The sequence below is a fragment of the Ictidomys tridecemlineatus genome, chromosome X (genome assembly GCF_052094955.1).
Source record: "Ictidomys tridecemlineatus isolate mIctTri1 chromosome X, mIctTri1.hap1, whole genome shotgun sequence".
In the NCBI taxonomy this organism is placed as follows: domain Eukaryota; kingdom Metazoa; phylum Chordata; class Mammalia; order Rodentia; family Sciuridae; genus Ictidomys; species Ictidomys tridecemlineatus.
In genome coordinates, this window is record NC_135493.1 from 86,368,146 (window position 1) to 86,656,503 (window position 288,358).

The window sequence follows — 288,358 nt, forward strand, 5'->3', positions numbered from 1 at the left end:
AACCACCCTGTGTCTGCTAGATTCACAGCAACAAAATGGAGTCCTTTCCTATTACCACCTCTCTCCCCACTTGACTATATTTTGAAAAGTAATTTTCACATGAGTATACCTGATTAGCAGAACCTAAATCACATCTGTTCCCTTGTTTCAGAGGAGTAATGGGTGTTTTAGCTTTTCAGCCTCTGTCATAAAGGAAGGCGCACTACACAGGGGTTAGAAGCAATGTTTAGCAAGCCAATTTCAGATTTCACCATCAGCCATTCTGTGTCCAAATAGAGGTACTCATTCCTGACCCTGACACTATGAGAATGGCCTTTCATGATATGAAACAGGCCAAATTAGATAAAAGCTGCAATTTTGAAAGCAAAGCAAATAGATGCAATGTAATGTCGTTGGATTGAGAAACATTATGTTGAATAAAACCTGCCTTGATGTGAGTTACACAGAACATCAAAAATATAAAAATGCTAGATATGTAAAATGAATATTACTGTCTGAGAAAGAAACTAAAATTTGAAAAATGAGTTTTCAGGGAAAAAGTGTATTATAAAGTTACAACATCAAGTAACATTACGTATTTTTAAAGATACAAACAAATCCAGGGCATATTTCAAGTACAATTAGGGTGTTTATCTATGGGGGAGAGAGAGGAATGAGAGTGGGAATTTGGGGTAAAGAAGGAAACAAAACAATAAAGAGAAGAGAATAGCCTGTACTCATTGTTGATAAAAATGTGTCATAATCTGTTTAGTATGAATAGTTCAACTCATGATTTTGTAACATCTACTTACATTATCAAAAGTGAAGATTATACACAGAAAATGAAACAATCAGCAGTGTACAAAGGCAACATTTGGAATGGGAGAAAATATTTTCAAACCAGATATTTTGGAGTTAATATCCAAGATATATAAGAAACTCATACAACTCAAAACAGATAAACAAAAAATGAATAACCTGAATAAAAATCAGCAGAGGACTTGGATAGCTGTTTCTCCAAAAAGACATACAAATGGCCAACAGGTGCTGAACATCACTAAACATCAGGGAAATGCGAATCAAAACCACAATGGCATTACCTTATACCTGTTAGTATGACCATTGTCAAAGAGATAAGAAATGCTGAAAAGGATGTGAAAAAATGGGAACCCTTGTATACATTTGATTAGAGTGAAAACTGGCATAGCCTTTGTGGAAAACAGTTGGAAAGTTCCTCAAAAAAACTAAATATCAAGCTATCATATGATGGAATCCCACTTCTTGGTATTTATTCAAAAAATTAAAGTATCTCAAAAAGATTCTCCTCACACCCATGTTCATTGAGGTACCATTCACAGTAGCCAAGTTATGGAACAAACAAATGTCCATGGAGGATAAATGGATAGAGAAAATGCAATGTACACATACAAAAGGATATTACTTATCATTCAAAAAACAAAAAAGGACATCCTGGTGTGTTTAACAACATGGATGAAGCTTGAGAACATATGGTCATGAAATGAGCCAGTTAAAGAAGGACAAATACTACATGATTCCACTTATGTATGGAACCTGAAATAGTCAAACTTATAGAAGCAGAGGGTAGTGTTGTTGCCAGAGGCTGGAGCAAAAGGGGAAATGGTAGTCAGTGGTTATAAATTCCAGTAATACAAGATGAATAAATTTTAAAAATTTGCTGTATAACATTGTACCCATAATTAGCAGCACTATATTGTAAACTTAAGAAATTTTTAAACCAGGAATAATGGCACATGCCTATAATCCCAGTGGCTCATAAGGCTGAGGCAAGAGGATTGTCATTTCTGAGCCAGGCTCAGCAATAAGCGAGGCCCTAAGCAACTCAGTGAGACCCTGTCTCTAAATAAAATACAAAATAGGGCTAGGGATGTGGCTCAGTGGTCAAGTGCCCTTGAGTTCAATCTCCGGTACCCCCTGCCCCAAAGAAATTATTAAAAGGATAGATTTCTTGTTAAGGGTTCTTACAATAAAAATGGAAACAAGAACTAATGATTGGAAGCATGCATTTTAAACCAATTTGCAATTGGAAATTTCACAAAACACTGTCAAACAGAGCAGGAATAATTCATTTATATAAATTATATTTAAAATATAAAAATTAAAGATAAATCACACCACAAATTCTGAAAAACATGCAAATATATAATTCTTTAAAAGTTTAGAAAATGCCCTACAGGAATAACATTTAATCAGACATAAAAATGGAAAGTTAGAAACATTCACATCCTCAATTTTGATACAAAAGCATATGGTTTCAAAATAATATCTGAGTCTGATAAAAATTGAGCAAATGAAAAGCTTATTGAGTAGGAAAGAAACATACAATGCAAATCCATTGAAACATTTAAAATAATCTCTAAAATTCACAAAATGTGGCCAGAACAGTAACATAAAATAGTTACTAAAAGTAGAAACTGCTGTTGGAAGATATTTATTTTCAGCCCATTTGCGAATGTAGAAAGGCATATGAAATCTTTAAAGCCCAAACAGAGTAAGATTACTTATTTTAAAATGGAATTGAAATGAAAACAAAAATCTGAAGAATCACAACAAGGAAACAAATCCCCCAAAGCCTGAGGCATATCTAGACTCATAAAGTCATTGAAAATCGAACTCAGTGTCATTCAGATTTACTGAAGGACGATATATTATTGATCAGAAACATTTTATTTTAGACTAATTTAAAATTTTATAGTTGTTCCCAAACGTGACCCCTTAAAATTTCTTCTTTTTCAAACTCTTCTGTTTCTTATTCAAACTAAGGCTCTCACACAATTATACAGCTGTCTACCAGGCCAGAAAACATTTCTTTGGCATTTCTAAACTGAAACAGTGCACACAAAAATCAGGGCCCTTCACTTCTGCTCTTCATGCCATGAGATGACTTTGACGAGATCAAGATTCTCTTGTCTGTCCTTCCCTTCATGAAATAGCCTTCAAGTCTCAACAGAGGATCCAACAGTTCCCAGACAGAGCTAGGACTCTTTCTTCTCTTCCTTGGTACCATTCTGTTTCCCTGAATTGAACTAGAAACTTCCAGGTTTTGTGGAATTTTCCATATAAGTGGATGTTGGATCATACTGATTTGATGGAAAGAAAACAGAAAATGGTTGGTGATGCAGTATTTTTAAAAATTTGTTCTTTTTAGATATACATGACAATAGAGTATGTTTTGACATATTAAGCATACATGGAGTATAATTTATCCCAATTAGGATCCCATTCTTGTGGTTGTACATGATGTGGAGTTTCACTGGTCATGTATGTTGCAGCATTTTTTAAAAGAGTGAATCACCATTGTTCATGAGATTTTCTTCCAAGTTGCTTCTAAGCAACAAGTTTTGTCATGGGGCTTTCTTTTTTTAATTTAATTTTTTTTATGTGGTGCTGTGGATTAAACCCAGTGCCTCACACATGCTAGGCAAGCACTCTACCACTGAGCCAAAACCCCAGCCCCTGGCATGGGCCTTTCTTGCTTGACCTATGAAAAACAATCTTGTTGTACATATCTCAATAACAAAACAACAGGGTTTCAACTATTTGTGACGTCTTTCTTGTTTAGGACCCAAAATACACCGGGTTGTTGTTCTGCATGAAAATGGAATTTCATAATTCCTCTGTGTTTCAGGTAACTATTGCTTCATAACAAACTACAAGTACACAGATTGCTGTTTCTAGCCTGAGGGTTACCATTATTTTTTAAACTAATATGCCTGAGATTTGAACTTTGATCTAAATCTCCTTTTATGTAACTTTAGAAATACTAATAGACTCACAAGAAATTGCAAAAATCGTACAGAGATCCCATGTACCTATGACCTAGCTTTCCTTAATTGTGACATCTCTTGTATCTATATTGCATTCTCCAAACCAAGAAATAAATTGACACAATATAATGAACTAGACTACATATCTTTAGATTTTACCATTTTTTTTGCCTGCACTCATTTATTTTTGATGTTTGTGGATCATTCCATGATATTTTGTCACAAGTACAAGATTTGTATAACTAAGACAACAATTATTATGCCGAAGTGCTCTGTCATCACAACAATCTCCCTCCTGTTGCTCTTTTTTTTTTTTTTGTAGTTGGACACAAACTTTTACTTATTTTGTTTACTTATTTTTATGTAGTGTTGAGGATCAAACCTAGTGCCTCATACATGCTAGGCGAGCACTCTACTGGTGAGCCACAACCCCAGGCCCCTGTTGCTCCTTTATACTTTCTATTAGGGCAATCATCTCATCCTCTTCCCCCATTCTTGGCCTTTTCTGGTTGTAGATATTACACATCACTTTTATTGTCTGCCCGCTGTTTTGCCTCCTAAGCATGCCATGTTCTATTAACCATCGTCACAACTCCCTGCATATCAAGCCCTCTTGGTTACTCTTGTAACCTTACCAGTTATTAAGGTGATTGCAACATCCTGACTTCTGGTAGTTAATTGCTGCAATCTGCCCTCTATTACTTCAAGGCCCCATGATCTCCATGGAAATTAATGAGGCCAGCTCTTGGATCACTTCTCAAATCTTCAGCCCTACCCTGCAGATGAGAGTCACTGCTGAACTTCTTGTGATGCTGGGTACCCCTCTCACCAGTATTTACTTGATGGCTTTGGTGAATGGTGAATTTCTTGGCCCCCTGTATAACATAAGGCACTGATGGGATTTCTGACCTCACATAATGTATCTGTTCCATCACGTACAATCCCTTCAGCCTCTTTATTCTTTCCTAGACCCTCTTCTAGGAGAACCAGACATTTCTACTTCACACAGCACAGGCTTTTGCCTCCTGTGACTTCTAAGAGCCACCTTAGCTGTGAGTTTGCCCTACCCTTGGAGTGCTTGCCAAAGTGTTAAAGCTACCTCTCAACAAAGTATCATCAATTAATCCTAGTTTATTTAACCTTATGTTCTGACTTACTCAATCAAGTACCTCAAAATCCAGCCCCAGGGGTATTCACGTTACTCAAACTATTATGTTCTAGTGAATTCTCGCAGCTCCTTCAGAATATAATCTCTTTCCATTATTATCAAACTCAGCATATTGCCAGTTGGATTTTGCTGGGATTTAACTGAGGTTATTAACCCAGAAGCCACGAGATAATATTGGACACAGCAGCCAGGTGTGGTGGCATGTGCCCGTAATCCCAGCCACTAGGGATGCTGAAATAGAAGGATCATGAGTTCTAGGCCAACCTTGAAAACTTGATGAGATCCTGGCTCAAAACACAAAGTAAATAAATAAAAATGGTTGTGGCTCTAGCCACAAGGGAAAGGCTTTTATTTCAATGTTAGCTCTCAGGTACCCCATCCTTAAGCAGTTCAACCTTTAGAAATGATCTATTCTTTCCATAATGTTCACAGAATTGGAGATGTGAGATATGTGTGGCTACCTATTCATTTCTGTGAGGTTTGTTGTTCATCAGCTTAGCAGTAGAGTGCTTCTAGGTTTAATGTCCAGTACCAGAAAAAAAAGTTGGAGCAGCTCCTGAAGGAAAAATCAATTGCATGGTGAGGGAGAGGGTTCACTAACATCTATCCTAAAGAAAGTACTACCTCTTACTCAAGGAGGATGGGCTATCTCTGCAATTTGTGAGTTCAACTGGATCTACAGAATCAACATCTTAGAAGTATCTATACAGATATTCCCATCCTATTTTTCAGGACCCAGAATTTTCAAACCAGGCCTCTGGCTTGACCATGAAAGACTTGCCTGTGGTGAGCATTTAACTATCTTGAGAGCTCTGGCCTCTATTAAGTCCTGAGTTTGTCCCCTTTGATATGAGCATCTCTATAAGCAAAAGGAGTAAAGGACATCATTATAAGATATCAGCAAGATCCTCTTGTGCTTATACTTAGCCATTAATTGCTTTTTAATGGCCCAGAATCTCATTATCACTTTATAAGGTATCCATACAAAATAGTCATTACCAGCCAACTTTATTGACCTGTATTTTGCATGCCAGAATTATTGTACTTAAAAAGTATTCCCCTCCACCAGACATTCTTCCAGGTCACTACTGGTGAAATCTTCAGCATTTGGATTAGCACCTGTGGAAATAATTATCTGTTTCCATCCGTAACTCAGAATGGTATTCTCTTTGCCCACCAGGTGGTGAGTGATCTGGTCCCCAAACACCATTAGACTCTCTGTTTTCTTGGACCCTGCCATCAGTTCTGTTCACAGCCTTTAAGAAGTAAATGCCAAGATGGATTTGATGTGCATGAAATTAATTGGGGTATGTCTGTGAGTGATAAGAGGAAGAGGTAGGCTGAGTGCAGTGGTGCATTCCTGTAATCCCAGCGGCTTGGGAGACTGAGGCAGGAGGATTTCGAGTTCAAAGCCAGCCTCAGCAGTTTAGTGAAGCCCTAAGCAACTGAGTGAGACCCTGCCTCTAAATAAAATACAAAATAGGGCTGGGGATATGGCTCAGTGGCTGAGTGCCCATGAGTTAAATCCCCAGTACCAAAAAAGAAGAAGAGGAGGAGGAGGAGGAGGAGGAGGAGGAGGAGGAGGAGGAGGAGGAGGAGGAGGAGGAATAGATAAGGGCAAAGAGAACATTCAGACTACAATCCAAGTCTGATATCTATGAGAGGAGAGGAGGGGAGGAGGGAAGTAGGATTAGCTAGGAAGAGTCCTGGTTAGCTGTACAATTCAAAGAAAGTTCAAGCCAGACAGATAAGTTACAGGAAGCTCCTGTCTAATAGAAAACAGCTGGGATTAGTTCTTGTACTATGCTTAGTCAGTGGTTGATGGTAGCCTCAGAGAGGCCTGGCCCCAGTGAAAATATGTTGGTAGACATTTTTTTTTTGTCTACTATAGGTGGCATTCTAAGAGAAAGCCTTCCATTTGCCTCTGATTTTCACCCCTGGGTAAAGGATAGAGGGCTTCTGCTCCTGTCTCTTTAAGTGCAATGCATGAACAAACAAGGATGATTAATTCCCTTATCTCATCTGTATCTGCACAGTACCAGCTTCCACATTAATGAAAAGGGCCTCTCCACTCCCTACATTAGATTGGGATCAAGAGTGGCACTTGGCAAGATACCATGATCAAGTCTCAAATATTTTAGGACCTTCTTTTTGACCTGAGTATAGTTCTGATCTGGACCTTGGACTCTATCTTACAGCTAATTGATTTAAAATATTTAACACTCTGGATAAAAAGTAATTCTTTGCCAAACTGTGTTTTGTTTCTGACCCCCACTCATGGGCCCCCCAGTGTATTAAAACCTCCAAAAGTTGTTAGTCAGGCCCTAGTGTGTATGGTTTTGGCTTCCTCGGTCTCTTGTACCTAAAGGGAAAGGCTTTTATTTCAATGTTAGCTCTCAGGTACCCCATCCTTAAGCAGTTCAACCTTTAGAAATGATCTATTCTTTCCATAATGTTCAGAATTGGAGATGTGAGATATGTGTGGTACCTATTCATTTCTGTGGTTTGTTATTCATCAGGTCATTTTGAATTGAAAGTCCCCCAGTTGCCTTAAAAGCAAAATAGCTTATTTAAGTGGTTTCCAGTACTAGGAGCATCCCCCTTCACAGTTGAAATGACATCAACTTACAAGAGTGGCTTTGAACCAAGAAGAGCCAACCCTGAGCCTTTGGCCAAGTTTACTTAAAGTGATGACCCCATTTAGGAATTGCCTGAAAATAATTCTTAGGGAGGCTTTTAAAAATGTGTTCTTTTTGTTATACGTGGCAGTAGAGTATATTTTGCCATATTACACATACATGGATTATGACTTCCAATTCTTGTGGTTGTACATGATGTGGAGTTTCACTGGTCGTGTATTCATATATGAACATAGGAAAGTTATGTCTGACTCATTCTACTGTCTTTCCCATTCCCATCCCTCTTCCCTCCCCTCACATCCCCTTGTAGGAGGCTGGTTTAGGACCATTGCAGAAAGCATTCTAGGGAAGCAGAAAACTAGACTCCCTTTCAATATTTACTTCTCTGTATTATCCAATGTGCGACAGCATCATAGTTTCAAGTACTCTAAAATACCCATTTTCTCAGAACCCATTATGGGTTATATTGTGTCCCCCAAAGGATCTGTTGAACTTCCTAGTACCTGTGGATGTGACCTTTTGACAAATAGGGTCTTTGTCATTAAGATGAGATCATGAGGGTGGTCCCTTAACCCATCCTTGTAAGAAAAGAGACACAGATGCAGAGGGAGAGTCATGTGGCAACAGAGGCAGAGATCAAAGTGATGTGTCTACAAATCCAGGAATGCTGAGGATGGCAGAAACACCAGAAGCTAAGTAAGCTAAATGCATGGAACAGACTCTCTCTTAGAGCTTTCAGACAGATCATGGCTCTGTGAACTCCTTGATTTTGGACTTCAAGCCTCCAGAACTATGAGAGAATTAGTTTCTGTTGCTTGAAGATACCCAGTTTGTAATAATTTGTCAGGGCATCCTTAGAAGGCTAACAGAACCCTTAAGATGACTTTTATGACAGGAGTTTCCAGAAATATAAAGGGAAATGTTGAAACCTACTCATTGGAGGGGTGTTTGTGATATTTTGGTGCTTTCAGGACCTTCTCCAATTTGTAATGGCCAGGAACCAAAATGCAGAGAAGAGAATCCAGCTCAGATCTCTAGTTCCAAGGTCTTTATGTAGTTACCTCACTGCACACTTTGGCTAGGCCATCTTATATTAGTAACACTTGTTTATTAATTTTTATACTTGGCATGTCTGGAAATGAAAATGATAATAGTACTTACAAGAGTTCTCCTGGTTCTAAATGCTTTTGCCTAGTCACCACTCACACCAATGCTTAAATGGGGTCATTATTCTTATTGTTGCTGTTGTTGTTTTGGTACTAGGGATTAAACCCAGGGACACTGTATTATGGAACTATAGCCCCAGTCCTTTTTTTTTGTTCTTTATTTTGATACAGGGTCTCACTAAGTTACTGAGGCTGGCTTCAAACTTGAAATGCTCCTGCCTTAGCCTCCCCAGTTGCTGGAATTACAGATGTGTGCCACCATGGCTGGCAAAATAGAGTTATTTTTATGACTGTATATTTTTACAGACAAAGTAATTGAAGCACAGAGGCATTGAAAATCTGCCAAAAACATCAGAGCTAGGAAATGGCAGAGGTAGGATTTGAACATTGGCAACAATAGCTCTAGAGTCTTTACACTTCACTGGTATGCCAGACTGACTCTCTACTAGGAGGTACAGCAGAGATAGTGCCAAATAGAGATAAAGTACTGAATGTATCACTATTCTAACAATCTAATGACTTGCAGAAATAAATAGGATGACTTTGTTACTATGATGTCTGGACATTCTCAAAATGAAGTAATTTTGTGGAAGCCCAAAGACCAAAATTTTAACAGCTTGGACCCAATTCTATTTTCTAAGACAGTTTATTTAAATTATAGTTCCCTTGACTTCCAGTCCAGTTTATCCTTCTACAAAGGAGTCATCTTCAAAGTATATTTTTCTCTCTCCTGAAGTTAGTAGTAGTTTCCTAAGATTATTTAGAGAATAATGATAAATAAGTTAAGAGACATCAATACCAATATAACCATTTCCCATAGAAAAGGTGAAATCTTCTCCATGAATTTCTCTACTCAATTAATCGCCATAGACAACTACTAGTGCCAAGGATTTTATGAACAAATTGAAACCTCAAATTGAAACTGAAATAATAGAGCATCATCCTTCACCAAGTTCCATTTGGTTTCCAAATCAATCACAAAGGAATGTTTATGGATGAATCTTAGCAATAGCTCTGCTTCCAAACAACAATTTTTGTCTATTATTTTAATTTCTTCTGTGACCATGGCAATGGCATTTGTTTCTATTGGAGTGTGAAGTAGCCATACCCATGAAGTAGTCCATATACCCATTTCAACCCAAGCATGAATATATGAACCCTTTGATGGATTTTACCAGCAAAGTGCCAACTGACTCTTCTGTCATAATTAATTGCATTGTGGTAGCTTTTTCTTTCTCTACACCCTATTATGAAGATTGATGGCTCTGTTAGATTAGGGGGAAAAAAGAAACCCTTGAGTTCCCTAAGACATGCCCATTTTATGCTCAATTCTGTAGTAAAGTGGGCATGTTAAATTTGGACTCCCCCCCCCCGCAAAAAAAAAAAAAAAAAAAAAAAAACTTCTAGCAGTGTCATCCTCCACAGGTTCTTAAATTTTTCGATACTCCTTGTGGAAAATTTCTACAAATTTTCCCATCTCATAAACAATTCCTATAAATGAGGAATTTTTAATAAATTCGACCTATACTCAGAATTCAATGGGAAATTCCAGGTATTTGTTCCCTTCTATAATTTCCAATATGGTATTGAGGAATAATTATATGTGGGTAATCCTCAACTTCTACTTTCTTTGAAATTTGTGAGGGTGGAATGGTTGGATGTCTCTGGTTGGATGTCTTTGGTTCAGAACCAAAACAACTTCATCTGGATGCACAGTTTCATATATAAAGTTCAATAACAAGCAGGCAAAATTTATTACTCATGATGGTGCCTCAGGATTCACCTGTTTTCCCTGAAGGGTAGAGAGGAACCCATCTCTTTCCAGAAAAAAAAAAATAGGCGAGTTTTTGATTGTTTATTTCTTTGGGGTTGAGCCCCTCCATTGATCTGAAATTGGATCCAAAAAGCAACCAGATTAGTGTCTTTTTTTCCCCAATGTATTCCTATTTGGAGAATCAGTTTAAACTTGTTAAGCCAAATATTTTTTAAAAATTGTGTTTATTCAGATATTATTTAGAAACAATAAATTTCACCCTTTTTAGAAGTAGAGTACTTCTTTTTGACAAACATTTACAGTCATATAACCACCACCACAATCAAAATATATTATGTTTCTATATCCTAAGAAGTTCCTTGTGACCCTTTGTAGTCAATTTTCTCCTCCTGCAAGATGCTTGCAACCACCAATCTATTTTCTATCCCTATAGGTTTGCCTTCTCCAGACTATAAATGAAATCATACAATATATGCATTTGAGATCATCCATATTATTGTATATATTAATAGTATATATATTCTCTTTTATTATTGAATAGTATTTCATTGTGTGGGCACACCAAAGTTAGTTTTTCCATTAATCCATGAAGTGTGTTTGAATTGTTTTGGGTTTCTATAAACCTTTATGTACAGATTCTTTGGGCGAGTGTGCATTTTTATTTCTCTTAAGTAAATATCTAGGAATGGGATTCATGAATATTTTGGCAAATGATGTTTGACTTAATAAGAAACTTAAAACCCTCTTATTCTTCCCCATCTCTCTATTGTTGGTTTGCTATAGTACTCCATCATCCCTAAACCTTTAGTTCACCACTGTTAAGAGTTCTCCAGGGAGTTATAACCAATAGGACATATGTATTAATATAGATATATAGGTCCATGAGATGTGGTTTATTAGGAGAATTGGCTCACGTGATTATAGAGGCTGTGAAATTCCACAACAGGTCATGTGCAAGAGGGAGACACTGAGATGCCAGTAGTGTCACTGAGTCCAAGACTTATTGCCTCAGAACCAGGGAGGCCAATTGTGTAACTCTCCAGTTTTAGGCTAAGAGCGTGAGAACCCAGAGAAAAGGCTTCTGTTAAGTTTTGAAATCCAAAGATCAGAAAGCTTGGAGTTTTGATGTATAAAGGGAGGAGAAGAGTGAATCCCAACTCTACAAGGTTGATTGACACATTCATCTCTTTCTCTGCACTTGTTCTCTCGGGCCCCAAATTGGACCAGGTAATTGGATGGTGCCTACCTACATTGATGGTGGATCTTCTTCATCTAGTGTACTTAGACTCACATGCTGATGTCCTCTGGAAACAGACAAACCCACAAATAATGCTTTACCAGGTTTCTAGGTATTCCTTAGTCCAGTCAAATTGACACCTAAGAACACCCATCAAAAAAATTTGTTTTCTAAATTGTTTCTAGAAAGCAATTGACAACATATGGTTTGGACTTCCTAGTTCTTTTGAGTTTAGTAATCAAAATTAAAATTGTCTTTCCTTATTTCACACTGTGGGCTAAGTGCCAAAATATCAAGTGCATTTTTTTTTGAGTGGCTATTGCCATTCTGCAGGTTGGGAAGCCCAGGGGTCCATCCTAATTGAATGGAGTGCCCTTGCAATGATTAGCAAAAAGGCTTCCAGCAATTTTTATGCAGCTCTCTCTCTTGGTTAATCATTGCCTTCTGATTTATCCCATCCCCAAATGCTCCCTGTATGTTCTCTGACTTTCTTCTGCCTAGTCCCATATCAACTGTCCAAGCAAAGAACCTTAACGATTATCTCATTTCCACTGTCACATTGTCCTATACCTTATCTCACTTCCACCAGCCAGTTGTAAAACTTTTCAGTCCTTATGACATCTTCCCTGGCCTTGAAAACTATCTTCTGCCTGGAGCAGTGACGTATGTCTGTAATCCCAGTGGCTCAGGAGGCTGAGACAGGAAGATAACAAGTTCAGATCCAGCCTCAACAATTTATGGAGACTCTGTCTCAAAATAAAATATAAAAGGGGCTGGGGATGTGGATCACTGGATGAGCACCCTGGATTCAGTCCCTGGTACCAAACAACAACAACAACAAACTATATTGTACTCACTCAACTGGATTTCAATATTCAGTGACAACCGTCTATCCTACTTTAGGATGGGGGAATGACTAAAAAGATCAGGTTTTAGGTCAGTTTTTCTAGATTGCTCCTATAGGTAATCTGCCTTGCAATTCATCTCTCTCATTTGATTCACCTTGATGGCTTCATGTGCAGACATGCCTTCTTAGTAGAGCTCAGATGGCGGTAGGCACACCATAATATCCGAGGTTATTTCCTTGTCATGGCACTCTGCAAATACTTTATCAGATTCAGACAGATTCTTTTTTAAAAAAAATATTTATTTTTTAGTTTTAGGTGGACATAGTATCTTTATTTTATTTTTATGTGGTGCTCAGTATCGAACCCAGTGCCTCACACATGCTAAGCAACCCAAGCCCTCAGACAGATTCTTTATGAAGGATATGGATACCTGTCTTCCTAAATCATCCTGCCACCAAAACTCCTCCCATGACCTGGCCCTGCCCCTGCCCACCAAAAGTAGTTCACTCCTGCCTTGGCCTGGCTCTGCTAAAGCAATATATAAAGCTCAAAACTTCGTGGTGAGCAGCAGCCATTTTACTCCTGAAAATGAGCCACATCAGGTGTTTGTCTAATTAACCCCACTGCTGAATACAGGGAAGCTTGCTGATTGGAGATCTGCTTCCCACCTCCATCATTGGGAGGGGACAGCTCTGTCACAAACTCAGGTCATGTGATCCATTCTCTCTGTTTTTAATCTTCCTGTTTTCCTGCCTCTGCACTAGGAATAACATTAAATGTGGTCCCAGAATCTTCTCTAAATTTCCCCAGGATGGTAGATTCCCCTCCATGTCATATTTCTTGGCAGTAGATTTTTTTCCCTGGGATGTTTACAGTTCCCCAAACCTGTCCTGACAATGTGAAAATGTTGGAGGTCTTTACAGTATTGTGTGTGTGGAGGTCCTGCTGACATATTTGTGGGACTCAGGGTTTGGTTAATTCTGATTTGCTGCCACTGTTGTTTGCATTAAATCATCTCCTCCTCCTCCCTGACTCCCTCCTCTTCCTCTTCATTATGAACAACCAGATAAATTTATAACTGGGTTAATGTAATTCTTATTTAAATAAACAAAGTCTCAGAGGTGTTTATGATGACTGAAACAGCAGCACTCAAATCTACACTACTGTCTACTCCAAGTCTTGAGAGGCAGGTTAAATACCTTACCTAACTAGGTTCACTGATGGTATGAGTGCATGAAATCACTTCCCCAGTTCATTCCTCCAACAAGACCACTTAATGGACAATATAGGGTAGCCCCTCCATGGTTAATGCAAAAATCATCTTTTATGGTTCCCTCTCCCTATACCTTGTCAGTGAAGCTATTATGAAGGATTGCAGGAGTAAGGTCCTTGCTTAGCATCTGAATGGCCATAAGTGACAGCGGCCATTTTTAAGGAAAGGTTTCCCTTTCCCGCCCAAGGGCCTTTCTGAGCTCTGACAAATAAAGTCTCTTGTGTATCTCTGCCTGGTCTCCATCTTTCATTTCTTGTCTTAGTTCCTTGATTTCCTTTCAGCAGAAATAAACCCACTAGAAATTGTTGTGTTATGAGGATAAGCATGTTGCATTTTGAGGTTTATACTCTTGAAAGTGAGTGATAGTTATCGATCCAGAATTGTGTGGAGTGCCCTTTTTAGGGTCAATAATCAATTCTACCTAAAAAAACAGTCCTCCTTGTAAATGACCACAACCACTGTGCTATCATTAGCTGTCATCAAGATGACCTGGACAGACTCCACCTCTTCCATATCTACAGGCAAAAAGATCTTTCTAGAAGATGTGTCAATTCTAGATCTTCCAATTGTTTCCCAATGCCTGCAGTATAACTGCTAAACTCCTTGTCATGTCTGCAAGGCCATCTGTGATTTGGATCCAGTTTATGGTTTCAGATTCCTTTTCTGTCATTTCCCTTCCTTTAGCAATATATACTCACTAAGTTCTCCTATGGCCCAGGTGTACGTGTTTCCCTCTTCTTGGAATAGGTTTTGCCAAACTCCTTCATTATCTGCCTTGTAAACTTTGTTTTTTTCTGGTCTCATGTCAAATGCTAGTTATCTGTGGGGCCTTTTAGATAATGCGGGTTGACTGATGTTATCTTTTCCCCCTTGTTTTTCCATGTATTGTATATGTGACCTCTTGCAGAACAATTGTGTTCAATAGTTTACTGGCTGGTTATTTTTCCCTGGACCAACATTGCAGTGAATCACATACTCTTTAAACTGGTCACTTGAAAAGAAACAAAAGTCCATTTGTTGTGTGTTTGGAGAAAAGAATTGATCAAAATTGTCCCAGTCCCTCTTTCAAGTGTATTCCCTTATTCCTGGGTACTGGTATAAAACTCAATTTTCATCATCCTGATGAGTATGAAGTCACCAGAATTGATGATAAAAAGAGGAGAGAATTGGAAGACAGTGAGCCAGGAGCCAAAGAATTCAATAATGAGGATGGTCAGTGGACATGACAACAGTGTGACATGAGCCTCAGGAAAGCTAGGTCCTTCCTGTTACCTAGCCCACCATCCTAACCACATGATATTTGCCAGGATCCAGAGAGGAGTATGACTTCAATAAGCTTCCATGCTTTTTGTACTCTCCTATTCATATTTATTGTGTGCATAGAGATTATTGCAATAGATATAACATTATTTTAATATGAGTCTATAATCATTTAAAATTCCCTTTCTCATTTAATCTAAATCACCTTGTGAGACATGTATTAAAACTACTATTCCCTGAACAGATGCTCCTTGATTGCTGATAAACATCCTGAAAAACATACTGTAAGTTGAAAATATTTTAAATAAAATAGCTTAGCCAAAAAGTATGTTGTGGTTTCAGTAGTTTTCCCTTGTTATCATGAGACTGGTAGTAAACTATAGCTTACTGTGATTGTCAGGCATCACAAGAGATTACCAGAGCACATGTTATTAGTCTGAGAAAGACCAAAATTCAAAATCTGCAGGACAGTTTCTACTGAATATGTATAGCTTTCACACTATTGTAAGTTGAAAAAAATAATAAGTCAAACCATTGTAAGTTGGTGACCATCTCTACTAAACACATTAGTGCTACCAGCATTAATAGGGTTTTGCAAATATTAGGTTTTGTGTTATTAGGGAAATATGAGAGTATCGCTAATTTTTTTTTACTTTCGAGACATTTATTAAAACATTTTTAAAGGAAAAATGTGAAAATTGCACTGATTAGAACATCTAAATTATGTGATTCACACTATTGGCATCTCATCTTATGTGGGAACCCCTGATGCTTTACCATTTCATGCTTTCCTTCCAGGTGCTTTTAAAAAAGATATTAAGGAGAAAAGGGAATGATCAGCCAAAAAGATCATTATTTTAAGATAACTAGGATTTACAGTGAAATGTTAATATTTGAAGTAAGAAAACTTTCTAAATTGGATTTTAACCTAGGGGTACTCTATCAATGAGCTACATCCTCTTTTTATTTTTTTATTTTGGGGCAAGATCTTGCTAAGTTGCCAAGGCTGGTCTTGAATTTTGAACATAACTTAATTCTAATTGGGTGAACTATCTTTCAGTCTACTTGGTCCTAATATTAGTCAGTGATGCATATTTACAAGGGTTCAGGTGGCACTAAACACTCTTTCAGTGAAATAACTTTTATATTTTTATATTTTAATTAAGACAGTTTATATTTATTCCAAATAAATATTTGATCATGTCATTTTCAATGAATTTTGGTATGAAATGCCCAAGAGCACATCTCCTTTAAGAGCAAAGGTGAAAATCATGCACTTTCATTGTATGTTGAAGCAAAAAAGAAAAGTGATGTAATTCTTCATTGTCCTCTAAGAAGAAAAAGTCTTGAAAATTGGATCTTTTTTTTTCTGTGTGCAAATAAAATGATACCTTCAGAAGCATTTAGGGGAACAAAAAACCCTAACATTCTGGTAGAAAATTATTGTTAAGAATTTGATTTCCTCCTGTTTTTACTTGAAATTTCTTTTCCAATAGATTATAGACGTTCTGTTCCAGGTAACCATTACCCAGTTTCTAGCAGTGGTTATATGTTGTGTAGCAGAAAATTGACATTGAGACAATGTTGTGTGTATAGTTCTCCATCATCCTACTAAGTGCAGATTTCTGTATCCAACACCACAAGCAAGATACAGTACTGTTCCGTCACCTCAAAGATCTTCCTCCTGCTACCCTTTTTATAGTTACACCCACACCCCCTCCCACCCAGCATTTTGAATCCTTGAAGACTACATCTGTACTCCATCTCTAGTTTTGTGACTTTGGGAATGTTATATAAATGGGATCCTATAGTTTATAGCCTTTTGAAATTGAATCTTTTTTTTCAGTCAACATAATACCCTTGAGATTCATCTACATTATTGCATGTATAATTTGTCCTTTAATTGGTAAATAATATTCCATAGTACAAATGCATCACAATTTTTTAGCCATTTACATAGTAAAAGATGTTTTGTGGGTTTCCAGTTTTGGATATTGGTGTGTTAGGGCTTAAGTCTGACATTGTATTTATTTATTTGTTAGAGCTCTTTGTTTTTTGTTTCTCTGTATTCATTTCTTTGCCATTCTGGAAGTTACTTGGATTTTTTTTGGAAATGAATTTTTATTTACCTATAATGTTTTTTGAAGTATATCTTTTTCTATCACTTTTTTATTGGCTACTCTAGGTATTACATTATATATGCATACTTTATCACATTCTACTAGTGTTGATATTTTCCCAGTTTCAGTGAAATGTAGAACCTCACCACTCTTTACCTTATTTCACTTATAATTGTTTTAAATATACATTGTATACATTGAGGACCATATCAGATAGTGTTATAATTTTTGTTTCCACCATTAAATATAATTATGAAAACTACAGAGAAGAGAGAAAAATCTATTGTATTTAGCCATATCTTTACTCTTTCTGTTAAGCTTTCTCTTTTTTTCTTCAAAATTCCATGTTTTATGTTTCCTGTTTAGAGAATTTCTTTTAGCTAATCTTTTCATTATGTTTGCTGGTGGCAAATTCTTTTAATTTTCTTTCATATGATAATGCCTTGATTTTTGCTTTGTTCCTGAAAGATATTTTTGCTGGATAGAGGTATTCTGGATTGACAATTTTTTCCTTCACTGCTTGGAAAATGTGCCAGTTCTTTTTGGTCTCTGTGGGTTTTGGTGAGAAATTCTGATTCAAATTGTTTTCCCTAATGCAAGGCTTTGTTTCTCTCTTACTGACGTCAACATTTTTATGTTTCCTTCTGTTTTCAAAAGTTTGACTATGGTATGTCCTCATGTGGATTTGTGTGTGTGTGTGTGTGTGTGTGTGTGTGTGTGTGTGTGTGTTTATCCTATTTGGAGTTTGCTAAATTTCTTGAGTCTGTAGTTTCATGTCCCTTTTTCATGAAATTTTCAGCAATCTTTCTTCAAATATTGTTTCAGTCCCCTCTTTTTTCTCTCCTCTCCTAATTATGATTGACACCAATATTTGTTTTTTGTCATAGCCCCACATGTTCCTCAGGATCTGTTCAATTTTTTCAGTCTATTTTCTCTGTTGTTCATATTAAGTAATTTATAATCATCTAGATTCCAGCTCACTGATTCTTTCCCCTGTTCCTACCATTCTACTATTGAGCCCATTCATTGAGTTTATAAATTATAGTTACTATATTTTTCAGTTCTAAAATTCCATTTCATTCTTTTTTATTTCTCCTATTTCTTTGCTAGGACTTTCTACTTTTTCATTTGCTTTGGTTATGTTTTGTAAGTACTTCTTCACATGTCTTTTTGAACATTAATGCCACTTATTACTGGTGTCTTTAAATTTTTGTGGTGCTGGGAATTGAGCCCAGGGCCTTGCACATGTCTGGCAAGTACTCTACTACTGAGCTATATACTGAGGTATATGGAGTTGGAATCTTTTGATTGACTTTTCTCATTAACGATTTCCTGGTTCTTCCAATGCTGAATGTTTTCTCTGATATAAGGAGGGTGATTCATAGTGGGGTAGGGAGGGGAGCATGGGATAAATAGATGAACTCTAGATAGGGCAGAGGGGTTGGAGGGGAAGGGAGGGGGCATGGGGTCAGAAATGATGGTGGAATGTCATGGACATTTATCCAAAGTACATGTATGAAGACATGAATTGGTGTGAATATACTTTGTACACAAGCAGAGATATGAAAAATTGTGCTCTATATGTGTAAAATGAATTGTAATGCATTCTGCTGTCATATATAACAAATTAGAATAAAAAAAATTAAAAATATTTCCTGGTTCTTGATAAGAGTGATGTTTAAATTGAGACCTGGACATTTTTGGAGTTTTAAGACTCAAGATCTCCTGTTTTATTCTATCTACCTTTCAGAGTATTCTTAGGCTTGTATTATATACACTGTTCAAGGTTTATAACTGTATTTAGTAGGAGGAAAGGGGGAAAATATACATACTACATACTTTTGTTTTCTCTTTAAAATAATTTTATTATGTAAAAATTTATAAAACAGAGAGATTAATAGAATGAACCAATTTTACTCAGCTACAATTTTCAATATTTTGCCAATCTTGTTTGTTTATCCTCCTCATCCTAAGATTTGTTTTAATTTTTTAATTCAAATGATATTATATCATTTTACTCAATGTCAGTGTGACTATCAGAAAACTACTTTTTACACAATCAGAAACCATTATCAAAATTTACTAAAATAATTGTTAAATATAATTAAATATCATCAATTCATATGCATATTTTCCTGGTTGTTTCAAGAAATGTTTTTTAAACTTTTAAAAATAATATCCAAAGCAAATATAATATTTTATTTGGTTGGTAAGCTGCTTTAAAAGATCTATGAATTTAAGAAAATGTGGCATATATACACAATGGAATATTACTCAGCCATAAAGAAGAATGAAATTATGGCAATTGCTTGTAAATGGATGGAACTGGAGACTATCATGCTAAGTGAAGTAAGACAATCCAAAAAAAAAAAAAACCAAAGGCTGAATCTTCTCTCTGATATGTGTATGCTATCATACAATAAGATAATAAGATGAGGTGGAGAATATAAATTCATTGGATTAAACAAAGGGGAATGAAGGGAAGGGATGGGGGATGGGAATAGGAAAGACAGTAGAATGAATTGGACAGAACTTTCCTATGTTCATATATGAATACACGACCAGTTAATTCCACATCATGTACAACCACAAGAATGGGAAGTCATACTCCATGTATGTAGACTATGTCAAAATATAGTCTACTTTCAGGTAGAAAAAGAATAAACAAACTAAAAAATATATAAATTTGCCTTTCTCTCCTGCATCTAATTTTAAATGCCATTTATCATTGAAGAAACTGACAATTTCCCTATGAAAGATCCCACATTCTGGATTTGACTGATTGTTTCCTAGTAGTGACTTTGAGCTTCTTCTTTTCCCTTCTATATTCACCATCAATGGGGAGTTGGCACTATTAGATTTAGGTTCAATTTTTATTTTTGGCACCAATACATCACTGGTAGTACTGTATGCTTCCTACCATATCCTATCAGGAGGCACATAATATGTAGTTACCTATACTTAAGGATGCTAAAATCGACCAATGTGTTCAGATGGTAGAATTTTCCATCATAATCTTACCTAATTTTAAAAAAATTATCTATGGTCATTGTCCTAGATCAGTAGTTCTCAACTGGAGGGGATTGCATTCCCCAGGGGACATTTGACAATCTTTCAAGATATTTTAGTCCTAATCATTATATAAAAATCTCTCTCATTCTACAGTACTGCATTTTGCAACTTTGCTATAATTTATTCAACTGGCCCCTTAGTAGTGGACATTTCTCTAAACCTTTGTTATTATGCAAAGTGTTGCAATGAACGATCTTGTGTATGTCATTTTGTACATTGGCTAGTGTTATCTTTGTGTTTGATTCCTAGAAGTGTGACTCATGAGTCAAATAGTGAATACACATGTAATTTTGGTAGACATCAGTGAATTTCCCTCTATTGAGGTTATATAATTTTGTTTGTATAGCTTTTTGTGGTTTTAAGAGGATTAATATTAAAAAAAAAGAATAAGGATGTGATTAAGATTTTTATCTGCCAGTTTCAGTACAATCTTACAAACTCCATCTTTTCCTACCATTCAGACTTGAAAGAAGCATTTAGGACAAGCATAAAAAGTCAGATTACATACTTTGTGTTATGGTTTGGATGTGAGGTATCCCCCAAAATCACACGTTTGAGACAATGCAAGAAGATTTAGAGAAGAAATGGTTGGGTATGAGAGCCTTAATCCAATCAGTGAACTAATCCTCTGTTAGTAAAATTAATTTACTGATCGGTAACTGAAGGCAGGTAGGGTGTGGCTAGAGGAGGTGGGTCCCTGGGGGATGGCTTTGGGGTATATATTTTGTCTCTAGCAAGTGGAGTCACTCTCTGCTTTCTGATCATTATGTGAGCTGCTTCCCTCCACGATACTTTTCTCCCATGATGCTCTGCCTCATCTCAATCCCTGAGGAATAGGACTGGCTATCTATGGACTGAGACACCTCAAACTGTGAGCCCACAAATAAACTTTTTCTTTTCTAAAATTGCTCGTCAATTCTTTAAGTCACAGAAAAAACGCTGAATAAAACACTTTGGTAAGTGCATTTGCAGAATGTACTCTTCATTGAGCTTCTTTTAAGCTCATGCAGGTTCAAGCTTTATCCCAACCTCCAGCACTGGGCACATATTTTGGGATTCCAATATTTTCCTAAAAGGCAAAAGTAAGATAGGTGGTTGACCAGATATTGTGCCAACTTGCAGCAAGCTTGTCAGAAACCATATAATGCGCATAAGTAGAGAATCAAAAGTGTCAATCAAATGGTGCATCATTCTTATGGGCTACAGTCAGAGCTGCTGAAGATTGATAGAAGATACAGAATAGCTGGAGGCAATACGTGGGGAAAACTGGGCAGATGGCTGGTTGGAATATGATGCAGTATAATCTTCATCTTTGCTGCCACCCCTACAACCATAAATTTCCTCTCTCTCTCTCTCCCTCCCTCCCTCTCTTCCTCCTTCTCCTTTCTTTAAGTTAGAGAAAGGTTTAGGCCATTGCAATCACTTGGTTGCATGCTTGAAGAAAGCCTTGAGTTCCTCCATTTTCTGGCCCTTCCACATTTCTAGGCTCACTGCTTCCCTCTTTATGTTTGGGATCTCCAACATCTCCTGAGGCATATCCTGATGAACCCCATTCCTCGGTTTTCTGATTGCTGGTATGACTGTGGGAGAGCAGGGTATAAGGTCTAGTACCGCTGCAATGGTAAACAGGGGCTGCTGAGTTAACTCTTGGTCATCATGAATGGGACAGCAGGCTGGCTATTTCTGAGCTTTTTGGTATGGACCAAACGGGATGGGGAGGAGGCCAGTTCTCAGACTTAGGGGCCGTACTGTCGAGTTGACTTGCTATTTTCCCTTTTGTTAGCCTAGAAGAGATCTGAAGACCACCAATGAGACATCAAGGGCCTAGAAAAAGCAAGTATCAAGGGGCTGGGGTTGTGGCTCAGTGGTAGAGCGCTTGCCTTACACGGGTATGAGTCTCTGGGTCTGATCCTCAGCACCACATAAAAATAAATAAACAAAGGTATTTGTCCATCTACAACTAAAAAAATATATATTAAAAAAATAAAAAGTAGATATCAGACATCTCATTGTTGATGTTAGGTATATTCTGAATAGGAAGAAGTCTAGAAGCAGAGAAAAAAACATGAGAAAATCCAAAGTACTTTATTAAAAATTTTTTTGCAGTGCTGGGGATCAAGCCCAGGGTGTCACACATGCTCAGCAAGCACTCTACCACTGAGGTACATCCGCAGCTCCTTTTTGTTTGTGTACCTCAGTTTCCTTATGTGTATAGTAACAATAATATAAGTACCTAGCTTATCAGTGTGTTATGAGGTTTAAATAATTTATTAAATTACTTATTAAACAGTACTTCAGATACCATAAGCAATCAATTTTAATTACTGTTATTATTATTTGATTATAATTATTACATGTAGGCCATAAATAATATCATGCCATTGCCTTTCTAAAAATCCCCAAATGATTCTCAGTGGAACTGGGATAATATCCAAGTCCTGTATGATGCTCTACAAAGCTCCAAGTGATCTGGCCCTCACCTGTACCTGAGTCCTCATCCTCATCTTGTATCACTCTCCCCTTTCTTGGTCATCAAGCTCATGCCACTCCGACTTTGTTTTCATTTCTTGAAATCATCAAACTGTTTTTTTTTTTTTTTGGCCTCAGGCCCTTTACACTCACTGTGTACTGTTATAATCAGGATTAAAAAGAAACTTTTCTAAAATGAGATATTAAAACCCAGAACACATGAAGAAATGTTTGAGAAATTTGTCTATATAATAATCTTAAACATCACATAGTAAAAATAAAAGACAACAGACAATGACAAATGTGGAAAATATTTATATTTTAGAATCTGACAGATAAAGGGCAAATAGATTAGTAGGTATGAAACCAAATTCTAGATTCCAGCTGTTGAGCTTGAATCCCATATGTATCACTGACTTGGGTGTTATTCAATCTCTCTGCCTCAGCTTCATCACTTAAAAATGGGAGTAGATAAAAGAGAATTTCTTAAAATTGTAGCAAGGGTTAAACAAGTTAAATAGGAACATCTTTTGGCATACCTCAAGAGCCATCTAAATGCTACTTATTAAGATTATTGAGAAACCCCAAGAACACTAGCCAGTTCACAAAAATGGTAATACAAAATGCCCAATAAAAATATTAAAATATGGACGACTTCATCCATGAGGAAAACATTTATTTGTTTATTTGCCAAATATTTAAATATGTAATAACTTTCAAAAAGCATTGGGGATAGAATAGTGAACATCTTACTCTCTTGGTGTTTATATTGTGTGTGTGTGTATAATATTTAATATATCCATGTGATTGTTACTTAATACATCATGTAGTGATACCTTATGAAGAAAATTAAAGCAGGGATGGGTTGCTATTTTATACAGTGGTCAAAGAATAGCTCTGAGATAAGGTGATATTTAAGCAGAGATCTGAAGCAAATGAGGGAGAAAGCCATGAGGATTTCTAAAGGAAGAGTTTTCCATGCAGTAGAAACACTAAGGATATAGGCTTAGAAATAGGATCCAGCTTAATTTATTCAAGGACTAGAAATAAGTGTAGTCTGCTTGAAGCAAGGCTGAGTTGATAGGAAGCAAGGTCTCAGAGCCCAAGGCCAGATTCAGTAGGGGCCTCTGAAAGGGCAGGATAAGGACTGAGGCTTTGCTAGGAGTGACATAGAAAGCCTGCTATTGAGAGGTCAACATTGAAGATTCCACAAAGGATGTGGCAAACCCACTGGTTTGATCTTATCTACAAGTACATAAAGACCTCGGATTGTGTTCACAACCCTAGACTGGGCACCGGATAAATTTACGTAAGCTGGAAAAAAAGCAAGCAAGCCTACTCTCACTTAGGAATTGTATTCAGACTACACACAACCAGGATGCAAATAACAAAGACTTAAAAGGATGACATTTTGAGCATTACACTGATTCTCAGATACTATTTACTGTGAGACACACGGTATTTTATATATCACCAAGAAAGAAAAAAAGTGCTGCCAAAATAATCATAAACTGTCATTCAAATATTTCAGCAATGTTGAAATCTGAAGAGATGTACCTCTTAGAGTTGATAAAATACAGTAGTTTTCCCTCACATGTAACAATAGACCCAGAGGTGATCAGTTTCTTTTCTTTTCGTTTTTATCCTTTCAATTGGATTAGTTACAAGATGGCTATTTACCTATAGTAATTACATCTTTATTTTTAGAAAGAAGAAAAAGGAAGAGGTAAATGCTTTTTAATTTTCCATACTAATTTAGGTATTACTTCGTTAAGTCTCCCCTAAAAAAATATCATGGGATTTTTATTGGTGTTTCATTAGATGCATAAATCAACTTGGAGAGAACTTCTGCATATTAGTCTCATTTATATTTCATAAAAATAATATATGTATGAAATACACTTTTATCTGCATAGAAAAATTCTCAAATTTTTCCAGGGAATAGAACTTGGTGTGATTGTCATGGGAAGAGAGAGGGGCTTTCACATTTCATGTCATTCTTTTTTCTATATCTTTTTAAAAAACTCACAAATATATATGTATTAGTTTTATAATAATGTAACCAGCAAATTTCAAAGGAGTGTGCATTACCCTAGGGTACAGGAATTAGAAGGGGATCAATTTCTACATCCTCAAATTTCATATGCATTTTAAAAATTGATCTGCCAAATAACATACTTACTGTGGAGGAATCAAGCTGGTTCTCTCCTTCCATCTTTCCCTTCTCATGCCTTTTGCACTTACAAAAGGAAAGCATATCTTTTACCCATCCTGAATCTCATCTGGATGTATTGCCCTGCAGTGTAAAATCCTCAGGGCACCAGAGAGACAATTCCAAACACTGCTGTCAATGGTGAACAAACTGTTCTAACAAATGAAAGGGATCAAATTCTTTTGCAACTCAGATGATTTCCATTTCTTTGCTTCCAATAAAATTGAAGGAAAACCCAGTGGAGTTGTAGCTGACAAATCATGAGAAATAATTTTGTAGATAAAACACCTTGTGTATTTTTTACCCTTATATTTCCAAAAGAATTCAAAGACTTGAGCGATATTGGCAAAACAAATATCCATCCTGATTTACCCATTTATATGAAGGAGATTTCTGTATGCTAACATTTAACCAAACAAAAAAGAGGAAGAGAATGGATGCTGAATCATGTCTCATTCTAGCAATAAGCAATGTTTATCCACAGATACATCCACTATTTTTTTCAAAATAGCTCTACTAATCCTCTTTACTGCCAATAAACTTTTATTTTAATAATAACCTATAAAATCTTTTGTAATATATTTACAATGCATCGATCTATCATATTGTAATCTATTTGTCAAGATAAAATAGAAAAATTTTAAACACCACCACCTTACAGCCTTATGATAACAGGAACATTTAGAGAGCATTTAAATACACATTTATACAATTTTGCTGCAGAATAACATGGCAGAACAAACTATAAAATAGCTTCAAGTGCAAAAATATATATTATTGAGACAAAATTCTGTTGGAAGAATAGAGTGGAATTAAGAACTCAGGGAGAAAAGGGAAAATATACAACTTGCAACTATTGGTTATAAATTTTTAAGACAGATGATGGTGGCTTTCAAATCCCTAAGGTATTTACGTTCCACTGGATTCATGTAAAATAGTGATGTAAGAGTTTTATTTTTGAATGTTAGCACTTGTCAGAAATTACATGTTTGCAGCCAATTGACATTTATGATGCAAAATTTAAGATGTCAACCTAAAAATGTATGTAGGTGAACAGCATTTTTCAAATATTTTTAGAGAGCATTTAATACAAACCAACAGTTTTATATAAACATACAAAATATGTATATGAGGAATTGTAATTTACTCTTTTGCCACCTTGTGGTCAGAGCTGTATTTAGCACTCAGATGCAAGGGGGATTGTGAGGAGCTGTTTCTCCTAAGATCAGCCTCTTTTGCCAGAAATTGTCATGTCTTTGTGAGATGCAGACCGTGACATTTGCCCAAGACTGAATCCAGACTCAAACACTAAGCATCTCAAGATCACTTCCACATGTGATTCAAAACAAAAGCAACGTGCAATCAGGAAATGAATGTAAGGAAGTACAACTAATTTGTGATTTTCCCATAGGGACTCTTCGAAGAATCAAACGTTATAGTGATTCTGATATATAATGTTTTTATATGTATTTTTGGTTTGGGTGTCTCTTCTCTGCTAGTGACCTAGAAAAACACTTCCTTAGTGTGCTTTTTGGGGAAATCAGCCACAATTCTGGCCCTGGGGTAAATGTCTTTGTTTCACTGTTGTTTCTGCAGCACCTCATACCACCTGGCTGTGGGTGGGTGCTGAATAAACATCTGTTGAATGAATGGTGGCAGAGTCCTCCACTTCCAGAACACGCTGGCCTGAGCAGAGTCCAGGTGGACTGTATGCTTCTATGGGAAGTTGATCAGTAAGGCAACCAGATAACCATGGCTAGTCTTCAATGGGAGACAGTCCCTGGTATACAGAGATCATTAGGTCTCTTCATTGTCTGTTACTCTGTGAAGATGGGATGAGAGTAACCCTTCCCCTGCCTCCTACTCTCCATGACCCTAGTCACTTTTAGTAGCAGCAGCATTCCTTCAGCGGGTATGATAGTTGCAGTTCCTCTGGTTGCAGGCCACAAAGGGCAAGTATTTATTGGAAGGATGTTGGGGTGTTTCAAGGAATTAAAGGCAGAACTGATGTAGGAAGGGCAGGCACCTGGGCAGCCCTCAGCTGGGTGGGAACTAGGCATCCTCCTTAAGGGTTCCTGATTCATAAAGATTTCCTCCTGCTGCTAACCCTAGGCGTCCTTCCCTTTCCCCTTCCTGGAGGGAAAGCCAGGTGAATGGTGACATCCTGTGCTGACCAGAGAGAACTTTGCTGGAGTATATAACCAAGCAGCATTGCCCCACAAGCCTGCCAAGGTGCACTTGGCCACAGCCGGCCACCACCAGGACCAGGCTCTTCTTAGAACACGGCCTGCCCTTTGGCTCAATGTGCTGATGCCTGCCTTGTGCTGCACTCCCTGGGACCAGCAAATGCATCTGGCTTCCCCATACCCCCAGCCATGCTCAAGACCTGAGCTGCTGGTTCTGGCCTCATTTCTCATGGACTCCAAGGTGCTTCTGCCCAGTGCCAACAGCCTCTCAGCACAAGGGTTATCAGAGGCCCTTCAGATCGTTGCACGATCCCCCTCTCTCCATTAGCAGCTCCACAGGCTTCCTCTGCACTCCCACCTGCTGCCTGCCCTGGGCTTCCACTAGAGATTAAGGATCTCTGGACTGCATCTGTAGTTTAGGCCCTTCTCTGAGCAGGAGAGGTGCCAGTTGGAGAGATGGCCTTGTGGTGCCTTGCCCCACTGGCCTTGGATGGAAGAGCTGAGTTCTGCCCCTGGGATGCTCAGCATCTACTGGGCAGAAAGCCAGTTGCCAAACCCTCATCCCACCCTTGGCCTTGGGAGGCTGCCTGAGGAGGAGGCAAGGAGCTAGTCTAGACTCCGCAGAACACTGATAAGATGGGAAAGGGGAGGTGCTACTTCAGATTCAGCGGCCTTGGACTCGCCGCCGCTCCGGATCTGGGGTCCAGGCCTGCCCCCAAATGGAGCTGGAGCTTCAACCTTTGCAGGAAGAGAAGGACCTGAGTGGGAGGGGTGACTGGGACACACTGGGGGCAGGCTCAGTCATCGGAATGATGGCTGTCACGGCTTTTGCCTGTACTCCCTAGGACCCCCTCGTGAGGGGACATGACACAGCCTCAGAAACATTTCTGGTTTTGGCAACCTTTCGGGCCCCTGGCCCCGCAGTGCTGGGGGAAGCCTGCTTGGACCTAGGGAAGGACGAGGAGAGGGGAGGAGACGACGATGGGGGTCAGAGCAGCGATTGGAGCTGAGAACTGGAAGCGCCTTAAAGAGACTGCGCGGTCCCCGCCCCCCTTCCCGCCAGCCTCAATGAATTAGAGCTGTGTTTCCCAAACTTGCCTGATCATAAGCAGCCTCTCGGGCCCTAGTTAGAGATACAGGTTCCGGAGCACCTCCCTTCCAGAGACTGATTCTGTAGGCCTGCGGGTGGAGCCGAGGAATCTGTAATTTCAACATGCTCCCCACGTGATTCTCGTGAACAAGCAAGTTTGGAAAATATTGAATTAAAGGAAACGGGGCCTGGCTGCAGAAGCGGCCTCCGCTAGGGGGCTTCGGCGGGAGGATTCCCGGGGGCGTCGCCTGCTTCCGCCGCCGCCTCCTTCAGTGAAAGTCCCTTTTGGGTCCAGCTGCCACAGCCACCACGCTCTCTCAGGCCGGGCGGGGGACACCCCAGGTCTGCGTGGCCCCCGCGCCGCCACGCCCAGTGGCCGCCAGAGCCCTGCGAGCAGGGGGAGGAGCCGCCGCCAGTGGAGGCGGAGGAGGTAGAGGAGGCGGAGACGGCAGAGACGGCGGAGAAGGCGGAGAGGAAGGTGGAGGCGGAGGCGAAGGTGGAGGGGAAGGTGGAGGCGGCGGGGAAGGTGGAGGCGGCCGGGAAGGTGGACGCCACCGACAAGGTGGAGACGGCCGGGAAGGTGGAGACGGCCGAGGGTCCGGGCCGCCGGACTGAGCTCAAGCTGGAGCCCGAGCCTGAACCCGAGCCGGTACGGGAGGCGGAGCAGGAGCCGAAGGGGGAGCCGAAGCCGGAGCTGGAGGATGAGAATCCAACGCGGAGCGGCGGTGGCGGCAGCAGCGACGAGGTTCCTCCCCCCACCCTTCCCTCCGACCCGCCGCGGCCCCCCGATCCCTCTCCGCGTCGCAGTCGTGCTGCGCGCCGCCGACCCCGGCCCCGGCCCCAGACCCGGCTCCGTACCCCGCCGCAGCCTAGGCCACGGCCCCCGCCCCGGCCCCGGCCCCGTCGCGGCCCTGGGGGCGGATGCTTGGATGTGGATTTTGCCGTGGGGCCACCAGGTTGTTCCCACGTGAACAGCTTTAAGGTGGGAGAGAACTGGAGGCAGGAACTGCGGGTCATTTACCAGTGCTTCGTGTGGTGTGGAACCCCAGAGACTAGGAAAAGCAAGGCAAAGTCGTGCATCTGCCATGTGTGTGGCACCCATTTGAACAGACTCCACTCTTGCCTTTCCTGTGTCTTCTTTGGCTGCTTCACAGAGAAACACATTCATGAGCACGCCGAGACAAAACAACACAACTTAGCGGTAGACCTTTATTATGGAGGTATATACTGCTTTATGTGTAAGGACTATGTGTATGACAAAGACATTGAGCAAATTGCCAAAGAAGAGCAAGGAGAAGCCTTGAAATTACAAGCCTCCACCTCAACAGAGGTTTCTCACCAGCAGTGTTCAGTCCCAGGTCTTGGTGAGAAATATCCAACCTGGGAAACAACCAAACCGGAGTTAGAACTGCTGGGGCACAACCCGCGGCGGAGAAGAATCACGTCCAGCTTCACCATCGGCTTAAGAGGACTAATCAATCTCGGCAACACGTGCTTTATGAACTGCATCGTCCAGGCCCTGACCCACACTCCCATCCTGAGAGATTTCTTCCTCTCCGACAGGCACCGATGTGAAATGCCAAGTCCTGAGTTGTGTCTGGTCTGTGAGATGTCTTCGCTGTTTCGGGAGTTGTATTCTGGAAACCCGTCTCCTCACGTTCCCTATAAGTTACTGCACCTGGTGTGGATACATGCTCGCCACTTAGCAGGGTACAGGCAACAGGATGCCCACGAGTTCCTCATTGCGGCATTAGATGTCCTGCACAGGCACTGCAAAGGTGATGATGTAGGGAAGGCAGCCAATAATCCCAACCACTGTAACTGCATCATAGACCAAATCTTCACAGGTGGCCTGCAGTCTGATGTCACCTGTCAAGCCTGCCATGGGGTCTCCACCACCATAGACCCATGCTGGGACATCAGTTTGGACTTACCTGGCTCTTGCACCTCCTTCTGGCCTATGAGTCCAGGGAGGGACAGCAGTGTGAATGGGGAAAGCCACATACCAGGCATCACCACCCTCACAGACTGCTTGAGAAGGTTTACGAGGCCAGAGCACTTAGGAAGCAGTGCCAAAATCAAATGTGGCAGTTGCCAAAGCTACCAGGAATCAACCAAACAGCTCACGATGAATAAATTACCAGTTGTTGCCTGTTTTCATTTCAAACGGTTTGAACACTCAGCCAAACAGAGGCGCAAGATCACTACATACATTTCCTTTCCTCTGGAGCTGGATATGACACCGTTTATGGCCTCAAGTAAAGAGAGCAGAATGAATGGACAGTTGCAGCTGCCAACTAATAGTGGAAACAACGAGAATAAGTATTCCTTGTTTGCTGTGGTTAATCACCAAGGAACCTTGGAGAGTGGCCACTACACCAGCTTCATCCGGCACCACAAGGACCAGTGGTTCAAATGTGATGATGCTGTCATCACCAAGGCCAGTATTAAGGATGTGCTGGACAGTGAAGGGTATTTACTGTTCTATCACAAACAGGTCCTGGAACATGAGTCAGAAAAAGTGAAAGAAATGAATACACAAGCCTACTGAAGCGACACACCGACTACCTGTAATGGAAGATGACGACAACCGTACTACAACTGGCATCGAGATTTAAGGACCTACTTGACCATGGCCCATGGGCCTGACAGAGTAAGAATTGAACAGTACCCAGTGTCCAAAAAGGTCCTGATGGAAGAGAAATAGAAGGGGAGGGAGAAGAGGCTCTAGTCGAGGCAGTAACTTAAAGGAAAATTAAATGGCAGGAGTGCTCTGGGTGGGGAAGGCAGGAGCAGGGAAATCGTGACACTGGTACATATCCTATATTCCTCCAAAAGGTTGTGTGGGAAGATGTGGGGGGGTGGGGGGTGGTGTGGGGGGGGTGTGTGCCCTTGTAACCGTAAAACATCTTTCTCCATGGGTGTTTCAGCTTCAATTGACCAATCACATAACAGTTATACATTTGGGGGGAAAAAGAAAAGTTTATAAAAAATGTAGCCCATTGCGTACATGGGTATGAAAGCAGAAAAGCGGAGGAGGCAGGGATATCATTGACAAACACCTTTGCCAGTTTCTTTGTATTCGTGATTTTTTTGTGCTATTAAATGCAGTATTAAAAAAAGAAAAGCCCATACGGGCTAGTGAAAGGAGAAGAAATAAGGGGGCTTGCATAAGGGGAGCAGCCGCTCCAAAAGTAGAGAAGACAAGAGAAATGCTGTAAGATAAGCTATCAACACAGACAGGCCTCAGCTGACAGTGTAGTGTGTGAGTGTTTAAAAAAAAAAAGCTGTATGATATACTTGAGCAAATCAATGAACCTCTTTGCGATTGTTTTCTCATCTGTAAAGTGCAGATAATTCCTACCTTAAAGGGTTGTTGTTAAAGATTAAATGATATAAAATGTGTCAAAGTATAAAGTAAAAGGCTTGGAACTTTGTAGGGACTCAGTAAACGTTTGTTGGATCCAAATCTGAAACTTCTTTGGACTGGGCCCACAATACATCAGAGGTGAAGGTCAGTCCCACTTGAGACCCATGGAAAGAAGGGACCTGTGTCACTTGCAATCACACTTGCGCGTGCACACACACACACACACACACACACACACACACATAGAATTTTAAGAACTCTCCCCAACACTGACTGCTTGGAGCCATGACACAATGGACTCTACTGCTGTCTCTGTGCACAGGGCATGACAGTTGATGTCAAGCCCATTATTGGAGAGGGGAGAACAACTGTTCCCCAAAGGTAATTTTTCTGTTCAGCTGAAGGACAATCATGTTGTTTTCATGACTCGGCACCCCAGTGATTGGATTCTCATGGCTAGAATGCTATCAGACTGCCACACAAAGGTATTTGGTGGTCTTTGCTTTCTAAAAGCAATATGGGTATAGCTGCCACATTTACCCACAGGCATAGATCAGGAGAAAGACTGTTTTCCAAAGCTCACTGATCCATCAGCCCACGGATGTTGATAGAGTGGCTTGTTGGTCCCTTCCCTGATCCTGACAGAGAGCAGAGCAGCCTGCAGAGAGCTAAGCTGAAACAGATGGGATGAGCTCAGGATGGGGGAAGCAGCACGAGTCCTCCTCTCCTCAGCATCAGGTACAAAAGTAACTATTCCCTAGAAAATCCTGGAAGAGAATTAAATTCATCAGATCCACTGGCTTTGGTAAAAGGGTGGGTTCCTCACAGCTTCCTGAGCTTACTTTATGATCAACTCATTTGAAAATACAGGTTTATTCATGTGGTTGTAAGCACACCTGCAATGAGCTCATAGGCTTTTTAAGGGAAGGGGTTGTGTCTCTTGTACACTGGCTGCATCCTCACCCCCTGGAACTGTTCCTGACACATAGTAAGTAAGTACTCAAAACATTTACTGAGTGGATGGATGGATGAACAAACTAATATATCATCCTTTCATAACCAATATTTCTTTAACACTCAGGGCCCATAATCCTCAGGACACAATGTGTAACATTATTTTTCGTGCCTTGTAGGATGGGAGAGATCAAGAGATGGGTGCTTTGGGTGCCAATTGGCAACTTCAGACTAGGTGTCTGGCTACCTTTTGGGATGTGTCTGGAAGCCCTACCTGGGAACAAAGCCATGTCCTCATTCTTCATGTCTGCCACAGGGAGAGTTCAGTCAGGCATCTGCCATCAGATCCTGACTGCACAGAAACTATCCTTTGAACATTTTTATTTGAAAATAAATTCAAACTTAAGGTACAAAAATAAAAGAAAATAGTATAACAAACATCTGCATATGCTTTATCCAGCTTTACCTATTAACATTTTACCTGATTTGCTTTATCATTTGCACATGTGCATTCTTTCATAAATGTGTTTGAACTGTGTGAGAATAAATTACATCCATCATGGCCCTTCGTGCTGCAATATATCAGAGGCCATTTCCTAACAATAGGCAAATCCCCTCTATCACCACAGTATAGCATCAGAAAAATTAGCATCGATATGATGCTTTTATCAAATCTACCCTTCATGCTCCAATTTTGTCTTTTTGTCCCAGAAATGTCCTTTATAGTGTTTCTTCCCCCTATTATAGGATCTGGGGTAGGGTGAGGTATTGCATCTAGTTGTCATGTCTCTTTTGCTTCCTTTAATCAGGAACATTTCCACAACCTTTGTCTTGTATGCGTTCACATTTTTAATAGAATGTTCCTCATTGGGGTTTGTCTGATCTAGACGCTGTCTTTTAAATACCCTGCACCCCAGGAATAGTTCTAAAAGGAACTCACAAATGAGTGGCATTAGACTGCTGACGCTGACCTCCCTGTCACTGCTGGTGGAAGGCACAGACCACCAGAGGGAGCAGCTGTGCCTGGCACTTCCTGACTGGACCTCACACCTCTATCTAGAAAACACCATTGTGCCTCAGCAACAGGGGCGTCATTCAAACCCAGCCCTATGCCCCTATCAGTCACCAAACCCTAAATTGAACCAGCAATCCAGGAGCTGCTTTCAGATCACGCCACCATGGGACCAAGGACAACATGTATTCAGCAGGTATGTGTTAATTTGAACTGAGATTCAGGCTTGTTTGAGCATGGCTGGTCCATGGCTGGGCATTTCCATGGTTGTGGATTTTATGGGGCTCTGGAGGTAGCCCCTGGTGGGTACAGCAGTGGTGGCCAAGGGGGTGGAGGAGGGAAGGGATAACCACTTAAGTAGCTTTATGGGCAGAATACACAAACATGGGGCACAAAACAAGAAAGAATATGAAAAATGGTAAAAAAAAAAAAACAGCAAAACAACAGATTGATTTGTGAGCTACTGGAAACTTTCAGACACAAATGGGTCATTTTACACTTGGGCTGGAGTTCCTGTGTGAGCAGATAGGGGGAAAAGCCAGTAAAATTTAAGCTAATTTCTTAACCCTATTTATATCTATAATCTGGTAAAGCAAAGAGACTCAGTTGTATATAGATTTATGATCTGGGCCCAGAAGGACACAGGTAAAAGATGGCTGCTCACAAGTGAGGGCCTTAACCACACACAACACTCAAAATAAGGAACCAAGAATTGGGTTACTTCTTGGTCACCCCTTACACATCCATCCTACAGTTTTTTGGCCTAACCTAATTGGAAATCCAGTATCTTGCCACTGTCCATTTTTTTAGAATAGCCAGATACTAAAACTGACTCACCTCTTCACTCACAGGGGATCCTGGTCAGGGGTGCCATCAACCAAAAGATCTTTTCCAATCAGTAAATGGGGTTGTCTCTACACAATTCATTGTCACAATGTAGTACACCCTGTGCTGGAAATCCCTGTTTGCTCATAATATATATTTCATACCCAGAAGTGAAGGTCCACATCCTCACAATATGTAGCCCAGCACTCAATGGTAATGTGTCATTACACGAGTACTTCTTCTCTTGCAGGTGACTCAGTGCTATTCTTAAATTTTTGTACTGAAGTGTATTAAGCACACAAGAAAAGTGCACATGTCATATATATTCCAATGAATTTCTACAAAATGAACATATTCCTGTAAATAGCGTCCACAAGAAACAATATTACTGGTAACTCAAAGGCTCTTATGCTGACTTCTTTCACTATAGGTCAGTGTTGCCTGTCTTTATACCTCCTATAAATGCAATTGGTGTGTACTCTATGTCTGGCTTGTTTTGCTCCATATAATTTTATGAGCTTATGACCTCAAATCTTTTTGTCAAGGAAAACTAGGAGGAACTTCATTATTTCCATCTAATAAACTGAGAATAGGAATCCCAACTCCTTTCAGTGATTTCTGACACATGAAGCCATTTCAAAGGAATCAAGGCCATGGCAAAATTGGTCCTTGAGAATGTCTATAATCTCACTCAGGTATGAGAGAATGGTGGATGGAAAACAGGCTTCCAGAGATGTTTGGGTTAATTTAGATGCTCAGAAATATTAATTGTGGGAAACACTCTAGCCTTTTTTCAAATACCTCCTGAATGGAATATTCTATTCTAGTAAGTTATCCAACTAACAAGCATCAGAGTCACATGGAAAGCTTGTTAACACACCAATTACTGGATCCTGTCCCCAGTATTTCTGGTGCAGCAGATTCTGAGATGGAGGCTTGAGAATTTGCATTTCTGACACATTTCCAGGTGATGTCCATATTTCTGGTTCTGGGACCACTCTTTGAGAACCACTGATCTAATCTATCTCCTTTCACATTTGTTGGAGTCTAAGCAGTGTATGAAGATGCCCCAGGGAGACCCTTAGCACCTTAGGAAGCAAGGGGGAGGATAAAACAGCGAGGATCAGAATGTTCAACCCTATTTCAACCAGAGCAGTATCTCATCTTGCTTGCTTTTTATTTCCCTGTAATATTTGAAGAAAGGGTTCTGCTACTAAAATATTTAAATATTAAAAATCACTGTGCTAAGAAATTTTAAATCCCAGAGAAATGACATACTACATGGCTACATGACATAATCCAACATTTTATAGAGGCCTGGCCTCATATATGCCTATAGTCTAAATACTCCTAGTTCTTTCAAATTTAAAGAGGTGTGTATTTATGAAGATGGAAGTGATAAGGAAAAGTGCTTAATTATAAGGGTGCAAAATCTTGTGTGTAAAATATGGTTTCTTCTGGCAACACACCATATATTAAGATGATATGAATAGTGCCTCCCCCACTCTAAAACATATTAATATGAGATGAACTATAATAAAATTTTAAAAGTATAACTAAGTTTCAAAAAAAGGAAATGTCTAGAAAAACAAAAATAAAGCTTAATGTCAGTGACATTGTTATGTCCCATATGGTAATGGTTACAGATATCAGACCCAAGGGACCAGGTGCTTGGTGTTGGTAGTCTAATACCCACAGCCTCAGGTCCATCAGAGGCAGAGAAACTTGAAATCTCAGTGTAAAACCTTTAGTAGCTTCACTTGGCCATTAGGAGGGGTTGGGAAAGTAAGTATTGACAGGGTTCATGCTCTCTTTCAAGCCACCAGGAGAAATAAAAACCCCAGGCCTATGTCATATGTGGACTGGGGCATCTAAATTTACCCTATTATGTGTTATAGGAATAGCATGCTGAAAAAATGATTCTGAGGTTGGATAACTGAAAAACCTCCAAAACTTCTGCAATAGTAAATTGCAATTTTTACAATTCATGGTACATGGAACCCTATACCAGAAAAAGAAATTATCTGCTGAAGATACTCTCAAGAACAAGCAACAATAAAAATACAGCCCTTGCAAAGAAATTATACACCCAGAAGAAGAGTCACCAATTGGCACAAGAATTAGTGCCCCTAAGAAATACTGGTGAGAAAAATCACCACTCTTTGAGAGTGAAATAAGAACATTTACAGAAAAACAAAACTAATAAATTTTTTTGCAATAATAGACTCTCATTAAAACAACTGAGGGCTGGGTTTGTGGCTCAGTGGTAGAGTTCTTGCCTAGCATGCAAGAACTAGCAAGGGTGTGTGGTTCAATCCTCAGCATCACATAAAAATAAAGAAGATAAAGGCATTGTGTCCATCTACAACAAAAAAATATATTTAAAAAATAACAACTGAAAGATACACTTCAGGAAGAAGGAAATGAAAAGCAGAGATAAGGGGTAGATAGGAGGCAAGGAATAGTGAACAAAAATTGTAAATGTGGGGAAATATAAGCATTAAGTATATAAAACAACAATAGCTGGGACTGCACAGGATGTTGAGGCAGGAGAATCATTTAGGCCCATCTTACACAAAAACGAAAAACCAAAATAATAATAGTATTGAAAAATAAGAGAGTATTAAAAAACAGACACTAAAAACACTGGAGTACAAAACATGACAGATATCAGGGGATTATTAATATTTTAAGCAGTCTAAGGTTCTAAGACTGTTTGTGAAGATGATGAGGATATTGCCTGAATTTAGGCCTTTTAAGTCAAGTGTGAATGTTTCAACATTTAAGAATATGAACTTCTAGCTTACAACAATGGCAGATTTGGTTATTTGATTTAACTATCCCAAAAATGCTGGATAAAATCTTTCTGAACTATTTTAAAAGCACTGAAGGGCTCAGAGGACAGAAAGAAACTTGCAGACCAATTTTTGGGTGAAAGATTGTGAACGAGCTGGGTGCAATGGTGCATGCCTGTAATGCCAACAGCTCTGGAAGCTGGGGTAGGAGGATCTTGAGTTCAAAGCCAGCCTCAGTAACTGCACGAAGGGGCTACACTACTCAGTGAGACCCTGTCTCTAAATAAAATACAAAATAGGTCTGGGGGTGTGGCTCAGTAGTCAAATGCTCCTGAGGTCAATCTCCAATACCAAAAAAATATATTGTAAACAGGGAAACAGAATATTGGAGCACCAAAGCCAATTTGCTCTGGGGGCATTTGCTTATATTGCCCAACTGAGCTTTGATTCAATGGCCTCAGAGGGGTAGAGGGAGAGAAGTCAGGCTCAGGACCTTCCCCATGTTATGGAGAGTCCCTAAAGGCCTATAACTGCAGCATAAGGGCCAACCAGACTAACCTTGACCCTGTTCCTGACAATTCTAGAAAACTGTACAGGAAGTGGCCTTGCCATTAAATAGAGCTCTCTTGCTAAAAGGAAAGGGCAAAAGGGGGTATGTGTGTAGATAAATCACTCCCTGAGAAGGCCACACTCTAGCCCTCAGACAGATTTATTTCTCTTCTATCCCCCTTCTATCAGTGAACTTCAAGTCACAGACTTGGTTTTTGGTAGTTCCCACACAGGAAGTATTCCAGGATGCTTGGTAAAAACAAACACAAATCCTCTAGAGAAGAATATATCCATCCCAGGCCTCAGAAAACCCCCCCAGAATAAACTTTCATGGGCAAAGACCTGAAAGCAGGCAGTTGCACAAAGAAACAAGGCAACTTGAGTTAGAAACAGGAAAGGAAAAAACAAACAACAGAATCAGGTTCATCGGACTTCAGATTGTAGAATTACTACATACATATTTTCTTATTTTTAAATATTATATGATTTAATTCTGCATTTAAAACTTGTACATACATACTATAGATATGTTTTATATTCATGGGAAAATCTAGTCCATGTAATAATTATCCTAGTTCTTTGTAGGAAGCTGCACACATAATTTAAATTAATTGTGTGTAGGGCTGGGGATGTGGCTCAAGTGGTAGCGCACTCGCCTGGCATGCGCAGGGCACTGCGTTCGATCCTCAGCCCCACATAAAATAAAATAAAGATGTTGTGTCCACCGAAAACTGAAAGATAAATATTTAAAAATTCTATCTCTCTCTTCTCTCTCTCTCTCTTTAAAAAAAATTAATTGTGTGTACCATGCTGAAAGAAAATTTTAAGGGCTGGGGCTGTAGGTCAGTGGTAGAGTGCTTGCCTTCCACACATGAGGCACTGGGATCGATTCTCAGCACTACATAAAAATAAATATTGTGTCTATCTACAACTAAAATAATTAAAAAAGAAAAATTTAAAATATCTGCAAGCAAGAGGAACCTATAAAAAGCAACATAGCACATCGGGGGAAAAGAACTTGCATAAGTGAAAAATGGTAACTCAGTGAATGTATCTGGAAGAGATGTGGACATTAAGTGAAGAGTTAATGAAGTACAAGGTAAAGCTGAGGAAATGGTCCAGAAATAGAAAATACAGGACAGAATGAAGAGATGTGGAAATTATAATGGGAAAATCTAGCATACATTTGAATACAGCCTGAGAGAGAATATGAATGTGAACATTAAAGGGATAAAGCATGTGTGAGGCTCTGGTTTCAATCCTCAGCACCACATAAAAAGAAAAATAAATATTTAGCCACAGATGGGAAAAAAGGCAATATTTGAAGAGATAATGGCTGAGAACTTTCTTAGACTTAATGAAGGAATTCAATACATACATTCAAGATGCCCATGTAGTATAAATAAAAAAAGTCTAGGGCTGGGGTTGTACCACAGTGGTAGAACACTTGCCTAGCATGTGTGAGGCACTGGGTTCAATATTCAGCACTACATATAAATAAATAAAATAAAGGTTCATCAACCACTAAAAATATATTTTAAAAATACAAGTCTACACACAGACACTGTAGGAAAACAGAGGGAAAGAGAAAATGGAGCTAAAGAAAGATGATAGCTCATTTTATGGGAACAATAATTAGAGTGACTTTTTACCAATCAGAAGATAGGGGCATGATCTTCAATTTGCTAATCACTAACTTTGCTTTCTATATTCAGCGAAATATTTTAAAATAATGAAAGTGAAATATAGACATTTTGAGAAAATATTGAGTTAGTTCTTCACTAGCTGATCCTCACCAAATAAATTTAAGAGAAGGTATCATAAGTGAAAAGGAGAAGGAAAAATTATCCCAGGTGAAAGGTCTGCAGCAGGTGAAAGAATGAAAAATAAAAAATGATGTTAAGCACTTGAATAAATGTAAATAAACACTGCAATGTAAAACAATCATAATCTTTGCTAATGGGATTTGAAAAAGCAATCTAGATTTGAAACACCAGGCAACAATAACAATGAGTTCTTAATTCATGTATAATCTTGAATAACAGGAAAAAGATTCCTTTTTCCAAATTTTAGACTTTAAAAAAAATTATTTTTAGTTGTTGATAGACCTTTATTTTTATTTATTTATTTTTATGTGGTGCTGAGAATCAAACCCAGTGCCTCATGCATGCTAGGCAAGAGCTCTGCCACTGAGCCACAATCCCAGCCCCAGATTTTAGACTTTTGTAAGTTAATTATGCATGTCATTTTTGAGTGCATGACTTTCTTACACACTAGTTGAAGGGGACAATGGAATGAACATAAAAAGAATATATAACCTCTAAGCCACAGATGAGAAAAAAAAAGAGTGGGGAACTCCCATCCATAAAATTGAAGATAGGAAAGGAGAGGAAAAAGTTAAGAAGAATTGAAAAATTAGGGTAAACAGCATAAATTAAAATGAATCAAATCCAAATACAATAATACAATGATAACAACACGTGCACATGGTTTAAAATCTCTAGAATGTCAGGTTGGATTATGAAAAGAAAACCCAGCTATGTGTTCTTCAAAAGAAACTTTTTTAAAAACATAAGGTCACAGGTTAGCAGTATTATGGTATGAGATAAAGTATCCAATAAAGGCCTAACTGAAAGAAAGCTGTTATAACTCTGCTTAGACCATACAAAATAGATTATGGGTATAAGAACAAAATAATTGAAATAATTATTCAGTAGAAATATAAAAAATTCTTAATTTTATATTTACAAATTTTATAACATGACTTCAAAATATATATGGCAAAATGGTTAGAATTACAAGGAGGAGAAACTGACAAATCTATAATCATGGTGGAAGATTTTGACATACCTTCCTTACAGACTGTTAGATTACTTTTGTTACACAAAAGTCAGTAATAACATAGGTCATAACAGCATAGTTATCTAGCTTAATCTAATGGACACACATGTACACTCATCTCTATGCATCTAAGAGTTAATAATATATTATCTTTTCAAGCACACTTGGGATATTGACCACATTCTATGCTATGAAGCAAGTTTCAGCAAATACCACAGAATTAGTTTAATTCAGACCCTGATCACAATGCAATTAGAAATCAAAAGCAATACAATAACAAAAACTCTTAAAAAGCTGTTTGGAATGTTTAAAACACCCACATGACTCATAGGTTGAAGGAAAATCATAACATAAATTACAAAGTCTTTAGAACTGAGCAATGATAATACAGATAGCAGAGCTTGTAAAATAGAGCTAAAACAGAACTTAGATATATCCTTAAATACTTTTTATTAGAAAAATAAGGCCAAAATTTAATCATGTCATTCATTTAGTTAAAGAAGCTAGACAATAAACAACAAATGAGCCTAATGAGAGCAGAAGAAAAATCATAATCTATGTGAGGCCACAAATTGTTGGAATAGAAAACAAGGTGGCAATGGAGAAGATCAGTGAAACCAAAACTTGGTTCTTTGCAAAGACAAACCTCTAGTAAGACTGGACAAGAATACAAAAGGGAATTCACAAGTGAATAATATTAAGAATCAATAGAGGACTGGGGCTGGGGCTCAGTGGGAGAACACTTGCCTAGCATGTGTGAGGCACTGGTTTCAATCCTCAGTACCACATAAAAAGAAAAATAAATGAAAATAATGGTATTGTGTCCATCTACAACTAAAAAAAGAGATGAATATAGGGGGAAAACACAGATATAATAGAGATTTTTAACTTGCATAAGTGAAAAATGGTAAGTGAATGCATAAGTGAAAAATGGTAACTCAGTGAATGTATCTGGAAGAGATGTGGACATTAAGTGAAGAGTTAATGAAGTACAAGGTAAAGCTGAGGAAATGATCCAGAAATAGAAAATACAGGACAGAATGAAGAGATGTGGAAATTATAATGGGAAAATCTAGCATACATTTGAATACAGCCTGAGAGAGAATATGAATGTGAACATTAAAGGGATAAAGCATGTGTGAGGCTCTGGTTTCAATCCTCAGCACCACATAAAAAGAAAAATAAATGAAAATAATGGTATTGTGTCCATCTACAACTAAAAAAAGAGATGAATATAGGGGGAAAACACAGATATAATAGAGATTTTTAAATAATTTTAAAATACTATAGACGACTTTCTACCAATAAATGTAAAATTGTAGATAAAACAACCTTTTAAAAAACAATTTTACAAATCTTAAGAAGAAATAGAAAGCTTGAAAGACATAAATATTTAAAAACACTAAATCAGTAGTTTAAAATATACTCTTCCCTAGAAATAACAAACCAAGATTTCTAGCAGGATAACCACTAGATCTACCTGATATATACTATTACAGGAAATATAAAAAGAGGAAACATTTGCACGTCATTTCATGCAGCTGGAATATATTCATTATGTCAAAACCAGATAAAAATGGCACAAGAATACTTTTTTAACCATCCTCATAAATCTAGGTACTAAAATTCTAAAAATACTAGCAAACTGAATTAGCAATATAAATTAAAAAGTGATATGAAGGAATGGATAGGTGGATCATATAGTGGTTTGGTTCTTTTACTAATCTTCTGTGAACTCCCCATACTGCTTTACCAAAGTGGTTGTACTAACAACAATGTGTGAGTGAATCTTTTTCCCCACATCCTTACCAGCATTTACACATATATGCATATACCACAGTGAATTCTGCTATCTATATCTATTTATCAATAGCACCAACTCAAAAAACAATAAATGAAGAAATGGAAGAGCTGTAGAGTAGAGGAAGTTGGGATAATAAGTAAGTACTGGGAAATAAAATGGATCAAATTATATTCCATGCATGTATATTTATGTAAAAATGAACTCCAAATATTATGTATAACTAAAGTGTACTAATAAAAACATTTTTTAAAAAGCTACATCATGGGGCTCAGGTTGTGGCTCAGCAGTAGTACACTTGGCTGGCATGTGTGAGGCACTGAGTTCAATTCTCGCATGGCACATAAATAAATAAAATAAAGGTCTATCAACAACTGAAGAAACATCTTTAAGAAAGCTATATCATGACCTAATTTTATTTAGCTCATTAATTTATTAATCTTATTTATCCTTCACTAGTAATTTTGACAAATGCTAGAAACTGAGTGTGGACTAGCATGAGACTTAGAAAACCTAGCCACTATAATCATAGCAGGCCCGCATTTTTTAATGCTTTCCCTCCATTAACCTTACCAAATTCTCTTGGTGAGGATCTCAGAGAAGTCTCCTTGTGGATCTGGCAGGAAGAGTAGCTATTGTGTAACCCCAGACACTTCACAATAGAATTCCAGCTATGGGTTAGGGAAGGCTTTACCACAGAACAGTACAGAAACTTTATCCCACATTTCTGTATTTCCACCCCACTCCTAGCTTCCTGTATCACCTGAGGGAGGAAAAATTCAGGGGTCATGAGGGAGCAGGCTTAATGGAAAGTGAATGGAATTACAGCAGTCAGGAAAGGTCGTAGGGAGGGCAGTGAAACTCTTGGAGGAGGAACAGAAACTTTTGGGTGGGCCACAATCCCCAGGGCCAAGTCCCACCTGATGACCAAGACATTATAAGAAGATTATAGACTGATTCCCTTCTCCCACATTGTACCCCGCACCAAAACCTCCAGTACAGCAAGAATTCACTGGTAAAATAGCTGTAAAATAGATTCTGAGTACAAATAAAAACGTCAAAGCTATGAAGGGAAACAAAAGAAGGACATTAGAGGATTTCAGTGCCTCTAGCATTTAGAGCTATAGCAAACATTAAACACACTCCATACCTAGTTATTATTATCTACCTACCTCTCTTTCTCTCCTTTGGTTCTGTTTCTATGAAGATCTCTAATACAAAGGTGAAAGAAATATTTGAAGCCATAAGGACCAAAACAATTCTAAAATTTGTGACACACAGCAAATCACATATTCAGCGAACACTAAGATGAACACCACACCAAATCCAATATACCTGGGCCTATCCGAACTTCAGAGAATCAAAGACAGAGAAAGTCTTGAAGGAAGCCAAAGAAAAGAGATGGATGAAAAACTGACTTAGTAGTCCCAAGAAAGCTAAATGCTAAAAGGGCAGTGGTGCAAGTAAAGAGACAATTGATACCATGTGCTTCTCAAAAAAGCTCAGAATCTGATGTCAAAAGCTCAGAGCTTCTGGAAATAGGAGTGATGGTGGCATTAAAAATAGGAGGTTTGGTTGAAAATTTGTTTAGGAAGCATCAAAAAGAAAAACCCAAGATCAAATGGTTGCACTAGAAAATTCTACCAAATATTTAAAGAATTAACAAACACTCCTTCTCAAAGTCAAAGAAAATACAAGATGATAGAATACTGCCCAACTCATTCTGTGGAACCTGTATATTGGAAACTATAGACTGATATACTTTATAAAAACAGATGCAAGTATCCTCACCAAACTATTAGTAAAGCACAGTACGGCAGCGTATTAAAAGAATTATACACTATGGCAAGACTGGTAATTATACCATGATGCAAGGTTAGTTCAAGATAAGAATATCAGTTAATGTAACAGATGTCATTAATAAAATGAAAGGGAAATAAACCACATGACCATCTCAATAGATGCAAAGAAAGCATTTGAGAAAAAAAGTAAGATACCCAGAAGTGGTGGCACATGCCTGTTGTCCCAGCTACTTGATACATTGAAGCAGAAGGATTGCAAATTTGAGACCAGCCTGGACAACTTAGACAGATCCTGTCTTAAAATAAAATTTTCAAAAGGGGTGGGGATATAGCTTGGTGGTAGAACATTTGCCTAGCACATGTAAGTCCCTGGGTTCAATCTCCATTACTATAAAAAAAAAAAAAGAAAGAGGGCTGGGATTGTGGCTTAGCTGTACAGCTCTCGCCTAGCACGGGCACGACCCAGGTTTGATTCTCAGCACCACATTAAAAAAAAATAAAGGCATTGTGTTGTGTCCATCTACAAAAAAAGATTCTCTCTCTCTCTCTCTCTCTTTAAAAAAAAAGAGAGAAAAACAAACCACAAAAGACAGAATAGCACAAGTTAAAAAGGAACTGGAGAAATTTGAACCATGGGACTGGGGATGTAGGTCAGTGTAGAGCACTTGCCTACCAAACCCTGGGTTTCATCCTACAAGTGAGAAGGAAGGAAGGAAGGAAGGAAGGAAGGAAGGAAGGAAGGAAGGAAGGAAGGGAGGGAGGGAAGGAAGGGAGGGAGGGAGGGAGGGAGGGAAGGAAGGAAGGAACTGGAACCCTCATATATTGCTATGGGAATATAATATGGCACAATTGCTTAGAAAACAGTTTGGCAGTTCCTCAAAAAGATAAACAGAGTTACCATATGACCCAGCACATGTTCACACAAAAAATATGTAGATGAATGTTTGCCAAAGCCAATGTCTCGGCTTGGCACCAGAATCACGAGGCACTCACAGCTTTGTAGGTTCAAACAGCAATTCTTTATTCCAGCTCTCACACCACCTCCACACAGGTCCAGGGGCAAACGCGTTCTGCTGTCTCCCGCACCATCCACCTACTCCACGAGGCTCTCTCCAAATCCCATTTCAATCTCACGAGAACTCAACGGGAACAAGCAGCAGGAACACCCTAATCCCAGCAATAATCTTCAACTCTAACTTCCCTAAAACCCATTATCTTAAACTGGCAACGCCTTAAACTCAAGGAGCCGGTTACTTCCTCAAACCTGATCAGCTCTAAACCCGGATCTGCCTAGGTCCTTGAGCAAGGTCACCTCATTAAAGCATGCATGCAATGTTCCATCAAATGTCCTCTAAGCAGCATGGGGTACGCTTGGCAAGGAAATTTCGATGCGTCATTCCTACTTGGTAATGGCCCTCAGCATCTCCCCCCTTCTGATTAATTAAACAACAAGCAATGCGGCTTAGGACCGTGCCTGGTAGGTTGTCCAATTCAACATATGGTTCTTACCCGTCATCGGATGAACTGACCTCTAGGCGTCAGTCCCCTGTCTTAGGTTGAATCCACTGCAATCAGATCAACCCGTCGCTGACTACCGGTCCAACATTCAGCCATGCTTGTGGATAGGCCTAAGCACCAGTGGGGGGGTGAGGTTCTTGCCTCACCTCTGTTGGCCCCCAAATTTAACCTTGGTGCCAGTGGGGGGGTGAGGTTCTTGCCTCACCTCTGTTGGCCCCCAAATTTTAGACCATCACTAGTAGAAGGGAGGAAGATACAGAAATGCCACGACACCAAGCCAATTGACGGCTCCTTTGGAAAAATTGCATCACTGGTGACACCATCAGCAAAGATGTCAGCATTACCACAATTAACATGGGGTGCGCTGGCAAGGAAATTGCATCACTGGTGACACCATCAGCAAAAATATGCCAGCATTACCACCATTCGCTGCACCAGACGATAGTTCACAATGCATGCAACTGATAAATAGTCCAGTCAGGTTCTGCAGGCAGTTCAAATCGGAGGAGTCTATCAATATGTCCATTTCCTCCCAAAGTAAATCAAGTCCTTGATTGAGCATTACTTGTTGAGTTATATTCATTGATGCATCAGTTTATACAGTTTCCTGTGGTAGCTATCATAGAAGCTGTAGTTTGGTTTTCTTTGTCTTCACCGGCACCGGGATGGAGATGGGAATTCTGGCAATGATGTTAAAGAGACATTATCCTGAACAGAATTATTAAATATGATGAAAAGGAAAAGTGAAAGTAAACAAACAGATCTGTTAATCACCTTTAAAAACAATAGTAAGCAAACAGATCTGTTAATCACCTTTGAAAGCAATCATTAACAGCTGTTTAACTAATTTAAATTAAACCACTTAAATCACGTGAATAAAAAAAAAATTTGGATCCATTTTTTCATGAGCGCTCCTCATATAAAAATATGGACATACACACATACTGACATGCAACACAAAACAGTGCAGACATAACATACAACACATAAGACAATAATAACGGCCTTGTAGCTTTACCTAGGTAAAATCTCCATTGCAATGTTTAAAAACTCCACAGTCAAAAAATAAAACACAGTCAAAAAACAAAACTGATCAGAAAAACATTAACCTAGGTTTGTATGAGCTCAAAAAATAAAATAGAACTACGATGTGGGAAAAATGCAATAATAAAATAGATATTGAAAAAAAAGGCACCGTGGTTAATCACTGTCGCAGATGTAAGAATAGCCAAGCTGGAGCTCTGGATTTCAGCTGTTATGGATTTCAGTCAAATCATCTTCTTTTTCTGTAGAAATTGTTTTGGTTAACCTCTCTGGAATCCAAATCGGCTGCTGTTCTCCCTGTGGGAACACACAAACGGAACCCCGACTCCAGACAATAACTGGGTCGGGACCTTTCCATTGTCCTGTTAGAATATCTTTCCAAAGTACCTTAGGCTTATGTACATTTTTCGGATACATATGTCTTTCCGCAGCACTAAGTCCTGATGAATCCAAATTTAGAAAGTTTAGAGTAAAAAGGGTTATTTTAAGTTTATCTTTGGGGGATATATACCCCTTTCCAATTCCCTCTTTTTGCTTTAATAGGTACGTTTTAATAGTTTGATGAGCTCTTTCAACTATGCCTTGTCCCTGTGGATTGTATGGGATTCCTGTTATATGAGTAATACCAAATGATGAGCAAAATTGTTTAAAAGATTTAGACGTATAACCAGGACCGTTATCAGTTTTTAACTGTTTAGGAACACCCACAGTGGCAAAATTTTGTAAGCAATGAGCTATAACATCTTTAGTTTTTTCTCCGGCATGAAGGGAGCCCATCAAAAATCCGGAAGAAGTATCAACTGTAACATGTAAATATTTTAATTTTCCAAATTCTGGCAAGTGTGTGACATCCATCTGCCAAATATGGTTAGGTATCAATCCTCTAGGATTGACTCCAAGATTAACTTGTGGTAAAAAGGTCACACAATTTTGACATTGTTTTATTATATGCCTGGCTTGTTCCTTAGTTATTTTAAAACGCTTTTGTAAAGTATTAGCGTTAACATGAAACCTTTTATGAAAATTTGTAGCTTCTTCTACAGTAGAAAAAATATGTATATCATGTGTAGTTTTATCGGCTAAATCATTGCCCAAACTAAGGGCTCCAGGCAATCCTGTATGTGCCCTGATATGTCCTATAAAGAATGGATCTTTTCTATCCCAGATTAGACTTTGTATAGTGGAAAACAAAGAGAAAACAGTAGAGGAAGGGGAAATCCTACCAGCATCTTCAAGGGATATTATAGCATTAACTACATACTGGCTATCAGAGAATAAATTAAATACAGAATCTTTGAACATCACAAAAGCTTGTAGAACTGCATTAAGTTCTACCTTTTGAGCTGACTGTTTGGGAACTAAAAATGTAAAAGTTTGATCAGGGGTAACTACTGCAGCTGTACCATTATTAGACCCATCAGTGAATATATTTGGAGCATTCATGATAGGTGTTTTTCTTGTCATTTTAGGAAAAACTACAGGATGCTTAGACCAAAAAGACAACAAAGGATTAGATGGTAAATGATTATCAAATGAAACATTCGATTTACACATGATTATTGCCCAAGTATTTAATTCATTAGCTAACTCATCAATTTGCTCCATAGTATATGGAGTAATAATTTTATTGGGAGAAATTCCAAACACTGTCTTTGCTGCTCTTATACCTTTGAGTATTAATTGTCCTACAGCCTCAGGATACCTAGTAAGAATAGTGTTAGGAGAATAAGATAAATGTATCCACAATAATGGACCTTCCTGCCAAAATACTCCTGTAGGAATATTTCTTGTTGGTAGTACAATAAATAATAAAGGCAAACTTATATCAATTCTATCTAAATGCATATTTTCCATATATGTCTCAATAATCTTTAATGCCTTTCTAGCTTTAGGAGTTAACATTCGGGGTGAATTTGGATCTGATGGACCTTTTAGAATATCAAATAAAGGTCCCAACTCTCCTGTTGGTATGCCTAGATAAGGCCTTATCCAATTTATATCTCCCAACAACTTTTGAAAGTCATTAAGTGATTTGAGTTGATCTACTCGTATTTGAATTTTAGGTGGACGGACCATGGTTGAGGATAATAGAACTCCTAAATAATTAATTGGAAAATTTAATTGTACTTTGTCTATTCCTATCTCTAGATTATAATTTTTTAATAAGTTTGTAAGTGTGGCATAACATTCCAGCAATATGTTTTTATCTTTATGTGCCAATAATACATCATCCATATAGTGAAATATTTTTAGTTCAGGATTTTGATTTCTAAGTGGCTGGATTGCTTTATTAACATATATTTGACACATAGTTGGACTGTTAGCCATTCCTTGAGGGAGTACTTTCCATTCATATCTCTCATCAGGACCTTCATGATTTAATGCAGGGATAGTAAATGCAAAACGTGGACTATCCTCGGAATGAATTGGAATCGAAAAAAAGCAATCTTTAATGTCTATAGCTAAAACATGCCACGTTTTTGGTAAAGCAGACAATTGAGGAATCCCTGATTGAGCAGGTCCCATAATGACCATTTCATTATTAATTGCTCTTAAATCTTGTAATAATCTCCATTTACCCGATTTCTTTTTGATAACAAAAATGGGAGTATTATGGGGAGATACGGAAGGTTGTAAATGTCCTTCCGCTAATTGTTGTTTGACCAGATCATGGGCTACTTGTATCTTTTCTTTAGTCAGGGGCCACTGAGGAACCCACACTGGTCTTTCTGATTTCCAAGTAATTTTGATTGTCTCAGTGGCCCTTTCTGAAAATCCAACCCATGTCTGTCTGTTCCTTGATCTATTTGAATTGGCGCTGCTATACCTTGTTCTTGTTTTCCTAATCTTTTTTCTTTCCTGATACCTTGTCTAGCCCTAGTAGTGGGCACATTAGGATTGATGTTATTTGTTAACATCAAACCTAGTTGATCTAGGACATCTCGTCCCCATAAATTAATAGGAAGGTGATCCAAAACATATGGCTGTATAGTTCCTTCACATCCTTCAGGATCCTTCCAATCTAATACCATAGCACTTCTATGGGGATTAGTCGCCACTCCTAGGCCTCGAAGCGTTTGAGTGGCTTGTTGTAATGGCCAATGTTTTGGCCATTCTTGAAGAGATATGATGCTAAGGTCAGCACCTGTGTCCAGCAGTCCATTAAAGTCACGACCCTGAATATTTAGTTTTAACATTGGGCGAGAATCTAAATTTAAAGACAACATAGCCCAATCTACACCTGTGGAGCCTAATCCCTTGGAACCTCTTTCTACATTAAGACTAGAGAACTTATTATGTAGGCTGGGTAGTATTAACAACTGTGCTATTCTATCTCCAGGTGAAATTACTGATATACCTCCTGGAGAACTAGCTATAATTTTTATTTCACCTACATAATCGGGATCAATTACCCCAGGACTTATCATAAGTCCTTTTAATGTAGATGAACTACGTCCCAACAATAAGCCTACTGTTCCTTGGGGAAGAGGTCCTTTTACTCCTGTGGGAATGATTTGAACTCCCATCTCTGGAGTTAATACTGCTCTGGCAGAGGCGCAGATGTCCAACCCTGCGCTCCCTCGGGTTTGTCTGATGAGGGATTTAATGGACAATGTGTCCTGGGCACAACCCTGATGGGGTTTCTGGGTTCCTCCACTGCCCCGTATATTTGTGGTTGTGGGCCCCGGAGCATTGGGCCCCCCGGTCCGTTTTTTGGCAATGAAGCCTGGTGCCTTTCTCCACGATATCGTGGGTAAATACCTGATCCTTGTCCGTTTTTTGATAAGGGAGTACCTTCTATGGTGGTTTGAGAACGGCATTCATTAGCCCAGTGTCTCCCTCTACGGCATCGTGGGCAAATACCCGGTATTCTATTCCTTTGATTTCTAGTTTTGTTACACCCTCCTCTTATGGGGCAACTCCTTTTAAAATGTCCTGTTTGTTCACAATTATAGCATGTTTCTAGCCTGGCATCTAAAGCCTGTTGTACTGCAGCTGCCAAGACTTGCCCTTGTTCATTAACATCTCTACATAATTTAATATATGTGTTTAAATCTTCATGTCTCCATGGTCTAATAACCTCTCTGCAGCAACGATTTGCTTGGTCATAAGCCAGTTGTTTTATTAATGGCATTGCTTGTTCTGTGTCACCAAAAATTTTGGCAGCCGTTTGAATAAGCCTATCTACAAAGTCAGCGTAAGGTTCATTAGGTCTCTGTATTACCTTAGATAGCTGACCTTGTAAATCTCCATGTCCTTGTAAAGTCTTCCATGCCCTAACTGCGTCTGCAGCAATCTGTACATATACAGCAGGATCATATTCCATTTGTTGCCGCTGACTCTCATAAGGTCCCTTTCCTAATAACATTTCAAGACTTCTTTGAGGGTAACCGGCTGCTGCATTTCGCCTAGCTGTCTCCATGCAAAATTCCTCATTGGCAACCTTCCATAACAAATATTGTCCTCCATTTAGCACAGATTTACACATGCTAGCCCAATCTGCTGGCGTCATGTCCAAGTTAGTAATGGACTCCACCATGCTTACCGTGAAGGGGGCTTGAGGACCATAGGTTGTTACAGCCTCCTTTAACTGCTTCACTGTGTTAAATTCTAAAATACGGTGAATTCGCCGCCCTCCTGCCTGTTCAAATACAGGGCATGCTAATCTTTGAGGTCCTGTCTCAGGATCCCATCTATCAACTACGGGGTTTGAGGGCCACTCAGCTGTCTCCATCGGTGGGGCTGTTGGTTGAATTACACCCTCTGGTAAAACGGAGTTAGTGACAGCCTCTTGTTGTGGCCTTTTTTCTAATAACCCCTTTTCCTTTAAATTTTCTCCCTTTCTCTGACTAGCTTGAGAGACCTTCTCTTTTGCTTGACCTAAAATGTCTTCCTCCATGGTCTGAATCTCTAACAATTTACTTAACACTTTTTCGGCTTCTTTTTTAATAATTTCTAATCTTCTATAAAGATAACGCAATCCAATAAGATAACACAAAACAAAACCACAACTGAATGAAACAAAAACTGAATAAAAATTCACTGTATCAATTTTCTCTTTCTCGGGGCTAACAAACTTCAAACCTTGAGCCAACCATTTTTCCCAGTTTGCCTGAGAAATTTCTAGGGATAGGCAGCTTGAAACAAAAACGAAATAAATCAAAACAAGAACACATTGTTTTTTGAAATGGTCACCCATTCTCTCGCCTTCCCTCAGGGGGGAGCGATTTTACTCACCTCCAAATTTCAGACGTTCCCCGTACGGGCCACCAAAATGCCAAAGCCAATGTCTCGGCTTGGCACCAGAATCACGAGGCACTCACAGCTTTGTAGGTTCAAACAGCAATTCTTTATTCCAGCTCTCACACCACCTCCACACAGGTCCAGGGGCAAACGCGTTCTGCTGTCTCCCGCACCATCCACCTACTCCACGAGGCTCTCTCCAAATCCCATTTCAATCTCACGAGAACTCAACGGGAACAAGCAGCAGGAACACCCTAATCCCAGCAATAATCTTCAACTCTAACTTCCCTAAAACCCATTATCTTAAACTGGCAACGCCTTAAACTCAAGGAGCCGGTTACTTCCTCAAACCTGATCAGCTCTAAACCCGGATCTGCCTAGGTCCTTGAGCAAGGTCACCTCATTAAAGCATGCATGCAATGTTCCATCAAATGTCCTCTAAGCAGCATGGGGTACGCTTGGCAAGGAAATTTCGATGCGTCATTCCTACTTGGTAATGGCCCTCAGCAAATGTTCATAACAATATTATTCATAATAGCCAAAATGTGGAAACAACCCCTAAATGACTTTCAACTGATTAATTTTTAAACAAAATGTGGCATATCTATACAATGGAATATTATTCAGCTCTAAAAAGAAAGAAGTATTGCCCAACATGGTGGCACACACCTGTAATCCCAGCAACTCCAGAGGCTGAAGCAAGAGGATGGCAAGTTTGAGGCCAACCTTAGCAAATTAGTGATGCCCTAAGTAAATTAAAGAGACTCTGTCTCAAAAGAAAAAAAAATTAAAAAGGGCTGGGTTGTGAAGCCAGGATTAGACAGGCAGTCAGTGTAAATCAAGTCAGGTCAGATGGAGTCAGGCCAATTCTTTAAAAAATATTTCTTAGTTGTAGATAGACCCAATAGCCTTATTTATTTATTTTTATGTGGTGCTGAGGATTGAACCCAGTGCCTCACACATGTGAGGCAAGTGCTCTACTGGGGCTGAGATACAGCCCCAGCCTGAATCAGACCAATTTTGACTGTGCCCTGAGGGACTGAAATGTTAATTCCTTCAGAGCCCTTCCTCCATCCTTATCAAGAACCTGCCCCTGCTCCAAAGTAATCTGTCCCAAGAATTGCTCCTCTCTACAGGGAACTGTAGTCCCAGGCCTAGTCACAGACACAGGAAGCAGAAAGATAAGGGGGGGGGTAGGCAAGAAAACAAAGGAAGCTTAGGACATATAAAAAGGAAAGGACACCTTCCCTTCTTGGGATATCAGGATACCAGCTATAGCCCCCTTTTCCCTCCCAGGAGAAGTCTGTTACCCTTTTTAAAATAAACCCTGCTTTATATGCTTGCCTCGGTGTGCTTCTCTGATGTTCAAACTTCAACATGTGGGGAAGCAGGACTTGTCACCACTAACCGGTGGTATCAGTTTTATCAGTTGTATCTCAGTGGTTAAGTGTCCCTGGATTCAATCCCAGTACTTAAAAAAAGAATGAAGTACTGATACATAATATGACATTAGATTAGTGAATCTTTACAACACACTAAACAAAAGAAGCCAGTTACAAAAGGCCTCATATTATATGATTCCATTTATATGAAATATGTAGAAAGTGGAAATTTATGGAGACAGAAAGTAGATTAGTGGTTGCTGAGGATTAGGGGGAGGAGAATGAGAGTGACTGGTAATGGATACAGGGTTTCTTTTAGGGGTGAATAAAATATTGTAGAATTAGTGGTGATTATTACACAACCTTCCAAATATACTAAAAGTCACTGAATTGTATACTTTATTTATTTATTTATTTTTATTTTCTTAGGTATAGTTGGACACAATACCTTCATTTTACTTATTTTTATGTGGTGCTGGGAATTGAACTCAGTGCCTCACATGTGCTAGGCAAGCACTCTACCGCTGAGCCATAACCCCAGCCCCTGAATTGTATACTTTTAAATAAGGATAAATTGGATGCTTTGTGAATTCTATCTCAATTTTAAAAATATAGATTATATTGACAAAACTTTTTCTTGAAGAGTTGTAAAGATTCAAAGTGATAATGCATATATAGTCTTTACTGCAATTCCTGGCACCATCCCAAGTGCTCAATGAATTATGCAATTCTTTCAAGGAAGAGAAGGAGCAGAAAGAATCAAAATTACAAATGCACACACACTTACACTAGGTAATTCCACTTTTAGGAATTTATCCTGCAGATATACATGCATACATTCTACAGATATACTTGTACACATTTATTTATAAGGTTATTATTACAACATTGGAAACAACCTAAATGTTAACAGAGGACTGGTTAAATAAATGATGTTACTTGTACACAATAGACTGAAATGCAGCTGTTTGAAACTGAAAAAAACTTATATACTAATATGGAATAAATGGTAGGATACATTAATTATAAAAAGCAAAGTGAAGAACATTAAGCATGAAATACCACCAGTGTATGTGAATATATTATCTATTCCAAAGATAAGATTTCAATTATATAAACTATGGATGTATACCTGGTATTTCTTTCCAGAAATTTGTGTGAAAATAAACAACCTTATTTTTAATAATTCAACCTAATTCTGTCCAAGCCTCCACCTCTCACCTGTAATCTTTTTTTTTTTTGAGATCTATCCAATCTACCACCAAGATAAAACCACAATTCTGATAGTGCCAGGATATCAAGGATTGGCCACTAGTCTTTAATCATCTGTCCACATGGTTTGCCACTGAGTAAATCTTGGGTCTTACAGTCCCATGGAGTCTTCTGCCTCTCTGATGAATCTGTGCCATATTTGGAACTTGTAACTCACTCATAATGATGCCTTGGTACCATCTGTTGAGATGCACTACACAGCAATACAGATAAAATTATGATCATGGCTGATGATTGATTGATTGATAGATGATAGAGAGATAGAGAGACAGATAATCCTCTTCTATGTGGCAGACATTGTGACAGAACACATGAAAATAAATCTCTGCTTTCATGGAGGGCATATCTTAGAGGAAGTGGTGGGACCTAGGACCAGAATACTTTTATAAGGAGGCTGGAGTGGAAGTTGAAGCCATTTTTACTAATGAACTCCTAGACCAGATTTAGCAGTTGACAGAAATGAGAAGTGGGACTGTATAGGAAAATGGATTAAAGATCTATCTAGGGAACAACTGAGTCTGTTTTCACTACTCCCAACCCAAATATGCATAAGCAGCCCACCAAAAACTGGAGGACTCTTTTACAGCTATTATGGCATAATGGGCTTGAATTCCATGGATCTGATGAATTAGTGATATGGGCAGTTGGTGGAAGGAGGCAATAGAATTATTTCCTAGGAGAGTAGTATTTTATCATTGATATTATTCAGAATTGCTGATGATTTTAATTGTTTCATTATTATTTTTAAATTAGCAAAAGACAATATGCAGGTTTATTGCCACCCAGCACTAAAGATTTTTCCCACTGCCTTTGCCCCTGATAGAAATGACATAGAGAAGAGATGTTCTCCTCTGAGAACAAATGAATTAATATAATTTGAGATTGGAGTATTTGATACAATAAACCTATGTCAAATATGAAAACTGGGGAGAATGAGGAAGAGAGAAAGGAACCTAAAAGAAGATAAATGAAAAGCATATACAATGAAAAGATTTTCCAAATGAAATACTAGAAATATTAAAGCTATGATGATGGGATATAGATATTATAGGTACCACCATAGCTCCTTAAAAGGGCAAAATGAAATATAAAGGTTCAAAAATTATATTTAAAATAATAGAAAATTAAAATCCAAGTTTATAAGTCTCAGAACAGTGAAGAAAAATAAATTACAAAGTCACATTGGAAGCAAGCAAACAGATCCCACAAGTAAAAAGATAGACATACTATGACAAAGTTTAAGGAAAGCCCATCAAAGAAAATTGAAAAGACCAATAGTACCATGATGATAGGGCAAACTACAGTCAATAAGGTAGGTACAAATGATGTGAGAAATCCATCATCTCACCTCAAATACACAAATGCAACAGGAAATCAAGAAACAAAATAGGAATAGCCACATTCAAAATCAAGAAGGTGATAAGGCAAAGTTAGGTCAGCAATCCAGAACTGCTGAAGGAAGGTATCAGATTTTAGCAAACACCAGCAACCATAATGAAAACGAGGTCTTGGAACCCCTGGGGGACCCCAAGATCCTTTTGAAAGTCTGCAAAGTCAAAACCATTTTCACAATCACACTGAAATATATTTGAGTTTATCACTCTATCAAGTGCACAGTGGAGTTTTCTCAAGGCTACATGACCTGTGATATTACAACAGATTGAATGGAGAGGCAGACACGAGAATCCAGCTGTCTCCTATTAAGCCAGACATAAAAGAGGTTTGCAAAAGTGTAAAATAATGGAACCAAATGCTTTGTTTCAGAATATACAGTTGTTTTCCATTAAAAGCATGTTATTCATGTAACATATAATGTATTTCATCATTGTTATTTTAAATGAATTAACAAATTCATATTTAAAATGCTATCACTTTTACCTTCTATTATGGCAAATATCAACAGGCTAACTCACATAAACAAAAGCTCTTTAGGATGTTCAATAACTTTTGCTTTTTTATTTTATGTATTATTATTTTTAATGCTATTGCTTTTTTATACCTTTATTTAATCTATTTTTGCATGGTGCTGAAGATTGAACCCAGTGTCTCACAGGTGCTAGGCAAGTGCTCTACCACTGAGTTACAACCCAACCCCTGCTTTTTATTTTAAATTAACATATAATAAAACTGATTGTTGTTGGTGTGCAGTTTGATGAATTTTAATCCTTGTATAGGTTCAGGACATCATCAGCACAACCCAAATAAAGATCAATTTCATTATTCCAGAAAATTTCCTTTTCTATCCCCTTGTCACAGCTTACCCCAACCACAAATGCTGACAACTACTAACCTATTATCTGTCATTGTAGTTGCATCTTTTTGAGAATATCACATAAATGACATCACACAATACATAACCTTTTGAGACTTGCTTACTTCCCTCAACATAATGCCTTTGAAATCCATTCAAGTTGTTGAGTGAATCAATAGTCTGTTCCTTTGTTTACCTGAGTACTCCCACCGTTTGTTTATCTACTCATCTACTAAAGAACATAGGGTTATTTCTATTTGGGGACTATTACAAACAAGTAATAGTTATTACAAACATTTCTTTTTTTAAAATTTTATATGTACACACATATTTAAATATGTACACATAAAATATATGTGGTGCTGAGAATTGAACCCAGTGCCTCACACATGCCAGGCAAGTGCTCTACCACTGAGCCACAACTCTAGCCCTGAATATTTCTATACAGGTTTTGTGTGAACATTTCTCTGAGGTAAAAACCAATGAGTAAGATGCTTAACATATGTATAACTCTATAAGAAACTACAAATTGTTTTCCAAACTGGTCATATCTTTCTGCATTCTGAAGAGCAATGTAAGAATTCTAGTTGCTCTGCATCCCCAGAGCAATTGGTTTTGCCAGGTTTTTTTTTAAATTTTTGCCATTTTAATAAAAGTGTAATGGTATCTCAGCATGATTTTAATATGTATTTTTTCTATTAATGACTAATATTGAATATCTTCGTGTGTGTTTTTTCTTTGTTGGTGAGATTGCTGAAGCCCTTTGACCTTTTTTTGTTTATATTCCTAAGATATACTTATTTTCTCATTTTTATTGGTGCATTATAATTAGACATAATGGTGGGATTTGTTGTTCCATATTAGCATGCGTACACCATAGAAGAATACAATTCATACCCTAGTATTTTTCCTTTCTCTCCTTTCCTCTCCTCTACTGATCTCCCTTATATTTTCATGAGACATAACCACACCTTTCTTTTCCTTTTTCCTCTCTGGCTTCCATATATGAGAGAAAACACATATTGACCTTCTGAGTTTGGTCTATTTCACTTAACATAATGTTTCTTTAGTCAATTAAAAAATATTTTATTAGTTGTTTATGGACCTTTATTTTATTTATTTTTTTGTGGTGCTGAGGTTCGAACCCAGTGCCTCACACATGCTAAGCAAGTGCTCTACCACTGAGCCACATCCCCAGCCCTCTTTAGCCAATTTTTAATGTTTTTTTTTCTTACTGTTGTGAGTTGTGAGAAATAAGCTATGTCATTTGCAAATATTTAATTCTGGTCTGTAGCTTCTCTAATCATTCTTTGAACCACGTCTTTCACAGAATAAAATGTTTGGGTTTCAATGAAGTCAAATTTACCTTTTTTTTGTTTTATGGGTCTGGCTGTTGGTATCATATATTTTAAAAAATTGCCTGCTGGGTGTGATGGCAAAGGCCCATAATCCCAGCAATATGAGGGACTGAAGCAGGAGGATCGTAAGTTCGAGGCACCAGCCTTGACAATTTAGTGAGATCCTGTTCCAAAATAAAAAATAAAAAGGGCTGGGGAGGTGCAGGTCAGTAGTAAAACTCTCCTGAGTTCAAACCACAGTACTGCAAAACAAAACAACACAACAACAACAAACTCTATCTACTCCCAGGATATTGGAGATAGCTCACTTATGTTTTCTGCCAAATGTTTCAGAGTTTTGTTTTACATTTAAATGTTTTATTGATTTTGAATTATTTCTTGTGTAAGGTGTGTATAGTTGAGGTTCAGTTGTTTTTTTTTTGTATATGGAAGACTAGTTGTTCCAATATCATTTGTTCATTTGTTGAAAAGATAATCCTTTGTCCACAGAATTGCATTTGCACCTTTATCCCAAATTCGATGGCCATGTTTATGTGGGTCTGTTTCTGGACTCTATTCTTCATTGATTAATAGGTATATCCCTTCATCAACACCATCACTCACTCTTTTCTTTCTTTCTTTCTTTCTTTCTTTCTCTCTCTCTCTCTCTCTCTCTCTCTCTCTCTCTCTCTCTTTCTTTCTTTCTTTCTGGTACTAGGAATTGAACGCAGGGGTGCTTAACCACTGAGCAACATCCCCACTCCCTTTTTATATTATACTTAGAGACAGGGCCTTGCTGAATTGCTTAGGGCCTTGCTAACTTGGTGAGGTTGGCTTTGAACTCGCAATCCTCCTGCTGCAGCCTCTGGAAGGGCTGGGATTACAAGGCATGTGCCACTGCACCCAGCAACACCACACTTTCTTGATTTCTGTAGTTTCATAGTAAGTCTCAAAATCACACAGGTAGTGTGATTACTTCAACTTTATTCTCTTCAAAATTATTTGAGTTATTATTATTCATTTGTTTTTTTGTGTAAATTCTGGCAACAGCTTGTCAGTATTGACAAAAATATTGCTTATATTTTGATTGGCATTGCATTGAATTATATTGACCAACTTGAGGAAAATTCACATCTGTTTTTTTATACCTTTGTTTATTTATCTATCTATTTATTTATTTATTTTGTGGTGCTAAAGATCAAACCCAGGGCCTTGCATGTGCTGGGCTATTGCTCTACCATTGAGCCACAATCCTAGCTCTGAAAATTCACATCTTTACTATGTTAAGTCTTCAGATTCTTTAACAAAAATTTATTTAGGCCTTCACTGATTTTTTCCACTGGAAGTTTGTAGTTTTTGGTATACACTTTTGGGTTATGGATCTGTAAATTCAACTAATGGCAGGTCAAAAATATTTGAAGAAAAAATGTTGCATCTATACTGAACCTGTGCAGACTTATTTTTTCTTATCAATATTCCCTAAACAACACAGTATAGAAAATATTTATATAGCATTAGGTATTATACGTAATCCAGAGATTATTTAAAGTATACAAGATGATTTGCATAGATTACATAAAAATACCATACCATTTTATATAAAGAAATTGAGTATCTGCAGAATTTTATATCCTCAGGGGATCTTGGAATTGATCTCTCTCAGATACTGAGGGATACCTACACAGTAATCCCCCCTTATCTGTGGCTTCACTTTCCATGGTTTCAGTTACCCAAGGTCAACTCTAAGTCAGAAAATATTGAATATGAAATGGAAAGTATAAAATTAATATTTAATATGAATTCTTAAATGTCAAAATCCAGAAGTAAACAATTTATTAATGTTAAATAATGTTTTTTTAAATTTTTTATTTGTTTGGTATCAGGGATTGAACTCAGGGGCACTCAACCACTGAGCCACATCTCCAGCCCTATTTTGTATTTTATTTAGAGACAGGGTCTCACTGAGTTGCTTAGGGCCTTGCTTTTGCTGAGGCTGGCTTTGAACTTGAGATCCTCTTGCTTCAGCCTCTGGAGCCGCTGGGATTACAGACCTGTGCCACTGCACCTGTCTAAACAATATTTATTATATTATAGTAGTATAATTGTTCTATCTTATTATTAGGAATTGTAAATCTCTTACTTTGCCTCATTCATAAATTAAACTTTATCATAGGTATGTATGTATAGGAAAAATATACAGAATTTAGTACTATGTATAGGAAAAATGTATAGAAAACATATATTAGAAATTTACATATAGGGCTGGGACCATAGCTCAGTTATAGGCACTTGTCTCCCATGTGTGAGGCACTGGGTTCAATCCTCAGCAGCACATAAAATAAACACATTAAAAAGATATTGTGTCCATGTACAACTAAAACATTTTTTATAAAGGAAATATACATATATATATAAGGTTTGGTACTATCCACGCTTTCAGGCATCCATGTAATATCTTGGAAAGTATTTAGGCAGATAAGGGAGGACTTACAGTAAATTTTTCCTAGTTCATCCTAAGTTCACATAGTAATTGGATTAGCCATCTGTGCTAGCTAACTGCCCTTATCTGAAGGAAAAATCAAACTTCTATCTTTATGACAAGCAGGTGTTTACAGCTAAGAGCAAGACATCTATGCTCAACTCATAGGATGACAGGGAGATAGGGATGCTATCTTCCTTAATGTTTGCAATTCAAAGAGATGGCTCCTAAGTCCCTTAAGAAAAACCTTCCTGGGCTACAAAGCTGGCAAGAGGCTTAGTCTTTAAAAACTATATGTATATCAAAGGGAAAGAGGAAGGATTAACATATACTAGGTTTCTCAAAAAATATTACAAAGAAAGGACTTTTTTCCTTTGGCAACAAGAAATATTCAATTTTATCTCTGTTTACTGTTCCAGAATTTCCCTCTACAAAGACTAAAAAAAAGTCTCAAAAGGATCAAACTCTTTCCATGAAACTTAACTACATTTTCAAAAACAATTAAAATTATTAAGAGAAATATGTAAAATTCAGTATAAAACAACATAAAATTCAAAATATCTGACATTTAATAAAAAAATTATCAGGTATGCAAAGAAGCAAGAAAAATGACTCATAATAAGGAGAGAACTCAATAACAGACCCATAAATGGCATAGATGATCTAATTAGTAGTCAAGGACATTACAACAACTGTTATTTTTCAGATACATAGAGGGAAGCATAAACACATTAAGGGGAGAAATAGAATATATAAAAAAGATCTATAATGAATTTGTAGAGATAAAAAATATGTCTATGGTATAAAGTACACTGGATGTGATTAATAGCAGATTAGGTCTTGCAATTAAAAATAATTAGGGGGTGAGGGGTAGTGGAGACCAAAAAAAAAAAAAAACAGTTTAATGAATCTGAAGGGCATGGCAATAAAAATGATCCAAAAAGAATCACACACAGGGAAAAGTCTGATAAATAAACAGAAAATCAGTGAGCTGTGGGATGAGTGCTAGCAGCCTAATAAATGTGTTATTCTCAAGAGAGGAGAGAAAGGATGCCAAAGAAAAATTATTAGGAGAAATAATGACAAACATTCCTAAATATGATAAATAAAAAAACCTACAAACGTAAAAAGTTCAGATTCCCAGCATAAAAAACATAAAGTTGTTAAAATCAGTTTATTCAAGAAAAAAGAGACAAAGAAAAACGTCTTAAAGAGAGCCAGAAAAAGACACATTATGTAGAGAGTAACAAAGATAAAAATGATAGCATATTTTTCATCAGAAACCATGTAAGCTAGAAAACAGTCAAGCAATATGTTTAAAGGACTGATGAAGAACCATCAACCTACAATTCTTTGCCTAGCCAAAATACTTTCAAAAAGAAGAAAAAATGAAGAACTCTGTAGTTGCACAGAAGCTGAAGAAATTCATCACCAGTGGAACAGTGGTATAAGAAATGCTAAAGTTAGGCTTTCAGGAAGAAGAACACCAGGTCTACATAAAAAATATATACATAAAGAAGTGAATCTACATAATAAAATGAAGAGATCAAAAAAGTAACTATGTGGATAAATATGTTTAAATCTCTTGATTTTAAAATCAAGAAATCAAAGAGGGAATTAGAAAGCATTTTGTGCTGAATGAAAATTAATATATGACATCAAAATTTGAGGGTGACAACTACAGCAGTGCTTAGAAGGAAACGTACAGCACTCTCTTAGGAAAATAGAAAAGAAAAGAAGCAATGTGAACACACATCAAACAGAATAGAAAATAAGTATTGGAGGAGAAATCACTATAAAATGAAATAGAAAAACAATAGAAAAGATCAATGAAACTGAAAGTGGATTCTTTGAAAAAAAAACCTCATACAATTCACAAACCTCTATTCAGATTGAGAAATAACAAAAACAGAAGATATAATTACTGGTATCAAGAACAAAAGAGAGGGGCTGGGGATGTGGCTCAAGCGGTAGCGCGCTCGCCTGGCATGCGTGCGGCCCGGGTTCGATCCTCAGCACCACATACCAACAAAGATGTTGTGTCCACTGAAAAACTAAAAAATAAATATTAAAAATTCTCTCTCTCTCTCTCTCTTAGAACAAAAGAGAGGAACATCACTATAGATCTTGGAAGCATGAAAAAGAATATGAGGGAATATCCCAAACAACTTGATACCAATAAATCCAGCAACATTGATAAAATGGACAAATAATCAGAAAGAAACAAACTGTCAGGGGCTGGGGTTGTGGCTCAGTGGTAGAGTGCTTGCTTCGTGCATGTGAGGAGCTGGGTTCAATCCTATGTACCACATAAAAATAAATAAATAAAATGAAGCCAGTTTCCTGTGTCCAACTATAATTAAAGAATATTTTTTAAAAAGGAACAAACTATCAAAGCTCACTCTAGAAAAAGCAGATAACCAGAACTTCCCCATTACTAAAGAAGAGATTGAATTTTTATTTATCAACCTTCCCACAAAGTAAATTCATGGCACAGATGGCTTCACTGATGAATTCTATCAAATACTTATGGAAATAATAATACAAATTCTGCACAAACTTTTCCAGAATACAGAAGAGGAGAGAACACTTACAAATAATATGTGGTCATCATTACTCTCATACCCAAATGAGACAAAGAAAAAACAAATTAAAAAAAGGGCTGAGGCTGTAGCTCAGAAATACAGCACTTGCTTAACACTTGTGAGGCACTGGGTTCGATCATCAGCACCACGTAAAAATAAATAAAAATATAAGTATTGTGTCCATCTACAACTAAAATAATTCTTTTTATTTTTTTAATATATTTTTTAGTTGTAGATGGATACAATATCTTTATTTATTTATTTTTATGTGGTGCTGAAGATCGAACCCAGTACCTCACATGTGCTAGGCAAGCATTCTACCACTAAGTCACAACCCCAGCCCCTAATTTTTTAATTTTCAAAAAGCAAAAAGAACACCAAAATCCACACAAATGTAAGTAATATCTATCATGAATATTTTTTAGAGAATATTTTAATATTTATGTATTTTTAGTTCTCTGCGGACACAACATCTTTGTTGGTATGTGGTGCTGAGGATCGAACCCGGGCCGCACGCATGCCAGGCGAGCGCACTACCGCTTGAGCCACATCCCCAGCCATCCCTCTATCATGAATATTGATGCACAAATTCTTAAAATTTTACCCATTATGAACAAGTGATTTATTCTAAGAATACAAAGAGAAATTGAACATTTGAAAACCACATGATGCAACTCACCATATTAAAAGATGAAAAGTTACAGCCATATGATTATTTCAATAGATCCAGAAAAGCATTTTACAAAACTAAACATCACTTCTTAATGAAAATTCTTAGCAAGCTAGGCAAAAGGGCAACCTTCTCAATCTGTTGAAGAAAATCCACAAAAAAATCTACATGTAGCAACATATGTATGGTGAAAAACTGTTTTATCTCCAAGATCAGAAACACAGGAAGGATATTTGCCCTCTACTTACATTCATTGTTCTACTGGAGGTCCTAGACAGTACAATAAAGCAAGACAAAGAAACAAAAGGCATTCAGAGTAGAAAAGAAGTAAAACTCTCTTTATACTAAGATGAAAAGATAGTCTATATAAAAATCCTAAGGAATCCACAAAGGAAATTACTAAGACTAATAAATGACTTTACCAATCTTGAAAAGTACAAGATTGATAAACAAAAACCAATTGCATTTCTATAAACTAGCTGCAAAATAACAGGGATTCAAATTAAAAAAAATTATGCTATTTACTATAGTGTTGAAATATATAAAATACTTAGAAATAAAAATTTAACAAAATATGTGCAAGATCTGTATACTAAAAACTAGAAAACATTGCTGAAAGAAATTACAAAAGGTCTAAATAAATTGAGAGATATAATGATCATGGATCTGAAGACTTGATATAGGACATCAACTTTCCCCAAATTGGTCTATAGATTTAATGCAATCCCAATCAAAATCTCATCAGACTTTTTTGGAGAGAAACTTGCAAGTTGATTCCAGAAATCATATTTTAATTCTAAGAACCTAGAATAATCAAATACAATTTTGAAAAGGAAAAATAATGTTGGAATATTTAAAGCTGTTTTCTTTAAGACTTATTATAAGGTTACAGTGATCAAGACAGTATAATTTGCATGAACATGGGTAAAATAGATCAATGGAACAGAATAGAGTACAAAATATAGGCACATAGAATTGATTTTTGACAAAGTCACAAAGGCAATTAATTAGCAAAAGGACAGTATTTTCAATAAATGTTGCTCAAGTGATTAGATATCCATATGCAAAAAAACTTTGACAAACGCCTCTTTCCATATATAAAAATTAACTCAAAATGTCATATGTCTAAGTGAAAAATTGAAAGTTTTAAAACCTCTGAAAAAACATATTAGAAAAAAATCTTGGATTAGGTATATATTTTTTATATATAATACCATGTTTTGGGTATTTTTTAAAACATAATCTTGGATTAGGTATATATTTCTTATATATAATACCAAAAGCATGGGCCATAAAAATAAATTGGTAATTGGACTTTGTCAAAATTAAGATCTTCTGTTCTTAGAAAGATATCTAAGAGAATTAAAAGACAAGCTGAAGATTGGGATTAAAATATTTGTAAATTCATATTAAACAAAGGATTTGTAGCCGAAACATACAAGGTACTTTCAAAAGCTGAATACACTAGTAACCTCTAAGTAAATCACATAGGGAATAAAAAAAAATCCCTTGGAGAAGACCAAAATGGGTTTATCATAGTTTTTAAGCCAACTTTCAAAAAATATTTAACTCCTACTTTCCTGGTGAGTAGGAAAACTACATTTATTTTAGGCTAGAATAGTCTTGATTTCCAAATTGGAGGTAGTACATTAAAAAACAAATTATAGGCCAATCTTGATTTTAAGCATAAAGGAAAAATTCCTAGCCCAAATACAAGCAGATTTATTTCCATACAAACATTTTAAAATATATAAATATATAGGGTTTAACTCATTATTTCAAGAGTGGCTCAATAAGGAAATCTTAATATAATTCACCATGTTAATAAATACAAAGGAGGAAACTCATATCATCTTAGTTGTAAAAAAGCAACTAAAATTCAAAAACTGTTCAAACAAATAAAAAACAAGATGTAGAAGCAGAGAAGGATATCTTTCCCAAACCTACAGCAATCTTTGTAACATTATTACCCAACATGATATTGAAATGATTGCACTAAAATGATACAAAGAAGGGGAAATAACAGAAACAAATATTGAAAAGGGAGATAAAATATAATTCACAGGCAGTACGTGGCTTTGCAGGACTTGCTGAGGGAGTGCAGTTGGATTCCTGGGCCAAGGGCTTGGCCCCATGAGCTGGGGGTGCAGAGCAGGCGGGCCACTCCTGACCTCTCAAGCTCTGATCCTGGTGCACCCTGGTGAGGGCTCTCATGACCTCCAGCAGCTTTCCCTAGTGAGGCTTCTGCATCTGAGCTAACTCTGACTCTCCCATCATCCTTCCTCCCTCAACTGAACTTCTGGAAATTTGCCATGGAAACTAACTTTGAAATCAGTGTCCTGCTTTCTGTAAAAGGAGGGATCCTTGTGGAGACCACTGGAAAAAAAATGTGCTACTTACATGGAGAAGATGTGATACACAAGGACTTGAAGCCTGAGAATCCTTATTGATCATGTCTTTCACATAAAGATAGCAGACCTCGACATTTCTTCCTTTAAGATGTGGAGCAAACTGACTAAAGAGGAACACAATGAGCAGAGGAAAGTGAACAGCACCTCTAAGAAAAATGGTGGCACACTGTACTACAAGGCCCTTGAGCACCTGAATGATATCAATGCAAACCCATGGAGAAGTTATATGTGAGCAGCTTTGGCATAGTGTGTTGGACAATGTTTGCAAATAAGGAGCCATATGAGAATGCCATCTGTGAGCAGCAGCTGATAATGTGGGTAACATCCAGGAACAGGCCAAGTGTGGAAGACATCACTAAGTGCTGTCCAAAGGAGATCATCAGCCTCATGGAGCTCTGCTGGGAGATAAACACTCAAGTTTGGCCAACATTTCCTGGTAATAGCATCTTTTATGGCTGTGTAGGATGTATCCCACTTGGTGATTTTCCTCAGTAGGACAATGTCAGGAATGTGGTTTGAGTCTTCAGAAAACCAAGCTCTACTTTTCCTTGTGGTTTCAAACTGACTTTCTATGTTTCAAACATTTTGTTCAATAAAAAGATGCCATCCCAAGCAGGGTGTAGTGCTGCACGTCTGTAATTCAGCAGCTCAAAAGGTGCTAAGCAACTCAGTGAGACCCTGTCTCTGAATAAAATAGAAAAAAAGGGCTGGGATGTGGCTCAGTGGTTGAGTGTCCCTGAGTTTAATCCCTGGTACCTAACCCCCCCCACACACACAAAATCGAAACAATACCATCCCTCCCCCAAACTTTAAGGTATATAAGACCTTGTTTGTTTGTTTATATATATATATATATATATATATATATATATATATATATATATATATATATTTATATATATATATATATAATGAAATTTAACATCTGAGCTGTTTTCAAGCATGCAATCCAAAGACATTGAGTCCATTCATATTGTTGTGCAAACATCAGCACCATCCATCTCCAGGTCTTCTTCACCTGCTCACACCGAATCTCTACCCATGAAGCACTAACTCTACAATCCCCTCTCAGTCCCCTGACAACCTCTATTCTACTCTCTATTCCTATGATAACTTATTTAGCTTTCACAGGCAATGGCAGTGTGTTTCTTTATGGTTCCTGTGGGAAATACCACGAAATCCCTTGCCTCTACCATCCTTAGCTGTTCACAGCTAGGTTAATTAACTTCCTTATCCATAGTCAGTCCAGGCCCAGTTCCTACAACAATTCATATTGGAAGCATGAACACTTTCAGAAATATCAAGGTCTTCATCAGTGGGGTGCAGGATCAAGTTACTGTCCTTATAGGTTGGGAGTAGAATTCCCTGCCTCCAGGATGATGTATCTCCAATCAGCAGGAGGGAAGGCAAGCCCTGACCACCTACTCTTTCTCTAAACACTTTCAGACATGGCCATGTCTACCTACCTCAGATCACCAGAAATATACTTTTCTAATTTGCTTATATCAGTCATCACAAGAACCCTGAGGCTCTTTGGTCACTACCCTTGTGTCTCATCTTCTAAGTCCCACCCCCATGTTGTTTATTTCCATAACTTATCTCTACCACTTAGCCCTTTCCAGATCCAGAAATCCTTCTGTTTTGTTCTCTAAAACCATAGTCCTGGTTTGCCCAGAACAATTTCAGTTTACACATGGTGTGCCATGGCCCTGCTCAATTTAGTGTTCAACATTCTCAATAGGGTCCTAGATTGGATGAGATATTCTATAGTTCCTTATCAAGAATTCAAAATCATCAGCAAAATCCTCTCTATCTTTTTCTTGTCTGCTGACTGTTCCCCTCACCTTCTTGATATAACTAAAATCTGGATCTACCCAAGGACCCTACAGCCCTCTCAGCCTCTCAGATCCCTCACTACTGCATCCAGGTTATTCTCTCTTTCTCTTCCTTAAAAATCACCGTCTGTATTCATATATGAATGTACATATATGAATACATGACCAGTGACATGCCACATCATGTACAACCACAAGAATGAGATCATAATTAGAATAAGATACACTGTTTTCATGTATGTCAAAATATACTGTCATGTATACCTAAAAAGAATAAATTTAAAAAATCACCATCTGTGATTCTCTGTAAAAGAATATATTATCCATTTCCTATCTTGCTATTGTTTTCTATAGTTCCTCAGGTGCCCGACCCCCAGTTTCTCAAACATTTGAGCCTCTGTCTTGCTGTTATTATCTTCAATTCTGCCTTCATTCTTTGTTATTCCAATATCTCAATACCTGATCTTTCCAATGCCCTGGTATCTCAGTTTTTTGAAATCTCCCCTTCTAGTTTTTTTCCCCTTCACCTATTTGCACCCTCCATCTTTTTTATCACCAATGACTCCTACTCCTCTCCTGTATCTGTGGAGCTGAACATGGCTGGAGAAAAAAACACACACACAAAATGACACTCTCACTTTAAATTCAAGACCACGAACCTCAAGTGGGCACTTAATGTTGCCAGGAAATCACATAATATTATCCTAGTCCATTTACTCTGCTGGTTTCCTAGACAACTATTTCATACCTTCTCTTCTCCCTTCAAACCTCTAACACCTCCGCACACATCCTCATTCTCAGCCCATAACCTTGCTTCCGGTTGCAGGGAGAAAATAGAGGCAATCAGAAAACAAAGCCCACAAATTTCTGCCACTGCATTTACTCAGCTACATAAATCTGTGCATATCTGTGCATAGAGACAGGGTCTCACTGAATTGCTTAGTTCTTCGATTTTGCTGAATCTGGCTTTGAACTTGTGATCCTCCTGCCTCAGCCTCCCGAGTTGCTGGGATTTCAGGCATGTACCACTGCACCAAGCTCAATGATATCTTAAACTTTAGTTATTGTAGATTTTGGTTCTAAAAATTTCCCTTTGACTTTCCTTTATGTCATTTATTCCTTTGCTGAAAATTTCTACTTATTTTTTTTATTAATTTCAAGCCTGTTCATATTTGCTCTTTGAAGCATTTTTCTATTACATGTTTTAAAATACTTGTAAATATAGTTCCAAAATCTGTGTCACATGGGTCTTGGTATCTGTTTTTTTTTTTTTTTTCTTATTTGAGATTCTCTTGGTCTTTGTTCCAACAAGTTATTTTCATTTGTCTCTTGGACTTATTGGGTATTATGTGGTATGACTAAATCTTATTTAAACCCTCTCTCTGAACTGGCACTGATATTGTACAAGGAAGGGAACACTGCCTTGTTACTGCCAGTTGGGGATAGAAGACCATGTTCTGTACCTTATGTTCACTATGAGACTGGAGAGGTACTTTGTTCCTGTTGGGAAGGGGCGAAAAATCAAGCTCTCCTCTACGCCTCCACTGATAGCACTGAAGCACCGTGTCATTCTTCAGATTCCTAGGTCCCTAGTTGGTCTGCCTTCCTGTTTTCATTTTTCAAAAACATCTTAGTCTGTTTTATATGTCATGCCTAGGGTTTTTCTTAGCAGGGGAAATAAGGATAAGTGCCTTCACTTTACCTTGAGTATAAGTTCCCTCTTTTCCATTCTAAACTCGTTGTTATCAAGGTTTTATTCCCCATGACTCTCCCAAAGTGGATTGTCATCGTGACCTCCACATTTCCAAATTCAATGTCATTCTCATTTTACTTGACCCATTAATAGTGATTTATTTAGTTGATCACTCCCTCCCTTTTTTCCTTAGTCCTTTTTAAAAACTGAATTTATTTTATTACATTTTCATTTTTAATTTACTCATAGTAACTTTACATAATGCAGGATAATATTTTAATACATGTATATACTGTGTGATGATTAGGTGCTGAGGGCCATTACCAAGTAGGAATGACGCATCGAAATTTCCTTGCCAAGCGTACCCCATGCTGCTTAGAGGACATTTGATGGAACATTGCATGCATGCTTTAATAAGGTGACCTTGCTCAAGGACCAAGGCGGATTCGGGTTTAGAGCTGATCAGGTTTGAGGAAGTAACCGGCTCCTTGAGTTTAAGGCGTTGCCAGTTTAAGATAATGGGTTTTAGGGAAGTTGGCGGTTGAAGATTATTGCCGGGATTAGGGTGTTCCTGCTGCTTGTTCCCGTTGAGTTCTCCTGAGATTAAAATGGGATTTGGAGAGAGCCTCGTGGAGTAGGTTGTTGGTGCGGGAGACGGCAGAACGCGTTTGCCCCTGGACCTGTGTGGAGGTGGTGTGAGAGCTGGAATAAAGAATTGCTGTTTGAATCTACAAAGCTGTGTGGTGGCTCGTGATTCTGGTGCCAAGCATTGACCTTGGCAATTAGGGTAGTTGATATATCTACCCCTGACATATATTATTTCTTTATGATGGAAACATTTAAATCCTCTCTACTAGTTATTTTGAAATATTCAGTTTGCTTTTGTCAACCATAGTTCCCTTCCTCCTTCTTGAAACACTTTCTTCACTGTTTCCAGGATGCCACCCTGTTTGAATGGATTTCACAGCTATTTTCTTAGTTTTCTCTTCAGTTCCTGCTTAGCTTCCTGAACATTTAATGTGGGAGGGATCCACAGCTCAGCTTTGTTCTCTACTTTGGTCATTTCATCTTAAGGGTTGTAAATAGTAAACTGCTGTCAACTCTCAATTTTTTTTTTTTTAATGAGGTTCAGATTGGGATGTTTGTCAAATCATTCTTTTTTAAAAAAATTTTATTTGTTTTGTTTAGATATACATGACAGTAGAGTGTGTTTCTTTAAAAATATTTTTTTAGTTGTACATGAACACAATGTCTTTATTTTATTTATTTATTTTTATGTGATGCCGAGGATCGAACCCAGTGTCTCATACATGCAAGACAAGTACTCTATCACTGAGCCAAAACCCCAACCCCGTAGTGTGTTTTGACTCTCAAATTTCTGTCTTGACCTAGACTTCTGCCTTAAATTACAGCTTGTACACCTAGCTGCCTACTTAATATCTCCACTTGGTATCTAATATGTATTCAAATTTAAAAAATACTAAAACTTACCCTGATTTGATCAATATACAATGTATACATATTTTAAAATGTTACATTGTATCCCATAAATATATACACTTATTATAACAATTAAAATAAAACAAAAATTAAAAAGGAGAGAAAAATATTAATAAGTGGTGAGTATGAATAGCATGTGTGTATGTTTCCTGTACTACTTTAACATTTGCAACATTTTATTTTGTACTGCCATGGATTGAACCCAGGGCCTTAAACATGTGAGGTAACCACTCTTTCATTCAGCTACAGAACAGGGCCAAAATTAATTTGGCCCTGAACTGTTAATTTGAAATCACTTCCCAGTTAAAATTTTTAAAAAGTCAAATGAACAAAAGGTTAAAAATCTGAATTTCCAAACTCTGCCCTCCCCAAACCCACTCATCCTTCATTATTCCTAGTTGCTTACACTGCAAACCTTGGGATCATTCTTGATGTCTCTTTGTCTAATACCCCACAGCCAAACCATCAGCAAATCCTGATGGTGCAGCCTTGAAGACAAATACCTCTTAATGCCCTCACCTTGGTCCAAGGTACCATTATCTCTTGCCTAGATTGCTGAAGCTGATGCTTCACTAACAATTCTTCTTCCACTTTTGCCCTCCTATGTAACTCAATAACCAGAACAATCCTTTCAAGGGAGAAGTCAAATCCTATTATCCCTTTTCTGAAATCCTCCCAGGACTCCTAAGCCATTGCTCAAATAAGAGCAAAAGTCAAAGTCCTTTTATGGCTGGTCAGGATCTGACCCACTGTTAGTTTTCTGACCTCTTCACCAACTTCTGTCTTCCTTGCTGTTTCTCTTACACCAGCTGTTCCACTCACACCAGGCAGGCTTCCATCCGAGAGCCCTCCCCCTGGCTTTCCCTCAACCTCAACTTTAATGCTTTTCCTCCAGGCACCAGCATGGCCTCTTCTCTTAGTTCCTTCCTTCAAGTTATTTCTCCAGTCCCACTTCAAATGACTCCTCACAAGATCTTCTCATTATTTTAAGTTGTAACTTTCCTTTATATCCTCCTTCACAGCTTAATTTCTCCCATTGCACTTACTTCCCATGTATACCACAGGATATTATTTTTGTTTATCTCTTCATCATCTGACTTCACTTCCACATCCCAAAAGTGTAGGCTCAGCAAAGGCATGGGCTCTTGTCATGTTGTTTACTGTTGTGTTTTCTGTACCTAGAGCAGTGTATGACTCAGAATAAGTACTCAGTGTGTAAATAAATGGAGATACCACTTCACTCATGTTGTAGTGTCTCAGCACTATTTGATAACAGTCCTGTTAATATTCTTAGGCTTGGAGTCTTAAAGTTTTATTTTAAATTTGAATTCTTTTTTTAAAGAGAGAGAGAGAGAGAGAGAGAGAGAGAGAGAGAGAGGATTTTTAATATTTATTTTTTAGTTCTTGGCAGACACAACATCTTTGTTGGTATGTGGTGCTGAGGATCTAACCCGGGCCGCACGCATGCCAGGCGAGCGCGCTACCGCTTGAGCCACATCCCCAGCCCTAAATTTGAATTCTTTTTACTTCCATTATATATAAAAGTTAACTTATCTACTATTATATTGTTAGATTCTGGAAGTTACCAGGATAATGGACCACCAGCAAAAACAAAATAGAAAGTATTCTTGTCAAATTCATAAAACTGGGCAAGATAATGATCTGGTAAATCATTATTCTGTTTATTTTAAAGGTATTTAAAGTGACTATAAAGGTTTGTAAAAATGAGATGATCAGACCAAGGAAAAATACAGATAGGAAAAATAAAATGGAACTAGGGTGTGTGAGTTTAATAAAATATATAATCCCCATTATTATGTACAACTATAATGCACCAATAAAAATATGGAAAAATAAAATCTATCGAGTCCCATGCTAAGCTTGGACCAAACAATGAACTCCAGGCTTTCTCGTAGCCAAGGTAAAAGAAAAAGACCAGGACATGTTTCATAGATCCATTTCTCCAGACAGCAATGTCCTCTTTCTAGAATGGCATTCTTTACTCTACCAGTAGATGGCACACATTCCATATGATGAAAATATGGAAAAAGTTCTTTAATGCAGGCGTTCTAAACTGAGCCTAATATTAAACAGTCATTACTTTCTGAACTTTGCGACTGTTTATTTTACCATTTAGTTCTTAGTGAAGCTTTGTGGAGAAACTCTTATTACTCCCTTTGGAGATAAGGTCACAGGCTCAGAAGTAAAATCTCTTGCTCAAGCCTGGATTCCAAACTAGCTTTTCTGCTGTATCATGCTCTACTGTCAACGTGATGTCATTCGGAAAACAAAGTAGTTTTTTTCCATCTCTTGGAACTCTTTTGAAATTCTCTTTGAGTGAAGGTCTTATGTAGTGCCATTGTCACAAAGCGCAATAGGAGACAGATGAATTTGGCATTCTGACACTTGCTCTCTGAAACCAGGGAAATCACTTAGTCTGTGTACCTCAACTTACTCTTCTGACAGATGGGGATGGTGACATCTGCTCTTTTTAACTCTGAAGATGATGTGAGGATAGAAGGGAGAAAAAGATGTGAAAACACTCTGTAAGAATGATGTATTAAGCCAGGTGTGGTGCTGCACAGCTATAATGCCAGCGACTGGAGAGTCTAAGGCAGGAGGATCACAAGTTTAAAGCCAGCTTCAGCAAATTAGTGAGACCTTAAGCAATTCAGCAAGACTCTCTCTAAACAAAAAATAAAAAAGGCTGAGGATGTAGTTCAGTGGTTAACACCCCTGGTTCTAATCCCTGATACCAGAAAAAGAAAAAAAGAGAATGATGTATTAAACCAGCATTTATGGAAACCCTAGAGTGAGTTGGATGCTTTGGTAGTGCTCTCAGGCAGTAAAGTTCAAAGTGTGGTCTGTGGCCCAGTGCCAGTCCACAAACTACTTATTATTGGTCCTTATCAAACCAGAATGAATTGAGAGTGAATGTTTCTAAACCTTAACAACAATTTGATGGACTAATTCTGTGTCTATTGAATTGTCATAAAAGAATGTGGCTTGTGTTTTGTCTTTGTTTTTATTTCATTTTTCCAGTAATTAATTTTTCTACTGTGTTTAAGGAAAGTATGGGGTACACAGTGCATTTGGGGAAAATGGGCCTTTCCTTTCCCTTCGAGTGTAAGCTAGCCTTGTACTTCTTTTACATAAAGGGCAACCTGACATGGGATTTTTAAAAATATTTTTTAGTTGTAGTTGGACACAATACCTTTATTTCACTTATTTATTTTTATGTGTTGCTGAGGATCAAACCCAGGGTCTTGCATGTGTGAGGCAAGTGCTCTACCACTGAGCCACAACCCCAGCCCCTGACATGGATTTTTTTAGAAAGTAAAATTTCTCATGAAAACCATTTGTTAAAAATAATGCTGGACCCAATTAGAGACTGAGATTTTGCATATCATAGATGTGCTAGTATATGTTCACAGACTAACAAGTTCTTTCTTTACCTGGCACTAAGGAGTAAGTTAACCAACTGGCTCTTCAAACTAATCACTATCCTTGACAGGTTATTTTTAAAAATCTCTCAATCTCTCTCTCTTCCTCCCCCTCCCTCTCCTCCCTCTCCTCCCTCCCTCCCTCCCTCCCTCCCTCCCTCCCTCCCTCCCTCCCTCCCTCCCTCCCTCTCTCTCTCTCTCTCTCTCTCTCTCTCTCTCTCTCTCTCTCTCTCTCTCTCTCGGTATTGGAGATTGAAACACTTTACCACTGAGCCACATTCCCACCCTTTTAAGTTTTTGTTTTGAGACAGGGTCTCAGTAAGATTCTTAGGACCTTGCTAAATTGCCAAGGCTGGCCTCAAACTTTTGCTCCTTCTGCCTCAGTCTCCTGATTCACTGTGATTTAAAATATATATATATATATATATATATATATATATATATATATATATATTCAGGAAATATAATTCCATGACACAAAATTAAATACACAACACTATATTTTGCTTTTCCCCAGATAATGTATTAAAGATAATTTTACATATAAGTACATCAAGTGCTTTATTTTTTTCCATTGGATAAACTTTCCATTATATATTTTAGCAGACCCCCTATTGAGGGATTTATGATTGTTTCCCATTTTTATTATTGCAAAAATGCAGTAAATAACCTTGTATACACATTTTATACCAATGCAAATAAATATAACTGAAGGAGAGATCCCTAGAAATGAAATGGGATCTAAGTCCATATATTTAAAATTTTTATAGTTATTGCACCATTTTCCTCAACTGACTAATTGCACTCCCACCAGCAATTTATGAGAATATTCTCCCTGGTTTGTTGACATAGCTCTTATCAATATTTTTATATTTGCCAAAGGTGTCTCACTGTATTTTTCATTAGTATTTCTCCAATTATGATATTAGCTATTCTTTATCAGTATAGAAGCCATTAATTAATTTTGATAATCAGCTCTCCAGGTATAGAACAAAACGACTTCAGATCACTCTATTTTCAGAATTTCCTAACCTACTACCTTAATAGGTTCCATGAGTTAGAGAACTTTGTTCATTTTCTTTTATTCTGCACCATTTTCTAGAACCATCCCCAGTATTCATTGAATACCTCAGATATTTCACTTTAAAACTTGTACCTGGACTGGGAGTATCCTTCAGTGATAGAGTGCATACTTGGCATGTGTGAGACTCTGGGTTCAATCCTCAGCAAACAAACAAATGAATAACAACAACAACAACAAAACTAGTATTCCCTACAGTGGCTGGCACAGTAGTAAAGGCTCTACAAAAGGTAGAAAGATTAGACAAAAATAAAACCAGACACATTCACTCACTACTCTACATGGTCATGTAATCATCACGTAACTATTTCAGTCTCTTTTGCGATGTCAATTTCAAAAGGAAAGATAAAACTGTCATGCCCTATACATGACAGTTTGACGGTTTAAGTGTCACCACGATCTATATGATCTATTGTTCCAGGGGAATTATCTTGCTAAACTAACTTTAAAGTGCTACCTTTTATTATACAGAGAAATACACTTTTGTTTTCTCTTTTTTAATATATAATTAACTTTTAAGATCACATCGTGTTTACTTTGTGCTTTCTTTGTCTTGTGCATGCGAGGCAAGCACTCTACCAACTGAGCTATAGCCCCAGCCCTATTTTGTGCTTTCTTGGACCTAAAATGGCTCTTGATCATCAGTCTGTTGAGTATCTTGCAGGGGGTGGGGAGTAGAGAACATCTTTTTCAATATTCTCTACAGGACTTATTTATTTATTTTGATCTTTCTTCACTCTTTTGGCCAAGGTGAGGTTTTCCAGAGTGTGCTCTGGGCCATGGGGAAGAAAACAGATTTAACACTCAGAATCCGTACTTCTTGGTTAAACCGTTAACTTTGGTTCATTAGCACCACACCCTGACTTCTTTGTCTGGTAAGGGATATTGGCAGTGACACCACATAAATAACTCCTTTTAAAAAAGTGGTGATCCAAAGGCTGAAGGGGCCTTGATCATAATTATCTAGCTTTAATTTGTTTAAAACTTAATCTATTATAACTGTTCGACATCTACTAATACATTTAATCCTATTATCCCATTTTACAGATAAGAAACCAGAAGCAGAGTGAAATTAGGTAAGTCAAATGAGGGATCACAGCTAATAAGTGTTGGGTTCTGGTTGTCTTTGAGCCCGAGCAGTCTGGCTCCAGACACCACTGTCATAACTGCTTTGTTGTGCAATTTGTAAAAGATAAAACGTTCTCTCTCTTCTTTTAAACGTACATTTTCTAAAGCAAGAACCCCCCACTTCCACCTCCGTGGAGCCCTCCGTGCTGTCAGCGGTCAGTGGCGACACCAAGTGGCAATCTTTGTATACTGCAGCCCTTTCATAATTTCTATAAACCACCTTGCTCCAAGCTTGCGTTCTCTTCTCTCTCTCTCTCTCATAAAATTATACCACAAATACCCTAAGTCAAGCCAATATATTCGGTCTGCAGAGGCATCTTGGAGCACTAATCTTTCAGAGACAAGTTTGCTCCCAACTGGATTGCTATTCTTCAACCAATTTTTTCCTTTATCTGAGGAAGAGGTGTTTTATTCTAGTGTTAGCTTGTATTCTGGACTTTCTTTTTTACCTCTCCAACTATAATTGCACTATTTATGCCTGTCTTTTCCTGCCTCTTCTATTTCACCAGGGCCTGTATCTACAAATAAACTCTTGTTTTTTTTTTTCTACCCTGCAATGATGGGGGTGGATAGTGGGATTGAGGGGGGGGAAGCATACAAACAAACCTCTCCTTAAACAATCACCCCAGATTCACCTTCTTAAAGAAGAGTTTCAGTAAAGGAATTGCCTTGCTGAAAAACCCCAGTTCTTGAGCTAGGGGTGTAGCTCAGGAATAGAGTGAATGAGTGGCATGCACAAGGCCCTGGGTTCAATCTCCAAAATCAGAAATTTACACCCAACAAGACACCAATAAATAAAAGTGCTCAATTTTCTTCTCAGTCACTTTCTGAATTAAGCACAAATTCAGTCCAATTTCAGGATCCTTTGAAATCAGGTCCCAGTTTGCATTCTAGTTATAGCTCAGACAATTCTCTACAGTTCCCTACACAGCAGCTGTAAAGTGAAAATATTTTTAAAATGCACTTTGTTTTCTAAAGTTTCTCTAAAGTCTAAGTTTCTTTGGAAACTTTGCTGCTTGAAATAATATCCATAACAATAAATCATCCCACATTTGTCTGTAGGATACCAGTTTTTTGGATAAAGAGAAGTAGCCTTGATTTTCAACCCAGGTGCAGAGCTGCAGATAAGGGATATCTGGACATGACATTCCACGTCTATCTTTACTTTGTAGTTCCCAAGGATACAGGAATCTGAGTTCACTTCACAATTCAGACCTGGTGGTGACACCATGTGACACAGTCCTTTGCTTTAAGTTTACCAAACAAATGCTTTTTAAATTTTTTTTCAATGTCTTTTTATTTAGTGCTAGGTAGAAAGACAAAGTGACTTTCTTTCAGGGGCATGAAGGGATGTGTTGGCCAAAATACATAAATTCTAACACACTATGACTAATTCACTCGAACACATTTTCTTTTTCTTTCTTTTTTTAAAGGCAGAGAAAGAGAGAGAATTTTTTTATGTTTATTTTTAGTTTTCGGTGGACACAACATCTTTATTTTAATTTTATGTGCTGCTGAGGATCGAACCCAGTGCCCTGCACATGGCAGGTGAGAGTGTTACCACTTGAGCTACATGCCCAGTCCACTCAAACACATTTTCAAAGAAAAGTTTTCTTTTAAATTCACCTATTATCTATCTTTCCTCCAGTTCCTATAATGACCCTATGTTTTATTTTTGCTTGTTTGTTGAGATGACCATGTTCCCCCCCCCCCTTGGTGTGTGATATCCTCATTGCAATAGGTTAGATGTTTGGCTGTGTTGTCTTACAGATTTGTCTTTGGACTTTATGCTGATTGGGCTAAGATATAGGATTTGTATACTTAGGTTGTCCAAAGTAGGCATTCAAAATTGTTCACTGCAGTAGATGCTCAATTAGAGTACTTGGGTTCTAGTTATATTATTTGGATTGATGATATTGGTTTCAATCTCAGTTCTTGCAGTACCTTTATTAGTGGGTTCATTTTAACTAAGTAAATGCACTCCATTTGGCCAAAGTTTTATTTTCTTTAAAACAGGAGAGGGGCTATTTCTTCAAACCCTAGGGCAAGAGCTTTGGAGTCAAATCTTTGTTGGAATGTGCCGCTTATTATTTCTATAAGTTTTATTTTTCTGAGCCTTTGTTTGTAATGAGTAAAATGCAGAAAATACCAATAACTGCAACATAGATTTTCCAGTGTTACTATGAGGATCAACTTGGTTGCTATAAGTATCACATTGTTGAACATTATTCTTATTCCTACTATTATGTGAGGCTGGAAATTTTTCTTAACCTTCTGAGCTTTTGCATTCTTATGAATAAAAAATGGAGAAATAATGGTATATACTTCATGGGGTTATCATGAGTGAGATGAAAAAAAGAGTAAAGGGCTTTGGACAGTGCCTGGCATATACGAGGCTCAAAATATATGATCTGATGTTATTAGTATTAGCTTTCTACTAGTAACCACTCTGTGGGCCAGAAGTTCGTGATAAACAGTTTCATGCTAAGGACAGAACCAAAATCAAGGGACTGACAGGCTTAAAACGGTGAAACAGAATGGGCATTGGTTTCAAAAGCAACTAAAACGCCCAGCACTGGGTTTGGACCCGCCCAGTCCTCATTAAATATGGCAGCTAGCCGGGCCGTCCTACTGCGGTTGCGCATGTTGAAACTCCTCCCAGCAGCTCCTCCTAGGCTGCTGTGCCCCCTCCCTGCCCGGGCCGAGGTGCCGGGCTAGGGCCCTCCGTGGCGCGCACGCGCAGACGCCCGCTGGGCTGAGCTGATACTCTGGAGGCGCCTGTCACATGAGCCGCGCGCCCGCTCCGCTCCCCCTCCTCCCTGACTGGGCTGTGTGAATGAAGCTCTGCCGGCTACGTGGGGCGCTAGCTCAACTTAGTGTACTGGACGCCGGAGCCGCCTGAGCGCGCTGCCCACCGGCAGCGGACACAGACTCCGCAGCTCCTAACCTCGGCGACAGGTAAAGGCAAATGGGCTGTCCCTTCCCCAACAGGTCTTTAGTGGGCCCCTCGTCCCTGGCCCACCCCCGGAGCACCCTCTGATCGTAGCGACACAGGGGAAGCGCTCCTCTGCTGGCTCAGTCCCCCGGAGACGGGGTTCCCCTTGTCCAGACGCCGCCCCCTGGCACTCCGAGGAGGTAGACAGGCTAGTTCTAGCTAGTGCGGGGCGGCATCTTCCCGAGAGCCCAACCCAGTTCTCCGAGAAGGGTCCCTGGGCTGCCCAAGCGAAGTTTCCTTACGGAGCGGCGCCAGGAGTGCCCTGCTTTCGCCTGTGGTCCCCTTTCTAGGACTGGGCTAGGGTGGCGTTTTCTGGGAAAGCTCAGTCGAGGCCCCTGTTCTCCCTTGGCTCTGGACTTGCTTCAGGTTTGTGTGGGTCTTTGCGAAGTCGAGTTCAGACTCTCCGAAAAGTAGTCGCTGCGCGTTTTCCTTTTGCCACTTGAACGCGTGTGGCTGGTTCTCGCTTGACTTTTTGAGCCTGGCGCTTGAGCGCCTTTGCCAGTAAGGGGTAAGAGAAAGCTTTTACCTTTACACTGATGCGCGTTTACCTTTATGACCATTTCAGAGCAAATCAGTTGCCCGGAGTTCCGAGTGAAGTTGTACGTGTGCCCATGCGATAACGTCAGTGGAAACTGCCCCCCCCCATAAATGAGGGAAATACAGAAGTTGGAGCACTAAAAGCCAGTAAGAATCCGCTTTACATACACTTCAGACAGCTTTCTGGATTTAACTACAAATGCTAAATTTCTCCTTGTCCCAAGACGCGCACAATATTTCTTAACAATGAAATAAGAGAAGGAAAAAATGAAAAAATGAAAAGAAAAGGTAAACCAAAACAAACTGTTCCATGTTCCACATAAGTCTTTGGAGCGCCTTTTCCTGATGAATTCATCCTGGGACTTTCTAAAGTTCCTCCGTTTCCTAGGACGTGGCGAAACTTTCCTTATCCAAGGCACTGTCTTTTCTCTTTTGGTGTTTTGAGGATGGGTGTACACATTAACCTTTTTGTCCTTTAAAGAAAAAAGGTCATTAAAGACAGCTAACATGATTCTTTTAGTAGTAGCCTTCAGTGTTTATACTTTAGCTTTTTCAATTCAGAAGTGGACGTTTTGGTTGTATAGAAATAGCAATCTACTTTGATGTTCAGTAGGTCAAAAAATAGAGGGCTTTTTTTTTTTTTTTTTTTTTTTTAGAAAAAGCAGATTGGCTTGTGTGCTAAGTAAGGAAGACCCAATTATTAAGTAAGAACTTAAATGGACAAGTAGAGTGTTTAATATACTAAACCACCAAATCAAATTATGTACAGTAGTCAGACCTCTCATTTTTTGTCACATTCCTAGTTCTTTTCATATTCTTGCAAACAGTATTACCTAAGACTAGATTTGAAGTTGTAATAGTAGGAATTAGCTAAATTAATTAGATTGTAATTAAACTAGCGCTCTATTTTTGCATTTTCCTTTTTCCTTGATTAATTTCACCCTGATATGAGCAATATGCATTCGCTATAGGAAATTTGCAGAATGGGGAAAGTAAAATGGAGAGGAAGAACCACCACCCAAAGGGTATCATCATTTTTTACTTTTATTATACTTCCTTTCTTCTTTTTTTTCTTCCTATGTAAGACCTATCTTAAAACTTTAGCATATACAAAATTTGCTCTTCTTTCTACTGATCACTTACTGTAAAGTTGGGTATTTGGGGAGTTGAGGAGGGGGTTGGGTAGTAATGCTGCCTTTCATTCTACATGCAAGACTTTGCAATTGGAAAGATACAACAGTTATCTCATCCAACCACTCATCCTTTGAGTTCTGAACCCCGAGTACTAAAGCTCCAGTGATTCATGTAGAATTCAAAACTGAATGACAATATGAACTGACTCTAGATCTCTGATTTTCTTCAGCAATACCCTGATGCCCAAGGAATATGTGACACTACTGTGTCTGGTCTGCCTGTCCTTAAAAGAGAGATTCAGAGAGGGGCAGGAGATAATTTTCAATCATTTAATTTTTTTTTTCTTTTTAAGTGTTTATTTTTTCTGTTTGCATTTTCAGATTTGGGGCTTTAGCATATTGCAGAAACGAGGACCACATAGCTGTTTATCTATCTCAGTGCCATTCAAGTTTCCCTGCGAAACTGGGGGGCTCAGGGAAACTGAGCCTGTGACCCCAGTGTGAGAGAAGATACGATCAAGATGGCCATGTGGCAGGGTAAGAAATTAGCACTTATTCCTCTAACTGGTTGTTCTTTCTCCTCTATCTTCCACCCCCACTCAACTCTCCAAGTCAGTGGCAGGCAGCCAGCTATTTCTTTAATTTAACCCTTTGTCTTTGCAAGGACAAAGCACATTAATTTAAAAGAAGCTGCTGCTAGCTCGAAGTTCAAATTATTTTCAAGTGGTAGTTGGGGGAAATTAGAAAAATGTCATGCCAGAAGCATTTGAAATAATTCTCTTCATTTAAACATGTGCTCATGGGGGTTATATGTGAGGAAATGAGAAAGATGTTTTCCTATTTGCGTGTCTCATTTGTTACCAGCAGATTTGTATCACAAGATTCTGAAAGATGGGGGACACAGATATTGGTACCTCTCTGGCTTCCCCTTTGCAATAAAGACCTTCTTGGGATTTAGGCAGTTTGAAAAAGCATGTTTAATGTTGTAATGTTATACTTGCTGATAGAAGAAAAAATGCCTATTTTAACAATGTAAGCTACCAAGAACCAAGTTCAATGGTGTCTTAGCTGATAGATCACATCTCTTGTGAACTTGTGAATTTGTCTGACATATGAAGTTATCTTATTTTTGATGGGGTTGAGGATTGTGTCCTTGGGGATTGTATTGGAATCTTCAGGGGTACATGGCATTCTTATGTTTATCACAAGGGAGTTTGTGTTTAAGAAACAATAGATAAATAACACCAAAATTGGTTGTGATCCACAAAAGGTTAAGGACCACTTAGATGGAGTAGAGTGAAGTAGTTTGAATATCTATAAATATTCAACAGATAGGTTTCTAAGTGGATATCTTTTAAAGATATTTCATTGTGCTGGTTATGGTTTAAAATTTGTAGGCATACAAATGTCACAGTTTTGATTTATATGGATTGTCAAAGATATTGTTGAAATGGGATTTGGCCTGAATGCTGGCATTGACTCACATAATGGGCATTCAGGAGCAGTTTGGGGGGGCTGGGGTTGTGGCTCAGTGGTAAAGTGCTCGCCTAGCATGCACGAGGCACTGGGTTTGATTCTTAGCACCACATAAATGTTAAAATAAAGATATTGTGCCCACCTAAAACTTAAATATTTTTCAAAAAAGAGCAGTTTGGATAAACTCACTTAAATCCCGAGACATTCCTTCATTCAACAAACAGAATACAGATATGGATAAGATGCAGAACCTTAGAGTGTTCCTTGTGGTTTAGGAAAGACAGACATGATCAAATAATTGTGTAATGTTGAACCAGTGTTATAATAGGGAGAGGAGCAAAATGTGATGGAAGCCCAGAGAAAAGCATGATGAATTTTGAATCTTGAACTACTCTAAAAATGAGTAGGTGTTGGCCAGATGGGCAAATGAGAGAATTGCATTCTGGCAGACAGAGCAGCACTGTTAGGAACTTCAAGTTGCTTTGTTTGCCTAGTATGAGATGTATAGGGGCATGACCTCAGACAAAGCAGGGAAGGTAGTTGGAGGAGGCCAGAAAATAAAGAACCTTGTATGTTCTAGGAAGGATTTTACACTTTATCCTGGAGACAAAGATTCCAAACAGGGAAGTAACATAAGCAGATTTTGTTTTAGAAAGATTACTTTGGCATTGGTGCTGAGGTGGGGTGGGAGCTGGAGATAATGAAAGCCTGGATTCATTCAGGAGGTTTCTGGAATAGTGATTTAGGAGAAAGATGGTGAGAGTCTGAGCAGAAGAATCAGGGGCAGTGAGATTAGAGAGAAGAGGATAATTTCTAGAATGTTCTGTGACTGGATGTGACAAGATTGCCAGCCAGTTTGGGGGCTGGAGGCTAGTGGTGCCATTCTCTGAGGTTGAGAACAGGAGAAGTGGCAGAAGGACCCAGTTATGGTAGAAGCTAGAGTACTGAGCTTAGGTTTGACCTATCTGGGTTGAGGTACCTTTGGGCTGTCAGGTCACTGTTTCATAGATAGTTTTTAAATTATAAAACTGGAGATTGTGCAGGTAGGGCTATAAAATTTTGTTCCTAATGATGCATGAAGAGCTTGTGTTGTTTTTCCCTATGGCTAATGACATGTCTTTAGTTGTTAATGATTTATTTATTTTACAATAAAACATTTTAATGTTTGACAAATCTTAAAAAAAGATCATATTTTCTTAATAAATAATACATCTTGCAAGGCCCTGAAATCTTCTCTTCTTAAAATTACATTGAAGTGAAACCTCATTTTTCAAGTGTTAGTGAAGAGAGGAGCAGTACACATAAGTAAATTCTCTTGATCACTGTAGCCAATCCCTTCTTTTGTACAACCTCTGAATTGAGAAGTGTAGTGACATGATATTGTGGAAGGCAATATGGTCTAATAGTTACCTGTGTGGGTCTGGAGTCAACTCTTTAGGTTCTATCACTTGGTAGCTGTGAGGCTATGGGCAAGTCACTTAACCCCTCTGTGTTTCAGTTTCCCCTCTTATGAAATTGGGTAAAAATAGAACTCACCTTATAGTGTTATAAAGATGAATTAAGCTAATACATGCAAAACACTTGGAACATGGTAAGTGCCATATAAATGTATGCATTTATTATAACCATAAAATGCTTGTTTGGTGTATAATGATGTTCAGAATATTGTTTAGTGTATAATAGTGCTCAGTAAAATGTAATGATAGCTATTACTACTACAAATACTGCTATCACTATTATTTTCCTTTACCCTGATTGGGTTTGGGACTCTGTTCTATGGAGATAATTTCAGTTTGTCCTTGGAATCCCTGAGAGTCTCAGAGAATATCTAGCTTAATTTAGAGATTAAGCAACATGCCTAAGGTTAGATAGATAGTAGTTCTTCTTAGTGACAACACTAAAACCCAGCTTTCCTGTTTCCCTATCCCAGTATTCTTTCCATAGAAATGTGTCAAACTTCATCAGCTCAACGAAGCTTCTGAGTCAAGTCTCTGAGGAGCTATTTGAGAAAATGTAAGAGGCAGAGAAACCCAAATCTCCTTGGTTTTTTTGGATCATTGCTGTCTAATTCCTCCATGGAGAATTTAATCAGAAACCCTGTACCCCTTAAGCACTGTCAATAGTATTATTTTGATTTCACTTTGATCTTTCCAAGTTGCCAAGACTGGCCTTGAACTCTAATACATGTTCTGTCCACATTAAACAGAGTGTATCAGGCATACTTGAAGGTTTTTGACAACTTATGATGAGCCTTAATAACATCAGTTGTGCTTTATCATTTTTTATTGAATCCTGGGCCTTGTATATGGTAGGCAGATGCTTTATCATTGAGATACATTTCCCAGGCCCTTTTAAAAATATTTTCTTTTGAGATAAGGGTCTTGCTAAGTTGTTGAGGCTGGCCTCAAACTTGGGATCTTCCTGCCACAGTCTCCTAAGTAGCTGGGATTATAGGTGTGTGCCACTGTGCCCAGCATAATATCAGTTTTATTGGTCTAATGGTCAAAAAAATATTGAAGGGCTAGGGTTGTGGCTCGGTGGTAGAGTGCTCACCTAGCATGTCATGTGAGGTGCTGGGTTCAATCCTCAGCACCACATAAAAATAAATAAATAAAATAAAAGGTATTGTGTCCAACTATAACTAAAAATATTTTAAAAAAGAGAAAATATTGAAGAGGAGACTACCCACTTTGAGGTTGGAGACTTACGTTGTCAGGTGTTATTTATTTACTCAGTTAACAATTATTGAACTTGAGTTGTGTGCTGGGCCCTAGAGATGCAATGGTCAAGGTAAACAGGCATGGTTTCTGCTCTCCTGGAACTTACTGACTACTAGGATAAAAGTAACATTTCAAATTAATGAAATTATTTATTTAACAAACATGCTGAAGTAATTTGGAAAAAATGGCATCTACTTAAATTTAGAAGGATTAATATTATTTTGGGGGTACTGGTAATTGAACCTAGGGGTGCTTTACCACTCAGCTATATCTCCAGTCCTTTTTATTTTTTATTCTGAAACAGGATCTTGCCAAGTTGCCAAGACTGGCCTTGAACTTCAGTCCTCCTGCCTCAGTCTCTCAAGTCCCTGGTATTATAGGTGTGCACCACTGCACTCAGCTAAAATAGTTTTTCTTTATAAAGGAGGAGGGCATCAGAATTTCTTATGGTCCTTTAAAAATATTCTTGCTCAGGTCTCATGCCCCTCAAATTATGCTTCATTCTTAGGACCTGAACATTTAAAGAAGCCCTGTGAGCAATTCTGATGCATAAACCTGTTTGGAACTGCTGCATTAAATAAATAAAAGTTTTTAAAAAAGAGAGTAATGATAAAGGAACTAAAAAAATTAGAGGAGACTGTATAATCTTGGTGTAGGGAAGATATTTGTGTGCATAATATCAAAGGCAGAATAATAAAGAAAAAGATTAATATCATCAATTATATGAAAATTAAAAACTTCTGCACAAGCCATAAATAAAGTTAATGAGAAAATTAGGAATAATTGCAACAAGACTCATTATCCTTAATACATAAACACTTAGCAATAAGAAAAATAGGAGGGTTTTACTAGAAAAAAGTACAATGGATGGGGAAAATGTGCAAAGGAATATATATATATATATAAAAGGAGAAATCCTAATGACCAGTAAACATGAAAAAGGTACTATCTCAGGAGTAGTCAAAGAAAGGGAAATTAGAATGGGAGGCAATTTTCTCTGATATAATTTGCAAAGATTAAAATGGAATGACCGAACTCAGTGTTGGCAAGAACTTGAGTGAGCAGCCGTTTTAAAACACTTCTAATGGAATGTAAATTTGGCAATATTTATCAAAAACTTAAAAAAATGGGTTTACCACAGGATAATGGATGGAACTTGAGATCATTATGTTAATTGAAATAAACCAAACTCAGAAGTGTCAAGGGTCATGTGTTTTCTCATATGTGGAAGCTAGGGAGGAAAAAGGAAAAAAGAGGTGTGTGGGGGATCCCATGAAAATAAAGGGGCATCAACAGAGGAAAGGACTAGAAGGTGGGAGGTGGGGAGGGAGTAGAGGAGCAGGAGAGGGATATTGACCAAATTGTTACATTGTGTGCATGTATGAATATGTAACAACAAATTCTGCCATTATGTATATAATGCACCAATAAAAATGTGGAAGAGAGACATTCTAACAGAACTAAAAAGTATGTTTACCTTTTGACTACACAATTCATTTTTTAAAAATTTATCCTAAATAATTAAGGATGTGCCCAAGGATATATCAATAAGGATATTAGTTGCACCGTTTTCTATAATGGGAAAATTGGTCACACACATTCTTTATCAGCTGTATGGTGTTGGGTAGTTAACTTGCCTTAGTGCTCCTTAATTTCTCCATCAGTAAAATAGGTATGAAATAGTAGTTAACCTAATAATCCCCAACTTCAGGGCCTATTAGGATCACCTGGGGAATCCCAATTTCTGAAGCCCAGGCCTCACTCAGCTCAATTGAATCTGAATCCCTGAGGGTGAGACGGAAAAATTAGTATTATTAAGTTCCTCAGGTGGTTCTATTGTGCATTTGGGAACCACTGAGAAGTTGTTGATGACATTAAATGGGAAAATCATAATGACTGGCATATGGCAAGAATTCAATATGTATTATTGCTATTTTAATATCAATAGTATGACCATATTTTAACATGTGTTTGTACCCATGTATGTATAATATTGAGAAATATCTCAGATGGTATATGCAAAAGTATTAAATAGATGTATCTTGGTTGTAGAATGTGTGTGCTTATAATACACAGGCACTGTGTTTGATCTCTAGCACTGCAAAAATTGTTAAAAAATTGTTATTGACTTATTTTTTAATCTGTGAATAACACACATTACTTGTTGAACTATACTTTCTGAAGGAAATATATATGTATATATGTGTGTGTGAGTGTATATATATATATACACACACACACACACACACACTCACACACAGTTTATTTAAAAGATATTTACATTTAAAAACTGAAGACATAGTGGAAAAATAAGAATTCATACCCCATTTGAATCAAATGTATGATATGTCAAGATCATTGTAATGTTTTGAGCAACTAATAAAAAATAAAAAAAACCAAAACTGAAGACATAGTTTCTGTACCAGGAGAATATAAGTAAATTACGGCAGATCCATAGAGCATAATAACCTGGCCATTAATCAGGACTAATGCTGTGCAGAATATTCATGAGATAAATACAGAATGTAAAGAAATGATTCAAAGTTGCTAAAGTGGCTTGCTTCAGGTGATTGTATACACTTACCCCCTCCACTTAATTTTTAACTTTTATTTTCCAAATTTGTGCAACAAATATATATATTACTTTTTTTTTATACCAGGGATTGAACACAGGGGTGCTTAGCCACTGAGCCACATTCCCAGACCTTTTTATGTTTTATTTAGTGACAGGGTCTCTCTGAGTTGCTTAGAGCCTTGATAAGTTGCTGACGCTGTTTTAGAACTTGTGATCTTCCTGCCTCAGCCTCCTGAGCTGCTGGGATTACAGGCATGTGCCATTGTGCCTGGCTATGTATTACTTGTATAACACATGAACAAGTGATTTGAAAATGAGATGTAAAAGTCACTCAACTATCAAAAAGTGCCTCCAACATGGAGCATAGCATTTGGATTTATGAAAAATTGTTTCAGCCACTCTGTGTCCCTCTCTACCTTTGAATTAAAAAAAACAAAAACAACAACAACAACAAAAAAAAAAAACAACCAAGCTCTGGAGAGTGTGGTTAGAGCAGAATTTTTGCTATTAATACTTCCTCAAGTACTCTTGTAATTTTTGGCTGTCTTATTGATTCCAAAATGTCCTTTGGGGAGTGAGAGTGTGGGACAGGGAGATTGTGTAAAAATGGAGGGGAATACACTGCATGGAAAGAAGACGTTACATAATAAGACGAGGTGGCATAATATGTCAGGGTATGCATGAAAATAAGGCAAAGGAAATTGTTAGAAAATAGTTGCAAGGAGAAACTGTCCTGCTGGCTTCAAATCCAAAGGGAGTGTATGTTTCAACTTTGCAGATTTTTTTTTAGCACATCACAGGGTATTTGTAAACATTCTGGATATTTAGCTAACATTTGATGGGCCAGGAGGGACTGTCACAAAGCAGTCAGTGAATTGAAGACAGAGGGTCAGTGTGAAATCTGGGTAGCCCCATGGATTGCTAATTGGGCCACTATTACCTAAAAAAAAAACCCATCTGGTCCTGACTGTTGACTAAAATGTTAGTACCCTTGTGACTCTGGAATGAAAGTCAGGTTTTTATAGCATTAGTAAGGAAGCAGTGCCTCTCCCTTTTTTCCCCTCCATCTGGCACAGTGCCTTCCCTACAGCAGGTACTCAAGAAATGAGTTCTTTGTCAATTTAAAAATAAACATATAAATTTTTAAAAAAAAATTTTAAAAATGAGTTCTTTGTCTCTCTTTACCTGTTACCTTTCCACAACTCAAGAGAAATAGATGAGGGATGAATTGTGGTGGAAAGAATTGAGTAGGGGGTAAATGAAAACAGCCTTTCAGGAAATTATTCTTTATGAGTCAATCATTCTTTCCCAAGCACACAGCTGCAGGCCCTGGAATCTGATACACCTGGATCTGAACCCAGTTCTGCCATTGGGCAGCCAAAGTTACCTAAACTCTAAAAGACTTAATTGTTTCATCTGAGGTCAAGTACAGTCTCTGGAGACACACTAGCTGAGTTTGAGTTTTGGCTCTGTCACTACTAGTTCTGTGACTTTGGGCAAGTTATTTAATCTCTTTTTGCCTCGACATCTTCATCTGTAAAATGGGATTAGTAATGAGAGCTATTTATAGAATTATTGGGACAATGTGATGCATTAATACATTTATACAGCAATTTGACAATTACCTGGCAGTTGTTGAGTGCATGCAAGGACTGGTCTTTATTATTAGAATATGCAAAAGAGATAATATTACCTTACATACTTCTGGGTGTGAATGAGGCTGTCATGGAAATGGCTGGCTCATTGTAGTTGCTTTGATTATACTATAATTGGAGCATAAATATAAAATTAAGAATGTTATGAAAGGGATGTTTTAAAACTGGAAATGATCTTTGGAGGTGATCTCTTTCAAATGTCTAATCTTGTAATGGAATCATTGAGGCCCAGTGAGACATTCTGGGTCACACAGTTGTCACAAGATACCTAGACCAGGACCAGATCCGGGGACTTAACACTAATCAAAGCTGGCTCTTTGTCTACCTGTTTAGCCCCATTGCATCAGGCTGGCTCCCTTTGGCTTGGGAATTTTATAGTTTCTAGCTAAATGTTTGTCTTTCTCCACTCTCTCTTTTTTTTTTTTTTTTTTAGGGATTGAACTCAGTTTCCCTTTACCACTGAGCCACATTCCCAATCCTTTTTTGTATTATTTACAGACAGGGTCTCACTGAGTTGCTTAGTGCCTCATCATTGCTAAGGCTGACTTTGAACTCATGATCCTCTTGCCTTAGCCACTGGGATTATAGGCTTGTGCCTCTGTGCCTGGCTCCCACTATCTTTTATTGGTACTATGAAAAGTTTAGGTTTTTTTTCCCTAAAAACATTGTGTTTTCATTGTAGCTTCTGAGATAGTTTTTTCTTCTGGTTACTACATTAGCATTTTTTAAATAAACTATCGGTTCTTATGTTTTAACCAGAATTATGATTCAGAGCTTCCTGTTTCATGTAGAGCTGTTTTGGGTGTCCGGCATAGGGAGAGAGGAAGGACTAGGAAGTTTCACTATTGGTGGCAACAAATGCCAGATTCTTCTTATTACCTTCATGAACACCCTGGATATTTATAGACCTGTGGTCAGACCAGAGAAACAGTTGAGGAATTAGTAGTATGAGGTAACTCTTTCAGTAATGTCATGTTGTGATGCTTTTCAGCTCCAAACAATTCTAGCATTAGGTTGCAATTTATTGTATTTGTGTAGGATTTCTCCCTTGGCTACTTTCTATGACAACATAGAGAAACAGAAATTACAACACAGAGTATAAAGAAAGAAAGCTAGGACTGGGACCATCCGGTAGAAATGAAATGGTTATTACCAGATAATGTGAGATACTCAGGCACTGAATTTCTTTCTTTTTTAATTTATTTCTTACATACATGACAATAGTGGAGTGCATTACATTCATAATTATCCATTCACAGCACAATTTTTTGTAACTCTGTATTTAAAGTATGTTCACACCAAATTATGTCATTATACATGAGCTCTCTTATTTTTTTTGCATACAATTCTTAATACACCTTTATACCATCATTTATCATATCTCTTTGTATATAAGGTATGTTGACCCCAAATTCACATCTTCATACATGTATTTTGTATAATGATTACCATCACCTCCCACCATCCTTGCTATTCCCCTTGCCCCTCCCTTTCCCTCCCACCCCTATTCCCTATCTAGAGGTAATTTTCCTCCCATGCTCTCCCTCCCTACCCCACTTTGAGTCACCCTCCCTTATATCAGAGAAAACATTCAGCATTTGTTTTTGGGGGGGATTGACTAGCTTCATTTAGCATAATCTTCTCTAATGCCATCCATTTCCCTGCAAATGCCATGATCTGAATTTTTCTTCTTTCTTCTTCTGACCCTCCAAGAAAAACATCCTTAATTACATCATTGACATCTTCTGGCCAAAAATATGTCCAGATGTAGAGATAGCACCTGGCTTTGTCTATGCTAAATCTTCTGGTCTTTCCACCACCCTCCCTTTGGTCTGGCTTGACCTATGAGCCACCTGTGACTCAACACTGAAAATCACTTGAAATCGTGCTGTTTCCTACTTAGCTTGAGAATGGTGAGAAGCAGGTGAGCAGGGGACTTCCTGCTGTCCAAATTCCCAACTCTGCCAAGATCTTTTCTTCCCTGGGTTCAGTACTGTGGTAATAAATAATAACAGAGCTTCCTCCTCTTACATGTCTCTGCATTGAATAATTGTACCACCATGCACTCAAATATCAAAACCCAAATTTTGAGAAGCGGCACGTATTACTTGCTCTTGCCCCACCTGCAGGTTGCCTACCCTGCTCACCTAAATCATTTCAGTAAGAAGTGTTCCTGGCAAATACCTCCCTTCCTTTAGCAAACATAGCCTCCCTCATCCTCTGGTAAAATTTGTCTTTACTTTCTTTGTGTATTTTCCCTGCTCTATTGTTTAGCCCTCAAGAGTATTGGCTGCATTCATTCAATCTTCTAGTTCTTTCTGCTGTGTGCCAGGCTCTGGATTGGGGCTGGAGATGCTGGGGTCATTATTACTGCCCTCTCAAGCCTTTCAGTCTCCTGAGGAAATGGAGCGCAAACAAATATATAGGTATTTCCATATATTTGTGAGTGTGTGAGTGCAAGGAAAGACGTATGAAAAAATAAATGAGGCATAATTTAGAGGGGTGGGGCAGAGATCTGGGAGGAAATGACAGATTCATCTGAGACCTGAAAGATGTAGTAGGAGTTATCCAGGCAAAGAATTAGGATCCACCGTGAAGTAAATTAAGTGGAAATCCCTGATGTGGAAAAAAAATGGTGTTCTTTCCTACTGTATTTTAGGGTTGCTGGTCCATAGTGAATGAAGTATAAAGGTGTCTGAGATAAAAGGCTGTGTAGGTCATGTTGCCTAAGTAATCCTGACTGGGTAATGTGAAGCCTTCAAAGATGGGTCTATTGGGTGTGTGACCAGTGAGTGATCAGGGAATGTCTCATTCATCTAATATGAAGTACATAGCAGAGAGTGCCCAGCACATGGTATGTGCTCATTTAATTTTTGTTTAATGAGTAACAGCTGTTTGGCTTTTCTATCAGATTTATGATGGAGATTAAATGAAGAAGGTATGCTAAGGTGCTTTGCAAAACATAAAATATTGACCAAATGTTATTCTAGATGTGATTCAGAGTCTTGCTTACAGAGGTTCACTGTTAGGAACCCCCCCATTCTCTGTTAAACTAGCAAAATCTCTCAGTAAGATCATCCCATCCATAAATATGCTGATGTACTGAGTTCTTGCATATTCAAAGCTGTGTCTCCATTTGCCAAAACCTTTAACTAATTATGGGTGAGTGGAAACTACCTTATATCACACCATTATGTAGCACTCCTGGTGTTAGAGATAATTATGGGTGATATTGCCAGGGGCAGTATAGTTTTCTATGCTGAATTTACTTTTTAAATCTCAGTCTAACAAATCTATTATTTAAGAGCTGGATTAATACTGAGGAATAGCACCCTGTTAATTTGCATTTGGATGGGAGCAAGGCTAGTCACAGCAGGGTGTTGTTGCCACCAACGGTGGCACTTGGTTTTCTGATAATCAGTGCTTTGCTATTCTTGTGTTAATATCTAGTTCTCCATTTGAGCTGCAGGAGCTTCAGACCAGACCATTGACTTAAAAGCCTACCTCTGTGCACTGTTGGTGGTAATATAAATTGGTAGAGTCCATTTGGAAGACAGCTTGGAAGTCCCTATGAAAATGTAAAATGTGAATACCTTTTGATCCAGTGAATCTGTACTAAAAAGGAACTGAACAAATGTCACTTGTTACAAGGATGTTGGTTACCTTGTTGTTGCCCTCTTTTCACTATGGGCAATCTGAATGTCCACCATGAGAGATGGATATGTTGATTATGGTGTATATACACTATGGGCTGCTGCTCACCTCAATAAGAAGAGTGAAGTAGATATAGATACAGTGGCAGGGAATGATGATGAAGATACATTTTTCAGTGGGGAAAAAGGTGCAGAATGATATGCATTATAGGATTCCATTTGTACAGTAGAAAGAAGTGGGGGTTATGTTGGGATAGATAAGAGTTTTAATATATGTTTACTTACATTTGCTTAGGAAATTTCTGGAATGAGGCATAAGAGACAGTTCTCTATTACCTTGGACATTAAGGGTAGTAGGTCTAGGGGTTTTTAAATTTTCACTTGACACTTTTTTATAACTGCTTGACTTTTTACAACAACCTAGAATATCTCTATGAATAATAAAGTTTAAATAAAACTATACCCCACTAGATTTCTTCCTTGCAACTACTGATTTTTTTTTTGTAAGAAGTAAAAGGTATACTAATGGTTGAGATGGGACGTCAATCCGAAGAACAGTAGGCAGAGTTGGGGGCGGGGTCATAAAACTATGGGCCTCTAAAAGTCACCAGGAATCATCCATGGACATAGGGTTTAGGGGAGATGTTGCTTTGTTAAATCTTAATGCTAAGAAAATAAATAAGATTAAATTATATAAAGATTGTGATTTTATTAGTTTTTTTGATGAAACATTATAATTATATCATTAGTTTTAATCTCTTGAGTGTTTAAGTACCTAAACAGTATAGTAATTGTATTACAGACCACAGTTTAAAAATTAAATGTCTCAGTGTCTAGAATAATAGCTGTTGTTCTTGTTCAACTCGTTTGAATGTTGTAAGTGAATCTAGCCTACAATTTCTTGAGCCTTTTGCTTAAGAATCTGAAGAGAAATAGAGGTATGTATGAAGTAGAGGAGATATAAGTTTTCTAATATTTACATTTTGGAGTTTTGCTTAAATTAAGTATTCAAATCCCTTCAGGCTTATTCACCTCAAAAAGAGGGCTTTGGCCTGTGATACAAGAAGTCAAGAGTGGCCAACTATAATATATCAGCCATTTGTCTGGATAAATACTTGATTTGGTATAATGCACAGTTCCTTCACCCCATTGTGGGTGTTCAGAGACAAGAGTGATTGTCCCATGGTAAGTGACCCTAATTATCTAATATTTGTAATATTAGTCAGGAGATGGACTGTGGAAAAGTTAATAGACCAGTAATCAAGACAAGGGCTGGGGCTGTAGCTCAGTGTTAGAGGGCTTGCCTAGCATGTGTGAGACACTGGGTTCGATCCTCAACACAACATAAAAATAAATAAAAGGCATTATGTCCATCTACACCTAAAAATATAAAAAAAGGAGCAAGATAAGTTTTATTCTAGGGTATAAATGGAGAAAGCTATATATTTTGGCAGGTGGTAGAGACTAGAGTGATGGGAATAATTGCAAGAAAGGAGTTAAGATTATAATTTCAGGCTACAGGTGACAACTGAAAGAGTGGAATAATAAAGAGTAAAACTTCTCAGAGATTTTTCTGGTTAAGGGAACCAGAGAACATGAGGACCTTGCTGGCATATGGTTTGGATTGAACTTGAGCCTGGAGGTTATTCATAGTGGACCAGGCAGGAGGAGTCTTACCTTTGCTAATGATCACAGAGGCTGTTAGAAATGGCTCTAGCTTTGACCAAGCATGAAGAAGGGAGGAACTGGGAGGAGAAACTAGACGTCCTAGAAAGTCAGACAGAGAAAATCCTGAGCTATGAGTGAGTTGGATGGTGGCCTGAGAACCCATACTTGGCTGCCCTGGGTAAAGGATGTTGCTTAGATTTCTCACTCCATAGTAAAATATTCTGATTTGACTGAGGTTGAGAAAGAGACAAAATAATAAATGTTGTCATATATTTAAGTACTTACCATGTGTGTTTAAAAGTGCTTCACATGAATTATCTCATTTAATTTTTACAATAACTACCCAGGAGGCAGTAACTGAGGTGTAAAGTGCTTGAGTAATATTCTAAGATTGTACCTGGTGGAGCCTGTGTCCAAGGCAGCCTGGCTCTAGAACTTGTGCTTTTAGTTAGTGTGTATTCCTAGGAGAGCAGCTCTCAGAATCCTTCCTCCACTGCCACTCCAAGATAATTGGGGCAGTGGTCAGTTGTGAAAGAAAGGAACTTCCTATTAGAGTACCCTTGCTGTGATCCTAATATGCAAGTGAAATGATTTCAAGAGGTGAGAAAGCAGAAGACTTGAATAAGCAGCCTGTGGATAAGTGGAATAGATTTCTATGGCCAAAATTTCATATTCTTTCCAAATGTAAGTAGGTAATTTTGTGAGTGTTTCTATGTGGAAGACATTATTACTAAGTGTCATGTGTGGGACTAAGAAGATTCAGAAGCAGACACTTTCCTCCAAAAAGCTAGTTTCTGAGTGTTATGGTTTGGATGTGAGGTGTCTACCTCAAAAGCTTATGTGTGAGTCAATGCAAGGTTCAGAGGAGAAATGATTAGGTTGTGAGAGTCTTAACCCAATCAGTGAACTAATCCTCTGATAGGGATTCACTGAGTGGTAACTGAAGTGGTAGGGTGTGGCTGGAGGAGTTGGGGATTGGGGGCGTGGCTTGGGGTATACATTTTGTGTCTGAAGAGTGGAGTCTCTACCTGCTTCCTGATCACCATGTGAGCTGCCTTCCTCTGCCACCCTCTTCTGCCATGATGTTCTGCTTCACCTTGAGCCCCAAGGAATGGAGCTGGCCTTCTATGGACTAAGACCTTGGAAACTGTGAGCCCTCAAATTTTTCTTCCTTTACAATTGTTCTAGTTGGGTCTTTTAGTCAGACAGCAGCAAAAAAGCTGACTAAAACCTGAGGAAGTTAAAATATGTGCACAAATACATTACCCAAGGTAGTGTTAGAGACATGTTCTAAGAGAGATATAGAATACTGCAATAGTTTGGATTTTAAATGTCCCCCAGAGGCCCATGTGTTGAATTCTTGGTTCCAAGCCTGTGGTGCTATTGGGAGGTGGTGGGACCTTTAGGAGGTGGGGCCTAGTGCAAGGAAGATATTGGGAATATCCCTTGAAGAAGATATTGGGACCCCAGTTCCCTCCTCTTCTGCTCTCTTACACTTCTTGGTTGCTATGAAGTAAGCAGCCTCCTTTGCCATGTGCTCCCACCATGATGTACTATCACACTATACACCTTAAACAATGGGGCCAGTTTACCATGTAGGGAAGCCACCAAAAATGCCAATCAAAACAAACCTTTCCTCTTTTTAAGTTGACTTATCTCAAGTATTTGTTACAGTAACAGATGACTAATAAAAATACCACAGGATTCAGACAAAGGTGAGTAGGTAGCATCTGAGGTTGTCTATGTATTATGAGGAGGTTCTTCTATTGTTAGAGTGCTTGTGTATAATTTCAGTCAGCAAAGTACCAGGTACCCTTGAGAAAATAGAAAGTGTCATTCTAGGCCTGTTACATTTATATGTGTTGTCTCATTAAACCTTGGTAACAACCCTTTGTTGATCAAATGATTTTCAGACCAACACACTTGAGAGTAGAGTGCTAATCAGCTTGAGTAGGCATAAACAGGGACTGACCCAGGGAAACCAGGACCAAGAGGCAGTTTGTATTTTTCCCGTTCAACACATGAGAAAAATGAGGCCCCTTGTCTCATAGCTGGAAAGTGATGGCACTAGAACTTAATGGATCTACAATTAAGAGGTCTGGACTTTATTCTGTATGCAATGAGGTACAATTAAAGGCCTTGAGCAGAGAATGGCCATGGTCATAATTATGCAGGACAGATGGGAAGGCAAAACTGAAATTGGAGAGATGATTTAGAAGTTTGCTGCAAAGATTAAATAGAATCTTTATTGTTGACTTTGCAGAATTGAAAGAAGTCTAAATGAGAGATATCACAAGGGAAGAAATGACTATGTTTGACTGCTTGTCATCTTTGAAGAGAGGGGAATCAAAGATGACGTGAGATTTCAAAATCTTAGTGAAGACATTGTGTTTACTTAGTACAAGAAGCCATTGTAACTTAGAAAGGCAGGGTGAGTTTTCATGAGTATACCAGATTAAGAGAAAATCTGCTTCCCATTTAAAATGACCTACTGTCCTGCAATCAGGAGCAAATTATTTAATACCTCTTTGTCTAAAGTTACTCTTCTGTAAAGTATAATGCTATTTGGTACTACAGAGACTCCTGAACTAGCACACAGTGTCTTAATGTTTTACCTCCTTATTTTTGAAATTTGAGAACCCATGCTCAGTAATGTGAATTCCAGTATTGAATGTAACTTTTTACATCTTATTCCTAAACAATAATTGTAATATTAATAAGTATGAGTTATCTTCCTCTGCTGAATTCCTGCTTCTGTTATGCCTCTAACTAATAATTACCAGGTGAATTGTAATATCAGCTTTATAAAATTTTTCTATCATTGTCTTAAACCATAATTTAAATTCTTTATCATGATATAACTTTTTGTATGTTTATCTTAGCACCTCAACTAGAGTAGAAGATACTTGAGGTACAGGAACATAGTTTATGGTCATTCTGTTCCTTCTAATGCCTTAAATAGAGGCACCCAGGAAATATTTATTGATTTGATTCAACCAGTTCATATGGCACAATAGTTCTCTTGCGTGTTATGCTCTGTTATTATGGTCTCATGTTACTGGGTTTTGGTAACTATGCCTGTGAGTTCATGATGAGTCCATGGCCCACTTTTTCCTCCAAATGTCTGTCTGTCCCTTCCTTTACATTAAAAAAAAAGTTTCACAAATTTACATGTTATCCTTTGTGCAAGGTCCATGCTAATCTTTTTTCTGTGATTCCAGTTTTAGTGTATGTGCTGCTGAAGTGAGTACTCTTTTGATTTTTTTTAAAACAAGAACTTTTCTCTCTATGCCTTTAGTTGAACATTAATATAGGTAAATTTATATTCCTTGTTCATATTGTTAGTTTTAGCTTTATTATTATACATATTTTATAAATGTTTTACCCAAGTAATTAGTAAAATATTGCTTCATATATTTGTTTTTTGGTGCAGTATAATAAATTACCACTAACTTCGTTGCTCAAAACAGCACACATTAATTATCTCAGTTTCCGTACATCAGGAGTCTGTTATGGTTCAGCTGGTCCTCCGTTCAGGGTCTCACATGCTGCACTCAAGGTGCTGCCGAGGCCTGTGGTCTCATCTCAGGCTTAGGGCCCTCTTCCAAGCTCATGTTGTTGTTGGCAGAGTTTAGTTCTTTGTGGCTGTAGGACTGAGGCCCTAAGATCTTAGGAGCTGCCTGCAGTTGCTTGCCATGAGGCCCTCTCCATAGGCAGTTCACATTATAGCAGCTTGCTATAATGTACAGGCAATTGCTATAATGTAAAGGATTGTATAATCTTACAAAATATACAGTCTATCTTTCTTTCTTTCTTTCTCTTTCTCTCTCTCACACACAAAGGGAATGAAATCACATCACCCTTGTTGTATTCTGCTTGTCAGAACCTAATCACAGGTCTCACTAATGCTCAGGGCAAGAGCATTGTTTAAGGAAATGAACACCAGGAGATTCATATTGTTTGGAGTCACCTTATGATCTGTCTGCTACACTTGGCATAGATCTGTTTCGGGCTAATTTAAGACTTTTCAATTTACCATCAATCCATCATTGAATGCTCAATGGCTAAGACTGCTCTGAGACAGATGTGAGTCTAATGAAAAATGATGTTCAGTACTTTGCCTAAAATAGTTCATCGCGTGGGACCTTTTGCTGAGATTGAGTGCTGGAGGGAGAATACAGTGGTAGGGGCGGTGATTTCAATTTGGGAGCCCATTAGATATCTAGGTAGAGATGTTCATCTCTGCTTTTCCTGGAGTTTAGGAGATGGTCTGGGCTGAACTATAAATAAGGGAATCCCTCAATAATAGAGGTTAGTGGAGCCTAGGATATGGGGATATTTTTGAGAGAGGAAAGTTGCCAAAGCTAGAATTCTGGGGGAAATCCAGGTTCTCTCTCTGAGGGATTCCCCTGACCTCCGGGAAATGAAGAAGGAAACAAATGAGTTATGCAGCCTCAGAGGAAAAGTTGTATTATTTTTCTGCCTACAGTCCCATCTCTTCCTTTTTAAAAATGTATTTATTTATTTTTTTTAGTTCTAGGTGGACACAACACCTTTATTTTGTTTATTTATTTTTGTGTGGTGCTGAGGATGGAAACACCAGTGCCTCATACATGCAAGGCAAGCGCTCTACCACTGAGCCACAACCCAAGCCCTTTTCCTGTCTTTTATTAGGTACTACTTATCCAATTATTCCCTTTTTCTTCTGGTATCTTTTTCTTTTCACTGCACCCTTTGCTATATTATCCATAAACATGTTCTGGTTTTCCTTTGCTGTGCCACCTAGCTACCATTACCTATTGAGCCAACCACTTACCCTTTCTGGGCCTCAGTTTTCTCAAAGATTGAAGTGTATGATGTAGGGAGAAGAGTATGATTTTTTTTTTTGGTAGTGGGGATTGAACCCAGGGGTACTCAACCACTAAGCCACATCCCCAGTCCTATTTTGTATTTTATTTAGATACAAGGTCTCGCTAAGTTGCTTAGTGCCTCACTAAATTGCTGAGGCTGCCTTTGAACTCAGGATCCTCCCACTTCAGCCTCCTGAGCCACTGGGATTACAGGTTTGTGCCACAGAGCCTGACGAGGGTATGATTTTTTAAAATATCTTTATCTATCTATCTATATATCTATGTATTTATTTATTTATTTTATGTGGTGCTGAGGATTGAACCCAGGGCCTTGCACATGCTAGTCAAGCACTCTACTGCTGAGCCACAATCCCAGCCCTGAGGATATGATTTTTTTAAGAAACCTCTTTTAGATCTAATTTCTGTTCTGCCATCTTGTTTCTCTCCCCCTTTCCCTTTTTGATTCTGCTTATTAAGTTCCCTATTGAAACTTCCTTCCCTTGGCCACAACATTGTTGCACTCCCATAGTTCTCTTTCTGTCTGCTTCTCTCACTGTTTCTCCATTGCTTTTATTTCTTCTTACCCCTTAATGATGTCCATAATTAGGGGTGTCTAGTTCTTGGGCTTTTTTCTCATTATTCTCTCTGCCTCTGAGATCCCATCTACTCTCTTAAAAATAATACAGAAGCATCTAGAGTGAAAAGCAAAACTGGCCTTTCAGCCTCCTCCTCTAAGGTAACCACCATTGTCATGTTGGTGTCCTTTCTTCCAGGTGTTGAATCCCATGCCTATAAACAGGGTAAACTCTAGTGTTCAGCAGGATCTGCAGGCAGAATACCCTTACTTTGAATGCTCCACTGACAGTATATCAGCTCTGCTAGCTTAATGACTCTGGACTTGTGGTTTGTTCTTTCTCATCTGTGGTTCTTCTATGTATTATGTTTATTTCTTTTTGTGTCCCATAGTATTGAAGAGTAGGTATTTCTTACATGTTTGGTTGATCCTATGATCTTATGACTGATAATCTGTCATTAGTACTTCTTCCTAATTTGTTTATGTGCATAGACCCAAGGAAAGAGAATAAGCTTCTGCCAGAACTTCAGATAAAAAGGTGGTGATAGAGCGTAGTCACTGGGAACCAGAACTTGTACTTGTGCACTTTAGTGGGTAACAGGAAGTATGGGGGCATGGTGGAGGAGAATGGGATGGTGGATGGGTAGTATTGAATTTTTTGGTCAGATGTCTAAAAAAAAAGGCTAGGGACATAGATCAATAGTAGAGCATCCAAATTCAGTCCCCAGTAGCACAAAAAAGGACTTGGGATGTGGCTTAGTTGTAGAGTACCTCTGGGTTCAATCTTAGCATGTACAATGCCATGGGTTCCATCCTTAGCACCAGAAAAAAAAAAGTTGAGTAAAAATGATTCAATCTCAAAAGGTTACATGCTATATGATTCCATTTGTGTAACATTCACAAAATGACAAAATCATAGAGATGGGGGGAGGAGAGAAGATGAGTAAAGAGGGAAGCAGGATGAGATTTTTTTTAAAAAAAATCTTTATTTTATAAATTTATTTATTTATGTGGTGCTGAGGATTGATCCCAGTGCCTCACACATATTATGAAAGTGCTCTACCACTGAGCCACAATTCCAGCCCCCAGGAGGGGATTTCTGTGGTGATGGAACAGTCCTGTGTCCTGATCGAGGTGTGGCCACATGGCTACATGGCATACATCTGAACACCTTAGGTCAATGCCAGTTTCCTGGTTAATGTCAACTCAGTTATAGAAGATGTTATCATTGTGGAAAACTAGGTGAAGGGTATTTAGGAACTTTCTTAACTACTTCTGCAACTTTCTGTGAATTCAAACATATTTTAAAAAAAACCTTTAAAACTGGGGAAAAAAAAAAACTTTCGCCAGTAAATTAAAGTCAGAGTGTTCACATTAAAGAAGTACATCATGGGCTCTAAAACTTAAATATCTTAATCCCAAATATTAACTACCAAAATCACAATTTATTTAGAAACATGTTTTAGACCTGAAAAAGATAAATGGATAAACTTCACAGTGTAATAGGTCCATAGAGTAATTGCACGAGTCTATTCCACTATACATGTATTAAATGGAAAAGTTTGAGAATTTGAGAATCCAGATTTCCAATAGGTATCGATCATTACATGTTGTATTGATTAGGTGGTCATAAGCCGTGATAATTTTCAGTGACACTGAAAATTGAAGGTCTCTGTATAAGTTTAATTCCAAAGGAATTTAGAGTAGCCATAGAAAAGGTTTTCAACCAAGGGCAGTTTTGCCTCTGGGGATATTCAGTAGTGCTACAAGCATTTTTGGCTCTCACAACTGTGGGCAGGGAAGAGCCCATGGAGGCTGCTAAATATTCTACAATGTACAGACCAGCCCCCTGCAACAGAGAACTTTGTAACTCAAAATATTAATAGTACTGAAATTGAGAAAACAGTTCTAGGAACTTGGAGTAGGATGAGAGATCTGTGAATATAATCATTTGATGCCCCTTTGTGTTTATGCTGATAGCCTATAATTCTTTTTTAAAATTTTTTATTTGTTCTTTTTAGTTATGCATGATAATAGAATGCATTTTGATATATTATACATACATGAATTATAACTTCCCATTCTTGTGGTTGTACATGATGTGGAGTTACGCTGGTCATGTACTCATATATGAACACAGGGAAATTATGTCTGATTCATTCTACTGTTTTTCCTATTCCCATCCCCCTGCCTTACCTTCTTTCCGCTTTGTCTAATCAAATGAACTTCTATTATTCCCTGCCCCGCCATTATGTGTTAGAAGCCACGTATCAGAGAGAAATGATGTCGTGTAATTCTTAACCTTGCTACTTATTTGAAAGCTGGGGGATATGATGATTTCTTGGATTTCAGTGATAGCAGCATAAATATTAGGTAGATTTATTCTTTATTTGCTTTGCTAAATATTCTAGTTGTTTGAATATTGAAGTAAATTTTCCCAGAACTGTAGATGCTTATTTTTTAAGGAAAAACAATTGTGAAACACTTAAAGAGAGATAAATAAGAATCCTAAGGCTTGATGCAACTTCATCATGAGTGATTTTGTATTTTAATACTTAGTATTACCTTATCCCAAACTGAGATAGAGTTTGAGTGGATTGCCCAAGGTCACATTTATTCACAAACCCAGGGCCAGAAATAATGTTCCTTGTTCCTTCAATTTGGCTATGGCTTCTGTATCTCATCTATACTTTGAGTGTCGTGAGCAGCACAATTAATATTTGACAAAATATCAGATGGTCTTAGATGCTGGGAATTTATATATTTATACAAGACCATTCAATCTTCCCATTTAAAAAGAAACACCAAAATAACTCAATATAATGCAGAGTAAAATGTAAGTTGGATCTTTTGCACATATTGACATGGATGAAATATTATAGCAAATGGGGCCAGAGCTTAAAGGAAGTGGTAGGTCGAAAGAAAAACATTAGTATAACACAGCTGGATGGCATTTCTCTAAGCTACCATTTTGAAGAATGTTGCCTTTTGGACTGACTCCCAAACTCCATTTGGCTAACAGTTTGGAATTTTAAATGGGTAAAAATATGATTTTCCATTGCTCCCAGCTGCTCTGCCTGATTTAATAGACAACTATTTACAAGACAGAGAGTAGTACCAGCATTGATTTGCTTTATGAACTTGGGAAATACACTTTTTTAAAGCTCAGTCTTTTCATAAATGGATGAAAATCATGGTAGTTAATATTTACTTAGCCCTTACAGTTTTCCAAGTACTCCTATAAGCCCTTTATGCATATTTCATTATTAAAGTTCAATCCAGCTCTGTAAGGTATCTATTATCCCTTTTCTAAAATTGAGGAAACTAAGGCAAAGAGAAATGAAATAATTAGCTTTTGCAACTAACAAGGAATGCCTGGTATGAATTGAGATAAGCTACAAGTATAAAATGCAACAGAAATTCAAAGAATAAAGCATGTAAAATCATTTTTACCTTGATTACATACTTAAATAACATTTCAGATATATAGTAGGTTGGATAAAATTTAATATTAAAATCAACCGCAACTGTTTCTTTTTGCTTTTCTTAGTGTGGCTTCCAGAAAATTTAAAATTACATATGTGACTTGGAATTTCATATTTCTGTTAGTATTCCTGTAGAGAGTTTTATCAAGCTAGCTCCTGCAAGTGGGAAGTATCTCACCCTCTATCACATACATGAAACTAAAAGCTGAGGAAGCCAAAAAAATTAAATGCATGGGGCTAAAGTATGCTCTGGTAGCCATTAAATCTCTAAGGTGAACATTAAGCCTATTCTCTAATGACTGTATTATTAAAGAGTGAGGGGCAAGGAAAATTGTAAATTTAGGAGTATTCTAGTGTTTTAGTCCTAACTGTGTCAGACATTGTGTTGATACTATCACTCTTATAAAATTGTTGACTTGGATCTTTCCAACAAGAAACTTGAACCCAGCAAAAGAATGTGTACACACATGACTATATAAATTCATATAAAATGAGTGGTAGAACCAGAGGGCTTAGAATCCTAAAGAATAAGAGATAATGTGTAGATAATGTGAAAAGGGAAGCTGAAGGAAGGAAGTGACATTTGAACTGGTTGGAGAAAAATGAATGGAATTTTAATAGAGGTATCCTCTATACTTGAAGGGACACCCAGACCTAGACAGGTCAATGAGCTGTCATGGATTTTTGCTCACCAAACAGGAGCTCTGTGTGACACAAAATGGAGGGAGGTCAGATACCTTAAAATGTGGATTTTTCAGGACCCATTTGTGTTCCTATGCCTTCCTTGTCAGACCCCTTTCTTGCTTATACACGAAAACTTTCTATCATAGAACAGACTCCTTATTTTAAATCTTTTGATTTCTGATCTCTTGGATTGGTCAGGCAAAAAGCAATGATTAAACACACAAGTTGCACATGCCCATGTTTTTAGGCATGTGGGGATGGATGGACAGACAATTACATTGTTTTAAAACTGGTTAAAATGGCCCTGCCTTGAAATTTAGATTTACTATGCATTTCTTCTTTTCTAATCACTCAGGCAAATAATTGTAACTCCCTCTATGGGAAGGAGTAAGTAAGAGGGTAAGAGGAGGCCAGGAATGTCACTCTAACAGAAACTTTTCTACCTTGAAAAGAGAAGAGTGGAAAAAGTATTCCCCTCACCCTCCCGATACTACTGTGTTCAATTCTGGACTTTCTTTTCAGCTGCCTAATGTACATTAAATATATAGGTTTTGTTTTGTTTGAAAATCATTTGTCATTATAACAAAAAAAATCTTTCAAACAAAAAATAATCGTTTTCAAGATAAAATCTGGAAAGATTTTATCTTTGGTGTTAAGTGGTGGGGACTCTCCAGTGTGTATTTACAGGCAAGCTGCCTTTGTCTTCTAGGTGGGTTTTTATTATTTTTGGCTTGTTTGTTTTATGCTAATAGAGTTTTGCCCCATTAATGTAGAATATGCTACAGTGACTCCTTCCTGCTCTCCAGAGGATACCATCCAGTTAATTAGTTTTTCCTTTTATAGAATCCTAAAATGTTAAAGCTACAAAGAGGTGCTCTTGTGGAATATTAGAGTAGCTAAGTCTTAGTTAGAAATGATTTTTCTTTAAAAAAAATCCTAGAAATAAGTGCAATATATTTTCTGTGACCATATTTTTTAAAATTAGAAGATATAAATAAGAAACAAAGAAAAATTTAACATCCTAAGTTTAAAAAGACAGATGACCATGGTTAATACCAGGCATATAGCCTTCTAGAAGTTGCATGTGTGTTTGTGTGTAACTTGAACACTAAAATGGATTACACCATTTTATAAACTACCTTTTTTCATCTTTATCTTGTGGGTATAATTTTATATTGTCTGCTCTTCATCTGCAGTACCCCTTTTGACTACTCCATTTTAATGATGAAACGTGAGTTGTTTAAACAGTTACCTGATGTTGGACATTTGCATTGATTCCTATCATTATCAGTGCAGCAGTGAACATCCTCAGGGTTAAATCTTTGTGCATATTCTTAAGTGTTTATTTGGAATAATTGTAAAAATTGGATAGTTAGAAGAGTAAAGATTGATCACTTTAAACTTTCATCAATGATGATAAACTTTCATCAAGTTGTAAACTTGCACTGAATTCTTGCCAATCCTGTGTAATATTATCACTTGGAAAATATTTGCCAGTTTGATGAATCAAAAAATTTTTAGTTTGTAAACCAGGGATTGAACCCATGGGTGCTTTTTAAACATTAAGCCACATCCCCAACACTCTTTTATATTTTATTTAGAGACAGGGTGTTGCTAAGTTGCCTAGAGCCTTGCTAAATTGGTGAGCTTGCAATCCTCCTGCCTCAGCCTCCCAAATAACTGGGATTACAAGCATGTGACACCATGCCCAGCTCCAAAAGGGTTTTTTGTTGTATATATTCCTTTAAATATTAACAAAGTTGAACTTTCTTTATATGCTTATATTATTGATAGTTTCTTATTGGGTAGTCACTTTTTAATTGTTTTATAAGTTATTTAATTACTAAAGATAGTTTTTGTTATAATGTTAACATCTCTTTTTTGATATTCACTTTGTAATCGATCTGCATGTATACATGTATGTATACATGGTTTCTATTTTTATGTAGTCAAATGCATCAAACTTTTCCTTTATAGTTTATAATTTATATGTATCTTACCACAGGGCAAGGAATTAATTACAAAGACCCAGGAGATATGCCCACCCAGATCTCCTGCCTATTCCTTCTAGACCCTACTCCAGATAATTTGAGGCTGAGAATGCCCTGTTCAGTCTGCTTCCAGGGCTTGTAAGGGCCTCTTTTCTGGGTCCCTTTTGCCAAGGGATGACTGTAATATAGGTGAGAGCTCTCCTAGGTCTCACTAGTTTAATGAGAGAAATGTGTGGGTGGAGCTCAAACATCACATATGGATGCCCAAGGCCTCTAGCAGCATAGGAAGTAGGGGTATAGAGAAGAGGAAGGACAAGACTGTGACCCATCTAGATCCTGGCCTTACAAGTATTAGGGAGAACCTGTTTCTCATAGTAATAGTTAAGATTTTAATTACATTTATATCTCAAATCCATCTGGCATTTCCTTTGGGATATGATCTAAAAGAACCTTTTCCTGCCAAAAGCCAACCCTCTTATTTTATAGACAGGGAAACTGAGCTTTAGGTTGTAATTTATCCGGAGTCAATGGCCTCGCTAATGGCAAGGCAGTTACTCCTGACTGACGAATTAGTGTTCATGCCTTTGAGGCAAATACACCTTGGTTTAATTCTGTAGTGTGTTACTAACTTGCCTTTCATGAGTTCCCTAGGACAGGCCACTTTGACCTCTCAGAGTCTCTAATTAAGTAAGAGAATACCACCTACTACCCTCGCCTGCCCTGCTACCCTTCTGCCTAGCTACCACCTTTTCCAGGTTATGCCCTTTTTGGTATGCCAACCTCAGCATCATGCCATGGGATGGCTGTTGCCTCTATTTTGAAAGCAGTCAAAACTACACTCCTTAGTTGCAATTTCTGCTTCTTAAGCTCCTGCTAGAACCCTGATTATGGGAATGTAGATATCTGTAGACACCCAACAAAACACATTTTATAGAGTTGGCATGTTCCTTTTATGTCTTCTGATTAGCCATTTCAACAGTCACCCTCCCCCCAATGAGGTGCCGTAAGCTCAGCTGTTGGTAAGTCTGGGATAATTTGAGTGCTTCTGTATATAGGTTGTTTATTTTTATGACCTTAGTGCATTTTCCATTGTCCAATTTATTTTTTAGAAATTCATCTAGATTTGAGTCACTAGTTTATATTCTACCTTGACTTTTAATGATGTACTGTGTACTCCAAAGACAGTTCAGTGTAGCAACTATCACATTGGCTTTCAACATGGCAGGTTTCTTTCTTTCTTTCTTTCTTTCTTTTTTTTAATCTTTAATGAAGGAAAACCCTACCGCTCTATTTCCCCAGAGGTAGAAATTGCAATTTATATAGTTTTAGCTAAGGGAACTTGTTAATTAAAACTGTCAAGCTGTAGTGAACTGTGCAATTTTAATACATGTTACATCAGTTGATGGAAGCAGGGATTGGAATAGGAAATAGAACAGAGATATTCCCACAATTCAATTACAATGATGCTAATCTTCTAATGGAGTTTCAAATTGCAAATTTTGGTGAAGCCAAAACCAGTCTCCATATGTATTCAGCTATACCACTGTTCCACCAAGATGTCTTAACTCATCAGGCCTGACACTGTTGCCTTCACTCTCAAACTGCATGCTTTGGGCCCTTAGAGCTAATATTAGTCCTACACTGGAGCCATGCCACTTCCAGAGGAGTTCCATGCTGGGTTTCAAATCCAAACTGGCCTATCATCCAAGATTCCTAGAGTCATGTTATCTAGGAATATATTTATCTAGTGCAACCTCTAACTGACTCTGCCACAGCCTTAGCAGGTGATTGTTCCAGTTACCCACAAACAGTGGCTCTGGAGTGGGGCTGCCTGAATTCTAATTATAGTTCCAATACTTTACTAGCTGTGGTTACAGCCTTAGGTAGATTAGTTCACTCTCTGCTTTAGTTCTTTTATTTATAAAAGGGGGATAGTAATACCCATCTCATGGGACTTTTGTGATATTAAATCAGATAATAAAATATACAGTACTTACAACATCTTCTAGCACATCCTTGTTGCTTTTATCATTGTCCTTCCACTGTCATGCAGATTGAAATGTGTGAAAACCCTTCATTATACTGAGCTGAAATCTGTCTCTAACTCTAACCACTTTAGCTGTGCAGAAGAAAATCTAACACTTTCCCTACCTGCCAGCCTTTCATACATTGGACAGAGAAGAATACAAATATGAAAGCCATTGTAAATTGTGAAGCAGCATCATGTTACCTACATTGAGGTATGTAATATTATCATTATATTATGGCCTACATTATAATTATTATCTAATTTGCCCCTTCTACCTGCCACATTTTATCTTCTCCAGGATAAATATCTTGCATTTCTTCTGGTGTTCTTCATATAACAAGATTTTTAGACAGTTAATCATTATAGTTGCCTTAGTTGGATACACTCTAGTTTATTCATATCCCTAGTTTATTCATGGCTCACCGGACTTGACTCGTCCTATAAATGCAGAACAAGGAGGAGAGGTCTGGCCAGTAGAAAGCACAGTAATAGTGCAATATTTTCTACATCCACCCTCCCTCAGAAAAATGAATACTTTTAAATAAATATTTTAGTTGTGAATGGACACAGTAACTATATATCTATTTATTTGTTTCTTTTTGTGATGCTGGGGATTGAAACCAGGGCCTTGTGCAAACAAGGCAAGTACTCTACCAACTGAGCTGCATCCCAGCCCTTATTTATTTATTTTTTTTATGTGGTGCTGAGGATCAAACCCAGTGTCTCATACATATTAGGTGAATGTTCCACCAGTGATCAACAATGCCAGCCCAGCCAAAATACATACTTTTTAATGAAGTAGAATATTCTGCCAGAATATTATCTTTCTGTTGACTAAAGAACCTTTTAAGAAAAATTTCTAATAAACCTATTGAATATTTTCAATTTGCATTTATTTATTTCTTCAGCAGATGTGTTTGGAGCCCTCCTCTTCTTCTTTCTTCATTTTACATTTTTATTTTTTATTCTTTTTATATATACATGACAGTAGAATATATTTTGACATATTATACACACAAGTATCTTATTCTAATTAGGACCTCCGTCTTGTGGATGTACATGATGTGGAGATTCACTGTGGTATATTCATATATGTACATAAGAAAGTTAAGTCTGATTCATTCCATCATCTTTACTATTCCCATCCCTCTTCCTTCCCTTTATTCCCCTTTGTCTAATCCACTGAACTTCAATTCCCTCTCCCCCCTTGTTCTGCATTAGTATCCACTTATCAGAGAGAATATTTGCCCTTTGTTTTTTGGGCAGTGGCTTATTTCACTTAGCATGACAGTTCTCCAGGTCCATCCATTTACAGGCAAAAGTCATAAAGTCATTCTTTTTATGGCTGAATAATATGCCATTGTGTGTGTGTGTGTGTGTGTGTGTGTGTGTGTGTATAAATATATATCATATTTTCTTTGTTCATCGTTGAAGCGCACCTGGGTTGATTGCATAGTTTAGGTATTGTGAGTTGAGCTGCTATAAACACTGATGTGGCTATGTCACTGTAGTGTGCTGATTTTAACTTCTTTGGGTATCTACTGAGGAGTGGTATAATTGGGTCAAATGGTGTTTCCATTCGTAGTGTTTTGAGAAATCTCCATACTGCTTTCCGAAGTATTTTGGTGCCCTCTTCTTTGGGTCAGGAACTATGCCACATGGCTAGGAATGTAATGTGGGCTCTTACCTTTATCTCTTTTACTTTCCAATGACTATCAATATTTTTGGATTCTAGTCCTATTTGAAAAGAGATAAACTGTGTCTCCAGGTTTAATATCATTTATAAATTTTATGAACTTACTTTCACTGTCTTTCCCAACTTGAGTAGTGCTAAGTACATACCCCTGCAGCATGTAATCAGATCATCTTCTGCATGGCAAACATTGATATAATGGCATTCTTTAAAAAGACTACTTTAAAATACTTATAGTTTCAGATAATTATGGATACTGCAAAGAAACATACAGGGAAGTCCCATACCACTTCTTCCTGTAGCTTCCTCCAGTGATAACATCTTACCAAGAAATTGATATTGGTACAATCCATAGAGGTTATATTGAGAGAAAGAACATAAATGTGAGCGTACTTCCATATGTGTAGCTCTATGCAGTTTTATCATGTGTAGTTTTGTGTGATCATTACCATAATCAAGACACTGAACAATGCTATCACCAGTAGACTCCCTTGCACTGATCTTTTATAGCTACATTCCTTCTTCCTACTCACTCCTAACCCCTGGCAAACACTAATGTGTCCCTATAATTATATTATTTCATGAATGTCACATAAATGTAATCATGTAGTATGTATCCTTTTGAGATGGTTTTCTGTTTTTCTCAGCATAATATCCTTGAAGTTCATCCAATAGTTTCATTTAGCAATAGGTTGTTCCATTAGCATTCTTTTAAAAAATTTTCTTAGTTATACATGGACACAGTATCTTTCTTTGTTTATTTGTTTTTATGTGGTCCTGAGGATCGAACCCAGTGCCTCATGTGTGCAAAGCAAGTGCTCTGCCACTGAGCCACAACCCCAGTCCCCATTAGCATTCTTTTTGAGTCTTGTCTTCTCCCCTCCCCTCCCCTCCCCTCCCCTCCCCTCCCCTCCCCTCCCCTCCCCTCCCCTCTCCTCTCTCATACCAGAGATTGAATTCTGGGGCACTGAGCCACATCCCCAGTCCATTTTTTTTTATTTTTTTAATTTTTTTTAGGAACAAGGTCTTGCTTAGTTGCTAAGGCTGGCTTTGAACTTGAAATCCTCCTACCTCAGCCTCCTGAGCTACTGAGATTACAGGTGTATGCGCCACTGTGCCCGGCATAACCATCTCTTTTATACTTCCTTGTAAGACTGTTTTTTTTTTCCATCATGATCAGCAGTTTTTGTATCCTGAGTTATTCCAGATACGTCCTGACTTTTGAAAGTTATGCTTTTAATTGTCACACTAATCTTCCTTCATCTTTCTAGTTGGCCATGATTTTTTCAGAGATCACAGCAGAGGCTTTGCAATCAAGAATATAGGTTACCTCAATACCATAGGATAGGGCTGGGGTTGTAGCTCAGTGGCAAAGTGCTTGCCATGCATGCATGAGGCACTGGGTTCGATCCTAGCATTACATAAAAATAAACAAAAAATAAAGGTATTGGGTCCATCTACAACTAAAACATTATTTTTTAAAAAATATCATAGGCTATATTTTATCTGGGCCAACAGATCCAAATTAATTTAAAACCTCTCTACTGTTTTCCACATCTCAGCATCTGTTGTGTTCTCATGAACTCTCCTCATGTTTGTGTTACCATTCCCAGAGTGGAAAATTATCCTTTTAAGATGGGATACAAATAGGAACTGAGTCATTCCACTTGTGTTCTTGCTTGCGCACTTGTGCACACACATTCTCACTGACTCTCTTTTTTCTGCCACCTGTTCACATATATCTTCTACTTAGAGTAGATGATCTTACCTTGAAAAATCTGCACCTGCTACAGCTACATTTAGTTCCTGTAGCCTACCAGCTGTTTTCTGTGTAGCTGCATTGTGCTCTTTAGTTATTCTTTTTTTTTTTCTTTAAGATCATAGCACATAAGAGTCAATGTGATCGTTTATAGAAATGCTCATTCCTGATATCTGGGGAATATCTTTGTACCTATCATTTAGTTTGTTCATGGTCTTTACGGAGCAGTACTTAAGATGGCATGGCCATATTTCCTAAAGTTGCTTTCATTTCTGCATTTATCAATCACTTCTTATTTTTTTGGTGAAACTTAGAGAGTTTGTAGTTCCTCTCACTGCTTCCTTAGCATCCTATAGGATGAAATTCCCCTCTTACAAATTCAGCACAGCCTTCTCTTTTATAAGCATATTGTTTTCTGGCAGACTCTCACTTCTCAGATCATCTGTGCCTTTCAGAACTCTTGTTTGTTGGTCCAGAAATGTCCATGTATCTGCAACCATTTTTTTTCTGGAACTCTTTCCCTTGATGACACTGTTTTCCACAACTCTCTTAAATGGAAGCTGCTTGTTCTCTGATAATTCCTTGATTTCAAGCAAGCTTCTGGTGCCATAATGATGTTCAACAACTTTTCTTTCCATTTATATATATTTATTTATTTTCCTTGGTATTGAACCCAGGGGTGCTTAACCACTGAGCCACATCCTTAGCCCTTTTTAGTTTTTATTTTGTGACAGGGTCCCTCTAAGTTGCTTAGGGCCTCACTAAGTTGCTGAGACTGGTCTCAAACTTATGATCCTCTTGCCTCAGCGTCTGAAGCCAGTGGGATTACAGGTGGGCACCACTTCATCCAGTCCCCTTTTTCTTTGACAGGAATGCTATCAGGTATTATGCCAACTCTCTTCATTGGCATAGACCAATGTCTGGGTTACTTGTTCATATTCTTTGAGGCCTCTGGCAGCTAGTTTAGTCTTCTATGCACCCTGACTCCTGGCATCATCCTAGACCTCACCAATGGCATATTGTCTTTTGGAAGACTCCCTTCTCAGATCATCTGTGCCTTTCAGAACTCTTGTTTGTTGGTCCAGAAATGTCCATGTATTTGCACACTGATGTACCAATAAATGCCCTCACATAATGTATACTTGACCTACAGTCATATGACCTTAATTTTCACTCTGCCTCAGAGACCTCTTCATGTGACCACACTGATTAGTCATGTCACCATTTGGAACCATTCTACTTTTAAAATTCAGCTTTTTAACTAATATTTCTTACCCTCCACATCTGCTGTTCCCTTACTCTCACAGAACCTCTTTGACCTCACTGATACTTCTAGTACCTTCCTTTTCTCCCTCGATTTTTCAGCCCCCTCCTACTTCTGTGTTCTTTCCCACCTGATAAGCATTTCCCACCCCCACTTGGCCCCGCTAGCCATTTGATATTAATTCCCACAGTATCCTCAATATCCTCACATCCCTCTTGTTCCGCTGCACCTGTCCTGTCAATCCCCAAACCTAGATGAACTTGAGCATCTGCTTTCTTATGTCCTGTTCCCAGGCTGCTGAGTAAGAACTAGGGAAAATTGCCTCACCATGCTGATTATATCCATGACCAAACTGTGATTTCTAACCACAGCTGGATCCTCAACGGCTGCTCACTAATCCTTTTTTACACATTCCTAGTTGGTTTCTTTTCCAATTTCCCACAGCAGCTGTTCCATTTTACCACACCCCTCCAGCCCCTTAATTTTAGCTTCTCTTTTCCTAGCTTCCTTCAATAGATAATCTAGTTACATACTTTCTTACAAAGAGAGAGCCCTTTGGTCACAAACTTTCTTTTCCTCCAAACATTTATTTACATGGCTACTTTTATCTTCATTCATTCTGCATTATCTTTTCCAAGGCTAAACTTATTTTTCTTTTTACCTCTTTCCAGAAGCCTCCTTTAAGATATCCTATTCAATTAATCATTTCCCTTCTGTCTCTTACACCTTCAGTATTTTCCTTTAAGAGTTCATGTTCTTCTACCTTGCAAACATCCAAGAATTCCCCTTTCACTCCCCCAATCTTCCTTTTAGTCCTTCTAGCCTCACAGACTAATAATATATTTTTCATTTTCTTTATCTCAAAATAACTTGAAAGAGCTATTTATATTTCCTCATCTTTACTTTTCAGCTCATGCAGTTGGTTTTCTACACCATTCTCTCTACCAAAAACAGACCTTACATGGTTTAGCATGATTTACATATTCAGATTGGTTGGATTTTATGTCCCAAGATTCAGAGAACAGAGGAAGGAATACATACATTTTTGTGCACATGAAGTTTAGAGGGGGGAGGGCATTGAATACTATACCTTTCTTCTGATCCAAGGAAGTTCAGAATGTGGTCCAATAAACACTACTGCCAGGCACAGTGGTGCATGCCTGTAATCCCAGTGACTTTGGAGGCTGAGGTAGGAAAATCAGAAGTTTAAGGCCAGCCTTGGCAACTACACCCCTGTCACCAAAAAAAAAAAAAAAAAGTGCTGGAGATGTGGCTCAGTGGTAGAGCACCCCTGGCTTCAATCCTCAGTACCACAGTAACCACATTACTTTTTTCTCATTGTTTTTCATTCTCAACCAAATATTATTTTCCAGGTTTCCACCTTCTGTCCTGTTGAGCTACTACTTTTGCTACAACTGGTGATGATGATGTTGATGATGTTGTATCTACCTTTTGGATCCCTCTTCTGTGTTGTACATTGTGATGTATATTTAGATGCATTATAACCTTTAATTTTCATTAAAAGCTTAGCGAAGAAGTAAGTTAGTATTCTAATACTCAATTTAGAGATGAGCCAATTAAGGTGCAGAGGGGACAGGTGTCTTGACCAAGATCTTATGACAAGTGTGAGGCAGCACAGGGAGTTGAACCTTAATCAGCTTGGCTTCAACCATGCTACCACTGTCTTATATAATCATGTGTGAGATGCCACTGCATTGGCTCTGATGAGGATAACTGTAAGGCCATATTTGCTTTCTGGTATTCCAAGCATCCCAATAATGTTGTTACCAATATGCTAAAGTCAGCATGTAGACCTCTCTAGTCCTGGGCATGCTTTCTAGTTCTTTTGCTTTGTTTGTCTTGAGAAGCCATGAGTATCCCTTCCAGTACTGGCATTTTTATCCTCAACATTTTCACTGAAGTTCATATTCATCATATTAGTGAATCTCCACTAAAATAATTTCTTCTTCATTTTTGTGAAATTTCCTTCATCCCTTACCAGAAGTACATCATTCTGAGATCTTAAGTGATTATCCAGAAAAACACATCCTACTTTTCATCATCATGAAAGTAGCAGAATAGTCATTTCCTATATCCTCTCTTCCAGCCAAAAGTCATAACCTTTAACAGGAAGATGAAGCCAAAGTTTCCACATGTCCCTAAAGTCATTAGTTTTTTACACAAACCTTCAAAGTCAGGTTCTTCTTGGTTGTATAGTCTGGTTCCAGATCTAAACATTTGGAGGACTAAAAATAAACTGGAAATTCATAAGATCTATACCCATCTCATTAAAAGACTCAAAAATATCTGGAATGTGAGAAGCAGTTGTGACTGAATAAAGAAAAAATCAGCTCCTGCTGTTAACTGGGCTGAGAAAATGGCAAAGTTAACTGTAGACATAAATGGCTAGAAAGGTCCCCTCTCTCAGTGACACTGATTTCTTGATCAATGTTGCCTCAAGACCCACTTTGTTCTTCCATTTATTACTTAGGGGTTCTGTTTGCTGAGCTGCTCTTGCCTCCTAAGAAGTAAGAGGTCCAATTCCTAGTTTATCCCCAGTTCTCCTATTCCTGCCTCAGAAATAGTAACCAATCCAGAACTTATTCTACTTACATAAGGTTGTCCTTGGAATCCTTTAATAAGAATCCACAGAGGCTTGCTTCTTCCAGCGGTAGAGCACTTGCCTAGCACATGTGAGGCACTGGGTTCAATCCTCAGCACCACATAAAAATAAATAAATAAAATAAAGGTATTGTGTCCATCTACAACTAAAACTATTTTTAAAACATTGAGTTTGTCAGACTACAGGCTTGTCCTTGGTGGCTTTTGACTGATTCAACTTTAAGTGACAATCTCACCTTGATATTTTTTTAATTTGATTTTAAGCCTGAACCAGTCCCACATTTCCTGCCTGGAGAATGGAGATCTATGCACTTCTTGGTGCAGCCCAGGGGTACTGCTGGTAACAGACTGATACATTCTTGTCTTAGTCTAAGAGCAGTAGAAGAAACTCCAAGTCCAGTAATGAAATGGTCTGAAGGAATTGACACATCTGCACCAATATCCTGAATGGTGATAAAAGCAGTACACTAGCTCATGACTGCAGAAGGAGCTGAGAGGTAAAGGAAGGAAGTGAGAGACATCATTTGGCATTTGAAATATTTTTAAGGATAAGTTGAGGGTAGGGAAGAGTGGCAAAAGCCAATGATTCTGGGTAGAATAGAATGATGTATGTAAAAGAGTGGGAGGAAGCATGGGCAAGTTGTGTTGGAACAATAGCCCTTTGTGACTGCAGAGGTGAGGAGCAAGAAAACTTACATTTTCTTCATCTCTCTCCTCTGTAAACCATATGGTTTGAGGACTGGGAGGGGCTGATTAGGATTTCAGGTGAGGCTGCTGCAACAGATGGCATCCCAGTAATAGAAAAGTAGTCTACACAGAAGAAGGAATAAAAAGATCTATCAGGACTCAGGACAGAATGGTGACTAATAGTAACTTTAATTGCATGCTGCATTCTGATAAGCCAAAATGTATATCTATACACACATTCTTTTCTCCCATTAATACCTCCCCCATACACATACACACGAACAAGCAAAATATGGAAATAAATAAATTGGCGGCTTCTTTACAAGGTACTCTTTTTTTGGTACAATGGCTTGAACCCAGGGGTGTTTAACCACTGAGCCATGTCCCCAGCCCTTTTTGTATTTTATTTAGAGACAGGGTCTCTCTTAGTTGCTTAGGGCCTCGCTAAGTTGCAGAGACTGGCTTTGAACTTGTAGTCCTCCTGCCTCAGCCTCCTGAGCTGCTGGGATTATAGGAGTGGCCACTGCTCCTGGCTACACGTCTCTTGTTACCTGTGGAGATGATGCTTTCAACTTTTGCTCACTTGGATCACTCAGAGCAGGGAGAAGCAGAAGATACTTCTTCCTGCTTGATTCTGGTCTTATATTTGGGAAATTGGTGTGCTAACTTAGGAGGCATCTCAGGATAAATATTACAAGCAAGGTTGGTATCTTCCCTTCCAAAAGAAGGGTGACTTCATGAATTCCATGTCAGAGTTACCCTGAATACCTGTGTTGTTTTCCAGCAAGGCCATTTATTTTTTTATTTTTTATTATTTTTTTTAAAGAGGGAGAGAGGGAGAGAGAGAGATTTTTTTAATATTTATTTTTTAGTTCTCGGTGGACACAACATCTTTGTTTTTTTTTGTGTGTGTTTTTTTTTTGTATGTGGTACTAAGGATCGAACCTGGGCCTCACGCATGCCAGGAGAGCGCGCTACCGCTTGAGCCACATCCCCAGCCCCAGCAAGGCCATTTAGAATATAGCACTTTCTTCTTATTTGTGGATTGTGTTTAAATCTTTTTTTCTTGTTATCATGAAGAAGTCTTAAGGAATACATGTATTGCATCATTTGACTGAAACCAAAGGCTTAAGTTTGCTGCTTTTCCAGTAAACCAGCACCATTCTTATCTTGGGCAACTTCATTGAAGTTGGTTAACCGGTTAGGTGGTAACCCTACCTCTTATGAGGCCTTTCTTCCCTATTGGATGTCATACATGTTGCATTTTTTACTCTGGTAAATTTGCTTTGGCTTGGAGGGATGTTTAACCAGCAACCATTTATTGAGCACCAACTATGTGCCAGAAACTGTCAGATGATGTTTTGAAAAATCAGATGCTTTTGGATCCCATCAGATCAGGAAACTACTTCCATGATATATTATTTAATAAGAACTGTCACAGGAGGAATAGTAAGAGATTACTTTTCTGAAAAGAAACTTTATTAATCCCATCCACTGTAACTAAAGACTGTGCATTTTAGTGAAGTGCATAGCTTAAACTTTTTTAGTTACAGTTTTAATGAACAAGTAGCAGTGCATTTATTAATATTCCATTTAAATAGGATGAACTGTGTGTCAGGCTCTTTTCTAAGCACCATGCAAATATTAACTCATTAATCCTCCCCACAAATTTATGAGGTAATACTATTTCACCTCTGTTTTATAGATGAATAAACTGAATCACAAAGATGGTTCAGTACCTTCCCCAGGGTTATGTGGCTGTTAAATTATGGTTGGGATTTGAATACAGGCAGTCTGTTTTCACAGATTTTACTACCTATACTAAGCTGCTAATAGGTTTTTCTGAGGGGCCTATAATGTTAACTTGCTCAATTGGATCTATCATATCCCAAAAATCTTGCTTATGCTATTGCACACTCCTTTATCTCTATCTAAAGATTTTTTTCCTACCCATTTCTAATCTAGATTATGACAAATTCTGAATTAATAGTATTTATTTTTTTTCACCTCAATCTTTATTTTAAAAAATACAAATTAGAAACACACAGTGCAGACATCTACTTTAAGAATGAATTACTGGTGAACATAATATAAGTTTTGGGACATTTCCTCCAGGTAGTACATTTTCTGGAGACTTCTAAACAGATTATTTGCATCAACCTCTTCATATTAATTGCATGTTTAGGATTCTGCTATATGAGGAATTTTTATAGGCCTCTGATACTATGTTACAACTGATACCTCTCTTCTAAGAATTTTTCACATTCACTGGGTTTTGATCCACTATGATAATAGTATTTTTTAAAAAACTTAGTTAATTCTATTATGTTATTTGAGCTAGTTTTTGAAGCACTTACTGTGTGCCATACACTTGTCTCCCAGGCTTATTCTTTCACCAGAACGTTATTCAGTTCCAAAAGCCCTCTCTTTTCTGTTGCTTGCCTCATGAGATAACTCCACCCTGCCTCAGTATTGTAGTGAGTAAGTCATTAAAGTTTAGAGAAACCCAGGTGTGGTGGCGCATGCCTACAATCCTAGTGGCTCAAGAGGCTGAGGTAGGAGGATTGCAAGTTCAAAGCCAGCCTCAGCAATTTAGTGAGGTGCTAAGCAACTCAGTGAAACCCTGTCTCTAAATAAAATACCAAAAGGGCTGGGGATGTGGTTCAGTGGTTAAGTATCCCTGGGTTCAATCCTCAGTACCCCCTAAAAAATATTTCAGAGCAAAACCTTTTTATGAATCTTATCAGTATGTATAATGACTGAAAATTGGGTCATGTACAACAAAATATATGTGCTCTTAAGGTATCTGGCAGGATTGAAATAGGTCAGCCAACAGTCTTGGGTTGTTTGTTCCACTTGGAATGTGAAAATATGAGGTCATACTCCTCAGCCCCAAATCAGGAGCATCGGTGTAACAAAGGGACTAGAGTATCTGCCTGGGGTTGGTCTGATGACTTCTGAGAATCTGGCCTTGTGAGCAAGTGATTTTTATCTATGTTTTGTCAGCTTTATTGAGCATAATGGCATACAATAAATTAAGATATATTGATGTAGGTTGTATTTTATTTCTCTGAGCAATGTTTTATAGTTTTCAGTGTGTACAGGTTTTGCATATCTTTTGTTCGATTTGTCCCTTAGTATTTAATTGTGTGATGCTATTTAAAATGTTATTTTTTGTCAATTTTTGATTGTTGCTAGTTTATATAAATAGAATTGAGCACCTAGGGCACCTACACCTATCCAGTTGCCTTTGGGCTGATACATGTCTATGGAGTCTTGCCTTTGACTTGGGCTACATATCATGGCAATCTAAGGAGAAAGACCACTCACATATGGGGCTGGCAAAACTCTGCCTCAAGGCAGTAGTTGCCCCTCTTTCATGAGTGAGTATCTATGTATTAAGACTCAATAAGGATCTGTTGGGTGACTTAGTTAAATATACAATAGCAATGATCAGTTAGTTCCCAAAATAAAAGTGTAAGTTTAGTTATTGTAGTGCAAAATAGTTTGTTTGAAAATATCTTTTCAACCTCATTGTTATACAAAATACATGTATGAAGATGTGAGAAACAAAGAATAGCATTACCCTAGATTAGGTAGAGATAAGTGATGGGAGGGGAGGGGAGGGTTTTGTGAGATAGGAAGGATAGTAGAATGAAACAGACATTATTATTACTGTGTGTATATATGTGAATGCATGAACAATGTGATTCTGCAACCTGTATACTCAGAAAAATGAGATATCCCATCTGATTCAAATGTATGATATGTCAAGGTCATTGTACTGTCATGTACAATTGTACATGTAACTAATTAAAGCAAATAGAATAAAAAATCTTTTTTTTTTAAAAAAGTACTGGGAGATGTACAGAGGTCTTTAACCCTTAGTCATAGAAAAACAGCATTATTACTTAGCATCAAACTAAAGACTAAAAGTAAAAACTAAGAAAAATACTGCCAATTTTCTTTTTTGTTTCTACAAATCAAAATAGTTTGCTCCTTTGAGGTATTATATAGGAGTGTGTATGTATGTGTGTGTACTTTTATGTATGTATACCATGAAAAATCTCTTTAGGAATTTAGAAAATGACATGAAAATATAAACAGACTGAATCCTGAAAAAATGATTTGAAGTTAAAAGTGTCCCTGCCACTATTTTCCCACTGGATTTTTTTCCAGTGGATTGCTTTACTTTTGTGTTTGTTTGATTTTGTTTTTTTATCTGAGGGTTTAATGAATCAATACATATAAGTTATTCCCAAAGAAAAAAAAGAAATAGAATTGATTTTTATATCAACCTTGTGTCCTGCAACATTGCTGACCTCATTACTTTTAGTAGCCAATTTTGTACATTCAACACATGGATGATCATGTGTCCTGCTAATAAGAATTTTCTGTCCTCCTTTCTGGACATTTTTATTTCTTTGTCTTACCTGATTGCACTGGCTGGAACCTACAGTACAATGTTGAAAAGAAGTGGTGAGAGCCCATATTCTTGCCTTGTTCCTTATCTCATGGGGAACATATTCAGTCTTTCGCCATTAAAAATGATGTTTGCTGTAGGTTTTTTTTTTTTTAATAGTTGCCCTTATTTGGTGGAGGAAGTTCCCATTTATTCCTGGTTTGTTGATTTTTTTTAATGTTAGAAACTATTTCAGATTTTCTCAACTGGTTTTTCTGTATCTATTGCAGTGATCATACAGTTTGTTAAAAATCATGTAGTATGGTGGATTACATTTAATTTCAAACATTATGTCAGCCTTACATTCCAGTGATGGATCCTGCCGGATGATCTTGCTAAAATTGTGTTAAGAGTGTTTTATGTGCAGTTTATAAGTGCTATTTGTCTTTGATTTTCTTTTCTAAACATATCTTTGCCAGGTTTTGATATCATAGAAATACTGGCCTCAAAAATGGGTGGAGAAGAATTCCTTCATCTTCAGTTTTCTGAGTTTGGTAGAACTGGTGTTATTTCTTCCTTAGTTGTTTGGCATAATTCCCTAGTGAAGCCAACTGGACTTGAAATTTTCTTCAGGGGAATGTTTTCAACTACAAATTAATTTTCTTTCATAGACATATTGTATTCATGTTATATATTTCTTGTTTAATCTGCACGGGTAGTTTGTGTCTTGCATAGAATTTGCCCATTTCATCTGTGTTTTCAAATTTATTGTGATAAATTCTTCACAGTATTTTCTTATATTTGTAAAAATTTGTGGAATGTATAATGATATCCCCTTTCTCATTTCTGATAGTGGTGTTTCATCTTTTCTCATTTTTTCCTATTCTATTTGATTAGAGGTTGGTATGTTATATTGATCTTCTCACAGAATCAGATTATCATTTCTTTGATTTTCTTTATTTTTTCTGTCTCATTGATTTCTACTCTTATCTTTAATATTTTCTTTCTTTCTTATGGTGGGTTTCACTTGATCTTCTTCTATAAATCTCTTTCTGTGAAAAGCTGAGGCATTTGTTTGAGACTGTTTCTTCTTTTCAAAATAGGAGTTTAGTGGTATAAATTTCCCTTCAAGTACTGCTTAAGCAGTGTCCCATAGTTTTTGATGTGGTATGTATTCATTTTAATTCAGTTCAGAATAGTTTCTAAATTTCCTTTTAGTTGTTTCTTTCATTCATGGGTTAGTTTGAAGCTTGTTAGTGGTTTCCAATATTTTGGGGATTTGCAGTTATCTTTCTATCATTAATTTCTTATTTAATGCTGCTTTGACTAAAAACTTACTGCATATGATTTGAATTCTTTCAAATTTATTCAGGAAAAATGGAACAGACTTGTTTTGTGGTCCAGAATATAGTCTGTTTTACTGTGTTCTGTATGTACTTGAAAAGAAAACACATTCTGCTTCTTTTGGGTGGGGTGTTCTATAAATGTCACTAAGGTCCAGTTGTGTGCTAATATTTTTCAAGTTTTCTGCATCCTTTCTGATTTTCTATTTGTTCTATGAAATGTTGTGAGAATGGTGTTGAAATTTTTAGCTATAATTATGTTATGGATTTATCCACTTCTGCTTACAGTTTTACCAGTGTTTTCTGTCTATATTTGAAGCCTGTTTGTTAGGTGCTTTCACATTCAGGTTTATTAGAAACACTTGATAAATTGTTCCTTTTAATATCATGCTATGACTTTTTTAATTCCTGGAAATAGTCTTTGCTCTAAAATCTATTTTGATGTTAATGAAGCCTTTTCAGTCTTCTTGATTAGTGTTAGCATGCTGTGTCCTTTCCCAGCCTTTTACTTTGAATTTATTTGTGTCATTATTTTTAAAGTGGGCTTTTTGTAGGCAGTATATAGTCAGTAAAATCTTGCTATTTAAATCTAGTCTATGGATTTCTGTTTTTAATTGATTTGTTTATTTTACATTTTGAAATAAACTTTAAGTGTAATTTACATATTATGCAGTTCCCCCATTTAAAATGTATAATTTAAAATGGTTTGTATCATATTTAGAATTGTACAACCATCACCACAATCTAAGTTAAGAACATGTTTATTACCCTGAATGAAACTGTACCCATTAGCAGTCAATTCCTATTTCCACAATCCCTGCCCTAGCCCTAGGATACAACTACTCTACTTCTTGTCTCTATAGATTTGTCTATTCTGGAAATATCCTGTAAATGAAATCATAGAATGTCTGGTCATGTCTGACTGCCTGTTTTATTCAGCTTCATTTTTTTTCGGAGTTCATCCACTACCTACTATAGTAGGTAACAATATGGATGAATAATATTCAATTCTGTGACTACAGCACATTTTATTTATTCATTCATCATTTGATAGACACTTGGGGTATTTCCACTTTTTGGCTCTTGTTAATAATGCTACTCTGAATACTCATGTATAAGATTTAAGTGGACAGGGTTTCATTTCTCTTGGCAGTATACCTAGGAGTGGAATTTTCAGTCATAGGATAACTGTTTAATATTTGAGGAACTGCCAAATTGTTTTCCAAAGCAGCTGCAGCATTTTACATTTCCACCAACATTGTTTAAGGGTTCCAGTTTTGCATCACTCTTGCCAACACTTGTTATTGTCTGTCATGAGATATCTTTCCATTTAATGCAGCTCTTCTTTAATTTATCAGTGTTTTGCAGTTCTCACAGTGCAAATTTTGTACTTTTTCTGTGAAATTTATTCCTAAGTATTTTATTATTTTTGATGATTATCTTAAACATAATTGTTTTCTTAATGACATTTCAGGTCCATTGCTAGTGTATGAACATGTATGTATTTTTGGTATATTGGCCTTATAAAATGCAGCCTTACTGAACTCATTTATTCTAATATTTTTTAGTGAATTTGTAAGTATATTCTATATACAAGATCATGCCATCTGTATTTAGAGATAGTTTTACTTACTTTCCAATCTGGATGCCTTTTATTTATTTTTCCTGCCTATTCGCTCTGGCTAGAACTTCCAGTACAGTACTGAATAAAAGATGTAAGATTGTACTTCTTGTCTTGTTCCTGATTTTAGTATCCAGTCCTTTGCTATTAATTATGATGTTAACTCTGGTTTTTCAAATAAGTTTTAATCTGGTTGAGGGAGTTATATATCTGTTTTATTGAGTGTTTTTTAAATGATAAAAAGTGTTTTAGCCTCTGCCCCAGGACAGAGTTGGGGTGACCATGATCAGGGTTCTTGGCCTGCTGCACTTGGAGTAGAGTTTCTACCCTAGGGGTGCAGGCTGTGCTGGGTGGTGGAAGGGAGTTTTAGTCTTCTGGGCTGTACCTGCCTGTCTGCCTGGGATATAACTCTGCAACAATGGGGCAGTGGATAAGGATGAGAAACACCAGCAACCTTTCCATCTTGGTGTGAAACTATAGCTTTAGACTAGGAACAGGGGGAGAGAAGGATCCCACATCTTCTTGGCTATCCAGGATGGAGTATATAACACAATGGGGAAGTGATGAGAGATATGAAAAATTGTGGTATATATGTGTATTAAGAATTGCAATTCAAAAAATGTACATGTATAAAGATATAAATTGGCGTGAACATACTTTATATACAGAGATACAAAAAACTGTGCTTTATATGTGTAATAAGAATTGTAATGCATTCCACTGCTGTCGTGTATTTATAAAAAAATAAAATCAAAGTTAAAAAAAGAAGTAGATTGTAGCTCAGATGCAAACCATGCTCAGTGTTCTTGCTGAGATTGAATAGAGTTTCTCAAGTGTGTGATTCTCCATTTTCTATATGCCCTTAGTAAAAGCCCCAGAGACTTGAAAATAATTTTAAAATAATTTTTACCAGTTAAATTGTTGCTTTGCTGGGGAGAGAATCTGCCATGGTCTTTAGACTGCCATTCTGGAAGTACCAAGTTAATGACTAGGTCTTGTAATTAAAAAGCAGGGGTAATTTGGAAAGAATTTTAAACTTAGAGAAAATTTCCCAACATTTTCTGCATACCCTTTACCCAGATCCACCTATTACTAGTATTTTATCCCATTTGCATTATTATTTTCATAATCTGGCATTCATGCGCATATATGTGTGTGTGTGTGTATACACACACACACACACACACACACATATAATCTTCTGAGCCACTTGGAGGTAAAGCTATATATCTCATGATTCTTTACCTTCAAATGGTTGTGTATTTCTTAGGAATAGAGAGCTTCTCTTACACAACTGTAGTATAGTTATCAGTTTTAGTTATTTCTCATCGACCATAGAAATTCTAATATTCCATTTGTTTTTATCTCATGCTTTCTCCTTCTGATTTTAATATGTTTCATGTTGTGCATAATAGTAGTATAGTTGCACACACATGAGAGTGCATACACAAATGCTTTTCTGCTGACAGATGTATGCAATAAAAAAATCGTGAGGCAATCAATCCAGAGGATGACAAAAATATTACCACCGTATCAGCTCAGTGGATCCTCGTGACACAGGCAAGATATATTTTTCCCACTATATCAAATATGAAGAAACACTGAGGAATTCACTAAAGACAAAGCTCAGCAAGTGTGAGATCTTGGCCTCAGCCCCAGGATTTTTCCCTCAGAGTCCATACTTTTTCCACACCCAAATCCCTTTGCTGAATAAGTTCTCAGCTGTCTACATGTGACTTTTCTATTTTATGAGTTTTAAAGCAATCTAAGATTGTAAAATTATAAAAAAATGCCAGATGTTTCTAACAGAGAGAGTTCAAGACACTGGTTCATTGAGGTGAAGTGGCTGATCATTTCTTTTTCTTTTTTTTTTCTTTCTTTTTTTTTTGTTAGAGAGAATTTTTTTAAATATTTATTTTTTAGTTTTCAGTGGATATAACATGTTTATTTTATTTTTATGTGGTGCTGAGGATCAAACCCAGCGCCCCACGCATGCCAGGTGAGTGCACTACCACTTGAGCCACATCCCCAGCCCCTCTGATCATTTCTTAAACCTTTCCTTAAGCAGAAGGAAAAAGAAAACCTTCCTGTCATTTTCCTTCCACCTCTCAGAATGACCCCCCACACCTTCTCAGAAATGTTTAACTTGATTTTATAACATTCATATGGCACATTACTGATTACAAAATGTCTATCAGTACATTCTTTCATTTTAAAGCCACAGCAATCTTGTGAGAAGAAGATGCCACCTTATAGTTTAAGAAGCACTCCTCTAGAGCATATAACCTTTGCTTCTACACATACTTGCCTCTTGATTTCCCCTCACTGATATCTCTGGAATGCCTGTGAACTCATGCCATTGCCAGCGCCAGAGACACTTTATCACCAGACGATTTCTCTTTGGTTGGTATCAGCAGTCCTTGGAGTGGGCTACACAAAGAGAATATAAGAGAAAATAATTAATATTTTTGCCATTTCTCTAGCTGTTCTTTTATTCTCTGTATATCTTTTTAACAGCTTTATTAAGATATAATTCACATATCATAGAACTCACTCATTTAAAATATATAATTTGATGGTTTTAAGTATATTTGCATGAATTTCTGAACCTTTGTGTGTTACCCAAAAGAAACTCCCTACCCATTAGTAGTCAATCTCTAGTCCCAGCCAAACATCAGTCTATTTTGTCTCTGTAGATTTGCCTATTCTGGATATTTCATATAAATGGAACATAAAGTATGTGGTCTTTTGTGTCTGACTTCCTTCACTTAGCATAAAGTTTTTATGGTCCATCCATAAGATAGCATGTATCAGTATTTCATTCCTTTTTATTTCTTAGTAATATTCCATCATATGGATAGATCACATTTTGTTTATGGAAATTTGTGTTATTTCCACTCTTTTTGCTCTTACTTGCTACAAACATTTGTCTACATGTATTTTGGTAGAATTGTGATTTCATTTCTCTTGGGTGGGCCTGTCTGTATTTCTTGTTTAGTATAAATACAACATGTCAAGTTTTAGTATCAACAACAACAGAAATTTTAATTTCATCTTTGGCTATCTATGTAATTCTCCTTGCTTTTATTGACCTTCTGTGACCTGATCTTTCAGTCCATTTTCCTGAATAATTCTTACTCTTGCCAGGGGTGCTGTGTTGAAAGGAAACTTTTATTGAGTAACAGTGGAATGCTAAATACAGCATGTTTAGCTCCACAACAACCTTAGGAGACTGATGTTATTAAATTCACTTAAAGATGAGGACACTAAGGCTCTGAGAGATAAGCATTTGATCAGAGTCACTCAACGATTAAAAGAGGTGGAAGTGAAGTGACCCACCTTGACTTGATTTAAAATTTCAGACTCTTTCCATAGGACGTTTCCCAGATAGTGCTTATTTGATGCTTAGAGGACAGATCTTACTTCTCACTTCACACACCAATGATGGGTGTATAAAAAAAAGAAGTGAAAGAAGATCCCAAGATTCTGATGAGACTATGTGAAAGAGGGCTTGATTGTGAGTCTAACTCAGGGATTCTTAACCAGGGGTGATTTTGCCTCTGCTGGATATTTTTTGTTGTCATAAATGGCTAAGGGCAACTATTGGCATATAGTAGGTAAAGGTTAAAGATGATATGAAACACCCTACAGTGCACAGGACAGCCCCCATCAACAAAGAGTTATATAGCCCAAAATGTCAGTAATGCCAAGTTTCAGAAATCCAGGTCTAATCTGGTTCAGCTCTCTTTTTAACTAAATCACTGGCTCTCAAAGTGTGGCAGCATCACTTGGGGACTGTTAGAAAGGAAAATTCTAGAATCCCACCACAAAATCAGTGGAGAAACTCTGGGATTAGGGCCCAGTACTCTGTTTAAACAAGCCCTCCTGGGGATTCTGATGAGGACTAAAGTGTGAGAACCATGCCTAAAGTGAAAAAGCTGGTTGGTAACAGAACCCCAACAGAAGCTAGCCTAGGAGTGGTCAAGGAATAATGTTAGAAAAATCCACAAGAAGTGGTGGTTTCCAGGGTGAAGTGGTCATTGCTGTCAAATATTCCTGGAGAGTTGCTAAATATGAGAACAGACAAAGGGAATGGAGATGGCCACTAATAGTAAAGACTTCTGAAATAGAGAGAGACAAGGATGATGTCATTACAAAGTGACAATTTTGAAAGCTTTTAGTTTCCAGTCATCTGTGCAAAAGAACTACTTTTAACTTTCTATTTGATGTTAGGCATGTGGAAGTAAATTACCAAGTACTCATATACCTCTAACCCAGCAGCTCTTAATATTTTTGTGTTTTCTTCAGGGTTTTCTATGTATATAAATATTTTTACAGTAGAGTGTTTTGCTGTCACAATGAATATCAAGGCATTTTCAGAGGTTATGACAGAGCAGTAGGCAGCACTTTGTTTTAGCAGTGAAGGTAAACTTGATCTTGCCAATTTGTTCTCCTTGGGGAGAGGGTTGTTTTATGGAATCTGAGATTCAAGAAAAAGTAAGGCAGGGAGGTGTACTTAGGTTAATTTTGTTATCTGAGAAAAATAGGAAAAAACACAACTTGAACAGAAGTCTTCCTTCCTTCCTTCCTTCCTTCCTTCCTTCCTTCCTTCCTTCCTTCCTTCCTTCCTTCCTTCCTTCCTTCCTTCCTTCCTTTCTTTCTCCTCATTAAGGAAGGTGAGGACATAGATTAGACAATTCCCTGGTTGGGGGAAGAGCTTGTATCACAATAAATTGTTCTCCAAAGTGGTATCTCAGAGCCACCCTGGGGATTCTTTACTCATTATTTGGATTGTTCACTTGGATTGAATTGTTAGTTTCTTTTTAAAAGACATAAATATTTTTCAGTTGTAGGTGGAAACAATACTTTTATTTTATTTTTATGTGGTGCTGAGGATCGAACACAGTTTCTCACACATACTAGGCAAGCGCTCTACCTCTGAGTCACAACCCCAGCCCTGAATTGTTAGTTTCTTAAGGAATTTTTTATTGAGTTGAGGTAGGGGAACAAGGAAGGATTTTCAAGCACATCTGTTTTGAGAGAGTTGGAGTTGAAACAGGTACTGGGGTTAGGGATTTGTTGCTCTTACAAACTGAGTATGTTAAGGAGATGCTTCCTAAAATAGAAAATACAAGTTTTTTTGAAGCAACTATTGTGCACAGAGATTCTTTCTCTCTTTTCAAAGCTTCATGAGTGTGTGTATATATATATATATATATATATATATATATGTGTGTGTGTGTGTGTGTGTGTGTGTGTGTGTGTGTGTGTGTGTGTGTGTGTGTGGCACAGTGCAGTGGATCTAAGCCTATTTTGCAACACAGGAAAATTGATGGTATAGCTTCAGTTTATAGACAGGGCAATTGAGGCTCAATGAAGTGAACCAACATGTCCAGAGTCTGACATCACATGTTGGTGCTAGAATTCTAAACTGTGGTATGTTTTTCTCCAAGTCTAGCATAATTTCTATGGTGAATCTTTCATTCCTCCCCTTAGTAGACTAAATCAGTGGTCATTACCCAAGATTGTACGTCAGAACAAGTGAACTTTTTAAAGATATGTGTCCAGATTCCTCCCATAGAGGACTAGGGAGGCAAACAATAGGGAAGGGATGGGAAGAACACCCTCACCCCCATCTCCTAGTCCCTCTTTCTCTCCCCCCCACCCAGAAGCCTAGGGAGTACAAAAGCTTTTTTTAGAGTTATAGAGCAGGTGGTGGGCAGGGCTGGGCCAACCAGCAGCCATGAGCCAATTCAGCTGTGATGGTGACAGCTGCTCCTCTCCAGTTGCCCATAACCAGCTGATCTCAATCACCTGGAAGAAGCACAGGGCGCAAAAGGCTCTTTTGTGGCCATGGGCAACTGGAGTCAAGCTCCCTGCATTCAGATTTTATCTCTGTTGCAAACCAACGGTGTGACCTTGGGTAAGCTGATCCCTTAAATTCCCCAAGATACAGAATAATGTTGTGGGTATGTACATAAAGACTTGAAGGTATGAGGGAATTGCCATTAACTTCCAGTTGTACAACTTTTATTAACTGTATATCCAGCATTGACTTTGTGAGCACATGACCTGTATGCCCCATGAGGCCAGGGACTCAGAAGGACCTTGCTCTTGGTTTAATGATCTGCCGTCAGTATCTTGAAATTCTTGATAATTTTGGATCAAGGAATCCCACTGTTTCATTTTACAGTGGGTCCTGAATTTTATGCAGCTTGTCCCGTGCTACTTTTGGGAAAGTACTTAACTGTTTTGAGTTCATTTCCTAAACTATTGAATGGGGATTGTACTGAGGTTTGTGCATGGGGTTGTATGTAAAGCACTTACTTGGTGCAAAGTGTGGGCTCAATTGATGTTAGCCGTGGCTCACAAGGCCCTGGGCCTCAGTGTCTTCATCTATAAAATTAAAGCGTTTGATCAGAGTATGTTGAAGATTTCCTCTAGAAATACAATATACCTACAATTTTCCTTGATCCTAGCCAACAGGAAAACACTTTAAAGTGTGCTCTTTACTCTTTATCTTATTTTTAAAATTTTAAGTGGTATTGGGGATTGAACTCAGGGCCTCGTGCATATCAGGTAAGCACTCTACCCCTGAGCAACACCAACAGCCCTGCTCTTTAAATGTAAGTCTTCATTTCCTATCTTTAAGAGTCTTAATTAACTAACTAATTAATTAATTAATTTTGATGCTGGGAATTGAACCCAGGACCAGTCTTGATTTTTTTTAAAGCATGTCCACATTAATTATCTCTGCTTATAGCTTCTGTCAGTATTGAAATTGCCTTTGACAGATTTTACATAATGATTTTAACTTCTATTTAATCTAAGTGTGCACTGTTTTTAGTGAATATAATATGTTGGGAAGGTAGATTTGGCCTGTAGATTCGCCCAAAATGGTAGACTTAAAAAAAAGAAAAACAATGTGGATGATCAGGGCAAGAGCAAAGTGTGTGTAGAAGAGTGACAGATTGCTGGAGGGGATAACAGAAAATAATTGAAACACAGGTTAAGGGGCTAACTTTGGAGGGGATGAGGGGAAACAAGCAGAAAATGGTTGAAGAGACTATGACTTTTTCTTTTTTTTTTACTTTGATGATTTTAATACTATGTATTATAAATGATCAAATTTGAATACAAATAAAATCAATTGAATATTTTAATGTTTCACATATCCCTCAAAATGATACTATCAAAGTTATTTTTCACTTTTTACATTTAATGCATTTATTTTACATGTAAGTTTGTCCTATAACTAAACACCTTAAAGGAAAACAAGGCAGTATCTTCCCACACAAAATACCAATTCTCTATACAACTCCATAATCTCTTTGTATCCTCATCATTTTTTTGCCAAAAAATATATTTGTGTTCTATCTTTATTTTAGCAGTCTTGCTACAGTTCACCTCTCCCAGAACAGGCCACACATTTGTCCTTTTTTCACTTTTGATGGGTAGAGTTTAGTCCTTTACAAACAGATTAGAATTTATTTAACTGTTGATGAATTTTAAAACATTTGAGAAGAAGCTGTTTTGAGAGAATGACACTCATCCACAAATATCCTCAAATATTGCTCATTTCTGTGAGTTCTGAAGCTTTTTACCTGTGTTATATCTGTCCATTCTTCCTACTTAACAAAATAGAGTTCATTTTCAGGCAATCATACCTGCTCGTCTTGTTTTTCGGTGTGCTCATGACATTGAAAAATTTCCTGCAATATTAGGTAAACTTTCAGGTGAGTGATTTATTTTAATTGACAAAAAGAGGATGGAGGAAGAGGAAGAAGGGACAGGGAAATGAAGAACAGTGGAATGAATCTGACCAAACATAGATGTGGCACGGTGGGTCACAGCATCAGGTGTATCTACAGGACATACTAATTAAAAAAAAAAAAAGTAAATTGTAAATGGACTGAAAAGGGATCACTGGAGTGGAGGGAGGGGAGTAGGAGTAGGGGGGAATGCTGGTGACTGAACCCCAGTGGGGTGTGTTCATTGCTTTTGTGATTATGTTAGGGTATATCCAGGTGGTCTGTATAACTAAAAAGAAAAAAATAAATAATTTAAAAGTTGTATATATTTATCATATGCAGCAAGATGTTTTAAAATATATATACATTTTGTCTAAATTGAGTTAATTAACATATTTCATACTTATTTTTTGTGGCAAAAGCACTTAAAAAATTTACTCTCAGCAATTTTCAAAATGAGACATTGTTATTAATCATAGTTACCATGTTGTACAATAGATCTCTTGAATTTATTCCTCCTGTCTAACTGAAATTTTATACCCTTTGACCAACATTTTTGTAAAAAAATTCAACTTCTCTGCTGGCTTTACCTCTTCAGCTATATTTTTTCTACTTTTTCTATAATTTTTCCATAATGAAACCGCTTTTTTATGACTTCTAATTAGTCGTCTTAAAAGTCTAGTACTATCTACTATATTTAGGGTAAAGATACAGATATTCATGATTTTTGAAATGCTGAGTTAATTATATGTCTGTGTATGTCTCCCTTAGTTTTATGTTACAATGTTAAAATAACATTTAAAATCTAATGCTTTTAGGAACATGTAACAAAAAGAAATCTTTTCAGCTCTGTTTAAAGCTTTGTTTCTTTTTATAATATAGGTAAAACAAAATAGATTTAAGTGGCCTAATATGCTTTTAAAAGTACATTTTAAATATCTTTTAGCCATTTTTCCAGAGGAAACTAATATCAGCTATAAGATTGTAACAGAACTTTATTATTTTCTATATTAAGTTAGTTTTCTATTAAATTATGACTTCTTTTTTCTGTATTGCATTCCTTGTAAGCTTTGTAGTTTTAAAATATACTTCATTTTAAATGGATTTTCTTTTTAAAATGAAAAAATGGCTTTAAAAATGGTTTTGAGAAGGGTCTTGCTATGTACCCAGGTTGACCTTGAACTCCTGGGCTCATGAGATTCTCTCACCTTAGCTTCCCAAGTAGCTGGGACTTCTAGGCATGTGACACTGTGCCTGAATAATGTACTTTATTTTTATTTGGTCATATTCATCTTGCATGGTTGATATTCATTCTTTTGCCTTGGTGTCAATAAAATTTTCTAGTATAAATATTTCATTTCATTTTCTTATCACTTTTCATGATTAAAATTTTCTGAATCCTCAACTCATCTGGAATGAGTTTTAACCATTTGCCCAATAGCACTTATTAAAAGTTCCTTTCCCTGATAACCGTGATTTCTCATACTATAATCCAAAGATACTGTGTGATTTTTTTCCCATTATCCATTCCCACATAGCCAAAGACACTTGAATCCTAATTTCTGATTTCATGGCTAATGCATTCCTCAGTCTTTTAGCCTTATCCACATCTTTATCTACAATTTTTTATCTGAAAACTCAACTCTTATACTACACCCCTGCCAAAAATTAATGATCAAATGAACAAAACTCTATGTTGAAATTGCACCAAAAGACACAGTGGCTTTTTAAAATTTGATTTCTCCACGCTTCTGTGTTAGCGCCTCAGTCTTAGCAGATTTTCGTTCTTTTTCTTATTTGTTGGATAGAGTTTTAAACTGCAAAAGTCAAGTCTTTCAAAGAATCAGAGTTTCAATCTACATATTAGTAAGTCTGTTACTTTCTCTCACTAGCAGCCTGAGAGCAGCAGCTGTTGAATTTTAGAACAGCAAAAGGATTCAGAGAAGAATGTAGTCAGGCTACAATTAATTGTGTTTAAGCTAAATGTGAAGCTACACTGATACAATAAATGTTCATGGGATTCAATTCACCAAACTCTTGGTGGCATCATTAAGGAAATTAGTCGAAGTCCTTGTGCCCAGCATACTTTGCCTCTGAATCTTAGGGCTTTTAATTTCCAACTAGAGTCAGTAGGTTGTGTATTGGAGAGGATCTGGGGGTGATTATCCTGGCTTTAGTGGCAGTTCCTCTTTTTACTTTGACTGCCTTTATCACCCGTGCTCATTTTTTTATCTGCTTTGCCCTGCTAATTTTGGGCTGTTTTTTCAGAGCTGTGGAGGAGACAAAACATTGCTTTTAATGCAGGTGGTATTTAGGGAAAATGAAGTTGGAAGTTTTCAGAATAAACATTATAAAATCCCTTTGAATGTCTTGAAGGGCTAAGGGTGACATGAAAGTGGAGGAGCCCCCTGCCCCTGATGCAGACTTTTAATGTCTGCTTCCAGAGTTTCTTTTTATAATACACCAAATAGAATCATATAAAACAGGATAGGAGAATTTTAAAAATTCTATCAAGGGCCACTGACCCATTGAAAGAATTCAATCAAGAGTTACAAGGAGGGGAAAAAAAAGCAACTTTTTAAAAAGTGAGGAAATAGAACATGTTCCATTCATTTGGTTTTAAAATTAGGAAAAGAGAACATAAAAACCCCCTTTTCAATAAATGCAGCAAGTAATTTACAAGAAGTACATCAGTTTTATGTTATTGGCAATTAAGAATGAAACAGAGGAGAGAGGAGAAGAGGAATACCCTGAGTTATTTACACGTAAAGGCAGATCTCCTCTAAGGCGTGGAACTCTAGAATAAAAGGAGCTAAATAACACCAGTTTGTTCTTGAAAGCATTCTTAAAGTTGCAGTGCAAGCTTGTGTGTGTGCATAGAAAACTATTTCATATGTTTAAAATCCTATTTATATTATTGTCTTTTTTTTAAACAAATTCCTTTTTTCCCCTTTGTTTCTATTTACATGCTCATAGAACATTTTTTCACATTGCTTTTTATAACTGGGTATACATTTTTTGTTTTTATTATTAGATATTTTTCAACTGTTGTCATTTTGTACATTTGTTTCCATGCATCAGCGTGTGAAATACTTATTTTAATGGCTAAATTAAATAATACTATGCATATCCCTTGAGATCAGATAGTTCCATGTTTTCCCCAGATTTATTAAAGTATAATTGTTTTCCAAAAAAAACTGTACATAATTAATGTATGCAATTTGGTGCATAGATTGCGTGTTTTATCCATTGTGTATCCCTCAAAATGAATGAAGAACGAGTGGAGGGGAAAAATGCTCTACCAGAATAGGTTTAATCTACCTCTGGGATTTAAAAAAATATTTTAAATACAACCATGAGAAACATCTTTTGTACAAATCACCCTTTTGGAGGGAGAGGAGATGTCTATTTTGGGCGAGACCTGGTCTCCAAACTGGGAGTACTGCATCCGAATGGTTGGTATATATGATGTTGATAATATGTAAAAAATTCTTAAATGTCTTCATTATCCATATAGCCATGTAGTTCTTTGGTTTTGTCTTTATTTATTTTTTTTCCTATCACAGTGGGTGAATATGATATTTCCTAATCATTTACTTGTGTTTTATTCCATTCATTCCTTTTATACAAATCATCCATCTTTAATGTCTTGTTTTGAGGAACTGTTGTTCATTTTATATTTAGATGGCCAGCTTTTTGGATGTCATATTTTTATAATAGTACAGAGTTGCTTGACGGGATTCAGCAATCACGGTGCAAATGAAGGACTGAACCAATTGTCATTTTTGCTGTACGTAGTCCCCACAATATATGTGCTCAGAGTAATTGCCAGGGGTGTGTGTGTGTGTGTGTGTGTGTGTGTGTGTGTGTGTGTGTGTTGCTATGGCAATAGGGATTTCTGACCAGTTTGTATTTGGTAGAGTGTTTATTATGGAAATGGGAATGTAATAGAATTTTATGGGTCTCTTATAATTTACCCCACTGTTGAACTCATTAATTTTATTTCTCAAATATCTCACTTTTTAAAGTTAATTAATTCTATAGTGTGCAAATAGTGCTCTTTTATTTTAGCCCTTTTTATTTTTCATATTTGATTACAATGATCAAATTTTCCAGCATGGTTAATTTTTAAGAATAGTCACTAGATGTCTTTGTGAGGTTTCTCTTTTTATGTTTTTGAGATGAATATTTCTAAAGTGTCTCTCTTAAGAATGTTGGCTTTTTCAGATATATCATGTTTATAATATTCAAAGAAAATTCTCCCACTATTAAATCATAATTAAAAGTTGAATTTTCAGCTTTTAAAAATAATTTATTCAGCTAATTGTATTTTTATCATTTTTCTCATGATACATTTTCCTTATTTAAAATCAGCCTTGTAACCTCAGGCTAAATCCAAATTAACCATGATGAACAATTCTTTTAAAATGTTAATGTACAGTTTGCTAAAATTGTATTTAGTATTTTGCATCTATGTCTACAAATAAGACAAATCTATAATTTTCTTTTTGATATTTTAGCCCTAAGGTTTACTAATGAAGCTAACATTTACCTCATGAAAATGAGTTTGATAGAGCCCTCTTAGGAAACATTTGCATAATGAGATCATTGTTTATTTCACATTTGAACCTTTTAAGTACCTTTTTCAGTTTCTTTTGAAGTTCATTGATAATATTATTTATTTTTAGTAGGCTTAGATTCTTTATTTCTCTTTAGGTACTTTTTTTCTGTGTTTTCTTTTGAGAAAGTTAATTCCTTTTGTGATTTTTCAGCATATTTGCATATGGAATTTCATAATAACTCAAATGGTTTTACATTAATTATAACTAAAATATATCTTTTATTACTGGATGTCTATATCAATTTAATTTTTAATTTATTTTAACTGATACATAAAATGATACTGATTAGCTTGGTGCCATGTAATTAATGTTCAATACATATATAAATTCTGTAATGTCCAAAGAAGGTTAAACATATTTATCTCCTCAAACATTTATCATTTCTGTATGGTGAAAAATTTAAAATCCTTTCTTATAGCTTTCCAAAATGTATAATACATTATTGTCATCCAAAGTCACTAATAAAATACCAGAGTTTCTTACTCCTATCAATAACTTAGTACCCATCAATCAAAATAGATCTTTAAAGTCAATATTTTGTCTGCTTTTCTCCTTTGCTTAATTTTTTTAGCAGCTTATAAATTTTATTAGTTTTTCAAATTACCCCTTTCATAAAATAGGCTTGTGGAGCTATAGATATATTTTGATTCATGTTTTATTTTTTGTACCAGGGATTGATCCTAGGACCTGAGCCACATCCCCTGCCCTTTTTTATATTTTATTTAGAGACAGAGTCTTGCTAAATTGCCAAGACTGGCTTTGAAATCACAATCCTTCTGCTTCAGCCTCCCAAGCCACTGGGATTACAGGCATGTGCCACAATGCGCAGGAATTCACTATATTTTAAACAGTTCTTTCTTTCTTCATTCAGTTGTTACTTAATAAAAATAACAATATTTTTATGACAGGCATGTGGTTGATTGTAGTTTTAATTTTTTTAGTTGTACACAATACCTTTGTTTTTATTCATTTTTATATGGTGCTGAGGTTTGAACCGAGTGCCAGGCAAGCGCTCTACCACTGAGCCACAACCCTAGCCCCTGATTGTTTTTTATTTTTAAATTAATTTTTTTAGTTATAGGTGGACACAATATATTTATTTTTATGTGGTGCTGAGGATCGAATACAGTGCCTCATGCATGGTAGGCAAGTGCTCTACCTCTGAGCCACAACTCCAGTACCCCCTCCCTGCCAATTGTGTTTTTATATCCCTTTTCTTCCTGTCTTTTTTTTTGTAAAAATCTTGCCTTTTCATATTTATTGAGAATGTCTTTGTGTTCATGATAAATTATTATTAAAAAGGACATATACCCGAAGTTTTTCATTTGAATCTTATGATGAACCTGATGATTATAGTGTATTGTTTTGTTTAAATATATTGAATTATTTGTTGTTTTTATTGCTGATTTGATTCCCCATATTCAGATAATGGAATAATTCTCCAACTAGGCTGTGATTATCTCTGTCTTGTTGAGTTAACCAGTTTTTTAATTTTAGAAAAAAATCGTGATTTTTTAATTACTGAATATTTTAAAAACCATTTTGTGGCAGTTATGTGTGGTGGCACTTTCCTGTATACAATTTCAGTTACATGGGAAGCTGAGGCAAAGGATGGCAAGTTCAAGGCCAGCCTCAGCAACTTAGTAAGGCCTTGTCTCAAAAAAAAAAAAAGTCTAGTGGTTCAGTGGTAAAGTGTCCCTAAGTTCAATCCCTAGTACCAAAAAACAAAAACAAAAAAAGAAACAATACAAATCATTTTTTAGTGTCTAAACTTATCATTTTATAATGTCCTTGTTTTTTTGGTTTTGGTTTTAAAATTTGCTGTTTTGTTCAGATTCTGTGACTAATGTCTTGCCCTTCTTATTTGCATTGTCAAGTTTAAAATCAGCAGATATTTTTGACATGTATTTTTATAACCAGAGTCATATTTTATTTAATCCAATTTATAATTATTTTTTAAATGCTGCATAAAATTTGAAAATTTGGCATTATATTTTCACTTAGCAATGTTTTTTTTCTTTTCTAAAAAAAATCATACTCTAGTAAATTTGATGAATGGTTTAATGATGTGAAAACTTTCCTTAATTTATTGTGTTGTTTCAGTTTCTTATTGCTATGTGCAGTGATTCATTTATTTCTAATATAGGTTGCATCTCTCTATCTAAAATGCCTGGGAACAGAGGATTTTGAATTTTTGATTTTTTCAGATTTTTGAACATTTGTGTATAAATAATGAGGTATATTGGTATGGGATTAAAGTGTAAATAAAAGCTCACTTATGTTTCACATACACATTATATACATAGTGAAGGAATTTTACAATAGATTTAATAATTTTGTGCATGACACAAAGTTGCATGGTGTAGAATTTTCCATTTTTGGCATGATGTCAGCACTCAAAAGTTTTGGTTCTTGAGCACTTCAGATTTTGAGGTTAGGGATGCTCAACCTATTATAATCTAATGCTTACCTATAATCTAAGTAATTTTAAAAAACCACATAGAACTATAGACTTTCTTTATGTACATAGTAGACTGTCCATCTTGTTTTATTTGTTTTTCTTCTGGTTTTTCATTTTATCTTAATTACTGCTGTCTTCATCCTATCGTTGTGACTTCGATCATCTACTTTTAATACTACAAAACTTTTCATTTGGAGCTGGCTTGATTTTAAAACAATCATTGATTGTTTTCTTGATTTTTTAAAAAATAATAATACTTATTATTCTATAATGAAAATTGGTGTGTTTAATTTTAAGTGAGTTCTTGTCTTGCCATCAGCCCAGATAACTGGCATTTTGGCATTTTGTACTGTCCTATTTGGTCTTTTCCTCTATTATGAACAATTAACATTGTTTTAAAAACACCTACATGGAATTTTTTTTTCTAGGACATAAATTAAATTGCTCTTTCCTTAGTCATACATAGGTAAGAATTTGTGTGTATGGCATGTTTGTTTAAATTTTAAAACTTCTTTGGCTCTTCTAATCTTTATGTTAGCAGATATGCAATTTAGCTCATTTGTATGTGGTAAACCTTTCAAGATAGATTTTTATATTATTTTCCACTTTTTCATTTTTAGTTAAGAAAACAAAGTCAGTTATCACAGAAATTACTCAGGAATCTACCTTCTGTCTCCATTAGCTGATAATTTCCAAAATGATAAGTTCATGAAAGAGTTAATAAATTTCTTTATTACAGGACTTTTCAGAGCCTTTAATATATCAGTATATTTCCCATTCATTGTTTGAAGTAGCTTAAATATAATTTATTTGTTTTATTGAATTTTTCATTTGTATTTTATTACTTTATTGGTTCTTTTTAAGTATACATGACAGTAGAATTCATTTTTGTTGACCATGGGCAATCACACTTTTTTTTAAAGGAGAATGTAGAAACATCACATAGAAGTAGATGTTCCATAAATCACAGTTTTGAGAATGCTGGTCTAAGGAGTATACACTTGTACTTACTTGGAAAAAGGCTGCTGGACTACATACTCTTAAAAATCAGAAAACTATGCAATAAGGAAAAATGCAGAGCAAGCCCAGGAACAATGCACATAGCATAGAATAAGCCCAAAGCTCAAATGCTAAGCTTATATTACCAACACACTCTTGAGATGATATATTCTCATTTTTATAGACACCCCACCTGTCCTGTGTTCCTGAAATATTTCATTGGACAATATATGTTGATATCTCCTGCTTATTGAAAGTTCTAGAAGTATTAGGATACTACGGCCACATAAGTCTTGTTATCTTCTAAGTTTGTCCAAAGTTATTAGTAGTCTTCTCAGCTTTAGGTATTTTGTTATCTTCCACCCCAGGCCCTTTGAGGGATAAACTGCAGTTTCCATAAAAGATAGATAATATCTTATTTGGTAAGTCCTACTCTTATCCAGATTTGGGGAGAAATGTGTCTGTTTATGCTTTTGGAACATCACTAACAGCAATATACTTGTATAAATGTAGTCTGTTAAATACTGCTTATTAAATATATAAGAATCAACCCCTGACAGGCATAAGTATGGCAAGGGGGTGGGAATTACTGCTTTTCATATAAAATGTCCTGGGAAATAGTTATGTACTACCAACTGAATATTCACAGACCACTGATGTTATAGTTGCAAACTTTATATGACTTTCTTTCTGAGGCATCATAAAACATTCTTTCTGGAAGTCCCCAAGTAGAGGGGACATCTTAATTAGGGCTTATTAAATCTCAGATAACATTCTGTTGCCTGTGTCTGTGAGAAGGAAGCCAAGGGAAGCAGGGCAGATGACATTTTAAAGTATACTCATTGTAGTGCAAAGGAATCGCAGGGTAGAAATTACATGGATTAGTTTAAAGATTGCAAAGATTTGATGAGTTTAAAGTGATATTCTTCCAAATTTCCTGATTCCTGTGTTTATACCCCTTATTATCACTCTACCTCCCAGAAAAGCCCCTTTATCCTCTAAGTCATTGTGTTGGGTCCCCTACATTCCTTACCAAGTGTGTCTTTACTTGTCATCCTCAGTCAAGACTTAGCTTTTCCTATTATAGAGGCAAGATCCTTTTGTGTCAGCAAGAAACCTGGGAGTACTGTTTTTCCTTTTTTTCACCCCCAGATAGCCAGCAGATCTAAAATTTTCCCCGTGTCCTCCAATACTGTGGTTCATCACCCTGGGTCAGGGGTGTATTAGGTTCAGCCTCTTCATCATATTTCCAAATTACTCAAATCCCTTTATGCTCTGAGAGACTGTTCTGTGTTCCAATAAAAACCAACAACTATTGCCAGACTCTGTCTTATAAAATAACTGCTTTCTTTGTGTTACTTCCTTATTCATGAACCTAGAATGACTTTCTAATGCTTATTGTCTCAAGTAGAAATTCCTCCATATGCTTGAATTTCAAGGCCTTGGTCATGTTACCTCATTTAAAAAAAAATTTTTTTTAGTTGTAGATGGACACAATACCTTTATTTTATTTGTTTATTTTTATGTAGTGCTGAGAATCGAACCCAGTGCCTCACATATGCTAGGCAAGCACTCTATCACTGAGCCACAACCCCAGCCCCTAGAGAAAGTATTTTAACTGAGAGAGTATTACCATTGCCCAAAATTCTGGAAATTGCCTAATTAGCCTATTTCAGGTTGAGCCATACAGTCTGCACATTTCTTGTTCAATTAATAATTTCTCCTTTATGTATTTAGTTGTGGGATCAGTTCTTACTGTCCATGTGCCAGTCAGTAGTCCATAAGCAATTGCATTTCCATCTTAACCAGTGAGTTAAATGAATGCTATGCCATTTAAGCACTTGTAGGGCAAGGTGTTTAATAATGCTATTACTTTGGACAAAGGATGCTGAGAAGTTTTAAAACTTTTTCTATTAAGATATAACACACATACAAATAGTACACAAATTCAGCTTTACAGCTCAGTGATTTATTGCAGAATGAATATACTCGTGTAACCAAGAGTGGTGAAAATTTGCCTGTGAACTTTCTTTCCATTTTTCCACAGCCCCAATGATGGTTTCTTAAACATATGGCATTAGTGTGAGTGTATGTTATGAAGTGTAAATAGTAATCCATGTGGAGAGGTGCTGCTCAGTTGAATGAATTAAGCCTTTGACTTGTCTCATTGTCCTAAGAGCATTGACGCCATCTGTCTGGCAGCACAAATTCTGACAACTGCTCAAATCTATAGGGTCTTTCAGTTCATTTATTTTTTTAGAAAAAGATTTCCAGGTGTTTTGAATTATATTTAGTTGTGGTTAGTGGGAAATTTATGAGCTGGCTGGCTACATCTTCTTGATTTGTGCCATAGAATCTGCAAAAGGGTCTCAGTGTTTCTCTCTTTCTCATATATATGTGCATATATGTATAACATTATATACTATTCAACTGAATAGCACCTCTGCACATAGATTATTACTTATACTTTGTAATTCATAATATTATATATCCTTAAATGATGTTTTTTAACTACCCAAATTCCAGCTTGGAAAAATAGCAAAAAAAAAAATCCCATTTTCCCAGGAATGCTACTTTCTTTGAGGTTGGAAAAGATGAATTTTGACATAGGATTTTTTTGTCCTACCCTAGAATTAGAAACAGCCCGCATAAAGTACCTGAAGTTGGAAACCTGCCTGTGTTCTTCTGAAAGGTCCTATGTGGTTTGTAAGGTTGGTATTGTAATCAACACCCATGTTAAAATTCCCAGTGATGATCTACAGAGGATCAGCATGATCTCTATTTAGGAAAGGAAGAAACACTTAAGTATCATTCTATGGTTTATGTCAAGGAGAAAAATGGTCACAAAGCTAGTCTCTTGCAGCTCGACTAACACTTTGCTGGGACAATATGCTGAGTGTTCTGAATGTTGCTTTCTTCATTTTCCCCCAGCTATCATTTCTTTCTTCAATGTTACATTAACCTTGAGGCAAGCACCAGCAACTTTTTTAAGGTTGCTTTAATGTAAGTAATTTGCTTGCTCCTATGATTAATTAAGGGATGTGTTGCAATTACAGAGGTTTGCATATATGTGAGACTATAATTTTTTCTTCATTTATAAAGTAGTTAATTAAGTTTTGCTGGCCCACAAAAAAAAAAAAAACAACTAACTGTTGCAGTTCCTACTAGGCAGAATATGCTAGGGTGTGAGAATGGCGTGCTGTTGTTTCCTTCAGCTAACTAGGGAGAACTTGTTCTTTGGTGGCTGGGTGATGGGTTAAGTAATACAATAGTTTAAACAGATTGAAGAATCCAGTAAGACAAGTTAGGAAGCAAGACTCCTATGAACTTCTGGCATTCAAGAGCAATGTGCTGAGCCCCAGTAGATTTGGGTCTCTTCCTTCCTTGGCTTGAGCTCTCTATTCTAGACATTTAAGGTTTCCTCCCCACACCCACCTTCCCCACCACCAGGGTCAGCCTCAGAGCAGTGCTTCCCCAGAGACCTGGAGAGGAAGGGTTTCCGGTTGTCCTTGCTTTTTAATTTAAGGGCTTTGTTTTAACCTGAATGCTGGGGTGGGGAGCAGATTTTCCACATGTAAGGGAAGTATATAGCTGGATTTTGTGGTCCTTTGTTACCACAGTTCTAAAATTGTGAATTTTTTAGTATTGTGTAATATGTGTTTTTCATGTATTAAAATCCAAAGCAAGACAGGAATTGGAAGAGGGAACAGTGTCATGACTCTCATGAGCTCTTCTAGATTTCAGTATATGATCACTGAGAAATGAAACATGAGCAGAGGTTTTAAAATTAAATAGCACAGTTTGAACTGAAATCATTGTATACTCCCAAAGCATTTCTTGAGGACCCATTATGTGTCCAGCATTGAGGAGGAGATTGTCGGAGAAATATGCCCCAATCCCTGTTTTCTCTTGTGCTTAATTTGCACAAAACAATGAACTGGGCACTGTGGTGCATGCCTGTAATTCCAGTGACTCGGGAAGTGGAGGCAGGAGGATCAAAAGTTCAAAGCCAGCCTCAGCAACTTAGGGAGGCACTTAGCAACTTGGGGATGCACTTAGCAATTCAGTGAGACCCTTTCTCTAAATGAAATACAAAAAAGGCTGGGGATATGGGTCAGTGATTAAGCAACACTGCGTTCATTCCCTGGTACCAAAAAAAAAAGAGAAGAAAAGAAAGAAAAGAAAAAAATGGAGGGGTAGTGGTAGAGAATGATAATACAATAAAGCAGTGAGCAGCGTTTTCCAAAGGGAGTTTAGGAGGGGAGAATAGCAAGAAATAAGGGAGACTTAAGCTAATCTTTAAAGATAGCTAATACTTGGACATGTACAAAGGAGGGGTGACAATCCAATGTGGTCCTAAACATATGTCTGCTTAGGCATTGGTAAAAGATTGACAATGAGGAAGTTTGCTTGACTATAGAAGAGGGCTACAGACAGCTAGGAAGCAGGGGGGGAGTAGCAACAGAATATGGTCAATAATAGGAATGAACTTGGAGAGGAATATCTGAAAAAAAGACGTAATCAGGGCCTGAATATCTGTGACGAGTGGGAATAGAAAGCAAAGGAATAAGTATGAATGAAATATGGGAAACAAGAAAGTTCAGACTTGGTAACAAATCCAAAGGATAAAGGAGGATGGAGCAAAAGAGAATCAGTTTTCTAAGCAGGCAAGATCAAAATAGCAATGGTGGCTGGGTGAGGTGGTGCACACCAGTAATTGCAGTGGCTCAGGAGGCTAAGGCAGGAGGATCGTGAGTTCAAAGCCAGCCTCAGCAAAAGTGAGGCGCTAATCAACTCAGTGAGACCTTGTCTCTAAATAAAATACAAAATAGGGCTGGTAATGTGGCTCAGTGATTGAGTGTCCCTGAATTCAATCTCTAGTACCACCCACCTTAAATAGCAATGGTGATTGCAGGGAATTTGGGGGGGAAAAGTTGTTTTTGTGGATTAGTAGTGACTTAGCTTTGGGTATGTGTTGCAGGTATCAAATAGTTTGAAATGTGTTATGGTTTGAACAGGAGAGCAGACCTACACATTTAGAATTTGGAATTTTTAGATAACATGATATCTGAAACCTATAATAGAATTTGGAGAGATGATTAGAGATGCATTTTGGGACAAGAGGGGCTAGAGGACTAGATACAGTTAGAACCTTGAGTAAGAAAGGGGTGGCAACAAAGATGATAAAGAAGAAATAGAGAGGTAGTAGGATAACCATATTACCATAAAGTACTAGATTAGCTAAGGTGAGGGCTTTCAAGAACTTATATCAAATGCTAAAAGAAGAAATTAAGGAGAGCAGGAAGTTTTAAAAAATCTGTTTAGCCCAGTGTGGTGGAGTACTGCTGTAATCCCAGTGATTTGGGAGGCTGAGGCAGGAGCATTGCAAGTTTGAGACCAGCCTCAGCAACTTAAGGAGGCCCCAAACAACTTAGTGAGACCCTGTCACAAAATAAAAAAATAAATAAAAAGGGCTGGTAATGTGTTTCAGTGGTTAAGGACCCCTGTGTTCAATCTCCAGGACCAAAAAAACAAAAAACAAAAACAAATCTTTTTAGCTGTGTTAACTATAGTGTATATTAAGCTCCCTTTACCCTGGAAGTTAGAATCTCACTATAATAATACGACTTACAGAACCAAATATACAGAATTTGATACACCCCTATTCAATCTTGTACTCTATTCCAAGAGGGTAGATAGATGTTCTTAGAAGCATCTTACTTGTGATTCTATTCTGCTGCATAAACCTCAGGGTCAACATAAGATGGAGGCTTATGTGTGTTCTCTTAAAAGATGTTAACAGTAGGTCCTGAAAGTAAGACAAGATGAGATGAATTCTTCCACAACATTTCAGCAGGCTTTCTCTCTACCAGCTGCCTCAAACAGGTTTTGTTCACATTGATTTTAGTATAAAAGAAGTATGATGCATGAGTGTCCTCCACTTGCTTTTCAGATTCAGCTCAAGTAAGGCAGGACTGGAACAAGAATCCAGTTCTGCAGATTGTTTAATATGTTTTTGCTTCTCTATCTCATTCAGAGGATAAAAACTAACCTTCAACTCAATATATCTTATCTCTTGGACCAAAATTTAGGTCATGACTTACTTGTAAGCTTACATTTTGGAATTACAGACTAAGGTGAAGGCAATATTTGTCATAGCAGTTAGCCACCACACCTTGGGTAGGTAGTTAGAAGTGTGACTGAAGGATAGAGTGTGTGTCCCTAAACCTGACACACCCTGAAATCTTCCTGAATTAGAAAATGTTTTTACCCATACTTTCTTGTGCAATAAAGGCGAAGGGGAAGTAATTCGAATAGCTGCTGATAAGACATTTTTGGGCCCTTGAAATGGCAATACTTCAAACAGAGTGGGAACAGCTGCACTTAACCTAAAAGTAAACAGATCTGTTTCACAAAGAGTTTTGGAGCTTCTACCTGTATCTGAGGCCTCCCAGCAATGGCAGGCTGTCTCTTCCCTTAGGGAGAGATAAGGCACAATGCAAATAACTCAAATGCAAGGCAGGATGTGTGTAAGTGCTGTGTGAGCGATTCATAGCAGAGACATTCTTAGAGTGTGTTCTTGGAGGAAATGTAGAGTGCAGAAGCTTGACAGCTCCTAAGAAAAGCATAAACGAAGAGATAATGAATCTATTCATTCCACCAGTCCACCAAGAGGCAAGATGTAATAAGTTTATGTACCAAATGAATGGTGTAACTGTGTCTATTTTTAGAGGGGACTTGAGCTCATGAGTAAGGTCCTTCCAAGTTGCTGGGGGGTTTTGTTTAAATTTCCATTGAGCAATAAAATAAAATTCACTCAACTGCCAGTTTTATCATGTGTTATGTCTTGACTTTAGAGTTACAGGGGTTGGGAAATGAAGAAAATATTACTGTTTCATGTTGGGAACATTAGCACAGCATAGGTAGATTGCCCAGGACCAAGGGTAGCAAAAGGATATTAAATCTCTTGATATCTGTATACCACATAATATGCTGTTGTTTAGTGCTTTACAATACAAAGTGTCCATTTCAGTGAAGGGTGCTAAGACCCCCACATACCTAATTCTGGGCTCAAGCCATTATCTGACTGTGTTAATGCTGGAATTCTTGGCATTTTCAGATGTAATCATGCCTAAGCTTGATTACCCAAGTCCTGTAGATTGTTGAAAGTGTCCCTCATGCTCATCTTATTTATATAGCTTCAGCGATCATCCCCATTCAAGCCTTGTTCCAAAGACTGTCGCAAGATTCATCTTCATAAAACACTGCATAAAATGAGTTGCCAATTCCTGTTCTTGAAATCTATTGAATCACTCCTCTCCCTGCCTGCCTTCAACTTCCCTTGTGTTCTCACTTCTATTCAAGCTAGTTCAGGCCCTCCTGAATGCTCTCATCTATAGATTGCGAAACCTGAGCTTTCTTTTTTGCTTCTTTATTTATTTTAAGTTTTAAAATGTTTTATTAGTGCATTATAGTTACATAATAGTGGGATTGATTTTAACATATTCATAACTGCATATATAACATAGTTTGATCCATTTTAGTCCCCAGTATTTCCCTTTCCCTCCCCTCCACCTTCCCCCATCTTCTTCCTCTTGCTGTATTGAGAGCTGAACTTTTAAATTGCTCTCCCAGTGCCGAATCGATATTTCTACTTGCCACTAGACCAAACTTCCCGAAGAGATATTTTATTCTCCAATTTAAGAAACTTTGATGATTACCCCTTCTGCCTTCCTTTAAGTCAGCTCATTTTGGTCTGGGATTGTGGCTCAGTGGTAGAACACTTGCTTAGCATGTGTGAGGTACTGGGTTCCATTCTCAGCACCACATAAAAATAAATAAAATAAAGATATTGTGTCCATCTACAACTAAAAAAATATTTAAAATCAGCTAATTTTAACAATTTAAATAACTATTTTAGTCTTATTCTAAGCAATAAACTTCATACAAGTATGAATTGAGGTTAGTTTTACTTTATGCCTCTTCACACTCAAATGGCCACATTAACTAAGAGAAATAATGCCAGTGAGCCTCCTAAAATCCTCTCCTAAGAGTTTGCTTACCACAGTGATAGTCTAACTCATTATTGCAGCATTTAAGGACTATAGCATGGCCTTGACCTTATTCACCCTCTTCTCCCTGGCAGAACTCTCCACTCCAGCTAAACTGGTTCATTTGTGACCTCTTAGGTAGTACCTTTAGGTGTGTTCCTCCTTCCCTTCTAGAATACCCTCCTCCACCTCCTCTTTCTCTTGACCTGTCTTTGTCTTTTGCATCCTCTTGGTTGCTCTTCCCTCTGACCCATCTGGTCTATAACAACCTCTGTTCTCTAAATTCTTGCATTTTGCATCTGTTGCCTTGTGTCAGTCATTCAATATATCCTTTTACATAGCTTAATTCTTTCCTCATAAAGTGTGCATAAAGTCTCATAGTTAGATAGTATCTTAGAGAATTTTTCATAGGACTCTTACTTGAGGTAGACACTTACAGCTCCTTAAGGACAACAAACACATTATATGTACCAAACCCCAAATGTATGTCTCCCTTTTAGGGTTTTTCTGACTCCTCTGGGCACCTTATCTAAGAATTTTTCAGGAGCTAGTTTTTCTGGCTTGTTCTGTTGATTACATGTTTCCACAAGTGGTGTCAGTCTCATGTGTCTCTATTGTATGATCCTACTCTTTATACCATTGCTTATTACCTTACTCATCTCCTCAACACATACTTACAGCCTTCTCAGTCTCCAGTTTGTTTTTACCACACTTTCCTTTACTACAAAATGATAACAAACATTTTAAAATTGAAGATTCCATCTGTATGTCTGTATTCTTAATACTCTTTCTCTCTCCCTTAGCTCTACATTGTTGAACATAAACTTTGCAACTCACCAGCCTTTAGCAACTCCTTTCTGGTAGCAGAGAAAGATGAAGGTGAACAATTGGAGCCAGGTTCATTCCTGGGAGGTCTTTGAGTGATATTTCCCTAAAGAGGCCCACTTTGCTGCACCTGATGCCGACACTGTTAACATTTAGCACTTACAGTGTTCCAGGTGCTGATTTTGACAATGGTCATGGTGTCCTGTTTAATCCTTAGTGCAACCCTAAAAATCAAGAACTACTGCCATCCTGTTTTGTGGAAATATAGACATAGGGAGATTACACACAGCTATTGATGGTGGAACAAGGAATTCCAAACCTGAGACTACATGGTGCTACTGAAGTGACACATGTAGGAGGTGTGTCGGAGCCTTAGCTCCATTTCCTATTTGCATATTCCTGTTCACATGTACACAGGAGTATACACTTATCAGATACATTCACTGGACCTTTGCCACTTACCTCACCCCCTCTTCCGCTGCCATTATGTGGGCATCCACATATACCTACAGAGTAAACCTTCTCTTGAGCAGATGCTCACAAAATGCACAGATGAACAAGCCTTCAGCTGCAGATCCACCACACTCCCACTCTCCAACCTGCTTTTTTACTGCCTGAGATGTCGGAGTATGAATTTTGCAGTCCACCCCCACACACTGAAGGTTTGCAGGTGAATGAACCTTGATTGTGCCCTCCCTCCCTCCCTCTCACTAACACATGCAGAGCCTGAGTGAATAACCATCTGCCCCCACTCATCCTTTCATGTCTTGACTATAAGAGAGGGAACTTTCTAAACACCACTCCCACCCATGTAGTTTGCAGGAAAGCAAACATTCTTGTTATATCTTTTCTTTATTCACACATTCATGACACAGCACAGGGAGCGCTGGGCTTGAGGCTTTTTTATATGCGGCTGTGCTTGTATACCTGCACGCACATGTAGTCTCAGGCATCTGACCTGTTCACTTTCCCATTTGCCTTGAATGATGGAGTATGTACTTTTCATGAGGAGGGCCAGGGATTGAACTCAGGGGCACTCAACTGCTGAGCCACATCCCCAGCCCTGTTTTGTATTTTATTTAGAGACAGGATCTCACTGAGTTGCTTAGCGCCTCACCATTGCTGTGGCTGGCTTTGAACTCACGATCCTCCTGACTCAGCCTCCTGAGCTGCTGGGATTATAGGTGTGTACTACCATGCCAGCTGGAGTATGTACTTTTAAAATCCCATTCCTACTTATGGGTCTACAGGAGAGTGAACTGCCCCCACTACTAACCACACACAAGTCATATGCCCCTTTTCTCTCACCCAGCATCACCCAGGGCTGAGAGTTCTTAGTGCATTTCTTATAGGTGTGGTTATTATGATGACACTCTCCCCACCCCCAGATGCCACACATAGATGATGCACACGGGGTTATAAGAGAATGAGACTCCTTATCACCCCATACCTCCTCATTCCTATGTCTGCGTGCATCCTCTGTCAGCAAGAGACACAGGAGGAGACTCCCAATCTGTTTGTCTCACATGCCTTACGTGTCGGGGTGAGAGCTGTCTCAGTTCCCTCCCACACACACGGTCTACAGATGTGCTAGCTTTCTGAGCTGTGCACTGTCTCTTCAATCCAGCAGGTCTTCTTGGTACCCTTCCCACAAGTGTGTTCTGTATGGTAGTAGACTTTAAAAGCAAATTGGTTCTGACTACAGGCACGCATGCGTACACACACTGGGAGGGAAAAGATTCCTTCAGCCTATTAGTGTTTGCTTTGTATTGGGGAGTATGTAAAGGAATAAAAATAATCTATCACTCTAAACTCAGGAAAACAAATAAGCTCAGAAATAGGAGTTTAACCTTCAAGAGTAGTAGGTAACTTCTAAGTCATAATCTGTTGGTCGGCAAGCTTGAAGACTCAAGAAAGAGTGCCAAGGTGAACTTATTTGGCTCATTAACGCTAGAGTCAGTGTTGTTACTTAACTGACATCTATGGAAAAGATTGTAAGAATCATTCTTCAACTAATAAATTTACTTCTTTGGTCTGTATATTAAAATCCCTTTGTCTTTTGGTTGTTTCAAAGGTTGTGGGGCATTGTTCAAATGATAATTATTTACATCACAAAAACAGTGACAATGTTTATGGTATTTTAAAATGTTTTATAGGATTAATCAGTATGCATTCTTCCCCATATTGGTCTCATCTCTGCCTCTGTTCCCTTTCTCCCCAGTTCCTCTGCCATGTATGCAAAGTATACAAGCCTCTTGAGCTGAACCATGTTTTTCTACTTGACCTATGAGCTTTTATAAAACCATGCTTTCAGCAAACACACACACACACACACACACACACACACACACACTGAAGGCTAGTGAGCCCATCGACATGTTCTGTCTTATGTACCCTGTCCATTGGATTATGTTTCCCTGTCCTGCCTCCCACTTGCAGGGTTTGCAAGATACCAGCCTCTCTCATCCTGCTCACTCTTTCTCTCATGTGCATGCATGCATGGTGTGCATATAAGAGAGACATCTGAGCTGTCCCATTACATCTGCTATCACAGAACTGTGAGCCCTTCGGGAGCTGCCATCCTCCTACCTTGTGCAAGGCTTAACCTAAAATAAAAGTAACCTTGTTCTTACAACCTTCCAATGTAAAAATTGGCTGTACCACAATGCCAGCTGTCTTCTTACTCCTTTCCCCAGGGAGCCACACATTTATGACAGGATCCTGAGCTTGCTTGCTTTCTTTCTCATTTTCTCTCTCCCGCCCTCCCTCCCCCTTCCTTCCTCTATCCCTCACCTCCTTATTGCTTTCTTCCCTCCCCCTCCCTCCCTCATCCTTTCTTCCTTCTTCCCTCCCACCACCCTCCTTCCTTTTTTTCTTTTCCTTCTCTTCCTTCTAGTCTCTCTCTCCCTCCCTCCTTTCTTTCCTTTTTTTCTCCTTTTCCTTTCTTTCTTTCATGGCAGTGGGGTTCTGGGGATTGAGCCCAGAACTTCCTATATGCCAGGCACTTGCCCTACCAATGACTAACACTGCCAGACCCAATCAGTCTTTCTTATATATTCTTGATCTTTTCCTTTTCTATTCCCTCCCTCCTCCCTCACATGTGAATCTGGGATATGCCAGAAAGTGGGTCCTTACCACTTTCAGTTCTCATATACGTTTGAGTACAGCTTTAGGGTTCAGTGGCCAGGCCCACTGTCTTGACAGTCAGAATATCTGTGGGAGAATCTTGGCTTGCTTCTTTTCTAGCATGGTGAACCTGGATGAGCAACTTGTGTCTCAATTTCCACAGTATGTAAATGGTATAAATAATTGTGCTGACCTCATGGGGCTGTTGTAAGAAATAAATGAGGAGGCAATGCATGCAATGAGATCAACATGTGATGACCTCCCTTACTCCATGCTTTGCCCAGAGCAACTGATTCTGACTAGAAGCAAACTCATACCTAAGCTGCCTGTTCTCACTATATGAAAATGCTTGGGAAGTACTGCCCTGGGTGATGATTTCATAATCGTCCTCTTTCCTCAAACTCCAATGTCATTTCCCTTCCTTCCTCTTTGCTCTTGGTTGCTGACCTTGCTTCCTCCTTCCTTGAAAACAAAAGAAAACAGAAAAAAGAAGCCATCAGAATGGGCCTTGCAAAGCTCCCACATCTCTAGTTACCCATAGGTGTGCTTGCATGTGAGCTCCTCTCTGGAACACAACAGATGAACTGTCTGCAAACATAGCTAAAGGCCAGATTCTCTACTTGGAAAATCGACCTCATCCTGTCCCTACAGAATGACGTTGCTCCAGCAATCCATCTCCCTCTGTTTACTGCATCAGCATCTGTTCTCTATATAGTCAAATGTTTGTATTAATATTTAAATGCATTGCAATATTTTTCACCTAAAAATAATTTTAAAAACTAAAAAACACTACCTTCTCCACCCAGAAAGTTCTTCCACTTTCTACCCATTTCTCTGTTTCTGCTACAGAAAAAAACTAGTGGAAGGAGCTACCTCTACTCTGTATCTCTCTCCCTCCACCAGCACTCTCTGTGCACTCTCTCCCTCTCTCCCCACACCCTGTCTTTGAGCCAGGGTCTTATTCTTTTGCCCAGCTTGCCTTGAACTCCTGGGCTCAGGTGATCCTCCTGCCTCAGCTTCCCGAGTAGCTGGGACCGCAGGTGCATGCCACTGCACCCAACTTCTATTCTCTCTTGAGCAACTTCAATGTAAGGATTTAACCTTTACCATGCCACTAAAATTACCATTGTCAAGGTTCCAAATACCCTTACACCTCCCAATTAATTGGGCCATTCAGTCATCTTGATCTATCAGGACACAGTTGGTCACCCTCTCTTTTTTGAGACTCTCTACTTGCCTTCCAGGAATCCACACTCTTGGTTGTCCTCTTACCCCTTAAGCCTCTTTCTCAGATTCTTTTGAAGGTTTATGTTCTCCCTGAATTCTAAACATTAGAAAGATATAGTACTTGGTCTTTGAACTTCTTTTTCCCACTTCTCATGAGTTCTCAGCTGTTATCTTGTCTTGCAGCTCTCAATACCATCCTATAAGGATGAATTGCATATTTATATTTCCAGCCTGGACCTATTTACTGGATTCCTGACACCTATGTCCAACTGTGTACTGAGCATTTGTCCTTGGATGTCTAATAAGCATCTCAAAGGTTAACATATCCAAAGCTAAAGTCCTGGTTTTCTTTTTCTTTTCCTCAAAAGCTGCACTCCTCCTTCAGTGTTGCCTAACTCAGTAAACAGTATTTCCCAATTGCTCAGGCCAAGGATGTAGAGAAATTGTGTGAGCTAAAGTCTCTGGGTTCTCTTCCTTCCCTCCCTCCCTCCTTCCCCTCCCCCCTCCCCCCACTTGCCTCCCTTCCCTCCCCTCCTTTCCCTCCCTCCTTCTCTCCCTCTCTTCCTTCCTTCCTTCCTTCCTTGAACCCAGGGGTGCTTTACAACCAAGATACATCTTCAGACTGTTTTGTTTTATTATTTTTTAAGATTTTGATGCAGGTTCTTACGAAAGATGCTGAGGCTGGTTTCAAACTTATGATCCTACTGCCTCAGCTTCCTGAGTCACAGAGATTACAGGTGTGAAGCACCGTGTCCAGCTCTGGATTCATCTTTGATGCTTATTTTTCCTCTATTGTCTAAATTCCAACCATTATCACATCTTATTTGCTATACTTTTAAAGTACATGTCTAATCTGATTGTGTCTCACACAGCTGCTTCTCACTTCCTGCATGACTTCTGCCCTAATCAGCTCTTCCCAGGGCTGACAATCACAAGGCCTCTTGCCTCCCCACTCTTGTGCAAACACACACAGAGTCAGGAGATTGGACCTTCTTTGTCATGTCTTCCTTCTAATGGCCCACATGCCAGATTCTGACCATTCTTAATATCTGTTCTATATGCACTGATGGTCCAGTGTTATTTCATCTATAAAATATGGATAATGATCATTACCTCATAGGTATTTTCTGAGAATAAATGAGTTGTATATGAAAAGCACTTAGAAGAGCTCTATCAAAATCAATGCTATTCTGATGTTAGAAATAAAAATAAAGGAAAAGAAAAAAAGGAAAATGAAAAATTGGTTGTGAACATTCCTGAAGGTATATATGTGGATATAAATAAGTTCACCTTCTTATTACAGCATATTTGGGACACAGTCATACACGTATCTGTCCAAGGCATTCAGGTATGTGAATACATATACACTTTCTTGTGTGCCTGTAGTGGACTGGAGAGCCAACGTGCTTTCTCTCTTCCATGCCTTGAGTGTAGGACCGTTAGCATCTTAATTACCCTCCCACACCCAAGGCTTGCAGGAGAGTGAGCTTTCTCTTCCCTCTCCAGTGCATAGACACAAGTGCATACATACTTGTACCAAAGGGATATAGCTCCTCTCTCATATGGCCTCCATGTGGGACACATACATATATACCATTACCACCGGCCATCTCTTCTTGGAAGTCTGTCCCACCTCTGTGCATGCCCCTCCTGGTTTACCCACAAGTGCTTCTCCTATGGCTACCTTGCTGCCTCCATGCAACTGTCTGGCCTGGTGCCTCTCTTTTCCTTAAGTACACCCATGTGTCATGCCAAGAGAGTGAGCCCTTCTTTGCTCTCTCTCTTACATCCCTTGCATGGTGGAGGGTGTACTTTCTGAAAACCCCTCCCACATGCAGGGTTTGCAGGATGGTGAGCCTCAGCTTTCCCTGCTCTCTTGTGCATGTGCATATACACATAGGCATACCTTCACAAAAAGAGAAAGACACACACACCCCCAGGCAGGGGGAAGGAGGATAACCCTCTCTCCTTTCTCCCACCTTAGTCATACACAGATCTTGCAGGAGAAGAAGACTGCTCTTCCTTTTTTCCTTGTACAGAATGCAAGCCCTCATGCTCAAGGACAGGCACAACTTAGAAGGAAGGAGAGTCTTTTGACCAGGTCCTACCTTGTCAGTACTTAGGGGAGGAGAGAAAGCCTTTTTAGGACTTCATGCACCAGTTATGATGGAAAGGGAGCCTTCTAGCTATTCTCACAAACCCCAAGTATGAGGGAAATTGCATCTGATCCTTATTATATATTACAAGTGCGCATATGTATCTATACACACTTAAGGTACAGGGAGTGAAATTACCTTATTCTGTCTTGCCTTCTCATATGCATACTTATTTGCACAAGAGGATTATGAAGGACTGTCCTCTTAGATGCTCAGGTAGCCATGAGTCAGAGAGCAAGATCTCTTTCTCTTACCAGACCCATGATTTGCAGCTAATTTGTTGAGTCATTAATTTATTAATTCAGTGAATATTTAGTGAGAATCTAACATGTATTAGGTACTCCCTTTGACAACAGGAATATACCAGTGATCAAAAGACAATAATCTGTCCTGGTAGCGGGAGACAGATAGTGAACAAAACAAGTAAGTAAAATACACAGTGTATCAATTAACAGTAAGTGCTCTGGAGAATGATAAAGTAGGGAAAGGGAGTACGGGATGGGTGGAAGCAGTTAAAGTGGAGATGGTCATGGAGAAATTTCAATATCAAATAGGCCAGTCAGGAACTGCCAACTGTGTTCTAGGAACAACAAAGCCATTGCAGCAGCAACAGAGAGGTGGGAGGTAGTAAAATAGGATGGAGGAAAGGGAAAGGTGATGTGTGTCTCCAAAGTTCTGGACCCTGGTCCGTCCTCCCCTCCCCCTCCTCCCCTCTTTTTTCCCCTTTCTCCTTCCTTCCTTCCTTCCTTCCTTCCTTCCTTCCTTCCTTCCTTCCTTCCTTCCTTCCTTCCTTCCTTCCTTCCTTCCATCTGTCCATCCCAGGAGTACTATTTTGCTGAGCTATATCTCTAATCCTTTTTATTTTATTTTGAGACAGGATCTTCCTAAATTTCTGAGACTGGCCTCAAACTCATGATCCTCCTATAATAGTCTCATGAGTCACTAGGATAAAGTCCACATATTGCATTTAATTGTTAGCTATCTTAGACACATATTTTTTTTCCTTAGAATGTACTTGTTGGAAAAAAGTAAGCCATTCATCCTATATGATTTCCAGCATCTAGATTTTTCTGGTCATATCCCTGTAATGTAGCTGACATGTTCCTTTTTCTTGTTTATATTTCCTGTAAATAGATAGTTGCATCTAGAAGCTTGATAAGATTTGGGCTTAATTTGGGGGAAGAGACACAGAACTACTTCCATCAAGAAGCATATAATGGTGGATTGTCTCTCTTTGATGTTAGTTTGCCTTTGATGCTCAATTCTGAGGTCCATTATTTCATTAGGATTTGCAAAATGATGATATTCTAATTCTATTATTCTCTCTTTATTAGTTGGATAACTTATATAAAGAAAAACTTCCCCTCATCTACTATTTGATTATCCAGTAGTACATTTTTATGGGAAAGACAGTATAATTACTTGATTCTCTTTATTGGGATTCAAAATAATGAGTTGATTCACTAGCTTACTCCAAAGAAGACTTTTTATTTGTAAAAACTGTTATGATAAACAGATGGTATTTCAGTCCATTACAGTTCTCAGTGAAGTGCAAATGTTCCAGTGTGAACTTCTTCAGTTTGGCTCTTTAGTCCTTTATTTTCAGTAGGGTACTGGGGACTGAACCCAAGGGTGCTCTAACACTGATCTACATCCCTAGCCCTTTTTTAAAATTTTAAGATAGGGTCTTCCTAAGTTGCTGAGGTTGGTCTTAAAATTAGGATCTTTTGGCCTCATCCTTGCAAATATCTGGGATTACAGGTTGTGTTATTATGCCCTCTCTTCAGTCCTTTTGATATGGACCCAGTAGTTTTTTCTTTCTTTCTTTCTTTGTTTTTTTTTTTTTTTGATAACTTGTCTGCTTTCGGGAATTTAAAAAAATGTTCTTGACTCATCTGAGACATGTCCTTCCTCTGCTATGTCTTTAAGAAGCCTTGGTTTTTATCAATCAGACATGGCATTTAGAGACCATATTCTGGGCACCAGGGTGCTCATGCCTTTGGATTGGGCATTGTTTTTAGACTTTTTCAAGATCAGAATGACAATAAAAGTTTTGTGATGTCTTTGTCTTGTTTCTAGACAAATACATCATGAGAACATTGTCATACTTTCTATTCAAAACCAGGGTTACTGGAATTTTTACATGCCTTCGTTTCACAAGTATCATTCTGACTGCTGTGTGGTGGATATAGTGAGTCAGTGCAGAAACAAGGAGACCAACTAGGAGACCATTGAAATAATTCGAGTGAGAGGATAGATGGCAGCTTAGAGCTGGGTGGTAGTGATGAAGGGAATGAAAAGGGGTCAGATTTGGATATATTTGAAAATTAGAGCCAATTGAATTTACTAATATATTGGTCATGCAGCTTGTGAGAAAGTAGGAGTCAGAAACTGAATCTTTTCTTTCCTTTTTCTCATGTGTGAGCTGAGTACATGTATAGTCATCATCTTTCTAATCCTTAGTACACACATGCAAGTGCTACCCCAGTGCAGTGCACCTGAGCAAGGACTCAGAAGTCAAGTGTTCTTTGCACAGAAAGGAAAAGGGCCTCTATCACTTCTCCGAATTCCTTTCACAGAGATTTTTGAATGTCTCTTGGATTTGGTGGCTCAATAGTGAGCAAAGCATCAGGGGCCTTGGGCTTACCATATTGCAAACTTGTACCTGAGAATAAAAATCCCTCATCCCTGTTAAGCCTGCCTGTATTCAAGGAGCTAAAAAGTGAATATAGTCTTTCATCCCTCTCATGCCACCCTTGCGAGGCAGATGCCTGAGTCTTGTCATTTGTTCTTCCTCTCTAATCCTTGATAATTGTTGCTAGTGCTTTTTACATGTAGTGCACCTGGACAGAGATTTAGAGCAATATGAGCTTTATTGTCACCTCTGTCTCTTGTCTACCTTCCAGCCAATATGCATTTATAGCCATATGTTGCTTAATAATGGGGATTTCTGGGAAATGCGTTGTTAGGTGCTTTCATCATTGTGTGAACATCAGAGTATAGTTACACAAACTGAGATGGCTACAGCATCCCTAGGTGATATAAACTTATGGGATCCCCATTGTATATGTAGTTTGTAGTTTACCAAAATGCCTCCAAGAGGTATAATACTATAGTTCCTACTATGCACCAGTCTACTGACTGCAGGGAGCCAGAAGTGTACAGAAAAGCCATAGTCCCCTGAACATACTTCCTAGTAGGCACATATAGGAGGATGAAACTCATTTTTACCTATTGTGTAGGTCCACTCATATGCTGTGGATGCTGCAGAATGAATTTATTCTTTAGTCTCTATTCCCTAAGCACCTGACTCCATCCCCAGAACAGACTGGCATTTAGGGATGTGGACCTATATGTACAGAGTTCCCCTGACACAGTAAGCAGGAGGTAGAATCTTTCCGCTCTAATCCTGTGCTCTCCACCTCCCCGGAAGGGTAGTAGGCTGTCAAGGTATTGTTTCCTGAAGTAGCTATTTAATGAAGGTGCACTTGTGTATTAGTTTCTTTACTACTTTTGCACATTCAGAAACGCATGTGTGCACATACACACAAGCAAGGTAGGCAGGACAGTAAGCACGCAAGGGAGACCCACACATAGCTAGGTGTCTAGCATATACAGGCATGAGTATATAGGGGCAGGAGAGATGGAGGGGTACATCTTATTTCATACAGGTAAAATATTCCTATTCCTACTCATTCATTTATTTTTAAAAATATTTTTAGTTATAGATGGACACAGTACCTTTATTTTATTTATTTATTTTATGTGGTGCTGAGGATTGAACCCAGTACCTCACACATGCTAGGCAAGGGCTCTACCCTGAGCCACACCTCCAGCCCCTACTCACTCATTTATATTCATATTCTCTCTCTCTCTCTTCTCTCTCTCTCCCTTCTCTCTCTCACTCTCTCTCTGTCTTCTCTCTCCCCCACCCTTTCTGTCTCTGTCTCTGTCTCTCTCTGTCTCTCTCTGTCTCTTAGTCTCTCTCTCTCTCTCTCTCTCTCACACACACACACACACACACACACACACACACGTAGCAGAAAAGTGTTTTCCTTTGTATTCCTTATATGAAGGGATGTGAACTTTGTAGATTTAGGGAAATTGAAAGAGGGACTCACCAATTCACACAAAAAGAATTCAGAGAGAATGAACCTATGCCTTTCCCCCTGCAGATACTCACACTTGTGGATATTCATAACTCTTCCTTCTCATATGATCTTTAAAATTTTTTTTAGTTGTAGTTAGACATAATACCTTTATTTATTTATTTATTTATTTTTATGTGATGCTGGGGATTGAACCCAGGGCCTCACACGTGCTAGTCAAGCACTCTACTGCTGAGCCACAACCCAGCCCCTCATGTGGTCTTTGCATGCAATAGTATGGCCACTCCTCTTATAAATACACATTCATCCAAACACATATACACATAGAAATAGAGAGTGGTAGTTGTATGCCAAGTACTGTGCTCCACTTTAGGTTTCTCATCTTATTTTATTTTCTTGGCACCATTTAAGAGGTAGGCTTTGTTATTCCCATTGTTCAGAAGTGGTATATGACTTTGGGAAAATCAGGTTGAATCTTTAAGCTCAATATGTGGTGGAGTGTGGGTTTGAACCAGGGTTTGTGCATACCAAAGACCATGGTTTTCCTACTACATCAGTGATTCCTCTGTGAGGTTCCCAGACCAGAAGCATCAGCATTGCCCAAGAACTTATTAGAAATACAAATTATTGGGTCCCAGGCCTACCAAATCTGAAACCCTTGTAATCATCTTGTCACCAAGTTCTCTGGGTGATTCTGATATTGTTAGATTTGAGAACAAGTGCACTCAACTATACTCACTCTTGTTTCATATTCACAGAAATGATTTGTGGGAAAATGAAGCTTGGTGTTGACATATATTCATTTTCTATCTCCCCTCCCTCCCTCCCTCCCTCCCTCCCTCCCCCTTCTCTCTCTCTCTCCCCCCCTTCTCATCCAAGTCTTTGTCCTACAAGTCTCTCTTATACTTTGTTACTGTTAGTCAAGAGAGCAAACAAAATATATGCTCAAATAGGCATCTTTAATGAGAAGCTCAAGAACCTTCTCTTCTTTCTCATCACAAGTAAGTACCTTGTGTAAAGAAGGGTGACCCACTGGGGGCCTTCTGCCCTGCTCCCTCTCTCTAATCCTTGCTACCTGGGTGAGAGTGCTGTCTAAATGCAATGCACCTGGGCAAGGATTCTGAGAGCGAGAGCTTCATCTACGCATAGGACAGAGCACCTTTTGGTACTTCTTCCATGTCATTCCACAAATGTGTGTTGACCAAATCTTCTGTAATGGGATACAAAGGTAAGTAGTCCTAAAGAAGGCATGCCTGGTCCCTGCTCTCATGAAGCTTACAGTTGAGGGAGGAGAATGGAATTCTTCATCAGCTTTTCCACTTACATGCCCTAAGAGTGGGTGGGCTGCAGTGTGGAATTATCACTGTCACCCTCAAACAAATGCACAAAGGCACGACTTTTCTGTAATCTCACACTAAACTGTGCAGGAGAGAACATTCCCTGCCTCTTTGTACAATCATTGATAAATAGCATTGTAGTTCTGGGTACTCTGAAGGCTGAGACAGTATTGCAGAACAAGATTCTTTGTTCTAACTATACATACACATATCTATCAAGGGCAGATGCCTGGGCCTTCATGTCTGCTCTCCCTCTCGAATCCTTGGAACCTAGGTGTGAGTGCTGCTTCAGTGCAACACACCTATTCAAGGATTCAAAGAGGCTGAGCCTTGTCTCCATGTAGAAGGACCAAGTTATGTATTCATCTCCTCTACCATCTTCCCACCTTCTTTTAAGTATTTGAATTTGTTGTAGGGTGCCAGACTGTATACTGGACATTAGAAACACAGTGGTGAACAAGATGGTCAAGGGCCCTGGGCTTTCTAGAGGGTATCTGTGGGAGAATAAACTTGCCCTGTGGACAGGTACCTCTGTCTGAGTATGAACTTTCTCTTTATTCCAAGCTTGCTGAGTGTCAGATACTGTGATGGGGAAACATACATTGGGTGATGAGACTCATGCACCCACTCATTGTCATCATCAGGGTTAGAGCTGGGCAGAGGAATGAAGGGAATAAAATATCCCCTTCATGGTAGCATCCTTCAACATGTGTGTGCGCATGTGTCATCCCAGCCTTCTTGCTAAGCACCTTTTGGTACTTCTTCCATGTCATTCAGAGTGTGCATGGCAGACTCTCAAGTGTGATCTGAAAAAGATGTCATTCACAGAGTATATTCAGAGGTTTTGTCTGAAAAAGCATGTTTAGGTGACCTGTGCATGGGGGCAGATACATACACACACCTGGGGAGGGGCATCGGTCTTAGATGCGCATAGTGATGTTTTGCCAGGATTGGATCAGGAGAGAGAAATATGCACAAAGACACACAAACAGAGTACAGGTGCCTGGGCCTTCTGCTCTGCTCCTCCTCTCTAATCCTTTGTCCCTGGGTGAGAATGCTTTCTGAATGCAATGCACCCGGGCAAGGATTCAGAGAAGGGGAGCCACCTCTGCATGAAGAAGGACAGAAGATCTGTACAGCACCTCTCATCTGTTTGCTTGCATCTTGCCAGCTTTGTGTCCCTCATTCATTTTTTTTTTGTTTCTGCAAGTACCATGTCTTGAGCAGTCTGCTGGGCATGGGAAACAGACAGACTTGGCTCCTGCCCTCCTGGCTCTTATTGGGTGGGTGTGTGTGTGTGTGGGGGGGGAATTTTATCATCATCCATCACCTCTGCATGCCCTGAGGATGCCACACAGGGAATCTCTTATCTACCCTGTTCAACTTGCACACAAGTCAAACTCACTCTCATACTGACACTTGTAGGAGATGCTTCTCTATTACTTCAGTTCAATCCTAAGTAATTGCCCTGGGCAAAGAACAGCAGGCCTTCCCACATCCTGTACAGCCACAGAATGGGATCCTAGTTAGAATCACTTCTACTCCATGTATGTATAATATGTCAAAATACACTCTACTGTCATGTATAGCTAAAAAGAACAAATTTAAAAAAATAAAAAGAACAGCAGACCTTCTTGTTAAACTCACACAAAGGTCTGTAGGTGCTGAAATCTCCTGTTCTCGCTCCCCCTCTCTAATCCTTGCTATCTGGGTGAGAGTGCTTTCCGAATGCAGTGCACCTGGGCAAGGGTTTCGAGAGGGAGAGTACCATCTTCACTAGGACAGAGCACCTCTGTGTCCTCCTTCCATTCATAATATGACTGTCTATGGCAGGTGGTGTGCTGGGCAGTTGACCCATATTATAATGGGCTTCATTTGGCTGTATCTTCAGGGAGCATACAGCTCAGGGAGAATTCACTCTGCTCCTTATTCATTCAGCCTGCATGTTGTGAAGGTGGGTAGATTGCAGATTGGGACTTGATGCATACCATCCCACATGCACCCATACTCTTTCCTTCCCTCTTTTCTGGGTCTTACACAGACATGTGTGGAAGAATCTTCTAGATCTCAGTACAATCACACATAAATGCATTGTGTGCAGGGAAAGGGGCCCAATGGGTTACCCACACACAGACCCATACCCACAGAGTTGGTCCTCTGAAGTACTCTATTAGTCACATTGTTACAACTAGGTGCCAATGGTTTTTGAATTACAGTTCCTGAGCTCTAAGGGATGGAACCATGTTTCCATTTAAAGGGACATGAACTCCTACATGTCAAATTTCTCTCCTCCATTCTTTTTCGTCTATAAATGCCAGGTACTATGTTGGTCATCGAAGATAAAGGAAGGATAAAAATGGATAAAGGTTGCTTCACTTTATTCTTGTAGGAGACTAGTAAATACACTATGATCCATAGATGTTGTGGACTAATAGACTCTTTGCTCAAAAGAAAAAATGAAGTAGCTTATATGTTCTTCATTATCCAGTGTGCATGCATGACTATGCTCAGGTTCTGCTCAGTGAGATTTCTTAAGTTCTCCCTATTCCTCTGCTTCCAGACATACCCAGATACATGGACTTTTGTGCAGGGAACCCACTTACAGGGATGTAGGATTTGAAACCTGTTGTGTTCTCCCCTTTCAGGTTCCACTGTAAAGACCAGTGAGCTTTCTTACCTTTCCCATAGACAGGGATTGAAGGAGGGGAATCTTCTTCCTGTTGCTGCTGTATGAGACAGGTCTTACTCATCTGTACACTCACATGTGAACATAATATATACAGAAAAGTGAGCCTTCCCTGTAACTATGTGTGAGCACACACATATAAACAGGTTGTGGATGCCTGAGCCCCGAGTCCTCCTCTCCCTCTTGAATCGTTGTACTGGGGTGCCAGTGCTGAGTTATGTGTCCATATATTGCACCTGGGTAAGCAATCAAAGGCTGAACCACTTCTGCATACAACAACCTGTACATAACACCCATCCTTCATTGATTTATCTTTCACAAACAGATGAACCCCTATCATGTGGCCATCGTGGACATTCAGGGTGAGCAAAACTGACATGGAGCTCGTCCTCACATGTCTAGTGGGCATGTTGAAGAGAGTAAACTTCCTTTGCACTCGTTATTCATGCATACACATGTGCCAGGGAGTGAACCTTCTCATTGTGTCCTTCATCCCCCATCATTTTTACACACACACACACACGCACACACACACACACACATGCTCAGATATAGAAACTCAGAAGCTATGTCTCCCTTGCACAGAGTTGCATCCCTAGTGTGTATAGGTCAGAAAAAAAAAACATTATTAGTAGCCTTCTCCCACTCAGGCCCAGTGTGCAAGACAGTGAGCTTGAAGAAAAGTAGGCCCTACTTGTTGCTCTTTACACATACACATGCAGAAAAGACATTTCACCTTTGTGTGATCCTAGGCAAACCACCCATGTGTCAGATTGCTATTTCTTGTGTATATACACACACGTGATCTGAAGATGCCTGAGCCTTCTATTCAAGTCCCTTTCATTCTTGGTGCATGGGTACAAATACTGTCCCAGTCCACTGACTTTATACAAAAATTCAGAGAAAGGGAATCTCATTCATGTTTAAAGGTCTTTTTGTTTTTAGAGGACTGGGGATTGAACTCAGGGGTGCTCTACCACTGAGCCACATCCCCAGCCCTTTTTATTTTTGAGTCAGCGTCTTGCTAAGTTACCCAGTCCAACCTCTTCAATCTTCTGCCTCTCTCTCCTGTGTCACTGGAATTACATGCATTTGCCATTGTACCCAGCTAAAAGTAAATTCTTTATATCATCCCTACTCATTCTTTCATTTATTTAATGTCCAATTGGGGTAATGGTTCTCAAAGTGTGTACCCTAGAGCAGCGGCATCAGGATCATCTGGAAACTTGTTCAAAATACAAACTTATGGGCTCCATACCTGACCTACTAATTCATAAACCACAGCAATCTGCATTCTAACAAGCCTTCTGACTGATTATTTTTTAATATTTAATTTTTAGTTATAGATGGATACAATATATTTATTTTATTTTTATGTGGTGCTGAGATCGAACCTAGTGCCTCATGCATGCTAGGCAAGTGCTCTACCTCTTGAGCCACAACCCCAGCCCCCCTGACTGATTCTTATATTCACACAAGTTTGAGAATCATTGACTTAGTGTAAGTGCTGGTAACACAGTGATGAGCCAGTCAGTTAAGGGGCTAGTAGGGAATGAACTCCCCCAATTCTCATGTATGTTTCCATAGCCCAATGTGGGGAGGGGCACCATTCCATTAGTCTCTCACATCTCCACAACCACACACTTGATGAGTACAGGAGGTTAAATGAACATACAAGAAAGGGAAGGGGAGAGCCTTAACACTAGTTCTCCAGGCATTGTGTACCTTGAACCTGTCATGTACCTGACACTTTAAACACACACACACATACGCACGCACACGCACGCACACACACGCACACACACACAGTGTGCAGAAGAGCGAACTGCTCCTTCTCCTATACCCATTGCATATCGGAGTTGTGAATTCTCAAAACACCTCCTGTGTGCATGGATTACAGGAGGATGAGCCTTGTCATCATGAATCTTCTGCGAGACAGTTCAATCAACACATACTTTTTGATTACTCTTGATGTGCCATGTGCTGTGTTAGGAGTACCCTTTTGTATAAGGGACAGTGTCTCTCTCTCCAGGACTTCCTATCCAGTGGAGATATGTGGTGAATGGGCTTCCCCAAGTGAGGACATAGGCACTTAGGTATACTAGAAATTGAACCTTCTTGTTCTTTTGCATACCCTTTCCCCTTTGTGCACACCTGTGTAAATATAGATATTTCTATAAAAACTGAAAGAATTGGGGGGGGCTTTTTATTCTATGCTCTTGTCTGCAGGAGTGTGAATTTCCATGCTACACATGCACTCAAATGCATGCAGCTGTGCATGTGGCTCAATTCTGATTTCTGCTCACCATTGCCTATGTTTGTAACCTCAGCATGAGTGCTATCTTATCAGTGAACCAGGCTTGTGCAAAGATACACAATCATGAGCCTTGTCTACATGAAGGATAGAGTCTGTGCAGCAGTTTGCTTTTTGTTGCTCATCTTTTAAGTGATTCATTTGTATATTTTTGGTCCATCTGTCCATTCATTTATCTATTCCATTAACAAATGTACTGATTTCCTGCTTTGGGTCAATGCCATGTTGAACTAACTTGTCAGAAATGCCAGCCTTACTGTCTTGTCAGTTCATGGTTAATATACTTCCCCATTGTGTCCAGTTTTCTGTGGATGGGTGGGCTCAGGATGTCAGAAATTGGGCTTTATCCCTTCATACAAATGAGTGTACTGTGCATGTGCATGTCATGGACATATCCTCAGCCTTCTGCTCTGTTCCATCTGCTACTCTTGCCGCCTAGATGTGAGTGCTATCTTGATGCACCACCTACTTCAGGATACAAGAACGGCCCTTTACTACACATAGAAGGACAAAGTGCCTGTGAATCTCCACTTCCTTCTCCTTTTTGTTCCCTTCCCCTTTCCCCTCCCTTCTGCAAGTCCTGATTAAGCACTTAGGATGTGCTGACACTGTGCTGTCAGGGCCATAAGCACTTAGTAGTACACCAGATGGACTTGGTTCTTGCCTCAAAGAAGATGTGTATAAGAGTGGACTTCCATGTCACCTAATATTCCTGTATGAATTGGCAGTGGGCCACAGAATGGGACTTAATATTGACACACTCTCCCAACACATCCAAAGTATGAGACCTCTCACTCCCATTCTCACACAGACCTATGTAACAGAGAACCTTCTCCAAATTGAACAGTATGGGGCCCTGAACCTTCTGCCCTGCTCCCCCTCTCTAATCCTTGCTGTCTGGGTGCTAGTGCTGTCTCAATGCAATGCACCTGGGCAAGGATTTAGAGAGGGTGAGCTCATCAGCATCAAGAAGGACAGAGAGCCTATACATTAATGCCTCCCTCTCTCTCTCTTATAATAGTTTTTTTCTTCCTGTCCTGGGGATCAAACTCAGGACCATACACATGCCAGGCAAGCACTCCACTACTGAGCCATATCCTCAGGCCCTTGTAATAGTTTTTGAGTGACATGTATGTGTTGGGGAAGCACAGAAGAGAATAGTTAGGAATTGCAGGCATTCATTTTGGTGGTCTTGCTATGTACTAGAATAAATCTCCTTATTAAATAATGTCCACATGCTTAGGTACCCAGAAGATGAAAGTGAGTTTTCTATGTATTCCTCTTCTGTCATTCACATACTGGGTAGTAGTCAGGAACCAGAGCCTTCTGATCTGCCCCACCCCCATTTCCTTTCAACCTAGAGATGAGTGTTCTCTCAAGTACTGTCTCCAGCCAAGAATTCAACAAGAGGGAGCCATGCCTACATCTAGAAGATCAAGTGTTGTTATGTCTCCCTTCTTGCTTTCCTCAATTTCTTGATTTATCAGACTATCAGAAGCATAAAGAAGAATAGATCTCCCTATGACCTATTCTATGCACATGTCTGGTTGAAAAGAATGAGCTTCCTTGTTGCAGGTAGGTGGAGGTACTTGCATACATATACAAACATGCTGTTCCAGTACTTGATCCTTCAGTTCTGCACCCTCTGTCATCTGCACTGCAGAGGTGCCATGCTTTCCATCTGTGTGCATGGGCCTAAGGAAAGTGTGCATTGTTATATTAGAATACTGTTTACTTTACCATCAGTTCCCTCAGATTCAGGCATTTTTTTCAGCAGTTACTTAGGGAGCACTTACTATGTGTTAGCCACTCTGCTGGTTGCTAGAAAAACAGCACTGAACTAAATAGGCAGCATTGGTTGTTTAGTCTAGTAGGTAGATAAAAGTGTTTCTTAGAAACTTATTTTTGTCAGTACTGGGGATTGAACTCAGGGTGCTTTGCCACTGAGCTGCATCCCAAGTTCTTTTTATTTTATGTTGAGACAGGGTCTCAGTAAGTTGTTGAGATTTGCCTTGAACTAGCTATCCTTCTGCCTCAGCTTCCTAAATTGTTGGGATTACAGGTGTGTACCCCTGTGTCTGGCTTTGGAAACTGTTTAACTTAGGTTTGGGTGTAGAAAGAGACAGAAGATCATCTCCCCATTTATTTATTTTTTTTAAAGAGAGAGTGAGAGAGGAGAGAGAGAGAGGAGAGAGAGAATTTTTAATATTTATTTTTTAGTTCTCGGCGGACACAACATCTTTGTTTGTATGTGGTGCTGAGGATCGAACCCGGGCCGCACGCATGCCAGGCGAGCGCGCTACCGCTTGAGCCACATCCCCAGCCCCCATCTCCCCATTTATTGATTGGGTATTTTGTTTATTATTTTATTTTGGGGGTGTTTTTTGAGTTCTTTATATATGTCAATATTAATTTCCTGTCAAAAGAGGGGATTCTCTCTTTATGCTCTTGTTTCCTTTACTGTACAGAAAGAAGCTTTTCACTTTGATGCTATCCCACTTACTGATTCTTGGTTTTATTTCTTGAGCTTTAATAGTCTTATTAAGGAAGTCAATGCCTATACCAATATATTGGAGTGTTGAGTCTATGTTTTCGTGTAGTAGCAGTTGCAGTGTTTCTGGTCTAATTCCTAGGCATTTGATCCACTTTGATCAAGAGATAAAGATCTAGTTTTATTCTACATATGAATTTCTGGTTCTCCCAGCATTATTTGTTAAAAAGGTTGTCTTTTTACAACATATTTTTGGTGTCTTAGTCAAGGTTCAGATGACTGTAGCTGTGTGGGTTTATCTCCATCTTCTGTTCTATTCCATTGGTCTTCATGTCTGTTTTTGTACCAGTCATACAGTTTTTGTTACTATAGCTCTATAGTATAATTTGTGATCAGCTATCAATTAATGGGCAAATGATCTTAACACACATAACTAGAAATAGCCAATAAATACATGGAAAACTGTTCAACATCCCTGTTAATCCAGGAAATGCAAAACAAAACAACACTGAGATTTGATTTCACTCCAGTTAGAATGGCAATAATTACTAGCAAGGACATGGGGGAAAAGGTAGAGTTAAACATTGTTGGTGGAACTGCAAATTATAAACCATTTTGGAAAGCAGTTTGGAAAGTTATCAAAGGAGTAAGAATGGAACCACCATATGATCCACCTATCCCACTCCCTGGCATATATCTAAATAATCTAAAATCAGCATACTGTACTGATGCAGCCATATCAATGTTTATAACAATGCAATTCACAATAGCCAAGCTGTGGAACCAACTTAGGTGCCCATCAACAGATAAATGGATAAAGAAAATGTGGTGTGTGTGTGTGTGTGTGTGTGTGTGTGTGTGTGTGTGTGCGCGCGCGCGCGCGCATGTATAATGGAGTATTATTGAGCCATAAAGAAGAGTGAAATTATGGCATCTGTGAGTAAATGGAGGAGCTGGAGAACACCATGCTAAGTGAAATAAGGCAGATTCAGAAAGTCAGATGTCGAATGTTTTCTCTCATGTGGAAGCTTGAGAATGAGAGAATAAAGTAAAAAAAAAAAAAAAAAGGAGAATCTCATGAAAATAGAACAGACACCAAAAGAGTAGAGGAAGAGGAAGGGGAGAGAAGATGGGAACATGGTGTAGTGTTAGGGAATGAAGTATACTAAATCATGCTATTTTCATGCATGACTATACCACAATGAATTCCATTTATATATAATTATAATGCATTCATTAAAATAATAATATAAGGGAGATACACAGAGTAGAACAAGTGAATCAGGGAGAAGGAAAAGGATGGTACTAAGGAACTCTTGGACTCAAGTGATCCTGTTGCCTTAGCTCCCAGATAGCTGGGACTATAGGCCCATGCCATTATGCCCTACAGTAATCCTTTTTTATGTTCCACATTGTTTGGGTTTGGACAAATGCATAATGACATGTAACCAACATTATAGTACACAGAGTAGTTTCACTTTAAATTCTTTATGCTCCACCTCTTCAACTTTCCCCTCCCCTATTCTAAATCTTTGGCAATCACTGATCATTTAATGTGTTAATGGTTTTGCCTTTATATATTTACTCATTTATTTGTTTGTTTATTTTGGGGGCACCAAAGATTGAACTCAGGGGCACTCAACCACAGATCCCCAGCCCTATTCTGTATTTTATTTAGAGACAGAGTCTCACCAAGTTGCTTAGTGCCTTTTGCTGAGGCTGGCTTTGAACTCATGATCCTCCTGCCTCAGCTTTCTAGCTGCTGGGATTACAGGCATGTATCACCTCACCTGGCAGCTCATTTATCTTTATTGGTGAAGAAGGTTCCATTGTCTGAATGTGCCACAGTTTACTGTAGTCCCAGTGACTCAGGAGACTGAGTCAGGAGGATCACAAGTTCAAAACCAGCCTTGGCAACTGAGTGAAGCCCCTAGCAAGTTAGTGAGACCCTGTCTCAAAATAAAAATAAAAAGGGTTAGGGAATGTAGCTCAGTGATAAAGCACTCTGGGTTTAATACCCAATAGCAAAAGAAAAAAAATAATTTAATATGCCATAGTTTATTTGTATTATTCATTTATTGAAGGGCAGTTTAGTTGTTTCCAAGTTTTGGCCATTATGAATAACAATGCTATAGACATTTGTGTGCAAGATTTTTTATGGATATAAATTCTCAGCTCAATTGGGTAAACACAAGAATTGGAGGGATCATATGGTAAGACCATGTTTAATTTTGCAAGAAACCACCAAACTGTCTTCCATAGTAGCTGTACCTTTTTATATTCCCACAGGCAATGAATGAAAGTTATTATGCATCCCCATCAGCATTTAGTTTTGTCAGTGTTTTGGATTTTAGCCATTCTAATAGATATGTAGTTTTATCTCATTTTAATTTGCAATTCCCTAATGACATTTGATGTTAGGCATCTTTTCATATGCTTCTCTGTCTGTCATCAGAGTATCTTCTTTGTTGGGTGTCTGTTCAGGTCTCATGTCCATTAACTGGGTTTTTAAATTTTTTGTTGAGTTTTAAGAGTTCCTTGTATATTATAGGTATCGATCCTTTATCATCTATGTCTTTCACAAACATTTTCTCCCAGTATCTAATTTGTTTTTTTTTTTCACTTTGCTAGCAGTGGCTTTGACAGAGCAACAGTTTTTATAAGAAAGTCCAACCTATCGTTTTTTTCATAAATCATGCTTTTGGTATCTTATCTGAAAACTCATTGTCAAACCTGAAGTTGCCTATATTATTTTCTAGGACTTTTATAGCTTGTGTTTTTACATCTAGTCCTGTGGCTCATTTTTAATTAAATTTTGTTAAAGTCGAAGGCCTATGTCTAGATACATCTTTTGCATGCACATGTCCAGCTGTTTCAGCACCATTTTTAGAATAGATTATCTTTGCATCATTGTGTTGCCTTTGCTCCTTTCTCAAAGATCAACTAACTATATTTTGGGGAGTGTAATTCTAGGTGCTCTGTTCTGTTCTGTGGATTTATTCTGTCACCAATACCAAACTGTCTTGATTACTGCATCTCTTTTTTTTCAGGATGCATCACTATTTATTTTATTTTTATTGGTTCTTTTTATAACAGTAGAATCCATTTTGACATGATTATACAAGCATGAAATACATTTTATTCTAATTCAGACCCCTGTACCTCTCCTTCCACTTCCCTTCCTACTCCCCCTGCTCCCTTTCCTATATTACTTCATCTTTTTTTGAGGGAGGTACCAGGGGCACTCGACCACTGAGCCACATTCCCAGTCCTATTTTGTATTTTATTTACAGACAGAGTCTCATTGAGTTGCTTAGTGCCTCGCCATTGCTGAGATTGGCTTTGAACTCATGATCCTCATGTCAGCCTCCTGAACCACTGGGATTCTAGGCAAGCACTACTGTGCCTGGCTATGCTTTCACTTTATTTATTTTATGCAGTACTAAGGATCAAACCCAGTGCTTCACATATGCTAGGCAATCATTCTGCCACTGAGCTATAGCCCCACCCCTGCTCATATAAATCTTGTATTTTTTTAAATAATTGACTAATAGTCTTTTTATATTTATTTTTTAGTTGTAGTTGGACACAATACCTTTATTTTATTTTATTTATTTTTATGTGGTGCTGAGGGTCAAACTCAGGGCCTCACACTTGTTAGGCAAGCTTTCTACCGCTGAGCCACAACCCCAGCCCTAAATCTTGTATTTTGATAGTTTTATACCTAATTATTTCATTTTTGGTACTACTTTAAATGACATTGTGTTTTTAATTTCAAGTTCCAATTTTGCACTGTTAGAATATAAAAAAAGTTGACTTTTACGTATTAACCTTGTATCTAGCAACATTTCTAAACTTGCTTATTAGTATTAGAAGTGTTTTGTTGATTCTGTGGAATTTTCTACATACTCAATCATGTAATCACTAAACAAGGACAGTTTTGCTTCTTCCTTCCTACTCTATATACATTGTTTCCTTTCCTTGTCTTACTGCATTCCTTGGAACTTTCAGTATGATGTTGACGAGGCTTCCTAGAAGGTAACATCCTTGCTTTGTTCTCAATTTCACTGGGATAGCTTCAAGTTTCTCACTGTTTAAGTATGATGTTAGCTGTAGATTTTTTTGTAGATGTTCTTTATTAGGTTGCAGAAGTTCCTTGTATTCATAGTTTATTGACATTTTTTTTATCATAAATGGGTGTTGGATGTTGGCAAATGCTTCTCTATATCTATCAATAAGATCATGTGATTTTCTTTAGTATATTAATATGATAGATTATGTTTATTTATTTTTGAATGTTGAACTATTAACCTTCAATAACTGGGATAAATCCCATTTGGTCATAGCATGTAATTCTTTTGTTGTATTCAATTTGCTAATATTTTCTTCAGGATTTTTCCATCTTTGTTTTCGGAGATATGGGTCTGTGGTTTTCTTGTCATTTCTCTACCTGGTTTTGGTATTAGGACAATTCTGGCTTCATAGAATGAATTAGGAAGTTTCCCTTTGCTTTTATCTTCTGAAAGAATTTGTAGAGAATCAGTATAATTTCTTCTTAAATGTTTAGTAGACTACACCAGTGAACCCATCTGGGTCTGTGCTTTCTGATTTGGAAATTTATTAATTATTGATTTACTTTCTTTGATAAGTATAGGCTTATTTACATGATCTTTTTCTCCTTGTGTGAGTTTTGGTAGATTGTGTTTTTCAAGAATAACTAGTCCATTTCATTTAGTTATAAAATTTGTTGACATAGAATTGTTAGTAATGTTCCTTTATTATCTTTTAATGTGCATGTGATCAAGAGTGATAGTCCCTGTTTTATGTATCATATTAGTGATTTGTGCCTTCTTTTTTTGGTTGGGTAAATTGACAAGACCTTTATTATTCTATTGATCTTTTCAAAGAGCCAACTTTTTGTTTGTTGACTTTCTCTTTTGATTTACTGTCTTCACTTTCATTGAATTCCACTCTGATTTTATTACTTCTTACTTTGGATTCATTTTGTTTTTTTTTTTCTAATTTCTTAAAGTGGAATCTTAGAGGATTGATTTTAGATCTTTCTTGTTTTTCTTATATATGTAAAAAGAAGTGCTATCAGTTTCCCTCTAAGGACTGGTTTTTCTGCATCCCACAAATTTTTATGTTATTTTTCCTTTTGATTTTGTTCAGTATTTTTTAGTTTCTCATGAGACTTCTTTGACTAATGTAATATTAAAAGTATCTTTAATCTCCAAATTATTTTGCTTTTTACCAGCTGACGTTCTTTTATTGATTTCTAGTATAATTCCATTGTGGTCTGAGAGCATACTATTTATGATTTATGTTCTTTTAAATTTGTTATGGTGTATTTTATGTCCCAGACTTGATCTATCTTAGTGAATGTTCTATGTGAACTTGAGAAGAATGTGTGTTCTTATGTTGTTACACAAAGTATTCCATTGATGTCAAGGAAAAATTCAGTTGATTGATGGTGCTATTCATAGTTTATTTCAGTAAACTGTGTACTTATTGATTCTGTGCCCATTGAATCTATAAGTTACTGATAAAGGAGTGTTAAAGCCTCCAACTAAAATAGTGGGTTCATCTATTTCTCCTTGTATATCAGGTTTTGGTTCACATATTTTGACACTCTATTGTTAGGCACATACTAATTAAAGATTGTTATGTAGTCTCAGAAATTTGATCCCTTTATTGCTATGTAATGCTCCCTCTATCTCTGATAATTTTCTTTGCTCTGAAATCTGTTTTATTCCCTGAAATTAATAGCCTACTCCAGATTTGTTTAGATTAGTGGTAGCATGTTATATCTTTATATCCTTTTCTAAAGAGTAGTCTATTGTAATTCTTACCCTTGCCCATATATACATAAGGTGTTTATTTCCCCTGGCTAATTGCATGATGTTTATCCTTTGATTTTCTGCAGTTAGGATATGATTTGCCTAGATGTAGAATTTTTTGGCATTTATCTTTCTTAGATTTCTCTGAGCTTCATTAACCTGTGCTGGGTGTACCATTATTAATTCTGGGAAATTACCAGTCATAATCACTTCATGTATTTCTTCTGTTCCTTTCTTCTTGTGGTAGTCCCATTATGCATGTTACATCTTTTGTAACTGTCCCACAGTTTTTGGATATTCTTTTCTTTGCTTTTTTCCCCTGTATTTTTTTCCAATTTGCATTTCAGTTTGGGAAGTGTCCATTGATGCTTCTTCAAGCTCACTGATTGTTTCCTTTCCCATGTCCAGCTGATGAGCCCATTTAAGGCATTCTTTGTTTCTATTATAGTTTTTTTTATATCCTTGTTGTTTTTTGTCTTTTGGTATACCTTATGATTTCTGTTGAGAGCTGGACAGGATATACTGAGTAAGCAGAAACTAAGGTACGTAGACTGTTAGTGTCAGTTTTTTTAAAAAATTCATCAGAATATACCCTGACATAATCACAAAATCTTGGTACACAACCTACTCCAATTTGATTCCCAGGACTCTCCCTTCTACCCTTACCCCTACCTCCACTCCATAAATTCCTCTTCAATCCACCTGCAGTTTACTTTTTTTAAAAATTAGTGTTCTGAGGATATACCTGATGCCAGTACCTACTGTGCCACATCCATGCATGCACATACAAAAGTTTGGTCAAATTCATCCCACTCTTCTTCCCTTTTCCTGTTCCTCCTCAGTCCCTTCATCTAATCTATTGATTTTTTCCTCTAATTTCATGGAATTTCTTATCCACTTTTTCCCCTTTCTCTGTCTTTATTTCTTTTTTTACTCTCCTCCCCTTATTTTGGACTAGTTTCTGCATATCAGAGAAAACATTTGACCTTTGGCTTTTGGGGACTGCATTATATAACTTGGCATGATAATCTCCAGTTCCATGCATTAACTGGCAACAACCATAAAGTCATTCTTTATGGCTCGATAATACTCCATTGTGTATATATGCCACATTTTCTGTATAAGGCTGTGTCACTGTAGTATGCTGATTTTAAATCTTTTAGATATATATAGGAGTGGGATAGCTTGGTCATATGGTGGCTCCATTCCTGTTTTTTTTGAGGAATCTCCATACTGTTTTCCAGATTGGTTGTACTAATTTGCAGTCCCACCAACAGTCTATAAATCTATTACCCCATATCCTTGTCAGTGTTTATTATTATCTGTCTTCTTGATAACTGCCATTCTGACTGGAGTCAGATGAAATCTCGGTTTTTATTTGAATTTCCCTAATTGCTAGAGATGATGAACATTTTTTCATATATTTGCTGAGAATTTAAACTTCTTTTAAGAAGTGTCCATTTAGTTCTCTTGCCCACTTATCGATTAGGTTCAAGAATCACATAATTATAGATACAGAAAAAGCATTTGACAAAGTAAAGCATCCATTCATGTTTAAAATACTACAAAATCTAGGGACACAATGAACTTTCTTCAACATTTTAAAGGCTATATATAACAAACCCAAGGCCAATATTATTCTGAATGGAGAAAAACTGAATCATTTCCCCTAAACACAGGAACAAGACAAGAATGCCCACTTTCACCACTCTTGTTCAACATACTCCTTGAAACTCTAGCCAGATCAATCAAGCAGGAGAAGGACATTAAAGAGAATCAAATAGTAAAAGAAAAGCTCAAATTATCTGTTTGCTGACAACATGATCCTATATTTAGAAGACCAAAAAAACTCCACCAGAAAACTCCTACAGCTGATAAATGAATTCAGCAAAATAGCAGGATACAAGATCAACACTCAGGAAACAATCATGTTTCTAATACACCAATAATGAATCTGCTTAAAAAGAAATTAGGAAAATTATCCCATTTAAAATAACCTCAAAAATACTTGGAAATCAATCTATAACAAAAGAAATGAAAGACCTCTATGATGAAAACTATAGAACACTATAGAAAGAAATTGAGGAAGACCTTAAAGGATGGAAAGACCTCCCATTTTCTTAGATAGGCAGAATTAATTTTATCAAAATGACCACATTAATAAAAGCATTTTACAGATTCAACCCAATCCCTATCAAAAGTACAATGATATTCTTCACAGAACTAGAAAAAAATAGTTCTGAAATTCGTTTGGAAAAATAAGAAACCCATATAGCTAAAGTGTTCCTTTCCTATACGCATTCCTTACTTTCGTACTCTAAAAGTTTTTCATATACTATGTTAAATATAATCGACACCAGGAAGTATCATTGCCATCCCATTTTGATTTTTGGTTTTAATATAAATATTCTGTCATATTCAGAAAGAAATCCTGCATATGGAATATATTTTTAAAAATTCGATCCAAAATGACTATACATATATTTTTAATATTTTTAGTTGTATTTGGACATAATACCTTTATTTTATTTGTTTTTATGTGGTGCTGAGGATGGAACCCAGTACCTCGCACATAGTAGGCAAGCATTATACCGCTGAGCCACAAACCCCAGCCCGACTACATATTTTAAAAGTCCATTCTTGACATCTGTTTGAGATAATTATGGATTGAAAAACTTTTATCTGTTCATTTGATAACTTATGTTAACAGTTTCCCTTGTGATACCTGTCTTACATTCCTAGAATAAATCCTTCATATATATATATATATATATATATATATATATATATATATATCAGGGAAATCATTCAACGTGATGTTATATTCAGCTTGTTAAAAGTTTATTTACTAGTTTTACATGTGTGTACCATAGTAAAAATGATCTGTAAATGTCTAGTGTTGTCTTTGTCAGGCCTGGCAGTCCCTTATTTTTGAACCTCCAGGGTGCTTCTGTAGTCATCCCCTTTATCACACACTTGAAAGCCTGTGTAACAGAATAGTTATTATTATCTGAAGAATCTCTGAGATAAAAACAAAGAAAAGCTTATCTGCTAATGGAAGATAGTATATTATTGTTTAATTTTAATTTTTCTGAATTATTAAAGCCATTTTTATTTTTAATTACTTTTATTGGTGCATTTTTATTTTTAATTACTTTTATTGGTGCATAATCATACATAATATCAAGATATTCATACATGAACATAGCATAATTTTTAAAAAATATTTATTTTTTTTAGTTTTTTAAAAATATTTATTTTTTAGTTTTTTTTAATATTTATTTTTTAGTTTTTTTAAATATTGATTTTTTAGGACACAAAACAATGCCTTTATTTTTATGTGGTGCTGAGGATCGAACTCGGGTCGTGCCCGTGCTAGGCTAGTACTCTACCTCTGAGCCACAATCCCAGCCCAACATAGCATAATTTGATCAATTCATTCCCCAGTATCTCCCCTCTTTCCTTCCTTCTTCCTTTCCCTAGATCCCTTTGTCTTCTGTACTGGTCTCCCTTCTATTTTCTTATGATTCCTTCCCCCTGCCCTTTTTCTTTCTATCTTCGACAAGTGAGAGAATGTGGCTATTTTGAAGATATTAGTTTTAGCTAATCATCTGTTGGAATTCAATTATAATGATTTAAACAATCACTTTATATATCAACGCTATTACTCCTTTGGAAAAAAATTGCAAAGGTATTAGTTTGTCATCAGCTTCACTTTCCCAGCTATCAAACTCTGACTGGTATGTCCTCTTTTCCCTTCTCATCAATCATGGGTATTGTCCAAGTACAATTTCTCTAAGATAAGTTTTTTCTGTGCTTAAGCAATTCTTACCATGTGGTCTGTGAGTTCCTGAGATCTTTTTCTGGGAGGGGGCTGTAGTGTCAAAATTATTTTCATATTAATATTAAAATATAATTTGTATTTTCTACTCATTTTCTTACAAATATAGTTGAATTTTTAGAGGATACATGATGAGTGATGATGCATTGCTCTGAAGGCCAAGAGAATAAATAGAAGCAGAATCCAGCTGTCCTCTATTTAGCCAAACATTAAAGATATTTGCAAAATGTTTTCTCATTTTTATTTTGGAAAATGTAGTTATTTTTTAAAAATATTAATGCTAACATAGTGGGTTTAATATTGTTATTTATTTAGTGTTATTATTTCAGTTTTATTTATTTATTTAATAGTGCTTAAGATGGAAACATGGACCCTGCCCACACTCTACCACTGAGATATACCCCCATTTCTATTACATTGAAATAAGTGAATAAATATATCATTAAATATGTCAAAATTTTAATATCAAATGCAGTAATTAAGTATAGATAAAAATATCTGTATATAAGAGCTGTTTAGGGCTGGGTGCAGTGATACACACCTGTAATCCCAGCATCCCAGGAGGCTTACAAGTAGGCTCTTGCCTTTATCTTACTACCTACTGGTGGGAATGTGTGTTCCTCCTTGTGTTGCTCCTCTTCCATTGAAATCACCTGAATTGAAATTGGAAGTAACAAAACTTTTCCCTGCCCTTTTCTACTCTCTTTATTCCACCCTACTGCTGCCACACTTACCTCCTAAAATAGGTTTTTAAAAAATTGTTTTTAGTTGTAGATGGACAAAATACTTATATTTTTATTTATGTGGTGCTGTGGATTGAACCCAATGCCTCACACATGCTAGACAAGCTCTCTTACCACTGAGCTACAGCCTCAGTTTTTAAAAAATATTTATTTATTAGGTGTAGATGGACACGACACAATGCCTTTATTTTTATGTGGTGCTGAGGATAGAACCCGGGTCCCACCTGTGCTAGGTGAGTGCTCTACTGCTGAGCTATAATCCCAGCCCCAGCCCCAGTGTCAGTTTTTTATTGTGTTTGTTCTCAAAAACCATAGTAACTCCACTGGTTTTCCAGGTCCTTCATGACCCACCACTATGCAGTAGCACACAAGATTACTGTCCTCTAGTCAGGCACAAATGCCAGCCTCATTCTCATCTTTAAGTCTTTGGCCATTTTGTTTCCTGGGTGTTATGGTTTAGATGTGGTGTCTTCCAAAAGCTTACAAGTGAGACGATGCAAGGTTTGGAGGAGAAATGATTGGGTTATATACTTAATCAGTGAATTGATCCCTGATGGGATTAACTGAGTGATGACTAGAGGCAGGTGGGGTGTGGTTGGAGGAAGTGGTTCATTGGGGGCGTGGCTATGGGGTATCTGGAGAGGAAGTCTCTACCTGATTCCTGATCACCAAGTGAGCTGGTTCCCTTTGCCATACTCTTCTGCCATGATGTTCAGCCTCTTCTGGAGTCCCTAAGGAATGGAGCTGGCTGTCTATGGATTGAGACCTCTGAAACAGTGAGCCCTTAAGTAAACTTTTCCTCCTTACAGTTGTTCTAGTTGGGTCTTTAAGTCATAGAAGTGAAAAAGCTGACACTGGGCCTGGAATACCTTCTCTCCTCCATCAGATCTTCGCTAGCATATATTCTCCTTCCATTTCCTGAATACCAACTGCACTTTTATTCTAACCATTGAACACATACCTGTTGTGTCCCTGCATTAAGTGAAGATTCTTTCCTCTTCTAGACCATAAATTCCTTGAAAGTTAGGGACAGGGCAATAAACTCCTTTTGTATCCTCAGTTCCCTCCCCTCATAATGAAAGGTATAAATTTATTGAGTGTCAGCCATATAAATAAGTTGATTAGCTCTTAGCTCTTCTTCCTCTACTGGAATTCTCCTCAGTGAGCACTTAATGAATACCTATTCTGAGACAACACAGAAGTTGCTGGAACAACAGAAAGGAGAAGGACACTGTGTAATCACAAGGCTCAAGTGAAAGAGATTATGCAGTCAACATAGATGTCTGAACAAAGGGTGTATTGAGGGAAAAGCCTATTTGAACTGGCCCTAGATGGACTGAATATGATTTCATCAGACTGGAAGGAGACCAGAAGTGGGGATGGGTGGGATTCCATGTATAGCATCTGGCCTGTATAAAGGCCTAGAGACCTAAAAGTACAGCCATTCCTCCATATCAGTGGGGAATGTTCTCTCTGGGACCTCTTACAGATCCCCAAATCTATGGATGCTCAATTCCCTTATATAAAATGTCATAGTATTTGCATAGAACTTACACCCATCTTCCTGTTCCCACTGTATTATTTCTAGATTATTAATCATATTTAATACATTGTAAGTGTTATAGAAATAGTTGCTATTCTGCATCATGTAGGGAATAATGTCAAGAATTTAAAGGCTGTCATTGTAGTACAGAGCCATTTTTTTCCAAATACTTTAAATCTGTGGTTGGTTGATTTAGCCATAGGACATCCAGAGATACAGACAGAGATCCTTCATGACCTATGGTGGGATATAACAAATATGTGATAGGAGATAAGTCTTTCTGGGTAGATAGGATCTAGATTTGATAGGACCTGAATATGTGATGCAAAGAAATTTAAACTTGACCCTGTAGGCAGTGAGGAAATAGCTTATAATTTTAAGCGAGAAAGTGACAAAGGGCATTTGTCAGCTTTGTAACACAAATGTCAACTATTCAGCATTTCCCCTTGATTGCTTTCCTACTTAGCCCTCCATGTTCTCTAGTTGAGCCAATAACTAAATTCCCTTTCATTGTTCCTTGCCTACTCCAAATTCTGGCTGACCTCAGGCTTGTGCTATCTGGAAGTTTGATTTATTCCAGATGTGCCATTCTTTTCTTCCTCTTTTTTTTTTTTTTTTTTTTTTGGGTACTGGGGATTGAATCCATAGATGCTTAACGACTGAGTTACATCCAGAGCCCTTTTTATTTTTATTTTGAGACAGGATCTCACTAAGTTGCTGAGACTGGCCTCAAATTTGCAATCCTCCTGCCTCAGCCTCCCAAATTGCTGGGATTATAGGTGTGTGCCACCATCCCTGGATAGATATGCCATTCTTTGGATTGATATGTCATAGCGAAGCCCCAAGGTGTTATGGAAAAAGCACTGGGCCTGGAGTTCAGCTGGACTTGTGATCAAAACTCAAGTTTAAGGAACTTTCAGTTGTTTCCTAATTATACTGCTTTAATTTTTCATGAACATCTTTACATCTGCAAAGTAAAACTAAACAATATCTGAATGAATTATCTGTGCACAAATGCCACTTTCACTTTTACTGATTGAATTTATTTCCTATCCCTAGCATCTGTTTTGCTTGATTTACTCACTGCTTCTAACTTTCTTTTATTGACCCTTCCTTTCAATGTATTTATTAAGGAAACACTTTATAACCCAAACAGTGAACCAGAGAGCTGCTTCAGGAAATGTTTGAAATGAGGCTGTTCAGTTTAGCTTGATTGTTCCATGTCAGTGGGTTACAGGAAGGAGTTTTCAAGGTCCCTATGGGAAAAATGAGAAGTTTTCCAGTTTCTCCTTTGTTAGATCTTCTCTTGTAGCATCGTTATTTTGTTTTAATGAATTCCCAGAACAATAGGTACACCCATTTGAAACTATGACTACAGGACACATTCCAAAGCCAAACATAAATTATTTTTGGATTTCCCATACTTTTTTCTCCCTATGATTTGTGTGGCTAATATAGAGTTGCTGGAACCATGTATATTAAATCACTTCCTGAATGAAATACAGTAGGGAGAGGGGGAAGGGACTCTGCATTGCCTTACAAACTTTCTTGCTTTCTTTCAGTTCTACTCACTGTATGAAACTCATGAGCATTTAATAAATTTACACTAAAAGAAAACTTCTTGAGTGTGTTACTCTGTTAGCCTCGGTTTTTCTCATCAACTAAAATGGTGGTGGTTTTCAGATAAGCTTTCTAGTCACCTGGAGTGCCTCCTGAAGAGATTGGGTGCTTTTTGTAGATTTGTTGAATGTAGTGAACCCTAAAACCAGACGAGCATTTTTGAAAATACTGATGTTGATGCCAACTGCACTTAAAAAGGAAAGTTGTCATGGGGTTGAGGTCATGGAACATGTCTTATTTATGTTTTGTGTTTAGGTTAATATTGTTTCCATTGTTTTTTTTTATTTTCCTCCTGCTAAGTTTGAAGTAGCAACAAAGACGTCAAATGGAATTCCTGGAAATTTAGGACTGGAGTTTAAGGGAGCAATAAGAGCTAGAGATACAGGTCAAGTGTGCTTTATCCAATATGCTGTGACCAGAAGTGTTTCAGATTTCAGAATTTTTCAAATTTGGGAATATTGCATATACATAATGAGATACATTGGGGATGGGACCCAAGTCTAAATATAAAATTATTTTTTTTCATGTATACCTTATACACATAACATGAAGATAATTTTGTATAGTATTTTTAGTGTGCTTTCATTTTGACAGTGATCCATTATAGGAGGTCACATGTGCCAGTTTCCACTTGTGATGTCATGTTGACACTCAGAAACTTTGAGATTTTGGAGCATTTATAAGATTTCAGGTATTCAGATTAGGGATGGTCAACCTGTAGAAGGTTTTCTTAAAGGATAAAACAAGTAAATAAGATTAAAGCTGGGAAGCATCTTTTATCTTAGTCAATTAAGACTAAGATCCAGAGTTAAGGGGAGAGGCTATTTTTGCTCATCTTTTAAAAATTATTTGTCTGTTTATTTGGTGTTCAAAAGGGACAGCTGTGCATGTGGGTGGTCAGAATAGGGAGTCAGAGTCCAAGTGAAGAAGGGCACAAACTCAGAAGGGTGTTAGTTTGGGGTGTTGAAGTTTAAATATATTAAAGATGGTGTCAGGACATCACACGGGGCCCTCTTTAGTGTCAGAACCTGAGCAGGATAAAGGATAAAGAAGGCACCTACATGAGACAGTGACTGTTTTGTGAGTGAGAACCTGACAAGTATGAGAACACCCATGTAGGGAAAATAGGTGGGAAGGAGATGGGAGATTGATTATATGCAGGGACATTGTTCAAGAAAGAAAAAAGAAATTGGGGTGATAGGATCTATATTTTTCATTGTCAGTTGAAAAAAGGTACAAAAATAGGAAGGGAAAAAAAACCTAGGTTGAGCCCTATCATGTTTAATAGAAATTAGAGGTATAAGTGAGTACTTATGGTATACTATGTGTGTGTGTATATAATATATAAAAACATTTTATATATGTAAAATGTAAGTATGCAGAAAGCATTTTGGTTAATATATAGGTATGGATGTGGAAATATAAATGAAAATATGTATTCCTACCTATGTCCACTAAGAGAGTTTGGTAACAGCAACACACAATAACAATGAACATATTTATACCATATCTTTCTAAAATACCATTCTTAAGTAAAAGGATTCAAGATTCTTTGAAGAAATGACTGGTTCTAGGAATGGAGCACAAAAGTACAAGATGAGTCTGGGATGTCTTTTGTGACAGAGATTAAGAGAATTGTCAAAGCACGATAGGAATGTGTCGAAAGGGTACATAAATGCACATGAAAGAGGTTCCCACTAGCTAAATTTTAGAAAATTTGAACATGAATGTAATAATAGCAATGGATTATAATCCATTGAACAAAATAAGAGTCTACATATCTATATAAAGATTGAATGAATAAAATGTTTTATAAGAAATAGTTTATTTGCCTAGTATTAATGTACTTAATCAGAAAATAATCATTCTTATAAGGAGACAAATAATATATTAACAGTGAAGAGGCTTGAAATATACCACTTTGTTGGTGGGGGGAGCAGTACTAGGGATTGAACCCAGGACCTTGTGCATGCTAGGCAAGTACCCTACCACTGAGTATCTGCAGTGCTTTTAATTTTTTTTTTTTTGTTTTAAGACTGGGTCTTAATAAGTCACCCAGAGTATACTTCAGTTTGTGATCCAGCTCCCTCAGCTTCCCAAGTAGCTGAGATTATAGGCATGTGTCACTGGCCCAGCTAGACACAACTTGTATCAAGTTATCAAATAAATACCATTAATGGGACAAATAAAAAAAAACATGTGCCCTCTGATAAGAAACAATTAGGAGAACAAAGCTTTTCCTAAGATCTCTGATCTTCTTGCCAAAGGTATGTATAACCTGAATCTACTCATGAGTAAATATCAAACAAACCAAAATTGAGAGATTGTCCACAAATAAATAGTCTATATTCAAGATTGTCAACATTATAACCTCAAGAAAAGATAGGATCTGTTCCAGATAGCAATTTCATGTAGGTATTCCTTCTGTCACTTTTCCAGAAATTTAGTATTATTCCAAATTTTGTATCCCCCCAAATGTCAGTAGAGAAATTAGGAAGTAAGAAAGAAGCACTCAACATAGAAATCATGATGATTTGAAGGAATCCACTCATGTCAAGTTCAAAGCAAGAGTACAAAACACTGACAGAGGGCTAGAAGTGTACCTTAATAGTAGAGCCTTTGCCTAGCATGCACAAGGCCTGGATTTGATCCCTAGCATTGCAGATGGTGATGATGATGGTGATGATGATGATGATGATGATGATGATGATGATAGTAAAAATAAGAGGAGGATAAAGGAAACAGTTAAAAGTTGAGGAACTACATTTTCAGAAAGGAAGCCAGGAGTTTCTGAGAGGAAAAAGTCATGTTTTAAGCAGTTAGCCTGGGATATGTAGTTGTTAGATATGTGTATGTCTATGGCCCTTGTGTGCTGCTAACAGTCATTCTTGTAAATAAAATAAATAGTAATAAGTTTATGTGCATAGTGTACTTTACTCAAATCCTATGAACGGTGTCCCAAGAAAAAAACAAGCTTAGGAAGTGAAATAAATCCTTAAGTCGGCAATTCTGTATAGTGTTCTTGACCTTACTTAGGAGATCCAAATGTTATGCTATTTGAATACTTCCCAGCAATGTTTGCCAGTTGTGTTCTCATTGAGTAATGCAATATTCACTATGGAGAACAGTTATTTGCAAAGCCAAAAAAAGATTTTCACTATTTTTTTTAAAAAGGAAATAAGCTTATATGAGACAGCGTGTTCTCCTAAAGTCCAAAGTGAAGATGCTTTTGAATGCAGTCATATCAGTTTGACTAACATCAACACAGAAAAAAATATTTTTTCTTAAATAGTGAAGACATTTTTTTCCTGGGTGGGAGGAGTGAAGACAGAGTAAAGATTTCCTATGTGTTTTTAAGTAATAGGAAAAAAATTTCTAACAGTCCTGTTTTGTCTGGCTTTCTAGAAGCAGAGAATTTTGTGTAAGAGCATTATGGAGGGGGTCCTCTCAGGAGAAGGAGATTAAAGGAGGCAGTATAGAGGGGGGAAAGCCCAGCAAGGATAAATTGGTGAGGCGTAAAGGAGCTTGGCAGAGTTTGCAAAACATGGATTATTAGTATCCTATGACCCATTTAATCCACACAGCAAAGTAAGTTTGTGTAGCCAAAGAAATGATTTTGTAATCAGCTGAGCATAGTGGTACACACCTGAAATCCCAGTGACTTGGGAAGCTAAGACAGGAGGATTGCAAGTTTGAAGCCAGCTTCAGCAATGTAGCAAGAACTTGTTTCAAAATAAAACAACAGCTGGGCTGGTGGTGCCTCCCTGTAATCCCAGTGGCTCTGGAGGCTGAGGCAGGAGGATTGTGAGTTCAAAGCCATCCTCAGTAAAAGTGAGGAGGTGCTAAGCAACTCAGTGAGACCCTGTCTCTAAATAAAATACAAAATGAGGCTGAGAGTGTGGCTCAGTAGTGGAGTGTCTCTGAATTCAGTCCCCAATACAAAAACAAAAAGGGGCTGAGGATGTAGCTTAGTGGTAGAAACCCCTGGGTTCAATCCCTAATACCAAAAAGGGTGTTATGATTAATTATTTTATATATTATTAGTACCTTAAAGTAGCTTTGTTCCCTTCCCTACCTCACTGCATATCATAAAACATAGTAATGTCCCAGTATAACCTCATATTTAGTTCAATGTGCACAGATTTCAAACTGTTTGTGCATATAGCAGAATAGTGAGAATGCATTTCTTTTTTTTTAAGAGAGAGAGAGAGAGAGGAGGGAGAGAGAGAGAGAGAGAGAATTCCAACATTTATTTATTTATTTATTTTAGTTTTCGGCAGACACAACATCTTTGTTGGTATGTGGTGCTGAGGATCGAACCCGGGCCGTACGCATGCCAGGCGAGCGCGCTACCGCTTGAGCCACATCCCCAGGCCCTGCATTTCTTTTATTTGCATTCATACTTATCCACTAGTAAACAGAGTTTCCCTTGGGGTATTTGATCTCTTAGTTTCAACCACCACCTCAACATTATTAACTCCTAAATCTTTGCCTCCCAGTCATCTCAGCCTATACAGCATCATTATTCGATCTGCCCCAGTATCCCACAATGTTTATACATAGTAGATGGTTCTTAAATATCACTCACTTAACTCAGGCTGGTCACTTATCACAAGGGAGGTATTGTGAAATTGAATATGTGATTTGGAGCCCAACTTCAGAAAAATTTAACTGGGCATTACTTAGCATTTCCAAGCTTCAATTTCTTGTCTGAGTTATAATGTGGGCTGGGGTTGTGGCTCAGTGATAGAGCACTTGCCTAGCATGTATGAGGCACTGGATTCGATTCTCAGCACCACATAAAAATAAATAAAATAAAGGCATTGTGTCCATCTATAACTAATAAAAATATTTTTAAAAAGAGTTATAATGCCATAACATAAAAAGTATGGAGAGGGCTGGGGATATAGCTCAGTTGGTAGAGTGCTTGCCTCACATACACAAGGCCCTGGGTTCAATCCCCAGCACCACACACACACAAAAAAAAAAAAAAAAAAGAAAAAGACACAGAAATGATGGAGAAATTAAATGAAAGAATTTACTTGAAGCATATAGCCCAATGCCTGGAAATGGATAAGTACCTAGCAAATATTGGTTGTTCTTCTTTTGTGTTCAGTGTTTAAAATATTTATCTGTTCTGATTCTACTTTCTTAGGTCTTTTATTGAAGTTATCCTTTATTGAAGTTATCCTAATTTTCTTCTTACCAGACTCATCAAATTTCTATTGATTGATTGATACTGGGGATTGAACCCAGGGGCACTCTACCCCTGTACTACATTTCCAGTTATTTATTTATTTATTTTTGAGGCAAGATCTTGCTATTTTGCCAAGACTAGCTTTGAATGCAGAACTCTCTTGCTTTAGTCTCCTGATTAGCTGGAATTACAGGTGTGTGTCACCATGCCTGACAAAGAAGTTTTATAAAAGAACAGGAAACCTCAAAACAAGTATTATTTATTTCATTCACTAGAAATTTACTGTTGATGATCTTTTACTAAGACTTCATTTTTTTTTAAATGGGGGAAAGGGTAGGGTTACATATAGTTGGGCATAATGCTGTCTTTCTTTTAAACAGCATGCTGATTATTTTTTTTTTTAGTAAAAGTTACAATTTGGGAATTTGCACTTGGGAGATAGAAAATTTCTAGTATTGGGGCTGGGGTTGTGGCTCAGCGGTAGAACACTCGTCTGGCATGTGTGAGGCCCTGGGTTTGAGCCTCACCACCATTAACATAAATAAATAAAATAAAGGTATTATGTGCAACTATAACTAAAAAATAAATATTAAAGAAAATATGACCAGTACATTTCTCAATACTGTATCTGATTTTAATCTGAATTATTTGTGAACTCCATTTATATTTGTAAACAGGCTCTTATTTGATTTTATATTCATTTTAATGGTTTTCAACCCTGCCCCCCAACTTAGTATTTAGTATAGTCTAGAGATACATAACTAGAGGGTGACTGAGTATATTAAGTAAGTACTTCACAGTTCTGTATTGTCAAAGTAAATATACAAAAGAAGGCATAAGAATAAGTGGCAACTTCAGCTGGGCGCAGTGGCACATGCCTGTAATCCCAGTGGCCCAGAAGGCTGAGGTAGGAGGATCGCGAGTTCAAAGCCAGCCTCAGCAAAAGCAAGGTGCTAAGCAACTCAGTGAGACCTGTCTGTAAGTAAAATACAAAATAGGGCTGGGGATGGGGCTCAGTGGTTGAGTGCCCCTGAGTTCAATCCCTGGTACCTCCCCCTCCAAAAAAAGATAAGTGGCAACTTCAAAGGGGAAAACTACCCAAGTGTCCTTCAACTAATCGATGGATAAATAAAATAGGGCCTATACATACAGTTGAATAATATTCAGCCACAAAAATTAGTCAAATGTATGCCCTAACATAGATGAACCTTGAAAACATTATGCTAAGTAAAAGAAACAAGACACAGAAAGCTGCATACTGTATGATTCCATTATATGAAATATCCAGAGTCAGCAAGTCTATAGACACAGAAAGTACAATAGAAGTTACCAGGGACGGAGATATGGGGAGTGATTGTTTACTGGGTACAGAGTTTCTATTTAGAATGATGAAAAAGTTCTAGAAATGGATAGTAGTGATGGTTGCACAGCATTGCAAATGTACTCAGTGCTCCTGCATTGCATACTTTAAATGATTCAGATGTTATATTTTATGTGTGTTTACCACAATTGAAAAAGGAGGGGTTGGGGACTCAGATGTCATTATTATAAGCCTCTTATTTTTCTTTCTTTATAGGAGCCATGGATAACAGAGGTTTTCAGCAGGGGAGTTTTAGTAGCTTCCAGAGCAGCTCCAGCGATGAAGACTTGATGGACATACCAGGAACAGCTATGGATTTCTCTTTGAGAGATGATGTTCCTCCTTTAGACCGAGAAATAGAAGGTATTATCATTACTGATGACAATAATTTCTTTTTAAAATTTACTTTAGATTTATGTACCGTAAAATTTCCTTTCTGACACACAGGACTCTGCATTTTAACACATGCCTAGATTCTTGTAACCTCCACCTCTGACAGGTTCAACCCATAAAGAATTCTTGCAGTCAGACCTCCCTCCTCTCTAGCCCCTGGTACCACTGATCAGTCCCTGTATTCTTTCTTTTTGATAATGTCATATACATTAAATCACATGTCACCTTTTGAGACTAGCTTCTTTACTCAAGTTAATGCCTTAGAGATTTATCTTTTTTAAATGAATAGCATACCCAGGAATAGGATCACTGGGTCATATGGTAAATGTATACTTACCTTTCTTCCTTCTATCCATCTGTCCATTCATCCATACATACATACTGGGAATTGAACCCAGAGGCATTCTGCCAATGTGCTACATCCCCAGACCTTTTGATATGTTATTTTGAGACAGGATCTCACTAAGTTATTCAGGTTGACCCTGAACCAGGGATCCTCCTGCCTCAGCCCCACCCCCCAAGTAGCTGGAATTTCTTTATTTACTTTCTGGTATGCTGTTCTCTGAGTTTTAACACATTTCTTAGCACACATGTCTGAGCTAGTATGTATAACTTTATAAGAAACTGCCAAACCACTGTCCAAACTGCCTATACCATTTTGCATCTGAACTAGCTATAGTCATGACAGTTCCACTTGCTTCACATCCTTTACAGCTCTTGGTGTTTTCAGTAATTTTATTTTAGCTGTCCTAAGAAGTATGTAGTATTAATCATGGTTTCAATTTAATTTCTTTAATGGCTATTAATGGCTAACATCAATGTCATGTGCTTATTTACCAGCCTTAGTATTCATTGATGAAGTATGTGTTCAATTTCTTTTCCCATTTTGTAACTGGATTTTTATTAACTAGAATACATCTACAAAGTGAAAATTCTCCTAATAAGTTGTTTGGTTACCCACTTTCCCATGATTGTATACAATCATATGATACGGTTGTACTATAGTTAACTAAACTTGTGTTAATGCACATTTTAGTTGTTTACCATGTTTTGCTATTACAAATAATACTTCAATGAACAACCTTGTAGATACATATCTGTTAAGCATATGAACAGCATTTTTGCAACTTGAATGTAATAGTGTTTTATTTCTCTGACAACCTCACTGTGTTAATGAATATCATCATTTTAACAGTTTATAATATGATAGGATAAATAATTTCCATTATTATTTTAATCTTCATTTAAAATACTTTTATTTTGTTTGGTACTGGGGATTGAACCTAGGGATGCTTTGCCACTGAGCTATATCCCCAGACTGTTTAAGTTTTTTTTTTGGCTAGCCTCCAATTTATAATCCTCTTGCCTCAGCCTCCTGTGTTGCTGGGATTATAGGTGTGCACCATCATTCCCTGCCATTTAAAAATAATTTTTATTTAATGGAGTTTAATGTGATTTCACGTGTTCATATGATGTTTCTGTTTTTCTAATGGTCTGATTATCTTTTCTTATTAATTTATTGGAGTCTTTATTATTACTAATTCTTTTTCTGATATAGGTTGGACATATTTTTCTGTTTCTGGTTTGTATTTTATAACTTTGTTTTCACAAATCTACAAATATTTTAATTTTTATATAGTCAGTTATATCCCCACAAAAGTGGGGACTTCTGTGTTTCTTCTTGTACTTTTAGAAAGGACATTATAGCTTTAAGATTAAATTTGTAGAATTACTTTAAAACTATTGTCGGGTACTTTAACTGACCAGTGTTGCTATTCTCAAAGACAGAAGACAAGGAAGTACTGTCAGAATTCATTACTTAGCAAATTTGTTTTAAGGGCATGCAACTTTGTAGACACTTTAGTTTCTGGGAATTAGTAGGGCTTTGACATCATCCTTACCTTCATTAAATTAATTCTAGCTAGCTAAACAGCCACACAAAGTACTTATGATAGTACCTACCTCTTAGGGTTGTTTTAGGATTAAATGAGATAATACCTATAAAGTACTTATAACTGTAAGTGGCATAGAGTTAAATGCTCATAGAGTTAAATATTAAGGATCATCCAGGCATGATGTTGCACTCCTGTAGTTCCCATACTGGGGAGGCTGAGGCAGGAGTTTCACTTGAGCTCAGGAATCTGAGGCCATCTGGGCTGTATAGTGAGATACTATCTCAAACAATTTAGATATTATTGTTACATTATTATTTACTGCTATAATTCTATAGCATAAGTTCTGTAAAGTTTGTCTTGTGTGTATCTGTGTACCTACAGTGGTTCAGAAATTTCACAAAAAAGGGTATATTGGAGCAGGTACTTGAAAGATTAGTTGTTTTGTAGGAAGGAGAACATGCCAGACAAAAAGTAAGGTTTTGCAGAAAGATATCAACAAACATAAGATACAGAGGTATAAAAAGACAGAATGTAAGCTCAAATAACTAAGTCAGAATCTTGCATGTCATGCTAAGAAGTTGAATTAGCTGAACATGGTAGTGCATACCTAAGTTCCCAGCAACTCAGGAGATTGAGGCAGGAGGATTGCAAGTTTGAGGCCAGACTGGACAAGTTAGCAAGACTTTGTTCCAAAATAATAAACAAGGTCTGGAGATGTTGCTCAGTGGTAGTGCACCCTGGGTTTCAATCCCTGGTACTGAAAAAAAATTTTTTAATTAACCTTAACCTTATTATTACTGCAAGGACAAAGCTCCTTCATCTATTTATTTAATAAATAGTTTTTTGAGCACCTATTGTGAGTGAAACACTATTGTAGATACTGTGGATACAGTGGTGGAACTGAGACAGATATTGATCTGAACTTAGATCTTGTGAGGGAAGATAATAAATGAGTAAATACAGTTGTTCCTTGGTATCAGGGGGGGTATTGGTTTCAGGACGTCCTCAGACTCCAAATTTGTGGATTCTCAAGTCCCTTAGATAAAATGGCATAATGTTTATATAGAACCTATACACATTCTCCTGTATTCTTTTTTTTAAAAAATATTTTTAGTTAGTTGTAAATGGACACAATACCTTTATTTTATTTATTTATTTGTATGTGGTGCTAAGGATTTAACCTAGTGCCTCACATGTGCTAGGCAAGTGCTTTACCACTGAGCCACAACCACAGCCCTTCTCCTTCATTTTTTAAATCATCTCTAGATTACTTATCATAACTGGTAAAAAAGTAAATGCAAAAAATAGGGCTGGGGAAATAGTTCAGTTGGTAGAGTGCTTGCCTCACATGCACAAGGCCCTGGGTTCAATTCCCAGCAGCACAAGAAAACAAAAATGAAAAAACACCACAAAAAGGAAATGCTATAAAATACTTGTAGTATTTTTCAGAGAACAATGACAAAATAGTGTACATATTTAGTAAAGACACAGTTTATTAAAAATATTTTCAATCTTCAGCTGAATTCTTCAGATGTGGAAACCTTTGAATACATAGGGCCAATTGTAGACAAATTACATAGTAAATTACTCAGTGTGATAATTACTAGGATGGAAATAAACTGTATGGCAATAGATAATAATTAGGAATAACATTTAAGTAATGGATGCCTCTTTTTGAGGAAGCAATGAATTTGGGGTGAGCCTTTCAGTATAAAAACCACAGGTTAAAAAGGATGAATAGAAGTTTGCCTAGAACAGAAGTTTGCCCAAGAGAGATAACTCAGGAAAGTGCCAGCAGGTGACAACCCTGAATTTAAAGTTCAAAAAAGGGAGATACTCATGGTTTAGTGTTTAATGATTTTTCATATCTGCCTACTTTTACAAAAGAAAACTGTGTTTGCACATCACTTGCACTTACATGCATTTAGTATCCATAGTGGGTCAGTTATAATAGCAATCATGGCTCTATCTGGCTAAGCCAGTTTGGCCTACCTAGTTATCATGGTTGCTTCTAATAGAAAATGGTTTCATAGCATCCATATCACCAAAGTACATTGTGTGTTCGTGTTGGTCTCAGTGATGATTGGGGCAAGCGACAGTTCATTATTCCCATTTCATAGAGTAGAAAACCGAGGCAGATTAAGATTCTTTTTTCACATTGCCTGTGATTATAGATTGGGCTTTTACATGAGAATTCCTTCATCCTTCTTCACTAGCTTTTATAGGAGAATTACTGCTTGTGGTTTTCAAAGTCTGACCATAAAATAATGTGGCAGCTTTCTATGAGCCACATGCAGAAATTAGTCCACTTACTATAATCTCTAGTAATGCAGTTTTCTTGCTTTGCTTTCAAATCATTCTTACTTTATTTAATGTTTTCACATGGGGTTTCCTAATAGACAGTACCAACAGAAAAATGGTCACAATGTCTTTGATATGTGACGGTGAAACTGTGCATAAAATACTACATTTTGTAGCAAGCACAATAGCACGTACTAAAAAGATTAGTTGGAAGGAGCTTGAAAGGCAGTAAAAGTGGTTCTTGTTTTCCAGATGGCTAGAGGAATTGATTTATGGGGAATGAATAAATAAATTATGCATGGCATGGCTAAATGCATCTGAGGTAGTGTTATAGTAGTCTGTAAATTAGAAGAAACATAAACACAGAGATCTGAAAGAAGCAGAGGGGGAGGAAAATAGAAAAAGGGAAACATTCAGAGCTGTTCTCATCGTCCATCTGTTCTCACTCTCTGCCTCTGCAATCTAGACCTCATGGTCAGCACTGCATTCATTCATTCATTTAGTATTTATGGAGGACCCAGACATGAGCCCAGCACTGTGCTATTCTAGTAGTGCTCTCCCATTCCCTGCTTTCCCTCACTTTCTTGTCTTTCTACCCAGAATGCATCAACTATTTGCATGAGGAGACATTCCTGGCAGAGAGAGCAACACATGTAGAGGTGCAGCAGCGTGAGAATGCCTTTTGAATTCCAGAAACACAGACTCTGCCTGTCTGAGGTCTCAGGTTCCTGGGGTGTGGAGGATGGTGGCTGTTGGAGCAGAAGGGAGGGCAGTAGGGGATAGGCTGGATAGCTAGCTAGAAATCTAGGTGGGGTCAGATTGTGTGTGCTTTGGGATCTTGTAACCAAGTCACTTCAAATGATTTAAAATCAGAGGAATGCCATGATCAGATTTGAGTTTTTGAGAATTGGCAGTATAGAGGATGGATTGAGAGGAAGTGTCAGTGAGTGGGAGATCAGTAAAGCTGTTGTTATTTTAAAAATCTAGGCAAAAGATCAAAAGGCCTGAATGAAGACAAAGGAATGAAGAGGAAGGAATAATAGGTTCTGGAGAAATGTCACAGGGGAAATTGATATGACCAATTAGATGTGGGGAATAAAATAGAAATGGGTCAGGGATAACTTCAAAGCTGAAGCATATTATGAGGTAGGCTGTGTTCCCACATAACACCTGTTGAGACTCAGCATAACCTCCCAATGTCCCAGAGCAGAACAAGAATCATAGCAGTTGAATGAAATGAATAGTCAATGAAAACATGATGGAACTTGAATTCCATCAAGTAACTTGTGAAAAAGTTCTGTTTGTTCTGCCATGTTGTAGAAAAGTCATAATTTTCCTCCAGGGAGAAACGGAAAACATCTTGGACTCCAGCTCATGGAGAAACCTACCATTCTAACCTCATTTAGGCTTCCCCTGAGCTGCCCAACTAAAGCAATTGTGTGGATTGTGTGTGGAGGAGAAGAAAAGGTACTTCAAAATCCATCATCCTCATAATTCTGGAACTCCCCTGGACACTTAGTCTGGGAGAGTGGCAGTTAACTGCTACTTTTTAAGCTTAAAAAAAATGTGTCCCAATTCTAAACCTCTGTGGGGCCAGATGCTAAATCTTTAAAATGATATCTATGATGGTGTCTGTAGGCTTGTGGTTACTTCACAGGGATATCAGGAGCTTTTAGAATTGATGTCCTCTAATGTTTCACCCTTTTATTTATTTCTATTTTTAATTAACTAAAGTACATATTTTATTCAAATTTACTTAGTGATTATTTAATGTCTCATCCAGAATTTCACATTACATAGAATATATCGTGTCTCGTGCACATTCTCAGACTTGCCTCTTTTTGGGTGACCTTAAGGGTTTTGAGCACTGCTCAGGTATTTTGTAGAATGTCCCTTAGTTGGAATTTATGTGATGTTTTTTTTCATGATTAGACTGGATTATAGGTTTTGAGGAGGGAGACCATTGAGGTCAAGTGCCGTTCTCAGCACATCATATCAAAGGTCCATCCTGTCGACATGATTTACTGCTGTTGATGGTAACCTCGATGGCCTCGATGATTGATTGCTTGTCAGGTTTCTCTACTGTGAAACTATCCTTTTTTCCATCATTCCATACTATACTCATTGGAAGGAAGTCACTGTGTAGTCCACACTTAAGTTCTTCACCTCTTTGAAGGTAAAAATCTACAATTATTTAGGATTATTCTGCATGTAAGATTTGTTTGTTTTCTTCCATTCATTTATTTAATCAATCATTTATATCATTATGGATTCATTTACTTTATACTTTGGGTTGTAATTCATTTCTACTTTATGTTGTTGCTCAAATTATTCCAGCTTGGGCCATTGGGAGCTCTTTTAGTTGTCTCCATTTCCCTTTGATAAACCCCTATTATTGTGTGTTTTTAAAAATAATTCCCTTACTTTTGGACACTACAATATGCTCCAGACCTGTGTTATATATTTCCTGCTCCAATACTAGAATCAAGCATCTCTCCAAGGAGCCCTGGTTCCTTTATTTAGAAAATATTATGGAACCAAGCAATGGGCAGTATGTTTGATCATTTCTACGAAGACATTCTTGCTTCTAGGCCTCTCAGCCAACTAAGGAAATATATGTGTGTATGCAGACCCACAAAAGCATGTGGGCTGGTGATACAGCTCAGATGATTGCTTAGCATATGTAGGATCCTGAGTTCAATCACCCAGCACCATAAATAAATACCCCATTGTGTATGTATGTATGTATGTGTGTGTGTGAATGTATGTATCTATGTACCTATCCATCCATCCACTTGAGTCTAAAGCTAAGCATGAAATGTAAGCAAAACTTGAGTCTAAATTAAGCTAAAAACTTAAACTGATTCTAATTCTAACCCATCACTACATGGATCATCTTAGCCTCCACCCCCCACCCCACCCCCACTTACTTTTATGTGTTACCTTCCTTTGGAACAAAGAGAAACCTGGCTCCTATCATTCATCATCCATTAGTTCATGACTAGTATATATGTATAGTGGTTTTGGAATTGTTGACCAGTACCCTCTATGAGAGACAACTTTATCTACTAGAGTGAAGTTTTTTAAAAAAATTTTTTTGTAGTTGTAGATGGACAGAATGTCTTTATTTTATTTGTTAATTTTTATGTGGTGCTAAGGATCAAACCCAGTGCCTCACATATACTAGGCAAGTGCTTTGCCACTGAGCTACAGCCGCAGCCCAAAGAGTGCAGTTTTTATGCACAGTTCTTTTTGCCTTTGCTCTCAGATTCCTTTTTAGTTACTTGGTTTAGCACCTTCTCCTCTTATCCCCTTCAGTGAGGCTGTTTCATTAATCATGATACAGATATTCTTTTGTCATATTCCGCATTCCACCCTGGGATCCTAAACTCCTAAATGATTTTTTAATTTGCATACATTAAAGTTGACTCTGTACTGTGAATTTCTATGGGTTTTGACAAATGCAGAGTGATATGTATCCACTATTACAGTGGCATGAAGAATCTGAAAAACATCTATGCTTTACCTATTCAACCCCAACCCTTGCAAGCTCCCAGAGACCACAAATCTGCTTTATTATCTCCATGAATTTGCCTTTTCCAGAATGTTACATATGTGAGATCATATGGTCTGTAACCTTTTCAGACCAGCTTCTTTCACTTAGCAATATACATTTAAATTCACAAATGTTGTGGGATACAATAGTGTATTCCTGTAATCCCAGAGGCCAAGACAGGAGGATTGAAAGTTTAAGGCCAGCCTCAGCACTTTACCAAGGCCCTAAGGAGCTTAGTGAGACCTTGTCTCAAAATTAAAAGAAAAATAAAGGCTGTGGATGTAGCTCAGTTTTAAAGCACTCCTAGATTTCAATCCCCAATACCTAAATAAATAAATAAATCCACGGATGTCTTTGTGTGGATTGTTAGCTCATTTTTTTTTTTTAAGTACCAGGGATTGAACCCAAGAGTGCTCAACCACTGAGCCACATCCCTAGCTCTTTGTTATTTCTTTTTATTTTGAGACAGGGTCTTGCTGAGTTCCAGGCTATACCATTTTGTGTTCATAGCAACAAAGAATGTAAGTTCCTCAAAATTGGCATTGTTTTAGATTTTGACCATTCTAATCGTGTGGTATCTCATTATTGTTTTAATTTGCATTCCTCTAGTAACAAATGGTGGTGATCACTTTTTTTCATTTACCATTTGCCATACGTATATTTTTTTTCTTTGATAAGATTTAGGTCTTTTGCCCATTTTAAAATTTAGGTTGCTTTCTGACTGATGAATTTTAAGACTTCTTTGTATTTTGAATACCAGTCCTTTATCAAATATATTTTTCAAGCCCATGGCTTACCTTTTCATTCTTTTTACCTTTTCATTCTTTTTACAGTGGATTCTGTAAAACCTTGCACATGCTAGGCAAGTGCTGTACCACTGAGCTACATCTCCAGTTCCTGTAGTTTTCCTTTTTTGTAATATCTTTATTTGGTTTTCATATAGAGTAATGGCCTCGTGAGTAAGTCAAGAAGTGTTCCCAAATATTTCTGGTGTTAATTGATATCATTATATTACTATTTTCTGGAAGAGACTGTGAAAAATTGGTATTATTTTTTTCCTTAAGTGTTCAGAAGCACTTGCCAGAGAAACTGACTTTGTCAGGTAGAAGTTTAGGCTTTGATTTAAGTCTGCCTTCTTTTCTAATATTAAATGCTGTAAATTTCTCTATAAGCATTGCTTTCCATGCATTCCACAAATTTGGATATTGTATTTTCAATCACTTCAAAATATTTAAAAATTTTTCCATTTTTTGCCAATAGATTATTTGGAATTTTCATAGGTTGTTTATAATTTCCAGGTCTTTAGGGATTTTCCAGCTTTATTTTATTTTTTGGTATTTGGGATTGAACTAAGGAGCACTTATCAACTGAATCACATCCCCAGCTTATTTTATTTTTTATTTATTTTTTTATTTTGAGAGATGGCCTCACTAAGTCTCCAAGGCTGGCCTTGAATTTGGGATCCTCGTGCTTCAGCCTCCTGAGTCACTGAGATTACATGTGTGTGTCACCCGTTCCTGGCCCAGCATTTTTTCCCATTACTAGTTTTTATTTTAATTTCATTGTGTTAGGATTTATGGCAAACTGCCTATGACTTGGGTCATATTTACTGTATGGTATAACTAGGTGTCGGGCCAGATTTCTCTATTGTTCTTATTTTCATCACCCGTCTTGATTTTGAGTTTCCCTAAGTACATTTCCTCTAGAGATTCTCTGTTTTGAATTCTTTCAACTGTAATTTACTATTATTATATTAGAGTCCTTTGGTATGGTGGTAAAGTATGGGTGAGGAAGCAGTTCTGTAATCTTCTGATTAATTCTCATTGTTTTATTGGGACTCTCTTATAGCTGTGACCTTCACAAGTTTTTCACCTGTGATATTTAGCTTTTTGTTCTCCCTGTTTTCCATTCCATTCCCTGACTGTTATCATTTGCAATCTATCTATTTACCTGAAACTCTGTCCCTTGTTATGTTTTCCCCCTTAGGGGAAACTAGAAAGCTAGAAGGAGCTGGAGTTAGGAGGAATGCCCTTAACCCAGTTGGGATAAGACTCAGGCCAAGTATTTTGCCCTGGGGCATATTTCACAATGAGGATTATTCTCCTCCCCTAGTAAGAATGAAAAGGGGATTTTTTCTTGGACCTTCACTGTGAGAATTTGGTCAGGTTCCTGGAAGTAGAGGTTTGGTCTTATACAATCCCCTGAGAACGTGGATCCCAGAAGTTTCTTAGACTCACATTGGTCTATACACAGCCTTCAGCAGTTCGTCCAAGTTGCCATTTAAGCTTTTCTACCCAAGTTATGGCTCCAGCCTTTTCAAAAGGTAAGCAGATATCAGCTGTGTCTCTGTGTCTCTTTGGATAAGTCTGTAACTTCAGATGTTGGGTTGATTGTTTATTTTACAAACCACAGTTCTCTGATGGGTCCACGAAAAAGTCACTGATTTTTCGGTTTGTCTAATCTTTTCTTCTAAGGATGAGCATGATAAATTTTAAGCTGTTTACTTGTAGGACTGAGTCAGAAAGCTTTCCATTTATTTTTATTTTTTAAAATATATTTATTTTTAGTTGTAGTTGGACACAATACCTTTATTTTATTTATTTTTATGTGGTGCTAAGGATTGAGCCCAGTACCTCGCACGTGCTAGGTGAGTGCTCTGCTGCTGAGCCACAACCCCAGTCCCTCCATTTGTTTACCAATCAGTGAAACACTTTGGTCTACTCTTGATAGAAATATAATATTTTTAAGGGCATTTGGTAGTACTATAATTCCTGAGTGGATTATTTTCCACCCCACTGTGTTCTAATTTATGCCATGTGGTAGAGGAGTTGTGGTAATGCTTCAGGGACGTGGCTTGCATGTTCCAGGGTCTGTGGCTATCAGAGATAATTTAACCATGTTGGTGTAGCCCTAGTTAACCATTTGTCAGAAATGTTGGATCCCAGGAAGCTACTAGATTATCCTATATTTGACTGACAAACTGAATCTTACCTCTCTTCTAAGGATTGGTAGCACCATTTTATGATCTTGTCTGAAGAGTGTTCTCAGGAAACTATGCAATTACAATACCATTCAGAATTCCTCAGAGATAAGGTCTTCACAGAAATCATTCCATACAGTACATGAGTGATCATATCAAGAATCATTGTTCAAATAATAAAGCATGAAGTTAGAAGGGACCTTAAAAAATCATACTTGCTCATATCCCTCCATTTTATAGATGAAAAACCTGTAAACTCAGCAAGATTAAGGAAGTTGCCCAAGGTGACAAAGTAGTGAGCTGTGGAGATGGGATTAGAATTCATATCTTCTCATTGCTAGAAAAGTAGGTCCCTCCAATCACAAAGACTTTTTTCCATTAACTCTCATTTATAAACCAGGCTTTCTTCCTAGTATTCAACAGCAACTATCATGTATCTGTTCCTAAATATCACAGTGGTCTGCTGCCCAAAATATAGGACTGCTCTGCATGTCTTGTCTCTACTGTTCTGAGTTAACTATTTTTCTTTTCAAAATCACTTACACTGGGGGGACCTGGATGTGTAGCTAAGTAGTGGAATCTTTATCTAGCATACGTGAAGCCCTAGATCCAATCCTAGCACCACACAAAAAAACTTACATAACACATAAATGCACCTCACTATAAAAGATTCAAATAGCACTCATGTAGATAAGATGTGGAAGTCTCCACTCTTCTTCCCACTCTAAACCCAACGGCTGAAAAGAAATCGGTATGCTCCTTTCAATTGTTTCTCCATCCAGTCACACACAAACAGATACACATAAAAACATGTTTTATTTGTGATTGTTTTAAGTTTTAACCTTTATTTTTATTTATTTGTTTTTTATGTGGTTCGAGAATTGAACCTAGTGCTTCACTCATGCTAGGCAAGTGCCTCACTAATGTTAGGCAACCACTGACCTATAACCACAGCCCTAATTATGATTTTTACTTGCTTTTTTCATGTGCAATATGTCAGGGATATTTTTTTTTTATTTCAGTACACATCTGTCTGCTTCTTTCCTTGCACTAGTCCCCTATTATTGGACACTTTCATTGTTTTCAAGTATTTTACTAATACAAACTAATACTAGGTTTTCGTTAATACAAACAGCACTGCATTGAATAACATATACATGTGTGAAAAAGTATAACTATTTCCTTAAGGCTAATTTCCAGATGAGATATGTACTTTGTTTTAACCATTCATTTTTCTTTTCTGTCTATGACATCAGAGTCTTCTCAGTGATTTGAGAAAAGTCTCCTGATTGGTATTTTCTCTGTTGGAAGTATTTTCTGCCATCAGAGAATAATTGCTACTCTCTTGTGGGGACTTCTTTTTGGATATTAATAAAGAGAAACCACTGTAGGCTTAATATAGAAAAAATGAGAGTAATACTGCTTCTAAAAAGTAATTATGTATCTTTATTAAAAAATCAAGCTACCTGAAGAATTTCCCAACACTATAGCATGTAATGTACATTTCTGGGCTCAGTGTCCATCACAGTCTGCATCCCCTTGTCAGCCCTCCAAACATGTCAGTTTGGGAAGGAATAAATGAGGAGCAAATAATAGAGCACAGACCTGTTTTCTTTATATGGACAGCCCTCTGTGCACCTTTGACAAATCTAGCCCATTTACTTCCAATTCTACATTGATTTATGTGCCTTTCTGTTCAGTGGGATTCTGCAGATGCCAAGCCAAAAATCCTCATGCTATTTGTCCTAACTCTACTAATTAGCACCCTGGCTGTACTGGTGTAGCAGGTTGGGAACTTCCAGATTGTAGCAGATGCCGGGAGTGGGAGGTATAAAAGACATAGACCCTCAAGCAAATGCCTACAACCCAGGAGGGATAGGACTGTGTCCAACTGGAAATTAGGAGCCAGAGTTGGTATTAGAGTCTAGATTCATGCTTGTTTTTAGTTTCCCTTGTCCCTTTCTTCTATGCTTCATCTTTCTGTTTTCTTAACTCTTGGAAATAATGTCAATACTCTATACCATAGGTTTGTTGCAGTTTTTACAGTTCCATTACCAATTTCCCTCAGCATCCCTTATATTGTCTAGCTTTCAGCAGAGTTAGTAAAGAGTTTCTTCTTCCTTGTCCTTCTGGTGTCTTAGACGCTTAGGTTAAAACTTGCAAGTTTAGACCTGCTGTGAGCAAGAACAAAAGCAGTGGTTCCCTAAATGAGAGGAGGGCAGAGGTGATATTCAAATCAACACAGGACACTGACCTATCAGACTGAATGTCAGATTTAGCACTGGGAATGAATCCTGGGGCCTCCTGGGGTTCTAGCTGCTGGATCCAGGAAAAATTCAGGAGTTTCTAAGGAACAGTGGAGGTGGAGAGGGGGGTCCTCAGGAAAGAGCTTATTTATCTATGGCTACAGGGGTATTTCAGTATTTAATGGCTAGTATGTCATATGAATACATACCAATAGAAGAGTCTCCCTGAATAAGTTTTCCAGGGTTAAACTAAAATAGTACATTAAAACACAATGTGGGCCAGGTGCAGTAGTACACACATGTAATCCCAGCAGCTCGGGAGGGTGAGGCAAGTTCAAAGCCTGCCTCAGCAATTTAGTAAGACCCTGTCTCTAAAAAATAAAATGGGTTTGGGATGTGGCTCATTGGTTAAGTGTCCCTGGGTTTCAATCTTTGGTATCAAAAACAAGGAGCTGGGGTTGTGGCTCAGTGGTATGAGCGTTCACTTGGCATGTGTGAGCCTCTGGGTTTGATCCTCAGCACCACATAAAAATAAGTAAATAAAATAAAAGTATTGATCAACTACAACTAAGAAAAAAATATTTTAAAAAACCATTATGTGGCTGGGTATAGGAGCACACACTTGAATCCCAGCAATTGGGCAGGCTGAGGGAGGAGGACTACAAATTCGAGGAGAGCCTCTGCAATTTAGAAAGGCCTATCTCAAAAAATAGAAAAGACTGGGGATGTAACTCAGTGGTAGAACACCTAACTTATATGAGGCCCTGAATAATAATAGTAATAATAATAGCACTGAATAATAATAGTAATAAATTGGTAGTAATAATAATAAAGATAATAATATGGTCCAACAGTACTATCCAAGGTTTAGATGGGAGAGCTACATCACTAATGTTTGCTTTTTGGCAACTGGATTTGGATAAGCAAGATTGAAAGCAAAATAGAGGCATAAATGACAAGATAGAAGGGTCTCACAAATGTTGATTAATTTTAGTGTTTTAGCTGTAATGTTTTCTCAATGTGTAGGTGAAATGAAATGTGAAAGCTTATGACTTATTGGGAGATCTTAGAATGGTCAAAGCAGTCCAAGAATGGGAAGTGGGGTGTGCCAGTATGGAGGAGATAAGTGGCACATAATAGACTCTTAGTGTTTGCTGTTATATGGAGGCAAAATTTAAATGACCACAGGATGGATATCTGCTGATGTGTACTAGGCATCATGTTGATTTTTTTTGTTGATGTGGTCATTGTTCCAGCCATGAAAAAATACAATATATCCCTGGGAAACTGAAATACATTTTGAAAGGGACCATTTGAAGTCCTGTGACACATACCAATACCTCAACCCCATTTGTTTGAGTGCTCATTTCTTTCTCTAGGCTATTGGCAACAATTAAGCCCTCCCAACAACTGTGATCTTACTAAAGCCAGTACTTCAAGATCTATGCTGAGGTTTCCTTTTCTACTTTTTCTCCTTGTGTCTTTGTTAGTGTTTAACTAGTTCACTTAATCAGTTACTATTCAGCCCCAAGGTAAATTTCTAATGGCTTCTTGGTTAAGGAATGAAGTAAACATTATTCTCAAATCAGAATTTGTTTTCATGTATTTTAAGGAATGTTTCTAGCCTTAAGCATCAGGTGACTTTTTAGAAAAAAAATTAGAAAGTGGTTTCCATAATAAGAAATAGGTTAAATGCATTCATTTATATGCCTCCTCATTCAAGCAGTGTGTTTCTAAAGACCCATTGTTAAAAAGTCTTTAAACCTAAGTATAACCTATGGGGAAGACTGTTTCAATATTGACTCTTTTCTGAATAGTTTACTGTATGCTTTCCCTGGACTCAGCTAAGGCAAATTAGCCCTTAGGGGGCTTTTCTTCTATCATTCAATTTAAGATCTAATTGTACTTTAACTTGAATTATTTTCCTGTAAGAGCATTAAACTATTTTACCTATAACATTCACTGTGCCTTCAAAACTTGACATAAGTTTTACTCTTTTTCATATCAGAGGCAAAAATCTAGACTCACCTAAATACCCCAAAGTGAGGGTAAAAGAGGAAAAGATTTATGTGCTCCGAAGAGAAACTGGAGTCCAATCTGACATTTAGGCTCATTGTTTAATTTTACTCTGCTTTTCTTACCAGTACATGTACATACAAGAAGCTTACCTCTTTAAACACTGTATTTTGAAAAGCATTTTGCATTTTGTTGCTTTGTCTGTACCTCATTATTTGGTCCTGCTGCCATTCTTTTTTTCAAAAATTTTATTGTTTTAAAAATTTTTTGTAGTTGTACGTGGACATAATTCCTTTACTTATTTATTTTTATGAGGTGCTGAGGATTGAACCTAGTGCCTCACATGTTCTAGGCAAGTGCTCTACCACTGAGCTACAACCCCAGCCCCTTGCTGCCATTCTTGACTGCTAAGTTTTATGAAGTTATTCTTGCTATTAAATTTTTAAAAATGCTAACAAAAGAAACCAACCAGATGTGGAATATGATTAACAGCTTAAGTTATTTGTAATCAAATCACATATGGGCCAGACAGTCACAGATGCCTATAATCCCAGCAACTGGGGAGGCTGATGCAGGAGGGTTGTGAATTCAAAGCCAACCTCAGCAACTTAGTGAGACACTGTCTCTAAATAAAATATGCAAAGGTCTAGGGATCTTTCTCAGTGGTTAAGCACCCCTAAGTTCACTCCCTGGTACCAAAACCAACCAACCAAACAAAAAAACTCCAACTCAAAATTAAAAAAAAAAAAAAAGGGCTGGGGATGTAGCACAGTGATGAAGAGCCCCTGGTTTCAAACCCCTCCAGCCACAAAGTCAGGCACGACCACCTTAGTTAAATAGAACAAACCATTTAATCTCTCAAATTGATGAAACCTAAAAGAGTAGTAGTGTCATTATCATCATCATTATCATTATACATTTAAAATATTTAGTTTTCCTACTCTAAAAATTACTATGAATATTTTTAAATCCTTGGTCCACACATGTGCCAAATTCTCATTAAATGTTCTGCTGCTGAACATATTTTCAAAACATTGTTGTAGGAGCCTCCAACAACTTAGAAACCAGGAAATGATCTGTTCAAATCTGCATTCCAAAAAGATAACTCTGCATGCCCCAAAATATTAACTTTTGGGTATTTGTCATAAACTGCATTAAAATTGGCAAACATTTTGTCTTAATTTCATAATAAAACCATTGTCCACCAGGCATGGTGACACATACCTGTAATTCCAGTGTCTTGGGAGGCTGAAGCAGGAGGATCACAAATGTGAGGCTAGCTTCTGCAACTTAGTGAGACCTTGTCTCAAAATAAAAAGGACTGGAGATAACCATTCCTGGGTTCAAACCCCAGTACTGCAAAAGATAAAAAACAGCAATTGTTCTACACTGAGCAGTCTGTAAAATGAACATATGTTAAAGATTACAAATTTGGCAGAGTAGGGAATGGAGACAGAAAAAAAATGAAAGAAATATAGCATGTCAGACTCTGAATACTTCTGCTTCATTTCTTATTCCTAAGTGTAAGTAAATCTCATTTTAGCATGAACACTGCATCATACCTACCAGCTTTCTCCTACTTAAAGAAAACAACCTTACATGAGATTTTTTAAAAAGTCCTTTCCTTAGAGTCACTGATAGAACATTTGAAAAACACCAGAAATTTCAGTAAAAGGTATTAACATGGGCCCAGCTATATAATCTATAGAACTATGTATTTTTGAGTACCCCCAAAATAGAGTTCTTTTGCTACATTGGCTGCTAGTACTGTATCTGCTGAAATGTGAAATAATCCAACAAGATAACTCTTATTAAATAATGTGAGTAGATTCTGCAGAGGTCTTCAGATATTACAGATAAAATCCTATTTAATAAAGAGTGACTTTGAAGGAGCTTATGAGGTTGGGCATGTAATCCTCTTTGAATAAAATATACCTAGTTTTCTGAAATTTTAATTGTATAAGACAGTCACACTTGGGCCATAGATGACTGTTTATTTATTTTACAGTTTGTAACTCATCGGCACTTAATATAAATTGCCAAATAATGTAAATTTTCCTCATTAATGCTATATTAGTTCATCCAGAGAGTGAAATGTTAAAATTATGATGAACTGGAAGCATACAAATTTCCTTCAATGCCTCACATTTTATAAGGTTTTGTTGTGTTAACATTTCAGGTCATATTGGACCTTAAGAGCTGATGAAACTAATAACATTTCAGAGCGCTACATGTACAGTCTGATTATTGGAGCGCACTGTGTCTGGGTTAATGTTTAACAGTGGCTGTCCTCTTGATTCACTTAGGGAGTTTTAAGATAGCAATTTTATTCTTTTACTGGACTGGCCTTTTTGCACTATTAATTAAGACCTGCTTAAAAATAGCCTTCGGAATAGGGCCAGGGAAGGGAAAGCCTTTAGAACAATGGAAATATAGTATTGAATTTATTGTCAGGCTGCTGTAACTGCTTTCACCCAGGTGAGATTAATGAGTGTCAAAGTCAATGTTGCTTTCTGGGGCAAGCACTACTACTTTTTTTTTTCTTTTGTGGTAATGAGGAATGAATCCAGGAGTGCTCTACCACTGAGCTACATCCCAAGTTCTTTTTATTCTTACTTTTATTTTGACACATGGTCTTATTAAATTGCTTGAGGCTGGCCTTGAATTTGTGATCCTCCTGCCTTAGCCTTCTGAGTCTCTGGGATTATATGTGCCTCACCACACCCGACAAGAGAGTATTACTACTAAGAAATAACTCATTTTATTGATTGTACTCTGAGGTTTCAAAGTGTCTGGGTGCTATTAAAGAACTGACCTTGTATGGTAAGTAATTATGCAATTTAGTTTATCCATGTATTTCTTCTTTCCTTCCATCATTTCTTCCTTTTTGTAGTGTTGGAGATTGAACCCAAGGCCTCATGCACACTGAGCACACACTCTACCACTGAGCTGCATCCCCATCCCAAAAATACTTTTTGTTTTGAAATGAGGTCTGTCCAGGCTGGCTTCCAACTCCTGGGCTCAAAGCAATCCTCCTACCCAGCCTCTTGAGTAGCTAGGACTATAGATATATAAAACGGCACCTGACTTCACATTATTCTTTTCTTTTTGCAGTACTGGGGATTGAACCCAGGGATACTCTACCACTGAACTACAACTCCAGCCCGTATAATTTTATTTTATTTTATTTAAATTTTGAGACATGTTCTCACTAAGTTACCAAGGCTGGTCTCCATCTTGTGATCCTCCTGCCTCAGCCTCCCAAATTGCTGGGATTACAGGAGTGTGCCATGGCTCCCAGCTTCACATTTTTCTTTAATTATGATACGTCTATAGCAATTAAGATAGGAAACATGTGTACACTTTAAATGGTAATTAAAAGTAATCACTCAGGTGACCACCACCTGGATGAAGAAAATGACCAGCATTCCAAAAATCCTACCCTTACCATGTGCTCCTCCCAGATGGCAACCTCTGAGTAAATCCAATCTTTCATTTTGTCATATTCTTCCTTCTCTCTATAATGTAATCAATGGATCCTAAAATGATATATTTTAGGTTTGCCTGTTTTTGAACTTACAGGTATAGACTGATAGTGTTGTGTGCTCCTTGCTTCTGGAACCTTCCACTCAGCATTGAGTTTGTAAGGTTTTATTCATGTTATATCTACCCAGTGCATTTTTAAAACCCCTTTTCTCTGTTGTCTCCCTCCTTTTTTTTTTTTTTTTTTTTAGTTAGGACCCCTGTAACTGTAAATGATTTGGGACTTTCTGCTAAATGATTGGTCTGAAGGATAAACTTTGTCTGGACCCCAGTTTTCTGAGCTGACCTGACTGCCCCAAGTTTGATGGCATTGGTTTAGATGAGACTACATCTTTAAGGCTTTCGTGCTCGGTTAAAAATCTTCCTTTCTCCAAGGCTGGTCCAAGGGTCTGGTCACGTGATCCCAACAGTGACATCACACTCTGACCGCCGGGGAGCACTGGTGGCTCTTTAGGTGGCGTTTGTTGCTGTGAAAGGCGGAGAGCGCAGCAAGTGCCCTTCTGAAGCGCCTGGGAGCCAGCGGCGCTCCTTCTGTAAAAGCGCCTCAACCTAAATGACTAAATGCAGGCTGCCAAGGTTATTTCTTCCTTGAGGCAGAAAAAAAGAGAACTGTGATTGAAGGTAAGCAGACTTGAGCCTGACTCAGGACTGAAGCATGCCCCCGGGAGCAAGGGATCTGGAGAATCGCAAGCAGTCTGTAGTAGGATTCTAATCACTGCCTGCCCTTTGCGAGGGGCCTGACAATTGCGTCTCTAACAGGAGACCGACTACGACAAAGGAGGATGATGCGGTGGTGCTCATGTTACCTAGTGATGTAATAGGATTCTTTCTTTCCTGCCAGGACGCTGTTGCAGATCTTCATTTTGCTTTAAGATCCTTAAAGCTGGGGGACTCATTTGATATATATAGGGAGAGAGAGCGAGAGAAACATTAGATAGCTTTCAGATGCTTTTAAAAATCAGTTTCACAAAATCCTTTCTTTCTTTCTTTCCACCCCCCCCCCTTTTTTTTTCTTCCTGAAAGAACTCTCAAGCCAGAGAAAATTCAAGGGAAGCCTTAAGCTGCTTTTAAAAGTCAATTTTTGGTTGTCTGGAGTCCTGTGTCAGCATTTGACTTAGGAATTGAAACAGTTTAGTCCCCCTCTCCCCCATATGCACTTTATTCTCTTTCTGCCCTTATTTCCTAGCTGGCTTTCCTCTCCAAACTCTCAAACAACACACCAGCTTTCATCTTTATCAGCATGACACTGACATGATAGGAAATGCTGGGCTGGTGATTCAGCAGCCATCCATTTTACAGCCAGGTACCAGTGAAGATATGGAAAGGACTTTGCTTTGGGGTTTTAAGATTAACTTGTTCACCTCCTGTGCCACCTCCCTGTCCTACCTGCTTCCTCCAGATGCTATGAACTCTGCTGAGCTTTTCCTTTCAAATGTGTACGTTGCTTGTGTAAAGTGTGCTGAATTAGACATTCAGCAGAATTACAGTTGGTAAAACACATACAGCTTGGTGTATTCATTCAAATTTACCCCATGAGCGTGCTGAAGTTGTCTGGTAGGAGTTTCTAGTGAAAGTGGGCATGCCAGTAGGGGGGAGGGAGTCAGTGGCGGCCCACTCGGGCCTTCTCTGCAGAAGAAGTCATTACCAAACAGTTTGGATGAAACCTTGCCCAGCCAAGGTTGTCCCTGCTGCAAATATGAGCTTTGGCTCGGTGCATTAAATGATAGCATTACTCTGCATTTTTCCTTCCTGTGGGCAATTTGCATAAATTCCTCAATACTGTTTCACATTTTGTGTTTAATAGCTAAATATTGTTTCATCAGATGATTCTGCCAAAATATTTTGAACAAGTACATTAAGCAGTACTAACCATGTGTGAGTACAACTGTTTCGATACTTCTCCCTCGTCCCCGCCATCCATCAAATACATGCATCTTATTTCAGCTGATACTTATTGAGTATCAGGAATGTGTCAGGCACTGTGGAGAAGACAATGATGAATCAGATACGGGACTACCAGCTTTTAATCTAGAAAGGAAGATAAAAAATACACATGAGTAATTGTGATGGAAATGCTGAAAGTGAAGCAAGTAAAGGACCATGAGAGATGGGCAAATGGGTGTTATTTTTCTAATTGAAAGATCAGAGAAGGAAATCTTATCACTGAGCCATGCACTGTTCTCTAAATCTCTACTTGGAAATCTTCGACTTTCTGACATGTTAGAGTTTCTATGAGCCCATTATATTAGGAATCAAAGTCTTCTGCATATTGAAGGGAAATTTTTACATTCCAGGTAGCTTAACTCTTGAAGAGGCTTACATGCTCTCTTTGGAGTCCCTGGTTAGGCAAAAGCCATCTCATAGGATTGAATTACTGCCTTATAATTGTAAAATAGTTCTTGATGTGATATGTCTGCAAAGACCTTTGACCCTTTTGTCTGTCTTCCATAAACTGAAGTAACTACACTACTCCAAACTCCTTCCTGTTTTTTCTGTAAATCCTTTCTCATTGCAGATCAACTCCTGTCATTACTCTCTTTGTACTATTGCTCTCATCTGTCCCTTTCCATTCACACTGCCTTTAGTTACTCATCAAATGGGCCTAGATCACAAAACCTCTGAATGTGATGGACATACCTACCAGGTAAGGATATTGCACACTCTAACTGTAGTCATTTGATAGTTTAAAGGCTCACTTGTTGGAGCTAAGAAAAGAGGTGTTAAAAATGAAGTAAAATGTCTGTTTCCCATTCAATATAGGGAACAAGTCATACAATGGTGGAGGAATAGGTTCTTCAAATAGGATCATGGACTTCTTGGAGGAGCCAATACCAGGTGTAGGTACCTATGATGATTTCAACACAATTGATTGGGTGAGAGAGAAGTCTCGAGACCGGGATAGACACCGAGAGGTAAGACAAAGGATGGTACGTGAGTGTTAGGAAATACTGGGGGAAGTGTTAGAAAATACTTTTTATTTTTTTTCCTTTCTTCAGTCCTGGATGTGACTGAATTTGATATCTATTATCAATGTAGGGTTTAATTTTAAACTTATTTTGAAAGACATCTTGAATATTATTTTTATCCTAGATGCTTTTAAAAATTGTATTTATTGATGATTTGTCTTCCTAAAATAAGGGATTAAAAATGGTCCTTACAGCCCTGGAATGGGTATAAGTGCCTTTGAAGAGGTGAAAACAATCTTTAAAAGGGTGGCAAAATTAAAGTCAAAGATCTTCCTCCCCCTTCTCATCTACCTTTTGCAGGTTTTTCCTTGAAGCAAGAATTTTAAAACTAAAATAAGTTAGTGGGCTCCTTTTAAAGGAATAAAAGAAAAAAATTCTCATAGCCCTGGCGTTTACTGAATCATAGGGGATGAATTCCTTATGATTATAGCTCTTGTACAACCATAAAACTCAAATAAATTCATGTATTCAACTCATAGCACAAGACCAATCAGTTCAGATTAAGGACATTAATTTAATGCAATTGGTAATAGATGGTAATTAGGGTTATGGCAGAGGTTCTTTTGAATTTGGCAAGAGAATTTCCACACTTTTCTCTTTTCAAAGTATTGTGGAAAACTCTCAGAGAAATCTGCCAAGGTCATTTGCCTTTAATTTGTTGCTGTGTATCATTTAACTTAGGGAATCCAAATTTCTAGTTTGCATAAGGGCCACAATGGAGAGCTCATTAAAAATAGTAGGTGTCAGGGCTGGGGCTATAGCTCAGTGGTAGAGCACTTGCCTCACAGTTGTGAGACCCTGGATTTGATCCTCAGCACCACATAAAAATAAATTTAAAAATAAATAAACAAGTAAGGGGATTGTGTCCATCTACAACTAAAAAACTTAAAAAAATAGTAAGTGTCCAACCTTAGCCCAACAATTGTCAGTAGGTGATCCCCTGGTAAGTCATTTCTTTAGGCCACAGTAGTAGTAGCATTTTTAATGTTTTTGTTGTTGTTGTTTTGTTTTAGTTGTAGAAGGACACATTTGTTTATTTTTATGTGGTACTAAAGGTTAAACCCAGTGCTTCACACATGCTAGGCAAGTTCTCTACTATTGAACCACCACCACCCCAGCCCAGTAGTAGTATTTTTTCCTTTACTATTTCTACTTTGACTCAAATTAAAAATGTGATTGTTCAGCTGACCCCATTCTCTCCTGAATTCACAATTTCCTCCTTTCAGAGCCAAGCAAATCTCTTGAGCGGTCAGGTGGAAATCTTTCTGTCTTTCTTTCTTTCAATGTTGGGGATGGAACCCAGGGCCTGGTAAATGCTAGGCAAGTGCTCCACTACTGAGCCACACCCCCAGCCTTTGCTTTTCATTCTTAAGCCCTTTCCCAGCTCTTGATTGATTTTCTTAGGACCACCTGAACCCCTGGGAGTCAGGTTGTTCTGGATACAGGCTTTGAGAAATTCCTTCTTAATCCGTGGAATTGTGGTAATTCTACTGAGTTATCACAACTTAAAAGGGTGATCATATAAGGCATTATGTGTTTTTCCTAAGATTTCTGGAGTATACTCCATAATCTTTTTATCATATCAATTAATCAGGCAGACTTTAGAACTGAGAATCTTGCTGGCTTTAGAATTTCTGCTTTCAGAGTTCAGTTTGTCATCAGTTGCATATTCACATTATTCAAATTGTGAGAGTCACCTGTGATATGACAAGACCATATTTCTCCTATTAATGGTTGCATCTGAGATAAATGATAACAATTAGGAATCCAAAACTGAAGTGCATTTATCACATGGTCTATGGGAACTTTTTTCCCCCTAGCATTAATGATTCATTATCAGAAAGGAAATAATGTCACAGGGAAAAAAATGTAACCTCATCTATTTTCAGCACTGATATTGGAAACAGTGTCATAGATCAAAATGCATTTTTAAATTCCTTTTGAAATTTTCAGCTTATTGTGATGTTGTAGGTGAAGGTAGGACAGCTAAATCAACTACTTCTGGTCTAATAAATAATGGTACAGAAAAGGGACAAGTACCCATGACAAAACTGGCAGAATGTTGGTTTTAAAAATATGGACATTGAAAGGTTAAATTGACCAGGCTGGGAATAAAAGGTTAAACTTTCCTTATCTTCTGATAGCTTTAGCTTGTGCCTTCAGGTTTCTAAAAAAATGAAAGAAACACATCTCTGGTATCACTAAGTATCTGTGATTAATATAAAATTAGGGGTTCATGGGATTGGGTGTTAGAACTTGCCTAACCTGAAACATGGCTCTATGAAATAAATCACAGATTGTACTTTCATCATTCACATAAGTCTCTGTTTGTTTATATTTTCGAGACAAACTATTTTCTGGTTTCAAGTGACTGTCCTTGGGATAGCTGATGTCCAAGACAGAAAGAGATCCCTACAATAAGTAAAAGATTGACATTCTAAGAAATTACTGACTAAATAGGGAAGCCTTAGATAAGGTACTTGTGAGCAACACAGTACTACAGATGAAGGTAGAGTACAGGAAACCTCAAAGTTCTTGGTGAAATCCATTCAGCTAAAGATTGTATGAGAAGTAATTTTCCATGGGTCTCTATTCCCAGGTGATTATCATTGTATTTCCTTACTGAGCAATTTTGAGGTGAAGGAAGAGTGTGTATAGCATATACCAATAGTTTTTTTTTTTTCATTTTCTCTTAGATCACCAATAAAAGCAAAGAGTCAACATGGGCCTTAATTCACAGTGTGAGTGATGCATTTTCTGGCTGGTTGTTGATGCTCCTTATTGGACTTTTATCAGGTATGGTCAACTATGGTAGTTTTCAAAACAAATCTCTGAAAATTGTGTTGTGCCCCTCCCCCAAGTTATGAACTGGCCTGTATGCTGTTTTTCTACCTGAAATGAATCTCCTACCTTAAACAAATGAAGAACTGCATTTAAACATCTTTTGTCTGTTATAACATACCATTTTCATTTTGGGGGGGTGGGTACCAGGGATTGAACTCAGGGGCACTCAACCAGCCCTATTGTGTATTTTGAGACAGGGTCTCACTGAGTTGCTTAGTGCCTCGCTAAATTGCTGAGGCTAGCTTTGAATTCATGATCCTCCTGCCTCAGCCTCCCAAGCAGCTGATATTACAGGTGTGCACCACCGGGCCTGGCCCATTTTCACTTTAAGGTGATGTTCACCCTGCATTTTAGTACTTCTCTTGAGGAAGAGCCCTTCTGTTAGAGATCATCAGGCATTTTTGTTTTGTTTTGTTTTTGACACATATATTCCAATTTTTATTTAAAAACAGTTTTTTTAAAAAGTATTCTGAATGGAATCTAGGAGAGCAGATGTATACAAGAATTCCCTGAGACAGCCGTTTCTTGAACTTTTGTCTACTCTTTCATTTGGTGGTATATAAAGGCATGTGACGTAGTCCATTCTCTCGAGGAATTTCTCATTGTATTCTTTCATGGTGGCTGAGCAGTGAGATGGTACCACCTCTTTCTTTGTTTTATTTATTTATACCACCTTTTTCTATTAGCTCCATCAGCTTCCTTTATCACTCAAAATAATATAGGCTAAGTATCCCTTTCCAAAATACTTGCAGACAGTATTTTTTTGGTTTTGGAATATTTTCATATACATAATAAGATATTTGGAGGAAGAGACCCAAATCTAAACTTGCAATTTATTTATTTTATTTTATGTTTTGTTGTGCTGGGGATGGAACACATAGCCCTCCTTGTACTTGCAACTCTTGCACTCTAACAAGGAACTATATTCCAAGTCTCCATTTATGTTTTATATATACCTTGCACACATAGCTGGAAGGTAATTTTATACAGTATTTTTAGACCATATGAATTTTGATTATGGTCCATCTTCACAGGTCAGATGTGGAATTTTCCATTTTTGCTGATATGTTGGAGTTCAGAAAGTTCTGGATTGTGGAGCTTTCCAGATTAGGGATTCTTAAACTGTATATAGTCTAAGTAAAACTAGCATATATGCTATGCAAATATAGCTTTAAAGCAAGTTCTCAAATAGGCTTCTATTATGGGGGAAGCAGAGAGCCAAGGATGCCAGGCAGAGATGCCAAAAGGTATGTACTTATAGCATTAAATGATGCCAGGTACAATGACACATACCTGTAATCCCAGGCACTTGGGAGGATGAGGCAGGAGGATCACAGTCCAAGGCCAGCCTCAGCAATTTACCAAGGCTCTAGGAAACTTAGCAAGATCCTGTCTCAGAATAAAAAAAAGTGATGGGGATGTGACTCAGAAGTAGAGAACCGTAGGCTCAATCCCAAATACCAGAAAATAAATTGAAAATAAAAGATGGGGCCTAGGTGTATCTAGAATCTTTGACTGAAATAGAAATTATGTGTGTCCAGGCAAGGTGGCACATGTCTGTAATCAGAGAGGCTCAGGAGACTGAGGCAGGAGGATCACAAGTTCAAAGCCAGCCTCAGCAACTTAGCAAGTCCCTAAGCAACTTAGAGGGACCTGTCTCAAAATTAAAAAAAAAAAAGGACTGGGGATATGGCTTTGTGGTTAAATGACCCTAAGTTCAATCCCTGGTACAGAAAAAAGAAAAAAAAAATAGAAGAAGAAATTAGGTGGAAAAGCTAGAGGAGATAGTATTAGAGGGTAGGTAACAATCCAGGATCTAGTTTCAGGTAGCTAGAGATTGAATTTCAGTCCCACTACATTTTTTGGTGGCTTTGGATAAGTTTCTTATTAACCCCTATAAGCTTTAGTTTACTGACCTGTCAAATGGAGATAATAACAGTACCTACATTAAGAGTTTCTGTGAGGATTAAATAGGATATGGCACTTAACACAGTGCCCAGTTGTTAATAATGCTGCTGTTACCAAGGGATAATGATTCATGAGCCACAAAGTAGAAAATGGCTACTTTAAATTTTTAAAAAATGGCTTATATCCAAAGCTAGATTTTTATCTAGGATAGGGGTTGGAAAACTTTTTCTATAAAGGGGCCAGCTAATAAATATTTTAGCACCTATTCCACTCTGCTGATATGACATGAAAGCAGCCATAGATCACAGGTGAACAAATGAGCTTGGCTGCCACCAGGACGTTTTTATTTACAAATAAAGGATTGGCCCTTGGGAAGTAGTTTGCAAACCCATGGTCTAGGATGTTAACTCTGCTCTTTTTGACTCATACAGGGTGAGAGAGCATGGTGAGTTTGGAATTGGGTGGTCTGTGATGCAAAATATTGCAGAGAGCTAAAGAGAAGGAAGATGACGGGAAAAGGATATACAGCCTAGAAGGAGCACATCAATGACCTTGAAAAATCATCTCAGATATATTGAAAGAGCCATATTTCAAGGCACAGAAGCTAGTGTAGAGGTTTAGGTAGTCATTGGGGGGAAAAGGAGGGGCAAAATCTTAAAATGATAACAAGGAGAAGGGATAGCATTTTATTCTTTGGCACAGGGGAAACCTAATAAAATTTGTAACTGGCAAAGAAAGGGCTGATTGAGAGAAGGAGGAGGACAGGTAGAAATGAAAGGAAGGATAAGATGGTGGGTAATAGCATTGGGTAAAATAAGACACGCACACATGAAATAACCAGAGAATAAGTCAAACTATATAACATCTTGTTAATTTTCTAAGTCCAGGCAGACTCACTATGACTTAATATGAATTAGAAAGAAGGCTGGAGGGTGGGGTGGCCAAAAGTAGGTGTCAAACAACGTGCTAGATTTGACTAGGGTATTCAAGGATGTAAATAGTCTGTGCTAACACTTTTAGCACCTACCAAAACACACACATGACATGGCCTCTTGCCTGGTGGAATGTAGGCGTCATATCCTCCACTTTTTAATGTATTTCTTGTCACTAGGTGGTCAGTGACTATTTTTCTTTCCCTCATACACAAGGGTATTTTGTTTTTAAGCACTGGAGAGCAACAATAGAAGCAGTGTGTCTGAGTGCAAGAACAGTCTGGGAATTCAGGGGCTGTGAATTTTATGATGTCTTTACTATTTCCCTAAAGCATGACTTTGGGTCATTTAATTTCTCTATGCCAGAGTTTCTTCATCTGGAAGACAGAAATGAAGAGAAGGCCAGAATCTAAAGCACTATAACTATCTTAACCCTATCAGTGGACTAGCTATAATACATATGTCCCCAGTTCACTCTTCATTTTCTTAGTTTTCTTTTGGAAGAATGTTCCATGTATAATAGCATTTATTCCTCCTCACTAAGAAAAATTCAGAATGTTCATGTCCGAGGTTCAGAAGGCTTCAATGTATCTAATTTTCCATGCACATCATAGTTTGTGCTTTTATAAATGCAGTTCCCTTAGCCTAGAATGCCTTCCTGCCATTGCTCTAGTTCCCTTGTCTGTGGAGTAAAATCCTGCTTTGTAAGATCAGCCTTTCTTTCTATAAACTTTAGCAGCTCTCCTCCCCATCTCCAATAACCACCATTAGAATATTTATCAGTATGGGTAAGTCATGTTTTCTCAACTGTGTGTGTGTGTGTGTGTGTGTGTGTGTGTGTGTGTGTGTGTAAGCATACATGTACATATATATCCAGAATGAAATAATCGTGAATAAACTTTACTGTCTAAATCAAAGCAGTGTCTTGGCCAAGTAGATTCAACTTAAAGACAAATCCAATAGCCCCTTACTCCCAACCAACTGTTCTTCTTCTCCCTGAGTCCCTCCTGTATACAGTCACCAGTGTTTCATGGGGAGATAATGAGTGAAAACCAAACCAATGTATGTGCTCGTCAGTTATTTTGATTCCTTTTCCCTTGTTTTTGCTGACAAAACTTTGATTACTGAAGAACAGAGTATCAGAAATGGAATTTAACTTTGGTCTTCTCTCCCTCACAAACCAGGTTCCTTAGCTGGTCTGATAGACATCTCTGCTCATTGGATGACAGACTTAAAAGAAGGCATATGCACAGGAGGGTTCTGGTTTAACCATGAACACTGTTGCTGGAACTCTGAACATGTCACCTTTGAAGACAGAGACAAGTGTCCAGAGTGGAATAGTTGGTCCCAACTTATCATCAACACAGATGAGGTAACATACAGTGATGATTTCGGAACCACTAGATTTTATTCTTACATTTATTTCATTTCTGATATTGTACTTGTGGCTATTGTGGAATCTCCCCCTGTATTTCTTTTTATAAAAAGGGGAACACATGCCAGCTGCCTTGTTCTGTGGTTTATGCACAATCCTATTTCCATCTCTTCTGACATGGGCAATCAGTTGTTGCTTATCTTTAAAATGTTGGTTTGTTTAAAATAAGCCCAGCAAGTCTTCTGAGTTGTTAGAATACAATGTAACTGAATATGTCTTTCCCTAATAATTTCAATGGGAATGTCAGAAGCACCTAACAGGTAAGCTATGATTTCTAATGAAGGAGGGAATGGGTTAAAAATGTGTTTAGGGCTAGGGGAGTGGTTCAGTGGCAGAGCATTTGCCTAGCATGTTCAAGATCCTGGGTTTGATCCCAAGCACCACACAAAAAATTTCATTTAAAATCTGTTTATCATATGAACACCAAAAGTGATTGGTTCCCAAGTGTCTCATTAGAATACTAAAACATATGATATATTCCATGTCAAAATAACAGAAACCTGGGCTGGGATTTGTAGCTCAGTGGTAAAGTGCTTGCCTAGCACATGTTAGGCACTGGGTTTGATGCTCAGCACTACATAAAAATAAATAAATAAAATAAAGGTACTATGTCCATCTACAACTAAAAATGTTTTTTTAAATAACAGAAACCTAGGAATAAAGTTGCTTATAGTCACATCTTGCAATCAAATCAACATTTTTATTGTCCTCTAGCATGTGTTTTTTGGTGCACAAGTGATTTTGTTTTTTGGTTCATTTCCTTTCTCTTACCACTTTGTTATGTTAGCTCTCTCCCACTGAAAATGAAAGCACATAAAACAAACTCTCAACTCCCAATTCCACTCTTTCACCAACTACATTGGGTACCATTTTAGCTCTCTACTCCTCCACTCTGTTGGTAAAGTGGGGAAAGCAAGACTAGGACATATACTTATACTCTGAAATTTTATTTTTGAAAACATATCACATATAAATAGAGAGTTAAAGAAGTAGAGAGCAAAATAGTGGTCACTGGAGGCTGGGAAGTGAGAGGGGGTTGGGGAGAGAGAGGTTGGATAATGGGTACCAAAATCCAGTTAGATAGAAGGAATACTCTCTGTCTCCAGCACAGAAGGTTGATTATAGAAACTTCAAGATCTCTGTTTTTAGCTCTGTTTCCAGGTCCCACCTCCCTTTACCCTATGTACTGTCTTTGATTAGAAGGACCTGGGTAGAATAGTTTGAGAGGTCCTGGAATTCAGGGTGAGTGAAGGTGGGTGGATGCATGTGTTTCCCTTACTTTTGATGAGACACTTTTGAAAAAAGTAATTACAAATTTCTAGGAAGTGTTAAAACAACTGTACAAGGAGATCCTCTATATGCTTCACCCAGCCTCCCTAAATAACACCTTGCATAACGATGACAAATAGTATAAGAAATTGACTTAGGTACAAACCACAGACCTAATTTTACCAGTTTTACACTGACTGATTTGAGATAGAGTTCTTTGTGATTTTATCCTGTGTGTAGTTTTGTATAATCACCAGCACAGTGAAAATGTAGGACAGTTCTATGACCACAAGGCTCCCTCATACTGTCTGTCCCCATATAGTTGTGTGTGTGTGTGTGTGTGTTTGTTCCAGAAGTTACTGTCAAACCAGACCTGGAGTTTGAGATTTGCTTGAGCAACAACTATCTCTGGCTTTCCTTTTTATGAATGAAATCCTAGCCTGGGGAAAGAGTCTTCTAGGTTTTAGGAAACCTTCTCCTGCCAAGAATTTGGCCTCATCTGTGCCTCTGGCCTGTTTGTTACTTCACTCTTTACTCCCTTTCCCTCTTTGTTTTGTACCTCTGGAGTCTCCTTGCTCCTAGGCTACATTTGAAAGGCAAGGAGATACCAATTGTCTGTGCCCTTTGAGGAGCTAAAATCATGGAAAACCTGTATCAAGCTTATAGCATAGAAAAAAAAACCTGAGCACTCTTTGTCTAGGTCAGTGAATTATGTAAATAATGTTTTGTATTTTGAAAAGTCAAAAAGTCCATTGAGTTTTGTATTCCATGTAATTTGAATGAATTTCAACTCCTAATATTTCTACCAACAAGCATAACCTCCTAGTGTCCAAAATTGCTTTTTTGTAAGGCATGACTATTTACCAGTCCATTAATTTTAATGAATCCTTATTTGTGGTCCAAACTAGATTTCTTTTGTAGCACACTTCATTATCAAAGGGAATAGTCTCAAAGGTGTATTCTCTCCATTTTAAAAATAGTTAAAGGTACTGGGGATGTAGCTCAGTGGTAGAACACTTGACTAACGTACATGGCCCTGAGTTCAATGCTGAGTACATAAGAAATATTGCCATTTTATTCTTTGAAATATATGTCATCAATCTTTCTATTCACATACATGTTGCTGCATCTCTAAAGATGCCATCATTATATATGGGATCTTAAATAAACTAGGTTGGTAAAATGATGGTTACTAGGGACAAAGAGTAGAAGGAGATGGGAAGTAGGCCAAAGGTATGAATTTGTAGTTAGGTGGGATGAATAAATCTAGAGATCTAATATAACATGTAAGGATTATAGTTAATATTGTTGCTGGGCTCAGTGGCACAAGCCTGTAATTCTAGCTACTCAAGAGGCTGAGGCAGGAGTATTGCAAGTTCAAAGCCAGCCTCAGCAATTTAGCAAGACCTTGTCTTAAAAATTTTAAAAAAAAAGGTTTGAATGTAGGTTGGTGATAGAGCACCCCTGGGTTAAATCCCCCAATGCAATAATAATAATAATAAGAAGAAGAAGAAGAAGAAGAAGTACTGAAATTTTGCTAAAAGATTTTACATGCTATTACCACACATATGAAGAAAGGCTACATGGAAGGTGATGATTATGTATGTCTTTTGATTGTAATAATCATTTCATTATGTAGATGCATATGAAAACATCAGGGCCATGAGTGTAGCTCAGTGGTAGAGCATGTACTTAGCATTTACAAGGCCCTGGGTTCAATCCCCATCACCTAAACAACAAAACAAAATGAAAAACATTATATTGTATACTTTAAACATATGCAGTAAACAAGAAAAATCACCAGGCACAGTGGTGCATGCCTATAATCCCAGAGACTCAGGAGGCAAAGGCAGGAGGACCACAAGGTCAAGGACAGCCTCAGAAACTTAGTAATACCCTGTCACAAAATAAATAGAAAAGGGCTGGGAAAGTAGTTCAGTAGTGGAACAGTCCTGGGTTTGGTCCCCAGTACCACAAGAAAAAAGGAGGGGAAAAATGGGATCGAGGATGGAAGGAAAACCACCCAAGAATTTTAGTCACTGCAATATCCTGTGAGATTTTGACACCAAGATAGGGAGCCAAAGGTGAGTGTAATGAAATTTTAGAGCTGGACTTCACTTCAAACGTGTAGCCAGGGTTTGGCCATTTCATTAAAAGAACTGATAAAATGCTTGGTAAAATTGATACAGGATCATATATATTAGACTATAAAACCTATCAAAGCATTCACATAAACAGTGAATTTTGGTTCAGGGTTTTGAGTTTGATCTTCTTCCTGTCCATTCCTAAAATCCATTGTGAATTTCCTTTAGGTGTAACAAAGCATCTTAATTTTCAATACCAAGTGACCTGACCGTATCAGTTGTTGCCTTGTTGAACAATCTGGAAAGAAATATTTGAGCAAATTAATATAGGTCTTTTCCTTCTGAACTCTTTCCTGTAAAACCATGACTCAGAAGAGCCCCATCCCTCACTGAGGTAATCTCAGCTAAAATGAACTTCTCTCTTTTTTTCCCTGTTCTAGGGGGCCTTTGCCTACATAGTCAATTATTTCATGTATGTCCTCTGGGCTCTCCTATTTGCCTTCCTTGCTGTATCTCTTGTCAAGGTGTTTGCCCCTTATGCCTGTGGCTCTGGAATTCCTGAGGTGAGTATGTTGAAATGGTTTATGAATGGTAACAATATTAATCTTTTTGGTTAAAAGCTTTTAGTGTGTGTTCCGGCCTGTACCATAATTTGGTAAATATTAAACAGAGTCAGATCCTGAGGCCTCTCCCTGAAGCCTTCTCCTAGCCTAGGTGACCTGGAAACTAAAAGGTGTTGATTCTGAGCCTCCTGAGGGTTCCTGTTAAACCAGGCTCCTAAACACCTCCCCCAGTCCTTACCCAAGAAGTTCCCAGGGTAACCCCAAGATTCTGACCACAAAAAACAGTGGAATTATCAACTCTGGTAGAGCAAAAGAAAGAAAACAATTTCCCTATAATTTTCCCCTACCTTTCCCACAATATAATTTAGGCTAAAGGGAATTCCTATTTCTAACTACTTTTGATATAGGTTGCTTTATGGTAACTAAAACCACTGAAATTTTACGTCACCAGAATGACCTTGCCCCTGTCTGTTTCTTGACCAAGTAGTAGTCATTTCTTTGGCAGGAGATCAAGATTATATCTAATCTTTCAGGTTGGTTCCAGAACATTGACCTTGCTCTCTCAGAACATGCCCCTTAGGCCACCATTTTGTAAACTAAGGGAAACATCTATTCCTCCCCATCTGCCTTCTTGAATTTCTCCAGCTATCCATTCTCATATAGTATGCACTTGTCCAGATGTCACATTGCTCCCATTCTCACCACCACCACCAAAAAAAGAGGGAGGGGGGACATGAAAGCTTGAAGAATAGTTCCACCTTTCTTGAACTCCTGAGCTCCCTCCCAAACTGGGTTCACTTTAAATCAAACATTTATACCTCCCTTGTTCAAAAGGTGTAGTTTCTATGATGAGGCCCAGATTTTTGCTTCTTAACCTTGTTTTACTTCCTTAGTCTATGTTCAATCTCTCTGTTTGTCCTGCAGATAAAAACTATCTTGAGTGGTTTCATTATTAGGGGCTATTTGGGTAAGTGGACCCTGGTTATCAAAACCATCACCTTGGTGCTGGCAGTGTCCTCTGGCTTGAGCCTGGGCAAAGAGGGCCCCCTAGTGCACGTGGCTTGCTGCTGTGGGAACATCCTTTGCCACTGCTTCAACAAATACAGGAAGAATGAAGCCAAACGCAGAGAGGTAATGAAAAATGGCCTTAATAGTTAACTTTTTACATGAGCACTTAAGTGACACAGTATTATGAATGCAAATCTGGGAATTCTTCCATAGTGAATGCAAACAACCTTTGACTCAGAAAGTTCACTTCTAGGAATTTATCCTACAGGCATCCTAGCATGTGTGTTCACACAGGTTTTTGGGGATAGTCAGTACACTGTTTATCGAAATAGTGAAAATCCGAAGCAACCAAAGTGTCCATCAAGAAGGGACTAACACAATAAACAATATCTCGCCTGTACAATAGAATATTATGCAACCCTTAAAAAGAATGAGGTAGTCCTACATATGATATTCTGGTGATAGAATAATATTAAATTTTAAAAGTCAGTTCGTGACTGATATGCATATTGTAATTCAGGTAACATTTCAAAAATGTTTATATCTATGAACTTACTATGTCTGGAAAATGGGTTTACCCCAAGTTGTTAAAAATGTCTACTTCTGGTGAGTTGGCCAGTGAGCTGGTAGGGAAAGAGAAGTAATGACTTTAACTTTTTATTATATATAATCCTATGCAAGTATATGTTGCTTCTTTACAAAAGGAGTTACAAATTTTTTAACAGATTTTTAAAGAAGATTTTTTGGGGGTACTGGGGATTGAACTCAGGGGCACTCAACCACTGACGCACATCCCCAGCCCTATTTTGTATTTTATTTAGAGAGAGAGTCTCACTGAGTTGCTAAGTACCTCGCCATTGCTGAGGCTGGCTTTGAACTCACGATCCTTCTGCCTCAGCCTCCCAAGCTGCTGGGATTATAAGCATGTGTTGTTGCACCTGTCTGAAGAAGATTTCTATTCCCTTTTCCCTCCTTGGTATTGTGGATTGAACCCAGGTGTGTCCTCTTATCCTCAGACATTTTTATTTTTTATTTTGAAATAGCTTCATGCTAAGTTGAGGGTCTTTCTGAGTTGCTGAGGCTGGCCTCAAACTTGAGATCCTCCTTCCTCAGCCTCTATGCACCACTGCACCTGGCAGAACTTGTTTATTTCCTATGCAAGAGTAAATATAAATGCAGTGTGCATTTCAGGTGTCAACATTTTTATCTTTATTTCTTTCTACCTAAGGGCACACTTGACTTGGTTTCTCTCTGGATTAGACCTCACTCTGCCTCCTGCCTCAGCTCTGCTAAACACCCACCCCCACTGGGCTAAATTAGCATCGCTGTAGTTGTTCTCAAATTTATTCAGTTCTTAATGTATGCTCTTTTGAAGAGGAACATTTTTAAAATGTTCCAAGCCATTGGTTCCTTTTTCATCCTGCTATAATTAAGGACCTAAGGAAATAATGGTTCTAGCTTATTTTCCTTGAATTACAAAGCAAGCACATGTAATGGATCAAAGATCAAGGTGATTTCATTAAGAAAGATGCTTCACAAATCTGGAATCTAGTGATTTCTTCTGAAAACAAAAGAAAACAAATAGGTTTTCAAAAACAAAACAAAAAAGGTTAACCCCAAGACCTAGAAGGAAACTGAAAGGCACTGAGGTTTCAAATACGGAATAAATTTTGATAGTTCAAGGGAGAAAGTTCCTGATACACATAGAAAGGAGAGGAAAAATAGCAGAAGTGACATGGGCTTATGTAGTAGACTGTTTATGTATGTTATGTGATAGAGGGACACAAAGGCCATGTTAAAACAGGAGGTTGTTAAACAGAGATAGTATACAATGGAAGCAACAGAGTTGAAGGGAAAAAAAAAACATTTTAACAGGCAAGAATAAAGTGTGGATTGTTGCTGGTTTTCCATTGGTGGAGATGAATTTGAAACTATAGATTGCTGGTTACTTTCCATCCTGAAAATTGTCATTTTTGCTCAAATACTCCCCTATATTATGAAAGGGAAATTTGATTTGCCTGTTTCTCTGTACAGATGCCAAATATTTCTCTGAGTAGATCCATGGATACTTGGATCTCAAATTTACTTCCTACTGCTCATTTAGACTATCCAGTTATCTTTTCCTATTGTTCTTACCATCGGTATACCCTTTTGTGGCCAGTGGCCTTGGCCAAGTGGGTAGATGGCTGAGATTAAAACCGATTTGAGAAGGATGGGCATAGATTGATTTTACCTTGCAGTAGATAATTAAAGCAGCAGCCAACCCAATCCTTCTTCTCCACCCTAATTCATCCTAAAACACAGTGAAATCCTCTGTCTCAAGTTGCATGTTGGCTGTCTGAAATGAAAAGCCATTTTAGCTATGAATTCCCTTTCTCCCCCAATTAGCTCTTTCTCCACAGCAACTAGAATCCAAGGGAAGGACTCTGTCTTTCTACGGAACTATGCTTTGTTTGCCATCATCAATGTTTGTCTTGTACATTTTACATGCTCACACACGCCTACACACAGAGGTGACACTCTGTAAATATCACTCGTTCTCTTTCCCTCTAACAGCTTCTTCTTCTCCTCCTTAGCCCCTTTCCTTGCTGTGCCTAAACATATTTAGCATTTTCTCTTCCTTTAAAAATCGAGCTGCCTTCCTATTTCTGTTTCTAAAGGTTAATGGGCATAGAGTAGGGCACACAGTATGGAAAGCTAAATGTCTGTTGTATAAGTAATGCAGCTTCAGAAGAGCTGTGAGCCAATTGTAATTTCAGTTTTGTATCATTAGAGCCTTCTTTAACATCTCATTTGAAAAACATTCCTTTGCAAAGTGCTATGTAAACATCACTGTAAGTACTTCATTTTAGGTTGGGAATAAATACATCAGTTACTGAATTGGGTGTATTGCAGATGGAGGGCATAACTTAGAACACAGCCCATATCCAAATTAATCACAAATGGAAGGCCCTTTGTCCTGCATAAGTATGGGAATCACGTATGTGTGTTCAACATCCAGAAATAGTGGTTGCTCTCAAAGTAAATAGAAATTGAACTACATTTTTGAGGATATGGAGCATGTACAGGATTTTTTTTAAAAGAAAATGTGTGGTAACAACATTCCTTTAAAAATATGATTGAACATGGAAAAGCAGCATTATTTTATTGCTAATTTTGAGTTTTGGATTGTAGGTCTTGTCAGCTGCAGCTGCTGCTGGTGTGTCTGTAGCTTTTGGGGCACCTATCGGAGGAGTGTTATTCAGTCTGGAAGAGGTAATGATTTTTTTTTTTTTTTGGTACTGAGCATTGAACCCAGAGGTGCTTAACCATTGATCCACATCCCCAGGCCCACTTTTATTTATTTATTTTTATTTTGAGACAAAATATTAATTTTTTAAAATTAAAGTTGCTGACGCTCGCTTTGAACTTGAGGTCTTCTTCCCTCAACCTCCCAAATCCCTGGGTTTACAGGCAAGTGCCACTGCTCCTGACATGTGCATGGTTGTGTGTCAGGATTTTGGCCAATATCTAAAAATGTTGCAGTCCCTGAGTGCATGGCCCAATTCAGTGATTTACTATGTGACCAGAAATCCCTGGGCAGTTGTCATCCTCCACTCTAATGCCAGCAGCACCAACTTTTCCCCTGAAATCATTTCTCTGTGTATTAACCAAGTTTGCTTTCTCACCTCCTCTCTTATAGGTCAGCTACTATTTTCCCCTCAAAACTTTGTGGCGTTCATTCTTTGCTGCCCTGGTGGCAGCATTTACTCTACGCTCCATCAATCCGTTTGGGAACAGCCGCCTAGTTCTGTTTTATGTGGAGTTTCACACCCCATGGCATCTCTTTGAGCTTGTACCATTCATTCTGCTGGGCATATTTGGTGGTCTGTGGGGAGCTCTGTTTATCCGCACAAACATTGCCTGGTGTCGGAAGCGTAAGACCACTCAGTTGGGCAAGTATCCCGTCATAGAGGTACTCATCGTGACAGCCATCACTGCCATCCTGGCTTTCCCCAATGAATATACCCGAATGAGTACAAGTGAGCTCATTTCTGAGCTGTTCAATGACTGTGGCCTTCTGGACTCCTCCAAGCTGTGTGATTATGAGAACCGTTTTAACACAAGCAAGGGCGGTGAACTGCCTGACAGACCGGCTGGCGTGGGAGTCTACAGTGCCATGTGGCAGCTGGCTTTGACACTCATCCTGAAAATTGTCATTACTATATTCACCTTTGGCATGAAGGTGAGGAATTCTTTTGGCACTTAGTGGCTGTGTGTGTAGCTGTGGGTTTTGAGGGCAAAGCCAAGGTATCTTCCAGTTACAATAGTTCATGTGGTAATTACCCTACCCCCAAAGCTATTTTACCCCCACTTGTTCCCATAACTTCCTAGATAACTTTACCTCTATCTCTCGAGTTGTCCAAGCTTATTTTGAGACCAAATGCAAACCTTAGTGATGAGATTGTGAGAAGACATGTCTTTTCCTTTTCTGCGGGAAGCAATTTTCTCCTCAAAAAGAATGGTGAGGTGCCTGGAGAACCAAAAAACAATATTTGTCCTGTATGGTATTAATTCTTACAGGGTGGCTTTAGAGGTTATTCATAAAGTATATTCTCTGAACCCCATTAAGTTGATGGTACTCAACCATTTTGGCTGTTTCAAAGAGCAATTTCATGTTTCAGCTCAATATATATAACTACTTTTGTTGCTTTTTACACTTGGAATCAAGGCTACTACTCAACAACTGGGATCCATTTCGCAAGTTAATAGAATTCTGAAACTATTAAAAGCAGACATCGGCATGTTTTCCCTGAACTGAAAAAAGTGGAGGCCTTAGCAGGAGAAAGTAGGGTAGTGGTTGTCAGATTCTGGGAAGGGGAATAGGGAGGAAGAGATTGAAAAGAGTTGGCTAACTGGTACACAATAAAATTACATAGGAGGGATACATTCTAGTGTTGTATAGCTCACTAGGGTGACAACAGTTGACGATAATTTGTTGCGTATTTCAAAACAGAAGAGAGGATTTGAATGTTCTCAACACAAAGAAGTGATAAATGTTCAAGCTGATGGATATAATAATTACCTTGATCTAATCATTATACATTATATACATGTTTTAAAATATCACAATGTACCCAATAATATGCATAATTATTATGTGTTAATTTATTTTTTTAAAAGAAAACTCAGGCTGGCATGTTTTATTTTCAATACCTGTAATCATTTCTATGTTTCAGAAGAAACTAGAAAGGAAATTTTGTTAAGATATTTCCTCCTCCTCACTAGGATTTTACTTGTTTCTTCTCTTTAGCACCCTACTACCAGAGTATTTCCCTCTATCCTCTGGGGAAACAGAGATTCAAACCAGAAAATAAGGGACAGCAACATAGTTTCAGCAACACTACTTTCTTAGACATCATCTAACCATCTACGCCCCTCAACACAGAAATAGGATGGAGGCTCTGAAAAGTTTTGCAGTGTCTCTTCAGTTAAACAAAACAATGAAACCATGGGGTGAAAATTAGAGGGAATTTGTAGGCCCTCAGAACACCATATTCAAATGCATTCCAAAATCAAATGCAGACTATTTTAAAACAATCTGCTGTTTTTATTATCCTTGACATAATTTCCCTCTATTTATTAATAATTTATTACAGCATCCTAGAAAAAGCAGGAAGATAGATGAAGTATCCTTTTTTTTTGCTTAAGCATGCAACCATAGCCATTTGCTTATTTAAAATGTTTGTTTAATATTTCTTTATGCTGTTGCAAAACAATGAAACCTCATATACCATCCTTTTTGTGTGTACAGTAGGTTAGGATTCAATGTATGAGCATGGTTGTGAGCATTCTGTTTAGATCCAAGCACCAGTATTTACTAAATCCTGACCTTGGATGAGTTTCTTGACCTTTCTGATCCTTAGGTTCTTGGTCATTTGGGAATAATAATTCCTACCTCCTGGGGTTGTTATGAAGAATCTACAAAATCTTACATGTAGAGCATTCAGCATAGACCACTGTAGTCAGAAATTGTAATTGATAAGTATTCAAACTGGGGAAAATGTCTGCATATATAAGAAACTCCATCTATTTTCCTTTTTCTTTGGGAAAGGCCTAATTTCTGCCTCCAGTTCTGTGTTGGTCTGGAGAATTCAGGCTCTTGCCTGATGGACCCCGAATCAGGGTAAGCTTCTTTGCAGTCATCCTTGCCTGCACGTCCCAGAGAACCTCTAGTCCCTATAGTGTTACACAAATCTTTACAGCCACTTGCTAGCATAGTGCATAGTTAAATTGTCAATGGCCTGTTTGCTTCGCAGAGGGTCAGTCCTCCATCCCTTACCATATGCCAAGCAGTCACATCATTTGTCACTAACCATCTCTTGCTTTCTCTTTGCAGATCCCTTCTGGCCTCTTTATCCCTAGCATGGCTGTTGGTGCTATAGCAGGTCGGCTTTTAGGAGTAGGAATGGAACAACTGGCTTATTACCACCATGACTGGACAATCTTTAATAGTTGGTGTAGTCAGGGAGCTGATTGCATCACCCCTGGTCTTTATGCGATGGTTGGGGCTGCTGCCTGCTTAGGTGAGTAGGGTTCACAATGATTTCAAAGAAGTTGCTACCCAGCTATCCAGCTGATATACAAAAGAAGAGTGATATTAAGCACAGACTGCAGAATTTTATAAACGATCATCCATTTCCTAATGTGTTTGCTATTTTTCAAGAGCTTTATGAGAGCTAATTCTACTCTCTCCCACTGGGAAAATGATCAGAAATTTAGACAAAGAGGGCTACACAAGAATACGCATCACAGTATTATTTATGAGACGAAACATTTCCAGTCAACCTGTCTTTGCACAGTAAAGAATTGATAAAATAAATTATGGTTCATCCATATGTCACTATATTACACAGCCCTTAAATATGATGTTAACATGTTCAAATCTTTAAATATGATTTAAATAAATTTGTAATAATATAAGAAATATTCCCCACATAAAGAAGGGGAAAAGCATGGTGGATATTTATACATAATGTGAGCTTATCTATGTTTTTGTGTATAGAAAACTTGAAAATGTCCTCTAAAAATTTACTCTGCTTATTAATAGGCAGTGAGCTTGTGAATAATGACTTTGTTCCATATTTTATGAATTTTCTACAATGGCATGTATTACTTTTATAATTAGGGAAAGGAAGCACCAAATGAAAAAAAAATATACAAGAAGGTGTGTTATATTTCTGTGGATGTTATTTTGAAAAATCTGAGTCAGATTGATTATAATATTACTAGAGTCTCAGGGTCTGTGTAGTTATAGGTAGGACTCCATTCTAGCATTAGTTCTGGTAAGTAGCTTTTCCTGTTTGGAGCCTGTGACAGGCCAATAATTGGAATGAATCCTGTGCTTTGTGTCCCTTCAATAGCCTGTGTCGATTTCTTTGCAGGGGGTGTGACTCGGATGACTGTTTCTCTTGTTGTCATAATGTTTGAACTGACTGGCGGCTTGGAATATATTGTGCCTCTGATGGCTGCAGCCATGACAAGCAAGTGGGTGGCAGATGCACTTGGACGGGAGGGCATTTATGACGCCCATATCCGTCTCAACGGATACCCCTTTCTTGAAGCCAAAGAAGAGTTTGCTCATAAGACCCTGGCAATGGATGTGATGAAACCCCGGAGAAATGATCCTTTGTTGACTGTCCTGACTCAGGACAGTATGACTGTGGAAGATGTAGAAACCATAATCAGTGAAACCACTTACAGTGGCTTCCCAGTGGTGGTGTCCCGGGAGTCTCAAAGACTTGTAGGCTTTGTCCTCCGAAGAGATCTCATTATTTCAATTGGTAAGTATCTTAGAGAGGAAATCATAGAATCTACTATGTAACTCAAAAAATCAGCACAAAATGGGGGAGGACAGGGAATAAGGGACTGGTTAGGGGCCAGAATGATTGAACTAGCACTCTTGTTTTCAACTTTCCCCCTTTTCTGTTCAAATAGAAAATGCTCGGAAGAAACAGGATGGAGTTGTGAGCACTTCCATCATTTATTTCACTGAGCATTCTCCTCCAATGCCACCATACACTCCACCTACCCTGAAGCTTCGGAACATCCTGGATCTCAGCCCCTTCACTGTGACTGACCTGACACCCATGGAGATCGTAGTGGATATCTTCCGCAAGCTGGGATTGCGACAGTGCCTGGTTACACACAATGGGTAAGAACTCTTGGGCGAAGACAAATTGCTTTGTGGGAATAAAGAGAATATGGAGACAGAAAAATAAAAAGAAAAATCCAGTGTAAATGAACATTAGTAGTACATTTTGAAGCTCTGAGATAAAGATAGATATGTTACTTTGATCATCATAATTAGTAGAAAAGGAATTTGGGGAAGAGAATGTATTTGAAAGTAGTAGATGCATATTATCAATAACTGAGTTCCTCACCTACAAAGGAAATAGCTGTGTTCTCATGCAGCACTGAAATTGTAATGGTATCAGGTAGGATATGTATAGAACAAGAGTTCCCCTTATCCTCAGGGATACCTTCCATGACCGCCATCAGATGCCTGAATCTGCAAATAGTACTGAACCCTATATAAAACTTTTTTTTTTCCTACCAGGTCCCATGGTGCATGCCTGTAACCTCAGCAACTGGGGAGACTAAGGCAGGAGTTCACAAATTTGAGACTAGCCTCACCAACTGAGCAAGACTCTGTCTTAAAAAAATAAAAACAAAAAAGGTCTGATATGTAGCTCAGTGGTAGAGTTCCTCTGGGTTTAATTGCCAGTACCCTGCCCCTGAAAAAAGACTATATTTTTCCCTATACCTATGATAAAGTTCGAATTATAAATCGGGCATAGTAAGAGATAATAACAATAAATATGGCACTGCGTTGTTTTCGGACCATGGTTGACCATGGATAACTGAAACCACAATTTAAAGGAGTCTATTGTATTTGGCCCTTACAATCCTTTGTTCTTATTATTTGAGGACAAGAAAACCAAGTTTCAGTGAGGTCTAACGATTTACGTGAAGGTCCCCAGTTAATAAACAATAGAGGTAGCTTGAAACACAAATCTTCTGACTCCAAAGTCCATGGCTCTTTCCTTCCCAGGATATTTCTTGTCCAGTAAAGGAAGTCCTGCAGTTTTTACTGGAAAACAGAGGCGGGAGAGGAGAAGGGTGGAGTTTTTTCTGAACATTTTTCTGCTGTATTCATCCAGCTGCTACATAAGAATTTCCCCCTCCTTTAATTTTTTTTTTTTGTGTGTGTGGTGTTGGGGATCAAATCCATGGCCTTGTACATGCAAGTGTTCTATCACTGAACTATATCCCCAGCCTTTTTTGACTTTTGAAATATGTTCTCACTAAATTTCTGAGGCTGACCTCAATCTTGTTATCCTTTTGCATCAGCCTCCTGAGTAGCTGGGGGGGGGGGTTACATGTGTGCATCATCATGCCTGGCTGCTCCCTCCTCTAAAATTTTCAAGTGCCATATCTGATGTCTAGCAGAATCTAAATCAGTAAGGGGGCTCTCCTTAACTGGTTCATTCAACAGTTACTGAATCCCTACTTCATGTAAGAAGGTATTATGGATTCTGTGGAGATACAAAAATAAATAATACCCTTCTTTGTCCTCAAGGAGTCTGCAGTGTTACGGAGGAATGCAGGATACACAAGTGGTTATAGGAAAGTAGCAAAGAGGGCAGCTATTATAGAAGAGGCCTGCACAAAACATGCTGTTGCTGGGAGCAGAACAGTTATTACTGGTTTATAGGATCAGGAAAGTTTCTGGAAGAGGAACATTTGGACTGGGTTGCAGTAAGTAAGAAAGATTCATATATTTAGAGAATATATAGAGCAGAGGAAATTGCAGGACCTGAGACCCAGATGTGGAAGTTCTCACATATATTTAGGGACTTGTGCATCGTCCTGTTTGTCTGGAACATGCATCCAACTCCTGTTGTCTCAACATTCTGGAAGTGCAGATAGTATTTAAAGGCAAAGTTGAAAAAGACTGGGGAGGACAAGTGTCATCTTTTGGGAATGTTGTTTTAACTGTAGATTTACTTTTGTTTTGTCGAATTGTGTTTGTCTTTTAGGCGTTTGCTTGGAATCATTACCAAAAAGGATGTGTTAAAGCATATAGCACAGATGGCGAATCAAGATCCTGATTCCATTCTCTTCAACTAGAATCATGGGGTTGTTCTGGATATAAAACAGGAAGGACATTGCAGACCATGGATATATTTTATTAACTGGGTACCCAAAACACATTTCCCATATTTGGATGGTGAAGTCATATTAGTGTGTTGTCTCTTTCCTACAAGTTAACCAGTTGCACTACATAATCTCTGGAAATTAATCTTCTCTTTAGGAGAAAATACAGTTAGGCTTCTGTGATACTGCATTAGGAAGATTTCATGAAAGAGTAAACAAGATTGCTATGGTTTAATTATATTTGTTTTTTTAAAAATATTTTTTTAATTTAAAAGTAATCGTTAGCCAATATGCAATCACTGAAAACTATGCAAGAAAAATTCCAACCGTCCTGACTTATAGCCTGCAGGAAACTCATGAAAAAGTTACTTTTGGTGGATCTAACTGTCATTGGTGGAAGATGAAGTGTAAACTAAGGGGCTTTGCTTTTCAAACCACCAAAAGGAAAGCCAGAAGGAAAATAGTAATGGTATTCTCTAGACTGTGAAGATTCAGTTCAAATGTTATTCTTGTTCCTGTTACAATATTTAGCATTATTAGTTTGTTCTGTTTATGTATGTTAATTTTAATTTCTGATTATAAGACAATGCTGCTTTAGTTAATCTCCTCTAAATGAATTGAGAGAGGTTGACTTTTATAGCTTGCTTGTTCCTGGTACTCTTTTGAAGTGCACAAAGATAAGTTATAGAGCTTTCTCCTTGTCTGCAAAAAAAAAAAAATGGTAATTTTCCAGATGGTATCTGTTAGCTAGTAGACAAGGACTTTGCCATGAATTTGTAGCAACGAATGATTTCTTCCAGCTTCCTTGAAATGAATGATGAGTAAAGTTCTAAGCAAAGTCAAAGACTAGGAATTTCACATTTTTGTGAGGTCCTAATTGAAACCCTTACCAGATGCCACCTCCACGAATGATGGTGCTTTAGGCTTCTGGAATATGTAAGAACAGTAAAGGGAACTAAGTCTGGACTGCATACTGGTAAACCAGGGAAGATTCAGAGCTGCGTCAACATCCTCATGCATTCCTTTGTAAAGACCACCAGGATTGAAATAACTGACACTCATGCTCCTCCCAGTGTGAAGTACTCATAACAGGCCAGCTGTCCCCATGAGCATGGATTAGGCTTGGGATACTTTCAAATATATACAAAGCTTTGGAACAGAATGGGCAACTGTGACTCCCTTGGGGGTCCTTAAAATTCCAAAAGGCAAATCCATCCTAAGACCCAGGGGTGTGGACAAGACCTGGTGACACCAAAGGTGCTTGTATCCAATTGAAAAGGTGCCTGTCTCAATTTCCTACCACACTTAGAACAGTTTTAAACAATTTACACTATAGGGACACCTGGTGGAATTAAAGAGCCACCACCATCATTCCAACCACTATTTCTTTTTCTATATAGTTTTACCCACGTGCAATTACTCCCTTTCCATTCTGTTCCCCTTCTTACTCTTCAGTACTGAATCCTCCCTTTGGGGTCGAGCACTATGGCTGGTCAATCATTCCTAATAATAACTTCTAGGGCTAGGTAAATGGTAAACTAAGGCTCAGCAATCATATGACACATGGACTAGAGGCGATACACAGCCCTTTTCTTTGCCATGTGGCCCAGTTGCTGCCGCCATGTTTCTGTTTCTGCACCAGATGCCCATGGCACAGTGAGACTGCATTTTTTAAGTCTTTTCCCAGCACTTCCTCCCATCCTTCTAGCCCAGAATCAGCAATCACTCAGCACATTCCCCTAGACCCAATCCCCAATCACCTCAGTGTACCTCATTTTAAAAGTTGTTGATTCCTGAGTCTAGGACTTTTTACCCCTACTTCTTATCTTTCCAAGATCTGAAATTCTTTTATTGCTTAGAGCTATGTAGCCAAGGCTTGTTCTGATTTTTATCTTTAAAAATATAAAGGCAACCACCAGAGTTTATCCTTTTAAGTATATCACTCTAGCATTTTAATGAAAAAGAAAAAAAAAACATGCTCCAGGGTACATTGTTATCATAGTCATGGCTCAATAGCTTTATGTCCTTTGGTCCCTTCCATGCCACTGTTTCTTTCCTGTGAGATGACTCTTTGCCTGACCACCCTGTATATTGTGTAGAGAACAAAGTTCTTATGTGTATATTTCTGGTTGAATATGTGTCTCATTAGCTGTCGTTGCCCACTAAAGTTTGCAAAATGGGAAACATGACTGTTTCTGGTGTTTGGTGGCAAGGGGAGGTTTGGACATATTTTAACATGGAGCAGTGACATGGAGGGTGTCTTGTTTGCCTTTGTTTCTTCTACGCTCTGTTCTTCATTTTTAGATAGATGAGCCAGTGTTAAGGTGCTAATTCAGAGAATAAATTCAAGAAATCAGATAACACTGTGCCAAGGTATACTTTAGATGCTAAGCACCGATTGGCCCTCCAGAGAATGACAATGTCCCTTTGATACCTCATTCCTGATAAATCTCATTCATTAACCTCAGTTTCTCAGGAATCCTTGTAGCTCATACTCTAGAAGTAGCTATAATGCATGGTGTCCAGTATATGTCCAATCCTAGGGTTTGGCTCAAAGTTTGGCTAATTGTGGCTAAAGAGCTATACAAAACTACTAGCTCAGCACCATGACACTCAAGAGTTTCTTGTCTTGAGGTAAAGGAAAATGTTCTTCCTGCCAATGCCATTTCAGCAGTTAGACATACTTAACCAGAAAAACAAAGCCAGTATATGGAGGTCTGTCAGTTGACTCAGGTGGTCACCTCAGTGGCAAAAGACTAGATTATTTGTAATTTTTAAAATGAATGAATTGAGGCTAGTCTATTTGGGATTAGAAAATACCTGCTACAAGGGAAGAGTTTACAAAGGAATACTAGTAAGTGCTTCAGCTGAGTTCGGATTTTCCAGGGACAGATATCTGGTAGCCATCCAGCCATGAAAAGAGTGAGAGTTCATAGATTTGTAAAAACCTAATTGCTATATTTTGTATCTTCAGCTCTCCAATTTAAATAATTTAAGGAAGCTGAAAAAAATTAGTGCATGAGGAGTTAAACCAAAGACGAGAAGTAGGGGACTGATTATACAAAATAATGGCTATGGTAAAGATTATTTCTCTTTTGTTGTTTAATTAGAAACGAGTTGCAATGCTCTCCTCTTTCTCTGGCTCCAGCATCCTGGCTTAGCCCTGCTATAGAGCAGAAATGATATGATCCACAAATCTGGTGGATTATCTGACATTGACTATACTTTGAATTTGCAAGCTGGTAGAGGAAATGATTAATTTTCTGGTTGAACTTCAAAACAAATTGCTTTGACACCCAAGGCTAAATGTAAATCCTTTACAGGAAGAGTGAGAATCCTTTTTTAAAAAAAGAAACAAACAAATTTCTCTTGGGAGGCTAAGGCCAGAGAATCACAACTTCAAGGCTGGCTAGGGCAACTTAGCCAGACCCCGAGACAAAAGAAATTTTAAAAGGAGCCAGGGATATCGCTCAGTAATAGAGTGCTTCTCTAGCATGTGTAAGGCCTCAGGTTCAACCTTCAGTACACCTCCCTCCCCAGAAAAAATACTCTAACTACGTGAGCCGAATTAAAATATTCTAAAACATTATTTTTAAAAAAAATCACCTCTGGGATTACCTGGATTTCTTTTGGGGAAGGATTTGAAAGTGAGGACAATAGAAAAGTCTGGGTGAGAAAGTATATGAACTATGTAAGAAGTAAAGGGAACTAAGTAAGAAGGTAGAAGAAAGGCATTCCCATACCCCATGCCATGCATCCTGGCATTGGGATGAACAGAAAGTGCTTGATCATATACTTCATGGAGATACAAAGTCAAGCAATCCCCCGAAGCTGTGCTTTCTAAGCAAACTAGAGGTTCAAAGTCATTTTGGCTCAAGGGCCTACCTTCAGAGAGGCCTCTCCAGGACATTTGCACCATCTTAATGATAAACTTTCTTTACATTTATATTTTAGCTCCCTACTCTGTGTGTATTATATATATTGAAAAGAAAGAGATGAGAGTTCCTCAGATGAAAGCTCAGGAAATGTGTAAATTTGAAGTTCAGTCAGTGCAAGGGACCTTGAGTGATGGCCGGAATTTGCTCTGCTTCAGTTTCAGTTGTTTGCTCTAAGGAGAGACGTTCTGGGAAAAGTGGGTGGGTGTTAGCAACTTGAAGTTACACCTCCAGCATTTGCTGGCTACATTCTCATTTCTAAACATCTGGATCTGGGCAAAGTTTTGAAGAGATACAGTCAATGGAAGTAGCTTTTCCACGGTGTAATCTGATTTTGCCAAATCACCCAAGAAAGGAAGGAAGGAAGGAATGTGCAGAGTTTGCTTTTCCATGATGGGACCTATCAGATCACCCAACCCAATCTTACAGTCATAGATTCCTACCTCTAAGTTCCTACCAAAGGCCTCCAGCGTCTGTGTGACACTCATTGAATGAATGCTTTGCCTAGAGTTTGGCTTTTTAAGGAGAAATGGTATATGATGATAGAAAAATGAGAGTTTACAAAAAACAATTCCTGCCTCTCTCCCTCGCCCTCCTTTTCTCTCTTCTGTCTGTCCCTCCATCATGCCTTGAATTCAAATTTCTATCCATTTTGACAAGTAAATTGTTTTGAATGTGGGCATTGTAAGGGAGAGAAAGGATGATTCTAAGAAAAGAACATGGAAGCTTCTCCTAAATTGATGGGGCCAAGGGCACTTTGCTCCATTGGGGCTAAAGCCACAGACACTTGTCAGGAAGGCTAAGGGCTTTAGCACCTCCAGGCAGACCCATGAAGTATTCATTGCTAAACCTCATTATTTCTACTAGTCTACATCTGTTGGAGTTCATGGACAATCCTAGGATTTGGTGAGGGAAATGCCAACTGGCAAAATGGAGAAGAAGGCAGGGCCTGTGATGATTTTTCTAGGGTGGGAATATTCAGCCTCACTATCATATTGAGGGTACCTCAGATTACATGATCCTTCCAGAATGCGCCTTTTCCCTCTTCCATTTCATGTTGTCCCCTCTTTGTACTCCCTTTCTTCCCCCTCAACCTGCCTTTTTAGTACTCAGCTTTTTATATAAGTATTTACTTTTTTATTATGTATTTGGTCCATTGGGACTTATAATGATTATGAATTTATTCCATTCATGATAAAATATGTTTAATATTTTGTTTTCTTAAACTATCTTTAGAAGCTATGCTGCTAACCAGGTACAGGCCAGAAAGGCAATGGGCCCGACAGCATCTTGGTCATGTCACCTAAGGGTGACAACAATGTCATGATGGTGAATCTTCTTCATTTGACCAAGACCAGCCTCCTGCTCATACCTCTGCCCATTCATTTCTGGCTATGGGAAGTATACCAGCCATTGGGTGAGCCACTAAGGCCAGGAGGGTCAGAGGGGCTGGGTTCCAGCCCACGGGCCACTATGTGAATATCTCTGTAATAAGCTCATTTGTAGTGCTGGCTCCAAGTGAAGTAGCCAAAGAAAACCTGTCTGGAAGTTTTAATTCCTGAGTGTTGGTCAAAGTTCAGCTGAAGCTAATGTATAGACATCAGCACTAGCTTGGCATCCCGAAGCTAGCTTCAACCAAAGCCTATGGAGCCTGTTGCCAGGGGAAGCTTGGTGCTGAGCTGTTCAGAGCAGTCATTTGAGTGTTGCCAACCCTGTAGCCTTGCTTTCTTAGCTTTATCCTCACTTGCTTATTCGGACGCACAGCCTGAACCAAAGCTGTGGCTCACTGCTCAATTTGTCCTGCTCCCTGGTCATGCATAGTGACATAGTGTAAAGAGGAAGATATGGACTGGGGAGTTTGGAGACCTGGTTTTTATTCCCTATGCTTCTACTAACTAGCCTCGAGATCTTAACCGCTCTGTGCCTCAGTGTTCCCATCTGCAAAATGGGGATAGTGTTAATTGCCCTACCTACCTCACAGGGTTGTTGTGAGGATAAACTGAGACAATGAATTGAAAGTACTTTGACAAGTAAGTGCTATGCAAATTGTAAGAAATGGAAACAATCATGTTAATGGCAATGGAATGGACATTGGCAGAAGGGTTGATGGGATCATCCAGCCCTTTCTCTGTGTGGCTTAAATCCAGGTCGCCATTGCTTTATACATTTTCACTTAGCACATATTTGTAATTATGCATGTAATAAAGCACAGCCTTATCCAGCATGGTGTCTGGTGTGTTTTTGAAGACCCTAAACTTTGTAGCTGCTGACTTCTGACCATAAAAGAAAACATGGGAGCGGGTGTGGGGCTTGGGGGAGGGTAGTATAGAAAGGAACTGCACACTCTAACTGTAAGGTTCACATTTTTCTTTTTCTTTTGATACCAGAGGTTGAACTCAGAGGCACTCAACCACTGAGCCACATTCCCAGCCCTGTTTTGTATTCTATTTAGAGACAAGGTCTCACTGAGTTACTTAGTGCCTCAACACTGCTAAGGCTGGCTTTGAACTCTCGATCCTCCTGCCTCAGCCTCCCAAACCACTGGGATTACAGGCACCGCCACTGCACCAGGCTGAGGCTCACGTTTAAAAACAAAGGCTTGTTAAATACTTATTTTTACATTTTTTTTACTAGAAGGAGGCCCTTGAAGGATAGCTTATGTTTTCTAAGACATTCCAGATACCTGGAATCCATGGCAAAGAATGTCATCATTCATTATACCTAGTTAAATGTTCTGTCTCATACATTGGTGATACCTTCCTGAGGACATGAAAACAATCTGGGAGCTATATTTTTTTTCCTCTTTCTCTTTTTGAACTTTTAATGATATAAGCTCATGGACTTTGACTGGGTTCTTGCCTACAGTCCCTTCAAATGAAGAGGGCGATTGGGGATTAAAATATTCCTCTAGTGAATGCCAGGGTTCTTAGTATCCTTTTCATGGTGTGTTGGGAATAAAATATGTCCTGTGGAAAGCCCTCTGTAGTGACCTGTAGTGACAGTGGGATTGGGCATGGAGAGGTGACTGAATAGGAAGCCATTCCCTTTCCACACATCTCTGGAACCCAGAAAATAAAAGAACAGCTATACTTTGAAGTATGGCTTTTCTACTTTCTTGCTATTTTCCCCACATCAGCCACCTCCTCCACTCTCTCTCCCTGTCCTTGTTAGCCAAACACTACTGATAAGGCAGTTTGCCATGGATCCAAGTTTAAGAGTTTTCTCTAGCCAAACATTTGATCACATCTGCGTTGGATTTGACTCAATATTTTGCTACTACAAAGAACTTGAAAGCCTTTGGCCTACTTGGTTTCATTTCAGGAAGAACATCTCTATGTAAAAATAACTCCCTCACAAACCTAAATCCCACCATGAACTTCAGTGTTTTTTTTTTATAATTTATTTATATGTGGTGCTGAGAATCAAACCCAGGGCCTCACATTTGCTAGGCATGTGCTCTACCACTGAGCCACAACCCCAGCCCTGAAGTTAAGTTCTTGATGTTATTTATGATTTTATCGTGAGTCATTTCTACACTATCATCCCTTTCTGTGAGTATTTCTTGAGGAAAAAACATCTGTTACCAGCTATCAACAACTTATTAAGTATTAGGGTTGTCATGTCTAGTCAGTGTAGGGCTCAGATAAAAATTGCTTTGATAGAGTATGAGGTACAGACTGATCCATCATCTAGTGCAGGAACTGCCCAGAAAAAAAAAAAAGACCTGGAAATGACCACCAGATGTCAGTGCAATCATTAAAGTACTGATGTGGCAAAGGTTTGGTCAGAAGGGAACTGTATCCACGGTAGGTAGGGCAAGAAGCATAAATTCATACCTATAGCTAGGTGCTGAGAGAACTGAATTCAATCACATGGTAGGTCTTAATTTATTAGACATTCTCTTTGTACTGTGCATAATAAAGTTTGTGATCTTATTTTAAAAATTAATATGACAGGTTCTTATTATTTAAAAAAAAAATCAATCACAAGGCAGTCCTTGCCTTCAAGGAGCTTAACCACCCTGATATCTGAAAGTTGTTCCTTTTCACAGTGGCAAACTGGATAAAAACAACAGGGAGGGCTGGGGTTGTGGCTCAGCAGTAGAATGCTTGCCTGGCATGTGTGAGGCCCTGGGTTCGATTCTCAGCACCACATATAAATAAATAAATAAAGTAAAAAATCCATTGACAATTAAAAAAATATTTAAAAAAGCAATAGGTAAAGAAGGTTCCAGTCCCTCCCTTTTTAGGGTGGACATATCATTTGTTGCATGACTAAGCCAAATTGACAAGGGGAGGGTAGTCATGACACTCATGGACAGGAGGCATAAACTGAGATTATCCCAGGAAAACAAGAAGCTTGATCATTCTAATCCTCAGGCATCATCAACTGTTGATCTTTGGACTCTATCTGAACTTTCCCAAGTTCCTTCCCTTAGAATCTCAGGCTCTGCCCTTCCCTTGAGCTTCTATAGATCCTCCCATGGGCTCTCCTACCTCATAATAAGCATTCACAACTGTTACTGGGATGTAGGATTAAAGAAATGCTCAACCATAAGTTTAAAAAGTTCTTATGGGTAAATGGCAGAAAGATCAATAGAGGGAAAGGAGCAAGGGTAGGGAAAGTGAAGGGGAAGGAGGGGTACTGGGATCCTAATTAGGATAAGATATATTTTATGCTTGTATACTCGATATACTTGTGTATAAAAATGGATTCTACTATCATGTACAACTGAAAAGAAAAAATTATTATTTTCAAAAACAATAATAGGGCTCTGAACAGGTGTGAGGTTGAGGTGCTCCCATGCCTGTGCATTGCCCACAGTTCGTGTCTCTAACTAGTCCACTTTAAGATCTTAAGTCAGAAGGCTGCAAATAGAAGATAGAAAGAATGGGGAAAAGGATTTGGAGCCAGAGGACCTAGACTCAAGACTTACTGTAAAGGAATTACTACCTTTTTTGATTAAACAAAACTCAAGGTCTCTAAATTGGCCTTGAAGGAAGTCTCCTCTTGGAAAGGGGATCATGGGCCTTGCAGTATGGCTTTGGGTTCCAGAACATACTCCTTGCCTAAGGGGCATGTTTTTCTGGTTACCTCATTGGCTTAGGGGGTGTGGTGAACATCACCCCCCGCCACTCTTTAATATTCTGGTCCAAGTATGTCTCTTGTAGAGGCCTTATAGCTGAGATCAGGGTAGAACTTGCTAACTAAAAGTTGGAGAAGAAAAAAGGAGCCAAGAAAAGAAGCCAATAATGTAGAATGTGATTCTCTAGCTTACCTATGGCCATGGCTCCCAAACCTGACTGGGCATCAGAATCATCTGAAATGGGTGTTAACATACAGACTTCTGGGCTGGAGTTGTGGCTTAGTGGTAGAGCACTTGCCTAGCATGTATGAGGCACTGAGTTTGATCCTCAGCACCACATAAGAATAAATAAAGGTATTGGGTCCATGTACAACTAAAATATTTGAAAAATTAAAATACACATTTCTGGACTGGGGAAGTGGCTCAGAGGTAGAACACTTGCCTAGCATACACATGGTGCTGGGTGCCATTCACAGCACAAATAAATAAATAATAAAAACAAGAGTCAAGTCAGGGAGACTGTTGAAAAAAAAAATTCCTGGACAATTTGGAACCAGGTCTTAGAACCCTGGAGGAGTATCGCAGGCTTCATCCCAACCTGAGTCCTTATGAGCCTCCTATGTAGTGGATACCATTTCAGCACCTGCCACCACCTGAGAGAACTCATTTTTCTGCTTCTTGTTTACCATTGTATCCAAAGTACAGTGTCTAGCAAAGAGCAGGGACTCAGAAAATACAGAGTTTACTGAATACTGTCTGTTTGTGTAAAACTTGCCCTCCTTATTCCTGTTTCCTGTCTGAAGATGTAGGTCTTACCCGGATGTACGCCACCTTTGTAGATACTACCATTTCCCAGCCATAAGGCTTTGTTTGTTTTGTTCTGTGTACTGTGAAATTGGTGCTTTACGAATTACCTTCATCCCCAGACCTTTTTTTTTTCTTAATTTTCATTTTTTATTTTGAGACAGGGTCTTGCTAAGTTGCTGAGGCTGACCTCAAATTTGTATTCCTCCTGCCTCAGCCTCCAGAGCTGCTGGGGTTACAGGCATGCACCACTGTGCCTGGCAGCCATAAGGGCTTCTTATATTTTAAGTCACAACCTGATTATCACCATATCAGTACAACTCTTTGTAGGTGATAAAGCACATGTATTTCAGTCTTTTCTACTTATTCAGTGGGTGATTTTAGCACGTTTTGACTATTCTGGACCTTAGCAACATCTCCTATAAAGGAGGAATGATGAGCTGGGAGTGTGGTTCAGTGGTAGAGCATATGCTTAGCATGTGTGGGGCCCTGGTCCCATCCACAGTACCGTTAAAAAAGGAAAAAAAAAAGAATGATGATAAAAATCTGCTTCACTGGACCATTGAGATGATAAATTGAAACTGATTATGAAAACCAGACTTTACAAATTGGCTATATGAACATTATCATTATTCATTTGGTCTTGAGGGCTAAAAGAGATAAATGTATGAGGAATAATCAGTTCACTCAACCAATATTTATTAAGCACTTACTTGTTGCCATGTACTATATTAGGCACTGGTGATATAATAAAGGACAAAACAGACCCATGTCCTGGTGATGATCCAAAATAGTCAAGTTTGAATGGTGTCAACTAGCAGTCTTTCTAGTGAAAATATACCTTCTTCCCCAAGTCTAAGGCCAATGGACTTGGCAACCTCTCCCAATAATGGCACAATCTTGATGACAATCTGGTGACTCCTCTGCCACCAGAATGTTCCCCAATTTTTTCTACCTCTCAAATTCTGAATGCACCACTATACCAGAGCAGCCCAGGCACCCTGAAGGCAGTCTGTCAGCACTGAGTGTCAAGAAGGACTCACTCATTTTGTTACCTCCACCTCCAACTCCCCACTTGGCCACATCTGACAAAGTCATTCAAAGAACATTCACATCAGATGTCACCCAGACTGACAAAGTCAATTGTACCCGTTTCCCCTCTAGCCTATCATCCAGTATCACTCTTCTTTCTAACTTCAGTTACAGTACCCAAACTTCCTGGTTTATGAATGATCACCAGCAGATAAGGCTGTGTGTATTGAGAGTAGAGAAAAGGGTTGTCTACACTCAACAATATTCTAGACATTTTTTTTTAGAAGAGTACCCTTGAACTTCACTAGAACCCTATGAGATAGGCAAAATATGAGGAAATGAAGGCTCAGTATCCCAGAGACAGGAAGTATTGGAGCAGAGATTAGAATTCCATGTTTTTGACCCAGAGCCCCTAATTTTTTTTTCTTTCTTTTTTTTTTTTGTGTGTGTACTGTAGATGGATCTCAGAGAGGCTTTACCACTGAACCACATCCAAAGACCTTTTTATCTATTTATTTATTTTGAAGCAGGGTCTTAATAAGTTGCTTAGAGTTTCACTAAATTGCTGAATCTAGCCTTAAACTTTTAACCCTCCTGCCTCAGCCTCCTGAGTCACTGGGATTACAGGCATGAGCCACCATGATCACATCTACCCTGAATCTTGTGGCTTAGTGCTCCTGTGTATCCTGAATGTCACTTTGTGGGAAGGATATAATAGGAGCCTGCCTTGGTGAAGTTAGATGGTTTGTTTAAGTGTTAAAATTTTATTGTGAATGAGAGTCTGAACAGAGACAGAGATGAGAAACAATTCCAGGAGGAAGATCTCCAAGGAGGTTTCTTTGCAAAGGTGAAGGTGAAGAAATGAAGAAGTATGAATGGAGAAGGGTTGGGGTGTGTTGTCTGAGGTTCTATATTTACTCATTTATTTCCCTTGATATTGTCTGAAGTTTTCACCAAGAGCTTGTGTTACTTTTATAATACTTTTAATGTGAACATCCAGGAAAGAAAACAATATTTTTAGAGGTAGTTATAAGGATGTGCTGATCCCATCAATTGGAAGCTAAATTTGTTTTTTCCTGTGAACTAATGATAAACAATGAAAACCAAAGCCTCAAGTCCAGTAAGTGGTTGTTATGACGAGAATTGCTATCCTCAGCCAGAGAGCCATATGACTCATGCAGGCATAGGGGGCTGTTTTCCTTCATAATCTACCATAGCAGCCAGCATGATCCTTTTAAAACAAATCAGATCATGTCACTTGTCTGATTTGAAACGCTTGGTGACTTTCCATTACATCCAGAGCAAATCCAACCCCTTCCCCTTGTCTCTGAGGCCTTCTATTACCTTCTTCTGGCATATCTTGCAAACCCAATGTTATGCATTAAATTCTGTCTTCCAAAAATTCATGTTGAAGTCTTAACCCCCAGAATGCCAAAAAGCGATCTTATTTGTTGCAGAGATCATTAAGTTAGAATGAGGTAATACTGGAATAGGCGAGCCCCCACTCCAATATTAGCACTGTCCTTAAAAGCAGGGGAAATTTGAATCCAGGTACATACACAGGGAGAATGTCATCTGAAGGACACAGTTTGGGGTAATGTTCCTATAAACCAAAGAATGCCAAAGATTTTCATTAAATTACCAGAAGCTAGGGAAGAGACATACAATAGATATTTCCTCACAGCTTTTAGAGGGCATCAACCCTGACCAGGCGTGGTGGTACACACCTGTAATTCCAGTGACTCATGAGGCTGAGGCAGGAGGATCTCAAGTTTGAGACCAGCCTCAGAATATTAACTAGGCCTTATGTAAACTTAGCAAAACTCCAAGAAAAAAAAAAGAAAGAAAGAAAGAAAAAGAAAATATCAACTCTACTATCACCTTGACTGAGAACTTCCAGCCTCCTGAACTGTGAGCTAATACATTTCTCTTGGTTAAGCACCTAGTCCATGTCAGGGCAGCCTGAGCAAATGAATATACCTCATCTCTTACCACTCACCACCTTTCCTCACTTGCTCCTAGCACACTACCTTTGTTTTGTAATTTACCCTGCATCCCCCCATATAGTTTACTCCTGCCTCAGGATCTTTGCACGAACTGTTTCATTGTTCTCAAATGTATTTTCCTTAGACATTTACAGGACTGCCTCCTTCTTGTTATTCAGCTTAAGTGTCAAATATCCTCTCTTCCAGAAGCCTTTCATGACCTCCCAGTCCTTGTTTTTGGGTGGGGGTGGGGTGGGGTGCAAGGAGTACTGGGGATTGAACTCAGGGGCACTTGAGCACTGAGCGGCATCCCCAGCCCTTTATTTTTTCTATTTTATTTAGAGACAGGGTCTCACTGAGTTGCTTAGCACCTCACTAAATTGCTGAGGCTGGCTTTGAACTCATGATCCTCCTGCCTCAGCCTCCCAAGATGCCGGGATTACAGGTATTTCCAGCCCTTCTTAATGACTCTTGCTCTTTCTTGTCTGATTCTGCTTCAGAGAAGTCATCAGTGTCTGGTGTTTTCTTGTCTGTTCATGGTTTATCTCTCCAATTAGGATGGAAGTCCCATAGTTTTGTTGTTGTTGTTGTTGTTCAACAGTGTGTCCCCTGTATCTACCTAGATTGACCTGGAATATTGTACAGGCTTAATATATATATATTGAATGGATGAATGGGAGGACTTCTTCACTGACAGACTCATTCATTAAATATTTTTTGAATCTCTACCATTTGATAGCTCCTGTGATAGAACTTGAGATATGAAGCCAAACAAAATAGGGTCTCTGCCTTTAACCTTTCTAAAAAGCTATGACTGCTAACAGGTCACAATACTGGTATAGTAGAAAGAGCATAGGCTTTAGGGTCTGGCAGGTCTTGGTTCATATTTTACTTCTGCTACTAGCTGTGTAATCCTGGGCAAGGCCCCTAACCACTCTGTATCTCAGTTATCTTTTCTGCCCAACGGAGATGATATTAATATCTAACCTAGAGAGTAGCAGAAAGAAGTAAATGAGAGGGGTAATGTGTGTAGAAAGCTGAGTAGTTGTAGAAAAAGTTCCTTTCCTTTTCTTTTCTTTTACAGTACTGGGGATTGAACCCAGGGGTGCTGTACCATTGAGCTACATACCCAGCCCTCTTTATTTCTTATTTTGAGACAGGATCTCATTAAGTTGCTGAGGCTGGTCTCAAACTTGTGATCCTCTTGCCTCAGCCTCTGGAGTTTCTGGGATGACAGGCATGTACCACCATGCCTGCTCTTATTTCATTTTCTGTTGCTGTAGCAGAATACCAGAGCCTGGATCATTAAAAAAAGGAAAGAAGCCTATGTTGGTTTATGGTTCTGGAGGCTGGGAAGTTCAAGGGTATAGCAGAGTGTCTGGTGAGTGCATCCTAACATGGCAGAAGGTGAAAGGGCAAGCAAGTGCATCTGGAAGACACAAAATACAAAGGGCTGCCTGTTTATTATGACCTGCCATCCCAGTAACTAATTCAGTCCCACAAGAACTATATTAATCTGCCTTAATGACCTAATTACCTCTCAATATCATTACCTTGGCAATTAAGTTTCAACATGTTTCAGAAGGGAGGTTGTCATGCATTCATTCATTCATTCATTCATTCAACAACTATTTACTGAGCATCTATTTTGTTTCAGGCCCTGTGCTGAGTATTGGGGAAATTGCAGCAAACAAAACAGACATAGTTCTTGTCTTTATAGTGCTTGCTGTGGAGTGGAGGTTTAAGGTTTTTGGTATTCCCTGTATGTCTCCAGCAAATATTTATGGGGCCTGACATTTCTAGGTTTTCTCTATATAAAGGGAATGGTGAGCATGATCATTAGACTTTCATCATACCAATATCACTTATTGCCCTAGATGGCCAAGTGGCCCTGGATCTGGTGCAAGTAGAGGTAATTGTGTGTCTCTGATTATCAGGTTTAGGAGCCCTCTGCAAATCATTTTTAAAAGTTCTGAATATTGAGTGTTTACTTGTTTCAAACATTAGATGCCATGATTACTTTATCTAATCCCCACAATAATCTTGAGAAGTAGATATTTGATATGGCTTAGATAAGTGTCCCTCAAAGGCTTATGTATTAAAGGCTCGATCACCATCCTGTGGTATGATTGGGAGGTGGTGGAACTTTAAGAGGTGGGTCTTAGTGGGAGAAAGTTAAGTCACTGGGGGTGTGCCCTTGAAATAGATATTGGTATCCTAGTCCCTTCCTCTCTTTGCTCCCTGGTTGCCATGAAGTGACAGCTTCTTCTATCATACCACACACTCCCCACCATGATGTTCTACCTCACCACAGGCCCAAAAGCAATGGGGCCAAGCAGCCATGGACTTAAACTTTAAGCCAAAATAAACCTTTCCTCTTTTTAAAATTGATGATCTCAGGTATATTGTCACAGTAACACAAAATGACCACAATACTGTTAAGAAGCATTTTTATATCAAGTAGAAAAGGGAGATCTGTGCTGATGGGAAAGTGAAGTCACTTGGTCACACAGATAGTAAATGATGAGATGGCATTCAAGTCCAGGTCTGAATAACTCCTGAGCCTCTTTCTATAACAAAACAAGGCTTTGTTATTTCCAAAGGATATTTTTGCTAAGGAAGTATTACACAGGGCAGACTTTCTGGAAGCTAGAAGAGCCCTTGAAAGCAAAAAAGAGTTTTAACTCCATATAGACAGGCATCCCCACGTTCCCATACCTTCTTGTTTTAACTGTGTAACTTTATTACCACAACTTAGAATAACCCACATTTATTATCTCACAGTATCTGTGAGTCAGGAGTCTTGGCATGGATTAGCTAGTGTCTGCAAGGCTGAAATCAAGGTGTTGGCAGGGATGGGCTCTCATCTGAGGCTTGCCTGGGCCACAATCCATACTCATGCTTACATGATCATTGGTAGCATTAAATTTCTTGGGGGCTTCTGGACTGAAAGCCTCACTTGCTGCTTGCCAGTGGCCAGTCTTGGTTTCTTGTTATTTTGGTCAGGATTCTGCAGAACCAAATAGGCCATGATAGTGTGCATGTGCTGAGAGGTTCATTTTAAAGAATTGGCTTATTGATTATGGTGATAAATTCAAAATCTGCAGGGTGAGATGGCATGTTGGAAATCAGAAAAGAGCTGATATTGTAGTTCAAGTCCAAAGGTCATCTTCTGGCAAAAAAAAATCCCTTTTGCTCTAGGGAAGACAATCTTTTGATCTATCCAGGCCTTCAACTGATTGAACGAGGCCCACCCACATTGTAGAGAGTAACCTGCTTTGGTGGGCATGGTGGTTCATGCCTGTAATCTCAGTGGCTCAGAAGGCTAAGGCAGGAGGATTTCAAGTTCAAAGTCACTCTCAGCAACTAAGTGAGGCCCTAAGCAACTTGGTGAGATCCTGTCTAAACTAGAAACTAGAAAGGGCTGGGATATGGCTCTGTGGTTAAACATGCCTGGGCTCAATCCCCAGTACCATAAAAAAAAGAGAGAAAGAGTAATCTACTTTACTTGAATTCCATGATTTAAATGTTAATTTCATGTAAAAACATAAAACAGTCACAGAAACATCCAGAATAATGTTTGATCAAATATCTAGGCACTGTAGCTTAGTTAAATTGACATATAAAATTGATCATCATGCTTGTCATTGTGAACGTCCCCAACTGACTCCCTGCTTCATCAAAGCCAGCAAGGTAAAGAGTCTCCTAACAGTAGATACCTAGCAAGATATTATAAAAATCGCTAAAGTGACATCCTATTGCCACTGCCATATTCTGTAAACTAGAAAAGTGTCACAAGTTCTGTCTACACTCAAAAGGAACAAAATTCCACAAGAGCATGGATTCTAATTGTTTTTATTTTTCACTAGTGGTGATTGAACTCTATCTCTATCACTAGGCTATACCCCCCAGGATGTCCCTAAATTGTCCAGGCTGGCCTCAAACTTTCGATCCTCTTGCCTCAGGCATGCATCACTGTACCTGGCTAAGATCATGAATTCTAGAAGGGGAGGGTCATGGGTGCCATGGTAGAGTCTTTTTTCACAGCTTACCCCTTGATTTCCAATGATTCATGTCCCTCCCATATTCATTTCCTTCTCCAATTCCCCCAAATTGCACTCCATTACTTCATCTCCTGAAAGTCTAAAATCTCAGCATCTATGTCTGGTCCAGGTGTGGATGTAATCCTTTTGGTAAAATACTTCATAACCTGTGGATCTGTGGAACCAAAGAGACAAGTAATCTCCCCCAATATAACCAACATAAAATGACAAGGAACCTCCGGATAAGAGCTGTAGATGTTTTTGTTGGAAGGAGGGGGATGGGAAGCATCAAAGAGCCACTGATCTATGGCAATTCTGAAATCCAGCTGGGCAAATACTGCCTGTTCCTTGTTTCGTTCTTAAGGCCTCTTCGGCCTATTACTTCTCCCTTCTTTTTCCATGGAAGGGAACATATGTTTGCAGAGTGTTTGTGCTTGAATACATTTTTTTTTCCCAAAACTTTTTTAGTCTTCAGTGGATTTAGCTAGGGTTTAACTCCTTAGGAAACAAAGAATCTTACCCACAGATCTTCTCGAGATAAGCCTTTCTTTACCTTGGACTCTTTCTGAGCTGGCTTATGGACACAGCTCTTAAGCTTCCTAAGGGCTCTATTGTTTGAAAGGTTCCGCTGAGGCGCACCTTTAATCTCTTGAAAGGGTGCTTTGTGTGACTGAATGCCACCCTGATACTTTCATCTTTCTGAGGTTTTAACAAAAAGTTGTACAACACAAAACTTTGTGTTTTCTCTTAATTTTGCTTTTAAAAATAGTTATTTCTTTTTATTTGTTCTTTTTAGATACACATGACAGTGGAGTGTATTTTGACATAGCACACATACATGGAGTATAACTGGCCATTCTTGTGGTTGTGCATGATGTGGAGTTTCACTGATCATCTATTCATATTTGAACATAGGAATGTTCTGTCTGATTCATTCTACTGTCTTTCCCATTCCCATCCCCCCTGTCTTCCCTTCCTTCCCTTTTGTCTTAATAGTGCTTGGAAGCCTTTTCTTAATTTTAGCATCTTTGGCCATTGGGAGAAACTGAGAAACATCAAATATTGGTTCCTTTTTGGTTTAACAGTTTTTCCTTCAATTTATGTCTGTCCTCTTGCATTCTTTCCTGTATTTTTTATTGGTGCACTATAGTTGTACATATTGATGGGATTTGTTGTTACATATTTCTACATGCACAAAATATAACAATATAATTTGGCCAATATCCCTCCCCAGCACTTCCCCCCTCCCTCCCCCCTTCCACCCCTTGGTCCCTTTTCTCCACTCATCTCACTTTGATTGTCATAAGCTCCACCCATGCCTTCCATTTCCTTTTTCCTGTCTAGCTTCTGCATGTGAGAGCAAATATAGGACCCTTGACCTTCTGAGTTTGCATAACATAATGGCTTCTAGTTCCATCCATTTTCCTGCAGATGGCATCATCTTATTTTCTTTATCACATTTTATCACAGAAGCATCAAGAAAAAAAATTGGTCCAGGTCTTTAACATTTTGGTTAGAAATCTGAACTAAACAACTGTGCTCATCACTTATGCATTCTGCTTTCCACATACCTACAGACAACAATTTCTTTTTTAAAAATATTTACTTTTTTGCTCAATTTATAGTTGGATACAATATCTTTATTTAATTTATTTATTTTTATGTGGTGCCGAGGATCAAATCCAGGGCCTCACACGTGCTAGGTGAGTGCTCTATTGCTGAGCCACAACACTGGCCCCAGACAACAATTTCACTAAGCTCTCTTCCACTGCTTAACAGGGATTCCCCATAACCCTGTGCCTGCTGCATAGTAAGTGCTTAATAAAGTTTACTATTACTGTTATTACATATAAAATAGAAAAATTAGCACCTGTCTTACAAGATCAGAAACTAAAAGAATTTCATGAGATTATGTGTGAAAACTGCCTGGAATGTATGAGGTATGTACATCTCTTTCCTTTCCTTCTGTGGTGGACTGAATGTTTGGGTGCTTTCCAAATTCGTATAGTGAAGCCTTAATCCTCAGTGTGGCTACATTTGGAATAAGGAAATAGTTACCCATTTAAGCCCTAAGTTTTCAATTCTGTGAATATTTCAATGATATCAACACTGTTGCATTAAAATAGGTTGGAAATACTAATCTAGAGATTACATATCCTTTATGTATTTTTTTTTTAATTTTTGGAGGGGTACCAAGGATTGAACTCAGGGATGATTGACCACTGAGCCACATCCCCAGCCTTTTTAATTTATTTTGAGACAGAGTCTTGCTAAGTTGCTTAGGGACTTGCTAAGTTTCTAAGGCTGGTTTTGAACTTGTGACCCTTCTGCTCCAGCCTCCCAAGTTGCTACGATTATAGGTGTGCAGCAACACTGCACCTTGCTATACACATACACACACACACACACACATACACACACACATGCATGCATATATATATATATATTTTTTTCAAATGCTATAATCATTCACCAATTACTTTTATAAAAATAAAACTCTATAAAATATATTTACTACAAAGTGACCTCAAGAGATATTTGTTGCTTAATTTAAATTGTTTTATAGATGTCCAAATATATAGGATTATGGGACCTAATGGTTTTGCATTAAAAGAAGTCATAAGAATATGGTCCTTATCTAATGGAATTAAGAGTCCTTATACGATAAGTGCTCACTTTTTTTTTTTTTTTTTTTTTTGGTACTGGGGATTAAACCCAGTGATTGAGCTATAACTCCAGCCCTTTTTATTTCTTGTTTTGAGACAGGGTTTCACTAAGTTGCTGAGGCTGGCCTCAAACTTGCAATCCTCCTGCCTAAGGCTCTCTAGTTGCTGGAATTACAGGCATGTGCCACTGCACCCAGCTGTGGGTTTGTTCTTGTATTCTTTCTTTTCGTCTCTCTTATTAATTTCTGAACTCCATATGGGAGAGAAGGCAGCCATCTGTATGTCTGCAAGAGAGGTCTCATCAGGAAGCAACCCTGCTGGACCTCCAACGTCCAGAACTGTGAGAAAATGTATTTCTGTTATTTAAGTCCTGCTATGGAGCCTGACTTGACTAATACACCTTCCTTGAACAAAGATATTAGAATCCAGAAATCACAACCTACTCTCCTCAGTTTCCAACTATACAAGGGATGGCTTTGGGACATGTGAAAAACGAAAGAATGCTTTTTACCTCTTTTTTCCATGCTCAGAATGGAACCCAGGGCCTTGTACATGCTAGAAAAGTTCTCTACTGCTGAGCTATATCCCAACCCTTTTTAAAATTTTGATTTGAGACAGATCTCACTAAGTTGCCCAAGTTGGCCTCAACCATGAAATCCTCCTGCCTCAAACTCTTGACCATCTGGGATTATAGGTGTGCAACACCATATCTGCTACAAATATCTGCTTTTGAAAACAACTTTATGTATAGTTATAAAGCACCAATTCTAAACAAAATCACAATAAATCAATAGAAGGAAGACCAGTAGAATAGAGAAAGGGGATCGGGGGAGGGAGAAAAGAAGAGAAAGAGGAAATCCTGGGGACTAAAATGGAGCAAATAATATTCCATGTATGTACTATTATGTCAAAATGAACCCCACTATTATGTAATACCATAATGAACTAATAAAATCATAAAAGGCAAAAGTGTTCACTTTCTGTTATTATAAAATAAATATAGGCTTATTGTAAAAATGGAATGATTTAAAAATTAGAGCTGAACGTAGTGGTGCACACCTGTAATCCCAGAGGCTGAGGCAAGAGGATATGGAGTTCAAAGCCAGCCTCAGCAAAAGTGAGACACTAAGCAACTCAGTGAGACCCTGTCTTTAAATACAAAATAGGGCTGGGGATGTGGCTCAGTGGTCAAGTGCCCCTGAGTTCAATCTCCAGTACCCCCCAATTGAATATTATCATGAAGAAAGCAAAATTATTTACAATGCACTCACTCAGAGTACCACTACTAAGATTTAAGAGGAATTATTATTATTATTCTATGTACAACACTTTGTACTATAAACTAATGTTTTCTAAAGAAGCTGCATCAATATTAAAGGCCCTTGGCCCTTAGTCAGACTGCTTGGCCTTGACTGAATAGAATATCAGGGTTGTAGAGACATGGAATGTTTTAGGTGGAGAGCCAAAATTGCTTTGGACTATCTTAGGCCCTTTGATAGCCATTGACCTTAACTTTTGTTCCTAACCTAACATTCTTGTAACTAATACATATGCTTCTCAGAATGGATCTCTAAGCTTGGCAGACCTCTAGCCCATACCAACCCTAAAGCTAAGAATACTATACCATCTGAAACCTATAGAAATTTCCTGGCTTTGCTATAGCCAGGCTACCTGATGTTCCCACCAATGTAATTGGTAAATGTACGGATTTATGGCTTTCTTCTTTTCTGTGGCTAAAAAAGTTTATATAACCTCTTCTACAGTGGAATACATCATTCAGGGTAATTTGAATCTGTGCTCCCTGGCTATGATCACTCATATTTGGCTCAGAATAAACTATTTTCTTATTTCCTTTAAAGCAGAATCAGTATTTCATATTGATGGTAAACACACACATACACACACACACTTGGAATAATGCTGATCCGTAGTGTCTTCTTTCTTCCTTCTGCTTAATATTTATTGGAGCAGATTGCTTTCCACAGATGTCTTTTCTGCACAATGATTTCTCTCCTGGGCTTTTGACTTCCTGATCTCCAGCTTTTCTGGACCAGCTCCAGCTTGTTTTGGGCCCTGGCTCCAAGCCCAGAGGAGCTTTGCCCCTGTCGATGTTCCTCAGACCATGTGACTTCACAGTAACTAGAGTTTCACCTGCAACCTCCCTGGGAAAGAGCAGAAATAATGAAGGTTCTGGGAACAAGTACAAGAAGTGAACGTGAACCTATGACTCCCTTAAGTCACAGATTCAAGTCCCCCTTTAGTAATCCACAGCAACAAAACCCAAACCATAGGCTAGGATTTGTGTTGAGAGATGAAGGGAATGCATATGGGCCCTGGGTTGATGAGAAAAAGTCAGGGTTAATAATGACCCAGTGATAAATATCATCCTTCAAGTGTGATTTCAACTTTATCAGAAGCACACATGAGCCAAACCCAAAAAAAACAAAGGCCAAATGTTTTCTCTGATAAACAGATGCTGATCCACAATGCGGGGGAAGGGGTAGGGAAGAATGAAGAGACTTTGGATTGTTCAGGAGAAGTGAGGGGAATGGAGGGGTGTGGGGATGGGAAGGATGGTGGAATGAGACAGATATTACCCTATATAAATATATGATTATACTACCGGTGTGACTCTGCACCACGTACAGCCAGAGGAAGGAGAAATTGTGCTCCATTTGTGTGCAATATGTCAAAATGCATTCTACTGTCATGTATAACTAATTGGAACAAATTTTTAAAAAGCATGCATGAGTTACATAAAGGACAAACTTCAGTACTCTAAACTTCTTAAGAAATGGCTGTGCTAGCATTCCATTGGCTTTTCCATTTTATTAAATATCCTTTGAAACAATAACTGCTTTCACATTAGTGACAGGAAATATATTTAAAAAATAAAAGATCTCGAACAAATCATCCAATTGAAGCCTCAAGCAGTGGAGATAGATTTTGAGCCTCATTTTGAACCTGAGTTCCTGAAGAGAATGAAGGATGGGGGCACTTCCAAACATTAATGGTGGGGGAGTGGCAGGTGGGTCAAAACAACAAGAAATTCACAAAAGCAGCATGAATGGCCAAAAAAAAAAAAAAAAAGCCAGCGATCTCACTCATAATCAAAGAAACCTAAATAATATTGAAAAAATCTGCTGCCTGGGGATGGAAGATGCACAGGGAAATGGAAAATCCCAAACACCACAGACTGGGATGCAGATTGATATGGCCTTCACAGGGCGAGCTGGGCAGAATCTGTCCAAACTAGGCATGTAGGCATCCTTTGTCCCAGGCACTGTTGGGAAATATATATATATATATATATATATATATATATATATATATATATATATACACACACACACACACAGTTCTGTAAATTGTTATGGAAAATAGGTTTATCTCAGCATTCTTTATACCATGGAGAATTTTGGATAACTGAAATATCCATCAATATGAGTAACGATTGAATTAGAGTATGGCCATTTAATGAGTCTATACTCTGAAAAGAATATAATGAGTAAATGCAGCAAGCTGCAGAAGATTGAGTATAAGATAATTCCATTTTGTGGCCAACAAAATAAAATGGGGAAAAAAAACCCTTTGTATATGAATGTATATGTAGTGAGTTAGGTATTTGTTATGTTAATAGTGGAATTTAATAGTAAAGTTTGGTTAGTAAGGGAAATGACTTTTGTAAGAAAAATATCTTGGCAAGCCTTTTTTATTGTTTTATGTGGTTTTTTTTTACAGATATACATGACAGCAGCGTGTATTTTGACATATTATACATCCATGGAGTATAACTTATTTGAATTAGGATCCCATTCTTGTGGTTGGACCTGATGTGTAGTTTCACTGGTGGTGTGTTCATGCATGAACATGGGAAAGTTATATCCAACTCATTGTACTGTCTTACAATCTAAGATTTTTCTATCAGAATTTTCAAGATTCTTCCAGCATTTACCTATTGTCCAATTACCCCATTTTAAAGCCATTTCTGCATTTTGGGGGTGTTTGTCCTTCTGGTACCAGACTCTGTATTAGTCTCCTATTGCTACTGTAACCAATAACCATGACATTGGTGGGTTAAAACAACAGAAATGTATTTTATCCCAAGCTTGTTGCCATAAATCCAAAATCAGTATCAAGCGACCAGGATCAATACGTTGTCAGGGCCACGTTCCCTCCAGAAGCTTGCCCCTTGTAGCTTCTGGTTGCTGCTGTGGTTTCTCTGCTTGTGACCACATCACTCTAATCTCTGCCTCTGGAGCCAGATTTTCTTCTGTTTTTCTATTTGTGTTATCTCCTTGACCTCCCTCACATAAAGATATGTTGTGGAGTTTCACCGGTCATGTATTTATATATAAGGATAGGAAAGTTATCGGTTAAGCCTCTTATGATGTAGAAATTGAGGTCACAGGAAGTTGGGCAAAATGGTAAGAAGACAATTTTTTTCTATTTAAGAAGTAGACAAGGGATTGTAAGACAAAGGTATCAAATGCTGAGATCGAAGTGTTTTTTTATTTTGGTATAATATGAATTCATCCCCCATTGCTCCAAGCTTTTTATATAGTCTACCACACACGAGTGTCCTTTGTGAGCAAACTTATGGAAATTGAAGAAAAGAGGCTGAGTCCCCTGTAGGGATTTCTTATGATTTAGCTATGAGGTGCCCACGAAAAGCTAATGGGTGAGACAGTGTAAGAATTTTCAGAGGTGAACCAGATTATGATTAATCCACTGATATAGATTAACTGGGTGGTAACTGTAGACAGGTAGGGTGTGGCTGGAGGAAGTAGGTCACTGAGGGTGTGCTTTTCTGGTTTATATTTTGTCTCTCATGTTTATATTTTGTCTCTCATGTTTATTGGTGGCCATGTCCTGAGCTACTTTCCTCTGCCATATTATTCTGCTCTGTAGTTGTGCCCAGAGCTTGGCTCAGAGCTGTGGAGTCAGCTGACCATTGATTGAACCTCTGAAACCATGAGCCAAAGTAAACTTTTCCTCCTCTATGTCGTTCTTGTCAGGTTTTTTTGGCATTAGCAACAAAAAAGTCGGCTGAAACAAGATTGCATCAGAGAAAGAACAGGAGGTAAGATGGAAATAGGATCCAGTGATTCATCACCAGCAGGTTCTTCAAGCCAAATTGACCAAGTGACCTTGAGAATATGGACCCCTTGCCAGGCATGGTGGAGCACAGCTGTTATCCCAGTAGCTTGAGAGTCTGATACAGGAGGATTGAAAGTTGAAGGCCAGCCTCAGCAAGTTAGTGAGGCCTAAGCAACTTAGTGAGACCCTGTCCCAAAGTTAAAAATAAAAAGGACTGGGGATGTGTCTCCGTGGTAAAGTACCCCTAGGTTAAATATCCAGTACTGAGGGGGAGAGAGAAAGAGAGAGAGAGAGAGAGAGAGAGAGAGAGAGAGAGAGAGAGAGAGAGAGAGAGAGAGAGAGAGAACATGGACACCTTGAAGATAACATTGAACTTTCCAGGTTTTGGATAGGGAAGACCTTTCATATTACAGAAGGATACATACTGAACAATTGACTGTACCTCCATAGTAGAGAATAGGACTGACAGCAGAATACATCAGACACTAGAAAAGCAATATGTCAATCAATGGGAGGGTAACTGATGTGATACAGCAATCTGTATACGGGGTAAAGTTGGGAGTTCATAACCCACTTGAATCAAACTGTGAAAGATGATGTATTAAGAACTGTGTAATGTTTTGAACGACCAACAATAAAAAAAAGAAAACAATTAGAGGAATATTTTTACTTATTATGTTATAAATTTTGGAAAAAGTTTTACAACAAGCATGTGTTGCTTTTGTAATCCATAAAGGCTGACAAAGAGAAATCATCAAAATAAGAACTACACCAGGGGCTGGGATTATGGCTCAGTGGTAGAGTGCTCACCTAGCATGTGTGAGGCCCTGGGTTCGATCCTCAGCACCACATGAAAAGAAATAAAATAAAATAAAGGTATTGTGTCCAACTACAACTGAAAAATAAATATTTTTTTAAATAAGAACCACACCAAATCTATAAATATCCCTTTATCTGGCTCCTTCTTTACCCCCTTTTCCTTATGAAATTGCTGCACATGACACAAAAACAAAGAAACCCCCCACCAAAAAAATGAGAAATTAGTTTTTTTTCTGGGATGGCTAGAGGAAGAAGAAAGAATGAGAGATAAGAGGAAAGGAAAGGGAAGAGAGGAGCTAAGCACTTGGAAGTAATGAAAGGCCCAGCTGGGTCATGGTGAGAAGAGACATACACAAAAAGCTGGAGGTAGAAAACACTATGAGAACATAAACCCCTGAGAATTTTCAGGAATTGCAAATAGAAAGAAGGCATTTGATCCAATTTCACCAAAATCTCTGAAGACCAGGAGATCTCTGCTGGCCATAAAATATAGTGATAGGAGACTATAGCCTCTGATATGAGACCTGGTGGATTGAAAACATCTCTCTGTCACTTACTAGCTATATGAACACAGGCAAGTCAATTAAACACCCCGTGCCTCAGTTTTCTCATCTGTTAAATGGGCATGATGATAGTCCCTGCTTTGTAAATTTGTGGTGAGGCTATAGCAACTATTTTTAGTGTTTTTCATTAGTTCTTTTTAGTTATACTTAACAGTAGAATCCATTCTGACATAATTATACAAGCATGGAATATACCTTATTCTAATTCAGACCCCTGTACCTCTCCTTCTCCTTCCCTCTTCCCACCCTTGCTCTGTTCCCTCTGTTAATCTTTCAGCCATTTCCCATACTTATTATTTATTAAAAATTAATTCTTGTGGATGTACACAATATTGAGATTCACTGTGGTGTATTCACATATGTACATAGGAAAGTGATGTCAGCTTCATTCCACTGTCTTTCCTTTTCCCACTCTCCCTTCCCTTCATTGAAATACTATCTAGAAAGCAACTGGCTTGGTACCTGAGACAAAGTAAGTTCTCATTTAATGTGAATATTAACTATCATCATCATTTGTGTTATAAAAATAACACTTTTACAAATGTATTGATTTATTTATTATGTAACTACCATGTTTTCTCAGTTCTATGTGTTAGTCAGTTTTCTATCATTATGACAGAATACCTGAGAAAAACAAGTTAAAGGAGGAAAGATTTATTTTAACTCAGTTTCAGAGGTTTTAGTCCATGATTGCTCAGCTCCATTGGTATGTGCCTGTGATAAGGCAGGACATTATGGTGGGAGCATATGGCAGAACAGAGAGAGAGGAGTGGGGAGGAAGGAGCAGGAATCCCAGTGTTTCCACCACCTCCCAATGGTGCCACCAGCTGGAGATGAAGCCTTCACCACATGAGACTTTGGGGAAAATTCCAGATCCAAACCATAACACTATGATTTTTTCCCTTTCTATTTAAATACTACTTCACTGCTTTTAAAGCATATAGAAGACAGAGATGCAGCTCAGTGGTAGAGCATTTACCTAGCACATGTAAGACCCTGGGTTCAATCCCCAACATGACCCCCCCAGCCCCCCCCCAAAAAAAAGTGTATAGGAAATAGATTGGCTTCCTGTTTTTGATACCAGGGATTGAACCCAGAGGGACTTGAAACCACCAAGCCACATCGCCAGACCTTTTTATTTTGAGACAAGTTTTCACTAAGTTGCTTATGACCTCTCTAAGTTGCTGAGGCTGGCCTCACACTTGTGATCCTCCTGCCTCAGCCTCCTAAGCCACTGGGATTATAAGTATGTGCCATTGTGTCTGGCTAGCTTTTGGTTCCTTGAAGTGCTTCTGGAGTTTGATTTAATAAGCACATGTGTTAATCAGCTTTCCATTACTATAACAACATACTTGAGATAATTAACCTATAAAGAGGAAAGGGTTATTTTGTCTCACAGTTAGAGGTTTCAGTCCATGATTGATTACCCCATTGCTTTAGACCTATGAGTAGGCAGCATAACACCACTGAAGCATGTACTAGAGCAAAACCATTTACCTCTGACCAGAAAACAAAAACGGAAGCAGAAGAGACTGGGGTCCCATAATCATTTCTCAATAGTGCCATCAGCTGGGTAACTCACCTTTAACAAATGGACTTTGGGGCACACTTATCCAAGACCTAACAACAGCATTCATACTTTGTATATTGATGGTATGGGAATGTGCCTCTAAAGATTTTATAGGACTTTTAAACCATTTTGTTCATATACACTATTTAGTCATTTTTTTGAAGTCTTTGTTACTATTGCTTTGTAAACCTCTTTTTTTTTTTTTTTTTTTGGTACCTGGGATTGAACCCAGGAGCACCTAACCACTGAGCCACATCTCTAGTCCTTTTTATTTATTTTGAAACTGGGTCTTGCTGAGTTGTTTAAGGCCTTGCCAAGTTGCTGAGGCTGGCTTTGAACTTGGGATCCTCCTGCTTCAGCCTCCCTAACCCCCTGGGATTACAAGTGTGTACCACCATGCCGAACTGCTTAGTAAACCTTTTTCCCCTAGATATTGTAAAAATGACCCTTAGTCAATCCCTCATCACAAATGCCTGATGCCTAGTATCTTAGCAGAATGGAACTCATGGGCTTTCAGCAGTTTCTGCAGCTCTGAAGAGGGAGTGGGACTAATGGAGTTGGAGAGAAGAGAGGCTTTCCCTTTAGAGTCTCTGTACTTCCTCATTGTTTGAGTTTTCTTTTCACAAAGACTTTTATTTATTGCTTGTGTAAGAAAAAGCAGTACGATTGTTTATTTTGAAATGAAACAGCAACAGACAAAATGGAAAGGCTGGACAGGGACTGCAGAAGAATTGTGCTCATTCAAAGCTGGCTATCTCTAGCAATAAACAAGGAAATGCTGTATGTTACCCATCAGAATGGTTTAAAATTAAGTTTGATACTGCTTATGATTGGCAACGCATAAATACAAATAGACATGAATTCCCACTGTGAGAAGAAGCTGAAATTGGTACAGGTTCCTTGGAGGTAATTTTGCAGTGTGCATTAGCACTTACCATGAATTTATCTTTGACTCAATAATACTGATACTGCTGCTAGGAAATTGTTGCATGGGTTTATATGCAAAAGAATATCATAATGGAAACATAAGAGGATATTTGCTGCAGAATTTCTTTATAAGGACAAAAATCAAATGCCTATCATAAAAAAGTCTGGCTAAATAGAATGCAGTTTATCTATTAACATTGTTATGATTTAGATATGAGGTGTCCCCCAGAAGCTCACGTGTGAGACAATGCAATAAAGTTTAGAGGTGACATGACTGGGTTATGAGAGCCTTAACCTAACCAGTGAATTAATCCACTTAAGTGGATTAACTGGATGGTAATTGTAGGCAGGCAGTGTGTGGCTGGAGGAATTGGGTCAAAGGGGGCATACCTTTAGGATATATATTTTTGTCTCTGGTGAGTGGAACAATCTCTCTCTGCTTCCTGATTGCTAAGTCCCTGGCTGCTTTCCTCCACCACACACATCTGCCATGCTGTTCTGCCTCACCTCAGTCCTTGAGGAGTGGAGTTGGCCATCTGTGGACTGAGGCATCTGAAACTATGAGCTGCAAATAAACTTTTTCTCCCCTAAAATTGTTCTTGTCAGTTTTTTTGGTCACAGAAGCAAAAAAAAAAAAAACAAAAAAAAACAAAAAAAAACAAAAAAAAAACTAAAACAAATATTAAGAAGAATGAGCATCTATTTAAAAGCTGTAGGTAGAGTGTGGAGCTGATATGGAATGATCTCGATGATGCATAGTGAATTGTAAAAAGCAAGGAACTGTGAAAATAATGTGCTGCTATTCGTGTCTCTTTTTTTAATCCTGAGAGAATACACAAAAATCGTTAAAAGTAAAATTAAATTTAGATAGAAGGATTAGAGTTCTGGGATCAGGGAACTTTTCATTATAAATATAAAAACCTTCACTGATTCACAAATACTTGATCACGTGTGTGATTATTCATTAAATGAACACAAAAGCACCATTCTAAAATATCAAAGAGGGCATTGGCAGACTTCATAAAGCTGGTTCATAGATTCTGGGTTAAGAACTCTCATCTTGGGACAGAAACTGCCCAAATATTCGATGTTCCATTTCTTCGGTCTGGTAACTCCTGAAGATCAAAGGCTCTCTAAAGACACTGGTGGTAAAGGCTAGAGCCTAGAAGGCAGCCTTAACAAGCATGGATCTGATTCACAAATGAGGGCCATGGGGGTGATAGAACATAAAGAGAACTTTAATTAGCCAACTCTGGGTTTGTTCTCTTTTTTATTTTTTATTTTTATTTTTTGGCATTGAGGATTGAACCCAGGGCACTTAACCAATGAGCCATATCACCGGCCTGAAAATGTTTTAAAATTATTTCTTTATTTTGAGACAGCTCTTCCTAAGTTGCTTAAGGCCTCGTTAAAGTTGCTGAGGCTGACTTTGAACTTGCTGCCTCAGGCTGCCAAGCCACTGGGATTCCAGGCATGTCCCAGTGTGCGTGGCCCTTCTCTTTTTTTAACTTAAATTTTCTCCAGGTTTATTGAGGTGAGGTCTGGTTGACATAAATTCGACATATTTATGGTATAAAAACATGAAGTTTATGATACACAATTTATGTTTACACTGTGAAATGATCACTGTAGTTATGCTAATGAACATCTCCATCAATTCACATGGCTACCTTTATTTCCTATAGTGAGAAGACAAGATTGATGTCCTTTCCAAAATTCAAGTACATAATACACTATTATTAACTATAGTCCCTGTTCTGTACATTAAGTCTCCAGTAGTTTTTCTTCTTATTACTGAAATTTTTACTTTTAACAATATTTCTCCTTTTCTGCCACTTCTCATCCCCTGATAACCATATTCTACTCTTATTATGGATTCAGCATTTTTTTTAGATTCCACTTATAAGTGAGATCATAGCAATATTTTTCTTTCTGTGTCTGTCTTGGTTCACTTTGGCACAATGTTTTCAAGTTTTATTTTGGGGGGGAGTGGGTACCATGGATTGAACTCAGGGGCACTCAGCCACTGAGCCACATCCCCAGCCCTTTTTTAATTTTATTTAGAGACAGGGTCTCACTGAGTTGCTTAGCGCCTCACTGTTGCTGAGGCTGGCTTTGAACTCGTGATCCTCCTGTCTCAGTCTCCTGAGTCACTGGGATTATAGGTGTGTGCTACCACATCTGGCTATCTCATTTATTTTTAACAAATGTCACTACTATTGTCCCCACTTTACAGACAAGGAAACTGAGGTAAAGTATTGCTTTAGTTGCTTGCCTAAGATAAGTAGGAGATTTTCTCTCTTACTGGGCACAGTAGGCCATGCATGTAATCCCAGCTACTTGGGAGGCTGAAGCAAGAGAATCACAAGTTCAAGGCCAACCTTGGCAAGTTAATAAGACCCTGTCTCAAAATCAAAAATAAAAACGGTTGGGGAAGCAGTTTAGTGGTAAAGCACCCCAGGGTCGATCCAAAAACAAAAAAGTGGCAAAGTCAGCACTTGATCCCAAGTCAAATTAAATAAGCAAAATTTACTAATCAATAAGTTAGTTAAAGAAACTGAATCCTAGAGGCAATATTGATCTAAGTAGTATCATGCATATATGCTTATATTTTAGATATATAGTTATTGCTTGGCACAATTCATATACATTGAATTCTGCACTCAAAAACTTATCCCATACTGATCCTAGGATGGGAAGAAACAGATCTGCTCTGGAAGATAACTTACTGAAATCTAACTGAACTTCATGAAGTGTTCTGGGAAGAAGATTATATATGATATGAAAAAAATAGCAATTTATTTAGTGCAATTATTTGCCTATAGACATTTTTAAAGGGTAGTATATTCTGTCTTCATATGATCTAAAGAATTAAAGCATACCAAACAGGAAAGAAAAGGAAGAGTCTGCAATTGAATATCAAGGCACAATATTTTGCCAGAAGTAATGAAGGTAGAGTACACACTAAATCTATGCCAAGTTTCAGAGATTTCATTAGGTAATTGCCTTTTTTTTTTTTTACTTACATAGGCAAAATAGATTCTGCAGTTACTGGTTGCATTAAATGCATCAAATAAACTTACCAAAATTGATACTATAAGGTGAAACATTAAGTTCCTGGGTTGCAACTGTGTATAATTTTAAAATAGCTTTTACAATGTATTGATTTATTTGAAGGTGACAGGGGCTGGGTTTGTAACTCAGTGGTAGGGCACTTGCCTAGCATGGTACTGTTTTAAAAAAGGAAAGAAACATGATGTAAGGAAGAGATTAAATACCTTTCAAATTTTAAGTGGTATCATGCGAGTGATATTTAGAGCACGTCACAAGGTTCCTGCTTGATCATAGTGTATTTATTGATGTGTATTGTGGATATAATTAGTCAATGCTACCTTATTACTTTGGATATTGATGGATCTTGCTTTATATACGAGAAAGATGATGAATAATTTTTTTTCTGGTGCTAGGGTTTGAACCTTGAGCTCCCTATGTGCTAAATACATGCTCTACTATTGAGCTACACCCCAAGCGCCAAAGTTCATGATTTTAATGATCTTTCTGGGATGTAACTGAACTGAGGTGGAGTAAGAATTCAAAGTTTTCATTTTATTCCAGAATGGTTCACTGATTACTACAACACTTGGCCTGTAGTTGATGCTTAACACGTTGATTGTATGAAAGGATGAGAAAACATATTTGGAGCTCTGACTCACACTGAAAAAAATCTCAAGAGACCATCTTATCAGAGCAAGATGTTATATTGGGAAACACACCTTCCACAACCATGGAACATGGATTGACTGTTCAGTGCATTCTGTCCTCAAAAAGAAAGATTACTTAGGAAATCTCAAATGTTATTTCCATTCTACAATAACAAAGAAAAGGCATCAGGTAACATGATCTGGGATTAGAATCGTGTTCTACTATCCTAATGTAGCCATCTCTATTCCAAGGGTGTTTCTTTCCAGGATTTATACATATCATCTTATTTGGGAAAGGTAAGTCCCCAGCCATGTACTCAACCATTCTCAGCATTTGCCTGGTCTTTCAGTAGATTCTCTTTTAGTCACTCTGAAGTAACCTTAATACTGACATAGCCCTAGCTTTATTACCTTGGAAACTGATGTCTTCTTGTGGAGATTTTAGAGAGTACCTTATGCTCAGAAGCTAGAAGATATCTTAGTCCCATCCCTAGCTCACTGGAAATATTACCATTTAAAATTGTTCAATGGGTACCTGTGGCAAAGTGTGCTGGTTCCTCACCCATATCTGGTCCCCCTCCCCTTTCACAATAATATGGCATATAGGATTTAACTGACACATGACTGCCCACAATAAAGACATTTGTCAGTCTCCTTCATAGCTAGGTATGACTGTGCAACACATACAGAAGGATGACTTTTTGTTAATGGGAGGTATAGGGATGTGCCGTGGCTATTGGTGAATTGTCCTTTAAATGGAAGGGATAAGCTCCCCCACCGGTCCTCTTTCACCCCTCTCATTGGCTGGAATGAAGATAAGTGGTGAGCCAATCGGACCATGAAGATGAGGCTGCGTTAGTGGGTAGATGGAGCTGTACAACAGAAGCAAGCTGAGCTAAGTGCAGTGGTGCACACCTGTAATCCCAGCAACTCAGGAGGCTGAGGAAGAAGGCTCACAAGTTCAAGGCCAACATGCACAGCTTAGCAAGACTCTGTCTCAAAATACAAAATAAAAGGGGCTGAAGATGTTGCTCAATGGTAAGTGCTTTCCTAGCATGCACAAGTCCTGGGGTTCAATCCCCAGTGCCACACACACACAAAAAAAAAAATTGAAGAAGAAGAAAGAGGACAGCCTGTATCCCTGACAACCTTGAAGAATAGAGTCACCATAGCAGTTCAGACTCTGATCTGTGAAAAAAATGAACTCCTATCTTAAGCCAACATTATTTGGGATATTTGATTTGCAGAAGCTACAATGATATTCTAATACTGTACACAAAACCTTATTTCTACTGATGACTGTCCTCATGTATGTTATTCATAAAGGGTAACTTTAAGTTTGACTGGAAGATTGGGTCAACAGATAATGCATTGAGCACCCACCTGGGCATCAAGCTGGGAGAACATGTTGTTCTCTCTGTTCACTATTAACATCTGCTGAACAGACTTGGTACAAAGATTAGAGGTAAGTGATTATAATAATGTACGTGACGTTGCCTAGAGCAACAATAGGTACATAACAAGTATTTAATAAAGTTTTTATGATGAAACTAACTTTGACTTTTTCTGTTTTTGATTCTCAAATATAAGCTAGTACCCATGAAAATATTATACTAACATTTCTTATTATAAGTATATCTCTGAATTATCTATCAATGCCAGTTAGTGGAAAAGAATAATTAGGTATACAAAAACTTTGGTTAAAAGGCATTTGTGTGATGTATCTGAACTAGTCAGAACTGTGTTACAATAAATAGGCATCCCAGCTAATTTTGGGTATGATATCAACAAGGACTCTTCTATTCTTCCTTCATGCCATCTTTTCCTTGAATATGTTAAATAATGCAGTTGTCCCTTAGTACCTGTGGGGGGATTGGTTTCAGGACCCTCTAGAGATACCAAAATCTGCAGATACTCAAGTTTCTTGTATAAAATAATGTAGGGAAACCAATGGAGGGTGGAAATTAGACAGGGGAAGGGAAGTGGGGGGTAATAAAATAAAACAAATTATGCTATGTATAGGTACAAATATATCACAATGAAGCCCATTTTTGTATATAATTATAATTCACCAATAAAATATTTTTTAAAATACTGTAGTATCTGCATATACCTATGCACAACCTCCTGAATACTATAAATTGTATATAAATTACTTATAATACAAACTAAAATGTAAATGCTATGCAAATAGTTGTTACACTGTATTGTTTAGTGGATGATAACAAGAAAGCAGTCTACATGTTAATACACATGCAGTTTTCAATTGACAGGCAAAATTGCACATATTTATAGGGGGCCGTGTATTTTTTTTAATATGGAATACTTCATGAATTTGCATGTCATTCTTGTGCAGTGGTCATGTTAATCTTCTCTGTGTTGTTTCAATTTTAGTATATGTGCTGGCAAAGCGAGCACCCATGTAATGTTTTGATGGATGTATATATATGCATGTGTAATGTTTAAGTTAGGTTTAAGTATATCTATCTCCTCAAACATTTATCATTTCTTTGCACTGAAAACAAAGTTTTTTTTCTTCTCTCTTTTTAAAAATATATGATACATTAGCATTATCTATTAGTCAGGCAATCAGAGAAACTTTACCTCCAAAAGCAGTGGTCTATTGAGCTTCTCTGTGTGAAGCACTGTTGCTGCTCTAGGTGACAAGTGTAATGTCAGCATCAATGCCAGACCCAGTGCATCACTACAAGGACCTTCACCACCGTCTGTGAAACCTGCCCATCTCTCTCCCAGCCTCTCCAGAATGGATTCCAAGCAGTGCTTCCTTCATGTCATCTTCTTCTAAATTGAACTATATTCAAATTATGATTGAGTTTATCTGTTAGGGAGACTCTAAGGCATACCCTTGTAGCCTAGTGGCAAGGGAAGCTGCGAAGGCAGATTTCTATTTTATTCTTTGAGAAAAAAAAATGTGGACTGTAAGGGTAAAGGTGTGACTTGACAAAGGGAGAGGGATCAGTGATATTGCAAATTGTTAAATTTTGCTGGATGCGGTGGCACCTCCTTATAATCCGAGGAACTCCAGGAGGCTGAAGCAAGAAGATCACAGGTTCAAGGCCAGCCTCATAATGTAGTAAGATCTTGTCTCAAACTAAAAAATAAAAACAGCTGGAATTGTAGCTCAGTGATAAAGTGCCCTCTGCCCTGGCTCAATCTCTAGTGCTGCAGGAAAAAAAAATGTTAGATTTCCACTCCAGGGACCACATAATCTAACTCCCTACTGCTTTACATAGAAAAGGACTTTCCTAGTATCACACAATTATCAGTGACAGAGCTGATTCTGAGAATCACGTGTGCTTTCAACACTCTTTCTACCAATAGGCATTGTTTTCCATCACTCAACTGTATCATGTGGGACATTCAGACAAGATGCAGTCAGTTGGGAAAGAAATCAATGAAAAGCTGCTATTTCTTCTGTTATCCACTCAATATATATTTAATGAGCATCTAATACATTCTAGGCACTGATAAACAATGTTCAGTCTAGTGAGGTTAATAGGTAAGTAAACAGACAATTTCAATACAATGTTAGAAATGCTGTAGTAGAGAAGCATGGTTAGCTATTTTTCCTTCAGAAAAATTAAACGAAATTCCTCATTCCTTGAATTTAAACTTGGTTTTTAATTCAAGGAGCTCAAGAGATCTAGCTCACAGATAATTTTCAGATTTAGGTCCATCAAGGTTCTGTGGATTGCCCAAGGTTGCTAACCCTCCATTAGGCATACCTCACTGGAACCCATTCTTTATTGTATGGTTGGCCTCTGGAGGTCCTGTTTCTTCACCTGTGAAATTATTCATTTGCTCTGAGGATTGAACAATATAATATCTTCATCGAGGTACCTCTGGTTGTTACTAACAGATACCTACCTGAGCTAGCTTAATCAGTAGAAGAATATTATGTGGTATGTGAAGTTTCATGGAACACAAAGTCCCAGTAAGAAAAATCGTGATTTCAGGAGGGACTGAAGCCATGAACTGGGAAGTTATCAGGAATCAGGGAATTTCTCTCTCCCTTTCTTTTCCCAATTACTCTCTTGGTTTATGTGGTCTTTCATATCTCAACATTCGCCTGAATTCTCTTTATAATCCCAATTTCCATTTCCACAAACGTGACAAAATACAGTTTCCCAACATGGATTCGATTTACAAATCCTGGGTTTTGTGACTGATATAGATTGACTAGCATCTCTGAATTCCAATTCCAGATTCTCAGTGAGGGCAATGTGAAAGGCAGCCAAGGCAAGATGGCGAGTGAGGAAGTCTGGGGCAGGGCCAGACCAGAGAAGCATGGAGAGGGTCTTTCAATGAGGTCAAGTTCCTTGTTGGCAAAAGTGCTCCTGGACACAAGAGGGGGACCCATACACTTCCATATTCATGCTTTCAAGCAGGGGATCCAATAGAAAAACTAAAACAGACATGTGGACAGAGGGGGCACCAATCAATAATAGTGAGGAGCTCATGGGCAAGGGAGAAGATAAGGAAAGAAGGAAATTCCAGAGATCATAAAAAGAACAGGCCCAAACTCCCCCACCAGAGTTCCAGCTTTGGGCCTTCTTCTCTTTGGAAAAGTCTATCTCTGTATCTCTGTTGCTTTTGCAATAAACCTGCTACTTACTTGCTATCTCTGTGTCCTGTTATTCAATTCTTTCTTTGCTGAATGGAAACAATGAACCCAGCACTCCTAGACAGTAATATCAGGATGGAATCTGGTTGCCCTGGCTTGGATCAGGGGTTCTGTGTAATTCCATCAGTTTGGCCCAGACGGCAGGGTTACAACATGGCTCCTGGGAGGGGGGGATCCAGTTTTTGGAGAAGGAAGATTGACAACTTGGCAGACCCCTCAAAATGGTTACTGTAAGAGAGGGCATTGAAAAATATAAATAGTGGATGATATCAATAATTGCCATATTTCTCTCTCTCTCTCTCTCTCCTCTCTCCTCTCTCCCTCTCTCTCTTCTCTCTCTTCTTTCCCTTTCTTTCTCTCTCTCCCCTTCTCTCACTCCTCTCTCTTCTCTCTCTTCCTCTCTTTCTCTCTCTCCCCCCTCTCTCTTTTCTTTCTCCCTCCTCTCTCTTTCTCCCTCTGTCTCTCCTCTCTTCTCTCCCTCTCTCTTTCTCTCTCCCCCCTCTCGCACTCCTCTCTCTCCCTCTCTTTTCCTCTCTCTCCCCCTCCTCTCTCTTCTCTCTCTCCCTCCTCTCTCTTTCTTCCTCTGTCTCTCCTCTCTCTTCTCTCCCCCCTCTCTCCCCCTCTCTCACTCCTCTCTCTTCTCTCTTTCCCTCTCTCCCCCTCTCTCTTCTCTCTCTCTCTCTCTCTCTCTCTCTCTCTCTCTCTCTCTCTCTCTCTCTCTCTCTCTCTCTCTCCTGGTAGTAATAGATTCCATTCTTTGGGCCATAAAGGTGGTAGGCACATGAATCAAGTTGGATTGATACCTTAGCCAAGCTCACATATGCTCAGTTCTGTGGTTTAGCATCTTCTTCATATCCTTTCCCCTCTCTATATTCTGGAATCCAACACTTCCAATTCCTCTAGGTTTTATCTGGAATTTTGTGTGTTTAAAATCTGATATACATGATTACAAGATTTCATGTTATTTTCTGACTCTGAGCCATGTCCATAATGAAAAATTCAGGAATGTTTTCTGAGAAGTATCTGGGTCACCAGATGGAGATATAAACCTTTCCCAGAAATCCCCTATCTGACTTCCCCTAATACTTCAGTAGCCCAAACTAAGAGAAATCACTTGCAAAAGAGAAGAGTATGGCTCCTTCCCCAGTGCTGGCCTACATTATCTGAGACCAATATTTCTTAGCCAGGTGTGGTGGTGTATGCCTGCAATCCCAGCTACTCAGGAGGCTGAGACAGGAGGATTGCAAGTTTGAGGCCAGCTTCAGCAACTTAGTGAGTCTCTCAGCACTTTAGGGAGACCCTGTCTCAAAACTGAAAGAAGGACTGAAGATGTTGATCAGTGGTAAAGCACTCCTTTGCGCAATCCCCAGTACCAAAGGAAAAAGGGAAAGGTGGAGGGGGGTCCGGAGATAGATAGATAGATAGATAGATAGATAGATAGATAGATAGATATTGATTTCTGCTAGACATTTTATCAGTAAGAGGGTTTCTGTTATTAAGAAGATATGATTGTTAAAGCAATATAATGTGGAAAAAAAAAAAAGAAGATATGATTGGGTTATTTGTTTTTTTTTTTTTTTTTGGTGTTTGTCTTGGTGAGCTCTTTATATGTCCTAGAGATTAGATCTCTAACTGATGTGTGAGGGGTAAAAATTTGCTCCCAGAATGTCGGCTCTCTGTTCACCTCACAGATTGTTTTATTTGCTGAGAAAAAACTTTCTAGTTTGAATCCATCCCATTTATTGATTCTTCGTTTTAATTCTTATGCTATAGAAGTCTTATGAAGGAAGTTGGGGCCTAATCCCACATGAAGAAGATTAGGGCCTACATTTTCTTATATCAGATGCAGAGTCTCTGGTTTAATTCCTAGATCCTTGATCCACTTTGAGTTGAGTTTTGTGCATGGTAAGAGATAGTGGTTTAATTTCATTTTGTTGCATATGGGTTTCCAGTTTTACCAGCACCATTTGTTGAAGAGGCTATCTTTTCTCCAGTGCATTTTTTTGGCACCTTTGTCTAATATAAGATAATTGTAATTTTGTGAGTTAGTCTCTCTGTCCTCTATTCTATACCATTGGTCTACTGGCCTGTTTTGGTGCCAATACCATGCTGTTTTTGTTACTATTGCTCTGTAGTATAGTTTAAGGTCTGGTATAGTGATACCACCTGCTTCACTCTTCCTGCTTAGAATTGCTGTAGCTATTCTGGGTCTCTTATTTTTACGTGAAACACTGTGCTCTATATGTGTAATAAGAATTGTAATGCATTCCACTGTTGTTGTTTATTTTAAAAAAATAATAATAAAATAAAAATACATAAAATAAAATAACTTATTTCATAAGTTTTCACACATTTCCAGAGTGGATTAATGTACCAAGATAATATGTTAACTAAATGATTTTAAATTTAAATTTTGCAATAAAGAGAACTTCAAAATAAAAAAAATAAATAAAAAGAAGATATGATAATGCTTTCTCAAATTGTCTATATGCAAACTGTGAGTTCCAGGAGGGTACAGGCTTCTTGTGAGTTACTCCATCTCATTTTGACTTCCTTCAACTTGGAGGCATTCTCCTCTATCCTTTAATTTCCTTCCTCAGTCATCCTGTTGCATAACATTGAACTAATATATGGCTTATCGCTCACTTCCTAGAGGGGACAAATGTCTGACACACTTCAGCTCTGGTTAAAGGAATGCATGTGGCAAATAGGATAAATAAATAGTTTGAAGTCACTTTTTGCATTACCTGCCTACATTCTTGCAAGCAGAAATAGATGTGAAATATTTAAAATGCATGACCACATAGGATAGCAGGAGCGGGGCTCCAGAGGCAGGGGTCTTGTGTTTAAACTGTATTGTCAATAGCTAATAGTTGTGGCAACTTTGGGCAAGTAACTCAGACTCTCTGTGCTTCAATTCATCAGTTTGAATAAGGATCATAATACCAATATGTAACTCAGAGGTTTATTGTGAATATTTTAGAAAATATTTTTAGTTATAGATGGACACTATACCTTTATTTTACTTGTTTATTTTTTTATGTGGTTCTTAGGATTGAACCCAGGGCCTCACCACCGAGCTATACAACCCCAGCCCTTTTTGTGAATATTGAAACAAGATAATACAAAATCCTTAGTATAGTGCTTGCGTATTGTAAGTATTCATTAAATATCATTATACTGTAGCTATTATTCATGTTACTAGAAAAGTCTGGAATAGAACAGTGCTTGGATCAAAATAGTGGATCTCAGGGTATTTAAAAACGTTTCTTCTTTGTGCTGTGTTGAATTTTCTAAATGTCCTGAAATGAGCACACATTGTCTAGATAATCAGAATATAATACAAAAAAAGTTTTTGTTAAAAATAAAATCAATATTTAGACTCCTACATAGCCATGAAACTCAAGAATGATCTCAAATGGGGCCCATTTGAAACCATCCAAACAACTACCTGCTCCTGGCTTTTAGCACAACCATAGGGAAGATTTATGACTATATCTCTTAGACTCTAATTGAGCAGGAAAAAGCATGGGTTCACATTTCCCAGAGTTCCTGGGACAAAATGATGAAATGATAGATGGAAATGTATTTTTTAATATTTACTTTTTAGTTGTAGTTGGACACACTACTTTTATTTATTTATTTTATGTGGTGCTGAGGATCGAACCCAGGGCCTCATACATGCTAGGTGAGTGATCTATCACTGAGCCACGACCCCAGCCCAAGAATGTATTTTGAAAAACTGAAATCATATATGGATAGAAAGGATCACGATAATTAGACTCAGAGCCTTTGAATTTAGTGAGGTCACAGGAGACCAAGCTGCTCACCAATGAACTTTCTGAATAGGCAGGACCTGAGGGTGTTTTAAGTTGCAGTATCCTACTCTGCAAAGCAAGACTGGTACTTGTTTTGGTAATACTAGGGAGACTGACCCCAGGGCAATAGGGAAGGTAGGAGGAAGGAAAATATTTGTTAAGCCCTTGGAACTGTGGGTTACTTTACATCTAATCTCAAGGAAGTTAATATTCATCTGCATGGTAAATGTCAGAGGGATTTCCTATCATTGAAGCCTGGCCTTAAGGCCTTGTGTCCACATGGAAATCCCATTAAAAATCACTCCTGATATTCACCCCATCTAGAGGCAAGCAGGTAGTGGACTTGGGAGTTTTGAATGATTGGTTCATTTGTAGAAGAGCCCTGGGAAAATAGAAGCAAAATTCTTTCTACTGGAGAAGAATTTGGCGAAAACTTGGAAGCCAGTCTCAGTCCTACTGGGAAAGACTATAAAGTAAAGAGGAGGTGAGGGATGACAAAAAGTTTTTAGCAGACTTACATATTTAATTAATATGAATTATCAGCCTGGTATGGTGGTCCATGCCTGTAATCCTAGACTTGGTGGACACAATATCTTTATTTATTTTTATGTGGTGCTGAGGATTGAACCCAGCGCCTCACACATGCCAGGCCAGTGTGCTACCACTTGAGCCACATTCCCAGCCTCAATCCTAGTGACTTGGGAGGCTGAGGCAGAAGGATTGCAAGTTTGAGGCCAGCCTCAGCAATTTAGTGAGACCCTAAGCAACTTAGTGAGCCACTCTTTCAAAATTAAAAAAAAAAATAGTAAAAAGGGTTGGAGATGTGGCTCAGTAGTTAAGTGCCTCTGGGTTCATTCCCCAGTACACACACACACACACACACACACACAAATCTATAGGAACAGATACAAACAAATGGGACTGCACAATTCTTTAGCTCAGAGGCAACGAGAACCTACATCTTTCTCCTCTTCCCTCAGCAAGGACAATTTTGTCCATCACTTTGCCTTCTTAATGGCCTTCAAATGCTGGAGAAAAGTTAAGTGCTGAAGTCCTGTCAAGGGCCAACAGGAAATGCTCCATGGACTGATAGTTTCCTAGGCCACTCCCAGAGAATGTACCTCTTAGCCCAGGCTGTTCTCTGCCACCTTAGGATTGACAGGATGGGAGTGGAAACTGCTGTTCTCCTCTGAGCAAGTTTCCTGCCTCTCTTCATTTTCAGCTCTTTCTTCTATTTGTTCCCTTGGATCCTACATAGGCAGAAGGGACAAGGTTAGGCCCTCAAGGACTTCTAAGATGTGCTTCTTGAGAGAGAGGGAGCAGGCCATCCCTAAGGTTTGCCCTAGTGGCCTGACCAGGATGCTGGCATTGGAGCATTGGTAACTCTCAGTTCTCATCTTGGGGATTCATAATGCAGGAAAACCCTGTGATCCAGTCCATCATTCCCTGCCTCCAGGCTTGGTCCCTAAATAACCCAACTGTGAAAGAGCATATAGGCCAATCTTTGGTGACCAACACTCTAGGTGGCCATCCCTTTAGCAGCAGAACAGATGGTGGTAATTAGTGCAGTGATTGATGCTTTGTACCAGCTGCCGGCCCATCAACCAAGACCCCTTGTCCTCATCCCTGCTGAACTGAAAGTACACATAGTACTTGCCATCTTTCTTGGTAGCTGAGGTTGTGCAGATGAGACAGCAGGTCTCAGGGCTCCCTGTTGGGTAGGAATGAGCCACAGGATTGCAGCAGCTCCTCAGGATGGACCAGAGTTTCTGGAGGGCAAGGAGGAGGAACTTGCTATTAAGGATGAAGGAGATCATCAGCATTTCAGATGCAACTATCTGCCACAGTTTTACAAAGTTCTAAAAGTTTTTAAGCAGGAGAACAACTTGTTTAAGTTGTGACAAGAACCCCAGACACCTGGGTTCCAGTCTGGCTGTACTACATACTAGTCAGGCAGCCTTGAGTGAGGGATTTTAAGTTCTACTGACTTCAGTTTCCTCAAAATGTAAAACAGAGAATAGAATCACCACCTTATTACTCAGCACAAAAAAAAGAACAAGATCATGGCATTTGCAGGTAAATGGGTGGTGTTAGAAAAGATTATGCTAAGTCAAGTTGCCCCACCCCCCAAAAAATGCTGAAAGTTTTTTCTGATATAAGGGGGAGACTCAAAGTCGGGTAGGAAGGGAGAGCATGGGAGGAAGATTATTTCTAGATAGGGAAGAGGGGTAGGAGGGAAAGGGAGAGGGAATGGGAATAGCAAGGATGGTTGAAGGTGATGGTCATCATTATACAAAGTACATGTATGAAGATGTGAATTTGGTGTCAGCATACCTTATATACAAACAGATATGATAAATTGTGGTATATATATGTGCATTAAGAATTATAATGCAAAAAAGAGTACATGTATGATGGCATAATTTGGTGTGAACATACTTTGTATACAGAGTTAAGAAAGCTTGTGCTATAAATGGGTAATAATGAGTGTAAGGCATTCCACTATTGTCATGTATGTAAAAAATAAAAATAAATAAATAAATAAAAGAATACAATGGAGACAATGTAGGAAAAGTGCCCAGGACAGAGTTTGGAACACAGGAGACATTCAACAAACAGAAGTCATAACTATTGTTACTGAAAGGAAGGCCAGATGCATGAACTTGATTTTCAAGTCCCTCCAGTTCCCGGCCCTAACCTCAACTTCAGCCTTGTCTCCCACCACCTATCTGTTGTAGTTTTCAACTCCAATCCTTCAGGATTCATTCTTGTTTCTTTGCCTTGCCCATGAAGGGATCCATCTCTTTGCCTTTGGTTTTCCCCATCGAAGACTGCTATCTCTCTGCTCTGGTGTGAATATGTTCCCGAGAGTTCACATATTGGAAACTTAATTCTCCAATGCAATTGTTTTAAGAAGTGGGACATCTAAGAGGTGTTCAGATCCTGAGATCTCTGCTCTCATAAATGGATTAATGCTACTCCCGAGATTGGCTTCATTGTTGTGAGAGAAGGTGTTAAAGCTTGGATCTGGAATGTTCCCCCAAAACTCAGGGGTTGAAGGCTCGGTCTCCAATGCAGCAATGCTTAGAGGTGGGGCTTTGGGGGAAATGATTGGTTCATGGGGCTCTGACTTCATCAGTGGATTAATCCATTGATAGATTCATAATCTGATGGGATTATTGGGAGGTGAGGCCTAGTTAAAGTAAGCAGGTCACTGGGTATATCTTGTTCCCAGCCCTTTCTTCTTCCCTGTCCTCTTTCTCTGCTGTACAGCTGCCATGAGTTGAGCAGCTTTCTTCTGCCATGCCTTCCACCATGATGTTTCTGCTTCAGAGCCAGCCAACCATAGACTGAAACCTCTGAAACAGCCCAAACCAATCTTTCTACCTCTAAGCTCTTTGTTATGGTTTAGATGTGGTGTCCCTGAAAAGCTCATATGTGAGACAATGCAAGAAGGTTCAGAGGAGAAATGATTAGGTTGTGAGAGCCTTAACCCAATCAGTGGATTAATCCCCTGATAGGGATTAAGTGAGTGGTAACTGAAGTGGGAGGGTGAGGCTGGAGGAGCTGGGAATTGGAGGTGTGGCTTGGGGTATATATTTTGTTTCTGGAGAGTGGAGTCTCTCTCTGCTTTATGATCAATATGTGAGCTGCTTCCCTCTGCCACACTCTTCTGCCATGATGTTCAGCCTTACTGTAAGTAAGCCCTGAGGAATGGAGCCTCCTGTCTTTGGACTGAGACCTTTGAAACCATGAGCCCTTAAATAAACTTTTGCTCCTCTACAATTGTGCTGGTCTGGTCATTTAGTCTCAGCAGCTAAAAAAGCTAACTAAAACACTGTTTTTCTCAGGTATTTTTAATTTATTTGTTATAATTAGTTATACATGGCAGTAGAATGCACTTATATACTTTGATGTATCATACATAGATGGGCTATAATATCTTATTTTTCTGAGTATATGTATTGTAGAATCACATTGGTCGTTTTTACATTGGTATTTTTTACAGTGAAGGAAAACTGACATGTGAGTTTGCTATAAAAATGATTTCAGCCTTCTCTTTCATGTTCTGCTCCTCTCTCTCAAATACTCTCCATCTCTCTATTCCTCTCCTTCTCTCTTGCCCTCTTTCCTTCCATCATGGCTTGATGCAGGAAGACGGTCCTCACCAGATCCTAGCACCTTCATCTTAGACTTACAGCCTTGATAACATTCCTTTTCTTTATAAATGACCTAGGCTCTGGTATTCTGTTATGGCAGTATAGAGTGGACTAAGTTATTCCCTCCTTTCTACCTAAGCGAATTCAGACTGCCCTCCACATCCCCCACCCCCTGCAGCTCCAGAGCTCAGAGGCAGGTGAATAGAGGTGAGTGATGAGTATCCCTCACACACACTGGTCGTGTTCATCCTGAATCTTGCTAAGGAAGTGGAAAAATAAGTCTTGATGGTGACAGACATGAAGCAAAGGTGGGATAGTGGTGCAGAAAAACACAATTCAGAATTCCTTTCTGAGTACTCTGGAACTTTCGATTGATACAAAAAGGGAAAGGATTTCAGGTCAAGCGAGTCAATGGGCCTGCCTGTACCTTCCCAACAAAAATCCAAATTCTCAGGGGGAAAAGCCATGAAAGCCCTGACTTCCACGGAAATTTAGTGCCTCTAGGCCTCAGCGCTGAGGCCACCAGAGTTAAATTTTATGGAAATTTGCTTTTAAAAACTTTAACAAGGGGCTTGGTTTGTGGTTCAGCAGTAGAGCGCTTGCTTAGCACGTGCAGGGCCCTGGGTTCGATCCTCAGCACCACATAAAAATAAAATGAAACAAAATAAAGGTATTTGTCTATCTACAACTTAATTTTTCAAAAAAAGTTAAAAAAGACTTTAACAAAGAAAATGGAAGAGGATGAGATCTATATACTCTTTTATATATGCAATATATAAATATATCTGGTTAGTGTTAATCAACATCCTGAATCCTAGGAGCTTTGGTTAACATCTGGTGTCTTAATTAGGAGTACACATTCCATGGGTTGGTTATTTGAAGAATCCCACATGCCCAAGGGCTTCACAAATATTTAAGTTATACGCAATTGACACCAGAGCACCAGAGACTGTGAAAGAGCATAATGAAAATCAGAAGTGATTTTTCACTGGTGAAATGAATGATATTCAAATGATGATGTTCAAAACATGTGGTTTGGCTAAAAATATTTTATAGGCACTTCAACTTTTATAGGCACAGACAAGAATCTAACCAGTCCAGTAGTTTAGTCAACCTGTGGAATGATTCTTCTCAGCATAGGCTTTTAACCAGTCTAACACATGCAAAGTGCTATCAGCGTACCAAAGGAGACAGAGATCTGGGATTTAATTGAACTTACAGAAGAAGCCATTTTGTATGCATGTTTTCTTTCTCCCTCAGTATCCACCCAATATCTCTGGTTTGTCAGCAAGCCTTGATGGTTTTATCTTCAAAGTATTTATCTAAAATTCAATCAATTTTCATGATGCCTGTGGTCATGGCTTTGGTGCAAGCCACTGTGAAATACCTTTATCTGGATGGTTGCAGGAACCTGCCAACTGGATTCTGTTCTCTCTGGAGTTCCTTTAATCTTTTTATTCATAGAGCTGCCAGAATATTCCTTTGAAAACATGGATCACATAAGTAAAATCACATCAGTTCTCTGCTTCTAACCCTCCAATGACTTCCTGTCTCAGTAGAAAAGCCAAAGAGCTAAGTCCAGCTCCTAAGACCCTAACTGATCTGATGCTTCCTTCCCCAGCTGACCCCCATTATTAGCTCTCTTCCCTCATCACTGGCCTCCTCAGTATTCCTCAAGCGTTCTGGGCACTCAACACCATCTCTTCTCAGGCTCTTTACACTTGCTGTTTTCTCTGACTGGAATTTTTGCTCCCACATATTTAAATGGCTAGTTTCCTCACTTCTTTCAGATCTTTAACCAGCTGGGCGTGGTGGTACATGCCTGTAATCCTAGTGGCCTGGGAAGCTGAGGCAGGAGGTTCATGAATTCAAAGCCAGTCTCAACAATTTAGCAAGACCCCAAGCAATTTATTGAGACCCTGTCTCTAAATAAAAAATAAAAAGGGGTGGGGATGTGACTCAGTGGTTATGTGCCCCTGGGCTCAATAGCTGGTACCAAAAAAAAAAAAAATCAGATCTTTATCCAGAGTTAGCTTCTTAACAAGGCTTTCCCCACCCACATATCTAAAGTTTTATTCTTCCTTCTTCTCATACCCTGTTTTCTCCCAGAACTTGCAATAATCTCACATTCTATATATTTTGCTTCTTTGTTTGTTGTCTGTCACCCTTCACAAGTACAGGGATGTTTGTCTACTTTATTTCCCACTGTAATGTTTAATGACTAGAACATTCTGTCACACAGTAGACATTCAATAATTATTTTTTTAATAAATGAATAAATGTTTTTTATAACCCTGGTGTGATAGATTAATGATAGTTACTGTTATAGTTTAGATATGAGGTATCCCCCAAAAGTTCATGTGTGAGAAAATGCAAGACAATTTATAGGTAAAATGATTGGGTTGAGAGCCTTAGCATAATTAGTGTTAATCCCCAGATAGGGATTAACTGAGTGGTAACTGTAGGCAGGTAGTTAGTAGCTGGAGGAGGTGGGCCTCTGGGGGCATGCCTTTGGGGGTTCTATTTTGTTCTTGTTGAGCAGAGCTCACTCTCTGTGCTTTCCAGTGTAATGTCCTGAGCCACTTTCTTCTTCCATATTCTTCCACCATGATGTTCTGCCTTGTCTCAGGTCTGGAGCAATGGAGTTAGCCATCTATGGATTAAGACCTTTGAAACCATGAGCCCCAAATAAACTTTTTGTCCTCTATTCTTTTCAGGTCTTTGGGTCATGACAGTTGAAAGCTGACTAAAACAGTTGCAAATCTTTTGCCACATTTCCCATTAGAAAAGAAAGTTTAATGTCCTCACCCCATACCCCACCTTTGAATCTGGACTGAATTGAGTGATTTTCTTGATCAACAGAATGCAACAAAGTGATGTTCCGGAATTTCCTAGGTTATGTCATAAGGAGACAGTTTTTTCCCCAGGCTTCTTATAACACCCACTCTGGAAGACTTAACCTTCCATATAAGAATTTCAACTGCCCTGAGAGTGTCATGCTACAGAGTTTCATGTAAGCACCTTCATCAACACCTCAGCTAATCCAGCATTCCAGTCATCACTATAAGGTGAGAGGTGAGTGAAGCCATTTTGAACCCTTCAGACCAGCCCATCTGTCAGCTGAGAGTGACCTCAGTCACGAAGGACAGAAAAATCATCCAGTCAAGTACTTCTGTAATTCCCGACTCAAAAGAGTGAGAGATGTAGGGCTGGTGCTGTAGCCCAGTGGTAGAGTGAGGTATAATAAAACCATTGTTTTAAGCCACTAAGTGCTAAGGTAGCTTTTTACATAGCAATAAATAACTGGAACATTCAGGAAACACCAACCCATATTTCTCAGAAGCCCTGCCAGGATGAGTAGGGAGGTAACTCACCTTTCTGGATGCCCTGCTGGAGAATAATTGTCAGCCCTTTTAAGGACATAAAGGCAACCCTGGGAGGACTAGATTCAATCTAGCATACCCTTCCCACACACACGTCAGAGTCAGAGATAGGAGGAGGCAGCTATCTTTACTGGGTGACCTGATAACATTCTCAGGCCACTCCATCCTGGAAGATACGTAGTTCTCAAGGCTGCCAACCAGCTTGGGGCACATGTGGTCAGGAGTCAAGAGATCCAGCAGATTCTTGAGCAACTATAAGCATTTTGACTCCTCAGGACTTCCAAGTTCCTGGCTCTTTAAACAAAACAGAACACAACAAAACCACTTTCTAGGTGGTAGGAAGCTAAGCCTGAACTGGAACAGTGTTATTTGTCCCTGACCTTGCTCCAAATAAGCCTGAAGAAGAAAGAGAGGCACAGACAGTTAGAACACTTTCTAGTCAGACTTCATTCATTTGTAAGTGTCAAATTGCTCTTATGGAGGGGCTCGGGTTGTAGCTCAGTGGTAGAGCACTTGCCTAGCATGTGTGAGGCACTGGGTTCAATTCTCAGCATCACATAAAAATAAATGAACAGAATAAAGGCCCATCAATGTCTAAAAAGTTGTTTTAAAAAATGCTTTTGTGGAAAGAGCTGTACTCTAGTCCCAGCTCAGCTGTCAACATACTGTAGAGAATTTCTGTCAGGCATTTTATCTCTTTGAGCCTCAGCCTTCTCACATGCAAAAGAAAGATGTCTCCCAGCATTAGGAAACATGTAAAAGGCCCCATAATAAGAGCTCAAAGGAAGTGAAAGATATAAAAGTATAGGGCAGTTTTTAAAATGCTGAAGTGACTTCATAAAAGCACCACAGTAGTCCTGAGTCCTATTTGTTCAGGGTCCATAAGCTCTCTCTGCTTCTTTCACCCTCTCTCCATCTTTTTCTATGTGCGTGTGGTTCTGAAGTCTCCATTCCATCAGTAAACATATATGGAGATGTTAAAGCATTGAGTAAAGCCCCAAGACTCAGAACATCTCATGTCCTGTTATTAAGTACCTCTCCACAATAACATCTATTTCACATTCCTTCCTACTGTTTAATCTTACCTGTCTTTCTTAGGTAAGTGGCTCTCAATGCAAGTAACAATAGGGACTACCTTGCTCCTTAGAGGACATTTTTTTTTGAAATCTGTAGTGATATTTTTGTCATCACAATGTTTTTGGGGCAGAGTTGCTGAAGTCCTGTAATGCACATGAGGCAGAAGCTAGATTATCTATAGGCAGATAGGAACAGGGACCTCAGAGAATGGTACCCCAGTTTAAAACTCTATGAAGTGGGACAGAAGAGGCTAGACACCTGAGGAATTTTCAGGAAGCAGGTTTATTGACTGTAGGGTCCAGAGGGGCTCTTGCCTAAAAATTCTTCCTCTGGACAAAGATTTTGGAAATTCTTTGAACTTTATACCCAGTGTGGGGTGGGGCTTGGAGGTTCACATAACAAATACTTTTCATTCCATTCTCTAGAACAGACAGAGGCTTCACAAGATTTTTTTTTTCTTTCTGCAAACATGGCATTTACAAAAAAAGAAAAAGAAAGAAAGAAAGAAAGAAAAAATAAACTACCAACCACAATGCTCTTCTGCAGAAGTTTTTTGTTTGTTTGTTTTTTGTTTTTCCTGATAGTGATATCCTGTGTCTGGCAAGATGAAGAACTTACATGTAACAAATATGGTGGGGCTTTCTGCTTAATTATGGTAAGGATCTTCTGGGTGGGGTTCTCTGGCCTGCTTCACCTATGCTAAAGTTTGTTTTTTTGTTTGTTTTGTTTGTCTAACTAGAAGGCCCCACTCACACTTGAGTACCCATACATTTTGTTATTGCCCCAGAAGGGCAAAACCACAATGGTAATGGTGTTTCCTTGACCACCTTAACATTAGTCAACCCCAGAGAGTTGTTTGAGCCCAAGCAATTATTGTTTTTTAAGGAACAAGTACAGGAAAAACTCAGGTTAACAAAGACATTAAATCATCCCATTATGGGATTAAGAAATCAAAATTGTGCACCTTCAATTGAGTCAGAAAAAAGAGAACAATCCAGAAAGACTTTCTAGTGAAAGGTTGCTTCCTCATCAAAAAGAGTATAAAAACCCTTAGACACAGAACCAACGACAGTACCCTCTTTGGCACCGCTCCCATGCTGTGGGAGCTTTCCTTGCTTGCTTCTAATAAATCTGCCACTGAATTCTTACCTTTTGTCATCTGTGTATTTCATTCTTTGGATGTGTAAGACGAGAACCCTCCAGTGCTCACAGGACTCTGTCTTGTATGACTTTCTAATGTCTGTCAGGACATTCATGTTGGGGAGAAGACTTAAACAGACAATTTTCAACAAATTGTCTGAGTTTATAACTTAACTCCATATTATATAAAGAACATCAAGTATTTTATACAGTTTAAATTAAGAGTGAATTTTCCCAGAATGCAAATGTTGTTATGGGTTGGATCTGGAATGTCCTCCCCAAAGCTCATGTGTTAAAGGCTTGGTCCCCAATGCAACAATATCCAGAGGTGAAACTTTGGGGAAGAAATTGAATCATAAGAGCTCTGAACTTATCAGTGGATTAATCATTGATAGTTGAATAGACTACTATAAGCAGGTGGGACATGATCAGAAGAAGTGGGTCACTGGGACATACCCTTAGGGACTGTGGCTTGTCCTTCTCCTTCCTCTTCCTCTTCCTCTTCATAAAATGCTTTTATGAAGTCACTTCAGCATTTTAAAAACTGCCCTTTCTATTCCCAACTGCCATGAGCTGAGCACCACACTCTCTGCCATGATGTTCTGCCTCACCTCAGGCCCAGAGCAAAGTAGCTATTTGACTATGAACTGAAACTTTGAGCCAAAATAAACCTTTCCTCCTTTAAATTGTTATTAATAGGTATTTTGTCTAAAGGCTAAATAACACACCTGTAAAATCAAGGAATAATGTACTTTATTTTCTTCATAATTTCACCAGTACTATATCGCCATTTGGAAATCACACTACAATGGCAATACCATTTGTGGTATTTGAGTAGCTAATACAGTACATCTGTAACAATTGACACTTTTAGGTGAAGGCAACTGCCTTCATTATATCTTCTAGAATACTATGAGTAGACTATACTTATCATGACTTAATCATGACTGAGCATTTAAATGTTGAAATGCAACTTATTTTATTCACAACTTTTTATTTTATATGTTCTTAATATTACAGTTAGGACATTATATTCACTTTTTCAAATTTTGTGAATAGGTATATTATTTACCCATTAATTTCATTTCAGCAAATACAAAATTTTTGTTACAAAAACATCATTGAGGCCCAGGCCCCAGCTTAGGAATGCCCCTGCCACCCATGTGGGAGTCCAGGCCCAGGTTGGGCCCAGGTCTGCCCCAACAACTGGCAGACCCACACTGGAGCTCAGGCCCTGGCCCAGGACCACCTCCAATGACCTGCCAACTAAGCTGGATCCAGGGCCAGGTTTAAAACTGCTTCTGCTGACCTAGGTGGGAGCCCAGGCCCAAGGTAGGCCTGGGTCAGTCCCCGAAGACAGGCAGACCCACACCAGAGTTCAGGCCCTGGCCCAGAACCACCTCTGCTGACCTGCTGACCTACACCAGATCTAGGCCCAGGCCTAGGACTGCATCTGTCTACCTCTGGGGGAGCCCAGGCCCAGGGTAGTTCCAGGTCCATCCCCTCTCCCACCCTGCTCCCGGCCCACCTGGGAGCCTAGGCCTAACCCACCCCCATCTTGGGACACTGTAGCCATCGACATAGCCCTCCCCATGCAGTAGCCTCCACATTATGACAACAGACAGGGCCTAGAAGCAGCTATATCTCAGAACAGGCTTCCCAAAGCCCATGTAAGACTCACCCTTTCAGCCTTATCTCTGAAAGACACCTTGTCCATCTTGAGACACCTCCACTACTATCTTGAGTTACCTCTGCTATTGCTGCCACCACCTATACTTGCAGTAGCATCCATGATGTGACAACAGCAGAAGTCTGGAAGCCCAACACTAAGGTGAGGTACAGATAATCTGCACGGATACTACAAGATTATAGGGTTGAAACTAATAACTCAGACCCACACTGCAAAAAAGGAAGACACAAAGACAACATGAAAAAACAAGGGAGTTCCCCAAACAAACCAGGATACTACAATAACAGAATCCATGTACAAAACAGTTGATGAAATGTCAGAGAAGGAGTTAAGATTGTTCATAATTAAAATGATCTGTGGGCTGGAATTGTAGCTCAGTGGCAGAACACTTGCCTAGCATGTGTGAGGCACTGGGTTCAATTCTTAGCACCACATATAAACAAATAAAATTAAGATATTGTGTTCACCTACAACTATTTTTAAAAGCATGACCTAAATGAGCAAATTCAGGCAAAAATTGATAACTCCAGCAAAGAGATAAGGGAGCAAATACAGGCAAACATTGATCACACCAACAAAGATATAAGGGAGCAAATACAGGTAGCAAAAGATTACTTCAAGAAAGAGATAGAGAGTCTGAAAAACAACCAATCAGAAATCCTTGAAATGAAGGAAACAATAAACCAAGTAAAAAACTCAACAGAAAGCATCACCAACAGACTAGATCACTTGGAAGATAGAAAGTCAGAAAATGAAGACAAAGTATACAATCTGGAAAATAAAGTTGACCACACAGTAAAGATGGTAAGAAACCATGAGCAGAACATCCAAGAATTATGGGATAGCATCAAAAGATCAAATCCAAGAGTTATTGAGATAGAGGAAGGGACAGAGATTCAAACCAAAAGAATGCGCAATCTCTTCAATGACATCAGAAAATTTTCCCAAACATGAAGAATGAATTGGAAAATCAAATACATAGGCTTATAGGACACCAAATGTACAACATTACAAAAGATCTACACCAAGGTACATTATAATGAAAACGCCTAGCATACAGAATAAGGAGAGAATTTTAAAGGCCACAAGATAGAAGTACCAGATCACATATAGGGGGAAGCCAATTCATATTTTAGCAGATTTTTCAATGCAGACCTTCAAGGCCAGGAGATCCTGGAACAACATATAGCAAGCTCTGGAAGAAAATGGATACCAACCAAGAATCTTACTCAGCAAAATTAAGCTTCAGATTTTATGACAAAATAAAAACCTTTCATGATAAACAAAAATTAAAGAATTTACAGTGCAAAACCCCACACTATAGAGCATCCTCAGAAAAATATTCCAGGAAGAGGAAATGAAAAACAACAATGAAAATCAGCAAAGGCAGGAACTATACTAAAGGAAAGGGTATTCGAAGGAGAAAACAAGTTCAGTTAAGGACCAAAGACAACCCAAAATTTCTGGGAATACAAACCATATGTCAATAATAACCCTGAATGTGAATGGCCTAAACTCATCAGTTAAAAGATATAGACTGACAGATTGGATTTTTAAAAGACCAAACAATATATTGCCTTCAAGAGACTCATCTCACAGGAAAAGGCATCCACAAGCTGAAGGTGAAAGGTGGGAAAAAACATACCACGTACATGGACCACAAAAATAAGCAGAGGTTTCCATCCTCATATCAGATAAAGTGGACTTCAAAACAAAGATATTGAAAAGGGATAAAGAAGGACATTTCATACTGCTTAAGGGATTCATACATCAACCAGACATAATAATCATAAATATCTATGCCCTAAACAATGGGGCATCTAAGTATGTCAAACAAATCCTTCTCAAATACAAAAACCAAAAAGACCATAACACAATAATACTGGGTGACTTTAATACACCTCTCTCACCACTGGATAGATCTTACAAAATAAAACTAAACAAGAAACTATAGAACTCAATAATACAATCAATAATTTGGACTTAACTGACATACAAAGAATATTCCATCCTTCAATAAATGAAGAACAGAGAGCCTACATTTTGGGAGCAAATTTTTGCCACATGCACATCAGACAGAGAACTAATCTCCAGGATATATAAAGAACTCAAAACACTTAATACCAAAAACAAACAAACAAAAAAACAAACAACCCAATCAATAAATGGGCTAAGGAGCTGAACTGACACTTCTTAGAAGAAGATGCACATTCAATTAACAAATATATAAACAAATGTTCAACATCTCTAGTATTTAGATGAATGCAATTCAAAACTACTCTAATATTTCATTGCATGCCAGTCAGAGTGACAGTTATCAAAAATACAGACAACAATAGGGGGTGGAGTTGTGGCTCAGTAACAGAGCGCTTGCCCAGCATGTGTGAAGCACTGGGTTTGATCCTCAGCACCACATATAAATAAATAAATAAAAAGTACATCAACAGCATATATATATAAAATACAGACAACAATAAACTTTGACAAGAATGTAGGGGAAAAGGCACACTCATACATTGCTGGTGGGACTGCAAATTGGTGCAACCAATCTGGAAAGCAGTATGGAGATTTCTTAGAAAACTTGGAATGGAACCACCATTTGACTCAGCTATCCCACTCCTCAGTATATACCAAAGGACTTAAAAACAGCATACCATGGAGCTGAGGATGTGGCTCAAGCGGTAACCTGTTCGCCTGGTATGCGCGGGGTGCTGGGTTCGATCCTCAGCACCACATAAAATAAAGATGTTGTGTCCACCGAAAACTAAAAAATAAATATTAAAAACAAAAAATTCTCTCTCTCTCTCTTTCTCTCAATTTTTTTTTTAAAAAACAGCATACTATAGTAACACAGCCACATCAATATTTATAGCATCATAGCAGCTCAGTTCACAATAGCTGAAGTGTGGAGCCAACCTAGATGCCCTTCATTAGATGAATAGATAAAGAAATTGTGGTATATATACACAATGGGTATTACTCAGCATTCAAAGAGAATAAAATTATGGCATTTGCAGGTAAATGGATGGAGTTGGAGAATATCATGCTAAGCAAAGTAAGTCAATCCCAAAAAACCAAAAGCTGAATGTTCTCTCTGATAAGTGGATGCTGATCCATAATGTGGGGGGGCATGGGAAAAATGGAGGAACTTTGGATAGGGCAAAGGGGAGGGAGAAATAGGGAAAGTGCATGGGAGCAAGAAAGTTGGTGGAATGAGATGGACATCATTACCCTAAGTA

At 38.2% G+C, this 288,358-nt stretch overlaps 3 protein-coding genes and 2 non-coding genes across 10 annotated transcripts; 2 read left to right on the plus strand and 3 right to left on the minus strand.

Annotated features, from left to right (window-relative positions):
• Nucleotides 1-525: 525 nt before the first annotated feature.
• LOC144371758 (uncharacterized) lies at nt 526-29,467 on the minus strand. Of its 2 annotated transcripts, none has more exons than XM_078034864.1 (2): nt 24,994-29,467; nt 526-3,098 (listed from the first exon to the last, which is right to left on the minus strand). In XM_078034864.1, exon 1 carries the CDS (start codon nt 29,465-29,467, stop codon nt 28,472-28,474), a length of 996 nt encoding a protein of 331 aa, XP_077890990.1. In that variant the 3' UTR covers nt 526-3,098; nt 24,994-28,471. The 2 variants fall into 2 exon arrangements, with proteins under 2 accessions (XP_077890990.1, XP_077890991.1); XM_078034865.1 differs by having other exon boundaries at nt 28,308-29,316.
• Nucleotides 29,468-29,533: 66 nt separating this feature from the next.
• On the plus strand, nt 29,534-31,768 carry Usp27x (ubiquitin specific peptidase 27 X-linked). Its single transcript, XM_005338700.5, has one exon. It carries the CDS (start codon nt 29,534-29,536, stop codon nt 30,848-30,850), a length of 1,317 nt encoding a protein of 438 aa, XP_005338757.3. The 3' UTR covers nt 30,851-31,768.
• Nucleotides 31,769-79,862: 48,094 nt separating this feature from the next.
• On the plus strand, nt 79,863-239,131 carry Clcn5 (chloride voltage-gated channel 5). Of its 5 annotated transcripts, XM_040280724.2 has the most exons (15): nt 79,863-80,079; nt 80,682-80,800; nt 82,168-82,323; nt 189,053-189,199; nt 210,527-210,678; nt 213,429-213,528; nt 217,601-217,788; nt 221,645-221,767; nt 222,692-222,898; nt 225,950-226,030; nt 226,458-227,000; nt 229,155-229,341; nt 230,200-230,598; nt 230,753-230,969; nt 232,858-239,131. In XM_040280724.2, exons 3-15 carry the CDS (start codon nt 82,308-82,310, stop codon nt 232,946-232,948), a joined length of 2,451 nt encoding a protein of 816 aa, XP_040136658.1. In that variant the 5' UTR covers nt 79,863-80,079; nt 80,682-80,800; nt 82,168-82,307; the 3' UTR covers nt 232,949-239,131. The 5 variants fall into 5 exon arrangements, with proteins under 5 accessions (XP_040136658.1, XP_077890993.1, XP_077890994.1 ...); XM_078034867.1 differs by lacking the exons at nt 79,863-80,079; nt 80,682-80,800 and adding an exon at nt 80,927-80,941; XM_078034868.1 differs by lacking the exons at nt 79,863-80,079; nt 80,682-80,800; nt 82,168-82,323; nt 189,053-189,199 and adding an exon at nt 199,165-199,304.
• On the minus strand, nt 98,681-98,784 carry LOC120890974 (U6 spliceosomal RNA). The gene has a single exon (XR_005735435.1). It is a non-coding gene; the product is annotated as a U6 spliceosomal RNA (small nuclear RNA).
• Nucleotides 239,132-267,517: 28,386 nt separating the features above from the next.
• On the minus strand, nt 267,518-267,624 carry LOC120891275 (U6 spliceosomal RNA). The gene has a single exon (XR_005735651.2). It is a non-coding gene; the product is annotated as a U6 spliceosomal RNA (small nuclear RNA).
• Nucleotides 267,625-288,358: the final 20,734 nt, after the last annotated feature.

Bases quoted from the DNA above. Each gene is read 5' to 3' on its own strand.
- Clcn5 (XM_040280724.2), top strand. The intron at 230,599-230,752 runs GTAAGTATCTTA...CTGTTCAAATAG, and splicing joins AGATCTCATTATTTCAATTG to AAAATGCTCGGAAGAAACAG. The intron at 230,970-232,857 runs GTAAGAACTCTT...TTTGTCTTTTAG, and splicing joins TGCCTGGTTACACACAATGG to GCGTTTGCTTGGAATCATTA.
- Usp27x (XM_005338700.5), top strand. From the start codon at position 29,534: ATGTGTAAGGACTATGTGTATGACAAAGACATTGAGCAAATTGCCAAA.
- LOC144371758 (XM_078034864.1), bottom strand. From the start codon at position 29,467: ATGAATGTGTTTCTCTGTGAAGCAGCCAAAGAAGACACAGGAAAGGCA.